Source organism: Ricinus communis, chromosome 7 (genome assembly GCF_019578655.1).
Source record: "Ricinus communis isolate WT05 ecotype wild-type chromosome 7, ASM1957865v1, whole genome shotgun sequence".
Taxonomy (NCBI): Eukaryota; Viridiplantae; Streptophyta; class Magnoliopsida; order Malpighiales; family Euphorbiaceae; genus Ricinus; species Ricinus communis.
Window position 1 is genome coordinate 26,461,228 of NC_063262.1, and position 276,204 is coordinate 26,737,431.

General features: G+C 32.1%; 36 protein-coding genes, 3 non-coding genes and 1 pseudogene across 86 annotated transcripts; 21 read left to right on the forward strand and 19 right to left on the reverse strand.

The window, feature by feature from the left end:
* Positions 1-221: 221 nt before the first annotated feature.
* On the reverse strand, positions 222-1,478 carry LOC8277488 (ethylene-response factor C3). The gene has a single exon (XM_015727331.3). The coding sequence runs from the start codon at positions 1,291-1,293 to the stop codon at positions 541-543; it is 753 nt and encodes a 250-aa protein (XP_015582817.1). The 5' UTR covers positions 1,294-1,478; the 3' UTR covers positions 222-540.
* Positions 1,479-14,910: 13,432 nt separating this feature from the next.
* Positions 14,911-15,617, forward strand: LOC8277474 (ethylene-responsive transcription factor ERF098). The gene has a single exon (XM_002532317.3). It carries the CDS (start codon positions 15,023-15,025, stop codon positions 15,485-15,487), a length of 465 nt encoding a protein of 154 aa, XP_002532363.1. The 5' UTR covers positions 14,911-15,022; the 3' UTR covers positions 15,488-15,617.
* A 577-nt stretch (positions 15,618-16,194) lies between these two features.
* Positions 16,195-17,215, reverse strand: LOC8277473 (ethylene-responsive transcription factor ERF095). The gene is made up of 2 exons (XM_002532319.4): positions 16,699-17,215; positions 16,195-16,578 (listed from the first exon to the last, which is right to left on the reverse strand). Exons 1-2 carry the CDS (start codon positions 16,924-16,926, stop codon positions 16,465-16,467), a joined length of 342 nt encoding a protein of 113 aa, XP_002532365.1. The 5' UTR covers positions 16,927-17,215; the 3' UTR covers positions 16,195-16,464.
* A 4,873-nt stretch (positions 17,216-22,088) lies between these two features.
* Positions 22,089-23,905, reverse strand: LOC8277475 (hyoscyamine 6-dioxygenase). Of its 2 annotated transcripts, XM_048377005.1 has the most exons (5): positions 23,834-23,905; positions 23,516-23,724; positions 23,035-23,285; positions 22,543-22,861; positions 22,089-22,435 (listed from the first exon to the last, which is right to left on the reverse strand). In XM_048377005.1, exons 2-5 carry the CDS (start codon positions 23,699-23,701, stop codon positions 22,190-22,192), a joined length of 1,002 nt encoding a protein of 333 aa, XP_048232962.1. In that variant the 5' UTR covers positions 23,702-23,724; positions 23,834-23,905; the 3' UTR covers positions 22,089-22,189. The 2 variants fall into 2 exon arrangements, with proteins under 2 accessions (XP_048232962.1, XP_002532366.1); XM_002532320.3 differs by lacking the exon at positions 23,834-23,905 and having other exon boundaries at positions 23,516-23,824.
* A 1,223-nt stretch (positions 23,906-25,128) lies between these two features.
* Positions 25,129-27,106, forward strand: LOC8277476 (RING-H2 finger protein ATL16). The gene has a single exon (XM_002532321.4). The coding sequence runs from the start codon at positions 25,446-25,448 to the stop codon at positions 26,499-26,501; it is 1,056 nt and encodes a 351-aa protein (XP_002532367.3). The 5' UTR covers positions 25,129-25,445; the 3' UTR covers positions 26,502-27,106.
* Positions 27,107-27,109: 3 nt separating this feature from the next.
* Positions 27,110-31,536, reverse strand: LOC8277477 (protein KINESIN LIGHT CHAIN-RELATED 2). The gene is made up of 2 exons (XM_002532322.4): positions 29,547-31,536; positions 27,110-28,313 (listed from the first exon to the last, which is right to left on the reverse strand). The coding sequence occupies exons 1-2, from the start codon at positions 31,199-31,201 to the stop codon at positions 28,112-28,114; spliced, it is 1,857 nt and encodes a 618-aa protein (XP_002532368.1). The 5' UTR covers positions 31,202-31,536; the 3' UTR covers positions 27,110-28,111.
* A 529-nt stretch (positions 31,537-32,065) lies between these two features.
* LOC8277478 (autophagy-related protein 9) lies at positions 32,066-39,605 on the reverse strand. 5 transcript variants are annotated; one of them, XM_002532323.4, is made up of 11 exons: positions 39,195-39,605; positions 37,412-37,494; positions 36,271-36,920; positions 35,872-36,192; positions 35,569-35,791; positions 34,912-35,091; positions 34,598-34,804; positions 34,384-34,461; positions 34,224-34,294; positions 33,896-34,006; positions 32,066-33,183 (listed from the first exon to the last, which is right to left on the reverse strand). In XM_002532323.4, exons 3-11 carry the CDS (start codon positions 36,846-36,848, stop codon positions 32,355-32,357), a joined length of 2,598 nt encoding a protein of 865 aa, XP_002532369.2. In that variant the 5' UTR covers positions 36,849-36,920; positions 37,412-37,494; positions 39,195-39,605; the 3' UTR covers positions 32,066-32,354. The 5 variants fall into 5 exon arrangements, with proteins under 5 accessions (XP_002532369.2, XP_015582820.1, XP_048232743.1 ...); XM_015727334.3 differs by having other exon boundaries at positions 39,158-39,605; XM_048376786.1 differs by having other exon boundaries at positions 39,034-39,605.
* Positions 39,606-41,775: 2,170 nt separating this feature from the next.
* Positions 41,776-46,514, reverse strand: LOC8277479 (sperm-associated antigen 1). 9 transcript variants are annotated; one of them, XM_015727341.3, is made up of 6 exons: positions 46,194-46,510; positions 44,485-44,565; positions 44,224-44,270; positions 43,763-44,024; positions 43,401-43,589; positions 41,776-42,981 (listed from the first exon to the last, which is right to left on the reverse strand). In XM_015727341.3, the coding sequence occupies exons 4-6, from the start codon at positions 43,940-43,942 to the stop codon at positions 42,451-42,453; spliced, it is 900 nt and encodes a 299-aa protein (XP_015582827.1). In that variant the 5' UTR covers positions 43,943-44,024; positions 44,224-44,270; positions 44,485-44,565; positions 46,194-46,510; the 3' UTR covers positions 41,776-42,450. The 9 variants fall into 9 exon arrangements, with proteins under 9 accessions (XP_015582827.1, XP_015582825.1, XP_015582824.1 ...); XM_015727339.3 differs by having other exon boundaries at positions 43,763-44,046; positions 46,194-46,509; XM_015727338.3 differs by having other exon boundaries at positions 43,763-44,105; positions 46,194-46,509.
* Positions 46,515-47,073: 559 nt separating this feature from the next.
* On the forward strand, positions 47,074-50,429 carry LOC8277480 (CDT1-like protein a, chloroplastic). Its single transcript, XM_002532325.4, has 7 exons — positions 47,074-47,602; positions 47,701-47,820; positions 47,917-48,151; positions 48,551-49,249; positions 49,567-49,768; positions 49,862-49,952; positions 50,136-50,429. The coding sequence occupies exons 1-7, from the start codon at positions 47,271-47,273 to the stop codon at positions 50,191-50,193; spliced, it is 1,737 nt and encodes a 578-aa protein (XP_002532371.1). The 5' UTR covers positions 47,074-47,270; the 3' UTR covers positions 50,194-50,429.
* A 306-nt stretch (positions 50,430-50,735) lies between these two features.
* Positions 50,736-52,926, reverse strand: LOC8277481 (WAT1-related protein At4g08300). The gene is made up of 7 exons (XM_002532326.4): positions 52,700-52,926; positions 52,478-52,540; positions 52,281-52,397; positions 51,957-52,185; positions 51,528-51,686; positions 51,291-51,442; positions 50,736-51,206 (listed from the first exon to the last, which is right to left on the reverse strand). Exons 1-7 carry the CDS (start codon positions 52,900-52,902, stop codon positions 51,023-51,025), a joined length of 1,107 nt encoding a protein of 368 aa, XP_002532372.1. The 5' UTR covers positions 52,903-52,926; the 3' UTR covers positions 50,736-51,022.
* A 4,729-nt stretch (positions 52,927-57,655) lies between these two features.
* On the forward strand, positions 57,656-60,976 carry LOC107262299 (pentatricopeptide repeat-containing protein At1g06143). Of its 6 annotated transcripts, none has more exons than XM_015727327.3 (2): positions 57,656-60,113; positions 60,343-60,976. In XM_015727327.3, exon 1 carries the CDS (start codon positions 58,113-58,115, stop codon positions 59,901-59,903), a length of 1,791 nt encoding a protein of 596 aa, XP_015582813.1. In that variant the 5' UTR covers positions 57,656-58,112; the 3' UTR covers positions 59,904-60,113; positions 60,343-60,976. The 6 variants fall into 6 exon arrangements, with proteins under 6 accessions (XP_015582813.1, XP_025015437.1, XP_015582814.1 ...); XM_025159669.2 differs by having other exon boundaries at positions 60,346-60,976; XM_015727328.3 differs by having other exon boundaries at positions 60,355-60,976.
* Positions 60,977-67,161: 6,185 nt separating this feature from the next.
* Positions 67,162-74,796, forward strand: LOC8277484 (transcription factor bHLH155). Of its 3 annotated transcripts, XM_002532329.4 has the most exons (11): positions 67,168-68,384; positions 69,053-69,223; positions 69,438-69,522; positions 69,678-69,719; positions 70,030-70,089; positions 71,173-71,292; positions 71,439-72,674; positions 72,781-72,882; positions 73,232-73,363; positions 73,565-73,690; positions 74,422-74,796. In XM_002532329.4, exons 1-11 carry the CDS (start codon positions 68,290-68,292, stop codon positions 74,500-74,502), a joined length of 2,250 nt encoding a protein of 749 aa, XP_002532375.1. In that variant the 5' UTR covers positions 67,168-68,289; the 3' UTR covers positions 74,503-74,796. The 3 variants fall into 3 exon arrangements, 2 of the variants coding, with proteins under 2 accessions (XP_048232536.1, XP_002532375.1); XM_048376579.1 differs by lacking the exon at positions 69,678-69,719 and having other exon boundaries at positions 67,167-68,384; XR_001536181.3 differs by lacking the exons at positions 73,565-73,690; positions 74,422-74,796 and having other exon boundaries at positions 67,162-68,384; positions 72,786-72,882; positions 73,232-73,289.
* On the reverse strand, positions 73,827-78,586 carry LOC8277485 (1-aminocyclopropane-1-carboxylate oxidase homolog 12). Of its 2 annotated transcripts, none has more exons than XM_025159665.2 (3): positions 77,858-78,586; positions 77,029-77,350; positions 73,827-74,355 (listed from the first exon to the last, which is right to left on the reverse strand). In XM_025159665.2, exons 1-3 carry the CDS (start codon positions 78,445-78,447, stop codon positions 74,251-74,253), a joined length of 1,017 nt encoding a protein of 338 aa, XP_025015433.1. In that variant the 5' UTR covers positions 78,448-78,586; the 3' UTR covers positions 73,827-74,250. The 2 variants fall into 2 exon arrangements, with proteins under 2 accessions (XP_025015433.1, XP_015582818.1); XM_015727332.3 differs by lacking the exon at positions 73,827-74,355 and adding an exon at positions 74,863-75,220 and having other exon boundaries at positions 77,858-78,581.
* Positions 78,587-82,274: 3,688 nt separating this feature from the next.
* On the reverse strand, positions 82,275-85,278 carry LOC8277486. Of its 3 annotated transcripts, none has more exons than XM_015727330.3 (5): positions 85,069-85,278; positions 83,644-83,758; positions 82,935-83,024; positions 82,749-82,847; positions 82,275-82,633 (listed from the first exon to the last, which is right to left on the reverse strand). In XM_015727330.3, exons 1-5 carry the CDS (start codon positions 85,134-85,136, stop codon positions 82,532-82,534), a joined length of 474 nt encoding a protein of 157 aa, XP_015582816.1. In that variant the 5' UTR covers positions 85,137-85,278; the 3' UTR covers positions 82,275-82,531. The 3 variants fall into 3 exon arrangements, with proteins under 3 accessions (XP_015582816.1, XP_048233407.1, XP_048233408.1); XM_048377450.1 differs by lacking the exon at positions 85,069-85,278 and adding an exon at positions 84,913-85,019; XM_048377451.1 differs by lacking the exon at positions 82,935-83,024.
* Positions 85,279-89,036: 3,758 nt separating this feature from the next.
* Positions 89,037-89,126, reverse strand: LOC112536787. The gene has a single exon (XR_003080735.1). It is a non-coding gene; the product is annotated as a small nucleolar RNA Z102/R77 (small nucleolar RNA).
* Positions 89,127-89,217: 91 nt separating this feature from the next.
* LOC112536785 lies at positions 89,218-89,305 on the reverse strand. The gene has a single exon (XR_003080733.1). It is a non-coding gene; the product is annotated as a small nucleolar RNA Z102/R77 (small nucleolar RNA).
* Positions 89,306-89,402: 97 nt separating this feature from the next.
* Positions 89,403-89,491, reverse strand: LOC112536786. The gene has a single exon (XR_003080734.1). It is a non-coding gene; the product is annotated as a small nucleolar RNA Z102/R77 (small nucleolar RNA).
* Positions 89,492-89,827: 336 nt separating this feature from the next.
* On the forward strand, positions 89,828-95,294 carry LOC8277487. Of its 2 annotated transcripts, XM_048377023.1 has the most exons (9): positions 89,828-90,105; positions 90,429-90,683; positions 91,028-91,227; positions 91,393-91,743; positions 91,855-92,055; positions 92,205-92,275; positions 93,198-93,337; positions 93,567-93,624; positions 94,692-94,844. In XM_048377023.1, exons 1-9 carry the CDS (start codon positions 90,066-90,068, stop codon positions 94,705-94,707), a joined length of 1,332 nt encoding a protein of 443 aa, XP_048232980.1. In that variant the 5' UTR covers positions 89,828-90,065; the 3' UTR covers positions 94,708-94,844. The 2 variants fall into 2 exon arrangements, with proteins under 2 accessions (XP_048232980.1, XP_002532378.2); XM_002532332.4 differs by lacking the exon at positions 93,567-93,624 and having other exon boundaries at positions 89,837-90,105; positions 94,692-95,294.
* Positions 95,295-110,322: 15,028 nt separating this feature from the next.
* Positions 110,323-113,350, forward strand: LOC8261015 (LOB domain-containing protein 29). Of its 2 annotated transcripts, XM_048377114.1 has the most exons (3): positions 110,323-111,127; positions 111,207-111,622; positions 113,128-113,350. In XM_048377114.1, the coding sequence occupies exons 1-2, from the start codon at positions 110,849-110,851 to the stop codon at positions 111,603-111,605; spliced, it is 678 nt and encodes a 225-aa protein (XP_048233071.1). In that variant the 5' UTR covers positions 110,323-110,848; the 3' UTR covers positions 111,606-111,622; positions 113,128-113,350. The 2 variants fall into 2 exon arrangements, with proteins under 2 accessions (XP_048233071.1, XP_025015760.1); XM_025159992.2 differs by lacking the exon at positions 113,128-113,350 and having other exon boundaries at positions 110,326-111,127; positions 111,207-111,903.
* Positions 113,351-114,735: 1,385 nt separating this feature from the next.
* Positions 114,736-120,789, reverse strand: LOC8261016 (potassium transporter 6). Its single transcript, XM_002534369.4, has 8 exons — positions 119,984-120,789; positions 119,211-119,700; positions 119,024-119,077; positions 117,611-117,871; positions 117,476-117,528; positions 116,891-117,014; positions 116,548-116,802; positions 114,736-115,893 (listed from the first exon to the last, which is right to left on the reverse strand). Exons 1-8 carry the CDS (start codon positions 120,020-120,022, stop codon positions 114,839-114,841), a joined length of 2,331 nt encoding a protein of 776 aa, XP_002534415.2. The 5' UTR covers positions 120,023-120,789; the 3' UTR covers positions 114,736-114,838.
* A 14,076-nt stretch (positions 120,790-134,865) lies between these two features.
* Positions 134,866-141,816, reverse strand: LOC8262007 (putative potassium transporter 12). Its single transcript, XM_015728445.2, has 9 exons — positions 141,026-141,816; positions 139,889-140,117; positions 139,543-139,791; positions 138,948-138,998; positions 138,258-138,518; positions 137,268-137,320; positions 137,065-137,179; positions 136,672-136,926; positions 134,866-136,169 (listed from the first exon to the last, which is right to left on the reverse strand). Exons 1-9 carry the CDS (start codon positions 141,296-141,298, stop codon positions 135,118-135,120), a joined length of 2,538 nt encoding a protein of 845 aa, XP_015583931.1. The 5' UTR covers positions 141,299-141,816; the 3' UTR covers positions 134,866-135,117.
* Positions 141,817-142,062: 246 nt separating this feature from the next.
* Positions 142,063-146,802, forward strand: LOC8262005 (serine/arginine-rich splicing factor RSZ21). 7 transcript variants are annotated; one of them, XR_007216669.1, is made up of 8 exons: positions 142,063-142,340; positions 142,718-142,831; positions 143,520-143,608; positions 143,925-144,168; positions 144,946-145,071; positions 145,391-145,624; positions 145,750-145,795; positions 145,904-146,802. XR_007216669.1 is itself a non-coding variant. In XM_002534278.4 (6 exons), exons 2-6 carry the CDS (start codon positions 142,743-142,745, stop codon positions 145,395-145,397), a joined length of 555 nt encoding a protein of 184 aa, XP_002534324.1. In that variant the 5' UTR covers positions 142,063-142,340; positions 142,718-142,742; the 3' UTR covers positions 145,398-145,716. The 7 variants fall into 7 exon arrangements, 4 of the variants coding, with proteins under 4 accessions (XP_002534324.1, XP_015583932.1, XP_015583933.1 ...); XR_001536346.3 differs by having other exon boundaries at positions 145,750-146,802; XR_007216670.1 differs by lacking the exon at positions 145,750-145,795.
* Positions 146,803-146,955: 153 nt separating this feature from the next.
* Positions 146,956-148,089, forward strand: LOC125370653 (annotated as a pseudogene).
* Positions 148,090-148,342: 253 nt separating this feature from the next.
* Positions 148,343-152,173, reverse strand: LOC8262009 (spermidine synthase 1). Its single transcript, XM_002534275.4, has 9 exons — positions 151,617-152,173; positions 150,866-150,942; positions 150,643-150,765; positions 149,952-150,056; positions 149,641-149,713; positions 149,450-149,521; positions 149,158-149,353; positions 148,780-148,903; positions 148,343-148,682 (listed from the first exon to the last, which is right to left on the reverse strand). The coding sequence occupies exons 1-9, from the start codon at positions 151,819-151,821 to the stop codon at positions 148,617-148,619; spliced, it is 1,041 nt and encodes a 346-aa protein (XP_002534321.1). The 5' UTR covers positions 151,822-152,173; the 3' UTR covers positions 148,343-148,616.
* Positions 152,174-165,933: 13,760 nt separating this feature from the next.
* Positions 165,934-170,295, forward strand: LOC8276484 (U4/U6 small nuclear ribonucleoprotein Prp31 homolog). The gene is made up of 8 exons (XM_048376872.1): positions 165,934-166,071; positions 166,436-166,501; positions 166,692-166,829; positions 167,303-168,195; positions 168,283-168,353; positions 168,682-168,784; positions 168,916-168,991; positions 169,786-170,295. Exons 1-8 carry the CDS (start codon positions 166,069-166,071, stop codon positions 169,891-169,893), a joined length of 1,458 nt encoding a protein of 485 aa, XP_048232829.1. The 5' UTR covers positions 165,934-166,068; the 3' UTR covers positions 169,894-170,295.
* Positions 170,296-179,142: 8,847 nt separating this feature from the next.
* LOC8282568 (benzaldehyde dehydrogenase, mitochondrial) lies at positions 179,143-183,563 on the forward strand. Its single transcript, XM_048376806.1, has 11 exons — positions 179,143-179,346; positions 180,227-180,370; positions 180,497-180,639; positions 180,738-180,891; positions 181,002-181,231; positions 181,402-181,491; positions 181,935-182,108; positions 182,201-182,338; positions 182,681-182,818; positions 182,904-182,965; positions 183,059-183,563. The coding sequence occupies exons 1-11, from the start codon at positions 179,271-179,273 to the stop codon at positions 183,330-183,332; spliced, it is 1,623 nt and encodes a 540-aa protein (XP_048232763.1). The 5' UTR covers positions 179,143-179,270; the 3' UTR covers positions 183,333-183,563.
* Positions 183,564-184,767: 1,204 nt separating this feature from the next.
* Positions 184,768-186,473, reverse strand: LOC8282569 (probable xyloglucan endotransglucosylase/hydrolase protein 33). The gene is made up of 4 exons (XM_048376807.1): positions 186,033-186,473; positions 185,824-185,924; positions 185,412-185,620; positions 184,768-185,305 (listed from the first exon to the last, which is right to left on the reverse strand). Exons 1-4 carry the CDS (start codon positions 186,262-186,264, stop codon positions 184,888-184,890), a joined length of 960 nt encoding a protein of 319 aa, XP_048232764.1. The 5' UTR covers positions 186,265-186,473; the 3' UTR covers positions 184,768-184,887.
* A 4,001-nt stretch (positions 186,474-190,474) lies between these two features.
* On the forward strand, positions 190,475-192,958 carry LOC8282570 (U-box domain-containing protein 19). The gene has a single exon (XM_015723124.3). The coding sequence runs from the start codon at positions 190,573-190,575 to the stop codon at positions 192,640-192,642; it is 2,070 nt and encodes a 689-aa protein (XP_015578610.2). The 5' UTR covers positions 190,475-190,572; the 3' UTR covers positions 192,643-192,958.
* On the reverse strand, positions 192,865-195,802 carry LOC8282571 (probable serine/threonine-protein kinase PBL21). Of its 3 annotated transcripts, XM_048377206.1 has the most exons (9): positions 194,954-195,802; positions 194,805-194,855; positions 194,395-194,511; positions 194,187-194,300; positions 193,872-194,090; positions 193,668-193,783; positions 193,307-193,567; positions 193,192-193,210; positions 192,865-193,095 (listed from the first exon to the last, which is right to left on the reverse strand). In XM_048377206.1, the coding sequence occupies exons 1-9, from the start codon at positions 195,594-195,596 to the stop codon at positions 193,004-193,006; spliced, it is 1,632 nt and encodes a 543-aa protein (XP_048233163.1). In that variant the 5' UTR covers positions 195,597-195,802; the 3' UTR covers positions 192,865-193,003. The 3 variants fall into 3 exon arrangements, with proteins under 3 accessions (XP_048233163.1, XP_048233164.1, XP_048233162.1); XM_048377207.1 differs by having other exon boundaries at positions 192,865-193,210; positions 195,065-195,800; XM_048377205.1 differs by having other exon boundaries at positions 192,865-193,210; positions 194,954-195,799.
* A 2,536-nt stretch (positions 195,803-198,338) lies between these two features.
* Positions 198,339-201,379, forward strand: LOC8282572 (equilibrative nucleotide transporter 1). Its single transcript, XM_002525301.4, has 2 exons — positions 198,339-199,340; positions 200,499-201,379. The coding sequence occupies exons 1-2, from the start codon at positions 198,632-198,634 to the stop codon at positions 201,227-201,229; spliced, it is 1,440 nt and encodes a 479-aa protein (XP_002525347.1). The 5' UTR covers positions 198,339-198,631; the 3' UTR covers positions 201,230-201,379.
* Positions 201,380-207,757: 6,378 nt separating this feature from the next.
* Positions 207,758-210,052, forward strand: LOC8282573 (equilibrative nucleotide transporter 1). The gene is made up of 2 exons (XM_002525302.4): positions 207,758-208,462; positions 209,103-210,052. The coding sequence occupies exons 1-2, from the start codon at positions 207,913-207,915 to the stop codon at positions 209,828-209,830; spliced, it is 1,278 nt and encodes a 425-aa protein (XP_002525348.1). The 5' UTR covers positions 207,758-207,912; the 3' UTR covers positions 209,831-210,052.
* Positions 210,053-210,746: 694 nt separating this feature from the next.
* On the forward strand, positions 210,747-224,136 carry LOC8282575 (methyl-CpG-binding domain-containing protein 9). Of its 3 annotated transcripts, none has more exons than XM_048377171.1 (10): positions 210,747-211,711; positions 212,362-213,100; positions 213,274-214,371; positions 214,479-215,078; positions 216,908-217,213; positions 217,903-218,238; positions 218,630-218,728; positions 219,212-219,631; positions 220,795-222,774; positions 223,390-224,136. In XM_048377171.1, the coding sequence occupies exons 1-10, from the start codon at positions 211,458-211,460 to the stop codon at positions 223,750-223,752; spliced, it is 6,195 nt and encodes a 2,064-aa protein (XP_048233128.1). In that variant the 5' UTR covers positions 210,747-211,457; the 3' UTR covers positions 223,753-224,136. The 3 variants fall into 3 exon arrangements, with proteins under 3 accessions (XP_048233128.1, XP_048233130.1, XP_048233129.1); XM_048377173.1 differs by having other exon boundaries at positions 219,488-219,631; XM_048377172.1 differs by having other exon boundaries at positions 210,749-211,711; positions 212,488-213,100.
* Positions 224,137-225,666: 1,530 nt separating this feature from the next.
* On the forward strand, positions 225,667-229,061 carry LOC8282576 (monothiol glutaredoxin-S10). 3 transcript variants are annotated; one of them, XR_007216676.1, is made up of 6 exons: positions 225,672-226,049; positions 226,223-226,296; positions 227,044-227,118; positions 228,374-228,400; positions 228,758-228,891; positions 228,978-229,061. XR_007216676.1 is itself a non-coding variant. In XM_048376892.1 (5 exons), the coding sequence occupies exons 1-5, from the start codon at positions 225,772-225,774 to the stop codon at positions 228,826-228,828; spliced, it is 525 nt and encodes a 174-aa protein (XP_048232849.1). In that variant the 5' UTR covers positions 225,674-225,771; the 3' UTR covers positions 228,829-229,061. The 3 variants fall into 3 exon arrangements, 2 of the variants coding, with proteins under 2 accessions (XP_048232850.1, XP_048232849.1); XM_048376892.1 differs by having other exon boundaries at positions 225,674-226,049; positions 228,758-229,061; XM_048376893.1 differs by lacking the exons at positions 228,374-228,400; positions 228,758-228,891; positions 228,978-229,061 and adding an exon at positions 227,968-228,341 and having other exon boundaries at positions 225,667-226,049.
* A 114-nt stretch (positions 229,062-229,175) lies between these two features.
* LOC8282577 (glutathione transferase GST 23) lies at positions 229,176-230,724 on the reverse strand. The gene is made up of 2 exons (XM_002525306.3): positions 229,710-230,724; positions 229,176-229,636 (listed from the first exon to the last, which is right to left on the reverse strand). The coding sequence occupies exons 1-2, from the start codon at positions 230,019-230,021 to the stop codon at positions 229,277-229,279; spliced, it is 672 nt and encodes a 223-aa protein (XP_002525352.1). The 5' UTR covers positions 230,022-230,724; the 3' UTR covers positions 229,176-229,276.
* A 244-nt stretch (positions 230,725-230,968) lies between these two features.
* Positions 230,969-237,372, reverse strand: LOC8282578 (RNA-binding protein 25). Of its 4 annotated transcripts, none has more exons than XM_025158481.2 (8): positions 236,305-236,374; positions 236,003-236,049; positions 235,240-235,499; positions 234,960-235,112; positions 234,322-234,727; positions 233,078-233,749; positions 232,151-232,746; positions 230,969-231,365 (listed from the first exon to the last, which is right to left on the reverse strand). In XM_025158481.2, exons 3-8 carry the CDS (start codon positions 235,456-235,458, stop codon positions 231,114-231,116), a joined length of 2,298 nt encoding a protein of 765 aa, XP_025014249.1. In that variant the 5' UTR covers positions 235,459-235,499; positions 236,003-236,049; positions 236,305-236,374; the 3' UTR covers positions 230,969-231,113. The 4 variants fall into 4 exon arrangements, with proteins under 4 accessions (XP_025014249.1, XP_025014248.1, XP_015578632.1 ...); XM_025158480.2 differs by having other exon boundaries at positions 235,240-235,521; positions 236,305-236,369; XM_015723146.3 differs by lacking the exons at positions 236,003-236,049; positions 236,305-236,374 and adding an exon at positions 236,713-237,372.
* Positions 237,373-247,164: 9,792 nt separating this feature from the next.
* LOC8282581 (ubiquitin-like-specific protease 1D) lies at positions 247,165-256,295 on the forward strand. Of its 6 annotated transcripts, none has more exons than XM_048376488.1 (15): positions 247,551-247,688; positions 248,253-248,414; positions 248,585-248,636; positions 248,855-248,940; positions 249,038-249,303; positions 250,423-250,471; positions 251,683-251,762; positions 251,857-251,889; positions 252,004-252,099; positions 253,167-253,269; positions 253,738-253,835; positions 254,762-254,884; positions 255,159-255,273; positions 255,454-255,561; positions 255,660-256,295. In XM_048376488.1, the coding sequence occupies exons 2-15, from the start codon at positions 248,406-248,408 to the stop codon at positions 255,804-255,806; spliced, it is 1,365 nt and encodes a 454-aa protein (XP_048232445.1). In that variant the 5' UTR covers positions 247,551-247,688; positions 248,253-248,405; the 3' UTR covers positions 255,807-256,295. The 6 variants fall into 6 exon arrangements, with proteins under 6 accessions (XP_048232444.1, XP_015578641.1, XP_002525356.2 ...); XM_048376489.1 differs by having other exon boundaries at positions 248,585-248,627; XM_015723155.2 differs by lacking the exon at positions 248,253-248,414 and having other exon boundaries at positions 247,166-247,688; positions 248,585-248,627.
* Positions 256,296-256,757: 462 nt separating this feature from the next.
* LOC8282582 (RNA-binding protein 48) lies at positions 256,758-259,890 on the forward strand. 2 transcript variants are annotated; one of them, XM_015723120.3, is made up of 8 exons: positions 256,758-257,132; positions 258,031-258,367; positions 258,451-258,531; positions 258,609-258,751; positions 258,848-258,917; positions 259,018-259,090; positions 259,377-259,439; positions 259,550-259,890. In XM_015723120.3, exons 2-8 carry the CDS (start codon positions 258,222-258,224, stop codon positions 259,625-259,627), a joined length of 654 nt encoding a protein of 217 aa, XP_015578606.1. In that variant the 5' UTR covers positions 256,758-257,132; positions 258,031-258,221; the 3' UTR covers positions 259,628-259,890. The 2 variants fall into 2 exon arrangements, with proteins under 2 accessions (XP_015578606.1, XP_002525357.1); XM_002525311.4 differs by having other exon boundaries at positions 256,801-257,132; positions 258,612-258,751.
* A 4,512-nt stretch (positions 259,891-264,402) lies between these two features.
* On the forward strand, positions 264,403-267,081 carry LOC8282583 (pyrrolidone-carboxylate peptidase 1). 2 transcript variants are annotated; one of them, XM_015723132.3, is made up of 5 exons: positions 264,403-264,658; positions 265,341-265,659; positions 266,200-266,304; positions 266,479-266,526; positions 266,705-267,081. In XM_015723132.3, the coding sequence occupies exons 2-5, from the start codon at positions 265,399-265,401 to the stop codon at positions 266,945-266,947; spliced, it is 657 nt and encodes a 218-aa protein (XP_015578618.1). In that variant the 5' UTR covers positions 264,403-264,658; positions 265,341-265,398; the 3' UTR covers positions 266,948-267,081. The 2 variants fall into 2 exon arrangements, with proteins under 2 accessions (XP_015578618.1, XP_002525358.1); XM_002525312.4 differs by having other exon boundaries at positions 264,523-264,698.
* Positions 267,082-267,201: 120 nt separating this feature from the next.
* Positions 267,202-269,425, forward strand: LOC8282584 (pentatricopeptide repeat-containing protein At2g37320). The gene has a single exon (XM_025158500.2). The coding sequence runs from the start codon at positions 267,422-267,424 to the stop codon at positions 269,423-269,425; it is 2,004 nt and encodes a 667-aa protein (XP_025014268.2). The 5' UTR covers positions 267,202-267,421.
* Positions 269,426-269,532: 107 nt separating this feature from the next.
* Positions 269,533-273,135, forward strand: LOC8282585 (probable polygalacturonase At1g80170). The gene is made up of 9 exons (XM_015723118.3): positions 269,533-270,316; positions 270,678-270,806; positions 270,964-271,134; positions 271,239-271,259; positions 271,372-271,579; positions 271,822-271,903; positions 272,020-272,128; positions 272,274-272,390; positions 272,498-273,135. The coding sequence occupies exons 1-9, from the start codon at positions 270,077-270,079 to the stop codon at positions 272,846-272,848; spliced, it is 1,428 nt and encodes a 475-aa protein (XP_015578604.1). The 5' UTR covers positions 269,533-270,076; the 3' UTR covers positions 272,849-273,135.
* The last annotated feature ends 3,069 nt before the right edge of the window (positions 273,136-276,204 follow it).

The following is a 276,204-nucleotide window of genomic DNA, read 5'->3' on the forward strand; positions in this document are numbered from 1 at the left end:
ACTAATTAAAGCCTATTATGAAATTTTCCAAAACTCAAATAGCTATAGGTTTATGGAAGTAATTGAGATTGCTTTCTGGTTTATAGTAGAGGTATTTCCCTTTCCAATAATTGACAAGAACTTTAAGAAAGAAAAAAGAGTATTTTGCTCATAATATAATGCAAGAATCTATTTGTATTGTAGCTAAGCTAGATATTAGAGTGCAATAATTGATACAGATGAGAAGATAAAAAGCCATTGTTATTTCTTTTGATTGTTTAAAGAAGTAAAATCCAATCTCTTTTCAACTTTACAAAGAACCAAAAACAGGATTGACAATGAGAGCTTAACCCCACCACAACCATGGCAATTGGCACCTCCCTCTCCCTCAACATATCATCAACCCCAAGAAAAAACAAAAAGAAAAAAAGAAAAGCAGCCTTTGTTCTTCTTCAAAGGCTACACCAGACAATATAGAAATAAACAAAGAAGGAGAAGAAGAAAAATCAAGATCTGAAGGAAGAAAATAATTAATGGACAAAATCAAGAAGTAGTAATTAATCACCATGGATTAGGACTTCCTTCACATGATGAGCTCAAAAGCTCCTCTAAATACTCTGCTCCTAAATCCTCCAACACCACAACATGTTGTGTCCTATTATTATTTACCTCTTTCCCTTTACTCTCAGTGCTACTGCTGCTGCTGCTACAACTACTGCTACTTTTCTTGCTCTTATTATTAGATGATGACTTTCTTCTCATAGAATGTCGTCTCTTTAATGCAACCACAGGGGAGCACCCATCCTCACATCGGTACTTGATTTCTTGCATCGATTCTCTTACCATCTCCACAGGGAAATTGAGTATGGCCATTGAACCTCGCATCGAAAATGCAGCTTGGTCATAAGCTAAAGCCGCTGCTTCTGCGCTGTCGAATGTTCCAAGCCAAACCCTTATTCCATTTCGTGTCGAATCTCTAATCTCTGCTGCGTACTTCCCCCACGGTCTCTTCCTAACTCCTCTATAAGATTTCTCTTTTTTCCCGGTAGAAACTTCTTCTTCTTTGGAAGAAGAAACTTCCTCTTCTTTAACCCTACTGCTCGTGGAGTTTGATTCTGATGACTGATCTCTGTTTGTGGCCTTCGATAAGACATCGAAAAGAATCATTTGTTCAGAGTCATTACAGTCGAAAGGGAGGGAACTGGGCGGATGGAAAAGAAACCCATCATCCTCTAATTCCCATGAAAAGGGTTGCAAAGAATCGAAAGAGATTATTTCTGGTTTTAGGTACTGATGAAACAAAGAAGGTTCCATATTTTTTCGCCTTTTTCTTGTGTTTTCTCGGGAGTTCTTGCAGTGGCAACTCTTTATGTTTTTGTTGTTGTTTGGTCTGAACAAAGTTTCATTACCTAACTAACCCTTTATATAGTAGTAAGGAAAATTTTACAAATAATGATCTATGAATAAAAAAGGATAAATAATAGAAAACTAAAAACAAATTTTATTTTTTTTTATTTTTTTTTTTGTAAAAAAAGGGAAATAATGATAATTGAATCTCGGACAAGGTAAGATTGAGAGAGCAGAGGTTGGTTTTAGGATATCATGCTCTGTATTTGTAACTTTCTGTTTAAGAGAAAAAAAAAAATGGGGTGGGGGACCGTGGGGTTTTTTTTTGTGGGGTCCGCAATCGCCCACGTGAGTCAAATGACGCACGGCGGCGAGGTTGGACCCAGAATTTTGCTTACGTCATAATTAAAATTCATTGATTTACCAGAATTTTTATCTTTTTAGGTTTTTAACAGTGATGTGGCTGTATATGGCGGAGACATTTGCCTTCTAACGTAAGACAGTTAGTTTGACAGTTGAAAATTGAAAGCACAGTCAAACTTTTCCTTTTCTTTTTCTTTTTTCTTTTTCACTGTCTTATTATTTACTGCTAAGAAATTTCACATATATCCCAATTAAATAACGTGGCGATTTATTCAAAAACTATTTCAACTGGATTGAATAAATTTATTACTTACCCAATTTTGTATTATAGATTAAAAAATTAAGGATTGTGGTAGGAACGACCCTAAAACCTAGGGATTGCAAATGTAATTTGGCCTAGTAAGAAAAGAAATGATTATATTCAACCGGTTCTTAATTAGTATAGTTTTGGACCGAAGCGGCTCCTGGCTACACCTAACCGTATTCATAGTTAATTTGGTATTCCATCATTATCGTTCTTTTCGTGTCAAGTCATGTTCTAGTGCTCCCTGTGAAAGGGGGCCAGCTTCTGCAAATATGGAAAAACTGGCGAACTATAACAAGCTAACTAACAAATTACTCTTACAGGGGCCCTTATAAAGCAACTGACGAAGGGCAATTGGGCTATGAAATTTTTGGCCACAATGTATAATCAACACATGTGTACATGTAATTATGGCTATATTTGGCTTAGATATAATTTGAGACATATAGGGGACTGTCTCCATCCTTCACTTTTCTTCTTTTCTTTTCCTTTTTCCCCACATTTTTAATTCGTTTCAGCAATTATTTCACTAATGATCTAATATCTTCAAAATACTTCTATTGTTTTCTCTTGAATTTGGTTTTCCTCTTTTGATGAGTTATCAAATCATGAGCACAGGAAAGAAGATGATGTTTAGGGAGTTTAATTATAATCACTTTGGTATTCAATTTAATTATACACAGGACAGGAGGTAACTTTTATATCTTTTAAATTTATGTTTTTCCCAAGTCCATTTAATTAATTAAATTCTTATATTCTTTTGAATATCAAAGTTTTCCTAAATCAGCACCAAATATGGTGGCTCTCCATGCCATGGAAATCCTCATCACCCCACTTAAAAATGATGTTGAAAATTGAAATCTATTGATGGAAATTTTTAAGTTTTTTTTTTTTTTTCCATTTTTAAGTATTTAAAGTTTATAAACTATTTAAATTACGAAATAAAAATGTCCTGATTACGTTTGATGTATTGCACTTGAGCATGAAATAGATGATAGGTGGCTGGGAGATTTAAATTTAGAAAGCTTATAATTTGAAGAATCGAGTTTGAATTCACGCATTGCTTGATTTTACAGGATAAATTCCACCAATGTTGAAAGAATATAGATTCATGTGAGGCAGTAGACGTATTCGGAATCCATAGGCAACCTCAGGCAGCCACGTCCCATTTCTGTCATGCATATATACAATTAATTCATCCTTCATATTTTTAAGTCGTGGTTTCTTGTGACAATATTTGAAAAGATATTGTAATTTATAAAAAAATAATACATATATATAAATATTATATATTTTACACATGGATATAGATTTCGTGTATAACTGAATAAACTCAATTAAATTAGGAAAGGATTTTCCATTTTTGAAACATAATTCAGAAAAAAGATAAGCCTAAGCATGGGATATAACTCGGAGAAACAATGCGCACGTCCACTTCAAAACACTTACACTTTTGTAATTATACATGGCAAAGATTTCGATGGTTGATAGTAACCTTGGTCTAGATACAACCCCCCCACCTTTTTTTTTGAGTTCCTGAAACATGTCCAAGGTCTAGGACAAGACAAACTTTTTGGATGGATGGGTTGAATTTCTTGAAAGTCTTCCAAAAAGAAAGGCTCTGCTACAGTTTTCATGACTGCGACTCTTCTTTAATTATTATGTTATAATTCTAGAAATGGATGTCACATTTTCCCTATGAATTATCTACCATCCAAATAATACATTGTATAATTGGTACTCAAAGCTAATTAACAATCTGAATACCAGAATCACAGTTAAATTTCGTAACCAACTCTTCATACATTTGTGAACTCTTTAAATATATATGAAGCATTCATCTTTTTACATATGTTTTATGAATGAGTAACTTTAAGGGTGTGATTGAATTCAATTATTTTTTTTTCTCCTAATCAAAATTCTAATAAGATTTTCCCAAGAAGCTTCTAATCAAAACCCAAAAGAACTTCCCTAAAAGCCCTTGTTGTCACGTGATAGGAGTGATGGTGGCAATGGCCACAGAACAGGGTGGTCCCAGAATATCCCGTCTGTCATTGCCATTTTGACAAAAGTTTTTCAGTAGCCATGCGCTCAAAAAACATTGGTGCCTAACGATTCATGGTACATGGTCACTTCCTACCCATTTATTTTATTATACTAATTACCATCTTTATCATCTTCATCATTATTATAGTTATTATTATCTTGTAATTTTTACCCCATTGATTTTGATATAATTTTCTTAACAAGTACTTCGCCCAATGACTGGGTCATGCAGCACGCCTTCGTTTTAACTTTAGCGCCCCACCTCTATCCATTTCAAGATTTCACCGCCGGGGCCGGCGCCGGCATCACCATCAACAGTCAAGCCAGGAATGGGCTATTTATCATGGCATTATTTTGATGCTACATTATTTGGTCCACAATTTTATCATTTGAATCTTCTATTCAATTAATAGACCAGAATACCATTTGTTTGTAATATAATATTCAGTAGAAGCAGCTCCTTTTAGAACCAACATTTTCTTTTAATTGTTAGCAGCCGCCTTTCTAGTTCAAGTAAAACCAATTATGCACAAACTCTCTCAGATAGGTGATCACTTCATAAAATATTTACTTATCAAATGATATCCTATAAACTCTATGAGCAATGTTAGAATAACTACCGCATATTCTCAACAGTCCAAGATATGTCTTCATTTGTGCTTCAAATCGGTATATGATTAATATATACTCATTAATTTTAAATAATTAAATATATATCAATCATTTAATATCGAAATATAAAACACTCGCATGTATATACTACGCTCTTATTCACGGCAGTAATATAATTCTAACTATTTATGTTATTATGCAAATTCTGCGACTGAATATATAAATAAAATGCGTGAAATTAATCGATTTATCGTAATTTTCAATGTAAAGTAAAGAAAACAAGAGCAGCTTTGAGTAAGTGAAATAGAGTGTATTATATATTACTGTTCATCATAGACTCCACAGATGCCACCAGTTTCATTTCAATGACTATTTAATCAAATCCAATAAAAATGCCACTTGTTTTTATTTTTTGTTTTGTTGGTGTTGTCTATTACATGGTAAGGTTCATGAACCCGTATACTTCAATCATCACATCAAAATGAAAAGAAAAAAAAAAGAATTGCACAAATATAACGTGTCCAAATGCAAAATTCAGTGAATTATTTCTTTTTAGTTTTGGTTGGGGAAAGAAAAGGTATGTTTAGATTCATATTTTCCATTTAATTTTTGAATGTTTATATATATATATATATATATATATATATATATATATATATATATTATGAAAATGAGACTAGGCTTTTAATAATGGTTTGGGTTAGCTATTTAAATATGCAACTAGGCTTTAAAAATCATTAGTCCCTTGGGCCCGATTTAACTTTAAACAAGCAAGTGCATGCATCTTAGTACTTTTTGTCCTTAAAATGAAAGAAAAGAAAATAGAAATTTAAACATTTCAGCCAGTTGAAAGGGAAATGGGAATCATGTTTATCTACTCAAAACAATAATACAAAGGAATACCATATGCTTCTTGCATTTGGTTATTTAATATAAGATCGAATAATAATTTTCTTTTTTCTTTTTTCTTTTGATTTACAGTAATGCCCCTTTAAATTAATATAGTCTACTGCATAATAATTTAGTTTTACCTTTTTTTTTCTTTATATAGTATCAATTAGCCTGGAGTGTATTTTCATTTAAAAAAATATTTAAATGCAAGAGTAATACATAACTCCAACTAAAAATTAAGTATGTTAGATTATTAATTATTAATATAAAAATTAGATATATTTTTAATATTTGTATTCATTATTAAATTGAAAAGAATATTAAGTTGGACGTACAGATTTATAAAATAATTCTATTAATTATTAAGGTATCAATTTAGAGATGTATTATTGTAATTTAAACATGTATAGGCTTGTAGATGTGATTATACTGCAACTGAGACTAATCAAAGAACTCAGTTTTTAAAAGGGCTAATTATAAAAATAATCATAACTTTTAAAGTTTTTTCTGAATTTAATATATGACTTTTTAATTTTGATAATTTAGTATAAATTTCACAACTTTTTACAATTCAAATCACCGATAGAAAAACTGGCATAATCTTATTGACGTGGTGTCGGAGTTCCAACTCCGACATAGACGCCACGTCAATAATCTCACTTGTATTTAATTGCAAATAAAATCCTGAATTTTGATTTTCTTTACAATTTTATCACAATTTTTTAAATTTCATTATAATAATAGAATAATAAAATTAAAATATTTAGTAATTAATATAAAAATTTAATTGCAACAAGAAAGACAAAGTGTGAGATCTATAGGAACTCGCCTAAAATAAATCTCCTATCTTACTAATACTAATAAGTAATTTATATTAACTATTTTTTTTGAAAAAATAAAAATAATTTAAATATTTATTCATATTTTATGAAGTGAAAAAATAAATTTTAGATTATGTTAAGCAATTGAGTATTGGTCATGAAATTTTTTATATAATTACTGATTAATTATAAAATTATAGATTATAAATCATAAAAATTTATTTTAGAACCCACTTATACTTTATAATTTTATAATTAATTAACATCAATATTAAAATTACATTTATAATTTTCTTAAACAATTTTAGTAAATTAGAAATTTTAAAAATTATTACCATTTTACCCTTTTTTTTTTACTTTAATTAAATGCACAACTTCCTTATGGTAATTAAATCATATATATTCAATTACTAAAAATTTTATCTTTAATATTTTTCGTTATTAGAATTAAATTTATTATTTACTAATTTTAATTGAAATGAATATTTATGTACTGGTTTTTTAAAATTTAAAAGTCATGATAAAATTGTAAAAAAAATAAAAAAAGTAAAATTTGTGATTTCTTTTGCAATGACTTGACGTCTATGTGGAGTAGCTCAGCCAACATCGGTGTTACGTCAATAAAATTATGTCAGAATTTTCAATCGGTATTTTGAATTGCAAAAAGTTATAAAGTTCATACTGAAATTTTCAAAATTAAAAAGTCATATTAAATTTATAAAAAATACTAAAAATCATGATTATTTTTATAATTAGTCCAATCTAAAACATGGTAAACTTTTGGGTTTTCATCTTTTTATATTTCTGTTCTTATTTCAACATTTCAAAAAGAAAAAAAAAAAAAACAGAGCACAATTCTGGTTCTGGTCATGTATCCAGAACCAATTCATAGACTATAAAACTAACGTGGAAAGTATTCCACAATTCTGGTTCTGGTCATGTATCCAGAGATCTATTAAGGTTTCAATTTATTACCTTCTAAGACTATATTATTATTTTCTAATGGAGAAATAGAGCTATCTCAATTTTATAAATGTCGGTTTTAATTCTCTTTGGAGGAACAAGAACTGTTGTCTAGTCTAGTCTTAGTACTATATAGAAATTAACTATTCAACTACTTTTTTAAAAAAATATGCTTTTTCTAGTTGCACTATTTACTAGCGAGTTTTTATTATTTGAATGTTATATTTACTTTCTTTATTACTCAAATAAAAAAGAATTTAACATCCACATTATAAAAAGAATAAACTATATAATTCTAAAATAAGATATATTTAACTTTTTATTAGAATTAATCAAATATAAAATATATAAAAAAAAAAGGAAAAAACTGAGAGAAAGAAATGAGAGGGATTTGAATTTCATAAGAATGTAAATGATGAAAGCTAAAGTGTTCTATTTACTCTATTCGACTTTTACAAAAAAAAGGTTAAAAAGGAAATGGTAAATTAGATATGGAGAATCATAATTGGTCAAAGATTTGAAGAAATAGTCATAGGTTGGTACCTACCCAGTGAAGACCAAAAAGGGGGCATTAATTATGATCATACTATTCTAGAAAAATGCCATGACCGTTCTAGAATTGTCCAAAGGTCGAACCAAATTTAGTACTTATCTGTCTAGGGATCTTCATTCTGTCACAGTAACATCACCATTCATCAACACTTCCTATTTCTTTCTTTTAAAGTTTATATAGAAAAAGTTTAGCTTTGTAAAAATTAAAATGGTCACTGACAATGTATTAGGCTAATAACAACACCAAGGCAGTTGCATGATTAACATTAACTATTCTTTCAAATGACGTCCTTGTCTCCTTAATATCCACTAAAGTTCTTCTTGCAAATAAAAAAATAATCAAGCTTTTCTTTTTCTTTTAAATAAAAAATAGAGCTTATTATTAAAAAATCATTCGACCCAAAAATTTATGTTTTCTGATGAATCTTAATTGTAATGATTTGAACATTTTTATTAAAATTAAAATTTTGTTAAGATAAAAGGAGCGTATTAATGAATTTCAGTACTATATACTATATGCAGCTGTTAGTATACTTGAGGCAAGTCGAGTTTAAAAGAAGATAAAATATAAGAAAAATTCTCTGGAAAAGAGAAAGAAGAATAAATATTTCCAATAGAGTTTTGTTTGTCAAAGGTCAAAAGAGAACAAGATTTTAGAAAATAAATAGAGGAGAAAAGAGAAAAGATATGTATTTATATATTCCTGGAAGCAATCTAGCAAAGATAAGTTGACTCCATAAAAAAAGGCGTAGAAATAGTATTTCTATGCCTTTTGATGGGACAACAAAACCAGGTTGATGTATTGGCCATGTCATTGCACAAAATTTAGTGCAAATCCAGGCTCAAGTGCATGCACAACTCCATTAAACTACTCCATCTAACAAATTTTTTTGCTTCCTTTCAATTAAACAAAAAAAGAATTGCTTTGAATCTTTATTGGAGTTTCTTGAAGGGATTCCATTCAGGAACTTGCCAAGAAATATCACTTTATATTTTTCTTTTTCTTTTTTTGTCCTTTCCTTACTTCAATCTTTTCTCACTGACCTTACCTCCATGGACTGCACTGTTCAAGATCTGAAACCCCTTTTTTGATTTAAAAAAATAAGATTGTTTAGGTTTTAGTATATATATATATATATATAGTAAATGAATCCACACTTTCTTGGAAGTTGCTTTAGAAGTTAGAGTGGAAGAGAGAGAGTGAGTATGAAAGAATATGGATATTGTCATCTTCTGTGTAATGACACATCAGATAATAGATTTGGGTCTTTTTGGTCCATAGCAATCAAAAACGACTAAAAGCATACAAATTCCAAACGGTGGGCATCACTTAACATTATCTCTTTCCACAGTTAAATTCTTTTATTTATATATAGTGTATGTTGCTATTTATATATAAAATTAATAAATAATTATATATATTTATTAATTTTAAATGATAAAATTTATGTTAATTATGTAATTTTAAAGTATAAAACAATCATATATATATATATATATATTATTATTTTATTAACTGTGGTATATAGACCAATTCTAAATTAAAAAATTTTTAATTTAATTTTGTATTACAAATCATTATAGACTACGTGATGATGATATTAGCTATTTTGTTACTTTTATAATCCTTAGCTAAGTGTATATGCTTATTTATATATCCAATAATGTTTTACACATATTTATTAGTGTTAATAATTGAGTGTATAATAATTATTAAATAATAAAATATAAATATTTATATGTATATATATATATATATATATCACTCTTTTATTTAAATAAAGCTTTTTCAAATTTTACAAGTAATCTATAATTAAATAACGTAAATAATATTATTTTTGTTGTAGAGTCAGCAAATACGTCATGCGACATTCACAGTGAGAGAGTATATTAGAATATTTGTTTAGACATATTTCGATCTTCTGATGTTTTCTGGCTACATTCGTTCTTTGTGCTAGGCCCTATCCATACCAATGGTCTTTTTTCTTTTTCCCTTTTTTTCTTTTTAACAAACAAAAGAAAATCATTCATTTCATCAACGGGAGATTGGCACAAGAGCTACAAAAATTGTTGAAATTCTAACCAGCCAAATATGAACATGAACATGAACACGAGATGTTTTAAAGGTCTGTTTAATGTATTTAATTATTTATATTAAAAATTTAATTTCGAAAATATTAAGGATAAGAGATAATATGTATGAGTGCACTACATATGGGTTGGATTGAAGTTTGATGTCATAAATATATAAGATTGGTTTTGTCTGGATCCCCATCCAAAAAAGCCTATAAAAGGGATGAAATGGGTAATTAATTTTCTCAAAATCATATTCATTTTTGTACCAGATAGGCCTTCAACAAAATTTATAGTATGGATTGGACTGTCCATACATATATATATATAGAGACATTCTCTTTTAAACTAGAAGACTCCAATGAATATTTTTTGGTCTTGATGTAATAAAATTAAGGTTATTTCATGTATGCAAGCAAATTACCATTAATTTAAATCACATATCTAAAAAGAATTGTTTTATAATAAATATATATGATGTTATGGTATTTTATATATATTCTCTTTCTATTGGTTGTTTTCTTTTTTCAACTTCTTCCCAAAAAAAAAAAAAAAGCATATATGGTATCCTTTTGTTCAATTGAAGTTTAATAGGTTGGATTACATATTAATAGGAGTTGTAATTTTTATATACTCATTATAAACACGTATAGTTTACTTTATGAGAAAGAGAATTTGAACTCTAGATATTTATAAGAATAATCGCTTTTAGTAATCGTGTAGATATTTTAAAAATGGTTTTTTTTTTCATATTTTCAACATTGACATATATTTGATAGGTATTTAAATTTTTTTTTAATTTTTTTATTTTATAAAATAGCTATGAGACGTTTTAAAAATATGAAAAATAACCTTAAAAATTATACTTTTAATATGAATAGAAATTTAGGTAATTATTTAAAAATTTGACCTAAAATTAGATTTTTTTAACATAATTACTTCAGAATTTCTACAATATACTAACTAGATACAGCTTTTACAAGATAGAAGTTTTATATATATATATATATATATATATATATATATATATATATATTAGAAATTATTACTTTATTCAATTTATCGAGTATTTACTTTATTATGCCTAATGGCTCATAATTTTATACAAATTTCAACAATTACATCCTTAATTTTCTTAAAAAGTTGCTATTTGGACTGCCCAAGTATTATTGCATATACTCCCACGTAACGTGACGTCATAAGATAAAAGCAAAAAGGTACATAAAAGTCATTGATCTGTATTCTAAAGTGCAGTTAACTACCCATCATTCAATTTGTTCTCACTTAAATTATAACTATTTTTAAAACGGTTCAATCAAATCCTAAAGTTTTTAAAACAGACCAATTAAGTCCTAAAATTCCACCTCCCCTCTTTGCCGATAGTGTGGGGTTCGTGCAATATCTTTTTGATGGAGTTAGCTACTGATCTTTTTCAAGATTAGCTAATCTCGCCATGAGTTTGCAAATAATGGCCTCTCTTTCTCAAAACGCCTATTCAATCACTAAAAAGCTACTCATCTTGTTTTTTACTATCCGTGCACTTTAATGTTTAAATTGTCGATAACGATAGTTATTAAGTTTTATTGAATTGAGTTAAATTATTTTTAGAAGCATTTGAAACTTAATTAGGACGTTTTAGACATTGATTAGTCGATTGCCTTTTAAAATAAATGAGCTTATCTATTATATAAAATAAAATACAAGAGAAACAAATATAAAAATCCGACTTTGGTCTAACCATGTGAAATCTAAATGACTCATTTCTCATATATCAAAACAAAATTCAAGCAAAAGATACAACATGTAAAAATGGAGATGTCAAACTTATAATCTATGATCTATTATCCTCTTCTTATGGGAATTCAACATTTTCTCTTTATATATATTTATAACTCTCAAAATTATAAAGCTGTAATTTATGAAGTCACTGATATCAATATTGAGATTTTTTTATTTTATGATGAATGTAAAAAGATAATTAAGTTTTTTTCTATTATAAATATAGATTTTCTTTTTTCGATTTAAATGATAAAAAGAAGGCAATGTAAATTATAACTTTTTGAAAATGTCAGGGACGCAATCTTGGAACGACTACAGAGCACACGTGAGTCCAATCAATTTTACTTTGTCGTCCAATGTCCACAGCCATTATTTGGCTCAACCGCCAGAAATAAAACATTAATTAATACTTCTTTACTCCATATTCTTTAGCTTTTCAGTGGAAAAGAAAGAAAAATTAGATTAAAAAAAACTTAAAAAGAAAGAATATTGGGCCTTTTTCAAATTTCTTGGGCTTGAATTTAATAATTTATTCACTATGCTATTGCTTAATTAGCAGTCAACAGGTCAAATTGCAGCTGATTTCGGCTGATTGTTCTTTTTTTTGTCTCCAATATTTATAAAGGAGAAAGACAAGCACAGTAGCCTAATTTAATATCCTTGAACTCAATTCTTCTTTGAAAAAAAGAAAAGAAAGAAAAGAAATAGAGCAGGCAGAAAGGATGGCCTGTCCACCAGCCTCAAATGATTGCCTGCAAGTTGTGTGGGATTAATATTACCCTGAATGGCTTTTAGTTGATTGTGTTACTACAAACCCTAACAGGGATGAGCACCCAATGTTTGTATCTGCCTCCTCACTCTCTTGTGCTATGCGTTGTTGGATATAATCCTGTATTCTTGTAATAGAGAGAAATTCTTTTCTATATATACAATAAATAAAAGGGATATATATATTATATTTTGATATTCAATAATTGATATATGTTATATTATTTAAAATTAATAAATACGTCAGTTATCTATCAGTTTGATATGTAGATGGAGACATATATTTAAACTAAATAAAAAAATTTCCCTTGTGATATTACCTTATTTTTTTTAAAAATTCTTATAATATATCAATAATAAAATTTGAATTTAGCACTTTTTCTCAATATCTTAACATATGTATTAGATATGGTGATAATTCCCAGTTATCATTAAATCCCTCGATTATCACTGCGTAAAATCGTATCGGTACTGACAGTTGTATTCGTTGCTTTGGAATTTATATTACATGATAATTTCATCTGATTTGGATTGATAAAGTTTAATTAATAGCTAAATTATTTTGTTAAGTGACTCATGATTTTCTTTCCCTTTTTAACATATTGTAAGCTCTTTTAAAAGGAATTAGAAGGTTAGTGTTAGATTTTTAAACCCTGGCCTTTACTAGAATGAGATCTCTATCACAATCTACTTACCAATTAGTAATTAATAATGTTCAATCATCCAAGAAATAAGTAAGGGGCAAATTGCACATAATAAGCTAAAAACTAAAAATGTCGAACCACAAAAACTAGAGAGGACACTTCAAAAACTAATCCTCTTATTTTTTCTTCTTAAATTATTTTGTTCTTTCAAGTGGGTTCTCCTTTTCATTATTTTGTCTAGAGACAAATGCTTTCGTTTGGCCTATAGATTAAATGGCAGTCTCTCTAATTCAATTTGAGCCAAAAGCAGAATTCCAAAATTCTTTGGTCGCATATGAATGTTGGCCAGAAATGGAAAAGACATGCTTACACAAGTGGCTATATTATTGGCTTTTTTCTTAACAAAAGCAATTGCATATATGAGGCATTAATCATATACGTGCAGTGAGATTAGAAGATCCATATACTTATAATAACACCATTTGATTGGATGCCATAAAAGAACATAGAGATTTCCTTATAAAGCTTTGATGGTGATACTGCAAATGTGCAATTATTTCTTTCCAAAAAGAAAAGGAAGAAGAAGAAGAAGAAGAAGAAGAAAAAGAAAGTAATCATTTAAAGCAAAGGGATTTTGAGGACATTGACATGCTAATGTTGCAAGTATACATCATATTAGTTGGGAGCTTCTTAGAAGGCTTTTTATGTTCATCAAGAGAGCCCAGCTCCATAGACACTTGTAATTAGCTTTAGTCTCTTTTTTTCTTTTAACTACATTTACATGTCAAAATTTCGAACCTGGAATCCATGGAAATCTCTAAATTATTATTTTGCCTACATCTATGTATACAACACCTAATTCCAAGTCATATATACAATGTGATTTGTACATTATTGTTTTAGGCAAAATAAATTTTTAAGCCCTTAAACTTTTCGGTTTTATTTTATTGAGTCTTTTAATTTTTATTTTGAGCTTTGTACTCTTATTTTTGCTTGTATTAAAGACTTAATGGTCCTTAATCAAAGCAAAAATAAAGATAGAATGACTCAATAAAATAAATAAAAATCTCATGAAATATTATAAGAAGTTCTTAATAAAATAAAAAATAAATGTGCAAGGGTTCAATAAAAAAAATTAAATTTCAAAGGCTCAATAAAATAAAACAGAAAAATTCAAGAGCTTAATAACGGGTTTCACCGTTACTTTATGCACTTTTGGCTAATTCTTATTTACATTATGCATTTACATCATAATGAATAATAAAATAATATGTAAATATAAGTGTTTTATACTTTAATATTAAATAATTAAAATATATTCAATTATGTAAAATTAATAAAAATATATTAATTATTTACCAATTTGAAACTAAGCTTGAGAGAGATCCTAAGAAGAGGCAATTAAGTGATTGAAGCATTGTTAAATCCCCCCTCCAAAATGCAATGTCATTGAAAACCTCAGCATCCACTTGCTACAAACCCATATACATATACATATAAAATTTTGCTTTGCTTTCGCCCAAGTTCATTGAACATCATGAAAGACGCAAGGGTTGCATAATCCTATGTATGCATATACACAACCCTTTTAGTGACAGGAATAAATATATCAAGAATAAGAAGTTTCCTAGCATCTACAAGAATAATCCAACCGTCAAAGAAGACCGTTTTCTTTGATTTAGCCTATCACAATCCTTTCCATTTCATGTTATTGTCATTCCTATATTTCTCTATTTAATTAAAATATAATTATATGCTTATATATATATATATACACATCAAAACGTGCCATTTTTTGCCACCAACTTAGAAATCAAACTATCTAGACCGTTTCATATAGTCATTAGCTTTCCTCCAAGCACAAAGCAAAGCGAAGCAAAATGGAAGCATCACAAAAGAACTCAAAGAAACAAAGCAGAGGTGGAAGCGGAGAGGCTCGATACAGGGGGATTCGGCGGCGGCCGTGGGGGAAGTTCGCAGCAGAGATTCGGGATCCCACAAGAAATGGAGCTAGACGGTGGCTAGGAACATTTGAGACGGCTGAAGAGGCAGCAAGAGCATACGATAGAGCTGCTTTTGCTTTTAGAGGTCATTTGGCAATTCTTAATTTTCCAAATGAATATCAGTACAATAGCCAAAGTCATGAGCTCTCCTTTGCTTCTTCTTCTACTTCGGCGTCTTCTTCTTCTTCTTTGATGTCCTCGAATTCATTCTCTTCTGCTCCTCCTTCGAGAAATGCCACGATAGGCTCTTCTGCAGGACAAGAAGTCATTGAGTTTGAGTATTTGGATGATAAATTGTTGGAAGATCTTCTTGAAACTCAAGAATATGATAGGCACTATTAAGTTAAAAGCAATTTCATTTCATTCAAGACTTGTAATTCTTTCATTTTTGTCCATTGTTCATTTCATTGTAACATTCATTTCAGACAATGCATTTTCCTTTCATTAAATAAAAAAATAAAATTTGTAATAATGTCCTTTCTTATCTGTATGTGGGTGGCATTGGCTTTATCTGTTAATGGGTTTATGGGAGATAGAAGCTATCATTGTGGGTATCCCAGAGCTTAAGAAAGATTTTGTGGCATGCAATCTCTCTGCTGTTAGGAGAAATGCCAATAAGGCAGCTGATTGGGTAGCCCAAAATAGGGCTCCCTTGTTGTATTCTAGTGCTTGGATCGCGGACCCTCCAAAAACATTGGAGGACATCTTGTATTTTGATGTCTGTCACCAGGCTGTTTAATAAAAGTCCATTGCTTTTGCTTCTTCAGAAAAAAGCAAAAGAAAAAAAAAATGCTCATAGCACTTGGGTCTTGGTTAAGGTCAAGCGAGAGTCTACTACCTGAATTTTGTTGTACATGATCTTATGTCAAGGACATCTCAGCCCAGCACACAAAATAAAAAAGCAAATTCCACATTTCCTGTCCCATGAGAAAGCTTTCCATTGGACGGTTCCCAATCCCATGTGGTTGCTTTGGCCTTTTCCAGGCTATTGCTCAAACATTTTATATTTTCAGAAAACAAGAAAAATTGAAGTTCACATACAGATGGAGGATTGTAATTTGTCCAAATACCCAATTGATGATTTGAGTACAGTAAGGGAATGCAAAAGAAAATAAAAAAAGGAATTAAAAAAATTGAGAAATAAAGAAATATACAGTCAAATTTTTATTTTGCTTTTGTTTGACATATAGAAAAAAGGGAGTAATTAAGGGCCCACAAAATGCTGATAATTTAACTAACTAATTAACTGCCTTGAACTTATTGGCGCCAAAACTATATAGTTGGAACATTATAGCCATAAATACACAGAAATTCACTCTCTAATTGTTGTTCTGGTTCTCTTCAAAATCAAGAAGCTCCTCAAGCAACTTATCATCCAAACACTCAAATTCAATCACTTCTTTGCTTTTATCAATCCCAGTTCTTGCCACATTCTGCAAAATTGAGGAAGAACCAGAACAAGAAGAAGTTGATAATGATGATGATGATGAGAATGACTGCGATGAAGAGGAAGAAGAAGAAGAAGAAGAAGAAGAAGAAGAAAAGGAAGGAACCTTATTAGTTGGAGGGTATTCTTGAGGGAAATTGAGTACTGCTAATTGACCTCTCATTATATATGCAGCTTTATCATAAGCTCTTGCTGCTTCTTCAGCTGTATTGAAAGTACCTAACCATATTCTTGCTCCTTGCTTTGTCGAGTCTCGAATCTCCGCCGCGAATTTCCCCCACGGCCGCCTTCTCACGCCTCTGTACTTTTCTTCCTGGCTCTTCCCTGATTCCATTGCCTATTCTAGCTGATTACTTGAATCGGTGGAGGCTGCAAATGACTCTGGCTCAACCATGACCTTTATATTGTGTTGAAAACGTGCATCTTTTACCCATGAACGGATCAAATCTCCAATAAAAAAATCACAGACATAGAGATTTATATTTAACAAATAATTCTAATGAATGAATTTGAAGCAATTCAATGTGCTAAAGAATCATCTAATGATGGAGACAGATTTAATTTGAGGTTAATAGGTATAATATTAGTCATGAATAGGTGATGATGCCTTGAGCAGAACGGACCACATTTCCTGTAATACCAAATCTTGGATATAATATATAATATATTCTTCACTAATTCCTTTTAAAAGATTACTTTATTTCATATTCTTGCTTGGTCCCAAGAACATCTGATGCTGTGATGATGTAAGCTACATTACGTACTCCTTTGTTTCCTCAGCTTTGTCAACTCTTGAGTTAAATAATGGTTTCTTAATTAGTAATTTAATTAGCAGATTGTGCTTTCAGATGGGTATTATAATCTGCCATTTTGGTTCTCAAAAAAACTTTCAGGTACTGGCAAGTGATGTCATGAGGTGATTACGTTTTGATTAGTACGTCATTAAGCTTTCGTAATTAATTAGTTAGTTATAATGCCCTGATATATTTTAATCAAGCTCATCACTCGATGACAGATTTTATAAAGAATAAAAAGCCTTTGCGGTTGGATTCGATGAGCTAAGATAAGATGGCTCAGATTAAATGTAAGAGTACTATGTCATGTCTCTTGCGTTATTGATGACCTAACATTGCTTACGTTTATCCATTTTTAGGTACTTGTTTGGCAGGCATGAAACACTTTTCCTCTTGACTCTTATTGTTTGAGAAAGTCATTGAAGTTTCTTGAATGGTATTGGTGATCCTACATACATGAATGAACTAAAAGCCACCATTAGTTCATGCATATTCTGTTCCTACTCTTCCATAAAATTTCCTTCCATTTTATGGAAGAGTAGGATTAATGAAAATCAAGTCGATTTAACTGTATTTTAATTTTTATATATATATATTTTAAAAAATTTAATCATTAAATAAAGTATAATGATAAAATCTCAATCCAATTAGATTGATTATATTCATTATTTCTAAGCACATTTGATTTAAATTTACGTTTTGATATAAAATTAGTTATATTAGAAAGGAAGGAAGGGAAAGTAAGCATTAGTTGCTATAGTGCATAAAAACATCATAAAGCAAATAAAGGGTTATCATGGATAGGTACTAAATTGACAATGGCAAGACAGATCAAGGAATGAGGTGCTATAGTTTAGGCACATGGATGGCTGTGGGTATCTTAGGTGCATTCATCTAATAATTACTCTAGGATGAGAAATTGAACCATTAGCAAAAAAAGCCAAAAGAAATGGTGATTGGGGATAAGAAATAAATCATTATTTTAAGCCACTAGAGAGTTGAGAATCCTTCTCAACTATTGTAGCATCACCTTCACATTAAAAAAAAAAAAAGCTCACTAAAATCTGTGCCTTCCACCTTGGTTATTACAACGACATGGGATTAAAATAAGATATACAAATTTGAGTCTAATTTGGTATGTTATAGTAATGATGTGTGTTCAATTTCAACAGGATTAATTTAGTTGGAGATACAACTTGATTGGCTTATCTCAATTTTTTATATTTGCACAATAATTACTGATATTCATTGCAAGTTGTGGTAGACCCTTTTGCCATTGCCCCCCTACAAGGCCAGCTAGTTATCTTTTTAGTGGTTTAGGTTTAGGTTCTAAAGAGGGGCGACTTTAGATTTAATTAACTTTCAAATCTAAGGCAAAACAAGCTATATGGTCAATTTAATAGTTTAATAACATTCTTTCATGCTTAGATTTTTTGATTAAATCAAGATGGTCTACTCATGAATTTCTTTTCTTCTAAAAATAATCATCAGTTTAATTCAATAGAAAAGAAAAAGAAGAAAGTCAGTTTCACTGACTTAAATCCTTACAGAAATTGAATTTTTGTCAAATTAAATTTATTAATGTGCCATTATCAATGGCTATGATTAAGTCTTGTTTAAATAGAGAAGAAAAAAAATGAAAAAGAAATGGTAATGATCTAGTTTAAAGAAATTCTCCAATGTATGATGTATGATCTTTTACTCGAGGTATAATTTGGTACCTATACAATGGTTTTTCAATTGGTAAGAGATATACTCTAAATTACAATTGACTACTCAATATATAAAATATTTCATCAAGCTTTCAATATACTTATAATTATTTATCGAACTTAAAATTCTTATTCATAAACAAGATTGAACTAATATGAAAAAGATTGACCAGCCACCAATTATAGAAAATACAGTGATATCTGTATAGAAATAATTTTTATATAATTATAAAGGATTTTAATTTTTATTTGAACTAGTTGTAAATAAGAATAAACTTTATATTATAATAAATTATAAATTTTTTAAATTCCGTTTTAAGAAACTAGTTCTCTATATAGTAATATTTATATATATATATATATATATATATATATATATATATATATTTAAAAAAATATATATTATACTATATTTTATTTTACTGTATTATCATTTTTTCTCTTCAATTTTATTTGTTAAAATATGACAAGATTTTAATATATATTATCTCTAATTATTATTATTTAACCAATAAGATTAAATATTAAATCTGAAAAAATATTCTGATACTCAAACCACATTAAATTATAACATTTTTATAGTCATAAATTTCATTTTGATCCTAAGTATGTAATTATAAAAAAAAATTTACTATATATATCAAACAATTGGAACATGAATCCCAAATACTACAAGTTGAGAATTTAGGTGAAGTTTTAAGACTTAATTAAACAGTTTTGCATTTAGAACTTAATTGAGCCATTTTATAAAGTATAAATGATTTAAATAAGAAAAGTGTAAATTAAATAATAAAATCATAATTTAAAGTAAAATTCAGAACTTTATCTTGAAATTGTTTTTTTTTTTTTTTTCAAATTGCACTTAGATTCATAGACTACAATTTATCTTAGTTCTCATGAGTGAATCAGCTATTAAGAAAAGATTTTCGAAAGAGATAACACTTCTTGCTACACCATCGGCATGGTGATAGCTAGGATTTAATTTGACTGTGATTTTCCATTAATCAAGTCTATTTGCATGGACCGTATAAATTTATCTTCTAAATTAGTTTATATAATTATTAATAAATAGTCTTATTCACGGATTATTACCTATTGACAAAAATATTTTAATTCTATCAAAAAAATTATATTTAAAATATACTCGCAAACTCAATATGATAGCACACAAATTATAAAATGGATCCAAATCCATATAGTTTTGTGGACTAGAGTCTACCCGATATTGTTTTATTTATAAAACAAATTTACGTCAGCGTCTGACACGTGCGTCAGACGTTGATGCGCGTCAGTGTCTGAAATTAGTGTTAATATGCGCGTCAAACAATGATGCAATTTTTTTTCTTTAAAAAATAATTTATATTCATTGATTTTATATTAAATGTTCATTAAATATATATTGAATGGTCATTGTTTAAATGTAAAATATTTATTGTTTGTTAACTTAATCTTATTGAAAAGATATGTGTACTACAATATAAATATCTGTATTATAATTTTGGCTTGATTTTTTTTGTTTATCAATTGTATAAAGATAATTTTTATAATAATTATATTATATATATATATTTATTTGAATGAACTAGTGATATGATTTTTATTAACGACGAATATCTATTGACAAACTAATGAATATTATGACTATTCCTGTGCGTGTGTATTTATATACTCTAGTTTATATTGAAGTCTCACCGAAATCCATGTTATAATAATTGGTGATGGTAGACGCATATCTCGATTTGATAAGGATTTCAAGTTTGAGCAGTTATTTATAACTAAAAGAAACGTTTTAAGTATGAGCAAAAATGTTAAAGTTTCAGCTTTGAACCTTATCCCTTGTTAGGCTCATGCCCTTCAACGCCCACCAAATGTTACAAAGGTCAAAACTGGTAGCCTGTCAAAGATTTTCTTTTTCTTTTTGAACTGTATTTTATTCTTTTGTAGACTGGGCTGATCAAAGAAGTGAACTTAAATCCTTTATCAAAAGTCAATCTTTGGGCCAGGCAAAAGAATTTTGGCTCGGATGGACCATATATAACTAAAGTCTAAAACCCACAAAATGTATAGTAGATACGCAAGAAATAATATTTCTTAGCAAGTTATAATATAGTAATTAAATTAGAAACTTGACAAAGCTTTGCCCTGGCATAGACTAAAGTTTCATCTGTACAATCAAACTCTACAGAAATTTTGTGGTTTAGAAGGGATGCATTGGTGTATGTGTAAAAAAAACCTAATTATAAATTAAATTTTATATTTTATATTTTTTAATAATTTTATCTTATTATTTCAAAATTTTAAAATGGACACTCATTTTTTAATTTATTTCTAAAAATTAATTTTCGATGATAATTTTTGAAGTTTCACGATACAGAATAACGTAGGAAGTCGATTATAATTACTAACAAAATAATAATTATAAATCAAGAAAAATAGTTTATCCTAAACTTAATAATATAACCATTAAATATTTCATATAAATGCAAGAATTTTTTATTAACTTACTAATTTTTATATTAATAGTAAAATTGACTTGCCATATTATTTTTTTCATTGTAGTTTTTTCAACGTAGTTTTTCTTATGGGAAGCCAGAATTGGCACTTTACTAACTCTGGCAGTTTGGCCGGCTAGCTAACTAATAAACATAATTATATATCTTAACAATTACTGATGCTTGGCAACAAATATAATAAGATAAAATCTTATTGCTGAGCAAAACATTACGAGGGATGCAAAGAAAAGCCCCCCTCAATATTAAAGTAATTCTTGTCATAATCCAAAAATTAAAACTACCAAATATACAGCTTCCTTAGTTTCATCTATATGGATACCTGTTGCACAAATTTAAGCACCAATCTTCGATTTTCCTTGTATTTTGCATATTTTCTTTTATATATCGCAGGTTATTGCAGATATATTAAGCTACAAGGAAAAGGTTTTCTCTTGTTCACAAATCACCATATAATAGGAAACATATGATCCAATAATATACAGAAACTGCAATTGAACATTTTGATCAAATCATAAGTTCATAACAAATAGTTTGCTAGACGTGGGTTTTCTTCTTCTTCTGTTTTTATTTTTTTTTTTTCATATGAGCTGAAAGGGCTCAATTGCTGCTTCAGTGTCTCCATGCTTTGCTATATAGTAGGTAAGAAACTCTTTGTATTGAAAACCTTTATAGAGTGGAGAATTCCTTTCATCTGTCAGAGTTTTTTCTGGTTCTATCAAGCTATCATTACAAGGACTAAAGAAGAATACTACCGTTGTTCTAGCATCACTTGAATTTGTCACTACTCGATGTTCAGAACTTTTCAGCTTCCCATTGCTTATGATCTGTATACAATCCAAACTTGTTAGCAGTAGCAGTAAACATAAATATGAACTCCTCAGGTACTGGACCACTGAACTATATAAAGTTGGGAAGAGTTTTAAGTCATGACCTGTAATTGTAGGCCTATGTTGACCACAAATGCATTAGGAATAGGTTCAACCCCAATCCATTCCCCATCCTTGAACACCTGAAGTCCATAGACATCTCCTTGATGCAAGATGGTAATGAGATTAGGGTCACTATGTTTAGGTAGTCCCAAGGCCAAATTTGGTTCTGGGCATGGAGGGTAGTGATTAACTGATAGTAACAATTCTTTGCTAAGATCATCTCCAAAATACTTAGCATCAAGCCGTAGCCCATGACTAATCATTTGCAAAATCCTTAATACCAACTTTCTCATCTCCACTGAGCAATTTCCAACGACCTCTCTGAAAATTAATCCAAAAAGAAAAACATAAAAAAATGAATAAAAAAAAAAAAAAAGAAAAATTGTATTAGGGGAGCATCCTTGAAGTCGCCCTGAAACGTCAATTAGTATGCATAACAATGGCGGCCAAAAAAGAAAAATAGTATTAACGCGTACGAAGAATGTAAAGCTTACCGGTATCTTATTGGCTTTTCAGGCCACTGATCAATGAAATTGTCTACAGGATGGCAAGGATGCCTCAGATTGTCACGCCAAAAATGAACTTCTTCGTTATAGTAATTTGGACTGCTCGTGTAAAGCCTGCAGCTTCTACTTGGTTCCTCAGAATAGAGGTTTGCCTTATCTTCTGCAGGCAACTCAAAGAACTCCTTGAAAACACTCATCGTGTCATTCACCAAGTTCTCTGCAACTCCATGGTTAATCACCTGAAATTTGGAGAATCAGTGTTTCCCGGAAAAATTAGAAACAAACGTCTATAACACAAGCATTACGTTATAAATTGTGCAAGGCAACGCTCTTGTATAGCAAATAATATAGTTGTCAAGTGTCTAGCTAGCTGAAAACAAAAAATTGTCAAAGTTCAAATCCTGAAACTCCATTTTCCTTTATGATCTTACAAAGAAATTAAAAAATAAAAATGTTAAGCTATATGTACCTGAAAGAATCCAAACTCTTGGCTAGCCTTCAAAATATTCAGAGCTGCATCACTTGCTTCAAGATCAATTACAGGAATGGTGTTGCATAGGGGAACAATGTTTATTCCAGGTCTTTTTTCTGGTGGAAATACATAATTATCGGGTAAAGATTGAACATTACACCAGCTTGAAACAAGTTTCTCCATAACTTTTAATTGATGTGATGATCCTGAGAAAAGTTCATAAACTAATGTCAGGATCTATTAGAGGGTCTTGGGGAGATTCTCTGATGCAACCTTATAACTACATAAAGAAGAAAATGGTACTATAAAAATAACCATTTGGAATTGCTTGCAAGCATACAGGCAGGCCATAGATTAAATTTCAAAAAATTTAATTATTAAACAGACATAAGAAGCAAGGGATGAGGAATGATACAAATGATTATTTAGTAGTGGAGTAATAAATTAAGACAATTGACTTTGGGAATTAGTGGTTTTGACAAACACAAGTTGATTAGCAAGAATTATATTAAAGGGAGACAATTTAGAGTTTACATCAATTAAAATGGAATGAAACCCATTAATTAATTGATATATAATGTAAGTTAACTTCTTAAAAAAAGAAAAATATATTAAAATTGAAATTGTCCTGATCAACATTAAGACAAGAAGGCATATACTTTTTCCTCCTCCACTTGATCCTCTTAATAATTATAGTTTAAAAGCATCATGTTAATTAATTTAATTTTATGAAACAATAATTAATTTTGAGTTAATTCAAACTTAATTAAAAAATGGTATTACAAACATCCAAGCTCATTTAAGGATATCTTATTGCTTAAAAAGAGACTACAGATTTTTTTAATCCAATTATATGTCATCAAGATATATTATATTATTATTATGCATTTTATTTAATATTTTAAATAATTTTTTTTAAATCCTTAAAATTATAAATGAGCAGTTTATTAGAAAAAACTATTTTTCTTTTGCTATATTTAAATATGTAAAAATCATTTCTCCTCCTTAAATCTCTTGATTTTCATTTCCAATGAAAAATCAAGTGGTTCCATTTAACTGAAGAAAAATAGAGGAGTTGGTGAGGGGTTTATTGTCTCTACAAAGATAAGTATTGTCCAACATATAATCATTCCAATTACCATGATTGTTTCTTTTCTTTTTTTTAAGAAAGACTGGAACACTCTCCAGACCCCCACATGTACACAAAGTATCATTAGACTTTAAAAGTTCCACTGTCTTGTATTAAAATAAGAATAATAATCACAACAATAACATACACTTCAGTTATTCTGAAGATGGCCAATATTGTTATTCTGGTATTGGCTTAAATACTTCAAATTATAAAAGTGTATTGAATGTGCAAGTTTTATTAGTAATTAGAAAGTAAAAAGTGTTCAGAGAGATTTAATTGGTGCAGTAATCACATATCTCAACAATAAAAATAGTGGTTTGAATTTCTTTCTTTTAGCGGTTCGAATTTCTTAAAATGAAAGAACTATGGATGATATATAGGTGAAATGAGAAAAGAAATTAATATGAACTAAAAGAAATAACCTAAAAAGTAGTTGAAAGATCAAGCTCCTCCCCACATGCAGCAGTAATGGGTTGAAGGTAGACCAACCCTCCTTTTGCCATCAATCCAGATTGTATACTGGCAGGCATATTTGCGTTTAATACAAGTTTACACGTTCATTCAATATAGAGGTATAATTATGGTTTACTCAAGTGAATTCCATTTTTTCAACTCTTTCTTCTTCTTCTTCTTTTTTTTTTTTTTTTTTTTTTTCTCTACTTTGTTATTATTATACCTATATATCTTAGCCTTTTCCAATCATAACTCTCCTAAATTTTCTCTTTATTTGGTGCACAAGTTTTTATATGCAAGAATCTCATCCTCTTTCTCTAATTCAAGAACCTAACATTCTTCATGCAAGTCTGTTTTCATATGGCAGCAAAGCATACAAAATACTATAACTTGGAGCTCCATGCATTACCCTTCAAAACGCAGCAAAATCCTATCTATAATCAATCGCCTTCGCCTACTTCAGACCATGCTTTTCCTATTCTAGCCATTGCTCTACTAAGTATCATGGCTACAGCTATCTTGCTGTTTGGCTACTATGTGTTTGTCAACAAATGTTGCTTCAATTGGCAGCAAGTCAATCTGTTAAGGTGGGTTTCTACCTGGCGTGTGAGGAGAAATGAAGATTCATTCATAGCTTTATCTCCGACAATGTGGAATCGGGGGCTTGACGAATCTGTCATTCGCGGAATCCCAGCGTTTCAGTACAGAAGAGGTGAAGCTCAGCAGAGAAGTATCTATGGATGTGTTGTCTGTTTGAATGAGTTTCAAGAAGAGGATATGCTTAGAGTTCTTCCTAACTGCAACCACTCATTTCATTTAGATTGTATTGACATATGGCTTCAAAGTAATGCGAATTGTCCGCTTTGTAGGACAGGCATTTCAGGCATTACTAGGTATCCTATTGATCAGATCATTGCACCAAGCTCTTCACCTCAGGGCTCGCAGCCTTACACCGATAGCCTGATGGGTGGTGACGAAGATTTTGTAGTAATTGAATTAGGTGGAGAAGAGGAAGGAATTCTATTACCTCACAGGCAACAAGAAAGAGATGCTTCAAGAGAAACTCAGATGCAACTCAGGAGTCAATCACCAGCAAAAATGGAGCAGAAGCCTGGAAAGTTAAAACCAAGAAAGCGCCACCACCTTTCTATTATGGGTGATGAGTGTATTGATGTAAGAGAGAAAGATGATCAGTTCTCCATCCAGCCGATCCGGAGATCTTTCTCGTTGGATTCTGCAGTAGATCGACAGCTTTATTTGAGTGTTCAAAATATCATTCAACAAAATACACATCAAAGAGGGATTTACACTAGCGAAGAAAGTAGCAACAGAGTTCAAACGTCCTTCTTTCATTTTGGTCACAGCGTGGGATCAAGAAAAGCATTTCTTCCTATTTAGTTCAACCTATGATGTGAGATTATTTAGTTTTTGATCCGATACTTACTGTTCAGTTTGAGGTTTTTCATGTGGGGTTGCTGCAAATTTTCAAAGATGATTGAAAGTTACCTAGAGGATCAGATGAGGTGCAGGGTGGCCCTGGATTAAGACAATGCACAGAATGAAATGGAATGTAAGCATGGGTTTTGAGAATCATTGCCTAAACCACTAGAGAAGAATGACTTTTCTTTAATTCCATTTGAGTTTCTGCTGCCCTTCCATGAGTAATAATGATTACTGGTACACTCTCTTATCCGGGATGTTGAGAGAGAGAGAGAGAGAGAGAGACTGATATTATGGAAGCCAGCCATGGGGGTCCCCAACAATGAGTAGGTGAAAACAAAAAGAGCCCTTCCTAGGAATGATCTGTATCCTGTCTTTTGTCTTGTTTGAGTAATTATACTGATGTTGGTAAAGAGCAGAGTCTGATTTTGCCAAAGTTTCATTATGGTTTTATGTCGCTAATTTATTCTTTAAGCAAAGCTCTATTTCGTATGCAGAGAGAGAGAGAGAGAGAGAGAGAGTATAGTAGTAGTAGTAGTAGTAGTACTGCTGTAGTAAAAGAAAACTAAATAAATTTGTTTCCTCATATTTCAATTGAGAATTTCGGAAGTGGAAACAACAGTAACATCCAATCATCCATGAGTTATGGACTAAAACATCATGAGAAACTGTCTTGTCAGCTTGAACATCATCAAGGTATTGCAGGTGACATTCAAAGTTAAGAAAGCATCATGCAACACAATATAATTCCCTCTCCTGCAATTAGCTGAAGGTGATATATCTGCCTGTCAATCACTATACCAAGTAATGATACTACACAAAGTGAAGATTACAGTGACATGCAGTACATACATTACAGGACTTTTCCTCAAATTCAGTGACCCCTTCAAGCATAAATGAAAAGTAGGTGCCTTTTGTTTATGGAGGTATATATATGGTATAGGAGAATAAATCGACTCTGGCATATGCCTAAAAGCAATGCAAAACTCTAGATGGGCACCAAAAATGAGTGTAGTTGCTATAATTGCTCATGATCTTCCTCGCATGGTTTTGTAAAATTCCAAGAATTCACTAGCCTTGAGAAAAAGAAGATCATAGCCAATTTGTACCAATATTTATACCTTAGAACTATTACATTATTTGATGCAAGTGCTTGTAGGAAAGAAAACTATTGAAGAAATATATTTTAGCCTCCTCACAAAATACACTTCCCCTGAATATTGGATTTATTCTCAAGCAACTCTATTGGACAAGTGCCTATGAAGGAAAAACCTATCACTTGAAAAAATAAATAAAAAATTGATTTCAACCATGCTTTTGTGACCTATTCAATACTCAATAACCACTGCTAACATCATTGATTTTGATTTCAAAATAGTTCTTATATGGGTTGAATGACTAGCTACTTGTGTACGTATGAAAAAATTATGAGAGAGAAGAGGGGGGAGAGGGAGAGGGAGAACAGGAAACCCCAGACAAAATGAAATCCTCTCCACTTACAAGAAATGGAGCAATATGCTAGATGTGATCGGACTATATCATGTTTGTTTGCTTTGGTTTAAGAGGGATTATAGTAGAGTTCTGCCAGAGGGACTACTATGAGGCAAGGGCAAAGCCTTTGTAGCAAGCTGGTTTGTGGATGCGCCACGGGCTTTTGCCTTTAATTGTTCAAATAGTCGCTGGGCTTCTATGAGTTCATCTTGCACAGTAGGTCCATGGCTTTCCCATGCATCAATCACCCGCTTCTGAAATTCAATTGCAAGGGCATAGCTGCAATATCCAAGAAAAAGGATTTAGGAACTTCATAATGTTATTATCCCAAGGATCAAGAAATAGAACAAAACAAGCTTATTCCCACTCAGTTTCTAGCATTTTATTGTGCCATGACAAATGCAAGCATGCAGGTACGACATCTATGCATGCATATATCTTTGCTGAAATGATTGCTTTTGATGAAATGCTCAAAATATTAGTATAGTTGACAGTCTCTAATTCTAACAAGCCAAGCCACTGTTCCTGGGACTTCATAAAGTCCTACTATGGTAACAAAGTGGATCTGGGAGAAAAGTATTGAAGATGGTTCAGATTTTTAACATTTTGCATGATGAGGCCATCCTAAGAAATAAGCCATCACAGCCTTTGCTGAGGCCAGAGATTTTTGCCATTTATTGCAAAGAAATGGCCCCTGATTAAGCCTTTATGAAAACTAAATTATCTATTTACAAGATAATCAATCAGAAAAGCTCAGAAGAAAAATAGTAAAACAAAAATGCAGTTCACTAAATCAACAAAGTGAACCAAGAAATTTTGCAGAAACATAATCCATGAGGTGAAAGCAACGGAATTACCACAAAATTCAACGTAGAGAACCTTTGAAGCTAGAGAAAGGCAATCAATGGAAGATCTTAGAAGCACCAAAATTATGCGTTCCTTTTATATCCAGAATGTACATGACAAATTAGAGTAATAGTAGGAGCATTATCAAATCATGGTTTCTCTCCTCCCAGCCTTGCGCCTTGGAGGCAATGAAACAAGTATGGAATTCTCATACAGAATGGTCATGATAGACTTACAAAAAGAAAATATTCAATTAAATACATCATTTAGATGTGGCAGGGAAAGAAAGGCCTTTAATGGGACATTGCAGGAAGGGGAGGAGGACAGAAGAATTATTGCAAACACATCAAACTTACACACCAGAAAAAGACCAGGTGAAACTAGTATGCTATTTAGGTTTTCTTGAAACTATATAACAATGTACACACATTACAGGGGAGAGGCCAAGATACAGATGAGATGAAATTGCACGTCTGATTTTGTGCATGCATGTGTCTACATATTCTCAATATTCACAAAGCTGGCAAAACACATATGACTTTCAAATGGCAAAGGCTTCAGAAAGATGAATAACTAGAAGATTATATAGCATGACAGTTGGTAAAATCGCAGATCAATTGTAATGCCCATGTGTTCAAAACCTAGAAGCCAGAAAGTAATTCTCACCTTCCCATGGCACCATATGCTTTGGAGAGATTCTGACATGCCTCAATTGAATCTGCATGATGAGGACCAAGGGCTACATCCATAATGTCTTTTGCAACTGCAAACATCTGTGCAGCTGACTGTGGTCTATCCAATTCCAAATATGCAGCCCCCAAATTGTTGTAAATATAACCCACTCCAAAATGCTTAGAGCCAAAGCTTTCTTTCAACCTTTCAGCAGCACTCTCTAAATAAGGAATTGCCTGAGGCACCTTACCTGTTAACAAAAGTAACCATCCAATTCTAGCAGAAACACTTCCCTCCGAGTGCTGCTCTTGTGGGAGCTTCTCAAGCAAAGAAAGTGTTCTCTTTAACAAAGAAATTGCAGTCTCAAACTCATTCATAGTTTCATACTGCATTGCTATCTCTGAGTATGCCTCAGCAACTTCAACTGGAGAAACTGCCTCTTTCTTATCAAGGATTCCACAAGCAATCTCCAAACACCTCTTTGTGTCGGCAAACTTCTCTTGATTACACAGAGCTTTTGCCATAGAGATAAACACCAATGCTCGAGTCTCGCTGTCTTTATCTGTCTGCTGAACAACACCCTTCAAAGTATCAATAGCCTCATCATACCTGCCCAAAGCTATCTGCATATTTGCAGCATCAATCTCTGCGTGAAGCAAGTCTGAACTAAGACCCCACTTCTTCAAAACCTGCTGTGATAACTCATTTTGCTCCAGTGCCTTCTCATGCTCCTCCAACCCGCTATAAATGACCCCAAGAAGCTTCCTATCACGTGCAACCTCCACGGAATTATTCCCCAGCCCACTCCTATGGATCTCCAAGGCCTTCAAACCAAATGGTAGCGCCTCTTTAAAATTCAAAACTGCAACATAAGCCTCTGCCAATTCTCTATTCGCCACACCCAATTCCTTGCTATCTTTTTCCAAAGTCATCTCCTTGATCTGTAGACACTTCCTAAGATTCTCCAAAGCCTCTTCTCTCCTCCCCATTGCCGTCTTAACATTCGCTAACTCAAGCTGCACCGCATGTAGCACTGGCTTAATATCCTCTATATTACTAATTCCCTCCTCCTCAAGCCTACCCAGTACCCTATTAGCCCTACTTAAATACCCTAAAGAATCATTAAACCTTTTCAAACTATAATTGACAGAACCCATTAATTGCAGAGCCATAGCAACAAGTAATGAAGGTTTACTATTATCATTATTATCAAGAACATTCAAAGCTCTAGTAGCAAAAGATAAAGCCTTTTCAGGGTCCTCACCTTCTTGGTCAAGTTTTAACCCAAGTTTCAATGAAGCTAGACCTAGCTCTTTCTCATTAAAAGAAGTTTCCATTTCTTTAAAAGCTTGAAGCATCTCATCAGCTGTATCTGCAGACTCAAAAGCCTCTTCTAGTTGAGATTTTTCCTTGATTTTTCTTTGCCTAGATGATATTTGAAGATTCTTTTCAATATCTTCAGACGGGTTTGCTTGGAATTGGCGATATTTTAGGATTAGACCATTGGTTTTGGTGCAGGATTTGAGATGATCAGTGGGCGGATGAAGAGTGGTGCCAGAAATGTAAGTTCTTGGGAGGAGAGGAGTTAGTGTTATTTTGGGTTTCTGGCGAGTAAGGTGAGAAAGAAATGAAATTGAAGCTCTTTTCATGGTGGGAATTGAGAATTTGATGATTTAGTTATGGAGTTGCTGTCTTTTTTTTTTTTTTTTTTGCGTGTGCAGTTAAAGTTAAACCCTTGCAGAACCCCAATTAGAAGGTTTCTTTCTGTTTCTAGATTCTGCCTTGACACTAAGGACTTGAATCTTGATTAAGTTTGGAGAAAGGATGGGAACGTTGTCGTTTTAATTCAAATGTGAATACTAATTATTATTATTATTATTATTTCTTTTTCTTTTTCTAATTTGCCATTCAGCTTTATGCATATCTTGACTAATCATACTTTTGTGCGAGTCCAGGCATCTTCATGTTCGGATTATGTATTTAGCAGGTGCATGTAATGAAAATTCAACCATATAAAATAAAATAAAGAGCAAATTCATTTATTATTCAGACTGATTTTCTTAAACTTATTTTAGTGTTGATGTTAAATTTGTAATAATATTTACGATTCCTAAAATGGAAGGTATTAGATAACTAACATTCAATCAAATTTCATAATCATTAGTGGAAAGTTTACTTGTACAATTTCTTCTAAACCAACAGCAAATGAATGAAAATAAATTAGAGGAGGCTAATGACACAAAGAAAATACTTTAAGTGATAGAATTAGTTTGAGTATTTTTATAAAGCTAAGAAAAGAAAGATGAAATGAGCCATGAAAATTTCTTTGAAGGGACCTTTTGTTTTCTCTGAATAAAAAATGAGAGCAATTCTTAAATCCAAATATTGAAAAAGAAATAATAAATTATTGAAACCATTTCTACCTGCAGATACGTTAATAGACTTGTTCTACCCCCTTCAGGCATATATTTTTCACCAAGGCAACCCCAAGTAGACGAACACAAAGAAAAGAATTAATTGAAGGGAATCGGATTTGAAATGTATCAATGGATTGTAATGATTTTTACAGTTTCAGAAGGGTAACAATGAACTCATTGGGAATATGCAAACCCTTCTAAATTGAACTTGAGGCCCTACTTCAGAATCTAATTCTAAACCTCATAATGAATCTATATACAGTAAAGAATACAGAGTTTCCTTTTTACACGAATAAACAAAATGAATCTATTCCCGGAAACCTGTATGCATTATAACCATAAGTTAACCTCTTGACAAACTAAAGAGGTAATTGATAGTTCGTCCTCAGAAGATTGACGACTCTTGATATTCAGTTGGAGTCTCAGGAGGTCTGCTATAAACATCATCAAAATGAAGATTTAAATTCCCTCCCGCTTCAAGATCATCATCCATATAAGTAGTCCGTGACAGCCTTCGAGAACCCCAATCCAGGGGTTGTTCTTGCTCTTCTGAGCTTCTCTCTGAAAGATTATCACGGTAATTATGTGAAGCAAAGCGGTTGAAATCAGGAGGCTCAAGGAAACTTGCTTGGGGCTGTGAACCAGGTGGTCCACTTCTAGCCCACCAATGGCTCCTAGCAGAATGTGCAAAGTTGCTGGAATCATGTTGATGAAGTACACTCTCCCGGAAGAAAGGAGTAGACGTGGAAGCTCCCAAGTGAGACTCTGTTCGATCTTCATAACAGTTACGCCAATACTCATCATCATATCTTGCTTCGTTTTGTGTAAAATTGGGTGGCATCCAATAATCATCAGGATGTTGCTCAGTCACATCTAACGGTATTGTTGGTGTGTCTCTTGTATTATTAGTTGAAGTATGATGTCGAGTGGTATAATACCAATCAAGAAGATATGGGTGATTCCTTTGATCTTCATCAATTAGCCACAAAGAACCCAAATGAAAGCCAGGAGTACTGTGAGGCATTTCCCTAGAGAAAGCAGTGTTTCTATCTCCAGGGCCTCTCAAATTGGGGCTTCCTCGCCATACTCTAGGAGGAGAATACACATGTTTAACTCCATGTCCTTGCAACTTTTGCGCCCTGAAATTTCTAAGAGTTGACAGGAACTGCTTTCCCTGAATATTTGGCTCCCATGAAGGATAGCTGCTCTGAAAACTGCAATTAGCAAGAGTGGGAAATATTTAGGAAAACTTGGTGATGCTTATTTCAATTTAACAAAAAGAAAGTATCAGAATTGCATGTTTTCAGTGCCACATACTAAACAGGTCTATAGTAGGAAGTAACAAAAGGTGGATGTCTGATTAGAGACTTGAGAGATTAGTTTCATAATTTCCCTTGTGCCATAGGGACATTTTCCAAACATATATCAAGCTCTTGGATAATCAGAACTCCTGATGAAACTATGCTTTCAGACCGCATCAAACAGTTTCTGGCAGTGCAAGTGAAATCTAAAGCTTAAATTGTGAACATACATATCCATAATAAGCATGAATTAAACAAGTTAATGTAATCTTCAGCAAGGCAATAATAGAATTCAATACTTCTTGGAAACGAAATGATGCATAACAATCATCCAGATAAATTTCACATAAATAAATAAATAAAAACGATTTGTAGTTTAATAATCTGGATATGTGGATTTATGGTTCAATCTATTAAAGAATATGTATAATCTTGGCTGTAGTTAAGGACAACCAGAAATATTGAAAGTTCCACCTAGAACTAATACAGGAGCCTCAGTATTGCCTTCTCCAGGCCTTCATACCAAATAATTAAGAAAACTGAGATTATTATTATATGCATATAAAAGAAGCAAATAAATACAAGGTTGTTAACCAAACACAAGAGCACAATACTAGTATCATACCTCAAAAACGATTTCTCCATCTTGCCCTGAGAGCTCCTTTGAGTATGTGGTGTATGATAAGGTGAACCATAATTGCTATTGCCATGGTTTTGAAAGTCAAAAGCACTAAAACTGTTAAAGATCAAAAACGCAAACCAACCTTGTCAATCATATGAACAAAGTAAAGCCAATAATTACTCTGCCTAATGCATTAACATCAATGACCGATTGCTATTTCCATGGATTTGAAAGTCAAAAGCACTAAAACTGTCGAAGATCAAATAACAAATCAATAAGAACAAAATAAAACTCTGCATATTGCATTAATATCAATGACTGATTAGCTAACCTGCATATATGGCCAACACCTTCAACATCCATTGTGAAATCTGCAATGAATTGTAAGATGTCATCCACCCGCTGCAAAATAACATAGGACATTAGGCCAGAAAAGAAAACATGTGACAAAAATAATAAGATGGACAGTCTATCAGAAGATTAATAATTACCTTTGGGACAATAAACAACAGCAAGAATGGGGTGAGAAAAATTGATGCCATCTCCTCGAGTAACATCATTCCAGTATACTACACCATGAATTACAAAATAATAAAAGTAAAACAATTTAAGACTCCATCATGTAGTTGTTGGCGAGGTTGTAGAGAGGTAAAGGTCAAATTCAAGAGAAAATTTCATAAATCACATGAAACTTAACAGTATTACCTGAAATAAGGTTTCAAACTCCATCCGAACAGTCTCAGAATTTTCTTTGCCCCGCCACCTCTTTGGCATATAGTGGGTATGTTGGACTACCATAGACATAGCCCCTTCTGGATCAAGGACCAGGAGTTCATCTGTGACTGCAGCCCGGCTGATGGCTGTTATAGTTCCAAATACAGCAGCATACCAGAACAAGTTGCGACCAAATATCTACATAATGTAAATATGGAACATCATGAAACAGTATACAATAGCAAACAGATCAATGATATCCAAATATGTATTTCTCCATTTTTCTAGGAAAGTGAGTATATTACATGACCCTCTAGTAGAGATTCCTCCAAAAATGCAATGATAATCAGAATGGCTGCAAAGCCTCCAGAAACAAAAGATATAAACTTGGCAACAATCGAAATAATAGGTGAGGGGAATTGCTTCAAATAATCTGAAGCATGCATTATACTGCCATTAATCCGGTGCTTGAACAAATGGTCAACCTGCCACACAAAATAAGATATCATTTCATAATAATTATTGACGATTTCAAGGGGATTTAGAAGAAAGGAAGGATTATAGTAAAGAAACCAATATCAATCTTTTACTGAGATATAACTACATTTAAGAGAATAAACCTTAGTCTCAAACATGAGAATAGTAAACTTATCCTTCTAGATAGATAAATCTAAAATCTAGCATGTCAAAATATGCAACTTCTTTTCAATGTAATTGCATCAATTCATGCATGTGAGAGAAAGGTACTGTCTCAATTTAATAGGCTAACCACTAAAATAATTCACTTTATCAAGAAAGTTTGTTTCTTTAATTAACTAATAATAGCCATGCATATAACGGCTATCACTTCAAAACACTGAATTTTGTAGACATTGATACCAATGTTTTGGGAGCAGGAAAATATTAACCATACTAATTTAGCACAGGAAAGGAAAATATCAACATTAGCAGAAATGATATACCTCATTAAATTCCCTAAAGATCCATTTTGACAAATTTGACCATCTTCGGGACGATGCTGTGCTTGGGTGATTGTAGAACTGTTCAGCATGCCTCAGGAAGAGATACACAAGCATGAATATAACCAGGAAAGGTGAAAGAAGAAGCATAGCAAACCCAACTACCATAAGCCTTTTCTTTAAGGTTTTAGGATTAGAAATAAAGTCCCTTCTAACACAAAAGTTTCTGCAGAAACAATTACATTGCAATCAGAGAAAATAAAATGATTCATTGAGATTCAAATATTCATGTGAAATTAAACACACCGATCAAACATGCTCTGCAATATACACCAATTTAAGGTCCATTCAAGGGTTTTTGTTAGTATTAAGCGGTACTGTGCTCCATTTGGACCATATTTAACAATTGGACCAGTGCCTGGAACCCATGGGGAGATCGGAAAAGCAAGCACTCCTTTATTCAGCATCCCAATCAAGTAATTCTCCTTCCGCATCAACCGCATCACCACTTCGTGAGCAGAAAGGTCCTTGACTACACAGAGTTGCTGTGAACTTTGTAACTGTACAACCTTTTCAAGAATTGTTGCCCATGGCATGGTGTGAATTTCATTGTCTGTAACATGGAGACTGCAAAAAGAAAATATGTTGCTCAATTAAACATCTACAAAATTGATAAGAAAAACAAGAAGTTGCAATCAGGGCTACCTGTTGTAATAGAAATGACGAATCCCAAGAATATCTCTTAATTGAGCAAAGAACCTCAAGAAACAAAAGATCAAATAGATAGAAAACAATCCCAAATACCCAACAATAATAGCTTTTGAAATCGTTAAAGGAGTTAGTGGGTGCTGATGAAGAGCTTCTTTAGCAAGATCACAAGGCTTAATTCCAGATTCAACTGCATCCATCCCACATTTAGCATTACGAAGTCCATTCCAATCAATATACAACAAGAAGAATCCAGAAAAACAGATGGTGAAACCCAGACTCAAAAGTTCAACAATCCACTTTATAATAATGCACCAAAGCCCTTTCTCGCAATAGTAACTATATAGTCTTTCAAAGAACAAGTCCAAATCAGCAATTGGTTCCACATTCAAGCTCTCACCATTAAGAAAACCTGAAGGACTCTCACTACCAGGACTTGGTACCCTGCCGTAGTCAGACAATTCAATCTCAGGGGGCACATCATTAAGTAAGCCTGTCGTTAGTGTTGATTCACCGCGCAATCTCCATTTAAATATGCTCAAAGCAGTAGAACCCTTCTTCCAACTGTACATCATTCACAAACAATAACAGTAGGCAAAGACAGCCAGTCCATCCCCCGAAGCATGTATTGTTATTAAGAGAAAATTCTGCAGATAAGACCAAAGAAAAAAGAAAATTGTTTACACGTTACCCCAACAAGTAGATCAACAAAGCACATTTCTTCAGTCAAACACCATTGTTCAGAAGCTTGAAATGTAGATGATATGTCTATAACACCTACATGGCACTAATGCAAACTACATGACACAATTATAGTTACCAGTCAGGATATGAAACATGCAAGCAGCAAGATGGCATAAACGTAACCTGAAAGGCACATTAATAGCGCAATTGACCACTTATTTGAGTTTCCTAAATGTTAACAACTTTCAATACTCCAGATCGATTTTTAGAAAGATGAACGATAAGAAACAAATGATCATATCGTGTAAATCATGGTATCGATCTTAGAGTTCAGTTAAATTTAAAATCTTAAATTCATTAGGACCCACCTGAGTAATCTTTAATTAATGAGAAAAGAAAAAATCATAAATATATTTCACAACATAGTTTACCGGATCCAGTTATCAGAAAGTACCTTCGCATGTGTCGCAGCTCAAGTGCCGTTCAATCAATTTTTAGTCTGGCTACAATTTAAAAATTTGCGTTTCATCCAATGTACTGAAAAGGAAGCAGAAACAGAAAAGAATTTCATCAATGTTGTTAAGAGAAAACAAGTAATGCGTAGAAGCAGATAAACAACTACATTTGAATATGTTATGAAGAACATTGACTTGCATTATCTATCCAGTGATAGAAAAAGGCTCACTAAGGCGTTTGGATTCAATTCCCACATCTTATTATCCTCATGTGAAGACCAAAATCATTTGCCATAACACTCAAAACCAGTTTAAAGCGCTCCAACAGCCATAGTGAATTACCACTAGCAACAATTAGTATAATTTATTGAACTCCAAAACTACACTTTCAATCATAACCACTAATAGAATCATTATTACTCATTGACCACCTGCAGGACCCTATTGGAACAAATATGAGCCAGTATTGATAGCCAATACCAAATCATTGAACATCTTTGGGACTACTCTCTTGGAGAGCAATCTTTATGAGCTTACATGACATCTTTTATTCACTTTACCAATCACAGTATGCTGTTGAATGCCTTGCAGAATCCTAATACACACTCTCGTCATGCTTTTTGATATTAATTTAGATCCTATTGCAACCACTAAAAGAAGCAAGCATGCAAAAGAACAAAGCTAAACAATTCACAAGTATGAACGAACATAACAAATTAAGGCCCAACCAAATTAAACAAGTTGATGATGGGTGTAAATGGCAGGATTTGCATGCACCAGAATATGAAAAAAGGCAACCAAATTCTGGCAACTCAAGCATTTTTATCAATAGGAGAATGCAATCTACAAAAATTTGAATTTCGACATTGCCTTTAAAAGATGAATGCTGAGATGTGCAAGTAGATTATAAAAAATTTCAAAATGCAATTATCAGGTTGCAGTAAAACTCCTTTGCCCACTACCACTTGAAATATGTCTCAGACCATTGTCATTTTACCACAAGGGATCACTGCTGCAGAAGGCATTCTGTTCTTGAGAAATGGCAAAAGAAATTGGTCTTTCTTCCAGTGCTTGACGGTCAAATACTATCTGACTATTTACAGAGATGAATAGTACGGATGTTAAGCTAATTTCTGTTCTCTCGCCTTGAAAACTACTCTTAATAAAAATTATTGGACTAAAAATTTTGCAGTTGAAATCGGCCTGACTCACTACTATATGTGAAGCTATGAGCTCAAATCCTAGATACGTTGGATATGAACACATGCAACATAAGGTAATTACTTTCTGCACATTGCTCTAGCAATCCGTAATCTGTGACAACCCTGCTAAGTCTTTTATCTAAAGACAGCTCAAGTTTTTATAAGACTCGGAATACTCAAAAAAGCAATGCAACAGTTCAGACTTCATACATTGATATAAGAATCTCTAAAACATCAAAATGAGTAAAACCCATTAAAAGGGTAACAAGAATTCTTTCTCAATTTAAGTGATCAAATTCAAAAAATATATCACCACAATACCAAATTCATAAATTAGGAAAAAAACACTCGTATTGAGCATCTAAAGTCTGTAACACTAGAAAGATATAGCTGAGTTTAAATAAATAGAAGTCAATAACCTCACTTTGCCCCATATCCAGAAGAAATCAAACAAAGACCAAAATATATTATAATTATCAAGAACCCAGAAAACAAAAAACAGAAAGAAAACATTCTTCTCAACGATACCGCATCAAAGGTTACCCGATAATTAAAATTCATTGAAGAAAACGAAGATTACTTGCGACCCAGTAAAGGATAAGCTTTGAAACAGCGAAATTCCGCAAGACCCAGTAAATTCTTTTGAAGAAAAAGAAAAAGAAAAGATTAGATGATGAGAAGTAGAAAGAGTGGGGTTTGATTAGAGAAGGTGAAGCGGTGAATAATTGAGAAAAAAATTAAAAGTGTGCAGAGAAACTCAAGTTAGAAGGAAATACAAAAAGGAAGGGTGTCTGTTTGGTTGCGTGGAGGAAAGAGGAAATTTCGAAAAAAAATTTATATAATTATATATTTTTATGTGAAAATCTTTTATAAAGAATTCCTTCTTGTTTGCCAGCAGAACTAGGAGTCTAGGAGACGTGAACTATAGCAAGACTCCATTCATAATGTTCTTAACAATAAAAATTATAGTTCATAGTTATTCACGTTTTCAAATTTAGAATTTTGACCTCTAAAATTTAGGGTTTTCTTTGTACAATGCACTCTGTAAATGACCTTTAATATTCTAAATCAACTTTAATTTGTTGCTTGTGTAATGGTAAGTACGGGTGCGATTCTCTTTTTTTTTTTTTTTTTTTTCTTCTATATAGGTGGCAATTAAAAGAAAAAATATAAATTAGGTTAATGATGTAAGTAATATGTATTATTTTTAACTTTATATTAATTTTTATTTTTAAAATAGACTAAAAATATGTACTTTAGTACTATAAATAGAATTATAATATATAGTATAATTTTCTCATTAAAAAATCTATATTTATTGTTTTAGCTATATTTAATAATTTGCAAAGCTGAAAAATATTTTTTCTCTTATGAATATAAGAGTCGAAAAAAAATTACTTATTTTATTTAGGTTTATATATATAATCAATAAGAAATTAAATAGATTTTTAGTATTAAAAAGTGAAAAAAAAAATTGATTAGGGCATATATTTTATGCCAGATGCGCACATGCTTTTTCTTTGTTTTTCTTCTGTTTTTAATTGCTCTCCCTCTCTCTAAAATAAGAAAATAAAATTGCTCTTAATTTTTCATTCCATCACTTATATTACTTTGTATAAACTAAGAGAAAACACATAATTTGCCCCTATATTTTTATAATTTTTTAAAATTACCTTTTTTTCTAATAAATAAATTAAGGCACCTGATACATACTCTATTAATGAGTATATGTTGATGATTTTTTTGAGTTTTATGTAATAAATTTTTATCTATTTACATTATACTTTGTGAAATTAAGTTCTTAGATTTTTATTTTTAATGATACCTCTCTAAATTTTTATTAGCATACACATAATTTATTCTTAATGTATTACTAAGAATTAAAAAAATATTATTAAGATTATAGAAAGAAATACTTAAATGAACATTCAACTTCCATAATCTATATATAGACAAATGTATTTATTTTTTATTAACATTTTAATTGTCATTAGTATTTGTATATTTTATCAACTGGTTTATAATTTGACTAATTCTACAGATCTTCTTAATTAAAACAGTAAATTAAATTATTTTAAAATAATCAATTTTATTGTTTATGTTATTAAATTTCAAATAATAAATTTCAAGAAGTTTATATTGCTAAAAATAAAAGTAAAAAAATTCAATTTCAAAAGGATAAGAGTACAAAAGAGAAAAATTTAAAATAATAGTAGAAAAAACTTAAAAATTCATTTACATCTCATTAACAAAATGTGTAATGCATATGCTAATTTCTTATAGTAACTTGTAGAGGTGCATTTATTTTATAATATTTAATTTTGGGTATTTTGCAGATTGATTGCTCATAGTATCTTTTTTGTTATAGTTTTTGTGGTTGATCTTAGCTTATTAAAATCCTTGATTCAAATAAATAGATAAACATATAAAGATCTTTGAATTTAATTTCTAAACCATCATTTACTAAAATGATTCAATAAATCTGAATGGACACATGACATCATAATTACTTTCTACCATATTTACCTTTAGATAAATGTAATTATTACAATGTGTTAAAAAAAATGTAACATTTTCTATTTTACTTATATTAAAACATTGTGATTATGTACATTTGAGAGGATGAAAAAATAGATACAGTTAAATTTTAAGAATAAATAATCTTACATACTTATCTTTTTATTTTATATCAAGAAAATATTGTTTTTAAAATTGAAATGTTTCATTTTTTTAATTATTCTTTCAAACACTAATATTTTTATTTTTTAATTTTATTAAAACCTTTTTAAACATATTTTAAGAGAATTTTATTTATTTTCTTAAACTATTATATTTTTATTTTTACTTTAATTAAACACTACTAGATCCTCAATAAAAATAAAAATAAGAGCTCAAAAAAACAAAACAAAAAGAAAAATAAATAAATAAAAATTAAAAGTTCAATAAAGTCCAAAGCTTAAAAATACATTTTGCATAAAATATTCGGTGTCTACTCGACCAGAAGTTATGTTAGAATTGTCTACAAAATTGTAAGGTTGTGTAAAATTGTGAACTTCAATGGGAGTTACAATAAAAAAACAAAATCTTGCTTAAGCCATCATCTTACAATCTTGCTCCTGTTAGAAGAGTAAAAGGAATAAAGTTTTCAGCAAATATCTGGATTATCTAAAACCAAATAATATCTTATATAATTACAATCAAAACCACAATACAAGAGTCTTTTATTACATTAGAGTTACAACACCAAAAGCCAATCCTACAGAAGCCAAATATACATGTAGCTGAAAGGTCTAAGCATTCCTCTCCTCCTATTTTGAATCACATCCACCAAGTTGTAGCCATGAATTTTGCAGGATCTCAGCTTCATGACTAAGTTTTTGGTCTGATCCGATTGAAGGGGCAAATACCTCAGGGAAAATCTCTTGGAAATCAAGTCCAACAAAATAGAATAAGAATTGTTGCATCTAAATATTAGTACCAAGAAGATAGAATTTCCCTAAAATAATAAAGCTGAAGTTAGTAGGAGAGATACTTGAGGGCATATGTTAGTTTAAAGTTTAAACTATTTGGATGACATTAGATAAGTCTCTTATGCCCAATCCAACACCACAAGTTCCCTCACCAAGACCCTTCCCTCCACCTCCATGGCCTCATTGGTCATTCTCACCACCCCGATATTCCTTCCACTATCATCGGGTGCTTTGACGTCTGTGTTAAGACACAAGTGGCGATTAGCTCCCGGCCCATTGATTCTCACTCCCTTTCTCTCGTATCTCTCATCGCGGAATGCTAAGAGTAAGTGCAGCTGTTTATGTTAGTACTCTGCATATTTAATTTCACTTCACAGGTCGCACACCAACAGTTCTTACACGGAATCGATACTTAGGCTGAGACTGTTCTTCGTCGTCGTCGTCCTCATCATCCTCACTTGAGTCATCCTCAACTCTGTCCCAACGGCCATAATCCAAAGCCGAGTGCCCCTTAGGCTTTGGAATTGCTTGCCATCCTTTTGAATTCTGATAAGATGATTCCTTCTTCCTCTGTGCTTGAGCTATAACTTCAGCAGCTAGAGTCTTTCTAGGCTCAACCTTCCGTTGTGCTTGGGCAATAACTTCAGCAGCAATGGTCTTTCTAGTCTCAAATCTTTGTTCTCTACTTACTGCAGAAGACCCGTTGACATTTGGTACTTTAGGCACAATGACTTCAGCATCAGTGGTCTTAGAAGGTTCAATTTTCTTATCAGTCCATATAATAGGTGCATCTTCTTTTCGATTCCGTTGTTCTTCCTCAAGTCCACATGGTTCTATTTCATCTTTTTCTTCCTCTTCTTCCAACTCAGCTTCAGATTCAGGTATTGGAGCCAGTGCCTTTCCTTAAGCAAAACAAAATAATCACTTTAACTGACTGCGGGATATTAATATAACTGACTGGAGAATATTGATTTACTCTTGGCAGTGATTTGTTATTCCAAAACCAAGGCGAAATTGACACTTTTTGATCCATTTCCATGAAAAATTGAAAGCTTTTGCCCTGATTCTAAGTTTTTAACTTATAGCAACCAGAACCTCAACATCTATGCCTAACAAATCACAACCTTTAGCAAGTTCACAAAAGGCAAGATCGAAATGGCCTTAAACCCGCGATTTTTCATCCACACCAGCAAGACATCTATCCAGATCAATCATCTCTCTCGATTCAATGGCTAAAAATGAACTAAGCAAATAAAACTGTCTAGATTAAGACATATTAACATTAGATGATATAGACAAGAAAGAGGGCTTAATACCAATTGTGTCCTCAAGCGAGTTTCAAGATTGTGATAAACTTCTGATGAAGGATTTAACTCCATAAGTCTATTGACATCAAAAAGGGCAGAATGGTAATCTTTGAGAGTGACAAGTGTCTGAGCCCGCAGCATTAGTGCTCCAGCGTGATTATGATCAAGCTCAAGCACTGATGTGCATTCTTCAGCTGCCTATGATATGATGCAAATAACCATCACTATTAATAATAGAGTGGGCAAAATCAATTCAAATTCAAACTATGATGCCATGTCACATCATCATAGAACAATAAGAAATCAATTTAACCAACTAAAGTAGATTTCTGTTTTAGAAAAAAGAAAAAAGGGAAGAAGAAGAAGCATACCTTTTTGAAATCGTGCAATTTCAGATAACAAGCAGCTCTGTTACTATGCAAAGCAATCGTCTGGGCCTTAGTTTTGGCCATGGCTAGGGCTTCTGTGTAAAACCCAAGAGCTTCCTCGTACTGTCCGTCTCTGTAAATCTGGTGAGCCATCTCGATCTTGTTTGATGGTGCAGATGCCATGACCAAAGATTAAAAAGACTAATCTCTACCGCCCAAAACAGAAAGCCAGAAGAATTCCAAACAATTACACCGGATGCAATGTCTAGATCAGACAAAGCACATTTCTTCAGTCAAGAACACCACCGTTCAGAAGCTTGAAATGTAGATGATATGTCTATAAAACCTACATGGCACTAATGCAAACTACATGACACAAATTATATTTCCCCAGATGTTTATTCTGCAATTTATGATTTTGTCAATTAGAAAAAGAAAAAAAAATAATACTCAATTAAAGTTACCAGTCAGAATATGAGACAAGCAAGCAGCAAGACAGCATAAATATAACCTGAAAGGCACATTTATAGCGTAACTGACCACTTATTTGAGTTTACTAAATGTTAACTACTGTCCATACTCCAGATCAATTCTTATAAAGATGAACAAAAAGAAACAAATGATCGCATCATGTAAATCATGGTATCAATTTGAGAGTTCAGTTAAATTTAAAATCAGAAATATATTTCAACATAGTTTACAGGATCCAGTTATCAGGCAAGTACCTTCTCATGTGTCGAAGCTCAAGTGCCATGCAATCAATTTTTAGTCTGGCTACAATTTAAAAATGGGTTTCATCTACTGTACTGAAAAGGAAGCAGAAAAGAATTCCATCAATGTTGTTAAGAGAAAACAAGTAATGTATAGAAGCATATAAACAACTACATCTGAATATGTAATGAAGGACATTGATTTGCATAATCTATCCAGTGATACAAACAGGCTCACTAAGGTGTTTGGATTCAGTTCTCACATCTTATTATCCCCATGTGAGGACCAAAATCAATTGCTGTAACAATCAAAACCAGTTTGAAGCGCTCCAACAGCCATAGTGAATGACCACTAGCGACGATTAGTGTAATTTATTGAACTCAAAAACTACACTTTTCAATTGTAACCACTAACAGAATCATTATTACATCTGCACTTGGCATTGACCATCTGCAGGACCCTACTGGAAAAGTATGAGCCAGTATGATAGCCAATACCAAATCATTGAACATCTTGGGGACTACTCTCTTGGAAAGCAATCTTTATGAGCTTACATGACATTTTTTGTTCACTTTACCAATCATAGTATGCTGAATGCCTCGCAGAATCCTAATACACACTCTTGTTATGCTTTTTGATAATAATTTAGATCCTACTGCAACCAATAAAAAAAGGCCAGCATGCAAAAGAACAAAGTCAAACAATTCATGAGTATGAATGAACATAACAAAAAAGGCTCCACAAAATAAACAAGTTGATGATGGGTGTAAATGGCAGGATTTGCATGCAACATGAGAAAAGACAGCCAATTCTGGCAACTGAAACATTTTTATCAATAGGAGACTGCAATCTACAAAAATTTGAATTTCCACATTTCCTTTAGAAGATGAATGCTGAGATGTGCAAGTAGATTATAAGAAATTTCAAAATGTAATAATCAGGTTGCAGTAAAACTCCTTTCCCCACTACCACTTGAAATACATCTCAGACCATTGTCATTTTACCACAAGGATCACAGCTGCAGAAGGTTGGTCTTTTGCTTGATGGTCAGATACCATCCAGGAAAATAGTTAGAACTGACTATTTACAGAGATGAATAGTATGGATGTTAAGCTACTTTCTGTTCTCTCGCCATGAAAAAAATTATTGGAGTAAAAGTATTGCAGTTGAAATCGGCGTCTCACCACTATATGTGAAGCTAATAGCTCCAATCCTAGATATGTTGGATATGAACACATGCAACATAAGGTAATTACTTTCTGCACATTGCTCTAGAAATCTGTAATTTGTGACAACCCTGCTAATTCTTTATCTAAAGAAAGCTAAAAATTTTATAAGACTCGGAATACTCAAAAAGCAATGCAACAGTTCAAACTTCATACATTGAAATAAGAATCTCTAAAACATCAAAATAAGTAAAATCCATTAAAAGAGTAACAAGAGTTCTTTCTAAATTTAAGTGATCAAATTCAGGAAGAAAAAAAAAAACACTCGTATTAAACATCTAAAGTCTGCAACAGTAAAAAATACAGCTGAGTTTAAATAAATAGAAGTCAATAACCTCAATATGCCCCATATCCATAAGGAATCAAACAAAGACCAAAATTTACTATAATTATGAAAAACTCACAAAACAAGAAACAAAAAAGAAAACATTATTTTGAGCGACACAGCATCAAAGGTTACCCGATAATTCAAATTCATTGAAGAAAACGAAGATTACCTGCGACCCAGCAAAGGATAAGCTTTGAAACAGCGAGATTGCGCAAGACCCAGTAAATTATAAATGAAGAAAAAAAGAAAAAAAAATTAGATGATGATAAGTATAAAGAGTGCGTTGTAATTAGAGAAGGTGAAGCGGTGAATAATTGACAAAAAAAAAACAAAAAAAAAAAAACAAAGGTATGCAGAGAAACTCTCTGACGCTGTTATGGCAGTTGAGTAATGAAATCCATGATGTGATTTGAAAAAAATAAAATAAAAAAATCTTAAGTTAAAAGGAAATACAAAAAAAAAAAGGAAGGGTGTCTGTTTGATTGCGTGGAGGAAAGAGGAAATTTCGAATTTCCTTTTATATATTACTAACTTCTATATATTTTTAAGCTAAATATATAAATAGTCGTTTGAATTGATCCAGTTTTTACAATTCATTTCTAAACTCCACTTTAATTCAATTAGTTTGTTTGACTTTATAAATATTTTTTATATCCTTGGGTCACATGTGTTATGTATACATACCATCTAAAATAAATGTAAGGATGTCACACTAAATAAATTAACATAATATAAATAAAATTTAAAAGGGATATGAATATTTGATAATTTAATAAAATTTTAAAAATTAAGCTTGTAAAATGATAAATGTTCTCTTAATAAAAACATAAACTAACAAATATTTGACATATATAGAGAACTGGAATAAATAACCTATGTAAACAAAGAATAAATCAACTAGGATACAAATTTTATGATTTGATCTTCTCACACATAATGTTAGTGAATGCAAAAGGCAAGAGTTATAATGGGCCGGACTCAAATGGGCTGGGCTATTTTAATTAGAGCATTAATCCTATTCCTTTTATAGAGCATCTACCCTGACAAAAACCGCGGGAGGCAACGCCAACATTTGGCGCGAAAGATATGACGTGGCAAAGCGACAGCAAGCAATTCCCGCCAGAAAAAAACCCCTACTATATTACACCGTCTCTTTCAGCTTTCGCTCCAAATTCAGCTGCTTTTTGGAGATCCATTTTTTCTTCTTATTTTTTGTTTTTTAAATTGAATTTGGATCTGTAGAAACATGAGCTCTTCAAGATCATCACCAATCCCTTATAAATCGAAGAAGCCCCTAAAATCAGCAACTCCAAAATCCAAGTCCAAACTCTCAAATCCAATCGCCACTCAGACACCTGATAAACAGCCGGCTGAGCTTCCCTCACGCCGCCTCAGGAACCGCGGAGTAGCTCTCTCTTTAAAAGAAGTTCGAAAAATCGCTCAGGGTAATGCCGATATCAATAAAGGTGGAGGTGTCCATATCGTTAAATCCGCGCGGAGACAGATCTCTACTTGGCCGGAGGAGTCCACTGGCGGTGAGAAGTCCAATAAGCAACCGGAAGAGAAGATTCCGGAAGGGTATGATATTTCTTGAGTTTTGAATTGTAAATGAGGTTTTTATCAATGTCTTTTTTTAATGCTTAGGGGTATTTTGGTCTCTTTGTCAAATCTTGCAGGTATGAGATCTTAAGTGAGTTTTTCGATTGCTTGGATAGTACAATCAGGCTTATGCGGTTAAAAGGTTCAATGCCTACATTGACCAACATTAGCCCTAAAATTGAGTGTTTAACTGATAGGTAATTATTTCTTATTTAGCTTGTAACTTTTTTGAGAAAAGTTATGATGTTAACTGTTATATAATTATTTGTTCATTTATGTGTTTGTTTTTGTAGGAGATTTGATCATGGACATTTGGCTCAAATGAAGTATATTTTACCTGAGGCTATTGAAATAACGAGAGTGCTTGTGTTTGATGAGAGGAGCAGTTGTATGAAACCAGATCTTCATGTTTCTTTAAATGTTGATGCAATTGAATGTGATGTGAATTTGAAATCTGAAAGCAAGAATCTTCATTTGAGAAAGGTCTTTCGGGCACGCCTTGAAGATTTTTATAAAGCTCACCCTGAGGTATGCAAATGACTGCCTTGTTCTTCGGCTTATATTCATACTAATTTTACTTGTTTTGTGCATATTAAATCTGCAAGTTTACGTATTTTTATGAAGTAGCTCAAGTTTATGATGTCAAAATTTCATTTTTAAAAATTTTATATTGTTATAAACAGTATTCTATCTGATCATGATAGCAGGAAATATTGCATCTTAAGAATCTGATGGACTTGTGCATTTATATATTAACTGTTGAGTGAGGTGCAATCATAATTTGTTCCACTGAGTATCATTTAAATGAGTCATTTCTAGTTTCTATTAAGCTGATTTGTTTTGTCTCTTTAATTTGTATGTTGATAATGTATGCAGCTTTTTTGTTTTACTGTACTATTATTTCTAAAATGCTTCTGATGTATTCAGGGTGATGAAATTCCAAAGGAGTTGCTGCCAGAGCCATTTAATCGGTCAAAATTAGATTTGAGCTCAGGCACCACTAAACCAAGCACTTCATTATCTATCATTGAGACACCAGCTGGTACACAGATGGCCAAAAGTCAGCTACCAGTAGCCGCATCTCATTTCTCAAAATCTTTCACAAGGCGCTTCTCCCAAAAACTTACAAATACCGAAGTAGAAATTACTTGTCAGGGTTATCCAACTGTTTGCTCTCAACAATCAGTTTTTTCAGTTCCAGAGCCATTCCTAGACATAGTCTCCTCAAATGAGGAAACTAGTTCTTCAGCACCAACTGATAGCAACAATTGTTCAGCGGATGTCACTAGAACTCCTTCTAAAAAGATAGACTCCACAAGCGATGGCGGTTCTCCCACAAAAGTAGCTAGCTTCCAGTCAACTCCTGCAAAACTTGCTTTGACTCCTGCTAAATTAATGTCTGCCACACCTGCGTTGCATCCACCAAAAAGATGCTATATGAGCCCAGATGATGACTCTACCAGCTTAGCAAATAAGCTGGTTAGGCGGCCTGTGCGAACCAGGTCTCTGAAATTTGAATCTCCTCTGAAGAATGTTGAGGATGAACTTATTGATGATAGTGGTGATGCATCAGGTGATGATGATGGCGATATTTTGAAGATTCTTCCAGAGAGTCTTCTGCAATCGGTAAGCCTGTCTCTAACATAGATTGTCATATCTTTTAAATAGAGCTTCAACTAATTATTCTCAATACTGACGAAAGTTTTCTGCATTGTGCTATTGTCTAATGCATAAGCAACTGTCTTAAGTTTTTGATAGTAAGATTATTCTAATGAAAATTATATTGCTAAATATGCTAAGAGAAAGTTGTAGTTACTTTAGTTGCTCTATTTGCAACCTTAACATAAAATATCTGGTAGAGATGAGCAAGTGTAGCATATTAAAGAGAGCTTATTAAATACTGTAATTGCATCATATAATCAACAATCTCTTTCCTTTTGCAGATAAGAGAAAAAGAAAGAAAAGCACAAGAAGAGCGAGATCCAGCCATCTCTCAAGCAAAGAGGCGGCGACAGATGATTGCTTGCTTGCCTAAGCTCTTCAACTTGATGCATTTCTTCTTTCAATCAATAAACCGATCAGTTCTCACAAAAGAAGAGCTTATGCACAAGATAATTGCAGGCCATTCAGATATTGTTGATAGAAGTAAGCATATTGTAATCAATAGAAAAGCAGCAGATATTGTTTTTAAATGTTGGAGGCATGAGCTAAGCTTACCCTATTTTGCCTTGTTCACAGGAGAAGTTGAAGAGCAGTTAGACTTGCTGCTTGAATTAGTTCCTGAATGGATTTCTAAGAAATTGGCAACTAGCGGGGATTCGCTCTTCTGGTAAGTCCAATGTTCTTATTTTTCCTTTGATGGTTGTGCTATAACTTTCAGTGCTAGATGAAATTACACCGAAATGGCACTGATTGTTCTTTTGCGGAACATCACCTTAATTCAAATGTTAAAATCAATAAATGAACTGAGGCTTCTTTAAGTTGTTTGACATCATATTGTTTTATCTTGCAGCATCAACAAAATGTCAAGCCCTGAAACTATACGAGCACGCCTTGAAGAAGCAAAGTGACAGGAGAGCTTCTTGAAGCACTTGAAATATTTTGACCCTTGTAGCTGGCCTAATCCTGGATGGTCTAAATTATCTTTTAATTTTTTGCCAATGTTCATAACAAAATATAGGTGTTTAGATCAGATATTTGCAAATATGTAGTATCCTAACAGAATGGCAAGACAAGCCCAATCTTCTCTATAATTGTAAAATTCTCAAACAAATATATATCCAAGCATGCTAAATTTGATTGTTTATTCCACACTGTTTGCTGGGGAAGTGATTGCTGTGGTTACATGATGAGATGAGAATATATCTGAGTTCTGTGAGGTTTGACATATCTTCTGCATTTCACGAGTCATCCTTTCAGGAACAGAGAAAAAGGGATATGGATGATTGATACTGCACGCATATCTTAGTCGGCCGCCTACTCAATAAGCTTATGTATGATTGAGAATGAGCGCGCGCAATTTTAAGCATAAGCAATACATTTTTTTCTTAGTTTTGGGGTTTACCCTGAGAACTTAAATCCACATTTGTATGGCAAGAGTCAGAAATGAGGGTTGAGTTTAACAACTAATATATGTTATAAAGAAATTATCTTGGTTTCTTTCAAATTGCATAAGTATGTGAATCTCAGGGACATCAAGAAATCTCAGTTCTATTAATCCAATTGGTGGTCGACCCTAAGGGGGTTAATGTTTCTATTGACAGGGGTGGTAAAAGAACTCTGATTTTGCTGGGGGAGAGAGCCCTTCACTGGGAGAGATAATACTTCAATTTTTTCTTATTCCCCTCGTTTCTTTTTTCTTGAGGATACATAATCTTATTCCAGTAAAATGCTGCAGGTTTATTTCTCAGGATCCTGATGGGCCGCTTCTCTTTGTGCTGAAGTTTCCATCTGTATCTTCAGGTCCTTCTCCTGATCATGAATTGGAAATGATTGCTCGTTGGACTTAGTCCGATCTTGATCACCTTCTTTGCCTAATAATAGTAGGTACAATCCGATAATAACAATGCCTCCTCCGACCAAGCTGAAGGAGCCAAAGATGAATTAGGGACAATCTACACCAGCACTGCTAAAGAAAAGAAGTTGTGAAGCTGACCTACAATATTACCTGCCTGTTCGCAGTTCTTCACCAAACAAAAAGTAGGCAAGAATTGTCACAAGTATTGTTGAAAGGGGAGAAAACATGGTTACAAATACTGGCCCTTTCTGTTTTGTGCACCACAGTTGAACGAATACTGTTACAGCACAGATTACAACTCCCTGCCATTTGTCATTTATGTTAGTTTTTACAGAGTGATGGGCTACTAACATGTTTGAACAATATGGAGTTTAAGCATGTACTTACAGCATACAGAATGCACCAGAAGTTGATGTCAATTTTGATAGCCCATGCCTCTGGTTTATGTTGTATAAACAAGGTGAAGACAGCTGATTGTGCTCCCCCAAGAAAGTTTATCCAGGCAGTTAGTGATAGCTGCGCAGGATACTTTCTCAAAGTATATACCTACAAGGTATGCATCCATCTAAGATCATATTGGAAAAGTGATCTTAAATTATTTGGATATTTTAGCACCTGACAGTTTTATGCATAAACTGTAATAATACCAGGCTTCTTACTTGCATTTGGTAAAAATAGCCTCGTGGCATAAATAATTTTCAGATATCAGTAGTGAATTAATAGTCTGAGTGTGTCCATATGCAAAACAAAGATTAAGCTTTCAGTTCTTTGAATGAAGAAAGCCCATCATAAATAACATGCTAAAGAGTTATATACCTGCAAAATGAACCACAGAGACCATGTTATACAACTCGCCAAAAGTAGAAATGATCCTTTCATCCAGTTCTGTTGAACATGACTACTTCTGATATGAATTGGAGCACCCTGCAAGCTTTTCATCTTAGGTCCCTTGTAAAATGCAAGTACCAAGGCCCCTGCCAAGGACATTAAGGTTCCAACGATTTTAGCAACCCCACGAGGAGTTCTTACATTAATAACCTCCAACCTGCATGATATACACTTAATATTCATGTCAAAATTAAGATACAGGTGATCATTTCTTTTGTTGCAGAGTTAAAATCCAAGTATTGAAGTCCCCACCGGAGTATAACCGCAAATAGAAAAGTCATGGAGGGAATGGCATTGGTCATCGATGTAACGAAAGTAGGATTGGTGTATTTCAAGCTTGCAAAGTACATATTGAGGGTCAAACTAGCCCTGGTATTCACGAAAAGAAAATTCTGTGAGTTATTATCTCTCTCTTTCTGTATTATGTGAGAATGAGTTATGTGTAGTACCCTAGAAGAGAAAGCACAAAGATCTCCAAGAACAATAGAAGTGTCATCTTCGGCCTCACCTTTCTGGAGCAAAAACCAAGCAGTCAAATTATCTATCACTACACCTATACATCTGCCCGAGTAAGCTACAAATCATACTTGGCGTGCAATTAATCAATTTGTTGCTTGCTTTATTAAGAAAGCTACGTACTTTTGGTGTGTGCTTGCATCATGTGTACGTACCTTTCTAGAAAACATGCAAAAGGAAGGACCAGCAAACAGCCTAAAACGTATCGATAAGTTACATAGACATGAGGATTTAACCCATGCTTGAAGGCAGCTTCCGTGACGAAGTAGAGAAGTGAAAAACTGCTTTGGACAAAAATCAAAAGAAAGTGAGGCATAAATCTCCAGTACATAATCCTGAATGCCCATGAATTTTCCATAATTCTTAAACGTACAACTTGGTAATGTATGTCTTTTTGCCTTTCTATATATATATATATATATATATATATATATATATATACTGTTGAATGCTAAATCAAAAAGTTCTACAGTTATGATGCTTGTAAGAATCATGTTCTTTATGGAATTCGAGCTTACCACGAAATTCCATCTAGTGGAACAGAAGTCATCAAAATGAAATGACATAATATCCTTGTGCTAGATATTATGCATGCTTGTCACTCTGTTATTTTCATCTACAAAGGCATATTATGCATTTCGCTCTACTAATATAATTTGGGAAAGAAATCATGTTGTTGTAGAGCTTAGGCCTAGAACAGAAACCATAACCATAAACTCTGTGCATCTCTCCTGAAACAGTAATGTCTGCAGTGCTAACATTCTTACTACTTTGAGAGAGTAGACTCACTTGAACACGTATTTACAGTGTAGCCAGAACCATATAGAACATCATATGTCTAGTTACATGCAGAATAATTCCTTCCTACAGTGCTAGGATTCTGTGCTCTGAATGAAGAGATTAGGTTATAATTAACTGTATTCGTACGTACTTTCCCTTTTCTATAATGTTGGACCACGCTTATAACTGTACCCATTAAAATGTGATTTGCACTTTAAGAGTACTCCAGGCACCAAATATCTTTGAGGACCAAATATTTGCATCACATCTGTCGTGGCATGTGCTTGTACACTGATGTCATTTTCACTTGTTAATAGTTGTTTTAAAAAAGTATTCTTTACTTTTATTCTATAGAGCAGAGAGTTGGTCTGCCACCAATGGTGAAGCACGATTCTATTTGAGTCCTGATGCTAACATGAAACATGGCATTCTTCGCGGCTTTGCATGTAAGGGTTACGCCACAGCTTTGCAGCTTTGTTCAACTTTTCACGAGTTTAGTTGTCATGTTCAGTGTTGTTTAAACTATTATTAAGAATTGTAAATTGACATAAAACATGTCCTAATGCCTCTTCCACAGTGTTCTGGTTGTGGTGTTGGATTTTAGAAAATAGTAAAAATATTTAGACACATGTGGTACAAGTATTGAATGCATATTGTGGTAGTATTCTATAGACACTCCACCATATTATACATATAAATCCTTCTTGTGATTTGTTTCTCAATTATGAGAAAATGATAGTGATATAAGATGAAGTATATTTAGAATTGTGAAGCTCAACCCTGGAGTCAAAGCATAACTTTGGTGCTTGCTTGCAATTTTAGTTGGCATCTTAACATCTTTGGCCCGGAAAAAAAGACATTTAAAAGAAAAATTCTTTGCACGCCTTACATTATCCCAATTTGCCGGAGGCACTCGTCTAATCTTTTTCTTCAATGGTCACTGGGATACCCATTTTTCCAGATTTAATATCTGGGGAGATTCCTTCTACCATGCATCTGGTGTATTTTATGTTTATAGGTGTGACCTTTACCGTATGTAAATTAAAGGTAATCTCTAATCTGTTAAATATGACACTTCCAGAGTGGATGGACTAAAAGTAATCCCAAACACGCCATAGTAAGTCAATGATAATCAAGAAGTAAATAAAATCTTTAATCATAAGTCACCAATAATACCTCTCTTCTCTTCAACCTGAAAAAAGAAAATTTTAATAAGTATGATGAACATCACTAATCTTTCTAGTTATGAAACATAACAATCAATCCAGGTTTTGCGTTGTGACCTAGGGTGCATTTTGTTCTTTGTCTTGTTACTAGTACCATCCGGCACCAGTCACTTTCCCAAGTCAAATATATACAATAAACATTTACAACTTCAAAGAAATATCCATAGATAACTTGGAAATTTTCTCCAATAAAACGTCTGCAAAATAGAAGAAGAATATACCACCAAAAAAGAAAGAAAGGGAAAATGAGGCAAAGAGAATTACTAGAATTTAGAACACCACAGCACCCTTCTTTGGGAACTAACAACTGGGGTGGAGCTTCTCCTATGTTAGCAAGAAACGTACCTAAAGAATCACTTGAACAAAGGTACTCAAGGCTCAATACTGTTCGAACCCGCGACGAGATCTTCCCAGTAGCAGAAGATGATGAGTATTTCAAATTCTTTAATCAGTTTTATGCATCTAAAGGTGATGTTCCATCTATGCGCGGCGGCAAAGGGTTTTTATCCTGGTTGAAGTATCCAAGGAAGCAGAAAGTTACCTTGGGTTTGAAGACACAGAAGAAAACATGGTTTCCTAGATGGGATCCTAAAAATAGGTGGCCTCAAGGTTGGTGTTAACCCTAATTCTAATATTCTAGACACTGTTGACTTTGATTATGGAAGATGAAAGTTGTTCAATTTCACATACAATATCAAGCAGAAGAAGCTTCTTGTCTTACTATTGTATCATAAATTTCCATGAATTTATGAGAAGAGAATAACGAAAGTGACCCTGTTGAATCACTTTGGAAGATGATGGTGATGATGATGATCTAAAATTGTTTGCATGTGACGAAAACTGTTTCCCAACAGGTATGGATGATTGGCAATTGCATATCCAAATTCGGCTACTAAAGAAAAAAAAGAAAAAACCAATTTTTGTATCAAATTTGTTATACTATAAATTTCTGCCAAAATTGTAGAAGTTGTAGCATTTGGATGAAGTTATCTAATCATCTTGATGTTGCATTCTGCTCTGCGTGAACACCGAATTTGGTTCTTGACAGAAATTGGAGAATGTGTCATCTATTTTTATAATAAACTCTAATAAATAAATAAATAAATTACTGCATCTAAATTGACTGAATGTACATTAATTACCAAAGACTTCAAAGCAGTAAACCCATATCCAAATAGAGAAAAAAAAAAAAAGAAAATGGCTGGCAAATGAGTTACTTATACAAGACCCTAAAATTCATGCAGTTAGCTAATGCTTTCCACATATGTGATGTGGTCGACGACATGTCGTTGGTACAGTTCAGGCACATGTAAGTAGGTTTTTGAGAAGTCATTAACACAAAAGCAATCCTCTTATAATTTAATTATTTAATAAATTTTTTAGAAGTCAGTTTTTTCCTTTTTTTGAATAATTATAATTTTATTATTCAGCAATTAGAAATATTTAAAGATAATCTTCATAATTAAAAAATACTAATTGTTTATATATATATATTTTTTTTTATATTATGTTTAGTTGAAATGAATAATTTTATGAAATTTATTTTTAAATTCAAAGTTTATGTATTTGAGTGGAATGAGAGTTCATTTAGAATTTTAATTTATTAACAATATAAAATTTATCATAACTAAACAAGTTATAATAAAATAATAAAATTTTAAAATGAAGTCTATATTAACTAGATAATATACATAAAATTAATTTTATTTAATTTTTTTTACTCTCATTTTCTCTAATATATTCTATCTCTATAGATTTTCTTAATTGAAACTATCCAAAATATAATTTCGATTTTATTTAAAGTGAATTCTTTAGTTATTATTTAACACGAAAATATATGAATTTATTTATGAGTAAAATAAATTTCTTATTAATATTTTTTATTTTAATACTTATGAGTAGTAGTACATTTGGGATTTTCAAGTTACCAAATATAAAGAATTTTTCAAGGTAATTAAATATAGAGAAAGAACTTTTTACAATTATGCTAAAAAAAAAAGGTGAAATGAAAATTATATTTTCTATTAAAAAAGTGCAGTTATTATTAAATTCATTTTAAGTTTTATTTTTCTCATACTAGAAACTAAGTACTTAGCTTGCATATTTATAATAACATTTTTGTTTGGTTTTAAATTTATGTACATAATTTATTATAAAACATTAATTCTATACAATTTTATAATTTTTATTCGTGAACTTGTAAATTAATAATTTTAATATTTAATAAATTTTTTATTCATCAAATTTATTAACTATTGGTATTTACGTATTAATCTTTATAAAAAACATATGATTCTAGAACATTGTAAATATATATTAAATTTTTTTTTAATATGTGTATCTAATTTTTGATATATAAAATTTTTATTTTGACATGATTTTTTAGATTTTTTATTAATTTATTAATTAATAAATTATATTTCTAATTAAACACTGTCTCTAATTCTAAAAAATAGAATATTACTTATATTTTAATATTATATTAACTAATAAATAGTTTTATAATTAGATAATAATACTGAATTTATCCTAAAATATAATTAATATTAACTAATAAGTTAATTTTTTAATTAGATAATAATTTTAATTTTAGAAATTAACATCATAAATTATATTTTTAATATTACATTAATAATAAATTAATTTTTTAATTATATAATAAATTTTGAATTATAAAAAATAGTAATATTAATTATAGAAATAAATTATATAATACCAAAAATAATAAATTAATATCTTTAGAATAATTTATATATTTTTATAATAATAAAATTTTAAAAAATAAAAAATATATTTAAAAGTAATTAGTTTTTATTATTTTTAAAATATTATAAATTAATATTAAATATTAAATTTTTTTATTAAATTATATCTATTTATTTAATTTTATAATTAAAATAATAATACTGAAGGTGTAACACACGGATAAATAACTAATTTAACCATTAATATTTATAAAAGACACATGATTCTAAAACATTGTAAAGAAAATCATAATACTTAAATTACAAATTTGCAAAATCGCAAAAACGCCTTTTCATAATTTTTAAATTGATAATATAGAAATTGATGAACTTAGCGCATTTGTAAAAAAAATAATGGAAAAAAAAGGCACAATTCTCAGTTTAAGAATTTTCTGATCGTTGTAGCCGGAGGGAAAAGGCCATGCATGAGAACAGTATGGCATAAATAAATGGTTTAAGATTTCAATTCAATTGTCATTGCATTCAATTTCTTTTATATTTGTTTTATAAGAAAAGATGACAAATCATTTGGGTTCTGGTGCAGTTTTCCACAATTATTAAGTTTAGAATTTAGGTCATATATTCTGATTTGTGTTTTTCCAGTCCAAGCTGCTCTCCCTCTCTAAAGTAAATGTGAAGAAAACTAGCTACTTCTTTTTTTTTAATCAAGAAACTGGATTTTCATTAACCAGCAACAGAATTACATGAAGCAATATCAGAATCCAGAAGGATCGGCAGAAAACTACTAGCTACTTCTTGAGACCAGGAAGTGGCCTTCTATTTTTTTCCTTATTCATAAGAAATAAGAATCAATTATTATGCATGGTTTATTTTTCGCTTATACTTCCTTCTTTACAAAATTGCCAAAGTTTGCTCCTTTTACCAACAAATGCTGGTTTTCACCTTCTTTAACAGATATCCCCATAAGAAAAGAATCACTTGCCACTAGACAGCATACCATACTTCATCACTTAAAGAACTGCTCCAATCTAAAAGGGCTAGAGTCTATATATGCTGCCATGATCAAAACCAATACAAACCAAGATTGTTTCTTGGTGAACCAATTTGTCACCGCTTGTTCCACTTTTCACCGCATAGATTATGCAATTTTAGCTCATGCCCATATGGAAAGCCCCAATCTTTTTGTTTATAATGCAATGATTAGAGGATTTGTTAAATGCCACCACCCATTTCAAGCACTTGTTTTATATACAAACATGTTGAGGTCCAAGATCTTGCCTTCAAGTTACACGTTTTCATCATTAATTAAAGCCTGTGGTTTAGCATCTGAAGTGAAGTTTGGAGAAGTTGTTCATGGTCATGTTTGGAGACATGGGCTTGAGTCACATGTGTTTGTTCAAACTGCTTTAGTTGATTTTTATTCAACTGTAGGTAGAATAATTGAATCCAAAAAGGTGTTTGATGAAATGCCTGAAAGAGATATTTTTGCTTGGGCTACTATGGTTACCAGTCTTGCCCGGATTGGGGATATGAGTTCTGCAAGGAGATTGTTTGATATGATGCCCGAAAAGAATACGGCTGCCTGGAATACTTTGATTTATGGGTATTCAAAGTTGAGAGACCTTGAGTCTGCAGAGTTTCTCTTTAGTCAGATGCATGAGAGAGATATTATTTCATGGACAACAATGGTCAATTGTTATGCTCAGAATAAGAAATTTGGAGAAGCATTAGTAGTTTTTAATCAGATGATAAAAACTGGGATTTGCCCTGATGAAGTGACAATGGCTACTGTGATATCAGCCTGCGCCCATCTTGGAGCACTTGACTTAGGCAAGGAAATACATCTTTATGTAATGCAGAATGGATTTGACCTTGATGTCTACATAGGGTCTTCATTGATTGATATGTATGCCAAGTGTGGAAGCTTAGACAGGTCCCTGTTGGTGTTCTTCAAATTGCAAGAGAAGAACCTTTTCTGTTGGAATTCAGTGATTGAAGGGCTAGCAGCTCATGGATATGCAAAAGAAGCATTGGAAATGTTCAGGAAAATGGGAAGGGAGAAAATCAAGCCTAATGGAGTTACATTTATTAGTGTTTTGAACGCATGCGCTCATGCGGGGCTTGTTGAAGAAGGCCGTAAGAGATTTGAGAGTATGATGCATGACTTTTCCATTCCTCCTGCCATTGAGCATTTTGGATGTATGGTTGATCTATTGAGCAAAGCTGGCTTGCTTGAAGAAGCATTAGAATTGATAAGAAGTATGAAACTTTCACCAAATGCTGTTATTTGGGGTGCTTTATTGGGTGGATGTAAACTTCACAGGAATTTAGAGATTGCTCGAATTGCTATTGATGAATTGATGGTTTTGGAGCCAGACAATACTGGACATTACACACTGTTGGTTAACATGTATGCTGAAGTTAACAAGTGGGATGAGGTCACAAAAATGAGGAAGACCATGAAGGAGCTAGGGGTAGAAAAGAAATGGCCTGGGTCCAGTTGGATAGAGATGGAAAGGAAAGTTCATCAATTTGCAGCATCTGATAAATCTCATCCAGCTTCTAATGACATTTACTCATTGCTTAATGAATTGGATGGACAGCTGAAGCTAGCTGGCCATGTCACTCGACTCTGGTCTATCTCATAGCAGTTTGTGCTTTATTGTGAGATGTTATGAGTAAATACCATCCAACGGTTGTCACGTTGCATGGGACCTTGGAATTATGGTTTATAGTAGCTCTTAGGAAGAAGGCTCCAGAACGAGGCATCGCAAAGCCTAATCAGTAAGAGGCAGTTGAGCAAGTGGTTAGTTAAAATCTCATATGGACATGGTAATCCTGATAGCCATACGGAAATGGTTGTGTTTCCCTTCCTTTCCCTTTGTTTTTATCATCCATTTACTGAATTTCTATTCTGGAATGAATTTATCATCCTTAAAAATCACCTGTTCGGAAGCTTCCTTACTCTAATTGATGTTAAAATTTTACTCCAGCTTGTTGTAGGTATTAGCTATATTATAGGAGATATCAATTTGGATACAAATATGTTGTAGTATTTTAAGTTTTGTATTTTCCATTCTGATGCAGTAGAGAAAACAGGTTGGCCAGAAAGCAGAATGCTACATGGAAGGAGGTGAAGATGCAGGCACATTATAATTTTTGACCGGTTCAGTAAAATCCACCTAGAACCGGTAGGCAATGTAAGTTACAGTGGCATTCATGTGAAATATGAGAAGTCTGTAAATGCGAGAGCCCTTTGCCAGGCTAAATATATTACCTGTTCAGCTGGTTAATCGGTTAAGCACCAATTTGTTCTTTAAGAAGACGCAATGGAATTGCTCAGGTTCAATAAGGGTATCAGGTGCATTGTCTTCTAAAGGATTTGCGTCAACTTGTCCCAAGTAGCTATAGTGAACAATTGGATTGGTGCTCAGATCCAGGTAAGAGCAACACAGTAAAGGGCTAGACATGATGAAAACTGCAGGTCTAGGCCATGGGACAGATGACTGATTCTAGATTTGTATTAACTATAAAGAATATGGAGAGCTTGTGCCCAATGATGTATGCACAATTCACATTTGTATAAATCCGAGGAAATATACTAAAGATTTCAGAAAAGCACTGCACAGTGCGGTATTGATTTCTTGATAGACTGCACTATCTAACACACTCTTCTAAGAAAGTATATCCGCTTCCTCTATAACGGACTTGTTTCTGTAAAGATTGAATTCAGTCAACCTTTATGTGCTTCATACTTGAAACTCAAATGCCGTCTCTTGCTGTTTACATTGTCTTCAGTTGATTCTACACTTGCTCTGTCTGCATAGAGTCTGCTCCTGGTAATTCAAATCTTGTCAATTCTTCTGTCTATAAAATAAAATAGTTAATGCTATAACATCTGTGTTACTGACTGCCGCTGAATGCTGTACTCCATTACGAAGTTTAGGCTGCTGTTTTCTCAGGCATCTGACTTTCGTTAGTCGCCGTTTTCTCAGACATCTGACTTTCTTTAGTCCAATATATCCTGTTAAATTGATTTCAGGAGATGAAAGAAGTTATATATGTTCTTCTTCCCTTTTCCTGATAATGCGTTGCACAGCAAGGGTTAAAACTTGAAAACAGTAAACATCTTTCCGATACCTTTTTGCCTTTAATGCAATTTTGTATCACTGTTTGAGCAACAGTTAATGTTCATATGATCAAAAGGTCGGACCAAAGATGATGCAACTAAATGGAACTTCAAAAATAATTACTAGGGTTCTAAATTAGGTATGCTGAATGCTAGTTACCCAGCAAGATCAAACCTGAGCCGGAGACTGGTCAATGGTCCTGCGGTCTAGAACCACAGGTAGTTTAGATTGGTAGTGAATATGAAGTTACAATTATTAAAACAAGTGTGAAAAAATATTTGTTCATATTTCATAGTTTACATTTTTCAACTAGTGACAAATATGTGGTTCACTTTGATAAAATAAAAAATGCCCAAAATGGAAAAGCTGCAGAACATTTAAACAAAGGGAAGTTTGTCATATTATGTAATAGTGGCTAGCAATTCTCAAACTTTATGTAATCTATTAGTATGACTAAGACCACTAAGCCCACCTTATCTTTCAGGTATACCAATTGGATCAAGCACCTAATCTTACCAGAATTACTTGAGGCTATAAAGCAATCTGAAGCTTATTCCTTCCAATGGCAGGTAAAAAGCACTTTTATAACATTCATTCCTTACAACTCTTTGGACCTTTTTTTTTAATAAAAAAAACTGACTTTTGTTAACAGTTGTATCACTTGGATTTATTCTCTTGATTTAGTCAATAACTTAAAACAGCATTCCACTTAATTTTCTTTTTACTTATTAATCGAAATAATTAAATAGTCATCGCATATTACTCGTCATATTTTTTAAAATAATAAAAGATGAGAAATTCTTAACAATATTATTGCATGATAAACAATTTCTCAATTCTTATAAATAAAATTATCAAATGATATCAAGAGAGACTATGATTTAAGGACTTGGACTAGTATATATATCTTAACCATTATAAAAATAGCAAGAGACTATGATTTAAGAAAATTAACAGGCAAAAACTCAAAATTAACAAAATGAGGTGTCTTATATCCATGAATTGGAACCTCAAAAATAAAAAATTAATATTTTTGTTTAAGTTAAATGAGAAGAGATTATTCATTTAGTTTGACTATTTTGGTAATAGGTGTCATAATGACACACATAGCACTATAATTTATTTAATTCTGAGGAAGGCTTTGAGCAGTAGAAAAATGAAGCTACGGACTGTTGGATCAATCTACCTTTTATAGATTTATCTTTGTGTTTTTGGAAACTGTCCATTGCTACGTGACTGGTTGCTGCTGGGGAATTTTATTTCAATCAAACTAATCATGAATCTTTGCATATATTTTATTGTTATAGTATGGAAAAGATACTTTAATAGCTAACATTCTTTTGGTGCTAATGATCATGAGATTCCCTATCTTAGATTTCTTGGGGCCACTGTTATTCGAATTACCCACTTGGGTTGATTTCAGTATCCTCAAATAAAATCAAATTTTATTTGAATCCATTAATTAAAATATATGTAAAAAAAAACTCTATTTTATTTATTTATATTCAATCGTCAATTCAGTTAATATATGTAGAAATTGCAGCAACAGTCAATACGAACTACCATTAGTTTTTACTCGATATTTAGATAATGACATATTATAAAAAAAAAATCTGAATTTTCGATAATTAAAATGTGATATATGTCAATTTTTTGATAAAAAATAAAAAAAAAAATCGAACACAATTTAAGTTTCATAATTAAGATGAATCAAATTTCAATTGTTAATACGATTAAGAATAGAAATTATAAATTTAAAAATGCGTGTAACTAAAAGGTTGCAATTAAGGTCAAGTTGACTCGAAATTAAAATAATAATAAAAAAAAAAAAATTTGGAAATGATTTAAAAAAGTTATTATTCCTAAAAGGAGAAATGGAGTAATACAGGTAATGGGCACTAACATAATGTATTGGGGAAAAATGGACTAACACAAAATGGGTGATCCAATTTGTCGCCCATCTATATTGACTCTGTATAGAAAATAAATTAGAATACAAACATCAAAGCAATACTCATGACAATGAAGACTATGAAGTCACCTTCCTAAGATTACATGTTAGTAAAAAGCTAAGCTGCAATATCTACTTTGGATCATTCTGCTTCCCTATCTTCATTTCCTTTCTTCTTTCTTTCTTCCTTTGATGGAAACACAGAGTAAAGCTACAATAGCTAGCTTTTGAATCAATTGGAAACTACAATATAATATATAATAAAAGATTCAGTAAATTTATTTACATCACTTTTGATAATTTCGATTTGAATTGTAAAATCGTTGATAATTTTAATCAAAATCTAATGGTATGGAATAAATAAATTAAGTCACCGCGTTAAATTTATCTAATTTTGATTAAAATCGAGATCCGCTAAAACTGTCAAAATAATATAAATTTAGATTTTTTAATATATAGAGAGAGAGAGGGAGAGAGAGGATTGTCACACACCATTTCTTTTTCTTTTATGGTTTTTGCAAGATTACATAATACTTACCTCATTTGGGAAAGAGGGTATTAATGGATTTATTCAAAATAGAAATTGAAATGTATAGGATTTTCAATAGAGCAACAGGTAAAGAAATCATTCTTGTTTGTCACTTAGCACTCATGAGGTTACTCATTTCTTTCACCTTTTGCTTCTTTTTTTTTTTTTTTTTTTATTATTATAAATAAATGTATACATGGGAAAATGACCTATCATTTCCATCACTAACTCTCCTTATTCATGCACAATTAACCTGCCTAGTTGACTTTATTCCCTAAGCATCTCTATTTTTTTAGCCTCAATAGCCATTAATTCCTTATTGAAATCAAATCTCATAACAAATTACAAAAAACAAAACACAAAAATTAATCAACCGTCCCAAGATAATTCAATCTCTTCATTATCAAATTAAGCAAATAACAATGGTCAAAAACTTGCATCATGATCTTGATAAGTTAATGTTTTGACCTTGCTTGTAAAACCTTTTTCCTTTTTAGATGATAACGTTTTTGAGACAATTGGTGAACATACCTCTTTCGGTTTTCCTTGTTGGGAATTTTAAACTACTTTTCATTAATAATTAATCACAAAGAAATTAATAAGTAAAGAGAAAGAAATTTAATCTCCAGCCGTCTCTTTTTTCTTTATATGAAAGTTTTATTTTTTAGTCTATTGCTCTGCGGTATTTTTCTCTTTTAATTTTATACAAATTAATTTTAATAATTAGTGTATTTTTTTAAAAATTTATAATATTTTATTATAAAAGCATCGAATTCTTTTTCTATAAGAGTTTTATGATTCTAGTTTTGAGTTTTCATTCTACGGAAATTGTGTGATATAGTTATTGAATTCTCTTTTCTTATATGAGTAGTAAAGAGAAAAAAAAATTCAATCCAATATTCATAAAAAATATTTTTGAAAGTCAATATGTGACTTAGTAACACTGAATGAAACATTTTTTCCACATAATCACAATCCACTATTCTATTAACACGATTAATGATCGTTGAGAATAAGTTTCTTTATATGTATTTCTTCATGTTTTGTTTTTAATTTGTATTTTTTTATATCAAGATATACTTATTAAATTCTTATTAATAGAATATTCATATTTCTTCTAAAAAAACTAAAGAAAAAAAAGACAAAGAGAATCAAAACTCAAATTAATCCATAATATCTTATTTTCATAATTGATATATACTGATTTAGTTATTTTTTAAGGAAGAATGAGCTTATTAAAATTTTGAAATTTTAAGAATTGAATGAGATTATTAAAAGAAAAAAATTAATAAATATCTTAATATAATAATAGCATAAAAATATTTTAGAAAAATACTAAATATCTTACTATCTTTTATTTAATATCTAATCCACCTAACGTGATATCCGGTGATTTACAAAACTATCTCTTGATTTTAACCCGGAATCCTAGAAATAGCATCCAAATTTTTATTCACCCAATAAAAAGTTAGTGACCCTTTTAGCAATGTATGTTAAAAAGTATACTAATTTAGTTACAACTAGCAACAGAAAAAAGAAGAGTGCACAATTGAGTAGAACATAATTATGCTATGCTAATGCTATTTATTTTAGGTAATTGAAGTAATTAAGGTTTAAAAACCATATTGATTTACTTCCGACAAATTGGATCTTTATGGACCAAAGCAAAAACATTCGATAGGTGGTTGTTTCCGAGGATTTGATCATGCGATCATTCTTACTTTTGTTTCTGGTTTTCTTTTTCGGTTTGTACTATTATTCTTAATGATCAGTAAATCCAAGTTAATATGTATAGCCCTATTTAATTTTCTTTTTAAAAGAAAAAAAAAAAAAGCAAATTAAGAAGAAAAGAAAAGGCAAGAAAATGATTAGAAATCAATGGCAATAATAATCACTCAAGATCGATATATATCCCCACTGTTAAAACATGAATCATGGGATTCGGACAATGATGCTGAGTTGGTGTGGTGCAAGAAACATTTCTTCATAAATATGTCATAAGATCATAATACACATGCAAAACTATATATTCCAATTTATGCCTCTACCCTTGGATCTTGGTATGCCTCTTCAAGGCATTCATCATTTTCTTTTTCTAATTTTCTCATTAATTTTCTTAAATAATTTTTATTTTTACTTTTTTTTTTTGCTTAAGGACAAATTTGAATATTTCATCCATAATTTACCCCTAATTACTTGCAAAAATACAAGTTGAGACCATTAACCCACATATATATCATTATCATCATTAAAATGCAAATTGCAGAAGGGAAAGTATCAAATGTTAAAATTTTAAAATAAAAGATTGATATATATAAAATATATTCTTTAAATAATAATTAATATAACTATAAAATAACAAAAGAAAAATCTGTGAATATTATGATCTTTTAGTTTATGAATACCTAGGAAGCATACCTTGCCTTGCAGAATACACCTTAAAGTGAGAAGAAGCAGTTAATTATAAAGCCTACTACTACCACAACTATTCATAAGACATACTACTACTAGAACAATATTTTTAGAGAAAAAAAGAAATCACTTTTCTTATTTAATAGATGAAAGGCCAAAGAAGTCTACTTGAGTAACACCTTTTTTGTATGCATTGTTTCAATAAAATTGATTCACTTTTGATCCTAGCTATAATTATTCATTTAGGAAAAACATGTATAAATTTAATTTATAATTTTCATGCATATTGTATATTTTACAAAAACAAATACAAATAATATTTATTGGAGAAAAAAAGAAAGACAATTCAATTGAAATGGAGCTATCTAGAAATGATGAATCATCACTCTGATCAAATGCTACTCAATAAGCATCAAACATGGCTGTAGTAGTGGAAAAGAAGGATGTTTCAGAGCCACCTTTCTTTCAATTTTCTTCAAAATAAAATATATATTTTTCTTTGATGTCTAATTAAAGTATGAATGGGGACAATGGCAATGGAAGGTGTAGGTGTCACAACTTTTTGGCAAATAAAAATGATGGTTGAAAAGGCCATGAGAAGGGTAAGTTCATTGGGTTTAGAAAGGGTGATTGAGAAATGTATGGAAAAAAAATATAATATAGATATATATGAGAATAGGTGTATGGAGAGAGATAAGAAGCATTTTCTTCACATAGACATGATGTTGTTGGCCATAAAATGACACTACTTAGAAAGTGTACTCATAACCCATTTTGGAGGTTCCATAAAATCTTATGTCTTCAAAATCCAAAATCCCATTTCTCTCAGTTACACAAAAGAAACCCCCAACACACACCCCCACCCCCACCCCCCCACCCCCCCGGCGTATGTAGCCTTTGGGGTGCATTTCCTTGTGTGTGAACTGAAGAAAAAAGAATGCAAAAGAAAAGAGAGAAGAGGTGGTGTATAAAATGCAAAGGGTGCGCAGGATAAGGGAAGGTGACATTGGCAAATTTGTCAAAAAAGCTATAGTGAACAGGGTGTGCCAAATAGCGGCTGCATATAAAGACCCTTTAAATTAATCTCTTACCAAATGAAAAGAACAATGTTTTTGTTGCTGCTGTTGTTTCCTTGAAAAAAAAAAAAGAAACATTCTTCTTTTCTTTACCTGAAAAATTGAAGCTTCTCTCTCTAAACCACTGAAAAAAAAAAAAAAGATAAAAGAGAAAGAAACTTTTTTTTTTCTTGTATCTTTTTCACATCTTATTTAGCTATAGCAGTGAATGTAGCTCAAAGATTCAATCTTTACTTCAATTCTCATCAATTTTAGCTAAAAAAAGCTTAAATCTTTACTCAGCCCCTTTTCAAGAAAGTTTTAAATATCTACTGTTTCAGCTTCAATTTTCAATATCTTTGGAAAAAAGCAAGCAATCTTTAGAATTTTGTTTCTGGGTTTTCTTTCTGTTTAGCAAAATTGAGCTTATAGAATCTTTGGTTGATCCATGTCGTCCGATATAAGCTAGAAGCCTTTTCATTATAACTATATCCTTTTTAACTTGATTGTTTTGAGCAAAGCTTGTTTCTTTCGGGGAAAAAGATATCATGGCTAAATGCAGTATCTATGATGCTTGCACTGAAATTTTTATTATTGATCTTGAAAATTTGAAACTTTACATTAATTTGTAAAATTTGGTAAGTTTTAGTGTAAAGGGAAGGGGCTAATAGCCTGTTTGGTGGGGTGGTGGTGTGAGGAATGGGTAGGGATCGTCTGCTTTTGGCTACAGTAGGACCACCGATAAAGGCAAGAGCAGGGTTAAGGAGAAAACAGGCAGGAAGAGGCTCTTACAGAGGAAGCTAGCTTTGGGAGAAATTAGGGTTTTACTTTTTCCGGGGGAATTTTTATTTAACTGACAGACTTGGTTTGGTTGGTTAGTGGTGGTGGTGGTGGTGGTGGTGGTTGTGGGGGTTGTTTTAAGTTGGGGGCTGGTTTTTAGGAATTTTTGGGAAGGAGATGGGTACTGACTTGCATAATACTTTGAGGAGCCTCTGCTTTAACACAGACTGGAAGTATGCTGTGTTTTGGAAGCTCAAGCATCGAACTCGAATGTAAGTTATTCAGCCTTTTAATTCTCTATTTTGTTATGCTTATGGTATTTCTTATTTTTTTCAAAAGAATATATGACTAGTGATTTATTTTTTCAGCTTATGGATGTTTGATGATTTTGTAATAGGATCATTTGGAAATTTAGGTATTATAATGGCATATGTAATACATTTTGTGTTTTAACTAATGTTTGGGTTATTTTTAAGTTGATGATCAGGAGATTGGTTGTCTAGTTTTGTTTTTGAAGAATTCTTTCAAGATTATGATGGTTAAGATTTAAACATGCTGAATATGGGCTTAACTTAGTTTGTATGGGGTGGGGGTGGGGGTGGGGGGGTTTCAGTAAATTATTCTACTATTTTACTTTTTACTAATCTCAACAATGGAAGTTGAGATCCTGATTTTGTTGATGCCCTTGTTATTTACCTTTTTTCAATTCTCAGAAAAGGGAAAAAAAAGATAGGTAATTTTGCCTTGTAATTGTGAAAATTATGTTCCTGTCAAAATTTCTGTCTGTTACTGATTACTGACTTAACTGTTTGCTAATGCTTTCAGTAAAGTATGCAGACCTTGTTGAGGTTTATACACAATATTATACGCCTTAAACTCTATTCTCATATATTTTCTGTGATTTTTTTTTATATATATTTCAAATTTTAATGTTTGCCAGGGTTTTAACTTGGGAAGATGCTTACTATAACAATTGTGAGCAACATGATCTTTTAGAGAATAAGTGCTTTGGAGAAACATTTGAAAACTTGTGTGGTGGGCGTTATTCAAATGACCCGGTTGGATTAGCAGTGGCAAAGATGTCATATCATGTATATTCTCTTGGGGAGGGGTATGTCTCTATCCACAAAGGAATCTACTATTTTATTTTCCTTATCTGTTTTGCTTTCAATTAATATGTGAGAACTTGAAAAGCAGATGTTTGAGTTATTGTTTAAGCATTTTGTTTAAATTTCAGAAAGATTGTGTTAGTCACTTTCAAAATCTTTATACTGATCTGTTTGAGATGGGGTTGGATCCGTGCTTTTTATTCTACTTTTTTACAGGATTGTTGGACAGGTAGCAGTTACTGGAAAACATAGATGGATAGTTGCAGATAAGCATGTAACCAATTCTATCTCATCGTTTGAGGTGCGTATTATTCTTCTAATTCGATTGTTCTATATTACAATGTTTTACCGTTGTAATGAAAAATGTTAAGATGCATGATACTAAATGCTTGTAGGAATTTTTATTTTATTGTATATAGATCTAATCCTTGTATTCTTCTGGGGTTACTATTTCAGTTCTCTGATGGCTGGCAAAGTCAGTTTTCAGCTGGGATAAGGGTATGGCTGCTTTGATTTTAATGTTCATATAGTAGTTAAAAAATCTTCCCTGCAACAATATTGGTATTCATTATTTTCATTTGCAATCATGACTTTGTGGTATAGAATATGGAATTTATTGTTTCGATTTTTCATTGGGGATTTACAGCGACTTTGAAATTACGAAGACTATTGCTTATTTTTGGTTTATTGGTCTTTGTACTCCTAATATTCTTTTGCTCTTCTGTAGTGAATCACTGATGGTAGTTTGCTTCTCTTAGTTTATTTCTACTAATTGTATTGGATGAAACTGTCATTGTTTGTTGTGTAGACCATAATTGTTGTAGCTGTTGTTCCCCATGGAGTTGTACAGCTCGGCTCTTTGAATAAAGTAAGCAGTTTCTACTTCCTTCCATCATTATTAACATTTGAACTCTAAGATTATGGTTACACCCATTGCTGTGGAATTTATTTCAAAATGAATATATTCCAACATTTTCTATTTCCTCTATCAATACATTGTTTTAACAACCTGGTGTTTTATATGGCGGGTAGATGCTAAAGGTTTTCTTATCTTGACAAAGGACCACAGATTCTTGTTAATGCCCAGCGCAGATATTTATCCATTTCAGATCTATTTTTACAATAATAACGGGAGGAATTTCCATTATTTTGGAGAGAGAGAGAGAGGGGGGGAGGTGTGTGTTAGGGCTGTGGAAAGGTGGAAAAGCCATTTCTGCACCTTTTAGCCATCACTACCTATGCTGCTTAAACTAAGGTTGGTGTGAGACACATGTTCATCATGCTTATAGATCCTCTAATTTGTCTTTGACACATATTTCCATGGTACGGGAAACAGATGGAGTAACATAGGTTGGCATGTTCCTGGGATCAGTTGTCATAGACAAAAAAAGGTGTGAGGTCTAGGAAGAGTCAAAAGTAGAATAGACTGACTATAATGTTCTAACCTGTCAGTTTTTCCTTTCTTCTTTCTTGCACCATCTAACTGCTGGCTTAGTAGCAGCAGATCATTACAACTTGAAAAATCAAAATTCGAGTGGGATTATAACAAAGAGGGGCCACATGCAATACCATAGAGCACTAGGCAACCAGTGCTAAGTTACCTAGTTGCCAGTTTGGTCTTGAAAGCATTGGAAACTGGAAATCCCTTTAACTTTTACCTTGTCAAGTCTCATAATGCATTGCCCTGGAGGCCCCAATATTTCTTCTATTTAAATTAAAGTATCTTGTAATCCAAAAGCTTTTGTATTCAGGTTACTGCTTGATTTGTTGTAATCTCTCGGGGGTATTCAGTCACTTAGATTCAATGCCTTTTTTTTTGCTCTCTTTCTGTGGATGACAGATTTAATATATTATTTTGGTCAGTTACCAGAAAAAATGTTTACTGTGTAAGCTCATCATCTAAATGTTATTAAAACATAGTTCTCCTTTCTGTTTACATCTGAGTTAACAGGTTGCTGAGGATATGAAACTGGTCAACCATATCAAAGATGTCTTTTCATCCCTTCAAGATTCCTCAGTCGAGCAAATTTCTATTCCACTACAATATAGCATGAAGACTTCCTTATATCTGGTAATTGTCCCTCCCTTTTGCATTTCTTACTCTGTATGTTAGAATGTGTGTGCTGCAAACAAACTAGTTTATTAATTTTGTTTTCATAGATTGAGATTTGGAATGTGAAATGTTGTGGTAATATTTGAGTGTTGTTCCCTTTTCAGCCAGATGTACCTACGCAGAGTCTGGATTCGGAATCAGTGGTTATTCCTGATAACTTATGCAATCTAGATAAAGCTGCAGACAAGGGCCCATACAACCAGTCGACTATGTTTCCTTATTTACAAAAACAATCTGATGATTCTTATTTTTATTCTCTTCCTGGTATCCATCAGAAAACAGCAGTTGAACTGGTAAATAAATATGGAGGGGGTGGATTGTCTTTACCAGTGAATATTAGTAGTGTCAAATTACTTCAACCTAGATCAAATATTTCCTATTTGGAGCAGCATAATCAAGTAGGAATAAATTTGGTAGTTGACCACACATGTGGAGGAAAGACTAGTGTTTGGAAAGATCCAGGTCGCGGATCAGAATTGAACGTAACTCCACATTTAGATAATTCTGTTAAGGATAATATAAATTTATGTGATGTTATACTTCCTGATCAAAAGTTTGGAGCTGATCCTGCAAACTTCCCTATGGACCTCCTTGACTCTACTGTTTGTGATAGACATAAGTCAGATGAGATTGATATTTTAAATGGAGCATTGGACATGCCTGAATCTTCAAGCATTGACCTCAAAAAACATTTGGAGAAAAAGTTGGAATATCAAGCTGGGTCAAGTCACTTAGAAAGTTCGAGTACGTTTTTAAAGTTCTCTGCTGGCTGTGAGCTGCATGAAGCTCTAGGACCAGCCTTTTCAAAAGGGTGTCTGTACTTTGATTGTGAAGAAGGGAAGACTGAATCTGCGGACATTATTGAGGTGCCAGAGGGAATAAGTACTAGCCAGATGACGTTCGACACTGGTTCAGAAAATCTTCTAGATGCAGTAGTAGGCAATGTTTGCTATAGTGGCAGCACTGACGTGAAACGTGAGAAATCAGTTTGTAAATCAGCGCAATCTCTATTAACAACTGAGAAAATGCCAGAGCCTTCTTTCCAGGCTAAACATATTACCCATTCAGCTGGTTATTCGATTAATCGGCAATCTGTTGTCCAAAACGACACGCACAATTGCTCAAGCTCAACAGGGGTACGTGGTGCAACGTCTTCTAATGGATATTCATCAAATTGTCCAAGTACTTGCAGTGAACAGTTGGATAGGCGCTCAGAACCAGCTGAGAAAAACAAAAAGAGGGCTAGACCTGGTGAAAACTGCAGGCCTAGGCCAAGGGACAGACAGCTGATTCAAGATCGTATTAAGGAGCTAAGAGAGCTTGTGCCCAATGGGGCAAAGGTAACTTTCTTTTATTCCAGTTGAATTTGATGTTGTGGTATGTTTAGTTCTCATTCATATAAAGCCCTGCAAGATATGTACTGAAGATCTGAATGAAATTGCACAGTGCAGTATTGATTCCTTGCTGGAGCGCACAATCAAACACATGCTCTTTTTAGAAAGTATCACAAAGCATGCTGACAAACTCAATAAATGTGCCGAATCAAAGGTAGGTTTAAGATGCTTCTCTTGTAAAGAATTTGTTTCCATAAATAATGAAGTCAGTCCACCTCAATATGCTTCATACTTGAAATTTAAATGTCTTGACCTGATGTCTACATTCTCTTTATTTGCTTCTGGAGTTATTTTCTCTGCATGGCGCTATACTTTTGATGCTTATTCTGTCATTAATTAATTGGTATTGTAATATCTGTTTTACCTGGATGCCTTTGAATGCCAAACTTTTGTATTATGCAATTTTTGTGGAATTAATGATGATGATACGCAATCTGGTAGATTCAATTCTACAGTTCCACAATCATTTTTTTCACTGAAGATGCCCTATTATTGAATTGCAGATGTATCAGAAAGGAACAGACACCTCCAACTATGAAAAGGGGTCAAGCTGGGCAGTGGAGGTGGGAGGCCACCTAAAGGTTTCTTCAATAATAGTAGAGAGCCTAAACAAAAATGGGCAGATGCTTGTAGAGGTAAGCAGCTTCTTTGTTGCTAACGATAAATAAATAAAAGAGATCAATTGAGAAAGTTGAGAATAAAAGATATTGAAAAAGCAGAAAGAAAGAGAATACAAGACAAAGGCATAGCAATCTAAGTTGTGTCTCTAAAGGATAATGTCTTTTAATTTTATGCTTTATTTTCAATATTCTGATGTAACTTGGTTGACTATACAGATGCTATGCGAGGAATGCAGTCATTTCCTTGAGATAGCAGAAGCTATTAGAAGCTTAGGTCTGACGATCTTGAAAGGGATCACAGAAGTGCATGGCGAGAAGACATGGATATGTTTCATGGTTGAGGTACGAACTTATATCATTTATATAGCATAGTGTGGAATAAGGTCTTCAGGTTCTTATTAAATGTTAGTCAATGATATTTGTTCAAATGTATATTTGACTAATATGAAAGCAATTTATGCAGGCCTATACTGATATATATTCATCTCTATTATTACAACATTATCTACTGTTCCATTTATATTATCCTTCTGTGTTGAATGATAGGATTCCATGAATGTCGAGTCCTGGTAATTGCATTTGCAAGAACCACATCAATGTTCATGTAGAAAATTAAGAAAGAATTGAACCTATAATTTCTACCTAAACTCTCAACAGACCCCTTATCATAACTGCCTTACCCAAGTCCAGATGGCCTTAAAAAGAGCATATTGAAGTATCTACGAAATTGTTTATTATGTTTTCAATTACCATTTGTTTGTGTATTAGATTGATAATTCATGTTGGAGATGGTTTGATTGGGTTATAATTAAAACCTTGTTTCTTCTGTCTTGTTAACAAAACAAAATAGGTTACAAACTTCATAAACCTCTGGTGTTGCAGAAAAATGATATCAGGCAATGCTAACAGTAAAAGAATATGTATTGACAACTGTAAAGGGTGATGGCCATATAGCAGATTCCCCCAATTAAGATGATACATGTCAGAACCATTCTGTTCATAGCACTCTGCAAAGTTGTTCACGCATTGCATTAATATGGAAGAAATTAACATTGTATTATAAAATATTTCAGGGACAAAACAACAAAGTTATGCATAGAATGGACATCTTATGGTCACTCGTGCAGATATTGCAACCGAAGACTTCAAACTAATAACAACTACCAGTGAGCTCTTGGAGATTGTGGTGTTGCTCCTTTGTAAAATAGTGAGTCATTTTGTGATCTTTGATTGGCATTGTTTTTTAGTTGTGGTTATTGTTTGTATTCCCCCTTTTTCTGAAAAATAAAAAGAAAAGGGAAGAAATGAAGGCCAAGGCATCCTTTCTTTTGCTTGACAGTGTGTGGAAGTTAGCATCCTTTTTTTTCACCAGATTTACACCCCATCATTTTGTTTGGAAGTTAAATCATGAAATAACATAGTGAGCTATTTTGCAGTGTTTCAGTAAACTTTGTTCCCTCATTTCAGCTCTCATTATACTAACTGAAAAGTCTACATTGCCATGAGAGGACCTGTTGAAACTTTAAAAGAACAAGTAACTTTATTAATGATGGTTTTTTGACACATACAGATGATATGAATTCCAAGAAAAATCTGTATTACCAATGATTTCCGCAAAGCTCATGCTAGTTTAAAATAAGGGAGATTTGAATTACCATCTAATCCTTTGGACCTGAAATGGGCCATGTATTCACTGATGTGAGTTTCTCTATAAATGGGTGGATTGCCAGATAGAAGTTCCTTTACTGCTCCATAAGGTTTAAATTTATTAGCTGTACTTGGATAGAAAAAGCATGCTACTGATGCCCTTGCTCCTACCCTTCCAACTAACACTCTGTGCTCCACACTTCTGAACTTGTCGTTGGTGATGAGCTATATAAATGGAGAAAACAGTAGGGAAATGTTTCTCTTCTTTCTCAAAGAAAATGAAAAGGAAAAACTATGATAAGAGTTGACGTAAACCTGTTTTCTTTAATATGTTGGTGGTCATATCATTTTTCTCCATTTCATTGCAATTCCCATTAATGGGCTTATTTAAATATTAGATTTCATACAATATAAAAATAATTATCTTGGATTTTACACAAGTTTTGGTGTACAAAATATTAACTTTTTTGCTTTCAGGACCCGCAAAAACCTGAGGGCTATCAGTATGATGCTCATAAAAAAGAAAACTATTTTTTATTGATTATTGTTTGGTCCCTTAACTTTTTAGTTTAAGGCATTAAGCCCTTCAAGTGAAAGTGTGTTATCTAACCCTCAAATCTCAGGATCTATGCTTATAAGCTTGTTTTTGACAGAAATATAACTGAGCATGGATCTTTTAACTGAGTTTCAAATCAACAAAATAATATCTGCTTAAGAAAAGAAAATGATATAAAAATTATGTTTGCATATTATTATTATTATTTTCTTTCTCTCCCTCCTCACTTTCTCTATTTTTTTTTTCACTTTCTTTGCATTAACCTATTTTCCTACCAACCAAACTACCCAAACCCTAAGAAAAGTGAACTATCCAAACCATAGCCTTTGGCTTTATGCCTTTCCCCTAACATTTTGCCAAGTAAACCTTATCAGCAGCATCATTAGAGCTAAAAGTTGTATCTAGTTCAGGAAATTGGTGGACTAATTATGTATAAATAAAGTGAGTTTTGCTTAGGATGTTTGGAGCTTATAAAGAGTAAAATGCTTCTCAAGTACTATGGCTAGGTATGGGTAGATTGGTTGGCAGGTCATGAGAACACCATTTGACTCCATTTGGTATTTAAATGGTTTTTCTTTGAGTTTTTGATGGAATTGAATTGTGGGTTTGTGTAATAATGATGATATGTGTTTTGATTGATTTTCTTCTTTCTTTCTTTTCAAGACCATTCCCCTTAATTTTTGTTTTTGGGTTGATTTTGATCAATTGGAATTTCAATTTGTGGAAATTTTCTTTTTCATTTTTTTTACTGGCTTTTCAATTGTATGTTGTTTTTTTATTATTATCTAATTTGCTGAATCTTTGAAGTTAATGAGGGAATTTTAACTAATTTGATTCTCTAGATTAGTATTATGGACTTAAAATTGAAGGTTGAAAAATATATATATATATATATATATGGTTCGGCTTTATTTACTTTCCTTTTTAAATTTGAGAACTTTACTTTTTTGATATTCTTCCTCTTAATACAATACAAATAAACTCTTCACTTGCTTTTAATGACAAGTGTATTATACTCTTTAAATTTTAAATAAAAATTGTATAGTATATTGCCGTTAAATTTTTGAAAAAAATATATATTTAATTTTTTAATTTAATAGTTTGATTTTTTCTAAACTGCTTTTGGAGAAATTGTATTTTACCTATTCCTCTCTAAAATCAATTTTTTAAAACTTCAAAAAGATTTATTTTGAAAACGGCTTGTACCAAAATGGGGCTATAAGCACGAATATATGTAGTTTAGGGATTCAATAGTACACTTTCACTTGAAGGACCCAATAGTTGAGCGCCAAATTGTGGGTTTTGCCAAATTGTGATCCTAATTTTTTTTTTAAAAATCTCGTACCAAATTAATTAATTAATTAATCAATCAATTTTTGTCCATTTTTCATTAAACTAAAATCAGTGTTTGCCCCTGGAAAAACCAAATCCTGCAGTGATAGCTATAACAACATACAAGTTTATGTGGAAAATTTACCTGCATGAAGTCTCCTATGTTTACTACAAGAGCTCCATGCCGAGGAGGCACATCGATCCATTGATTTTGGTTGAGAACTTGCAGTCCACCCACATTATCTTGCAACAATATTGTCAGAAATGAAGGGTCTGTGTGCTTGGTGGTGCCTAGTGTCGAGTCTGGCTCCGGACAAATTGGGTAATAATGGCACACTAATGACTCAGTTTCCATGCATTCCAATCCTGACAGGTATTCACTTGGAAGCCCTAGTGCCTCCGATATCAGTTCAGATAGTATCTTGCTCGTCTTGATCATGTTTCTCATGTATTCACTTACAGCTTCCCTGCAAAGGGAACTCTCATTTCAAAACACTAATACCACTGGATTATTCCATTTGTGTACTGCACTGTGCCTGCCTCTTACATTCATGAGAATTTATTTGAATATCATAAGAAAATTTATAGAAAGTACTTCTCACACCACAATTTTACCTTCACGAGGCATCATTCTCATGAAAGTAAATTATTGAGTGTTCGTATGCATGCACCTTATATTAGTAGTGGTCCATGCTTATGTAATTAGCATAGATTAATAACGTAACATCTGATATACAGAAATATTTTAGATGTATCTAAAACATTCCTTTATATGTGTTATTCTGGTATTTATTACGGCGTATATGGATAAAAATTAGTCCTCGCATGCATCTAATATATATATATATATATATACATACTCTAGTAGTGCGGCCAGCCTGCCACACAAAGTGGAATAAATTGGCAACATAAGAGTCGCAATGTTTAGCCCTACTCAACTATTTCACAAGGTGTTGAGTGGATACTTCTATTACCTGCATACCTGAGGATAGAGCTCCGGGTCTAGTTTCCCGTCCTGAAAATCAAATGCTATGGTATCCCTCCAATTTGCTGGTGCTCTATTGACAAGGAGATCACCATTGCAGAAGTACTTCACTCTGCGCTTAGAGTCGCGAGAATACCACTCCATCTTCACCTCCTGAGGTTGCTCATGGAATCGTTTAACACCAGCCAACATTTCATCAAGAACACTGACAGGGACTCCATGATTAACCATTTGAAAGAAACCCCATGTTTCTGATGCATTCCTGATCTCATTCACTACCTGAAGCCGCCTTCGATGACTTCCAATGCCTCCCAAGTCAATCACTGGAACCTGCAGCAGGCTGACATCAGTGATCTTCGATGACGGATTTTTCACATTCTGTGGTGGATGGACAAAAAACCTAGGTATCTTTGTCACATCAGAATCAACTAGTCCTTTAACACCAGCTTTAGTTTCATCAAAAGCTTTCACTTCTTCAGCTTTGTCGTAGATGGAACCATCTTCATCAACAGCTGAAAAATCTGCAGCAGAAGAAATGATCACGTCCATGTCTACGCAATAATGGGTACCAGTGATCATAAGCACAAAGAGAGAAAATCAGATCAGATGCTCAAAGATGAACGGATGCGCTTTTGAATATATAGGGAAATTTAGAAGGGGGAGTGAATTTATTTTAACATTATTATTAGAATCATTCTTGAAATCGAGTAATATATTTTTCACATGCAGAATATGATCATTATATCGAATGCACCAGAAAATTTAATTGCGAAAAGCCAAAGGAGTCATGTGGGACTTTGTCATACGTATAAACCATCTTAATCTTGAGACGTTACTGCACACATATATATATTTTGCATGAGCGAAGCAAGGCTTGTCTTTTACTTTCAAATTGGGTTGGCTTTACATAGATCGAAAGAGAAAGGGCTTTTCATGAAAATCTTTTGCCTTATTTACATCTTTAGTTACAGACAAAAATATCATTGAGGTCCGGTTTAATATCATTTTTTAAATCTTGGAAAATTATGTATATTGGCCTAAGACAAAGAACACAACAAGTTGTCCTGACTTAATAATTGAATTGGGAGAGAGAGAGAGAGAGAGAGAGATTATGACTGAATTTTCTTTCTTGCTAGTGGGGTTAGGGGCGAGCACTCCGTCGGTTCGGTTTTATCAGCTTCATCGAGTAAATTGAATTAATTTTGAAAATAAATCGAACTAAACTGAATTAAAAAATAAACTGACTTGACAAAATCTAATTAGTCAATTTGTGTGTGAATACAAACCGAACCAACATAAAAATTTTGAAAATTAAAATTTATAATAAAAATAAGAATATATTTTACTAAATAATTTCAAAAGTTGATTATGTCAGTAAATCAAATTTTTTTGATAGAAAATTGAACTGAACCGATACAATTTCAGTTTCTAAAAAATTTAAACCGAAATTACATAAAAATTTAACCGAATAAAATCAATTTGGTTCAATTTTTGAATTTTTCAGAACCTTGCTCACCCCCTAGTGGGATTATTTGAGCAAATTTGGAAACGTTTTCTTGTCATATAAAAAATGCACTAAAATATAAAAAAAAAAAAAAAAAAGCACCAAGACTATGAAATTAGAAATGTCTTGTGGAGGGGGTTGTTCAAATTTTGCTTAAATGTAGAAGAAAAAAATGTGTTGTCTTTCATATGTGTCTTTTATGGTATGCAGAATTCAATTAAAATCTTGAGCATATCCAATGTGTGTGTTTTGTTGTCATGCTGGAGTGCCTGGTTTAGACAATGAATTGGAGACTGGAATTAATGAATTCGTAATCCATGTGGGTTCATGTCCTTTTTATTTTCTGGGTTCATGTCCTCTTTCATGTCACATATTATGCTCAGATCATGAATTTGAAAATTATTTTTTATTTAAATATTATGACTGTGATGAAATGATTTGTATAATTTTTCTAAGGCTTTATTCGTCTTTATTATAAAATGAATTTGTTCATGCATAATTTCGTAAGATACAATGAAGCTTATATAATGCATAAACGAAGCTCAACCCTTTAAATATTTAATGGATTCTACGAGATTTTTAATATTATTTGAGTAAATAAAGTAAAATTTTTTGTTTTTGGTAATTGTTAAGTAAGTTCATAATTCTTCAGTTACACATTTTTCAAAAAAAAAAAAAGAAATCATTTTATTTTATTATATAATATTTTCTATAACTCATATCTATTATATGAGAGATTATAGCATATGGTAAGTACTTCCCTAGCAGTCACAATTTTTTAATCTATATTATTTCTGTTTATATTTTTCAAAATTCTCCAACAATTATCCACCATTTTGAAACAAATAAATAAACATAATTATTTAATGACAAATTAATTGTGATTATTCATTATTTACATATATAGCCTAGGAGATTCCATGTATATGTTAAGGTATCTAACCATATGAACCATCACAATTAATCCTTATAATGCATTTTTGTTAACTCATTATTCCTGAAGTTGAAAGAGTTAAAAAGCCCATCAATTTTATTTTATAATTAATTGATCCAAACAAATTTAATCTTTTTTTTTTGAAATTAAAATTAATTATCATCTTTCTTTTCTTAGAGAAAAAATAAAATCACCTTTGAACTATCATAAAATTCAAAAAAAAATGTTAAAACCTGAAACAAATTGGAGTATTTTAAAATCCTAAAGGCCAAGGGCAAACAATGAAGGGGACCAGGGGTACAGTTCCTAGATGAAGCCACTGCAGGTTCATGTTCTTTGTATCTGTCCCTTATTCCTTAACCCATTTCTCACTCATGCATGCTTCCTCCTTTTAGAACTATTGATAATTTAACCACTCACATCCTTCAATTATATTTTGCATTGTAAGTGAATATTAAAAAATAAAAGTTGAGAAATAAACAAGATTTGAAATAAAATTGAAAAATATCGTAAATTAAAATAATAATTGAGAAGTGCTGCTTTCAAGTTTCTTGCTTTTGCATGTGGTCATATAAATATAAGGGTATTAGCTTCAAAAATGGAAATTCTGCAGATTTTTATTTTAAATATCAATTCTATTCTTATTTATTATATTTTTTAGATGATGTTATAATCATGATTAAAATTGGGTGAATGTAAGACTTAAATGGGGACATTTCACCAGGACAATTCTCAATCTTTCTATCATAATAAACCTCAATTCCAATTCTGTTCCTACTCCATCAGAACTGGAATTCTGTGATTCAAATATTACCCTAATTGCTAATCTTAAATTTTTTGCTTAAAAATAAATATCATTTCCATTTAAACTGAAATTACTAGAACCCACTAATACCAATGGAGAATTATATACCAAACAAGAAAATAATATATATTAGTTTAAGAATTGCATTTGGATTTCATTTTCAAGCCAACTCAACTTGACCTAACAATAAAAAAGAAAAAAAAACAAATGAGTTCTCAAGACCAATCAAAATCCAAAAATCACCAAGATATGATATCCAGGAGATAAAATAGAAAAAAAAGAAAAAAAGAAGGTTGGCAGGACATTTTGCTTAGGAGACATGATAAATCCACTGAAAACCAACAATGATAGAGGTGGACAAAATCAGACTATATGGCCAAAAATAGAAGACAGCCAACAAGAACATGATAATGCAAAAACAAATGATAAAGGTCAAAACTTAAAACACTGGAAGTGAAGAAACTCACTCACAACCAGAAACCAAGCATTTGAGCATCAGCCTGTCAGCAATTACAGACCACAAATGATCATAATCAATTACAATCCCAAAACTTATGTGGATCCTATGACTAGGACATATCTATAAATCTTTGGGACCCAAGCTTCACAAGAAATATCCAACATGAATCACAATTTGTCATGGAGATTTTTTATTTGAAGAAACCAAGCTTAAATCCTGAGATCATATTTCACTTATCATTTAGTTTAGAAAAAAAATATAACACTTTACTGGAAGAAACTGAGCCGATTGGCAGAATCAAATCATTTTACCGCCTAATGGCAGAATGGGTAATAGAGCAGAAATCAGACACATTAGCCGGTTACTTCACGGCAGTCTACATGAAGTCCCATTTCATGTGGGGTAGTTGAAATTTGACACGAAGTAGTGAAGGAAGGTTTTGAAACATTAGGGAATTCCACAAGTGTAAACCAAAACCAAATAGAATCAGTAAAAATTATCCATTTATTCGACCCCATCTGATATGGAACTATTAAAACTTAGTTGAATTGAATGGAGTACAAAAGTGTTTGCTCAAATCACTCGAGCTTTTGACCTATCTCAGTAGTACCATACCTCTCTAACACAAGCAAGTTAGCTGCAACAAAAGTGCCGGTCGACTACTACCCTCTTTAATTACAGAATGCCTTCAAAGCTCATGATATGAAAGATGTAAGAACTGGAAGATTGATAATTAATATTATCCCCATGAAATGAAGGGAAGAAATAAACTGCATGAGGTTTTCTTTTTCTGTTCCTACAATAATTAAAGTAAAAGGCTCTTATCCATACAAATTGGATCTGATTAATTATAAAATGAGTTTCAATATAAAAAAACTTTGTAAAAGAAAAAATAAAGAAAATTACCCCCAATAAGCTCCTCATTGAAGAGAAACTCTTACCATCAATAGCCATTCGATTCTAAACAGTTTTTGTTTTGAGAACCTTCTTCTTGTGCTGTCTCCTGGGAATTGAGTTCTTCATCCCTATGAAAAAGAGTAGAGCCCCAAAAAGTGCCATATTCTGCATACAAAAATATTCCTCATAATTAGTTATTGACGAAAACCATACAGAACAAAGAATATAATAGGCTATGTTCCAACATGGAAAACAACAGAATAAGACAGGTAAAGCAAACCTGTGTGAATTTAATGAAAAGTTGATTAAATTCTTTCTCTTCAACGTCATAATTGTAGAAATCATACAGTATTGGAGTAGCAATTAATTGATGCAAAAGCTGTACAAAAGAAAGTACCACATCAGTGTATTAAAAGCATTAATTAGAGGTCCAAAGTCAACTACTTAGCATAATCCTAATCCTAACCAGGAGATAGGCTCCAAGAGTGCTGCCAAAGATAAAAAGGATGCCTCCAGCGCCCTTGAGAACTATAGCAGCAGAGTGTACATGTTTGATCTGTATGTATATCAGTCAAAATAATAATCAATATCAATATACCATGAAAAACTACAAATACAGATTTATCTGGAAAACTGAAGATTAGTCCTAACTACCTCCCATCTACCAAAAAAAGAATGTGCAGGAAACTAAATAAGAGCCCAATATGAATCCAATTTCATGTTTCAACACTTGACATGTGAGGATACAGGAAAATAAACATATGCCAGGAAATTAGGAATAAGCATGAGCAAAATCCAATTTTTAATGCTTAACATCAGAAGTTTTTGATTGTTGCCTCCATTTTCATTAGTGTCGCTGGTTTTACTATATGCATGAGACCACCTAATCTTTCTGGTTTGTTGCATGATGAAATCATCATATGCATTTTTTTGATGCATTTTCGAAATATTTCCCCCTTCAATTTTGAGATGAGAAACAGAATGCATACAAGAGGATGCAAAACCAATATTTAACCCACACCCCCCCACCCCACCACAACAATCATTTAGTTGCACATTGCAGCATCTCCAGTAATCAAATTTGTTTTTCATTTTTTCTGTTGCTACTGAATAAATCTTTATGCTTCTCTCATTCTTATGTAAATGTGTGTATGAAAAGAAAGAGAGATACTCACTTCAATTTCCGATAATTGAACGCCAACATGAGAGTGCACATGGTTAGTGAATACATCAAACTTTGGTTTGAGAGTCTTCATAGCTGGTCCTCCATTAAGCCCAAATTCATTAAACCTATAAAATTGAAAAGTATACGAAGTTATAAGAGATAAAAATATGCAGATAAAGTCCTATCTATTTTCAACAAAATTTTGTAAAAAGATCTCATGTATAAAGTATGCAGTTTGATGTCATGGAATTGAAACAATGCTAAGAAAAAGAAAGTAATAATTATAAGTTATGGAAACTGCACAACACAGTAACACAAGACCACTCAGACGATACACAAGGGATAAGACGATAGGGATAAACAGGAAGAGAACAAATTACACAAGAATTGCACAAAAACCAGTTTGCAGAAAATTTAAAAGAAAGGGACTCCTGCCAGGATTTGGAGAATCAGATTCTCATTTGAACACTTGATTATCTATTTCCTCAATAATGAAAAGAAGTTATAGAGGAAAAAAAACCACTACTAAAAGAAGCTCAAAAGAACACCACTAAAAGAAGCTCAAAGAATCACTACTAAAAGAAGCTCTTCAGTACCTATCTAGAACTGGAAAAATATAATTCCAGCCAAATCTCCCATTTCTTTGATAGTTACAGTTTTAAGAGTTCTCTAACTTCTTTGAAAGTTTTGACAAGTAAATATGCACATGGTTTACTTGGTTCCGAACAAAGACCACTAGAAGGAAAAGCTTAAGAGTAATAAAATAAACTACTACAACCTTCATTTGATAAATAAATGCAATGCAGGGAGACCCGTCAATTTGGGATCCAATTCGGGATTTTTCTTGGGAGGTGCTGGGAAGGAATGGGAATGTAATAATATTGATTCATATAGATATAGAAGAAAATGAACTATGCATGAACTGGTTAATGGATTGGAGAGGAGAGTTGCCATACAAAACTGTGCATGAACTCATGCAATAACATTATGGTACTAAATTTTAACAACCAACTAAATTCAAAGTATTCCTACAACAGAATCCTTTTCTTCTTTTCTTTTTTGGTCAATAACAATAAACATACATCAAACAAGTCAACATATATATCAAACTCAAATAGTAAATTAAAAAAAAAAAAATCACAGAAAGGAGTGATTTCACAAATGATTGGAAGTCCACGACCATCAAGACCATAACTTTTGACTACAGCAATGTGCTAGTTTAACGATCACAACAATTTATGCTTCAAGAAGATAGACAGATCCATAATTGATTATAAACCTTAAAGAAAACAGATCCACGGCAAATCTATACCCACAAAAACCCATGAAGAATCTCATTTACATATAAAGAAAGAAATGGCAGCAAAAATCGATATAAAGTTGTGCGTTAAAAATGTAATATAGAAGTAAATTACAGAATAAACTCAAAACTCACTCTTGGTAAGCAGAAAGTATGAAAAATGAAGCAAAGAGGACTCTTCCAAGAAACACAGTGAAACCCATTTCCTAGTTTCGGACAGAAGAAGAAGCACGCAGTGAATCTCTCTCTTTTGTTTGCTTCAAGACAAGGAAAGAGAATTGTCCAAAAAAAAAAGGTCAATGAAAGAAAAACTATTTTAGTTGGGTAATATTGAAGTATTAACGAAATATGATATAAAATTATGTGAAATAGATAATTTTCCAAGCATCTTTTCCCTAACCTTTGGTGGAAAGTGCGAATTAGCCTTTAAACTAATTTTAGACGCAATTAAGCACTTAATCTATTAAATGCCTGTGCTTTAAGCCCTTCACCGTTAAAAGGAATTAACGGTTGTTACATTTAAGTTGAGGTGGCAATACACTTAGCTGAGTGGCAGAAATAATATGGGACATAATACACATCAGCTTTCCTTCCTTTAATATCTTTCTCTTATTCTGTACTTTCCTTCCCCTTCTTTTCTCGTTCATTTCTTCTTCCCTTTCCTTCTCATAGATAAACAGTACAAAACTTTCATACTAAATCAAATATATTTAACAAAAGAATTCATATCAATGCAGCAACAACCAGAACAGCCTCGCCATCCTCGTGTTACCAGTTCTTACACTACAACAATAGGAACCAAAGCTGATGTCTTCTCCTCTTTCCCATCTTCGCCGGTGCATCTAGTCTTTATCGTCATCATTAACAAAATTCCTCAATTATTCAACTACATCAATGAAATTTAGACCAAGATTCTGTTAGAGCACCTTATCTTTCAAATTTTGAGCTAGAACTCTTTTGCGCCTTATTATTCTCTCAAGCGTAATTACAAATACTATGCATGCGTTTACTCCAATATGTTTCGCACTGTGTGTCTTAACATCCAGCGAAGCTTAATGTTTATTTGTGTCGGATGCTTAGTCGAATCCCGTACTTCATTACCTTGGGTGTGTGAACTGGTCAATTAAACCTTTAAGCATAACATTGCTCGTATCCACATGGGAACATCAAATCCTCAAACATCTTTTTCAACTCTCGACAATATGGTTGTGTGTCTAATTTTGGTTTTTCAAGTATAATGAGCCTATTAGCTGCACCTATTTATTGTGCTGCTGGTTATCGTGCCCCCATAAATGACAGACATCAGGAAAGCAACACAACCTGCAGATGTCTACAGCTTCGGGGTAGTGTTATTAGAGCTTCTAACTGGAAAGTCCCCTATACATGCTACTGGTGGTTAAAGAATTGGGTCTTTTATTTTTATTTTTTTTATTCTTTTTTTTTTTTTTTGTAAAAAGAGAGTTTGGTCTTTGATGACACAAAAAAGAACAAATACTAGATAGACTCTATTGCAAAGATCTGCCTTTACTTCAGCTTTTCCTCCATAATTATTAAAGTCAGTTTAGTTCTTTGGAGTTTTGATTAGAAAAAGGAAAATTTGGATAGAATTTCAAACTTTGGTTCAGTTCAGAAATGCTTCTACAGTCTGTAGCAAGAGTAACTGACTCAGGAATCTTCAAAACTCTGTTTGTTCACCAAATCAGAAATGGTTGCTTTAGTTGAAGTCTTATCATTTGGGCATGATGAATTAGATTTGCTTCTTTTAAGAAAGCGTTCCATTATTGAAGTTTGTTTCTTTATAATATTTTTGCTTTTATGTTTAGCTTCTTCTTTTTCTTTATGTTGTTGTTTATTCTAAGCTTTCTCTTGCTATTTTCTTATTTGTCTCCTCATTTCAGACTCTTCTCTTTCACGACCTTCTTTCTGCCTCCTTCTGCAACAACCTAAGTTCACGTTATTTTTTCAATCAAGAAATGATGTCGATGGTGGTGACATGATGCGGTGGTGATGATGGCTTTTGTATAAAAGAGGAGGAAAAATATGGTGATTTGGCTATGTGGATTCCACTTTTTTTTTAGAAGTCAAACAAAATGCTATATCATTGCAAAGTTAACGGTCGATTATCTTTTCCGTTCAACGAGGACTTAACTTATAGCTCTTTAAAAGATTAAGTGTCTCAATGCATTAAAAAATAGATTAAGAGCTAATTGGATCCTAACACCAAGCGTTAAGGATAAAAATGCATCTTTTTCCTTAATTTTATCAATCTTTTATAATACATTTAATTAAATTTGTTATATAAATTATAATTTTAAAACAAAGAATATAAACATTATTTACTATTTATATTAATTAATAAAGAATATTTTTATTAATTATTTATTAAACTAACAATTAAGGAAAAGAACTAAATTCTATAATATAAGAAGAAAGAAAGAAAAAAAAAACAATAATTTAGGACGGAAATAATAGTAACAATATTCAAATATACTTTGTGGCTTCTTAAATTTGCCCTCATATGATTTAAATTGGTCAAGAGTGAGGACACTGGGAGCCTAAGAGTTTTAAGGGACTTGGATTCAAAAGGCTCAGAGCGCTCAAATGTTGATATGCTCAGTAAACAAGTATAAAAAGTATAGAGGCTTATCACGGAGCCCATTTCTCTTACTTACTACAAGCCAATTTAAAGCTCGATGCTTCCCTCGGTGTACGTTTTTTGAAGCTCAACTTGAGTCCAACTCTATCTTTGCTTGGCGCAGCATCTTTTGGTGACTGTTAAACTATTAAGGAAAAATCTAAAATTTGAGCATTTGATTTAAAATTTTAATATAGAAAACGAGCTTAATATCCAAAAAAATTCTAAAATTCACTTGATATCAATTCTAGCATATAGTTTTTGGATTTTAAATTTAAGCATCAAAAACTTCCATTAACTTATTAATAAAATTTATTACAATAGAAAAAAATAACTAAAATGAATAAAATTTATTAATAACAGATAATTTTATTAAATACTAATATTAAAATCAATCTTAAAAATTTAAAATTTAAAAACTCCGTTTTATATTTTTAAAATCTTTTTTGACAACTAAACCTAGATTTTAAATTTTCTTTTGACAATTAAACCTAAAAAATGACCTGATCTTTTTGGTAAAAACTTTAATCCTTAAGACTCTGTCAAATTTTATAGAGTTAAAAAAAAAATATTAGAGTAAAAACTTTAATCCTTAAGACTCTACCATAGTTTTACTTCTTATTGATTTAGCTATCATCTAAAGTTATTCATGTCAAATTTTATAGAGTTTATAAAGAAAAATCGAAGAGATAAAACATAGTCATATAATTCAACTTTTATTAACAAGAACAAAAAAAACTCTATATTTCATCATTTACCTCACATGACTGATTTTGGAGCAACCAAACTTTGTTTAAAACTCAATGGCTTAATATTTATTAAGAAGACTAAAAAACTCCGTACTTCATTATTTAGCTCACAAGACTGATTTTAGAGCACCCAAACTCAATGGCCAAAACTATTAAGCCAAGAAGATATATGCATATAATATATGTCTCTTTCTGAAGATTACATATAAAATAGGACATCAATTCAATTGAAGAACATGCATTTAACGCATAAGTGTAGCCGACTTTCAATACAAATTAAGCTAATTACAAGACAAGGCAGCAAGCTGAGAAGCCAAACATACTCCAGCAGTTGATTATAAACCTATCTCACAGCCTCAAATCAATTAGCTAATGGAGTTCAGAAGGGTATTCACAACTTTCCATCTGCCTTATTAAATGCTCTTCAAATCAAGTAGTGAAATGAATTTCTAACACTACCCTTATAACAGCCTTTCAATACAACACACATAAAGGGTTAGATAACCTTCTGCTATTTAGTAGTCCAGCAGGAAAAGATTTTATAAAGATGCAATAATATTTTAACTGCCTTGATTCGCCAAGACAATTCACTGTCAATTCATATTGAGAAAGACAAGCACATGTGTCAATCCTCTCACAAATGGATACAATCATTTAACCTAAAGCCATTAAGGATATTAACAAAAATAAGAAAATGACATGAATATATTAAAGAGATTAAATGATCAGATAGAGCTAATACGAAATGATGCCATCATTCCGGCAATCAAACCAATAGGGAAACGTATTATACTATCATCATTTCATGATGAACAACTAAGAATCTACACATTATGAACAAAATAAAGAAGTGACATTTATGCCCAAAATCGGAAATCTATGTTAAATTGTCAATAAAGAGAATGATCAGATAGAGCTAATACACAATTGATGCCATCATCACGGCAATCAAACCAATAGGAAAACAAAATAAATCATCATATCATTCTCAAGGAATGGCTTAATGGATTCAATCTCAAAGAATTAATAAAAAAAACCCTAAACTTCGAAAATGACAGTAATAGAAAGAAAATGAAAAGAAAAGAGAATGATCAGATAGAGCTAATACAACATTGATGCCATCATCACGGCAATCAAACCAATAGGGAAACATATCATAATCATCATATCATTCTCATCTATCTTAAGCTAATGTTTTCATGCAAAATCAAAAAGAATAATTGGCGATAAAAGCAAATACTTTAGGCCGTCAATGGCCAGCGACGGTAGCAAAGACGGCGGATTTGATAGGCTAACTAATAGATACTGTCATATGCGAATTAGGTTTAGATGCAGAATATAAAACCCTAGCCGGTGGTATTTATAGAGAAACGAGTATAGAAAAATGATTCAAAATGCTCCCGCGTTGACCCAGAGTGAGCCCGTTAGCCTAATCCAAGCTTGCTAGGCCCAAATTGATCAAAATTTTCAATGACGGAAATGCCCTACTATCTATAACATAATATCGAGATTATCCTTTTTTATATGACACGCATTTTCGTGTCCGTACACCTTCATTTTCTCCCTTGCGCCAAACTCAACTTCCACCATCAGCCACGGCGGTTCGCAGAAGAAACAACAGCATTTCGTGAAAGCACACACGCCTCGTGTGACCAGTGAGCCTATATTGAACTCTGACAATCGCCACATAGGAATCGTTACTCTATTCTCATATAAACAATAAAATTCATAGGATAATCAATAAATAAATGGCTAATCGGTTGCTAAAGCGTTTTTTTCATGACCTGTGTAAGTCTTTATTCTTTTCTTAGCTTTCTGTTTTTTTATTCTTTTTCTAGAGTTTAATTTTATTGCTTGCAGGCTTTTACTTTATTATTATTTAATTCTATCTTTCTTAGTAGTTAATCCTAAATCTAGCTTCTTGAAAAGTAAGTGAAAATAGTGTTGGTTATTGATATTTAATGCCAATTGCTTTTGAGAGACTAATTATGCTTGAAATTGAAGTTCTATTTTTTTTTTTTCTGTTCTTATATGATTGGACAAAATCTAGTGTTTAGTTTGCTCATTATAATGGGTGTTTTTTTTCTTTCTTTTCTTATGTTGATATGCAGACTGCAACAGAAATCTCATTAAGGGACAAGAAAAGTACAGAAGGTTTGTGTATGGAGTTTTAAGTAGGTGTCAATCACAAATGTCAAAACCAGATAATGAACAAGTAGAGGCATTGAAAGAAGAAAAGAATGCACCGCAAGTTTCTTCAAGGCCAAAACTTGGAAAATATAGTTCTGATGATGATGTGAAGGATAGTAAGTGGAGATTAGAGCTAGCTTGGCTCACAAAAGCTCTTGAACCAGCTCTTCAATTATGTAAGTTATCAGCTCTACCAACAGATTTTTCTAATGTGAAGTTTGTCTTTTCTTATAAAAATACAAATCTTTGCCTGTGAAATGAATCACTAATGGTCCTTGTTATAGATGAACTCTTGTAAACTGAAAGCTGATCTGCCCTTGTTGAAATATGCCATAACTGAAGTTTCTAGTTTCCTTGTTGTGCTGTATATGGCTGATGCTTGTTACTTCCAGATCATTTGCTATAGTCTCTTTTGGTGCTGATATTGTTAGAGTGTTTCAGTGTTACTGTAAAATTACTACATATAGTTTTCAACTCTGCCTTTCGGCCATGGAAGGTCATTTCAAATTTCAATTTGCAGGGAATGGACTTGGAAACAGAACCCCTCCTACTGGTCGATCCCTTATGGAGATTGTTGCAAGCATTCAGCGGAGCAAGATTGCAATTGAGGGTTGGAGCTTGAGTGATCTTACAATTGGCTTATATCTTATTTATCTTCGTCAATCATCTTTAAATCCCTTCGAGGATTTTAAGGGTGTTCAAATCGCTTCAGAATTAGTAGTAAATACAAAATCTCTACTACTGAATAAAATAGTATCTTCTATGTGAATTGCATTTCTACATCCATCACTTTTGTGAATCAGCTGATAATCATTGACTAGAATTTTGTTGTTTGTTTGATTTTGCTACATAGAACTTATACAACATAATTATCTTCTGATTTAGGTCCGAGACCTCATCTACCACATTGAGCTAGCAAAAGGCTCATATAAGGATAATGCTTTTTGGCTTGCAAGGAACAGCATGCTTCGTGAAAGCAACATTCTTAAATTTGTAAAAGATTCCAGTGTGATGAGGCCTGGATATTATATAGGAGTTGATCCTCGCAAGAAACTTTTAATTGTGGGAATTCGTGGAACTCATACAGTCTATGACCTTATCACGGACATAGTTACTTCAAGTGATAGAGAAGTCACATTTGAGGGCTTTTCAACCCACTTTGGCACAGCTGAAGCTGCTCGTTGGTTTCTTAATCATGAGATGGGAACCATAAGGAAGTACTTAGAGAAATATGAGGTGCGGAAGAACTTTGCCCTGCCCCTACCCCTGCCCCTGCTTCCCTCTTCTTTTTATTTGCTTATATGTTTGTATACTATAAAATTCGTTGTGAACCTAATTCATTTACAGGGATTTAGGTTAAGGTTAGTGGGCCACTCTCTTGGAGCTGCTACAGCTTCTTTGCTGGCAATCATGCTCCGTAAAAAGTCACCTGAGGAACTTGGATTTAGCCCTGACATTGTTTCTGCTGTTGGATATGCAACTCCTCCATGTGTGTCCAGAGAACTCGCTGAAACTTGTGCTGATTTTGTTAAGACTGTAGTGATGCAGGTGGTTGTTTTATCTGTTGGTCTTATTGATGAAAGAAGCTTCATTTCATTGTGGAAATTTTCTTACTGTATTAGTTCTTTCACAATTTAAATGCTGCCTTTTTCTCTATTTGCATAATCCTTATAGCTTCCAATTTTTTACTGTTGTAGGAGGATATCGTACCTAGATTAAGTGTAGCTGCTCTAGGAAGGCTGAAGAACGAAATTCTTCAAACTGATTGGTATGTGGATTGCAAAGGCAATTTTGTATACTGTGCTGAAAGCAAGACTTAGAAAAATGTATTAAATGATAAAATATATTAGTGTTAACTGTGTGGCTTTATATTATAAGCATATAGCTTCTTTGCTAGCTTTACAAGGATTTGGGATATTGGAACTGATGTTTTGGGAAATTTGAATGCATATGTTCATCTGATATTTTGTATTATCTAGATTGGATGGAAAGGGTGCTCCATATGCATTTTACTTTTACTCCAGTTAAACAGGTAAAATCTTTATGTAAGTATGTTTATGACCTTAGACAAAAGTTTATCATTAGCATCTTCTTCATCGTCACCGTCTTCTTCTTTTCACTTTAAGAAACTATGAATTCTTAGTCTAGATTCTAAGTTCTTAACATAGCAGTACTGGAAGTTGATTGCAATGCATTATCTTTTGAAGTTGATTTTTCTTGAATCTGGAAAATTAGCATTTGGTAAGAACTAGCCTAGGAGATAGATAATTGCAGGCTTACAAAGATAATTATAAGATTGGACGTGGTAGTCCAAAATGCTTTGGGTAGGATTTTTCCAAATTCTTCCATCAAAGACTCCACTTTTATAAGGGCTAATTGGAGAAATTTTGTTTTTTTTTTTTTTCTTTTATCTGGTTAGTATGATTTTCATCATCACTCTGGTTATTCGTTTGTCACTGTGTGTCAGTATGAGAGGTATGTATACCTAACACGTCAAGGGTATTTATACTTAACTCTTTATGCTTTTTCCATTTGACATGCGTTCAAGTAATTAAGTTTATAGTATATATGATTTATAGAGCATTATGGAAGAAATGGTGCAGTTGTTTATTTGTTGTTACGATGTTGAAGCTAGTTTCTGTTTTGGGCCTCAAATTTTTCATCCGCATTATCTTTTGTTATCTGCACAGGATGAGTGTCATCGAGAAGGAGGATTGGAGAAGTGTTATAGGTTTGGTCACAAATGCGAAGCAGGTTGTATCTTCTGTGCAAGATGTAGCTCGGAAACTCGCGGATTATGCAAAGTTTAGGAGCAATAAAATTTTTCCTGGTAAGTTCATATTGCGTTGCCATAATGTTCATTTCTTGAAGCTTAATATGCTAGTTTCTTTAGCTGTGTCTATTCGTCTGGCCATCTTTTTGACATGGGCATAACTCTTGTATGTTTGTGGAGATCCATGGTTTGCAAGATTTGTGATTTAAGATTTGAATAAAAATCAGATTAGAAGAGAGGCTTATGATTATTTTGGGCTTTGAAAGAACTTATTTATGACTGCTAGGTGGCAAGTTAGACTTTCAAGTTGCAGGAATTTCTGGTAGAAGTGGAGTGGTTTTGAGGTAATTATAATGATAAATTTGGTGGCAAGCATTAGGCACATATGCTGATGTTTAGGGATTATAATGCTGAAGCAATCATTTGAAGTTCAAATTTTAATTTGAATAAAGCAAGCAAAGAAAAATTGTAGGCTATCTGGATGCTGCTACAATATCCCGAAGTTCTATGGCATGACTTTCTGAAATTCTGATGCTATAAATTGGAGGAATAACTAGAGTATAGGCTGCTGCAAAACAGTAGCTCAAGGATCTGTCCTATTAGGTCTGACAACTGGTAATGCCATCAGATGGAGGAATTATTGGTGTAGGTAGGTGTTTATAGAAGAAACCGACTTTACAGGTGTAGTAATTAAGAAGAACAGTACTTACATGGACAGTGACTAAAAAAAAAAAAAAACAAAGCAACACTAGCTAGGCTTCAACCAAAAATAGAACTTTTCTTCAATAGTAGAAGAAAATAACTAGATGATGGATGGAGATTTTGTAGAGCCTTCCTCATTCTAATTGGGTAATTTCCTAAATAACATTAGAAGAAAGTCACAAAAGAATAAAGAAATAAGACTAATGAACCTCAGAAAAATTTGGGTTCGATTTAATTAAGAAATACAGAGCTTGCTTTCTCTGAATATTAAACATAGACCTGACCTAAAGAAAATTTTTCAAAATTGAAGAATTGATTAATACCTGAAGAAGACATTTGAAATAGAATCAAGATTTCAAAATGGGGCCTGCATGATGGCCTCTTTATCTACCCTTGTATATGGATCTTGTTTAGTTAATAACAGCTTTCCTTGAAGATAAATTTTTTATCACATTGGAGAAGCCACATAGAAGAATAAGCTATTTCATTCTGAAGTTATTTTGATTTAGAATTGCAGAAAAGAAAAAGAAAAAAGAAAGAAATTAGTGGAGGCCAAGTTGCCTTCTGTGGATAGAATCAATCTGGTTGTCAAGACAGATTATTGTGTGTTTAGGTGCATAAAATTAGGTAATGTCCAGATTAGTTGTGATTTGTGCATTGCTTATTATCTCTCTTCACTAAATGGTTTCTGTTATGGTATGCTGTAAAGATCATCCAATCAGTAAGGCATCAACCACTTCTCCTGGAATAATCACTTCTACTTCTGGAGCTACAACAGAGAAGGATATGGTCCTCGAAAAGGAAGGAGCCGCCTCTACAGTGCCCGAAGAGTTGTTTGTTCCAGGTACCGTTTACTATCTAAAAAAGGACATTGACGTTCAAACTTGCAGCCGAGATGGCAGAGGAGTGGAATTTTTCACACTCTGGAAGAGGCATCCAGGTGAACATTTCCAGAGAATAGTGCTCTCGAGCAACATAATTTCAGACCACAAATGTGATAGCCATTACTATGCTCTGAGAGACGTGCTCAAAGCTTTGCCTGGGACCGGTGAAGAGGGGATTTTTAGATGAAAATAAACCAATTATTACCTTTTTTTGGATAAGATGTTGATGTAAATTATAGAATTACAAATTTTGGTTCTAAAATAGCTAATTGAAGTAATTTTGAGGATTCATGTAGAAATAAATGTGCAGTAGTTGCCTAGTTGAAATTGCATTTGAGATATATTGCCACTGTACCTTACTGGTCCCTATTTTTAGTTGGGGAAATTTCCAAACACCTCCTGTGTTTATAAATCTAGTATTTTTCATCTTTCACATTTGCATACCATTTAACAAAATAGTTTGTCTGTTAGTCATTGTTAGTTCAATCTAAAATTGATGAATTGTTCTTTTTGTCGAGAACTAAAATGTATTATCTACGAAATATTAAGAAATGAATTTGCTATATAAAATAAATAGGGTATATATAAATGGGGGAAATATTAAATTTCATTTTGTAATTTAATCTCTTGATACAAAAGGTCATATATTTTCCTTTTTGATATTTTACTGGTCTAGGATTAATATGATTAACAATTTACTTTCAATTTCATTAATAATGTTAATAGTTTTGGCTATTAAATTTTTAATTAAGTTCGACCATTCAAAAACATAGAGTACTTTAGTTTATGAGATCGGATAAAACTTATCGATGTTTACTAAAATTAAAAAGAATTGAATTGTGAGATGGTGATTTTAGATAAAAATTAAGTTGATAAAAGAAAAATTGAATGGTTGACATCAAAAGAATGAGCATGTTTAAGATTTAATTCTCGGGATACTCAATATCTTATATAATCAAAAGGTTAAATTACTTTTCGGTATAAATAAATAAATAAATATATATACCAGAAAATAAGATAGGATAGGTTGAGGTGGAACCAAGAAGTATAAATTGTTGAAATCGAGCTCATCTTACTTGGGTTGGGTGTGGCCTATAAACAGTTGGAGAGCAGGGGATTAGGACTTGAAGTTCCTAACTGTCTCTACCTCTCTATAATTTTAAAGCAACTGGACAAAGGGAGTAGTAGCCTTTGTGAATTGTTGTTTGATTACTACTATTTCTGCAACAAAGAAGAATGTCTTTCTCTTCTAATATTTGGTCCTTTTGTGCTATAATCACCCTTCTCTTTATTAAGCCTCCCCTCGCCAAACCTAAAAATCAGGCTTACAAATTTGTCATATTCTGCAACATTTGTAAAAGCCAAAGGTGGGTCCTTTCCCATATAACTGTAAGTGATAGATACCCACCTTAAAATATACATATATATATATATATATATATATATATATAAATAAAAACAGTGGCTAAGTAAGAATTGGAAGTATTAATTGCTTCTCATAGGCCACCCTCGTAGGGCTATAGCATCCAAGAAAAAGTAAGAATGCCAATCTCTTCACGCTTTACATATTAACAATTGCCGACTTCCAATCCCTTAGCAAATTAAATATTGGACGGATTATTCACATGCTTTCCTCAATTTGTTTTTGGTAGTATTTAATTCGAATTAATTCTCTAATTTCAACTTGTTTTTATATCCATCATGTTAAATAGTAATTTTATTGAGATTATTAATCAAAATTTGTTAACGTAACTATAATTTTGATGATTATATCAAAAATTATTAAATTAATATTAGAGTTGTTCAATCATTCTATAATTAAAAATGACATTATTTAAGTAATTATAATTTTATTTTTTTCTAATAGTTTTACTTACTTTTATTATGATATTAAAAAAAATCCAAGAAAATGTAATCTCTTATTATTTTGTTGCAACGAATAAAAACATTTCAAACCTTGGGTTTTTAGTATTTTAAGCAACAACATAGTAAGAGAAAAGTATAATAATAAGTTAACAATTTTAATTTTTTTTTATCGCCCAAAATTATACTCAGATTAATAATTTTTTAGTTGGTAATTTCATCAATTAAAAGCTAAAGTATATTACTAATTTTTTAAAAATAAAAACTATGTGTTAAATTTGAGAAAAATACAAAGTATAGAATTTATTTAATAATTAAGTTTATCAGATACTTATTTGATGTTGCAGATGTTTGCTTAATTTATTAAAAATTCAGTGAATCATGAATTACATAATAGAATAAATCTTTTTCTTATATATTTCAAAGATAAAAATAACAAACTCTTATTTATAGTAATGACCAATGAACTCAAAATTTTCACAATTCTAATTAGGGAGAAAATCACAATAAAGAAAGATTCACTCTTTTAACTTCTGCTCAATAAATTTCATTTAAATTATCTTTAATGGTTTAAAAAAATAATCAGAATATATGTATTATGTAGACATAGTAAAGTATAATATAGAGCATATCTTCTCTAAAACCGGGTGTAATTATGGTCAAATTATAGAGATTAATTTTTTTTGTTAATTTTTCTTTTCTGAAATCTCTTCATATGAGTTTGTGGAGAAAATTAATATTTATATGTTTGAATCACCTAATTGTGCTTTTCTAGAATTTGTCTGTCCGAAACACTAAATGGCCATACACAAAATTATAAGAGTGCCCATTCATCTATATTATGAATTAAATATATTGTTAGTGATCCATTTTCTAGTCACATACAACTGGTCAATCGGTAGTGATATGGATAATTATTTTGATATGTGAGATTTTTATTCTATATTAATAAAGAATTATTATTTTTATAATCTGTGTGATACAGAATGACTATCTTTTTATATAGTTGACGATTTATTATGTTTTTATAAAAGAACTTATATCATATAGTTGCTATATCGTATTATTAGTATTGTTATTATTATTATTATTATTATTATTATGGAGTAAGATTTGATTTTTTTATTTTTTATTTATAATTAAGAAAAAAGATTGTTTTGAAGAAGAAAGAGTTTGATATAATAATGTGGGGAGATATGGGTCATGAAAACAGGGAATAAACATGGACATAATCTTGAATAAAAAGAGGTGAAGTTAGTGTATAAGCTTACATATAAATAAATAATGAACAGTGCATAACAGAATTGTAATGGACTGCACTATCACAGGACACCAATTTTTTGAACTTTGGTACCAAAGTATGTATTCTTTTTGTTTTCAATTTGTTTGGGCGATTAAGAAAGTAGCGTACAAGTTTCTTTTGGTCGGGGGAAAGTTGTTTGTGTACATCAAAAGTGATATATGTTTTATATATATATTCAGATGTGTATGTGAGGCAGAAAAAGAGAACTAACAATTTAATTTACTAGACAAACCCTCTGGTGGGGCTTCATTTGCTCCAAGAGTCAAGTCTTGAAATGATCTCCTTGCTTTCAAGAAAGCTTCTTGTTTTTCTTTTTCTTCTTCTTCTTCTTCTTTCTTTCTTTCCTCTTAACAATAGAAAATATATATTAGTATCACAGAGCAAAAGACACAAAATCATGGAGATCATCTAGACCATTATGGTTCTAATATTTTCCATTAATATAGATCTCTTTCTTGAAGAAAACAAAAAAAAAAAAAAAGCAACCACAAAGATAATATTATGTGTTAATTTCCCTAGGAAAGACATTAAGAAGTGCTTAATAAAGTATTTTTGAGAAAGTCGTATATTATTTTGAAATTATTTGATTTATGATTAGGTCGAAATGCACTTTTGATCTCATTTATATCATAAATAAGTGAATTTAGAATTCAATTCAATATGAATAAAAGTTGTTTTTGTGTTTGAGTAAGCATTTGAAAGATTTTCTAGTGAAGCACAATTTCTCAAGGACTAAAATCTTGTCTTAAGGGAGCCAAAATATTTAGTATCCCCATAGTATATATCTAAATTTAATTTAGAGTGTGGACAAAATCTTTACAGACAGAATGTAAAGTTCGAACTTGAAACCTTACTAAAATTATCATAGTATAATATATACTTCTAAACCGTAATTAAACACTTAGCTCGGCACAACTCAAATTTATTTTAAGTTAGACCCAATTTGTATCCATTTTACTTTTTAGTATGCAATTTATTTAAATATTTTTATATGAAAAGAAATTATAAATAATGAGTATTATTTTATTAGTATTCCATATAATTATACACAATTCTTTCACCTCATCTCAATATTGTGCAATTGATTTTGAGAAATATAACAATAAATAATTGAAAATAATATAGTTTAATAATGGAGTTTATAATATAAAAAAAATGACCGATGAAAGAGATAAAGTTTTGTTAAAAATTAATATTGAAATGAAATGGTGATCACCAATGCAATAATTAAAATAAAAAAAAATTAAAACTGGAATTGGAATATTGTTGGATAGAAGAAGGCAAAGCAAACAAAGAGCCAATTGTCTTGTATATATTAATCGGTCATAATTTCCACGTTTCAAGAAAACTTGCCATTCAATTAATAATTTAACTTCAATTTAAGGCATGTATATGAAATAATAAGGATTTCTTTACTTAACTAAAGAGATTTGAGTATTTAGCCATATTAAAATGCTAGTTTATTAGTTATACTAATTATGGATATTAAACAAATAAAATGCATTAAACTGGAAAATGGTGGTTCGATTGGTATTTTTTATTTGCAGAAATTTGGAAGACTTGCTATAATTCATTTTATGGTGTAATTTATAATTATTTTTATTTGTGTAGTAGTATAAGATTCATTGAACTTTAATGAATAACAATTTTTTTTTTTTACAAAATGAGTAATTAAATTAAAAGAAATAAAAATAACATGCATTTATACATTTAAATTTTTTTATTACAAATAAAAAAAATTTACTCAATTTAAGATATTGTCAGACTATAAACTAAACATTAAATACATTTTCAAAAAAAAGAAAGAAAGAATATATTCTGTGCTAGTTATATACAATGTGACAAAACAAAACTGTAGGACCATATTATTGCCTACATGATTAGAATTTAGAAGGTTACCTTGCCTACATGGTCAAAGAGACCATGAAAATGAAGTTAACTTGTGTCTGAAACTCTCTTTGGTTTCTCCCAGGTTGTCTCCACCTGTGATTCATATTTCTTACTCAGAAAGTTTTAATAGAAACAAAATCATATACTTCTTCTTGTAAACTTATTCTTACACATAAAAACAAAAACCCATCTCCATATATAACAAGCTTCCATCAAATTCAAATTGAGATGACATCTCTAATTGTTTAATACTAGCTCAGGATGCTTATATCATCATCTCCATATATTAGGGTTTGGACTTTGAATAATTGCCCCCTATTCAAAATACATTCAAAATTTATACAAATGTGCAGAAATTGCCATGCCCTTAATTAATTTATCTTATTTACAAGATTTGAGAAAAAAAATGGTGTTGAAAATGAAGGTTTCTAGTTATGTTTCTCGATCCTAAAGCAATATCATCTTTGTCTTCACTTGCATTGTCGGGCTCTAAAATTGATGTTTCAACATCCAGGCAGAAGCTCATAAGTTTGCATCAGAATTGTCTGTGTGGCCATGACCTGTAATATACCATGTTTAATGATACTCTCTAACATTTGCTTTTTATGTCTTTCTTGATATGTAAATTGGTTTTCAACACCTAAAATTGTTATCTATCCAGTAACTTGCATAATAAGTAATAACTCTTGCTCACTTTCTTTATAAGCTCTCGACTTTTCTTTTTTTATTTATCGAAAATTATTAAGTCATGGAATACATAAAATGGATAATTACATTTGTCATAAAGAACGAAATCCACCTAGTACAAAAGAAACGACTCGAAAACCAAACCTCTCATTTTTTCATTTTTATCATACTTAATTAAGTTTGTTTCTTTTATGTATTAGATCATCACTCACGGGTTAACTCATCTCCCTCCCACCTTTTATAAACTCTTCAAAATTATTTAAATAACTAATACCAGTCAGAATTAATTTGAACATGGAAGTCTAACACGTTAGAACTAGCTGGAAATCAATATTTTTGGTCCAATATATAATTAATAATAGTAGTAATTAAGCCCCTTGACTGTCTAGAAATGGCACGTACGACCTCTATCTATGACAATCAAATTATAAATGTCCCAATTCAGATTTTGAAGCAATCATACATACATGTGTAAATAATATGTATATATATATAAATTTACATTATCATATAGCTTGGATAGATATGGATATAGATATAATTAAGATCAGATATAAAGAAAGGCATTATAAACAAATGGATTAATGGGGAGTTTAGTGATCTTCTAGATTGAGATTTTTGAGAAGCAAAAAATTAAAGGAATCTAAAATAGGAGATGTATCATAGATATGTTGTAATCATCCAACACACGTGCAAATGGACCCATTTATGAAACAAGGGTGTCGGCTTGACTGGTCTTTATACAGGCAAAACTAAAGCATCAAAATTCCATCTTCATCTCTTAATTAATTATATTAAGCTGTCTATCTTTTAAATCCGACAATTAAGTTAATTTAATTTGTTTTCTTTTTTAAAAAAATAAATTGTGAAGAAGACTTTGTGTGGTTTCCACTTGTTTGATTCCTTGTTTTGGATTTGTTTTGTTTTTTGGTTGCATCTACCTAATCCCTTTCTCTCTTCCAATTCTTTTAATAGATTTTCTGAAAATTTATATATATATATAAAATATTTATAAACTTACCTTTGGTCCAATTGTTGATTTTCTTGATGATGATTTGCACAAAGTTCATTAATGGAGTTTTCTATCAGAAAAGAATGTCTATTTTTCAAGAAGTGCACTAGATTTTTGTTTTCTATATAAACTAATTTATGTTTGTGTAATTCGTATTTTGTGTAACGTATATCTAAGAAGTTATTTAAAATTCTGTTTTATTAAATTATTGAAATTGGTTGTGATTAGACTACATTTTATTAAATTTTGTTAAATTTTTAAGTAGATATCTATTTACAAATAAAATGTATTATTTTTGTCATTTCTATCTCTCTCTAGATATCTATTTTTCCACTTTCTCATTCTTTTACTTTAATTATTTAAAAAAAATTAAATTAATTTTTCAAAAAATAAAAGAAAAGCAAAACATATATAAAGAAAATTTTTGAAAAATTAAAATGTTAAATAAGATTTTAAACTTAAACCTAATACAAGATGCATTTATAAATAATTCAAATTAAAATCATTTACAAATAAAATAAATTTCGTATAAGACTTGGACTACATAAATAACTAAGTTACTATGCTAATAAAAGAGTAACAATATCAATCCTCAGGGTTACTTAATCATTAAATTCTAATATTGATGAATGGTGATTAATAAACTAAACTCGAACTCAAAACCTCTAACTCCCGTAACTACATTACTAATCAGGCCATCCATTAGTTTAAAAAGGTAAACAAATTTGATTGAAGTACAAATAAAATTAATTAAAATAATAAGCAAAGTTTAAAATAAAAAGGAATGCTAATCATAGAAGAAGCTTCCTCCCTAACCTATCATGAGAGTCATATAAATTAATTAATTAATTAATTAATTAATGTAGGTTAATTAAATCTTTCAAAACCAAAATGTTGAATAAAAAAATGAAAAAGGTGGAGTAATTAACAATAATGCAAGGACTAATTTGACCATAGTCTTGTAAGTTTCTGAGTTCTTACTGAAATTTTGGCTTTCTCCCATATGCTATAGTTTAATTTAACAGCCCAAAAAACACCAAACTTCATTTTTTTTGTCTAATTTAATTGGTTTATTATGACTCCTATTTTATCGTTTTCTTTGCAACCTCCTTCCACTTGGTGATGACGTGTCATTAGTTTCAGTGGGACCCGCTAGGAATAAAGATAAGAAAAAGACTAAAATAGTGCACCCGTGCGGCGTGTCAGCTTCAGGACCGAGGGAGTGAAGTGTCAGTGCGCATTTTTAATATTCGGCACGTGCACCGCAATCCCGAGGAATCATAACGATTATTTTTTTCTAATTATGTTTTTATTATTAATATAAATAAGTTCATTTTAATTTAAATATAATAGTATGATGATAAAGTTTTGAGCAAACTCTAAAAGAAAAGAGAATAATAATACTAAATAATTAAGAGTTCTGTTTTTGTTTCAACAAGTATATTTTAATGATTTCTTTTTCTTTTATATTTTCTTTCACATAAAAATAGATCTATTTTTATTTTTATATATAGATTAAAAGATATATATTTTAAAAATATAAAATTAAAAAATAGTTATGCTAATAAATTTATATTTAATATATATGTTAAATAATAATTATAAAAAATATTTTAGATAAATTATTAAAATTTATATGAAATATATATATATATATATATATAAATAAATAAGTGAAATAATGAAGTTAGAAGTGAAATATACTCCCAAAAAAATTAACAATGAATAAATTCGCTTATTAATATCAAACGTATTGAAAATTTTATTAATTTTGATAGTATTTTCAATTTAACTATAATAGATTTTATGAATTTAATTAACTAAATTTTTATAAAACTTTCAATGGAGCATAATGTTAATATTTACTAATATGTATATATGACATGACTGATATTACTCTTCTAATAGTAATTAATTGTTTAATTAGTGTCTTAATCTAATATTGAGCAAGACTAACTTAAAAGTAGAATCTAAAATCAAAATCTTTCAACAAGTTTAAAAATGAAAAGAAAAAGTTGATTTTATTGATGAAGATGCATATAAAATGGAGGGAGTGAAATGAAAGTATTTATATATATATTTCTTAAAAAGTTGAGATGCCCTAAAATCACTTTAGATAAACATGAGGATCCATATGTTTTGTAAAGCTCTATTCTTAATTATTTATAATGTGATTATACAGGCTGGCCGTTGTGTACGGTACACGATAGATTTGAACATGTCTTGCACTTTCAACTCATTATTTTCTTCTAATCTCAAAATAATATTAAAAATGACTCAATTCAAGACTTTTGAAAATTTCAATGAAATTAGTATATTTAATAACAAATAAATTCTGTATAATTCATAGGATATTTAATATAATTTTTAAAAAATTTATAAAAATTAGAAAGTATTTAATTATAATTTTTATAAAATTTTAAGAATAATTATTTAAAAGGTCATTAACTTTTATAGATATAGATTTTTATACATTTTTAAAGACCTTTTATACATTATTATTATGAATAAAAATTCTAAAATTTCTATTTCATTTCTTTTCAAGATTTCAATAGACTAATTTTTTTTTTGAAAACTCATCTTTCTTTTTTTCAATTTTTTCTGCATTATCATTTTCATCTTTTTTTTACTGTATTTTTTATTTTAAAAGATATAAAAAATTAGATGAAATTTTAAAAGTTAAAAATTACTAATAATGTTTTCTTATTCTCTTCTTCTTTTTTTCTTCTTATACTGGTAACACGACTCAATAGTTTGACTTTGAAATATATATATGTTATGTAAAATAAATAAATAAAAGATGTATTCATATTTATATACATGATACTTATATAAATATAAGAAAAGATTTGAAAAAATAAAATTTGATTTCCTAAAATAATAATATTGTTTCAATACTAATAAGAAAAAGGATAGATGACTCTTGAGTTTGTAGCGCAGGATCAAATAAAACTTATTTCAACTATTTTAATAAATAAGTCCATAACTTTTATTTAAAGGCTAAATAAATCCAAATTTTGATAAAAACTAATGAAATTTATGGAAATGGTGTTAGTTATGATTTGGCAAAGTCGACAGTGATAATGAAATAGAAGCAATAATTGTTAATTTTAATTTTTTCGATAAAATAAAAAAAAAAAGTATATATAAAAATTTTAAAATTTAAATTTAAATTTTATTTTGAATACTAAAAATTAATATTTATTTAAATTTTATTGTATTTTGAATATTAAAAATTAATATTTATTTATATTTTATTTTATTTAACTAATTTAAATAATAATTATAATAAACATATTTATAATATTATCAAAATCTGAATATACTTGATCCTTAAATAGAAGTTTATTAAAATAGTTAAAATTAGATTTATTTGGTTATGAGCTACAAATTTAACTTTTTATCCATTCCAATACCCATAGTAAAAGATTCTTAATAGGTAAAAGCTTAATAGATGCAAAAAAAGATGAATCTTAATAGTGAAGGATTTGAAATACATTTTTCTAAACAAATGTGATAAAATATTAATACATTCAACACACTATTTAAATGTGAAAATCTTTTAATTAAAAGAAAAATATTAAAATGATTTCATTGTACTTTATGAAATTTTATTATTTTTAGTTTTTTTAAAGAAAATACTAACTATGAAGAAAAATAATTATAAAATCCTCTGGTATCATTTAAAAATTTAATTTTATCCGACACCGTAATATTTCAATATCAATAATATCTTATTCTATAAATAATTTCGGAATTAATAAAAATCGGTTTGCTCCCTCTATGTTATTTTGGCTGTGTTTGAAATTCTCTAATTGGTCATCATACGGGACAATAAGTTGATTTGTTTTTTTTTTTTTTTAATTATTTTAAAATAATAATGAGTCACTTTACCGACCAATTACGAGATTCGGCTTCCAGTCCTACATAGGAATGTTTTAGGGATTAACAATGCAATAAACAAATTGGTGCTATTCAAAAAAAATTTATTTAAAAAAGAAAAAAAGAAAATCAGTACTTAATTCAACGAGTAAAGTAGAACTACAAAGTGCAAAGGTTCTACGTTTCAGAAAATATAAAATTTCTTTTTTTTTTTTTAATGTTAAAAACAATAATAATAAAAAAAATACAGTTCTGGGAATATGTATATATGTTCACGGTCCAAATTGGAATTAAAAAAAAAAGAAAAAAGGATAAAAGTGATCCTCTGTACAGAACCTTAACATGAAGAAAAAGATTGCAGCTGCTTAACAGAAAAACATACCCTCTTATCTAATAATACATCAGTTCCTATTATTTCATTTAAATTATCATACATATGTTAATGTTAATGTTAATGTTAATGTTAATTATGTTGGGTGTTGTGTCCTTGCCCTTATGCAGTTCCTTCCTCCTCCCAATTACACATTAGATAGAGGTCTCGAATCTATCTTTTGTAGGGTTAGTTCTGCATAAAGTGAAAACTTGGTAAAAAGTTACACTTTTATAGTAATCCGAACATTCTTTTAATACTAACAACTAACATATGTTAATTATATTTTTAAAATAATAGTTAAAACCTTAAATATTTTAATAAAAATTATCTATTTTCTAAATTTAAAAAAAATTAATAAAAATTCAATTATTTAATCTCAAATTAAAAATATAAATTATAAATATAACAATGATTTTAGATTTAAATATGAGAAGATATCAATATGATGATTACTAGTCTTTCATTCGTTCTTTAATATTTGTATATTAAAATTTAATTAAATAATAAAAAGATTCTTAAATAGATTCAACCTATTATATTATTTATAAACAGAAATTAATTATATAATGATATTTGATATTATCTATTAATTGTTGTATTTGTATTTACTGGTTGTTAATCATGAATGATTAGTGGTAAACTAATGAATGCAAATATTTAATTTAATTCCATCTATTTAAGAACTTCTCTAAAGAATGATTATATACAAATAAGTTAATTAATTAATAGTGTGTGCTTCTTTTAAGACTAGTTGAACTTGAACTCATCCTACATTACTTGTCTAAAGCAGAGATAGGATTATACAAAACCCTATAAAATTAATTAATTAAAAAACATACCATCTTGTCTCCAAAATCACTCTTTCCTCTTTTCCATGCTCAAGTGGCCAACAAGTACACATGACTTAAAAGTCCATCTCTTGTGGTGGGATTAATGGCTGCCAATGAGGTCGATGCCATGCACAAACCCTTTCTTAATACGTCCACCTGTTTCTTCCATTACTGGTCCCCAAGCTATTACACTTTGTCATCATTCTATAATGGTTTGGTATTGATTTTTCCTTTTTTTTTTTTTCTTTTTGGGGATTTTATTTGGGTAGAAAAAGTTAATTAAGAGTTTAATTTGTTTTTATTTGTAAATAGGTCACTTTTGAGCATCACATCAACTGGGTAACTTATTCAGACACAACAAGCGTACATTATGATAATCTTGTAGGGTATTGACCAGCAACCAAACAAATGTGGAAAAAAGAAAATGGGAGAAAGAAGAAGATTATCAGTTTTTAAATTAAAAGATTTCAATTATTAGGTGTTGGACAAGTGATGAAAAAAAAAAAAAAAAGGAAAAGAATTATGAATAATATATGTATGCCTTTGAGCTAACAACTCATAACTCAAATATTTTTTATTGTAAATATAGAAAATGTGAGAGTTTAATTTTTGTGTCATTTGGTTTTATCTATTTAAAAACTGTTACAATCAGCACTTCGTTTGATCTTAAAACAACTATCAAATGTTTAATGTTTTAATTTATCAAACACTTTCAATTAGTTATTTTTGTTCAATAAATTTAACCTTATTGAATAATGCATGATAAAATAAAATAAAAAAATAAAAAACTAGGAACCCGTTTGGAATTGTTTAATTCAAATTGCTTTTCTTTTAAAACTTTGACAATTACTTTTTCGAGAGAAACATGTAAACTAATATGCTTTTTTAAAAAGTAGGTGTAACAAAATTAATTTATAAAAAAGATTAATCAAAATTAAATAAAAATTCTAAATGTGCTTCTTAACTCACACTGAATCCAATATTATTAAATAAATTTACTCAACCATAATGCATGAGTCTTTAATTAATAAGTTGCAATTGGCAAGTGCTTTGATTTATCAAGTAGAAGCATCTTTTTTGTAGGTTATATTTATACAAAAACCTATAATGCATCACTTGTTTAATTAGAATACAAGCTTTGAGAATAGGGTTTATTTACTAGTGAAAAAAAAAAAAAGAGTGACCACTTAGAGTGGCAGATTGATAGGACGACTTTCACCAAATAGCTCAAAGATTTTGAGTTCAAACTCCAAGGGACCGCTCAACAATCTTCTCTTAATTATTTTTAGAAAGAGAGAGAGTGGGAGATGGGTAGGGGTTAATTAAGTTGGAGAGTCATTATTAGGATTGAATGTGGGGCCTAAGTGCACATTTCAGCAAGGTCTACATGTTGGTGCCTATGTGTGACAGAAGGAAGTGATTGAAAATGATTAATGATTGTATTTAAGATTAGTTAATCATAATTAAATATTAGTATTGCTCGACAAGTTGTGACCATCAAGCCTTAAAGAAATGCAAAGACCAGAAAGGAGAGGAACTATTTGTTCTTCCCCTTACAGTCAGGTGTTCTATTCCAGTGTCACTATCTTTTGTTTCTTTCATTTTTGGAATATGCTTTCTTTTTTTCTTTCATCCCTTTTTCTGTTCCTTTATGGTCTGATTATCTGTATTTAATCACAATGCCTCCAATTATAATCTGAAACACTAAGAATATTTCTGTCTCTGGAACTATACATATCTGTCAAAAACTCTTATTGGTTAATTTTGTTTTTTATTTATTGAAAACTGTTTATGTTCCTTGCAGTATCATTAATTTCTTTATCATAATAAACCATAGTTTTGTTCCATTGCAATAAGATTTAATGAACTTTTCAATTTCATTTAAATAGTAACTGGAATATAATAATAATACAAAGGTGTGTCTCAATGCCCAAGATTCTTATACTGAATGAGATAAAATTGACAGGTACATATACCTTAAACACACTAGCTAGCAGATACAAAGGAGTGATGCTACCAATATATGATACTGGGAAAATAAATTTATTTAGTTTTTTAATGTGTTAGTTATAATTTAGCTAAAGAGATTGCATTCAAGATCATTGTTGAAAGGTTTGGAAGAATGGAATCCACTTATATTTATATAGCATTAGGCAGTTCCATTACATGGAATATAACTGTCTGTCTAAAACCTAAGATGTGTCAGCTTTTTTTACATAGGATTTATTTACTTTATTTTATTTTATTTTTTTCTGTTTAGGGGGGGTAATGATATTGGAGCATGACCTGTTAACCTAATTAATCTTATAATCTCTTATCTGAAATAATCATTTAAGGTCCCATTTGCATTCAGCTAGAACTTCCTCAACAACTCAACCTAAACCTTGAATATTCATCTGTCAAAGATTTGGCACTTTTAATTTAACAGACACACACATGCTGGGAAATTTTGCAGCCTTTTCAAACATATATATAATGAAAAGTGTGTGCTTCACATGTTGGGAAGGTTCATCAGTTGCCCCTGCCAATGATGCTTTCTGCAATAATTAACTTGAACTAACTATTTAGCTTATAATTGATTAGCTTTCTCTTTGTATTTCATATTTCTTTATTGAGTCTTTTTTTTTTCTTTCTTATTTTCTTTCTTTCTTTCTTTCTTTCATTCTTTTTTCCAAAACACTGGAAAAAGAATATATGTTTGGGGTTGAACCTTGATGATCATATTCATAGGGTTTCCTCTATCTCGAACCACACCGTACAATGAGAGAAAACTTGTGCATTACAACAATACTTTCTAGTATTATAAAAACTAAATGAGCATCAAAATCACGAACATTGATCCAATATGGAAAATAATTATGCGCCATAATCTGTTTTAGAAGCCATCAATTTAGGATTTAGTTCATCTATATATATTGAGAATAATTAAGTTATATTTATATTAAAGAAAAATTGAGAATAATTAAGTTATATTTATATTAAAAAAAATTATGTAACTATTAATAAAATAATTATTTCTTTGTGAAATATGCTATCATTTTTTTTAGAATATTATACATGTTTACCTATTCATTAAAAACACCTTTTTTATTAATAAGATATTATATCAGTTATTTTTTTGTTATTAGAAATTTTATACTTCCTGCCTTTGTCACATATGATTCATTGCCAACCTTTTCCTTTCTATATTTGACTTTGTTGTCTCTCTATATTTTGTATGACTTAACAAGTTACACTAAAAAAAAAAAGGCAAATAAATTAATAGAGAGAAAAAGAAAAATCAAATCACCCAGAAAAAGAATAAGGATGTTATGTTCAGTAGGACAATTATCAGTCATGATGTAGTAACTTCATATCATTTTTTTGCAATTTTGCACTATTTTTCTTATAGTTTTGTACTATTTATTGATTCTCACATACATTAATCTCAGAACTTTTTTCAGCTTTGCAGTGTGTTCTTTTTTTTTTTTTTTTTATAGAAAAGATAAAAGGATTGATGACGATACAATTGACACCAAACTTGTTAGCAAAAGAATAAATCAACCAGAAAATACATGTGTAGCCACAATTGAGATGTCCTAATCCTCCACTTTAACCATAAATTTCATATGAGAAAAGCAAGAGGTCTTTTAGTATCAGCATAGGCCAATGTTTCACTCTAGTTTTATATAAATCCTGTGTTTCAAAAGAGATGCTATACAAAATATACCAAAACTGAAAAATGCAGCTGCAGTTATCAGTACAAGTACATTTAATAAAGGAGTTCTAGACAAGAAAATATTGAGCTATAATAAATCTAATTATCAAGCAAATAGAAATGGGTTTGGTTTGTGCTAGGCTCTTTTGTCGTATAAGATGTTAAAAGGAATCTCAATTTCAGAATATTTAAAAAAAATAAAAATTAAGATGGTATAAGGGTGGAAGAGAGTTTTGTAATGAATAAAAAATAAAATTTGTAGCCCATTAAGGGAACAAATTGTTATTAATTATTCATTATTAAATGATCCACCTCTCTCCTCCTTAAGTGTTTATAAGCAAGGTGATTATGCTTGAACAAAGGTGAGAACAAACACAAGAAAATTAAACAAGAAAAACATCAAAAACCGAAAAGAGAAAAGAGAGAAATTGATAAACATTTCAGGATGACTGGTTCTGGTTCTCCTTGTGGAGCTTGCAAGTTCTTGAGAAGAAAATGTGTTAGAGGTTGTGTTTTTGCACCTTATTTCTGTCATGAACAAGGTGCTACACATTTTGCAGCTATTCATAAGGTTTTTGGTGCAAGCAATGTATCAAAGTTGCTTGCTCATCTTCCTGTAAGTGATCGATGCGAAGCTGCTGTTACAATTTCTTATGAAGCTCAAGCTAGGCTTCAAGATCCCATTTATGGCTGTGTCTCCCACATTTTTGCTCTTCAACAACAGGTTTGGACACCCTAAAATTGTAATTGGTTAATGTTATCAACCCTAGTTCTTCTTGCCTAAAAACTTTAACTTATTGCAGGTTATGAATCTACAAGCGCAACTTGCTTCTCTTAAGGAACAAGCAGCTCAAACTTTGATTAATGGCTCTGCCACAGCAAACCCTAATGACAAGTACTATGGAAAACCCTCTTCTCTACCACAAGATCTTCAAAGCTGGTTTCAGTCAGAGAATTCAAACACGATTCCACAATTCAACCCAAGCTTCACCACGGCCGGTGAAAATGGTTTCTTGGATCCGTACTCAATGGGAAGTTATGGAAGTTCTTCAACAACAGCAACTTCATTTGATAGCTTTGAGGAGGCATCTTCTTCCTTTGACATGCAAACAGACAACAAACAATGGAATACTAGTTATCATCACCATCAAGATCCTGACGATCTTCGGTCGGTGGCCTTTGGCTACATTCAGCACTCATGAGAGAGATAAAATGACTGGTGAAGACAGACTTATTACTGTCAATTTTTGAATTTCTACTAGACGCTGCATACTTTGAAACATGCACTTTTTGTTGCTATAAATAAAAAAGCTAGGAACCCTAGAAAATGTTCAGGCAAATCACAAACCCTAAATTCCACAACCTGCCTACCTATTTTCCCTTTCTTTAATATCTAGTGCAATCTTGGATATTTGTAGAATAACAGTATTATTAATTCCATTCTTGATAAAATTTCAGAAAATCTAGTTTTCATTCTTATTTTTTCAGCTAATTATTCCTTTTGTTTATGGACCTATAAGGACCTAAATTTCTTGACCTAATAAAGACAGCTATAATATAAACCTAGTGATGTTCTTTTAAGTTGCTTACTGCATAAACCCAGTAATCAGTGGGTTTTTATGACCTGTCTTTTTAACTTGAAGCCTACAGTTTCATAAGATTTTCTGAGTGACTATTCCTGAAGACTCTCCCTACATTTGCAAGTAGCTGAGGTTCACAACAAACTGATACTGTTGATGGTTCTATATTTAGTTGTTGATTTCCTGCTCAAGAAAATGGCTGAATTGAGATATACTTACACACTCCAATTAACATAATATTAGCCATTCCAAGTAGTAGCGCTAAGTATGAAGAAACTTGGATTTCATATGAACTTTTCTGGAGCATTAGTTCCAGCATTTGCTGAGATGTGCTTGTTGGCCAACTATCAAACATCAATAGCAGAAGCTAAAATACAATTTGATTGTACTAAACAACAGCTAAATTATGTTAGTTGCCTCGAATTTGGAGTGCATCATTCCCATAAGTGTATATAAATATACATACTTATGATCCCAAGAAAGTTAAAATATTCCCTCTATATATATCATAGGTCGTTGGGGTTAAATTAAAACTGAGCTTTGCCTTCAATCTTTTTTCCATTGCTTGTTAATTCATTATTTGCTTGAGAAATTACATTTATAATGTGAATGCACATTGTCCGAAAAGATCAGAAAGATTCTGCTATTAATTGTACTAGTTTAATTGCTTCTCTCATCTCTCTGTGTATAGGATAATCAAACTCTTATATATCAGTATTGTTAAATATTGCTCATAAACATCATCAGCTCGATCTTCAAAATAACACCAATAATATTACCTTTGTTATATGTAATCAAGTCCTCGGGAATACCTTAAATTTAAAAGCTGCTAATGTGTTGTCTAAAGATTTCTGTATATGCCTTTGCTTCCATTGGAACTTGCTCTCTGTTGTCTTCTTTTTCTTCCTCTTTTTCTTTTTCTTTAATTAATTGTTCAGTTTAGAGACTAAATGCATGATTGAGCTTCTGTTATTTAATTTAACCTTTTCATGCAACGACTTGCTTAATTGTTTCTTTATTCTTTTTGTGACGAAATAATTATTTTGTGGAAACATATCATAATGGAAACTTAAAAGATATGACTGTGTTCGATATTACAACTTCGGTGACCAAAGCTTTTATTTTACTTACTGAATGATTACAGGTAAATAGTTATGGTTTCTTGTTCAGAAGATTCTGAAGGGTGTGAAGTTTGAAGAATGATGATGAGAAGAGAATCTTCATTTTTTTCCAAAGTATTTTGGAAAGATCTTATGATGAATTAAGTGTAAATGCAATCCAACTTTTATGTTAAGCATGAAAAGTTTTTTTGAGATCAATGAATTGCATGACTTGCTACGATCTAGTTTAGTGGTTTGAATGTAAGATTGGAATGGGATTATTGAGTCTCTATTCTCAATGGAAATGCCTTCATTATTTCTTTCTCAATGATAAATAATATATACTTTCCATCATGTGCAAGCCTTCTATTTGTAAATGTATTTTGTTGCTTTTGAGTTGGGATTAGCAAAGTTAAGGACTTATGATACCTTAGGCAAGAAAGATTTGATGAAATTGGAGCAAACTCTCTCTTTAGCTGAAAGTGTACATTATGCACATTTATGATGGTTGGAATTCAAGAATCTGAATATGTAGGTTTGATGAAAATGAAAGTAACATTATGTTTTTGTAGGCAGTCTCACAATACTTTTCTGGTCTTCCAGAGAATATGAATATTATTTATAACTTACTCACCAGCTACCAAACGGGCTTGATTAGTAAAGTTCATCCACTAAAAAGGTGCAGCAAAGAAGGATTATCTTTTCTTTTTGGGTCTTTTTGCAGATCAAAGTAATTATTCTTTTCTTCCATGGTTTGTTCTGACAATGTATCAATGGCATTTTTAAATTTGTGCACATTGTAAGAAGAGGCCATGGACTAGATAATAGCATTCTGATCCCCCACTCAATGTACCAGAGGAAGCCCTTTTTGAAAACTCCCAAAGACTCTGAGCTAGAAAGAGGACTTGTTAATGTTTGAGCTAGAAAGAGGACTTGTTAATGTTTGATTGATGTGGACTAGATAAGAGCATTCTGATCCCCCACTCGTTGTACCAGTGATTGATTTGCCTGATCACTGATCAAGCCAGGCATATTTTCATCAGGTACATCTTTTGAAAAAGGTAAGCACATCCCAAACATCATCCTTGAGAATAATTGTACAAGTTTCTCTTCATTTAGATTGGACATTGCTGCCTTCGCATCAGATAGCCTTATCATTCTCTATTCATGTTGACAGTTGCAGAGATATGCGATAAAAGGATTTTGTAGCCTCAAGTTGAATGATGGGAATGAAACAAGTACCACTGAGTGAACTAACTCCACATTTATGGAAGTGATAATGACTTGGGTATCTGTGTTTTTACCATTAAAAGAATGAACAGCAGAAATGTCTTCTGAAAACTGCTTTTCCAAAGTTTGTAAAGCCAACAATTTTTATAATCTTCTAGTGGAACTTCAATGCCTGTACTTGATTGAAAATCGGATTTAGTGGGTAGCTTAGGCTTTTGGAGTCACTGGATTCTAATGACCAAGCAGAATCCAATGATAAAAAAGGCCTGATGCACCAGAGGACTGTACTGATGCTTTCTGTTTTGTTACTCCCCATTATTCTTTGTCCAGGTTCAAAACTTCAGCTCTCGGGTAGCATTGCAAATATTTTTAGAAGCTAATCACAAATTGCATGAAAGGCATGGAATAACTGAAGAAGAGGATAGGGTAGCTCTATCATCCACCATTTTTAACTGTGGTGGCTGTTGATCTATTGCACAATATTACAAAATGTACAAGAAAAGTATTATCCTGTATAACCAAAAATTAGACATTGTAGATCATTCCTACTTCTAGAGTAGATGCATGCGGTACACTTAGCTGATATGCAGATGCCCTGCTGTTCCTCCTTAGGAACTCGTACCCATAATTAATTACAAGCTTCTTTATCATGCTAGATCCTTGCTTGGCTCTCATATATGAGTGCCCTAGCATATAAGCAACCCCAGCTTCCCTTGCTTCCATGAGTTCATGCAACTCTTCCCTTGCAACTCTGTCGATCTTCGGGCTTTCTGGGATGATAAATCTCACTCTTTTCCTAGGGTGGATCACCGGTGGAGATCTTATTTCTCTCAACTCCGATGTGCTGGCTATGTTATCAACTTCATCCTCACTCAATTGGATTCCATCTGAATGCGCAGAACAAGTCCCGACTACTGTCATTTTATCATCTTCCTTCACTATATCATTACTTGTACCATTGGGTTCCATGCTCTCTGACCGTATAAACTCTGCAATGCTACATACAAGATCCTTCTCAAACTCCATATCATCCTTGTGGACATCACAGTACCCATACCGTACAATGCACCTATACAGTCTATATTCTCTAGGACCAATATGACCAACTAGAAACCTCTCCTCAGGTCTAACATGTGGAACTGGGACAGATTTAATGCAGAGAAAAACAAGGACTTGGTGAAATGCTGGAAGGTTGGTGACGAAGTGAGAGAAGATTGCTGGAATTCCAGACACAAGCTCAGTGTGTATGAGGCCAATTCCCCGGACACGCACAATACCAAGGCTGGGCCCCAAACTTAATAGCCAGTTAATAGAGACCTTGTTTTGGACATCAAATTCATATTTTTTCAGTGTGCCATAGTGCCAAACACACATAATGATCAAGAAGATGAATGAGAGTGCAATAGGCACCCAGGCCCCTTCTAGGAACTTTATGAGGGAAGCAGTGAAGTAGAGAGCTTCAATTGCGCCAAAGAAGAACACAAAGCATAATGCGAGGAAGACACTCTTGTGCCAGCATAAGACAATAACCAAAGACATTAGGCAGGTAGTAACCAGCATAACAGTTATAACTGCCAAACCTGTACCAGAATAAGCAACTTGATAAAGAAAATATATACAAAAAAGGACAAATAAACCATGAAATTTTCATGTTTTTGTTCCGACAGATATTTCAGCACAGCTCCTTTCATGCAGAGAGAGCTACTCTACTGGAAGCATTATGAGAGAATTCAGAATTCCTCAACCTTAATGATTCTACTGCACATCAGGATTCATCTATAAAATCCTGAACTCATGGCCAAATTTAACCAAAACATATCCAGATTATGTATAGTTTGTTCTAATTTTAGATTTCTGGGTCTCAAGTAGCTTCAGTTTTTCAATTAACTTCCTACTTTATTTCTGAGAGAATAATCCATGTTAGAAATCTTCCTCCAAGGCACAAAGCTTTTATCTCGTAAAATAGCCTTTCAAAGTTTCTTTAGAACATGATGAAATGAAATGAGTTGATGTTATCATAGGCAGCCTCATAGAAGCTCCAACAGCACCATGTCAAGCCTATATCATGATTTTTAACATGCTTCATACTGGACCTGAGAATATAAAATTCTCATACAACAATCACTTGCAACAAACATAAGAACCTACTGTAGCATGCACATAAATAACAAATGCAGATTATTAATTGATCAAAACATTCCATATAACTGCGATTGTTATACTGCTGATCATACCTGAAGCATTGCCCAAGCGTCTTGTGTCTCTGAAACCAACAGTGACAGCCAAGCATAACAGCATCAATGTCCAGTTAATCTCTGGTATATAGATCTGACCATGAATTTTGGATGATGTGTGGACGATTTTTACTTTAGGGAAGCAACCCAAAGCCGAACATTGTTTAATGATTGAGAAAGTCCCGGTGATAATAGCTTGGCTTCCCACTACTGCGGCAAGTATGGCTATAACAAGAACTGGCCATCTTAATTTACCTGCAAAAACAATGTAGATAGTTACGGTATGGTAAAACTTGCCTACAATCGAATCATATAACCTTAAAACAAAAATAACTTAACATACCTGGTACAGAAACATAAAATCCAATTCGGTAATCACGATCTTCAAAATGATGCTTGGATAGATAGGCAGCTTGCCCCATATATGCAAGAACCAAAGATGGATACACCAAAGAGGTGAAAGCAATCTGGAGAAACAGTAATGACTGTTAGACAAAGTTGTTACTTTCAAACTGGCAGTTGAAAGAAGAATAAGGATGCATGTTCTGAAACTTTTCTGGTCATTGTAAAATAAAGAGGGCAAAACAGAACAAAGTTGTCAATTAAATTATTGTGCAAGTAGTAACATGTGTGTACCATGGAATTGGAGAATGTTGTTGTATGTTTTTAATATATATCCATTATTTCTAGGTCCTTGTATATATATAAAGAAAATTAAACAAAAATCATATGCATTTCTTGAAAATTGATATCTGGTATATCAAGCTATTAAAATAAGAAGTTTCAATATGCAACACACATGACAAGAACAAATTGATACATTTTACACGTATATGTCATAAGATCTTTTGGAAAAAAAAAAGAATCTGGTACAGATGAGAAAAGGGATTAACAGTTCAAAATGGTTCATGGAGTTTTTGAGTGTTACCTTTATTGACAATTGAGAAAAGTGTCCAAGATCAGCAAACATAGCTTCTGAGCCTGAAGAATGAACAAGCCAATTAGAAAAACATGCATATCCATGTTGCTGGTAAACAACAGACAAAATTGATCAACCACAGACCTGTTATGCACAAGAGAATCCCACCCAAGGACATCCAACCTCCCCTTTGAGTTTTCGTCAAGAACTTGTACATATAATATGGTGATAAGGCTTGATACACATGAGGGTTCCAGTGTACAATGTTATATATCCCAATGGTGCTGATGCACAAAAGCCACGTTAGAACCACAGGCGCAAACAAGAATCCAACCCTGTGGGTGCCATAATGTTGAAGGGCAAACAATGCTACCAGTATGATGCATGCGACTGGAACTTCTACATCTGCAAGTTGTTGAATTTTCAGGAGCAAATGTCACTTTAGAAGTCAGTCCATTTATGTTAAAGTGTAGGGAAAATAATGAGGAACTAATCTGCTTATGTGGGGATAAGCTAAGGAATGAGACAAAAATAGCATCAAAATAGTGCGGATGATCATTGTAATAATGATGTTAGTAGTAAGATAAAACAAATATAAGCAGCAGGAGTTTTGCTGCGAGCTCTTGAACCTCAATACTGACAGCACATTATAAATTCTCATATGAATGATGACAATATTCCTGCTAATATTTTACAGAAAAAAACATAATTACGATGCTGTTTCTATTGTACAAAAAGAAATTCAAATTATGTGGATGTATGTCATAACTTCTATATGTATTGCAACTGCACATAATAGGACTGAACTACTAGCATAAATACTTTTGGATTCAGCTCTATAATTTTCATGACTACATCCTTTTCCCTCCTTCAAATTCTCTTGGTCGCATCCTATTGGACAAATGGAGTATTAAAAAGTTAGAAGAGTTTCTGCTAAGTCTGCAGAACATCTAGTTAATGGAACTCATGTCCCATACTCTCTGAACCTTCATTCATGCCTTGACTAATTCAGAACCCAATAAACTACAACTACCTCCCACCCACCACCAGACCCAGCCACTTGTATAGATGACCAACTAGCCATTATATGAATCAACTAACTTGTGCTCTTAAGAGTTTGAAACTGTTAGGTAGCAGAAGGCCGCCAGAACTCAAGGTTGTCAGAACTTAAACACAAAGGAGCATCAACAAGATGCAATTGAAATAATTTATAACTGAAACAGGCCAGTTCAGCATGATAACTGACAAATCTTTGCACAAGTTGACAAAGTAACATCATGGGCTTCAGAGCGCAGAGCATCAAATGAAGCTAATAAGACTTTCAATATTGAATTTAAACAAAATGGAAGTCCCAATTTTTATCATTTGCCATTGAATCAAATCATTTCAACAACACAGTATTCAGGTTAGAAATGATTACAAGAAACATAAACTAAAGAACTATTGCCAAAGCCTTGTGTTACAAATAGCTAACCCTAATCATCTACCATCAGGAAGATACAAACAGTGTTAGTTGAATTGAAAACGGAAAAGAAAAAAAGAGAGAGAATATCTCACATTTATGATGCTCCTTTGCCATGGAAAGCTCAAGACCAGAAACAGCAGAAAATACTGCAAAAAATAAAAAGAAAAAAAATCACCCAAATGATCAAACAGTCGAGCCAATTAGCATTAAACAAACCCAAAAGGAAAAAAAATTCAGATGAAAACCAATAATTGATAGAACAAGCATAGTCTTGATTACCAGAGATAGCAGGGGTTAAGACACCATCACCAATCACCATACATGTCCCAATCAAAGCCAACACAAGCAAAAACCTCTGCAACACCCTATGTTTCTCCAAAGTAGATTTCAGTCTCCCACCAAAACTTGAATTTGGTATTGGACTAAGACTATCCTTCTTATACTCGTATAGTTCCTCATCTGCTACCTGACAATTAGGCAGTGAGTTGACTCGGGCGTGTCTACACAGCAAAGAATACAAAGCAAAAGTCCCTCCTTCCCCATTATCATCAGCTCTTAACACTATAAACACGTACTTTAGCAAAGGGACTAAAGTAAGCGTCCAAAACACAAAAGACAGGACCCCAAAAATCTCTTCATTTGTCTCTGAGTGTTGAATGTCTTCAGCAAACGTGCTCTTGTATACATACAATGGTGAAGTGCTTAAATCTCCATACACGACTCCTAAACTTTGGTATGCCAAAGTTAATACTGTTTTCCATGATTCTTTCTGCACACAGAAGTAAAACATCAATTTAGTCATAAAACTGAAATGGGATTAAAAGATAGTTGTCTGATACAAATTGAAATAACTTTTTCACTCAAAAACTTTACTATTCAAGAATAATAATTTGATCACAAAACCAAAATGGACTTCAAGAATTAATCCGAAACTGTGAATATGATCATACTTAATAACTCTTTTTTTTAACAAATAAAGACAGCAATTTAACAGTAATTCTATGTTGAATTAACAATTTAATGCATAAAATTAATAAATATACCCATCTCACCTGTACATGGTTTTGATAAAACCCAGTTTCCAGATCCATGATTGGAGTCTTCAGAAAGTTAAAAAATCCATTCTTGAAGAGATTTTAAGAATGACCCATTTGCTAACATACCACCCTCACCAGTAAATACTTGTTTAAAATTTAACAATCGCACAGAAATACACAACACAATACACACCCAAAAAAAAAAGTATATATAATATAACAGTGAAAGAGAGAAGAATAAGAATAGAGATAAAGATTTTATCCTTTTTTTTTTCAAAAGGAAAAATTTACTCATCAGTTGAACAACCCATGAATGCAGACAAAAGAAGAACAAGCACGAAACACTAAAAAAGCTATAAGTTCTTTGATATGATGGGTACACTCTAAACTTGGAATAAAAAAGGAAAAGAGAAAAAGAAGAAGAGTTGGAGCAAGAAAAGAAAAAAATGAATATTTTGCGTGTGTTTCTTGGAAAGAGAGAGAATTTTATAAAGAAAGGATATATATAGAGAGAGATAGGGGTAGCAAATTAAAAGAAAAGAAAAGAGAGTTGAGAGATAGAGAGTGTTTTGTTTTGTAGTTGGTGAAGAGAGGTGTTTTTTTAGTAGCTTTTGTAATTTAGTTACTTTCTCTGTAATGGTGGTAGATAGAAGAGAGTGGCAACGTGCTCTGCAATTGAGCAGGCAAAATCGGAGCTTTGGCATCTAATGCTTATTGCAATTTATTACTCTATTGATTCCCTCTCTCAGACAGGAGGCCATGAGAAAGAAGAGATCTCTGGTGGTGCTCCGCACGAGTTTGAGTTGAGTTAACTCAGTTGAAGATGAAAACTGAAAATAAACTCACAATGTTCTTTTTGTAACTTGTTAAAACAGTGTTTTAAAGTAAGGTTTCACAGTTCACACAATTCCATTCTCACTCTTTCCAACTGTCTGTGTCTAAATTCTTTCCTACATGGATATAAGCCGCAATAAATAAATAAAAAATAAAATATAGATATTTATTTTTTAATATTAAATAATTACTAATGCATGTGAATTATTTATCAATTTAATATTAATAAGATAAAAATTAAATTATATTAAAATATTCAAATTATAAAACTCTTTTCATATCTATTTTATAAAAAAGATAAATAAATATTCAAATTTATATTTTTCTTTAACTATATAATTAGTTTCTTTCGTAATTATTCTTTTGGTATGGTTGGTTTTCTATCATGTTTTTGTTTATTTTGATTTTAGGTGCTAATGATTCATATGATGATTCACATATGATGCAAGATTTAGAAGAAATACACCACAAGCCTACAAAAATTGGTTACTCCAAAATTGGATTGCTTCCTATTTTATCATTTAGAATTAGTTGTTTCATAATTAGATGTATTTCTTATTTTACTATTTAGTGTTAATCTTTTTTTAGTTAATATTTTGAAATATTAATTTTTCAGATATAAATATAATTAATGTATAATAACTTGCTAGAATGGTAGAACTCCTATTTCTTTATATAGAAGGTAGAACTATTAATTAATAGCTTTCTGACTAAAGATATTTATCAGTTAGGTGAAGTATTAATTTATTATTAAATTATTAAATTATTTTTATAAAAAATATTATGATTTTTCTTTTTTAATCAAACTATTAACTAAATATAGTTATTTAAATTAAATCATGAATGTACTTATTTAGTAAAAGAGATTCACCTTAATTTTATTTTATTGTACTTCTTAACACCTAATAAAATTATATAAAATATTATTATTATTATTTAACACCTTGTAAAATCATGAGTAATATTACGAGTAATTGAACATAGTTAATTTTTATTTTTTTAATTCTTGTCCATCTTATATAGTATATAATATATTTTTATTAAATTGTCCTTTAAACTTTAAAATATCAAAAAATAATTTGATAAAAATATTATATGACGTATTAGGTAGGTAAAAATTAGAATAAATAAAAGAGATATTTAGCATTTTCTATTACATAATTATCAACATAAATCTCACCTGCTTCTATTTAATTTGGTTTCAAACATTTAAAGACATCACATCCATATAATTTTTATATTATTAATACAGGTATAATTTATATTATTAATGGCATATATATAAAAAGTTTTAAGAGTACTATTATTTAGATTATTTGAATAAATAAGAAAGTGTACAATTTAATAATAGATTTAGATTTGGGTTCAATTAATATCGAAATAACTACAATTAGCCATTTGTTAGTTGGGTTTTTAATTTTATAAATTGTTTTTTTTTTTTTTTTAGTGATATGAAATCTCTATATTCTTCTCAAATACACCTAGAATTTAACTTTACATTAAATTGTCAATTGAAATGAAATCCTCTTTCAAAAATTTAAAATTGAATTGAAAGGCAACGATTATTGGAACTGGACATTCAGATGAAAAGCTGAAAATTTAAAAAAATCTAATTAGATCTGCTCTGATATTTTATTATGGATTGATTTAATTTGATTAAGAATAGAGTTAAATGAATTAAAGAATGTAGAGTCCAGGTAATATAATTGAACTTGAGTCCGGCTAATATTAAAATTACTAGAACTAGCCATTTTACCGGTTGAATTTCAACTTTAATAAATTCTAAATTCTTTACATTTTTTATTCCTTAATAACTTGGAAATTTTAACAATTTTTAAAGAATAATGAGAAAATAATGGTGAATAAAACAAAAAGAAAATATAACGTCTTGGTTAGTTGGGAAGTCAATAATTTAATTTGCTAACTTGTTTTTTTTTCTATTTTTTATAAAAATGCCACATCATTAATTTTAGAAAATAAATTTGTTAAAATATTAAAATTGATGTAAATTTTTAGTCCATGATTTAATTCAATAAACTTTATACTACAAATGCATATTTGATAAAAACGTCAAAATACAGATATTTTAGACAATTAAGTTTCTTAACAAAATATAATTAAAATACTCCAAATTCACTTCTCATTCATGCCCTATAAGTCAAACATTTACACACTAATCTAACTATATTAGAATTCACATGTTGACAATAAAGTCCTAGGATAAAAGTTATGACAATCACAAATTGCCTAATGTTTTTGCACAAAAATATCATCACTAGCTCATTGAATTGGGTATGAAAGATGGCCTTATATTGTATGTCATCTTCCTCAAATTGATTACAAACAACAACCTACCATAAGAGTATTAATGTTACTTGTCATGATTTTTTCTTTTTTCTTTTACATAAAGGTAGTTGAATTATGAGTAGGTGAAAAGTAACCTTCTTATAAGCTTAAAATAAACAAAACAATTAATTCATGATTATTTTCAATTTTACTTGTGTTGAATATCTTAGTATAAATGAGTATTTGGCCAAATAATTAAGAATTAATTAATCTTCAATCATTTTAGTTAATGCTTTCATAATCATAGCTATTTAGAGTTGATATTAGCAAGAAAAATTAAAACCCATTTTGCTAGAAGCAAAACACCTTTTAGTAAAGTTTTCTATTTATCAAACCAAACTTTAAAGGGAAAAGAGAAGAGAACAAAAAAAAAAAAGAAATAAAGGGTAAGCAAAGGCTTGATAAGAGGGTTGTCGGTTCATATAATTGAAGTTTATTATAAAAAAGGAATAGCCCAAAAATAAAAGCAGCTTTCAGATGGATTAAAGAGTCAACCTTATGATTTGAATGCCAATATTGTTGACTATTTTTACTATTAATCATCATTTTGGGTAACCTATCAATGACATCAGAAAGCAATGAAGATTTTGTGCTTTAGAAATTATGAAAATAAAAGGACAAGAAAAGGATGCTGAGGTCGGCCCTATATTTTTTGGATACCCCGAGAAAATAAATTACATATTATTGATTACCAAATAAATAACATTTCTTTTAGAATTTAACAGTTTTATTCTTAATTTTTAAGTGATACATTTATTACTATTATCAATCAATAAATAAAAATAAACCCAAAACTTTATTAATTGCTATATTTTCTGATTGACTCAAATTTTTTTTAAGTTTATTAAGTGTATTTACGTATCATGATGGGTATAGTAATTAATATTATTTTAATTTGATTTACTATAAAAATTGCTAATAAAATAAATAAATAAATAACCATCTTAAATTAATAATTCTAGATTCATTAGTGCTGTTGTTTTGAAGATAAGAGTTTATTTTTTGGTATTTATAAGATTTTTTTTCTTAAATAAAACCATGTATAATATATATATAATGTATTATGACTCATCCAAAAAATATTTATTCTATTTATAATTAGTTTTTACAAATTATATCAAGAATTTAATATGCAAAAGTTTACTTTGGGTATTTTCTTAAAAAGTAAAAAATATACTCTTTTGACTTATTTTCATGGATACAAATAATATTTAGTTTTCTTGACGACAGAGACAATTCGATTTCTTCCAAAAGAAAAAGCCTCTCCATTGTCATTGTTAACTTTATCCTTCTTTTGTCGACCCTCAATTTAAGATTTCATTAAATTAAATTAAATTAAGTTAGATTTTATTAATATTAATTAGTCAAGTTGAGTTCTATTTGGCAGATGCTTGTGGTCTGCGACAATATAATTTACAAACATATTAGTCAATGATTTAAGTAATTTTTCATTATTATTATTATATAGTTGATTAGGGAATTACAGAGACATATTTAAATTACCTTAAAACAGAAGGTATATAAAATATTATCAAGATTTGATAGGTTTTCAGTTCTATGAAATGGTGAGTTTTGTTAAATAGAATTTTGCAATACACAGAATTTTATTAAATTGTAAAAGTTCTATTAGGACAATTTATTTTTGCATTATAAAATTTTACTCGACCGACTAAATTTAATAATTCCACCTTGATTTGTTCTCACATGATATAGCATATAAGAAGATTCCAATAAAAATAATTTGTATTTAAATTAAATTCTAAAAAATAATTAAAATTTCTAAATAAATTCTATAATAATAAATTAATATACTTAATAAAACTAAAATAACTCTTTTAACTTTGTTGTTTTATTTTACTTTTTCTCATGTCCTCTCTCAATAATATTTTCTTATAATAATTTATTTTCAATAATGACATTTATTTCATTTGAAATAAATTTTATAGTTATTATTTAACACATTAAATATAAAAAAAATTTGTAAATAAAATAAATTTCGTAATAAATTTTAATTGAATATATTGTTAACATAATTTAGAAATAAATGATTTTAGTAATAAGAGAAATGCATATATTATTTATTGTTCGTGCTATATAGCCTATCTTGATTTGTAACTTGGCGTGTAGAGTTTCTTTCAACTAAATATAATGACTATTTTCTTGTATCAATTTGTACCTATTATAAGATATGTTTTTTTGTGTTCACTAAAACAATTTAGTTGTTTCTCCTTTTTCTTGATTTTTTTTTAAATTTTTATTAAAATTTTATGTTTTGGCTCACTGTTGATATTGTTTAAATTGTAATATATTTTTTATTTTATATTACTAAGTTTAAAAATAAATATCAAAATATTTTTTGAGAGTCGTATAGTTCCTCCTTTATGGAAGATAATAAGTTCTTTTTGATAACGTGGGTGTTGACTTCTCCTTATATAACAATTGTGAAAAAAATGAAGAGATCAAATCTAATATACAAATAATCAATCTTATCAAAAAAAATATCTCTGAGAATAATATGCACAGTTCTCATAAAATTACAATCTACCATAAGGTTAATATAATTGATGATTATTAGAAAAATAAATCCATTTGTTCCTACATTTTATATCAATATATTTGACAATCTTTATTAATTAAATATTTTTATTTCTTATTCTCTTAAGAGATATATATCAATTTTTTTCATAATAAAAATCAAATTACAATTCATGAATGTTTCCATATAAAACGAGACTAAATAAAACACATTATAGAGTACTAATCGAAGTGTGTAATTGCTTAGAAACTTAGAAATGAGGTGGAGATTATTGTATGGTTCAAGACTTGGGGGGTGTAATAATCACCACCACACGCCATGCATTGGTTCGCAGCCAAACGAGGAATTAGAAAACTTATAGCCGGCCCTTGAAAAAGTCTGGGAGTAGGCTACCTAACCTCGTCTCTTATTATATGCTTATTCAAATCCAATCCTGTATTGATAAGATAATTAGATCACTCATTAATTAATTAATTAGTTTTTGGTCCACAAGGTAGCTTTGTTGATTTGCTGTTTTTCATTCTAGCCACAAAAAGCTTCTTCAGAGCTTTCTTTTGGGAAACAAGTTTTAATGGTCAAAATTTTGAGTTCTAATTAAAGTTCTAGAACTTTTAATAGTTGAAAAGTTGGCCTGCTAATAATTTCATTAATATTATTACGTTTTTAATCTAATCCAATGAAAATGAGTTGATTATGTCCAACCTATAATAATTACAATTTTAAAACAATAAGTATTTTCTGTTGTGTTCTCCCATATTGACATACAAGTATTGATGTGGAATTCCATATCTGAAAATTAGTAAATATGTAACCCTACTCTAAGAGCTTAGAATATTCTGCATAATTAAAAATAAAAAATATAGATCAAGTTATTTATAGTAATATATTATTGTGATGCTTGATGCCTAATAAGTAATATCGTACTATTTATAATGAAAAATGCTAAATATTTTTTTTATTTTTTTTTTCACTTGATGTGCATCACGTAAAATAATTTTATAAAAGTATTAGATGCAACATCACATGAACAAGAGATGACCGTGTAAGAATTTAAAACACATTATATAATTAATTTTTATATGTAATTAATTTTTAAAAATTAAACTTAATTGCAAGTAGAATGAGAAAAGTTAAATTCTCAAAATTTCAAGTTAATTTTTTTTTTTCATGAAGTTTTAACAATGCATTGAAACGATCGTTGAGAAAAAAACGTTGAAAACATATTAATAATAAAATATACTTAAAAGAAAAATAAAATTAAAATGTTATTTAAACTTATGAATAAAGTATTCATAATTATCTCGTGAAGTTATTTTGTTTAAAATTAATTATTTATAAAAATTTAAAATTAATTATATGAATATTGACAATAAATTTTTTAATATTTTCATAAATAATAATTTAGAATATATATATATATAATGATGATGATTGATACAAAGAGTTGTAATTTTCCAACTAAATATGAACAATAGGTATCAACTCTTTGCATAAATATTAAAAAAAAAAAAAAGAGCAAAGGAAAATTAGAGGAAATATAAATAAAATTGCATTTTTAAAGCATTTGGATAAGGAGGGAAAAATTAACTTTTGCTTTTACACTTTACTTTTCTTTTTTAATAAACTATTATAAAGGCAAATAATAATTTAAAGTATTTGTTGTTATTTTCTCCATATTTTAGAGAGATTATAATTTTATGGACCCATTTATTATCTTTATCTTTTTTTATTTTTTCCCAACACATTTTTTTTTTCTTCTTATTTTATTTTAAACAAAAACTGCACTTTTAAGAAAAATTAGAAAAAATAATGAAGATTTATGATAATTAACTATTTTTTAATTTAATTAAAATTCTAAATTCAATCTTTCAATATATAGTTACATTAATTTTTTTAAAATAACATTTATTTTCAATAAAATTGTAAATTACTTTCAGTTATTGGATAAAACCGAACAGGAGCAGTAGCTTGTGTTGTGACATAAGAAGAGAAACTCTCGGAGAAGACCGAAAGCCGGAAAGAAAACCATCACTGTCTTTATTACAAACGAAAAGACAGCTACTTTAATTTAAATACTAACACACGACCAAAGTCTAGGAGCTTCCTTCTACATCCCCCACACGTGCTTGACCATTCCTCCTCTTCTCTCATTTACTAATTCTTACCTTCTAACTTCAACTTTTCCTATTTTCTTTTCTTTTTTTTTATTACTATTCTTTTTCTTTTTTAATTTTATTTTCCACATATATAAAAAAGAGTATCCTAATTTCATTTTTGTTAAACATTTTGAGGTTCACTTACTATCTATTTATTTTTATTTTCCTTTTTAACCTGATGGTTGTTTGATAATTTAGTTATTAACTGAAGAAAAATATCTCATTTTTTTAAAAAAAAAAACTAAAGAGAAATATGAAAATATAGAAAAAATTAAACTATTTTTATAAATATTTTGATAAAAATGTAACTCATTTATTATTATAATATTTTCATATACGTCTGAATTTAAATATTAAAATGAATATGTAAATAGAATCTATATCAATTTATATTCTTTATTTTATGGTTATTTTCTTATTTATTAATCAAAGTGTAAAGATATTGATCTAGAGATCTTGATGAATTAATGCATCATAATCTTATAGCATTTGTTAAATCCTAAATAAGTTGACTGTGGATGTTAAAAGTACCAAAAGATTAAAGCTCAATTGTTGTGTAAGAAAAAAAGAAAAGAAGTAGCAAAACACTAAAAGGGAAATAGGATACATGTAGGCAATTGCATCTTTAAAAAGAAACAGACAGCTATCCATTCTTCAATATTAGCTAACTTGAACACTTCAATTCTTTCACGTACGTCCATTCTTAACATATGTTAGAAGCAAAATAGACAAAATAAAAATAAAAGATTCTAAATTTGTTCTCTTACCTACTTTATATATATATTAAATTTTTTCTATAGTCATATACTTATAATTAAATAAAATTTATAATTATAAGAATGTAATAATTGAATAAATACTTGAGTGTTAAAATTTATTTTTAGACTTAATACTTAATTTTGTAGATAAATTTATATATAATATAATATAACATATATTTTTTAAAGTTATATATATAATATTAATTATATAGAGGAATGTGAAATGTTTTTTAAGACGGAATATAAAAAATGTATAACTTATTATAATAGAGAATATATTTCTATTTATAACTAAATTTATCGTAAAATTATTTATATATATATATATATATATATATATATATATCAATTTTCTCCTCCTCCTACATCTTCTTCTAGGTTTTCTTTGATGAAAGGTCATTTTCAATGAATTATTGATATAAACAAGTAATAGTAACATAGATAAGATCTGAGCATCAATTCCAATTCCTCATCTTCTTAAGATCATGTATATCTTTGACCTTTCTCAGAACATATACTTCAATTATTCAGCTAATCATTCACTCAATTCTTGGTTATTTTCCACATCCCTGAAATATAGGTCTTTATTGGTTGTTTTTGAAAAAATCAAAGGTCTTTTTCTAATATGTACATTAAGTGAATTTGTAGCAAATTCCATAAATCTTAACATTTATGTATAAGCGAACTTTCATTGTCCATGTCTATATAATAAAAAAAAATCAAATCCATATTTGAAAATATCAACATTGGTCATTTCATTCAATTTAATATTTTAATTTTTAATTTAATTTAATAAAAATCTTAAAATATATTTTTTATAATATCTAAACACTTTTTAATATGTGGCATCATTTAACATGTTCACATGTAATATATGAATGTATCATAATACTATTATTTGATAAAGTTAAGATATTTGTTCAGTTAAAATAAAAATTAAAAATATTCAATTAAAAGTTAAAATAATTAAATAATAAAGATTTAGATAGTGACTAATTAAAGATTCAAAAATAGATAATAAAACGGCTTCATTAGTTTACTTAATTATAGTATACGTTCTATATTGTCAAATCTAATAATTCCGCCTCACTTTCACTTTCACATAATCAAAATCATATATCAAAACTTGAAAATTAGTACACAACACACTTCTTTTGTTGTTTCTTTGGAATTTTTATAAGAAGATTAAAATTCCTATTTGGTCAGTAAAAAAATAATTAAAAGTGAATCAATTTAATTAATTAAAACTATTATTATGTAGTTATTTATTTATTTATTTAATTGAAGAACTGATTCCAAAAAAACAAGACAAGCAAAAGCATCAAAATCCATGAATTAAACTCTTGGCTTAAGCTATTTAACGTGGAAAATGCATACAAAAATAAGTTAATTAGGTCGAACGTAGTACTCATATTTTCCAGACCTAATAATAACAATTATTGTCGGTTTTCCTCACTTTTCAAACGGATTCAAACAAGTCGATGCATTCATTATATTCTGACATATAAATATGGAACTTAGAATAATAAAAAGTTCTTCATTTTTCTGGTTTAAAATGTTGCTTCTTTTTTGAATATTCAAGCTTCCATCTCTATATTCTGTAATTAATTAAGCTAATTCTGAGCAGTGGATACCCAGAATCCAGACCTGTAAAAAGACTAAAATTGGCATGGCCGACTGGAGCACTAACCCAAGAGTAAAGAACGAATATATGCATAAAGAGATGGGTGACTTCATTTGCATGCTTTGCAGAATTCTAATGAACTTGTTTATGATTAATTTATACATCACTACAAGATAAGCCACCCACTTTGGTTTTAATATAAGAGATTAGGTAAATTTCAACTTTTAAGGTTTTATATATATACTAATTAATTAAATTAATTACTAACGGCTTTACCAAAAGCCATATACAATTAAAATAAATAAATAAATAAATATATATATATATATATAGAGAGAGAGAGAGAGAGTGTTTGGCTGTTTGTCTAGGTGAAGAAGCATCTGAGAGTAGTATATATCAAACCCAACAAACAAGCAACAATTAATAGGCACCCAACCCAAGCTTTATTATTGTAAATTCGTGGTCCCCTACTTTAGAAGTTTTATTTATTTATTTATTTATTAGATCTCCTTAGACATATCACACGTTTATCAATTATTAATATTCATTTATGTTGTTTTATATCTAGAATCATATTGCAATAAATGTATTTTTCTTTCTCAATTTTGATGTTTCGAATATCCTAATCTTAGTTAATACTACTAAAAAAAATATTTAATTTCTAAAACAATAAGAGTTATGAATGAGATTGGTGTCAATTGATGCACCTGCTATTAGTTCATGGGTTAGCAAGACTAGAAATATACAATAAAAACAGGTATTTTAAAATTTAATTTTTTTTTTAATTTATAGCATAGTTTCTCACATAATTAATATTTGTTTTAGTATATTAAAACTTTAGAGGCAAACTTAAATAGATTAATTTCCTTCACCCGAATTTTAATCAACAAGAAATAGAATTTTGAAATCTTCAAAAATACTGAGAATTTTATAATATATATATATATATATATATATATACATGAATTAATTAATGCTCATTGCATTTACACCACTTATATGAATGATTTATATATTAATCATCTAAATCTTTTAGTAATAAGAATAGCTTAAGTTTGTTTGTAGTGATTAACTTGTAGCTAAAAAGAATGCTAAGCCACCCACATTGTTTTTTGTCTTTAAAAAAAGGCCTTTAAGTGGAGGCACACACATATATTTAGGTAGATAGAACACAACGTGCAAGTATGGTATGCTTTGCCAACCTCACTCCACACAGGCATGATACATTTTACTTTCTTCCAAACCTTAATTCTTCCTACAACATGACTCACGTGTTGTGTTGATGATTGATGATAGATTAGGAAAAAAAAGGCTCCAACCCGAGAGTTTTTTTCGAGCTGAGATATGAATTTATCGTTAGATTAAATTTATAAATGTTAAATATTTATAGGTTAATTTATTCGTTATTATTTTAAATTTTTTAAAATAATACTTATTACTCGTAAAAGTAATGCTCGGTAATGTTATAAATTATAAAAGAATTTTTTTTTTTCTTTTCTTTCTAGTTTATGTATTTGCGAATAAAGGCTTTGCTGTGTTTCTAATGATCCATTTTCTCTTGCACAAGAGTGTTTAATATTTCAATAAATTAAGAAATGTAGTTGATATAAATATACATATATTTTTATATATTTATGTGGCTTCCTTTTGTGTCGAGTACTTTGATAAATTAAATCATTGTACTGTATCTCAAGTAAAGAAATTATTCATTTTATTTTATTTAGAGATTTATCCAGTCTATACTTGTATAAATATCCAAAAAAAATATATATATTTCTGATTAGTTGATATCATACATTTTTTTTCTCACTTGAGAGAGAGCCCTAAATTAAAGTGATGGAGAGTTAAGAACTTTAGAACAAGAAAAAGAAAAGTCTCCTTCAATAATTTGTCAATCTGGTTGACCCAATAACAACTGTAATACATTTATGGATGATGACTATATCCATGTTCATGCTTATTTCCTTTCATGGACCCCCATTTTCTCCTTAACTTCTAATTCTTCTTCTATTTCTTTCACAAAATTTTAATGCCAATTTTCTTGGTTTTCTTAGGGTGGCTATTCTTTTTTTTTTTTTTCCCTAAGTGCCCATTTGTCTTCATCTTTGTTTTTCAATTTTATGTGCTGTGTGCTTGTTATTCCATTAAATTTAATGATTATGTAAATTTGAATAGTTTTCTACTAGAGACATAATTTTGAACTCTTTTTCTTCATTTTTACTTTTCAAATATCTCCAAAAGGTAAGAACTACTGAAAATGATGGAATTGAAAGCTGAACTCCTAAATTCTTGTATTACCATGAACATATGTAGTCCAATAAACTTAAACTCTTATTGATGACATAAAAGAAAGATATATTTACATGTCAACAAGACTAACCCTTTGAATAATTTGTAGCAACTACCGATCATAATATAATAACTATTGATTTATGTATTTTATGAGTTTTACTAATAATTTTACCATAACAATCATCACATGAGAAAGAAAGTTATTTCCCCATTGCATAGCTAAGCTCATGGCAAAATTAACATCTTAATATCTTTTCTATAAGAAACTGAACATCTTAACAAATATAAAGAAAGGGTATAATCTTTTGAGAATTTGAAACTTTTTAGAATATAGTGCTAATTCTTTAAGAAATTGGCGATCTTCACTGGGCGTGCATTATAACCATCCAATCTGGAAGAATATATATATATATTTAAAAAGTATAAAATAAAATGTTCTAATTATGCCCTTGGTATTGTGATTATTATCATGTTGAAGTATGTAATTTAGATTTTGTTTCACTTCAGTACTCTTTTAATTAGTATTTTATTCTTTTTATATTATGATATAATAAACATTAATCTTCAACAGTAAAGTCACTTTTAAAATAATTTACTATTAAACTGACCAATAGACTACTCTAAAAATTCTTTTATATTTATTTTAAAAGCTACTTTATCTTTCTTATAAAATCAAAACATACAAATTAATTTTATCAAACGTGAGTGTATTATAATTGCTTAGTAAATAATTTTATTGTTAATTTTTTTTATTAAGATCATAGAATTTTAGTAATATGAATAAAGAAGGCACTAAACTAAAAAGAAAACAAAACCATAATCCTGAAAATGAAAAGAAAAAGCCAGATTTTTGTTGTAACTCTCTCTATTTTTTCCCGTAAGTTCTGTAAATCATAATGTACTTCTGGAAAAACAAAAAATTATGAGGCTTAGAACTTATAAGGAATACTTTAGTTGCTTAACCTAAAAATATAAGGCTTTTGGGGATACTAATTAATGTAAGCCTAATTTTGTGTTTATCTCCAAGTTAGTGAAACGTTTAGGGAACTATTATCTCCTAAACAATTCTTTGACATTGGAATTTCAAAAACTAGATTGGAGGATTAAAACCTTTTCACATAAACGACTATGTAATTTTTCTTTTTAAAATGATATGATAAATTAAACTGTTAATAATTTATATTCAAATATGTTATCACTATTAATTTAATAGCTGTCGATGTTTGTTTAGTGTTAATTGTTTGTAATACCATCGTTATTTGAATTTTTATCAATTTAGTTTTCTTTCAAGACCAGCCAAATTAAATTAATTTTTATTGAGTTTAAAAAAAATCAATAAAAGAAAAAATAGTTTTACAATTTGATTTTTCTTTTTAATTTTAGTTAACTCCGACGAACTTTGTATGATATGATAAGATAAGAGAATTTTATTGTTCGCCATTTATTTAAAACGATTGATTTTGCAGTGTTTCAGCTTTATTTGAAATTTAACTCTTTAATTTGGTCAATTCCGATAGGCTTTCCATAATTTCTATCTATTCAAAAAGACTGATTTTACAGGAATTAGATTCTATTTGAAATTTAATAATCAAAATTATTAAGGCCCGTAATAAATTTAAACTCAAACACATCACATCACAAGTGTCAAAAAGTTAAACCAGCTAATAAAATTTTATACTTTGCCCAACTCGTTTTGCGAAGCTTTTCCATGACCCACGGTAGCCTTCGTATATAACAAAAAGAACAGGCTTATTTAGTGAATGCACAAGTGGACTCCATCTGATCTTCCAGCCTGTAATATCACAGTTCAAACATGATTTATTTTTTTCTTAATCTATTGAGATGTCAATTATGGAGAAGCATTGTTTAAATATCTTTTATTTACACATTAATGTAACCAAAGGCAAATGAAACCCAATGATGCTGATAACTCATGGAACGAGTGTTTTGAGGGATAAGAAAGCGAAATGGGCACTGCACTTCCTTTTGAGCCTTTGCTTTCCATGATCAGACAAGAAAGGAGTGACCCAATGCCTGCCTTTAACCATTTTTTCTCTACCACAAAAGTTTTGATATGAATTCCAGAAATGTACAGAACAAAGTGAGTGAAAAGAGGTGCCTGCTGTCTTTTTCATCACCATATCAATGCAGAGACCAGTACTACACACCTCACAGAGTTTAACCAGACCCAGAAATGGTCTAATGTTGCCAGATTTGCAGAAAGCTGCATTTGTTTCATGTAGCTGTTTATCCAGTCAAGAAATGACTGAACGAACTGAGTTTCATGAGATCCTGAAATGTTTGGTATGCCATTACGGAGCTTTATGAAATGTGATGTAACAATATGCTTGATCACAAATTCAATTACATTTTTCATTCTATTAAATTTCACTGCCCTCCATAACTGTTAAAAAGAAGAAAAGAAAGATCATATTTCAAGTAGAAATCCATCTAAGGATTCCACTGAAATGCTACAAAAGGCAGCAAAGATGAAAAAGTTGAATGATTTCTGATTTGTTTCCTATCTGTTTATTTCCGAATTTCTTTGAGCCCAGAATAGGCGGCCATCAACAATACACAGATTCAGACAGATAAATGAATTAAACCATATATGTCATGCCAACCTGTAAGATATTCATGTGAGGTACTCGCATAGTAGCAGAACCGCCTCTACAATTCCTCCTCAAGAATGCATAGAAGTAATTAATTACCAGTTTCTTGAGAAAAAGGGAATTTTTCCTTGCTCTCACATCCCCATGCGCTAGTAAATAAGTAAATCCCGACTCCTTTGCTTCTCTAAGAGCTGCAAGTTCATACTCTAGACTTGGATCTTCATCTGCTGACATGACACTAGAAGGCAATACTGAGGAAGCTTCTTCTGAAGTAGAAGTTCCTTGTTCTACTAATCTCTGATCGTGCATCAAAGGAATGTTTAGCTCCTCATTCCCATCACCAGCTGGGACTCCAGAATCCCTTGATATCACCGAAACACTGTCCAACTCTAACTCATTCAAGTTGCTTTCCAAGGCGAGATCTTGAGCCTCCCTTCGCAAAAACTTCTCGAGGCTTTCCACCAAAAGTTCCTCAAATGCATGGTGATCTTCCTTCCTGACATCTTTGTAACCATACCGGGCAACACAACGGAATATATGGTAGTCTTTTGGGCAAATTCTTCGAAAAAGAAACCTTTCCTCTTGAGGAACGACTGGGACAGGGACATACTTAATGCAAACAAATACTATGGTAGAGTGAATTGCTGGAAGGCTGAGTAGGAACTGCCCAAAGATTGAGGGAATACCTTGAACAAGCTCGTTGTATAGCAATCCAATTCCAGGAACTCTAACAGTCCCCAGGGTGGAGCCAAGTTCAAGCATGAAGTCCATCGAAATCTTCTCCCTTACCTCACTCTGGTATTTTAATACGCTCCCATAATTCCAAATGTACATAACACAAAGGAAACAACTAGCAAATACAAGCGGAAGCCATCCACCCTCTAATAGTTTTGATAGAACAGCAGACAAGTAGATGAGTTCTACTGAGCCAAAAATGAGTGGGAAACATAAAGCCAGAAAAATGTTGGTCTGCCAGATTAGAAGCATCACTAGAGTTACTAAGGTAGTGCTTACAATCATCACCCCAACCTCAGCTATGCCTGCAAGATTAACATGAATCACATAAGGAACACTTTCATGTTATAGGATTATAACAAAGATTAGCTCAGCTCCTCCCATATGAAAAAGCATCATGTCATTGGCAAGAGTTTAAAAACCACTTAGCATGGCATATAGCATAAAGACAATTTTGCAATTAAAATTCAATTGGCATCAGCACCATATCAACCTCAAACAGTAATGCAGATGATACCAACAGGTCTGTCCTTCAAAGAGAAACAAAAGAGAGTTGGGGCCTGGGGGAAGGGGAGAAATTAATTGAGAAACGGTTAGCTGGGTGCAGGAATCAGGCATTTACCATGTAAAACACAAACATACCATTGTATTAATGCTTGAAGAATTACTGGCACAATGTTATATGTGATAAAACAAGGATAAGGAATCAGCTAAAAAAACATCATGGTTTACAACTCTACAATTTTATTATAATTCTGATTACACGAAGAAATGCTTTCTGGGATAGAAAGGAAGAATATACTTAACCATATGCATTGGCAATATCTGTGGTGCTCCGGAAGATTGAAACCACAACTATGCACATAATCATTAAAAAATAATTGATTACAGGGATGTAGATTTGACCCATCTGCTTCTTTGATGTGTGAACTATCTTAAGCCTTGGGAAGCATCCAAGAGCCATAGATTGCTTAACACATGAAAATGTGGCAGAAATCATTGCTTGGCTTGCAATCATGGCAGCAATGGTAGCTACGGCAAAAACTGGCCAGAACAGACTCTCTGTTTTTCATAAGAAACAAGAATTGGAAGTGTCAAAAATGAGGCTCTTAATATAAAAACAATTTATAGACTTACATTTGAGACATTTCAGAGACAAAATGAAATTTAATCAGCAAATACTCTGACGGAAGAAATCACCTGGCACAGAAGAATAGAATATTGTGCCTGAAGATTGAGGGTATTTCATTAAATATGAAGCCTGGCCCATGTATGCTAGAAGAAGACAGGGAAATACTACAAAAGAGAAGGCAATCTGTGGAAGCAGTGAAGAATAAATTAGGAAAATCCATGAGGCAGATTCTTCAATAAAGAAACAAAATGAAGGTATGAACTATACAAACCTGTATGGCTTTTACATTGAAATGCCCTAGATCAGCAAACATAGCTTCAGCTCCTGCAGTGACAGATACGTACATTCCATCATTAAACTGGCATCTTGTCTACAATTCTCTAGGCAACTTTACAGATGGATATATAATATTGAATAAAATAATCTGAGCGTGTCTTTGCTTTTACCGTGTTGAATACCCAATTTAAAGTAGCCAAGTATTAATGTTATAGTGCATGTCATAAACCACTAAAGTTCTCCACAACACACCCATACGAATGACAAACAATGTGCTAAAGAGACAGAAAAGCACTCCATTCATCATCTAGTTGTGAATGAGCTGAATTACTTTTGGTCTAATAGTGAATTATCTCAGCAGGAAAGCAGGACAAGGCATAAGATAGTCCAAAGCTGGAGCAAACTTATTGACAGTTTAAAGGAAAATCAATCCGAAATTGATTGTCCAGGATTCCTAATTAAAAGGAGGCTTATATATTTTTAAGTCAATGTGTCTCTCACTGAATTGCAAGCCCGATTGATTCAATAAGTTTTTGCCAATGACCACGATCACTGAATAGAAACATTAGACTAGAAGCCCATATAAAAGGAGCACCTAGGAAAAAAAGGCCATACAGTTTCCCGATCAATAGGGACAGGAGGACCTTTTTGGTTGGGGAGAGGCCTTCTGAGATATTTTTGTCCAATGTAATCAGCAAAATAGTTGGTATACCAATCATAAAAAGGAATTTGCAGATTTAGGTTCATTAAAGTGTTTAACTTACCAGAAAAATACATACCACCATCCTAATACCCAATATCACAGTGAATATTCAAGATTAATTACTAAATACATAATGGGGACTCCCCACAACATGATGTGTGTACTGAGTGGGACAGCTTAGAAACAAAAATGCGAGAAGACACCTTATTAGGCAAAGGGATGATGAGAATATCTAAGTGGATGAAGCAAATCCACCAGTGGTGCTCATGGTTTAAGTCATACCTGTAATGCACAGAACACAACCACCAAGAGCTGACCATGCTTTAACACTGTTCTTCTTGAAGAAGAGATAGATATAGGCTGGATTGAATGCCCTCAGGACGCTAATATCATACGTCACTAGATTGTAAATTCCAATAGAAGCCAAAGAGAAGAACCACAAAGCAAGTATCGGAGCAAACATAAAACTCACTTTCCCAGTACCAAACCTCTGTATGCTGAACAAAATGACCAAGACTATGATCGAGACAACAACCAGTGCAGCTGCAAACAAATAATCAGATTATTAGGCTTTTTAGTGCAAGAATCATACTGGACCTGTTAATTTCTGTATTATAATAAGTAGCTATTAGTTAACGGCCCCAAAATAGAGTAGACTGGATCTCTTTTCTGTCAAAATACAGAATATTATGCAGAATGGGGCAAATGTGTCAGGTAATTAATCAGCATATTCAGGAATCTAGTGCATTGACAATTAAATAATTTTCGGAAATATGCTGATGGCATCAGGTTTATTTATGAACTGCTATCCTTCAGACTATGCTAACCCAAGAAAATATGCTGTCAACAATCCCACACATCCCTTAATAGCAGTCCAACTACCAGAACTTTCCAAGAATTCTTTATTTCATCTCTATAATATTTCTTTAGCATATGAATATGAAGGGAGTAAATAAAAAGAAAGATACCTACTTGTGCCAAATCCCCGTACTTGACTCTGCAGACCACTCATAGCAGACATCACTGCAAGATATAAATGTCATACTGTTAAATTAGCTTAACCTCAGACACTTAGTATTGATGCTATTTGATAACTATATCAGAACACTGCTGCAGTTTTTTGTGAATCTAGACAGTTAGAAATTTCACATTCCATTGTGAAAGACATAACTGCAGATAGAGTGCAAATAAACAAGTCTGGGAATCCATTATCGCTCACAGTAATGAAATGCAGAAAATTAAAGTTGCGAAAACTCCCTAAGTGGAAGCAACAAGTATCACGCTCAAAAGTATGCATCTTAACCATTATTTTAAGCTTTCAAGGAACAACTAGTTTCAACCTTTTGACATTATCACTGAAATCAATGCATGAAGTTGCAGACATCAGCCTGTAGCTATTTTAGGGCAATACCTACATTCTTGAATAATCCAGAGTACTAAATGGTGAATAGCTGGTCTAACTCAGCCAGTTGTAGGACCAAATAATTATGCCAGTGGCAAACAAAATATTTTTGGTCCAATCCTACTATCAGTCATCATCATCAGTGGCCTATTATTCATTACTTACCTGATATTGCTGGGGTTAGAATACCATCTCCTATAACCATAGAAGTTCCCATCAGAACCAACAGCAAGAGCATAGTTTTCAAGGTTGACCTCCTCTCTAAAGCATCTTTAATATTTAAAGCCCTTTCTAACTCTGGAGTAGGCAACTTGAGCCTAAAACTTGAGATTTTTTCATCAGCCTGTTGACGATTTGGCAGCATGCTAACCTTTGCATATCTGCATATCAGCGAGTACAAAGCAAATGTTCCTCCTGCAGTCAGAATTACCATGTGTTAACCAAGCTGTTATCTGCTAAATTACCAGCAATAAATTATAAAAATTAATAACTCTAACAAGAGAACTCTTACCTTCCCCATTATCATTTGCTTTAAGCACTACAAAAACATATTTTGCTAAAGGAATGAGAGCAATTGTGTACATAACTAGCGATAGAGCCCCCAAGATATCAATTTCAGACTCAATGGTCACCTTACTGAACACGTCAGCAAAGACGTACAAAGGGCTTGTGCCTAGATCACCATACACCACGCCCAGTGTTTGAAATGCCATTGCAAGAATGCTCCAAGTAGAGAGATCCTGATGAATTAAGGTAATACCATTTAGTGATTTAGTTGATACCAAAGTATTGACGCTAGAAATTTTGTTATTCTATCATCATCAGCTCATGGTAGAATACCCTTCTATGAATATTGTTTAGTTAGAGTTAGGACTAATGCTCTTTGCACTTCAACTGATCTTTCCAGCCATGTATCATTGGTTTAATGCTAAAGCAAGACATGAATCTCCCAAAATATTGCACAAAAGTATATCATACTGTAAGGCAATAAAATATTGAACTTTATGTTTTTGGCCCCATCAGAAGTTATCTAATATTGAGGTTTAATTTTGCTCCTTTTAGCTTGTATCTTGTATACAAGCTTCAACTACGAAAATTCCAATCTTCCTCTGTTCCCACCATATCCTACATTCTCACTAAAACAATTAACAAAGAACTAAACCATGCCAGAACTTGATAGATTGTAACACCTAGTCATAAGTAGACTAAATCAGGCAGCACCGGAGGCTCCTGTTCCACAACAACTGCTAAATATTTTTACACGAAGCATTTCAGTAATATACAAACAGATGAGAGATGCTCGACCTGACTTCTAGTACTCTTGGCCCTTCTCTATGCTGATGACTATTTTATTCATTCCCTGCCTTTACAGTGTCAGAAAATTTGCAAAAAAAAGTTTGTCCTTTTCCTAAAGTTTTTGCTCCAATTTCATAGTCCAAGGTTCACAGTTTGATAAAAATATGACAGTAGCATAACAAACCCTATGAATTTAATAAATTCAAGGAAATGGATATGACATATGAGAAATGGGTCATGGAACTTCAAGAAAAGAAAAAAGGAAGAAACGAACAAATGATGATTAGTGGTGATTACTAATGAAGGTAATACCTTTTAACCAAAAAAATAAATAAACTGATTAAAGTAGTACCTTTGAGTGGTGGCCATGAGCACCAGCAATCTCCATGGCTTCAACATCAAAGGAATCAGTTCTTTTGGGCTTCTTCACCAACCTCCTCCTCATGGATCCATACCCATCCCTACTGTCATTCTCATCAAGCAAAGACCATGGAGGTGACTCGGAATCCACTTCACTCCCATCTACCCATCTACTAGACTCACCTCCTCCTCCTCCACCACCACCACTACTAGTACTACTACCCAGCAATCTTACACTGCTCTCTTCAATCCGATCTCCTTCCATCTTTTCCTCAAAACCCCACTTCAAATTACCTCAGTTCTTGTGTCCAAGACAATCTTTTTGACTAGTGGCTCCTATTCACGACCATTATCTTCAAGACCCTCAAGAAATAATGTGATGGGTAGAACCAAATTTCTCTTTTTTAATGGTAGAGTGGCTTTTATTGGCTGAAGATATTAGATGATAATGTTTTCTGCAATAATATCTACTAGTCTAGTAAATAATTGTTAAGATACAGTGAGCCTCGTGCAGAACATTATCATGGCCAGGAGAAAAGGACAAAATCAACCATCTAACTCCAGACGGGAGTAGAGATTATATTTTATGGTTTTATCTTGCTTGGCCTTTGGACATAACGTATGGCTTATTGGCCAGCTTGGCTCTGACTTCTTTCTATATACTAGCTTTGCTTCATCTTCCAGATTTTGTATTCCTGTTTGTTTTGATTAATTACCTAAAAGATCCCTGTAAAGATGACGATGAAGACCGTAACCTTTTCTTTTCTTTGAACAGTTTTGTTGCGAGATTTATGACCTAAGTCCCCTATATTTCAGGTTTCTATCTCGGAGAGAGTTGAATATTTCCTGTAATTTTTCAAGAGGGAAACAAAGTCCTTGGGACCCATTAGGCAGTTAGTGCAGTGGCCAGGCTGAGGCTCTGTAGAGCCCCCGTGAGGTGTGGGGACCCAAAAGGAAAGTTTAGTAGCAGTCTGCACCAAAGTAGAAACTTGCAAATTTCCTTGAGACCGTGTGTTTTCTTGTTGTATATGAAGCTTTTTGTGCTTCATGAATCATGAATCAAGAATCATGATGGAGTATTTTTTGAGGATCAGGAAAGATAAAAGGGTTCAGGCCCAATTCTCCTGTGGGCTATAAATTTTTAAATAAGCCTATCAACAAAGTTTAAAACCATAACAGAAAGCTCTATTCTATACGTGACACAAAGGAACAGGCTAATTTCTAGGGTTTAAGAGCTCTACGATTAATTGCAGGGCTAAATTCAATCTTTCTTTACAATCTTTTCGAGCCAGAATTCTTTCTCGAAGGTAATGTTAATCATCAATTCTTATTTTTCTCCATTATTTCTTTTCAATGTTCTCATGCAAACCCTAATCGGTAAATCGAAATGCCTTTTTCTTTTCTTTTTCAAACTCAATTCCTTTCTGTATGGTTTGCTTTCTCCTTTCTTTTTCCCATGTGGGTTTTGTGCATCTGTGAACTCCTGATGGTAAAAAGAAACCTGTTTGAAGGAAATTAATTAGAGCACTTCTTTTCTTGTTTCCCTTCTTTTCTCGAGTTATTTTGGGCTTTTAGCTATGTGGATTTTGTGTGTTTTATAAATTTTTGAGGTTATAACCTTATTTTGGAAGAACATAAGCAAAGCTCTCATTATTATTCTTTTTCTGGTGAATTATGTTGATAGGTTGGTGTGTTCTGGTTGTGACATAATGGCTAGAGTTTATGTGGGAAATTTGGATCCCAGAGTTTCTGAGAGGGATCTTGAAGATGAATTTAGAATGTATGGTGTTCTTCGCAGGTAATTTTGCTTTCTCTTCCTTTCTCCTTGTCAAATATACCGCTGCTGAATGCTTGTGCTTGTTTGTTTGTTGTTGTTGTTGCTGCTCTCCTGGTGTTGCTTTTTTTATATTTTTTATTAATGATCTATTTGTATTAACCTGAAGGCACTGTTCGGATTATTCTTTTTAGTATCTGATGCTGTTGGCCATTCTAGGGAATCAAAATAGATGAAGTTTTAAAATTTCATTCTTTTGCAACTTGCTACTTGGATTACTAAATTTGGATGAAGTAGATGAAGTTTTCCCTATTAGTTGACTTTTGTGTGATGAGGGATAGAATTTTAAGATGTTAAGGATTTAACTGGTAGCAAATTCTATTGAACTGGGGCATTGTGCTTGTATGTTTTGCAATTAAGTGCTGCAGAACTAGATGGGGAATCAGCATTTCCATTTTGTTTTTTCTCATTGTCAATTTTGGATTTCTATTTTAATTTCATTTATTTTCTGTCCCTTTATGCCAAAGCTTTGCTCTAAGGGGGTTACACTCCTGTGATTTTTGTGGTTGAAGTCTAGGACCCTCCTAAATTTTTCCTCACTAACTTTAGGGCTGAGGACTGGGGATGAGTTCTGCTTCTATATTCTTGGGTTTCTGGGAAAAATATTAGTTTCAACTGTGAGTGGCTTGTTAATTGTGATAAGATTATGCAGTGTGTGGGTTGCACGAAGGCCGCCAGGATACGCATTTGTTGAGTTTGATGATCGCAGAGATGCTGTGGATGCGATTCGTGCTTTGGATGGTCAGTATATAAAATTTTCAGGTTCTTTGTTGTTTATATTGACGATCTTGTGGCTTCATTTTATAGGTTTTCTGTTTTAAAAATTTTCCTCTGTTCTGTGTTTTTATTCTTTTATCATTATTAATGTTTATTTCCCTTTCTCTCTCTTCAATTTATATGTTTTTGTTCTGCTACATGTTAGAAACTTTTTGAAGTTTTAATTGCCTTTTTTCCTGCTTACACTTCATGGTAAGCTGACCATTGCATCAGAGGACTACATAACCTAGATGAGGAATCATTTTGAAGAATTAAGCTTAGATGCTAGTTTTTTTTACAGGGAAGAATGGGTGGCGTGTGGAACTCTCGCATAATTCCAAGGGTGGTGGAGGCCGTGGCGGCGGCAGCGGCGGTGGCGGACGCGGACGCGGTGGTGAGGATATGAAATGCTATGAATGTGGCGAACCTGGTCATTTTGCTCGAGAGTGTCGCCTGCGCATTGGGTCTCGAGGTCTGGGAAGTGGTCGTCGCCGAAGCCCCAGCCCAAAGCGCCGTAGAAGTCCAAGTTATGGGTATGGGCGCAGGTATCTTGAATGCCATTTTTTCCTCTCTCTCTTGTAATTCCACATACTTTCTCTATCTGTCCTTGAAGCTAAGTCCAGATTATGGGTAACAACAACAATGTGACTTTGTATTGTTTTTCGCCTTCTTCCCTTCCCCTTCTCTTCCTATGGATCAACTCCTGCTTCCTCTAGATCTAGAATCATTTTCTCACTTCCTGTTTTCTTTTGCATTTAAGTTAGAAATTGAAATTGATGTTTGCATCTCAATTAATGGGCTTCAATTGGAAGCTTGATCATGTCTACATCATTAGTTGAATACAAATGCATGGAAAGGAAACTTCCTTCATATGATTATTATTGTATTAAGAGGGAAAATAACTGCAAGCACTATGATTGCAAATGCTTCTATATTTTAAAGGATTGAGTTATTTTCTCAGAGTATTTGCTTAGTTTATAACAACTTTTGGTGATTAAGTCTGATTAAATGCAAGATGAATATATTGTAATCTACTCTAATGAAGATCTAAGTCATGATTAAAACATGCAGCACATATTATGCCTTGTTGTTACTAACTTGATCTTTATATATTTAATGCCCTTTTAATCAGAGTTTTTCTTGTTAAGAATATGGGTGACACGGCTTGCTATTTGAAGTTTTTATGTCCTTTTCATTTGTTTAGCATGCTATATATATATATATATATATATCAAATGATTGCCAGTTGGGAAAGACCTTGTTGGTCATGAGATTGCTTATCTATCTGCATTTTTGGCTTTTTAAAAATTGTCTTTTGTTAGGAGTTACAGCCCTCGTGGTGGTAGAAGATCTCCCAGACGCCGCAGCGTCTCACCTCGCCGTGGTCGCAGCTACAGCAGATCCCCTCCATACCGTCATGCCCGCCGTGATTCTCCTTATGCTAATGGGTATGGTGCTTCAATTTATTAATTATGCGGTGATACAATTATACTATATGTTTACCAGCTGACCGTTTAATGCTGTTAGAGTCAATGATGTTTTGTACCTAATACTTCAAAAGTAAAGTTGAGATACTTGAAGTTCAATTAGTGTCTATAAAAATCCCAATAAAAAGTGGGAATCATGTAATTCTTGCCTTTTATGTTGGTATTGGTGGTTCTTTAATTGTTGTGTCCAAGAAATGTTGCTCATGAGTACTGAAATGCTGAGTTCTAAAATTTTGAAGTACTATAATTTTCTGCTTAGATGATTGTTTTGTATGTGCAGAGATTGAGTGCTGGAAGCCATAACTGAAGCAAGATGGAAGGACATCAAAGGAAGCTCTATCTGCTATACTGTTGTTCTAGTAGGACCAGTTGATATTAGTTGTGCTCATGTCATGACAGTGAGGTTTGTTAGAAACTGGATTCTGGATGGCTTCATCAGTTTCGGCCATTAAAAAGGGTACTCGGGATACCATTTTGTCGGCTTGCTGTCTCAGCTGCTTACTGAATCTTGGAGGTCTCTTTCATACTTTAAAATACAACCTTATTTCTGTTTATAATGCTTAATCTTGACTTATTATGGTAGTATTAATATCTGTTTGGGGTAAATGACTCTAAAGGATTTGTGTGTTTTGTTTTGAGGTATGGTTTTCGGCTAAAACAGCATCGTTTCGCCACTTTACTGCATGTTAGTGCACACGGTTTTTCTCCATTGCTTCTCTGCACGTTACCTTCTCCTCATCGCCCCTGCATGTTATACAACTTGAATCACATGTTGAAATTACCAAATGTTCAGAAACTTGGTTGTGCACGACATTTTTTACTGTATTCTTCTGCAACAAAGCTTCTGTCCCACTTGCGACCTTCACACTTCACTAGCTGCTTCAAGAAGGTGAAGCTGATCTTATTGTTGTCCCTGTACTGCATTCTTCTGCAACAAAGCTTCTGTCCCACTTACGACCTTCACATTTCTGATGGCTGCCCCAAGAAGGTGAAGCTGTTCTTGTTGTTGTCCCCATCTCTGCTCATCCGCACTTCGTCCTCCATAGACTTGCTTAATGTTGCTTTTTCAAGTACTGCTGAACCTGCAAAGCATACAACCTGTTCTTATGCAGTTTGCATCAGCAAAGTGTCATGATCTAGTTTAGATCTCAACTTCTCATCCATGCATCAACATGATTTAGTCTAGATCTCAACTTCTCATATATGGGTTCAGTAGTATAAATGCCCTTTGGGCTTTGGGCACCTCACTTTCCAAGAAACAGGTAACAGGTGAATTGCTTCAAGTGTTGATGGAAACCTGAGAATTGATTTTCATGATTTTCCAGTACAAGATAAAATGTATCTATAGTCCATATGAATCTTCAGGGGAAGGATCTAAAGATAATCCCGCTCACAGGTCACAGTTGTTTCAGTTTCTGGGATGGTACTGTTGTTCCAGAAACTTCTTTATTCTGGTGCTTCCTTGGATTTTTGTACTTGATTCTACTACATCTCAACTTGTTTTGGAACTGATAATGATCTCCCTGGATGCGAACCATGCGAAATCAAACTTCAAGCACTTTGTACCTTTTTTTTAATTATTATTTTGTATTTTTTGGAGGAGGAATAAGCTAAGAGTTCCTTCACATACCCAAAGCTCTTTATGATTCCCTTAGAACATGATAGTTTAATGATCTTTATGATTCCCTTGAACTTCTTGTTCTTGTTCTTGTTCTCGCTAGTTCATTCTTATAATGTCAAAAGGGGAGAGAAAGCGCACATGACTTTTCCGTGGCCCATGAATGTGGGGCCATTGATGCCAGTTTTTTCAAAGGATTGCAGATAAGCTAAAAATCAAAGTCCAAGAAAATTCCACTTCCATCAAATTGAAGGATCCTGCTGCCAAAAAGAGAAGACTCTGAATTTCCTTCAATTGTGCGTAGAGCCTGCGATTGAAAGGGCAGGTAGATAGAGATGGAGATGGAGAATTGCCTGGTAACAAAGAAGCACAAGTTGGGAATTTTTGATATTCTGAAAGAAGCACTGCTAAACTTCAGCAAGAACATCAACTTCTTAATCTTCTCATTATTGGCTTCACTTCCTCTGTTTCTTCTTGTCAGTCTTACTATGAAACCCTACTCCAAACAACTCTTGCTGAAACCATAAAAATTCTATCAACACCTCATGACTATGTAAGCCTAGATGACAAGATCCAACAACTGCACGAGAACTTCTCCTACAGATTGATTCACCTATTTCTACTTTTTTTTTGGCCCCCTTCACCTCCTTGAGCTTAGCGCCGCGATTGTGACTCTTAATTTAGCATCGAGGATATATACAGAAGGGAGATCGATGACATTCAAACAAATGGCGCAGAGACCTATTCTCTATGAAACAGTGCGCCCTGCTTTCGTTACGTCATTATGTGTTGTCTGATTGGAAACTTGCACCATACTTGGATTTGTGTGGTTGTTAACGAACTACCATGTCTTCTGGAGGAACGGATTGTTTGCTTGGATTTTTGGGGTGGCTTTTGTGATGCTGCTAACCAAGTACTTGGAATGGAGCGCTTGGTGGAATGAGTTTTCTGGTATCGATTTTGGAGGAAAAGATATACGGAGCTGAAGCATTTGCTCTATCGGCATTTTTTGGCAGGGGTAACAAGCGACAAGGGTGTCTCTTGATGCTTGTTTTCTTTGCTTGGCGGCTACTTCTGAGGTTGCCATGCATCGCTACAAAATGCTATGATGGGGGGAGAGGGTGGTTCCTAGTTCAATTGGGTTTATTTTGCATTGCCAATGTGATAAAATGGGTGGGCTGCTTGGTGTATTTCTATGATTGCAAGAGGCAGAAGCTGGAGAAGAAAGTTTATGATGCAGGAAGAGAGGTTTAATAAATTAGGTAAACACGTTGTGTTGCTTCCCCTTGTGTTTATGTTTGTATATCTAATAGAGACTAGAATATTGGAAGTCAGATAAACTGGGAACCTCTTTCCTTTTAGCATTGACCTTTTCATTTTTTCCTTTTCTGAGTGCAACTTAAATTAAGTATACCGAAAAGGGATGTAACTTATCCTGATATTGAAATTATAGGCTTCAGGGTGATGATTACTTTACCAGTATAGGTCACAACGACAGAAGAGGGAGTTTCTCTTCTAAAGGAGAGGAAAGAAGTACCATATCCCATTCTTCCCATCCAAACTTCTGATCGCACATGTAGAAACTAATTAAAATGCTTTCTGAGAACAACCAACTAAAAAAAGAAAAAGCATTTTTTTTAATGTAACTGAATTGCCAATAAGAAATTGCATACTCTCAGGACTAAATATAAAGGAATGGAGAAACAACTCTCAACTCCAACAATCAAAGTACAAGCTCTCCCTACTTAAACCATACTCTGAAAATTACTAAAAGCCTCAAAGGCTTATTCCACGGCCATTGGCAGATGGACTATTTCGTTGAAAGATGAAGGGCGACACTATAGATAGCTTGAATCCTGCTTCTTTAGTTTTCTTTTTCAAAATTCCATCATTTTGCTTTCGCATCAATCACCTTCTTTGCAAAAGATGGCAAACAGAAAGCAGCAGAATGAATCTGGAATTTGAAGCACAAGTTAGTATCACGGCATAGGAACAATATTACAATCATGTCTGAGTTCAAGAAAATTCAATGGCTGCAGAACATAAAGTACCTCTGAATTATAAAATTTCAAGGGTCTTGTTGATTTGCTATCCTTAGCATCTATAGGATTCACTGGATGCTTGAAATCAACAGAAGGTCCCTCAGTAGAGCAAAGCATGAAACCAATTACCCCACTAAGAAAATAAAAGTATCCAACATCAGTAACATAGAACACCACATATCCACTAAGGCATTACCGCAATCAAAGTAGAGAATCAAAATAAGGAAAACGGATATACAATATGCCTAATCCCACGTGAAACTCTCAGTGAAAAACCAGTAGAAAACATAAAAGCTATCCAATTTTGAGAGGGAGATCTCCATTACGCACACAAAAGAGTTAGGGCAAGAGGAAGAAAAGAGAGGAAGCATAAGTAGAAATGTGAACCTTGGATAAGTCGGAACAGTAGTCCAAGCATAATTGACAGAGCCTTTGAATATCTGACGGCAGTTTGCTACGATATCCTCAATGATGTGCATATGAAGCCATATGCTTTCTGCCTGAGTACACACAACTCCACCAGGACGAAGAGCCCTTGCTACTGACTCAAAAAAGGGTTTCTCAAAAAGCTCTTGTGCAGGACCTGACCGAACAATGCAACAACTTATATAATGAATCTATAATTCCTGTGCTAAATATATGAGTTATAAAAGCCAACAGATTGTGGGGATATCATTACCTATCGGATCAGACGAATCTACTATAATTGCATCATAAGTTCCAGCAGGAGAGTTCTTCAAAAATGCAACACCTGTAAAATTTGATGCAAATTCCAGCAATTATTAAGTTTATATGTGGAATGGAAGGAAAAAAATGACAAAATAAGAAAGTAACATTAAAGGGATAAACTAAGAAAGTAGCCATTCATACCATCACCAACATGGAGAGTCACACGGGGGTCCTCATACCCAACTGCTATATCAGGAAAAAATTCTTTAGAAACCTGGAAAACAAAAATAGTGCACACAAATCAATATTGAGGCTCTGCTCAGAATAAATTTATTGGGTCCATAAGTCTGCACAATTGAAGACCGTTCGAGATTAAGCAACATAATAAAGTGGCAGTGCAAGAAGAACATCCAATTCTTTTAGAAAAACAAACTTTCTGACTATAACATCTAAGCATAGAAAATAAGGAAATGCTCAAAAACAAGAAAGAAATCTTTAAATGCCGTACTCACATCAATAACCATCTTGTCTATTTCACATATGTCGATATGATCAATGGAAGAGTGCCGAGCCACTTCCCGCAGGACCCCGCCATCTCCTCCACCAATGACCAAAACCTGAAGGAGAAATGATACAGTGAATAATTAGTAGGACAGAGGAGAAGAAAAATCAAGACATCTTCTGTTGCGCATCATGAACACTATCATACTTCGGCAAAGAATGTCACTTCAACCAAATATTCACAAAACTGAGATTTAATCCTGAGTGAAAAGGATTGGCACTTGGATACTCAATGTCTACAATTTTCCTTTTTCCTTCTTTCCTTCTACATTCTTGAAGGCACAAATATTGTCCAATTAAATGAAAAAAGCACTAGATCCAGAAAGTAATTAATATCCGAAAAGCAGCAAAGCAAAGACAACTATAACATATAAAATCAATCGCTGTGTCTTTAATATCTCACTTGAAACCTTAACAATGAATATGGAAGTATAATTTTCTGGTCTCTTATGTTTGTGCATGCATAAGAATTGCACCATATGAAACAAATACTGCATCATGTAGAATCTCAACCATGATGAAATCATCCTATCAATGTCAATGGAAGCTTTTAGTTTCACAAGGACACACAATATTGAATCAGGTAAGACAGACTTGTCTATCTCATTGCATGACAACCAATTCTTCCAATAGCACAAATACCTTCTGCGGATTTGGTATTGAGCAAAGTGGAAGGTGGGTTATCATTTCCTGATATGCACATTCATCCCTCTCTGTAAGCTGAATCACCCCATCCAAAACAAGAACTTTCCCATATGTTGATGACTGCAAAAGGTACAAGAAAATAAGATATAATATGCATTTTATTGCATCATATGGGCGGGTAAAGGATATTAAATTAACATGTTCCTAAAGCATCAATCACCTGAAAGACCATGACATTCTGGTAGTCAGACTTCCCTTGAAACAAGATCTTCTCCACTTTCAAGGAATGCGCCTCCCCTGCAGATTTCAGATTAGGACATTGCTTTTAATAAATACAGTACAACAGACAAAAAGTGGAAATTGGAAATCGAGCAGGAAAAGATATATTCTACAGAGAAAGCAACGCTTCAACTTCCAAGACATTGCATACAGAAAAGCATAAAAAGGAAATGCGTTAAAGAGGCAGAACAGAGTGAATAATTTTAGCCGAGTAAGCTCCTACAAATTGCAAAATACTCATTGATCAAATAATTAATTTTAGCAAATTAAGGGGAAAAAGGCAGGCTACACAAACATCGGTGGAAAGAAATATAAATCTCAAGCGATTAATATACTCAAAATACAATTACAAAATTTGCATTATTAGAAAGAGAGCAAGATGGGTTTATTGGCAACCCAATCACGGAGTCTGGTTACATTCTAAAACGTAAGGTTTCTTCACACACTTTTAACACATATAGCTCCAACAAGAACAATAACCAACACGCGTTCATGCAGCACACCATCCAATCCATAGCTACTAACATTGAAGAAAAATGGAAACTTTAAAAGTATCACAAACCCAGGAATCATACATTGAAAAGAAAACCACCCAGATAAGGAAAACATGCAAAGAACCATGTAAGCAAAAACCCAGAATTAAAATAAAAAGAAAAACATAAAAAGGAAAGGAATTAAAGAAAGGACCATACCAGGCCACATTGGGCTAATCTCAGAGAACCAACCAGGAATAACAGAGGATATATAATCACTATTGCTAGTGTTACCCTCTGTGTCCATCGCCACAGCAGTAGTAGCAGAAGAGACACCGTTTTCAATTTCTAATTCATCTTCTCTTGGCCTTTTAACAGGCAAATCATTATTAGAGACAACAGCAACAGTTTCTTCTTCAGCCATATCAAAATCTCTGTATTATCAGTATTCGTGTCTCTAGAGAAAACCCAAAAGCCAAAGACCCCCAAAACCTAAAAGAAATATAAGTACCCGAAACAAGAGACACTGAAGCGAAGCCACACAATCTTTGGCTGTCGCTTTATATAAAGAAGAAAAGCAGCAGCAAATATACAATTAATTTTATTACATGAAAATGAAAATTGAGAACAATAATATCACGCAGAAAGAATCTGCTTAATAAAGACGCCTACTTTGTTGCTTTTTTTTTTTTGGCTCTGTTTTTTTGGGATTTTTGCAAATTGCGAGGAGAGAGAGAGAGAGAGAGAGAGAGAGAGAGAGAGAGAGTGGCTATGACATGAATGATGAAAAAAGTACAAATATAAAATGATAGGGCTCTCAATTAGGGTTGGCAACTTTGGGATGGGAGGTTTATCATTAGTTTTTCATCATTAAAATATTATTCTTTTTCTTTTGTTTATTATATGCTTTTTCTTGTTAATTAGTTATAATTTTTTTAATTTTTTTATTTTAAATTTTTTAATTATACATAGTTTGGTATTGCTGTAATCTTTTGGAGTCTGCTTTTATTCGCTTTGGAGAAAAACATTAACTATTTTTTTAAAAAAAATATTCTCTAAAAGTTTAATTTTTTAAAAAATATTTATTAATTAATAATACTTCTTTTATAATTAAAATTACTATTTAATTTGAATATTAGTTGTTTACACTTATAAAAATAAATAAAAAACAAGTCATTATGAGAAAGTTGCTCGTGTATAATCTAATGGCTTAAGAAGAGATCAATTAGGATATTAATATTAACTGTGATTAAGTAAAATTAATTATAAGATTTAATAATTTTATCTTCCTTAAAAATATGATATGCAATTAACAGTTAGGTTTTTTATTGAGTAATGCTTTTGTTGTCCAACAAAAATAATATGTTTAAAAAATAATTATAACATTGTATTTTTCTCAAAAAAAAAACATTATATTACATTTGAAATCTAGTAAAATCATTTACTCCCAAAAAAATATAGTAGATTTATATGCTTTTATTCATACTAATTTTTTTATTAACGCACATAAATTTTAATAATTTAACTCATTATTATATATTTAATAAATATATATACAATTAGTATACCAGTCTATTTAATAAATTAATATATAAATTATATTACATATCTATAATAGCTATAATTTGTATTAATATATTGTAGATGTCTATTTAAATATAAATTACTAATCTTAAACTAAGATTTATTTAGTATAATTTCATCGTTTCAATTAAAATATTCTTCTATATTTTTTTGGTTATTCTTTATATTAGTGTTTATGGGTTATTTTTCTTTACATTTACTTTTTGTACTATTTAATTTGTTATTTATGATTCCTAATTTTTAAACAATGATTTACTAAAAATATATTATTTTATTATACAAAATAAGTACTTTTTTTTAATAGTTTTATCCGACATCTTTATATAATCATTAATAAAGGTGATTATGTTGTTTATAAAATTTTCAATTATTCTTTATTTTCACTCTTGTTAGTTAAATATAAAATCCCAATTGACTTAGGATTTTAGCTAAAATCCTACAAATATTTTAGTTAATAGAAATTAGTAAATAATATCCAATTACAAAGATTAATCATAAATTAAGTCGATTAGTATATATTTAACCAATCTCAATAAAATACTATGCAAAAAATTTTTAGTAAATACATTTATCTTTTTCTTCTCCCCTTTCTATATACATGGAAAATTTTAATAATTGGATTGTTATTATTCATAAAAAAATAAACTTAAATATTTTTTCAACATTGAAAAGTTATGTATATCTAAATTTTACTTTTTCTTTTTGTTGGATTTGTAGAAGTTTATTTAAACTAATATCATAGAAATAACTACTAAGAGGTAGAAAATAATGATAAAAAGCTTCTTCAATTTTGCAAATAATGTTTTGCTAAAAAATAAAAGAAAATCCTCTTGATTTCTCTCATAAAATAAAGAAATTGTAGGCTATAAAAACCGATAATTTTCAATTTTTAAAATTTTATTTATTAACCAGTAATCAATTTGAAAATTTGATTTTGTTCTTCTATAAGTAAATTATAAAATATATATTTTATAATTAATTGAAATTAAAAAAATAGTTTTCAGATTATCTTAAACAATAATTTCTAAATATTCACATGCACAGTTTTGATAAATGGGTAATCAAATGAAAGAATTTTATACTGAAAATCTCATTATAAATTATTTAACTAAATGAATGATTAATATTATTAATTAGTTTTTAAGATATTTGATAACATGAATGTATAATAAGTTTAATTGAGCTGGATTTTCTAAATATAGCTTCATTAAGGTTTTTAATAATTATAAATTTAGTTTAAACTAATATAGTAATTAAATTACATAATTGTTTTTATATATTAGCTAAAATTTATAGGATAAGTATAAAAGGACAACTAATTACTTACAAAATGTCAATATGGGTGAAAATAAATTTTTTTGTGGAAGAAATGGATATAATTTCCTTAATGTTAGTTCCATTTTTGTTGAGAGTTTTACTCAACTTTTAGCTGTTGTAGGGCTCCTCGTTGGTTCTTAAGTCTTATGATATGGTAATTTTGCACTTGGTAATTATAAAAATTATAATTTTAGAATTTAGTTATTGATTAATAACTTATCAAAATTAACTAAATAATTAATAAAATATTTTTAGTAAATTTTTATGTCCTTAATTTTCTAAGATAATGATATTAATCTTATCTTAAAAATAGTATACTAATTATATTTTAATATTATATTAATTAATAAATTAGTTTTTAGTTAGATAATAATTTTAATTTTAAAATGTAACATCTTGGATTATATTTTTAATATTATATTTAATAATAATAAATTTTTAATATATAATAAATTTGTAATTCTAATAGTAGTAATACTAATTATAATATTAAATTATACAATACTAAAATTAATTAATTAATATTTTTAAAATAGTTTTTATGTTATTGCATTAATAAAATTTTAAAATTATACAGAATTAAAGACATTTAAAAATAGTTAGTTTGTCATTATTTTTTAAAATATTATAAGTTAATATTAAATATTGAGATTTTTTATTAAATTTTATATATAACTTAATCTTATAATCGAAATAATAATAATGCTTATGCAACGCACGGCTAAACAATAAGAAATAACATAAATTTATAATATTATATCATAGTTTTTGGTATTGTATAATATAATATAACTAGTGTTTATCCGTATGTTCTTGTTATTATTATTTTGATTATAAAATTAAATTGATAGATATAATTTAATAAAATATTTAATATTTTATATTAATTTATAATATTTTAAAAATAATAGCAAACTAATTATTTTAGATGTCTTTCTTAAGTTTTTAAAATTTTAAAATTTTTATTATTACAATAATATAAAAATTATTTTAAAAATATTTATTAATTAGTTTTAATATTATATAACTTAATACTATAATTGATATTAAGTTTATTATATAATCAAAAAATAATTTATTATTGAATATAATATTAAAAATATAATTTAAGATATTATTTTATAGAATTATAATTATTATCTAATTAAAAATTAATTATTTAGTTAATATAGTATTAAAATATAATTAATATGCTAATTTTTAGGATAGAATTAATATCATTATCTGATTAAAAAAATATTTATTAGTTAATATAATATTAAAAATATAATTAATTTATTATTTTTATGACTAGAGTAAGTATTTAATTAGGAGTATAATTTATTAATTAATAAATTAATAGTAAAAAGACTTCTTCAATAAATATATCCGTCCTTCACTCTTCTCGCAGTTTTATAATATGTTATAATTAAATTATAGTGTTTTATCTCTATATAAATTTTATCTTTATACTACTACTAATTATTAGTTTTTTATTAAATTATATTAAATCAGTAAAAAATTAAATCAACCAATTTTAACAATACTAATTATAAGATTTTTTCAGTAAATTTATCTGTCCCATTCTTTGCACTTTTATATATATTATAATATAATCAAAATAATAATATAACTGGACGAGCTATAATTGTCAAAAACAAATACTTTCTATTATAAAATAGATATTTTGATTACCTCTCGCCTATGCGTTATCTAATTTATCATCTTATTAAATAAACAACATAAGAAAAATATATCAAACTTTATGATTAGGGAGGGCTAGAAAGATAAAATAAATAAACTCAAAGCTAAAAGTATATATTTTGTTTTGACACAATAACATAACGCTGATATATATATTTTATATTTATTTATATTCTTATATTAATAACATTACAATATAATTAATAGATTATATTTTTAAATGAGATACTGATTATAATTTTAAATAATACTATATTATTATTATATTAACTGGTAAGTTATTTTTTATTTAAATTATGATTTTTCAATATAATTATATATTAATTAATAAAGTAATAAAATTTTACGTAAATTTTAATTATTTTAATTTACCTATCTCACATGTACATAATTCATACGTCACATAAATAAAAAATTTATTCAGCAAAAAATATTATTTAACATGAAACAATTACATGGTAATTGCAAAAATTAACTATGAATTATCTTCTTAAATCCAAATCACTAACTGTACCAATTTTAAATATTTATTTTCTCTAAGTGTAGAATTGAATAAGGATTTATAGTTAAGATAAACCAAAAAAAAAAAAAATTAAAATAGCCATCACTAGGAATTAGCTCAACTAGGATTTTTAATTTATGCATATATTAATACCAATAAGCTACTTAGCACCATCAAACAACCATTATCTAATTATATTACTTTTTTCAGAAAAATAAAGATTTTAGTTACTCGGGAATGTTGACTGACAGAGGAAATAAACAATTGTTTTGCTACAATATTTTATTCAAAACGAAACTCTAGAAAGCGATACGACAATTACAGTCCTAAAAGTTAGATTCTTTTATAATTACCTTAAATTTTATATTCTTATGATTAAATGATAATAATTTTAAATTCAACTTTCTAACTTTAGTATTTACACTTTTTCTTTTTAAGCAAACTTTAGGACATAGATTTGATGAAAGTCGATATTTTAATTTGAATAAAATATTAAATTTTCAAAATTTTCTTTCTTTATTATAATAAAAGATTTAAAACAAATCAAATTTTGAGAAAAAAAGGTTAATTTAGTGGTGAAAAGTTATTTTCCATATACTTATTTAAGCTAATGATTTGAAATTTTATTTGAAAGTTTGAGGATTAAATTGTAAAAGAAGTTAAGACTTATAAAATAAATTATGTGGTTATCCCGTTGGAAAAGGAAGACAAATTGGGTCAAAAAGTACAATTTAAAATATAAAATAAATTAGAACCATTGTCGCATATATTTAATGATCTGATTTTGTAGCCATAATGATAAAGTAATAAGAAGAATGGACCGTTTTCATTTGTCCATAATTGGAGAAGCTCAGTGTAACACCCGGAATTTTTATATATTTAATAATGAGTTTTTATTTAAGTTAATTTTAGCTTCATTATTATTGGGTTTAATTTGAAATGATTTAATGAAAAATTTAATATTAATCAAATAAATGAGTTATTTTCTATACCCAATTAATTTGAAATTTTAAGAAATTATTCAAGTAAATTATTTGAGAAATGATTATATTTTGGTTATCCAAATGCATATTTATATAAGTAAAATTATATATTGAAAAATTTTGGAAGAAATTATAAAGGATGTTTATAAAAGAATTTTGGGAAAATTGGTATTATAATTGATTAGTAGTATTAAATTTTAAGTTAGAAATTTATTTTGGAATAAGGATTAAAAGTATAATTTTATTTTTGTGAGGGTTTAATGGAAATTTGTGAGTTTGGTATTTTCGTAAATAAATATGTCGGTCAGGGGTATTTTTGTAATTGTGTATTTTCAATAATTCGGTTTTGGCCCAAATTAATTAGTTAAGGGCTTAATTGAAAGGCTAAAAAGAAGTTTGGGGTCAAATTGGAATTCTGCAGGATGAAATTGTAAGTAATTAAGAAAGTTAAGGGACCAAATTGTAATAAGGAAAAGTTCAGGGGTCAAATGTCGATATTGAAGGGAAAGAAATCGGGGAAGAAGAAAGGAGGAGAGAGAGAGAGAGAGGAAGAGAGAGAGGGGAGTCGGTGGCGGCCGGGCGTGGAGTCTTGGCCGACGGAGGCGGCGGCGAATGGCGGCAGCGGCCAGCCGGCGTTTCAGCGAGTTGGGTGGCGATCGGCTCTCGGCTCTTCGGCGGCGATGGCGGCCTTTGGGGTGGCCGGAGTTGCAAGATCCGGCAAAGTGAAACTTAGAGTGGCAGCCCGCGTTTTGGGGTTTTCCGTGAGATCCGGCCGGAGGATGGACGATCGGAGGACGTATCCCGACTCTCACCAAGCTTCGCGATGGCACCGGTTTCGTGGCGATCGGGCTTCGTTCGCGAATCGACGGTCGAGATCGTCTGCAAATCTCTCCGGATGATCGGGTGTCGGATCGGAAAATCGGGCGAGGGATCGTCATCGGTAGCGTCGTTGTGAGTCCGATGGTGTGTTCGACCGAGCGATCGAGCGTCTCGGTAATTTTCTCTGGCCGTTGATCTTAGAAATCCTTGATTTTAAATTTGTGTCTATTGGATTATATTGAGTATTTGATGATATTTGTGAGTCATAAATATTTGTCTGTCAGTTGGCCTGCCAAAGTCGTATTTTTTGTTGTGTGGCGGAGTCGGGAAATAGTGAAGTTTGGGGACCCGACTCCCGTTGTTTAAATTGTTTGATATTTGAAATGTTCTTCTGGCAGGTCCTGGAACCGTTTTTACGGGGTGTAATGTTCGTGTTGTAGGGGAGGTTCTGCCGAATTTTCGGTAGTTCCTGAGTCGAGATTCTTAGACAGTTAGTCCTAGGAGTCTAGACCTAGGATTAATGATCGATTGTCTCAGCGTATTGATAAATTATTTTCCATGATTAGATGATCTGTCTGTTCGGCTCGCTCCAACCGAGGCACCGGAGCAGAGCTAGGAGGTCGCCAAACCTGTGAGTTAAAGTCATTTAATCATTGCGCTATTGCTAAGTTTGATTTTAATATGCTATTTTGAAAGTTCATGCTTAATATGGTTATTAGTTTCGCAACGTAAATAATTTCACTGAATTATTCGTTATTAAAGGTAAAATAAGTATTATTATAGTAATGTTATGATAATACCAAATATTATCAGTTTTCCACATGAGTTGTCTGATGTCTTACTCTTAAATGTTAATTGTTATTTATTATATGTGATGATTTCGATTTGGGAAATGTGGCTTGTAGAACATGCACTTTGATGGGTTACATCGGGCAATGATTATGGACATAAGGTTATTATGGATTTGTTTTCCCCGATCGAGCATTGCTCTCTGAGTTGATTGATTCTGGGAGGTAAGGTCCCTGGTCGAGCATTGCTCTCAGGCGCCGATCTTATTGGATTAAGAGAGCCGAATGGCTACTAGATTTCTTATTTGGATACCTAAGTGACTGTGACCGGAGGTAAGGTCCCCGGTCGAGCATTGCTCTTGGGGGCGCCAGTCTTATTGGATTAAGAGAGCCGAATGGCTACTAGATTTTGGGGTTTAGGGTTCTACCGAGCCACTCGTCCCGTGAAAAGTAAAAATATATTTTTACTTATTTATTTATTAATTTATTATAGTATGATTGGTATTTATGTGCATGGTTTGATATCGATTTGAATAATCTATGTTTTCCGAGAAGAATGCAATAGTCCCCGGATTATTTGATTTTAACTCACTCTAGACCGGTCTCCATTTATGTTTTTTCGGATTCGTGATCGTTAGTTCTCCTGCGACTCTTATTCAGTAACCCGACTCCTTCATCATCGGGTGATGTATTTGATTTGGTATGTAAATTGGTAAATCTTAGATTCTCCGCAGTAGTAATTAGTAGATGTATCAGTTGTAAATTTTCTGAGCTTCGGGTCTCACCTAGTTTTTCTGGTAGACCGAAGTAATTTTGTAAAGTGTAACTATTAAGATAAATTGTGGCTTTAATAATATTAATTTGAGATGAGATTTGTTTAAATCAGTGAGTGTCAGGCTTACTACGGGTTTCGGTGGCTTTAAGCCTACCCATTCCCTAGTGCCGGTCACGGGCCCACGGGTGGGGTCGTGACACTTAGGATGCCTTAGCACTACAATCAATTGTAATTTTATACATGGAGGGCAGGTTATTGGGTCATGTTGGATAATGGATTTGTTTATTCAATGGACAACTGTATATATTTTAATCAGTTTGATATTTTAATATTTCTTATATTTACTATATATAAAAATAGAAACAGGGGTAACAAATAAATATAGTATATAGATTTTTATTAATCATTAATTAATTAGATTAATATGGTATTTAACTATTTTAATTGGATAATATATACCATATATAATTCATTTAGTATAAACTTAATTCTAAAACTTTAATTGTAGTAATATTTTAAATCAATAATGATTCTAATATTAAAAAAATAGAATATTAATTTTTATCTTTTATATTATACATGATAAATTATTTTTATTATATATATTATTTATAATCACAAAAATAACATATTAATTATATTTCTAATATATTTTTATATTTAGTATAGTATCCGTATAATAAATAAAAAATTAAAATAACATATAAAATAACTATTATAATAATAAATAAAAAATGGGCATGTAAATTTATAATACAGATTTAAAATATGTTTTATTTTAATTTTTAAATATAATAAAATAAATAATTAATATATTTATGTACACGTGGCTCTAACTAGATAATTGAATATGGATGTCTTATAAATTGACCAAAATAAACTAGGCAATAAATTATAGAAACATTGCTTTTGAAGATATGAGAATCAAATTTCCAAAACTTTGATAAACAAACATTAAAATAAAAGGAAAGAAAAGGGAATTCAATTCACTTGATTGGTTGAAAAACACAAATGCTATAAATCTGCCAGCTGTCCATTTCATTTTACTGCAGGTGCATTGTACTGCCTTCTCAACCATCAATTTGGATTATGATTCCAACGGACATAATTAATTAAAGAAATAAAAGGCAACATGATCCAGAAGTTGCTCTGATAACTAAGGAAATTTCATTATGTTTCCCTTAATACAGGGGAATCTCCTTCCACCTCCGGGGAGAATCACTCATTTCACTTAGTTAAAAACTTTCCATACTTTTTTTTTTTTTTTATCTCTAACTATTAATGACTAATGTTCTATTTAAACCATGCATTAATGGAAAATAATAAAAGGGAATTTAGTTTTATTTATGATTGACTATTATAAGTTGAAATATTTTATAAAAGTTGATTCTGCTCTCATTTGAGACGTAGAAAAGAATTTAAATTTAAATTATTTATTTTTTTATCCTCTCTTATATTAATAAAAACATTCAAAAGTTCATGCTGGTGTGAAAGGAATTTAGGAGGGTGAAAAGGAAGAGGAAAAGAAAGGGGGAGATTGGCGGCGGCGGTGGTGGGTGGGGGATTATGGAGTCTCGACTGTTTGGGTGATAATAATCACAGACAGGTTCACACTCGTGGGCGGTGACTTTGACTTAGAGGAGTTTTTGAAATGACAAAAAGGCATGCATGCATTTGAGTCTTATGATTGCATTTTCATTTTCATGCTTTCTCATGCATTTCAAATCCCTCCCTACTTACGCTACCCTCGTCGTCTTGCCATTTACTTGTTGGTCCTTCCAATTTGTTTATTTATTTTCCCTTTTCCCCCTTCAAATTACTCACTCTTCTATTTTTTGCAATCAAACAAACAATTTATGATAAAAAAATATTCTTCCCTTTTTAATATTTCAAAATATTTTATTTTTTTTTAAATTGACATCACTGAATAGTATTATATAAACCTAAGCAACAAAATACTTAAATATAATTATTTTAATATTACTTAAAATTAAGTACGACTATATTAATTATATAAATGGCTCAACGTTTTATCTATTTATTTAATTCTCACTTTTAATTAATTTATAATTAATATTAATATTTTAAATTAAATTTAAAAAATCATATTTCTTGTTAGTCATGACTCCACTCAATTCAAGTAAATAACTTTAGAAAAAGTTTCCCTTACATATAAATATAATATAATATATATTATTAAATCGATTTTTTGACTTTTCAAATTTTATTTAAAGTCTTTATCTATAAATAGAAAAGGGCACTACATTTGTTTATTTATTTACTTATTTATCATTCGTTTGTTTATTTATTTACACAAATCACAACCACAAATTATGTTATAAACAACGATTCCTGCTATTTAAAGATAAAAAGGAAAAAAAAGAGAAGATGCTAGCATTTGATTTTTTCTTATAGCGGTTCAACTTGACGTTTGTTTTTATAAGAAGATAAATATCTTCTACTTTTAATAATAATAATAATAATAATGCAAACAAAATTAAGAAAAAGGGCTCATTATTTTATTATATAAGACATCAAAATGGTCAAGACACGTAATGGCATCTTTCAACATAAATAGAACACATGGTCATGCCTTAATTGTTTTGTTGACTCGTGCTCTGTGGTCACTTCCAACTTTATTTAATAAACATGGAATTTCTTGTGAAATAGGAATTAAATGAACCTGATTATGTGATAATTTGACATTGTCCGTGTACAAAAAAACTTATAATAAATTGTCCACATGTTAAAATTATCCAACTCCTAAAACACACACGGTCCAAATGTGAAGATCTAAACTCAAAATCTCTACATCTTAAAAATAAATATTTTTACCATTTGATCTAACTAGCTTATTATATCTTAAGCAAATGTGATTCATTGATTTGAATTGGTTTCTCAATAGTAGATTTGATATGCTTTCTCCTTTTTGAATTCTGAGGATTTATCTGGTTAAATTAAATTAATCAAATTATTTTATCTATCAGTAGAAAATATATCATTATATATTATATAAGTTAATTTTATTTTGAAATAGTTTTATATATGATTTTAAATTTTAAGTTAGTTTGACCGAATATTTATTTATATTATTTATAATTAAAATTCTTTTAAAACTTAATTTATATTCAATTTCAAAAATAAAATGCTCTCCTATGAAAGCTATAATTAATTTATAACCATGTTTCAAGTTTCGAAATTTAAAGATTTCGTGTTTAAATAAAAAGATTTATCATTATTTAAGCATTAAAAAAAGTATTATTACGGTTAATCGTAGTTGAAACATCTATCCATACAACTATTACTCAAACATGACGATTTTGATATCATAATGAGATAATCATATAAAATTAACAAGCATATTCAACCCATAGTTTACAATTTTATTCATACTATATCAATAATCAAGCTCAAATTGCAACTAATCTTAATTGGGTTAATTTATTAATTAAAGCAAAAAAATAATAAATTGGAGTCAATTGTAACAAAATTTCACAAAACAAAAGAAATAATAACTAATAATAATAATAATAATAACAAAGGAAAAGAAGTTAAGTTTAAAGAATTATCTTCCCATTTCAATAACTAATAAAAATAGTCTTTGTAGATTTTGCAAATAATGATTATCTTATGATTTTTTATCATTAACAGTTTTAATACCAAGCATGCTAATAATGTTTATTCACTTCAATGTGATTTTATATTTTAATATTTTTAATGGTTTTTATAATGACACTTTCATGCCTTTTGTCTTAATTTCTATTTATATACCAGTATAACATGAATAAATAATAATAATAATAATAATAATAATAATATATTTCTATAATAATAGTACATAGTTGTATACTTCACAAATTCACACCCATAGTTAAAATTTAATTTTAAATAATTATCTTTTAATATAACTAAGCCAAAAGCTTCAGGACAAAAGGTAAAGCTGAATAAATCCGTTTTTTTATTGAATAAGAGTGTTAGCCCTTATGTGAAGACAACAGTTTTTGAGAAGCTTCATATGAAGGAAATGGCCTCTGAGGATAATTACCTTGATCATCCCTCGGTTTGGGGCAGCTCGAAATCGATGGCCTTTAAGTTTATAATAAACATATTCATGAGAAAGCCCAAAGTTGGAAGAGTGCATTGCTTTCTCATGTAGGCAAGAGGTGATGGTAAAGTCAGTTTTATCTGCCATTCCAACCTACTCCATGAGCTGTTTCAGGTTTCCAAAAAAGGTCACCAGGAAAACAAATAGCATATTGTCATCTTTATGGTGGGGTAGCAGTATAGAAAAGAGGGGCCTCAAGCTTGTCATCTTTAGGAAAATGGATGCGTTTAACCTTGCTTTGCTTAGTAAACAATGTTGGAACTCATCACCGAGTCAGATAGGTTATGGCCTAGGTTAAGCAATTTATTACCTAATATCTTATTTTCTTGAAGCGCACCAATAGGTGAGACCTTCCTGGGATGGCAGAGTATGTTGACTGTAAGAGATATTTTTAGGAGATGGATAGGTTTCTGCATTAATAATGGAAGGAAACATAAAATATGGGATAGCCCTTGGATTCCCGACCTTCCTAATCATAGAGTGGCAACTCCTAGACCCTAGAATTGTAGGATAAGCAAAGTGGCAGACCCATGACGGTGTGTGGAACGTTAATCTCCTGAGGTCATTATTTTCAGAAGCAGTGGTCTTTGAAATCAGTAAAGTTCCAATGAGGCCTTTGTCTAAGCTTAATAAGGTTGTCTGGCTCATCCTAAAGGCAAACTGATTGTAAGATCTGCTTACCATTCCATTTGAAACTTTAGAGATATGGTTGTGCTGTTGAATAGAGCATCCAACTATAATAATAGTGATGTCAGGATTTGGAAATCAATATGGTACTCGAATCTTTCTCCTAAGTTTAAGACTTTCATATGGAGAGTTGCTTGCGGTAGCCTTCTATCCAGACTCAGGCTAGTTAAAAATGAATTTAATAGAATCCAGCTTGTGCTCAATTTGTTCAAAAGAAGACAAGACTATAAAGCTTTTTCTTTTTTTTTTTGTGACCATGCCAAAGCTTCTTGGTTGGCATCTAACTTATTATTTATCCATGTCGCTATGGTTTTACACGTTTTAATCATGGTGGCTGGAAGTATGTCAGAAATCTAAGGCAAACGTTGTTGATATGCCACTTAAGATATCTGGCCTTTGTTGAAGTATCTGGGAAGCTAGAAACTCATTTGTGGTTAATTCTACTTATCCTGACCCTATGCTTTCTATTTGTAGAGCTCAAAAGTTAATTCAAGAGTTGGTGCGAGCGGCCCAGGATTTGCTGAGCAATGAGTATTCTTCTTCCAGTTCTACCCTTCCAGTTTATGCCCAGAAGTGGTCTGCCCTCCTCATGGGGTCTACTTCAAAGAAAGCTGTTGTAGTTGTCCTATGCCGTAACCATGAAGGATCGTTAATGGATGGAACATCTGCAATAATCAAGACTAGAACTCCTCTATTGGGAGAAGCTTATGCCGTTCCTTATGTTGTTTATCTTACAGTGCAATTGAAAGCCCTGAACTGTATTTTTGAAATGGATAACTTACTTTTGTCCAAGGCAGTGAATCAACCATCTGACTACCCTTCGGAGCTCGACTCTGTAGTATCTAGTATTTTGAACCTCATGTTGAGTATTCCTAGCAGCTCAGTTGTTTTGCTCCAAGATTATGTAACAAATCTGCAAATGGTATAGCCTCTTCAACTTTGAATCATAGTCTTCTAAGTTGAGCGGCGGATTGTGCTTAATGGAATTTTGTTTTACTAGAAAAAAGAATGCATCACAAAAAGAAATCTAAACATCTAATTTATAAAAGTACAAAATCATATCAGAGCTAATAAAAGAATATCAGCATGTTTGATAGTAAAATATTAACGAGTCATATCACAGAGAAGTCGTTTGTCATGAAATAAAGTATAAGGACGGTTTTGTCAATATTGTAGCTTTTTTTTTTTCTTTTAATTTCCTTAAAAAATTATTTTGACTATCCAAACGACAAAGCGTTTAAAATAATAATAACAGGCAGTAGTCTCCTTGAGGTTTGTGTTTAAAAACTACAGCAATAATAAAATCATGTAAGCTTAGCTTGTCGTCTTGATTTGGCGATATCCACACTAAAATTTTTCTTGCTCTCTGTTCGTCGCCAATAATAGATCCGTTCGTTTTTTCATCTTCTGATTCTCAAGTAAAACAAAATGGTTGGTTTTATTATCTTCACTTGTGCTCTTATGTTTTACTTATTGTAATTAATTTGAGGTTTTCTTTTTATATGTATATATTTGGTTGCGTGGTTACTGCTGGATATCTATGAAAACAAATAGATAGGATCTTAATCGATTGGTATTTTGGTTTTTGTTTTCTGCTATAACAATAATTTACCTCAAAGTAGGAATTTTGTCTTGGTGCTATATAAATATGGCTTTGATTATGTGTAAAAATTGAAACCCTAATTTACTTAAGTATGAAGGCACTGGTTTTTATAATTCTTTGCTTAAGTATATTATTAGCTTAAGTGATTGTTAATAAAGATCATATCTTTTTTTCTTTTTTTCTTTTTTGCAGGCAACTCTTGCTGATTCTTTCTTGGCAGACCTTGATGAGTTATCTGATAATGATGCTGATATTATTGTGAGGAAATTTTCGTCAGTCTTTTCTTTTACTTCCATTTCTCTTTTCAATAAACTATTAAGCTAGACAGTTTTATTATTCTATTGGGGGATTTTTTTTCGTTACTTTAGTTTCAGAGGGAGGTTTTTTTGTGTGTATACTCTCCTTGACATTGTTGAATACTCTCCTTGACATTGTTGATTTCTTGAAGGAGGAAGAAGATGCTGATGCTGGAAACATGGAGGAAGATGTTGATGGGGACATGGCGGATATCGAGGCCCTTAATTATGATGATTTGGATAGTGTCTCAAAATTGCAGAAAACACAGAGATTCAATGATATAATGCAGGTTAGTCAGGCTGCATTTATCCAATGCTTATGTTATTATGTTGCTTAAACCTTTTAATAGCAGTGTTTGCATTATGTAATTTGGTTTATCATCTTAAACTCTTTCCTCACCTGGCCTTGCCCTTTTCAACTTTATGGGAGGAGAAAAAGAATGTGTCAATAATGCTCGAATTACTTCTTTGCTAGTTGTATTCCTTGTCCTGTAGTATTTCAATACTCTAATCTTTACAAAATAATTACACGATGTTTTGCTTGGTTTATTTAAGTGTGATTATTTAGTTTCGAAGTCTGTTGTCCACTTTTCTCTTATACATCTACTGCAAGCAAAAACTTGTCTCGATTCATTTGTGCCGTATAATACTACTCTTCAATTTTAAATTCATTATTGGGAGGATGAGATCTTTCACATGAGTTTGTTTAATAATTTTTTATGTTGACATGTATATAATGGTTTATCTATTCTATAAATGGCAGAAAGTGGAAGGTGCCCTCGAGAAAGGTTCTGACGAGTCAGATCATGGTATTGTATTGGAAGATGATCCCGAATATCAACTAATTGTGGACTGTAATGCATTATCAGTTGATATCGAGAATGAAATCATCATTATCCACAATTTTATCCGTGACAAATACCGTTTAAAGTTTCCGGAACTTGAGTCACTTGTGCATCATCCTATTGATTATGCTCGTGTGGTGAAAAAGATAGGCAATGAGATGGATTTGACCCTTGTTGATTTGGAAGGGCTTTTACCATCAGCTATTATTATGGTGGTTTCAGTGACAGCATCAACAACAAGTGGCAAACCACTTTCTGAAGAAGTCCTCCAAAAGACAGTTGATGCATGCGATCGAGCTCTTGCGCTTGATACTGCAAAGAAAAAGGTGCTTGATTTTGTAGAGAGTAGAATGGGATACATTGCACCAAATCTTTCTGCTATTGTTGGGAGTGCTGTTGCAGCAAAGCTTATGGGGACGGCTGGTGGTCTGTCAGCATTAGCCAAGATGCCTGCTTGTAATGTTCAGCTTCTTGGTGCCAAGAAGAAGAACTTAGCAGGATTTTCCACTGCAACATCTCAATTTCGTGTAGGTTATATCGAGCAAACGGAGGTATTCCAGTCAACTCCACCTTCTCTGAGAATACGTGCTTGCCGACTATTGGCTGCAAAATCAACACTTGCTGCACGGATAGATTCTACTAGGGGAGATCCATCAGGAAACACTGGAAGAACACTTCGGGAAGCAATCCATAAGAAAATAGAGAAGTGGCAAGAGCCTCCTCCTGCAAAGCAGCCTAAACCACTTCCAGTTCCTGATTCTGAGCCCAAGAAAAAGAGGGGTGGGCGGCGTTTGAGGAAGATGAAGGAAAGGTAATGCAGCTTTTCCTGTGATTTATTCTTGCCTGGCTGTTTTCTTCTTTGGATTCCTTTGTAACTTTCTTTAATGTGTCTTCTCAGATATGCAGTGACAGACATGAGGAAGCTTGCCAACAGGATGCAATTTGGTGTGCCTGAAGAGAGCTCTTTAGGTAAATTCTTCTCTCTCTAGCTTCTACTGATTCTGTGGGCTTTAAGTTTTAATCCTTGCATTTATTTACTAAATGTTTAACACTCCATTTGTTTAAGCTCTGATTAAGCATCAGACTATAATTCTGAAAATATGCAAGCCTGCATATGACCCATTGCATTTCTTTTTAGGGATGAAAGTAAGTATCCTTGCTGCTTTTTATAGTTAGTGGTGTGTAGATAAAGTTTATGAGAAAAAAAGCCTATCCCACTCTTCTCTTTAGCTTATTATGGCAGATTGAGAATTTATCTTTAAGTTTCAAAAATGGTTGATGTGCTTGTTGACAATAGGTGATGGACTGGGAGAAGGTTATGGAATGCTTGGTCAAGCTGGGAGTGGCAAGCTGCGTGTATCTATCGGTCAGAGCAAACTCGCTGCAAAAGTTGCTAAGAAGTAGGTCTTTTTTTTTCTGTTTTAATGCCCAACAAAGGTTTAATAATGAGCTTCGATCTATGTTTTTCTCAACCATCTCCTGTATCTCAGATTATGGGTTGCCTGCTTACATTCCCTGTTATTGTTTTTAGATTCAAGGAGAAGCAATATGGAAGCAGTGGTGCTACATCTGGTCTGACGTCAAGTCTCGCATTTACACCTGTTCAGGTTTCTCTATACTTCTCATCTCCTTGATTATGAATTTCTGCTGCCTGTGTCATGTTCCTCTATGAAGGAACTAAAAAGCACTGGCGGTGCATGTCTTACTGACAAAAATTTTAAAAAGGGAAGTGTATTTAGCCCAAAGGGGACAATGTATAAAAATCTGATTTACTTGGTTCCATTATCCTTATAATCTGATTCAATAATTCCATTTATTGTGAAGTTTCTCTGCCTTTGCAACTTCAACCAGGTTCTTGCTATGTGCACCGAAGTGTTGGTGTCACAATTACTATCCAGGAAAATTGTGGTTTTCTAAGTTTACCATACACCATGACACCTTCCCTGACTATTTTTTATGTGTATTTTAAATACATCAGAAGATATTTTTCAAGAATCATAATTTGTATGACGTAGAATTTCTTTTTGAAGGAATGAATATATGCCCTTAGGTTATCATTGACAAATCTATTTTCAGGTCAAATGTGAAAATTTGATCGATTTATGAACCATTTGATAGTAGAATCCTCATTTCCCTGTTGATTCTGTTAAAAATACCTTCCACCTAGATGTGCTTTTTAAGTCCATTGTTTCTAGGACAGTATTGATAAAGACGCAAGTTTTAGTACCTCCTATCCTCTTTAGGAACTAGCGGAGAGACTATACAGTGATGTCAGTGAATTCCATAATGAGCCATAAATTTTTTTGTATTCCTTTTCTTTTCCCGCAAAATCTTAAATTCTTTTCTTCACTCATGTTTCACTGGTTGTTGATCTTAGTTACATGCCATCTTTGCTTGACAGGGTATTGAGCTCTCAAATCCCCAAGCTCATGCGCACCAACTTGGTAGCGGAACCCAGAGTACCTACTTTTCTGAGACTGGAACGTTTTCAAAGATCAAGAGGACCTAAATTATGTTTAATCCTACAAATCATGCTCACCAACTTGGCAGCATAGTTGAAAGTTAAACATATTTCTGACGTGGAGGCATTTTCTGAGATCGACACTTGTGCAAAAGGCTGTCCTACATAGCCAGTTTGTAGTTACTTGTGCGCCACAGCTGATGTAACTGTTAGATAAAGTCGTAGCTTGTGCACATAGTTTTTGAGATTATAATTTGGATTTATAGATCCCCAAGATTATTCCTTGAATGGTCAAAATAACAATGCAACCTAGCAGAGGACAAAATTTTGAGATATATAGGGGTAAATATAAGTCGATGACATAGTAATTAATCATGTCATCTGGACTAACTTAATCATGTGTATTTCTTGGTAACTTATTGTTAACTGTGGGCTGATCTTGTTTTTCTTTTTTCCCTCTTCACTGCCTTCCAAGTTTTGACTATCTTAGCCTCAAGTCTGAACGCTTGTAACTCGAGCAATTCAACCCCTGGCTAGATAAATGGAAAAATCCACCAAAAAGGCCCAGAACTGAAGAGTCTGACTCTCTAGAACAACTGATTTTAATCCTTCTGATAGTATGTTTATTTCTGCTACCGATTTGGACCAGACTTTTCAACTCTTCTCTATGAGAGTCATTATCTAAATGTCTGGCTCTCTTTAAACATGTGGCGGGGGAAATGAAAGTGATGGTGGTCTGAGGCCATTCGTCCATTACAAGGTGACTAAAAGAAATATCAAGTGGAGAAACCATCAAAACATCCAGACTTAGAAAAAATCAAAAGTTTTTCTTTCTTTCTTTCTTTCTTTCTTTTTGGTTTGTTTTTTTTTGGGTAAAAGAAGAATGACATACACATCTATGGTGTTGTTCATTCTAGCTGATTATGGATGTACCCTTTGCGACAATATTATAATGCTGTCCTGTTGTCATTTGTTTCTTTGTAAAAATCCAACTCATTTTGTCTTTTGCTTTTGCTTTTTCCTTGGGCAACATCAGAATTCAACATACTGTTCATGGTCTTGTATATATATATATATATATATATGCATGGATGAGCATCCACTCTGACCCATTCAATTTTTCACGGGAACCCATTATTAAGCAGTTTCATTTTATTGAGTTCCGAATTTTTATTTTATTTTATTTTATTGAATTTATATAATATTTTTGAGTTCTTCTACATAATTTATGAGATTTTTATTATTTCATTAAGCTATTAAATTTGTCTTTTTATTTTAATTAAAGACTATTTAAATTTTTAATCAAAGCAAAAATAAAATATAAAAACTCAATAAAATAAAGTTAAAAGATTTAGACATGTAAAAATCCATTTTGTCTAATATTTATACTTATATGCCATTGCATCTTCTAAAGTTTATATTTGCTAAAGAAAATTGGAAGATATTACTAAGTAGTAGTTGGTTGTTAATTAATAGCAAAGTTGTATATTTCAATAATAATAAATGACTTTCATATTAATAGAACTCCAAATCACCAATAAAGAAAATCTGATCTTTTTTTCTAATTTGGCATTTAAAGTTGCTAAGAATATCATATCTAATATCGGCCAAATTCATTATGTTATCTTTATTGTAGGAGTGAGATGTCTTTTTCCTTAATTAGCTGATTGGGATGTGATATATAAGATTAGGTAAAATTCTCCTTCAAAATCTAAAAATTGAGTAGTTAGCTACTCACAAGTTGACAAGTTATAGCTCTCCTTTTAATTTTAAATAATAATATAAAATTAATATTAAAATATAATTAGTATGCTAATTTTTAGAATTAAAAATTATAATATAATAATTTATTAGTTATAATATTAAAAATATAATTAAAATACTATTTAATTATTACTGAAATAGAAAAAATAGTTTAAATTAATTATAGAAAATATAAATATTATACATCACTATGTCTATATATCAGAATCACTATCTTTATTTATTAAATTTATTAATGTACATTTATATATAATCAACTTTTTCTTTAATTATTATATCACTCGGTGACTATATTGAGTCACAAATTGATTTTATTGTGATTTGATGAGTCTTTAAATGATTCTGATCTTTTAAATATCAGAATCAAACTCATCATAACTCTCATAACAGAATACAATAAACTTCCATAAAAGAAGACAAAAAAATAATAATTAATAAATAAAATTAACAAACAGTTAAAAAGTAAATATAAAATAAGATCCTAAACGAACTTTCAACTAAATAATTTTTTTTATTAGAAGAAATTGATTTATCTTCGGATGTTGAAACTTTAGAAGTCATGACATTTTTTTTCATATATCTTTGATTTGCCATTTACTTATCCAAATTTAGTATTAAAGACCCATAAGAGATTTTACAATTAAAATCTACAAACTCTGACCAATTCATATAAATAAGATTGAAATTATGATTTGGTTATTTTATTGTGATTGAAAAAAATTACTAGAAAAGAATAAAAAATAAAGAATTAAAATTAGCTACCTTCAACGGTAAAAAAAAAAAAGCCGTTGACAGCAACAAAAAAAAAGAAAGTAGAAAAGAAATTTTAAGATTTGCTTTTTGTTTAATTGTTAGTGAAATACTTTATGGCAACCAAGAAGAGGGAGTGAATTGGTTGTTTACAAAAATCAATTTAAACTAAAAACTTTTACTTTGAAAAATTTGGATATTAAAACTAATATTAGCGAAAGCAATTGAACAATTATCAATATAAAATACAAGAACAAATCACAATATATAGCAAGCATAAATATAACAAATCTAATAGTGTAGGAAAGAGGGATTCAAACACAAAATGTATAGTAGTTCGGCTAACTCTTTGCCTACATCAACTCCTAAAGCTTCATATGAGATTTTTACTATCAATGATCTTTTTATGGGTGCAAGATCAAATCCAAGTATTTTCAAGCTCACACTCAAATTTCTTATAAGTGTTCTAATGGCTAATACTCAAACCCAAGTGTTTTCTATGGCAAACACTCTAACCCAATTTAAGATTTTTAATTTTAGTTATAAGAGCAATTAATCTCTTATACAAGTACTAAACCTAACCCTTTTGAGCTTTGAATATAGGAATCAATCACTCAACTATCCAAAGATTCAAACCATTTCTTCAATCTTTCATGCAAGATGAATTTCATGAAGAAATAGAGATTGTTGAGAGATATAACAAATAGGACGCTCAAGTAAATGCTCTTTCTTGAACCATTAGAAATGAAGTTTAAATACTTCTAAGTGAAATAGAGTCGTTATACCCTCATTCAATATAAATATAGTTGTTATAACAATCTTTAAAAATGCAGCTTCACGGATAGAAACAATCCTTCACACCTATAAAATATTAACACGAAAAATAGATTTAAAAAATTGGAACCCGTTATGGCCATGAATAATTCTTCATAGCTGGGAAGTCTGCTTTCACGGCTGAGAACCCAAGTTTCACAACTAGGAACTTTGACTATGACGACTATTGGACTTATGAGAAAAAATTTCTTTACGAGTATGAATCTTTGTTTACAGTTGTAAGCTTTCTATCACAGCTGGAAAGATTTTCTCATGGCCGTGAATGGTTATTTTCACGGCTGAGAATGTTGGGCCTGAATGCTTCTGTGGATTTTCTGCTTTTCAATCATGAGCTTGACCATTTAAAAACTCTACATCTTCAGCTATACAACTCCAAATGGTAAACTGTATTTTTTTATTAGAAATCTTGGTTAATCCACAACAACATTATAGTCTCAAGAAACTCCAAAATCAACAATTTTCATACTCTAAAAAATTAAAATATTTTATTGCTCATCTAGTCTTAACGGTTTGGACGTGCTTTAGTATTTTTACTGTTGCGTTTTCCATACAACTCGGATTGATGTAAGACCTTTTCCATATGAAATTATATTCCCATGAATATAAATTTAGGGAAAGGCATATTAGAATTCCTCTTGTATAAATATTGCCATTAATTCTAATTGACTTCACCGACTGCAATCCAATTTGATAGCTTGAGTATAATTCACTCAAAAATCTGAAATTTCATTGTTCTAAGTCTAAAAATTATTCTAATTTTTGTTCCTGAAAGCATAATGATGTAATCGTCCATTCATATATGTCTTGCCCTCATATACTCTTATAAGTAGTACAATTTATTCTCTAAACTTCACCTAACTAATTTTATTCAATTGAGATCATCCATGTCCAAAAGAGTTTCTTCACTCCATGCTCTTTGCATTGCCTTTCTATATTCTATCACTCTTTCCATCTTTATTACTTCATTATTTTATTTTGATCTTCATAATAATTCAAATATTCAAAGTCCTTGACTCTTAATCCATCTTTACATTTATACCTTCATCTTTATTTATATATATCAATTATAATTAACGATTACATACTAAGAACAACAATACTAAATAAGATTGTTAGTAGTAATAATATTTTACATTATCAAAATCATCTATGAAACCTCAGGGTAATAATTAGTTTAGTAAGTAATTGTCAATAATATTTTTCATTAATTAATATAAATATTATTATATATAATTAATTTTCATATTTTGTACTTTAGAATTATAATTTTTATAGAAAATCTAATAAAGACATTTCAGAGAAATAGTGATAAAATTAATAATATTATTTCAAAAATTAATTCTTCTAATTCCTATATAAATTTTAAAAAATGAACTATCCTTTAAAAAAAAGCATATAAAATTATTTTCTTTCTCATCATTCCCACCAAAATAAAGTCTTAAATGGGATGATGAACTTTTTGATTTGAACATGAGAGGACAACAAAGCTGCAAATGCTATGTAGATAAAGATGCAATAATTAATTAGCATTTGCTCCTGATTTCCTGGATGTGAACACATGAAAGCCATCCGGTCTCATTGAACACTTGCATCCTCTTCCCAATATAATTGATCTGTCTCAAGGATTTTGAGTATCCTGTATCCATTTTCTTTTTATTATGCGAAATTATAAATATATTTTAACCGGCAATTTACTCATACTATTATAAAATTATTTTATTTATTTTATATTTAAAAATCTTATCTTATATATATTATAAATAATTTAACTTATAATTATTATTCATATAGAAAAATAAGTTTTATTTTTATTTTTATTTTTATAATACTTTTATTATATCTATATTAATATTTTATATAAATCATATAATATATTTTTATAAAATTTCTGTATTTATTATATATTAAAATAAATATACATGAGAAGTATATATATTTATCAATTTTAATATTTTTATCTATTTTATTACATTAATAAATTTTTATACATCTATATAATAATTATTTTTAATAAATTATACTGTTAAAACTCTTACTATTTATTTTATTATTTTTTATATGACATATATACATATCGAAATTTTTCTATTTATTATATTGTATATATAAGTTTCTTAACCTGTTAATTTTTTTTTTAACTACTTTTGTAATCTAAGTATAAAAGTTTTATATTTTCACTATTCTGTTATTAAGTATTAATTGAATTACGATTTATTGGTTATTAAGTTTAACATTATTAATAAATTATATAACTATTAGTTATTTTTGTCATTGTGGATTTATTTCTTTTTTCTTTACGAGTTTTGTTTTTGTTTCTTTTATAAGTTTTATGTATAACTTCATCTTCTCGTGGCGGATATTAATGATGAATTTATTTTGAAAGAAAGAAGAAATTGTTGAATATTCAATGCTGATTTTTCTTTAATAAAAAGCAATTGTCAACGACTACAAAAAGATAATTATCTTTCCCTTTTCAATTATTCATTGACCATTTTATATTTTAGAGATTGCGGTTTCACTAATTTAGAAAAACAAAAAAAAATATGTGTTTGTAAATTATAACTAAAATATATATCTTTCCGTTAAAAAAATTTGATTCGCAATAATTTGACTATTTTTATTTTAATCAGTCATTATTATCATACTATTTATCTTTGATAATATTGATTTAGAGTTTAATAACTCTTAATTTTATTATATATGATTTAAAAAATATAAAAATATATTTTATATTTTTATTTTATAAAAATAACACATATATATTAATTTTTTTCCTATTCTCATTCGAATTTCTTTTTGAGAAAACTGTCTAATTTTTTTATAAGTACCCACATCCTAAAATTCTGTAGTTTCTATTATTAATTTTTAAAATTTTATTTTTTTAGTTAACTCTAGAGATGTATTAATGTTTTTACGTCCGTCCCATTAATACAATAAATACAAAAAAAGTTTAGCAGTAGAACTGTCGATTTCATTTTCAATTAAACTAATTAGCTAAAATTTTAGATCTGAAGCTTTTAGTCTATTATTTGATGGAATGACTTGTAATATGATATTATTAAAAGAAAAGAAGGAAAATAGAAAAATAAAAAAATAAAGAAATCTTTCTTAAAATTAAAAATAGAACAAACCTATAGATTTAAATATTGATGTTTGTCTTTATATAATTTATGTTTATTTGATAGATTACTTTTAGTGGTATTAATGAAAAATTATATTTCTTTTCCATTTAAAAGAAAATAAAATAATTTACTGTTTTTTGAAAATGGTATAAACCATTTGTAATCCATTAAAAGTAAAATATAAGAAATTACTTTCTTCCATTATTATGTGGATTCTTTATTTATATTAACTGTTAATTTTTTATTAGTTCATTTAATTATAAATATAAATTAAATAAATTATCTTTACAGATTATAAAATTTATTATGTATATTTTAATACAAAAATAAATAAAAAAGTATAATATTATATTAAATATATAAAAATCATAAATGATTAAATTCGTTCATTATCTGTAAACAAAATAAAATATCAAAATTATTGACAATGACAGTACACAGATAAGAATGAATTCCCAAGTCAATAGAAATTTATCAGTCCAATTTCTAATTCTTAAAAATCTATTTAAATTTTGCTTTCAAAAAAATAAAATCTATTTATATTTTAGCTTATTAACTAAAAAGCCTTTCCATTATAAATTCATTTGTTATGCGTCAATTTATGATCATCCTTTTTCTTTTTAAAGAAAAAAGAAACGAAAAAAAGCAAACAAAATTTATAGAAAAAATCTCATAAGAATTTTGATATTTCAAAATTATATTTAATTTCATTTCAAAATTTTTATTATCGATTTACTAATTATATAACTAAATAATATTAAAAAATAATTGTTTTTCTTAAAAATTATTATATAATTAAAAATAAATTGATTAGTTAATATAAAATTATAATTAAAATATTTAATTAATATTAAAATAACCTTTAATTAAAAATAATTTATTAATTAATATATTAAATATAAATTTTTTATGTTAATGTAGTATTTATGTATGGAAAATTAATATACAATATTAAAAAGATTTATATTTAAAAAATTTCACATATAAAAATTCCTATTTGTTAATTATATAATTAATATTAATAACATAATTCATATGTTGTTTTCTAAAATTAAAAATTATTTTGTAATTATAATTAATTACCAAATTGATTATATAATAAATATAAAAATATATTTAGTAATACATGTCAGAAATTCTTTTTATCTTAAAAGTTATCCTTAAATTAGGGCTCTAGATTTTATGATAAAAGGCTTAAAGTGAGTTTAAGAAATTATTCTTCTATGCACCTTTTTAACTCATTTAAACAAAAAGATTAAAATTAGTTATTTTATTTTTATCATTCTTTCCTCTTCACTTACAAAAGCACCGACAGACCCTCAAACGTAACGAAGATGACAGCTCCTCCAAACATTGTAAGAAGTGGCAAAAGAGACCTTACTAGCAATTAGGATAAAACAAAGCAATTTAACAGTTCATTTAATTATGGCCTAATTATTAATTAAATTTTTAATTATTTAATTTTTAATAATTTTATTTAAAATTAATTATAAATTAATAAAAAATTGTTATAAACTTAATAATATAGTTATTAAAAATTCCACATGTGTGAATTTGTCACACATTTTATATTAGTAAAATTTTTGTTGGCTTATGAATATTTTTTTTAGTGAGTAGACTTAACTTGTCCTGTTATTTTTTTATTATAAAATTTTAAAAATTACTATTAAAAGATATTTTTAAAAATAAATTAATATAATATTTATTTAAAAATTTATAAATAATTAGATAAAATTATTAAAGTATGTAAAATTTATGATTTTAATTGATAATCAGACCTATAATTAATGATTTTATCCATTTCTCTTTAATTTAATTTAAATTTCTTTTCTGTTTCAAAATTTAACTAATCTAACTATATTAGTATCCACTTTAGAGCTATTTAATTTTTATGCTAAAAAAATTATAAAATTCGATAATTAGAATTGAATACTACCATACCATACAAATTTAAGTAAAATATTAAAAATAATAGATAACTATATAATAAAATAAAATAAAATATTTTATATTAAATTTTATATTGAATAATTAAATAAAATATTTTATACTAAATTTTCTATTGAATATATGAATGTTATTTGAATAATAAAAAGAAGACTTTGATAAACATCGACACAAATATAAAGAAAAGGTCATTAATCTTAAAGTCAAGAATGAACTTTATGTAAAAAGTAATACAATCATATAAATATCTTTTTATTATTAGAGTATTTAATAATAAAATAAATTGAATTAAATTATTATTCGCTTAATGAAAAGTTTTTCAATTTATTTATCTTAATTTTTTATTAATATATATATTCATCATAATTGTAAGAATATATAATATCTCAAATTTTATAAAAAAATTAATTAAGTAAAAGAATATAAATTGGAAATTTGACTTATATATATATATATATATATAAATTATGTATCTTATATAATATTTATATTAAGTTTTGAACTAAAAAATTCATAATTCTAGAAACTATTAAATAACAATTAGTGTTTTTTTTTTCTTTCTTTCAATTCTAATTTTCAGTCGGACGTCTTTAACAACTCAATGCATAATTTTCGTGAGTTGGATATAATTAGTGGGGGAGTTGGCTCATGCATTCTTTCTTACTTTATATGTTTCTTGCTCTAAGTATCATTTTCCTCAGTGTGGCAAGAAAATTAAAACCCAGAAAAATATTAAAGATAATATTGAACAGTAAATTTCTATTTATTTTAATCCTTATCTGAAAACTAATATATAAAGTAAGAAAACGCAGGATTCACCAACTTTACTATATAAATATATATATTGGAGATAAGACACATATTATTTATATATATATATATATATATATATGATAGAGAAGAGTCCTAGAGCATTATCAACTCTACATTGACACAGGCTCAAGAAAGTTTATATAAAGAAAGAAACAGAGAGAGAGAGAGAAGAGAGAGAGAGAGAGAGAGATAATTATGGGTAGTAGAAGGATATCATGGTTACTTTCTTGTTCCATTAATTCTGGTTCTGGTTCTGCTCTGTTTTCTGGAGGTACGTGACAGTATCACAGTGTTGATTTCTTTTTCTTTCTTGGCTTTGTTTTATTGGAACTTGGCAAAAGGATCACAGATTAAAAGCATACCGATTGCTTGTTTTCAGATTCTGGTTTTTGATTATTTACTTCTTTTCTTGGTTGGTTGATGAGAAAAGTGGAGAGTTGAAGTTGGTTAATTTAGATTTTAACATTAAAAAGAGAAAACCTTAATTGGGTTCTTGCTTAGTTTTGCTATATTTCAATTTTATTTTTCTTTTAAATAGAAAAGAAGAAAGAGACTTGGATCATAAAACTGATACTGATACATATAAATACTTTTTCAATGAATTAATATTTGGTTTTCCTATGCTAAACGTCTAGATTCATAGCTTGCACTTTCTTGTTTTTGTTCTTGGTGGTGGTGAATGGTGATGGTGTTATTGTCTAGGACTTGTTCAGATCTCTTTCTCTTGCTTTCAGCTTGATTCTTCTTTAATTTTTTTTTTGTTTTTTCTCTCTCATTATCATTTTGAGAAGTGAAATGCCTGTTTTACCACTTGAGGGACCTACCATCATGGTGAAGGTGGGCCCTTCCATCTCCTACCATTTTGGTTCTATCTTATGCCATATATGCATGTAAGGATATTTGTTATGTTGACACTGACATTAAATCTTGCAGTTTTTTCTCCTATTGTTTTGTAAGTTTTATCAAAGTCAAAAATGGGTTCTCATTTTCTAAGTGTAACAGAGACACCCATTTCAACTGCCTTCACACTGTTATTATTATTACTATTATTTTTCTGATAGTTTTGCTGTTTGATTTTGACTATTGAATTTGGTGGTCTCACATTTATTGTACTGATTTGCTCATTAAATACGCAATCCTATCTTCCTTAGGTAGGAATTTTGATCTTAGCAGAGGAATCAGTAGATATACCACTGCAACTGCTACTGCCGCTCTTGAAGAACCAATTGTTCCATCTGTCTCTGTCAGTTATACTAAACTCTTAATTAATGGGCAGTTTGTTGATGCCGCTTCAGGTGAATTTTCGTACCAACACCATTGACAACGTATTTGTTATTTGTTCAGGAGAGAAAACAATAAGAAAACATCAATGTTGTTATGATGAGCACTGATTGAGCATTTACTAAATCTTGTGCTTTTAGGGAGGACTTTTCCAACATTGGACCCCAGGACAGGTGAAGTTATTGCCCATGTTGCTGAAGGTGATGCTGAAGATATAAATCGAGCAGTTTCTGCTGCTCGCAAAGCATTTGATGAAGGATCATGGCCAAAGATGACTGCTTACGTAACTTTTCTTTTCTTTAAGTTACAGATTACTTTGTTCTGCTATTTTTTCAACTTGAAAATTATTCTAATTTGAGAATTTCATGTTGAGTGTTTCAGGAAAGGTCAAGGATAATGTTGCGCTTTGCTGATTTGATTGAAAAGCATAACGATGAACTCGCTGCACTTGAGACTTGGGATAATGGAAAACCATATGAGCAGGCTGCTAAAGGCGAAATACCAATGGTTGCACGGCTATTTCGATACTATGCTGGTACGAAAACAAAATAAATAAAAAAAGGAGTGCAAATGGAGATGCTAATTTCTATGCTATTATGTTGTATGAATTATACTTGAAAGGTTTTCTTTTTCTTTTTCTCTTAGGTTGGGCGGATAAGATTCACGGTCTCACTGTTCCAGCTGATGGGCAGCATCATGTTCAAACCTTGCATGAACCAATTGGTGTTGCAGGTCAGATTATTCCATGGAATTTTCCTCTTCTCATGTATGCTTGGAAGGTTGGACCAGCATTAGCATGCGGCAATTCTATTGTTCTCAAGACAGCAGAGCAGACACCATTATCTGCTCTCTATATATCTAAGCTGTTTCATGAGGTAGCTTTAATGACTATTTATGCTGTATAAATTGAAACACATAAGTTCTACTTTGTGTTCTATTCCATAAGAAAGAACTCATTTTCCTCCTTTCATGACCTAAAGCTTGACTATCAAGTATTTAGTTATGTTTTTCAGCGCTATTTCTAATTTGGTAATCATTCTAACAGGCTGGACTTCCAGAAGGGGTTCTGAATGTGGTTTCTGGTTTTGGTCCAACTGCTGGTGCAGCCCTTGCCAGCCATATGGATGTAGATAAGGTATTTGAGATCGCCTAAAAGTCATAAAACATATCTGTTCCACTTAAATGTTCTCAAGTACGAACTAGATCTATTTTGCATCTGGGTCCTCAACTTAATGTCAGAGGCTTATTTTGTTTCTCCTGATATGCATTTAAACTTTGTGGGAGAAATGGTGTTTAAATTTTCATTCTAAATTATAAGTTCAACTGGAAATGTTTAAGTGGAAACTGTTAAAAGTTCGGTATGTTTCTGCCAGTTTATCTATCACTTTACAATTATGATCAAATGTTGATAATCTATACCTGTTGATGGAATTCATTACCTCCAATAATATGCTTAAGGTATACATTTTGCCCAAAACAGTGAATATGAAAAATTCCATAGTACATTTTTTAGAGCACATAGATCTGTTTCCTGACTATACTTTCATGTCTCACCACTTGTTCGCAATTTCTGTTCAGCTTGCTTTTACTGGATCCACTGGCACAGGAAAGATTGTGCTCGAGTTAGCTGCAAGAAGCAATCTTAAGCCAGTAACTTTGGAGCTTGGAGGGAAGTCCCCTTTTATTGTTTGTGAGGATGCTGATATTGATCAGGCTGTTGAACTGGCTCACTTTGCTTTATTCTTTAATCAGGTATATGCCCAACCAGATGCTTCTGAACATATAAGAGATTTAATAGAAGTAACTTCTACATTTCACTAAACAAGGTTACGTGTAATCTGCAGGGTCAATGCTGCTGTGCCGGATCCCGCACATTTGTGCATGAGCGCGTATATGATGAGTTCATAGAGAAAGCAAAGGCACGTGCTCTAAAGCGTGTTGTTGGTGACCCATTTAAGGGAGGTGTCGAACAAGGCCCTCAGGTAAATCAGCAACACTCTCTTTTATAGTATAATACTACTGCAATGGTGATTTTGGTATTGAACAAGCTATGAAACAACTAACATTTTCTTCTCCTAATGCATTTTAGCAGACATTGTCTGTAATCTATAGTTTGCATAGAACTAAAATCTAATAAATCAAAATAAATTTTCCTTCTTCATACGTCCTAATGCATTTTAGCATACATTTTCTGTAATCTATAAGTCGCATAGATCTCAACTCTATTAAATCAAAATAATTTTTCCTCCTTCACCCTAACAATTCTTTGACTGCTTTTTAAGGCAATAATAATTGGTTTTGATGTGCCCTACTTGAATGAACAGATTGATTCAGAACAATTTGAGAAGATACTGAAGTACATTAGGTCTGGGGTTGAAAGTGGAGCTACCCTTGAAACTGGAGGCGATAGATTTGGTGCTAAGGGTTATTATATCCAGCCTACAGTTTTCTCAAATGTTAAGGTATGATGCTTATAAATGAATCATTTTGTACATGAGATGAATTGTGGTTTTATTAGCTAACTGTCACAATTATTACTTGCACTAGGATGATATGCTGATCGCGCAAGATGAGATATTCGGTCCAGTTCAGTCGATCTTGAAATTCAAGTAAGCAAAGTGATGATATATTTGTTTTTCCTGCGTCTTATCATAAGAAAAAGTATTGCATTACAAGCATATTTATGTTTGAAATACTTGCAGGGATCTTGATGAAGTTATACACAGAGCAAACAACACTAGATACGGGCTGGCTGCTGGGGTCTTTACACAGAACATAGACACTGCTAACATCCTGACACGTGCTTTACGGGCAGGAACAGTATGGATCAATTGCTTTGATGTCTTTGATGCAGCCATTCCTTTTGGTGGATTTAAGATGAGTGGAACTGGAAGAGAAAAGGGTATTTACAGTCTTAACAATTACTTGCAAGTGAAGGCTGTGGTTACTCCCTTGAAGAATCCGGCATGGCTATAGACACTCCTTAAATTAGATGTAAATAAAAGAGCAGGCTGCATGAAAACAAAGAGACTGCCAGAAGAAGAGGATTAAGAAGGTGATGATGACGAAGATTAAATGTTAGCTTGCGAAGAACATGAGATGAATTTCGTCTTTTATAAATTCAAATGCATCTTTATATCATCTGCAATTATGGCTTGGTTAGTTAATTTGGTAATGTTAATGCTGCTTCTACGTTTGATTCTTCTACATATCTCTTCAAGGACAGCCATGGAAGTTGAGAATAAAACATAATTACTTTTATCAAGCATCAAAATTGAATTAAATTAGACCCTACAGTTTCATAATTAGATAATTTAGGTTGGGAATGAATCCTTACGCAACTAGTAGATATATAGACGTGGATTTACTGCAACCAAAAGATTTCCATAGGTGAAGCCAATTATTGAGCAAAATGGGGGAGGAACCTCCTCTAAGGAGCAGAATTTTGGACCAACCTGGTTGACATCATTTACGTCTAAGATTCATTATGAACTGATTTACTTTCTCCTCCCATTAATTATTATTTTATTAGATTCAAATACCAAATCAACATGGAATCATCATATTGCGACTTATGAGACAATAAGACTTCCTTTGCTGTTGTCTGATTCTTGATTATGTTAATGGCTCTGTACTTTTCCCAAAAAGTAAACATGTAGTAAAGGAGAAAAGTATGCAGTTATCGAACAACTAATAGAAAGATCACAAACCTGGTGCCTACGGGTCAATAAAAGGACAGTAGATTTTGGGCATGGATCAGCTATAAGGGAACGAGAATCATAGTCTTCCATTGTCATAGCTTTGGCCCAACTCTGTAGCAATGGCAGTTAGGTGTTGACATGTCTAAGGAAGCATCCATGCAGTTTCTAGGTTTCATTAATGGGCATTATCCCCAACTTCCCATCCAGCTATTTATGGTCTCAGATCCCAGCTGTCTGTGCTCAATTATAATTCTACGTTTTCAAATTATGAATCTGCAGAATTTGTCTACTTGTTGATATGGGCAAGCTAAGAAAACAATAAATTAGCTGAGCTACTTACCGTTTTGATTCAGCATTTCACAATCCGAGCTTAAATTCTTCATTTTTTTTCAGAGAGTTTTGCTTTTGAGATAATTACAAGCTAAAAGCAATCATTTATTTTTAACGACTAACGGAGTACTGATTTCTTTTTAAAAAAAAAAAAGAAAAAGTTCTTAAATTGTAAGAACAGGCATACTTCTCAAAGTTGTCAATAAATATGAAAATTACATTAATCATTTTCTTTTGCCAGAATGTAATAATAACATCACAAATTCTTATGAGACTTCCACCTTCCAACTCCAACCATATTTCCTTTAAAAAAAGAAAAGAAAGAAAGTTGCTTATGATCTCTGGCATTAGCTCTGAATGTGATTACTGTAATCTGTAAAAGATGCTATAATATTTATTTCCTCCTACCTGGGGAACAAAAATAATAATGACAGTAATACTCCAGAAACAAGAAATTGAAAAATGATAATAATTATAATTAAGAGTGTACTGTATTACATTTATTTGCACTCAGGTGGCAGGACCTTGAATCTTGATCTATCATTACAGTAAGAGTAGAACATAAGCTTTCTTCTCGCCCAGTCCATAGCCATACTTTGTTCTTTTGATAGCTTAGCAAATTCTTGCCCTTCTACAGGGTCTAAGCTTGAAGGACCAGCCTTATTAGAACATGAAGAAGAAAAAGAAGAACCTGAGGCATCTGCTGATGGATTATATGTGCAACCAGTCATTTCCATTTCTGCAAATGAAACAGCAAATGGTCCATACTTATAATTAACAGGGTATTTTCCTCCATGTGTTGCCCATTCTGATCCATCCCAGATTGTTGCATAAACTGACATTGGTTTTGATGGGTACACTGATGGGAATGCACTGTTGTGGACAAACTCTCTTACTGGTACATTGTCCAATAGAAACCTGCAGTTGATCCAAAGTTATTCGAGAATTGGGTAATCTAAGAATGAAATTAGAGGATGGTTTTTTGAAAGAAATTATGACTTGGGTTCTAGATTGATTATCTTACACTATATGGTGACTATTCCAAATGATGCTGTAATGGTGGTGTTCTGCTGTTGGATCAAACCAAAGATAGAATTTTTCTTCTCTTCCTGTGCTTACACTTCCATTTGCATACACATTTGTTTGAAGTACCCAGTCATTTCTCTTGTCATGACCAAGCAATTCAATGTCTATCTCATCATGGCTGTGTGGATATGTATCTGCATTAGACATCTGAAAGAAAAACTCCATTTTAATTATTCATTCTACAAAGACTTATAGTTAGATGTACTTTATTTCTTTGGAATAAGGGTCTTGATTACGAACCCAAGAACTCCACTAACCAATTAAACTAATTCTACTGTATTATGAAAAAGGAAAAAGAGTGCTTTCTATCCAAAAATCTCAATGTACATAGTACAGAATGAAAGACTTACATAGAATGCCACTACAACTCCAGAGGTTAGGCCAGCAGGCAATTTTATTGCAGCACTAAAGAATCCATAATAATATTTGTTCTTTGAAGCCAAACCAGACCCTGCAAATAAACAAAGAAGAAGATTCAGAAAGAAGTATGGAATCACTCAAAAACATATACAAAGGAGTCCCATTTATCAAAGCTCAGAGTCACACAAGATCAACCGACCTGAGGATTTATCAAGAGCAAGAGTGGCATAAGACCCATTATTGAGCAACTTAATATTTGATCCTCCAAAGAACGTAGAGAATCCTTGACCAATTGAGACTGGAGAAAACAGATCAGTTAAACGAGTAACATTTGGAGGCGTATACCTGCTATGCCTGACGTGTGAAGAAACCTTTAATGTCATGCACGAGAATAAAAGAACCCAAAAGAAGCTTTCTTGTAGAAATGCCATATTCCACTAGATTTAGTGATGGAAAATTCTGGGTCAGGTTAGTTAGATATATATATAGTGAAAAAGTGACTCGTTTTCAGGACTGTAAGATTGCTAATAGTCTCATCACTGTTTAGCCAAAAGATTGTAAGATCTTTGCTTAGTTGTGAACTAGCTGGCTGCCTCTTCCCACTAATTCTTACTCTTAGCGGTCTTTTGGATCTTAAAGACAATGACATAGTAGGGATCATATGGGGTTGCTTTAGGCTGCATAACAGACCCTCGTGGGGCTGCTCAAAAGTTAGGACCATGATTTGGACATTTCCCGTTTGTTTCCTAGGAAATATATTTCTTGCACTTTTCACTATTTAATGCTTTCAGGAAAATGATTCAAAGAAGAATATTTTTCGATCAAAAGAAAAGAAAATGTCATTTTCTAAGAAGATGATTCATGGGTTCTAAATAGAGGACCTTACAAAAACTCATAAATAATAAAATTAAATATGAATAATTATATAGTTATATGCTAATTTAATATATCAACTATAAACTATCACCCTACTCACTGAGCATCAATAATCGAGATATTATATAATAAAATATTTTTGTTTATATTTAGTTATAATTTAGAAATCTAAAACTTGGTCTAATTTTAATATTCAAATAATTTATTAATTAAAAAGAGGGGTGATAATTTTAAGTGTTCTTCAAACACTAAAAGAAAAACACTTGATAATTTTTATAATATAACCAAACAGTAGAAAACAAGTTTTATTAAGAAATACACAGATAATTTTTTTTTTTTATCAAATCAATGGATTTATATAATCTTTTTCTTAAAAATAATTGAAGGTGTTTAATTTTTTTTTTTTTTTTTTGAAACCCATTTGTTTTTGCAGTGGTCCAAAGATCTTAATGGGCCAAAACGAAACATTTTGTCCTTCCTTAATGGGTGTAAAGTTTGAAAAAATAACAAAACATTTTATCATTCTTATTAATTTATTGTCCTTTAATTCTTTTTATTTTAGGGTTGTTTATATTTGACATTTTGTCCTCTCCTTTCAATTTCCTTGTCAAAAACAATGTTCACAAGTCAGAACAAATAGTTATGATGATCCCATATCGTATCACCTTCCAATTGTTACCCTCTTATTGGATCGGTTTTCGATCAAATCCCAATTTAAAATATTGCTTTTACATTAACTTTTTCTTTTTTCTTATAGGATTGCTTTTGCATTATTTTACTTGTTAATAAGCGTTAATCAATTCCATTGAATTTAATAAAGTCTTAGGAAATAGTCCAATAGCAAATTCCAAGATTTTATTTGAACTTTATATAAGGTGAAATGGGAGAATTTAGAAAGGAGAAACACTATTTTAATTAAAATTATAATATAATAAAATCTAGAAGATAATGATCAACTGAAGTATATAAATTTTAAATTGAATTTGAAAAATTTAGAGTTCAGTTGACGATGGATTTCGATTTTTTTATGAAGCGACAGAAGCTCTAAAAAACCAAAAAAATATATTTATATCTATAATTTTTTATCAATTAATTAATTTAATATTTTTAATTTTTAATTTAATTAAATAAATATTTATATTTTATATTTTTTTATATTTAAACACTTTTATTTTTCAATTTAATCTTATATAAACTTGAATTTTATTTTTTAGTAATATTTGAATATTTTTTATACAGTAAAATATTATTGACTAAAAATAATATAAAAAAATTAAAATATCACAAAAAATTAATTTAAGTATTTGTTAATTTACACCAGAAATCATGACAAAATTTAATGAGCATATATATATATTTGACTTAAAAAAAAAAAAAAAAAAAGCAAGTTGGGGTTTGGTTTTAATTAGAGAGAAACAAGAAATTCCATCATGATGTAATTTTGATTAGGACAGTGTGGAGAATAAATTGGAAGGGAAGTTGGGTTGTGATTAGACATGTCTATTTTACACTTTGATTCGCCAGAGGGCTTTTAGCTGGCACTTCGATTAGATTCCAGGGGGCCAAAAAGATACATGGGTTTCGGTTCGGCCATCTTTCAAGCAAATCTGAAACAAAAAAGAATGGGGAATTTCAAAGAGAAAAACAGAAGGGGAAAAGAACTGATTGAAGATTATGGTTGAGATAGCTAATCAGAACCAGCTGGTTTAGCCCTCATATTCACACTGCAAATCTCACAAATTATACATGGATGAGACTCAAAACTCATCCACCTGCTTCATAAATTTGCAACTATTATTAGACTAAATTTATAAATAGTTATAATAATTCTGATTCTAGAAAATAATAAATTAATATTTTAATTATATAATAATCTTTTAGTTCTAAAAATAGTAATATGAATTATAGTATTAAGTTATATAATAGTAGAACTAATTAATAAGTATTTTAAAATAATTTTTATATTATTACATAAATAAAATTTTAAAAAATTAAGAATGTTGAAAAATAATTGGTTTATTATTATTTTTAATATATTATTAATTGATATTAAATATTAGAAATTTTATTCAATTATATCTATTAATTTAATTTATAGTCAAAATAATAATAATGGTCGTGCAACATACGGTTAAACGACTGATTAAAAAGAAATCTGTTTCATAATATAATAATTTTCCTTTATTGTTAAGTAGTTAAAAGCTACACCAAAACTTGCTAAACTCGGTTGAATTCTTTTTATAATTGAAATGGATATCTAGGCATATAACCATATTTATCCATAAACCACAAAAATTAAAAAATTATGACTTTCTTTAAAGGAAAAAGAAGAAGCAATTAATGTATGTTGTTAGTGGATTTATAATATAGTTTACAAAAATAATTTAAAAAAATTATTATATAGTTCTGATTCATCATCTCATTAAAAGAATTATCTAATAAAATTATAATATTTAATTTTATTCTTATATATTAATATAAAAAATAAAATAAAATATTTTATTTTATTTTATTAAAAAAAGTTAATTTCATAAAAAAGTTAAGATTATATAATAATTTTAAATTTCTTATTGCGAATTGTCTTCTTATGTAGTTATTGACGTACATAATTAAAAAGCCATTGTCTAGTCACTCTTAATAACAATTGCTGCATTCCAAGAAAACAAAGTATGGAAGAATACAAATGAAGTGGAGTGATCTATTTACCTTCTTAATAATATTAACTGGTTTGTTAATTAATTACTTCACTTTAACGCAATCATCTCCAAATGCCACCACACGCAAAACCGAACCAAAAAGAAAAAAAGCAAGTTTCGTACGTATAGCTTTCTTGCCTCTTTATGGCATGAAACAATCCGAAGCATGGTTTTAGCTTATTGATACTTTTCAGAAAAATTTATTTAAATGCATTTAATTTTTTATTTATCGATAAAAACCCGTATTTAAAAAATAAAAAATAAAAAATATATATTTATATTTTTGAATATAGATTTTTCTATTAGTTTTGAATTTTTTTTGAGAATGTTATTGGGCGATAGTTTATAAGGATTTTTTATACATACAATTTGAAGGATTTTTTTAATTTTATTTAATGATTATTGAAGTCACTTTTATATTTTGTATAAATTCTTATAATTCTCTCTTTTATTATAGAAAGATCCTTTTTAAAACCCAAATTTATGCTGCCCATTTTTAACAAATTAAGTATAAATATTATTATCGAATACTAACATATTCACATTATCATTTTGAAATTGATTTTTCAATGGGCATTAGCATTTCTTTTATCTGTCTCCTCAATTTAGAATATTTTCTGAAACTTTTCTATATTAATATAAAGTTTTGTTTTGGCTCAATTACCCTTTTTTGTTTCTGCATATTTAATGTTTAAGACTTTAAGTAGCATTATTTTTTTTTAAAAAAATAATTTTAATAAAAAATTAAATATGAAAGAAAAAGGCAGGTTCCTTTCCATAATGCCACGTTATACCTCCCATGCCTTGTCTGCTACCTCTTTTCACGTACCTTCACTTGCACGAGACTATCCCCATAATTCATGGCCACGTGTCACGTTCTTATCTACTCGAGTACAAACTCGAAACTCTCTACGAACCCGCCTTTTCGTAATCCCCTGCATCCTCAACACTCTATCCGCCACGTTCTCTCAATTCCTACCGTTCGTTTAGTCAACCTCATATCATCTGCTGACACGCGTCCATCACTATATCCAATACACCATCTCCTTATATATATATCCCTGCACACAAGCCGCCAATTGCTAATTCCAAACCAAAACAAAATCCCAAATACAAAAAATCCAAAACACAGCCTTTTCTTTACCATTTTAGTCCTGTTTTTGGTCGATGATCAGAAATCAAAACGGGTCGACCCGCCGGATTCTTACGTTCCCGGCGGTGCATCCTTACAAAAACATTGACCCAACAACGCTGATTACTTCAATTACAGATCTAGCGCTCGAAATCTGCGAATTCAAGTCTAAATCTTTCTCTACCAATGCAAGAAACGCCCGCGAAACAATTCGCCAAGTCAGCAACTTCCTCTCATGCATTGAGGAATTTCGGGTTGATTTCGGTTTTGGTATACTTGATTCTGTTGTGCTCAGCCTATCAGAGGTCCATTTGACTTTACAGAAAGTCCGGTTCTTGTTGGAAGACTGTACCAGGGAAGATGCTCGTTTATTTATGATTACGAAATCGGATCGGGTCGCGAGTCAGTTCCGAGCATTTGTCCGGGCTATGGCTACAGGTCTGGATGTTTTGCCACTTGGATTAATTGAGGTGCCAAGTGAAGTAAGGGAGTTGATTGAGTTGGTTATCATACAAGCGCGAAAAGCAAGATTTGAAGTTGACCCGGACGACAAACGGGTCATGGAAGATGTTATCTCGATTTTGAATCAGTTTGAAAATGATGTCATTCCTGATAGGAGTGATATAAAGAAGGTTTTGGATTACGTTGGAGTCCAAGAATGGAGTGATTGTAATAAAGAGGTTAAGTTATTGGATGCAGAGATTGGATTTGATTATGCAAATGTAGAGAAGAAAAAAGAATTGGCTCTTTTAAGTAGCTTGATAGGGTTCTTGATATATGCAAGATGCGTGCTTTTTGATTCTGTTGATACTAAAGTCACTCGACAACAGCAGCAACTTCCTACTAAATGCAGTAAGGAGTTGCTAAGTATCATTAACGTCGACGATTTTAGATGCCCAATATCACTAGAGATCATGAAAGATCCTGTCACAATAGAGACAGGACATACGTATGATCGATCTTCGATATTGAAATGGTTCAGGTCTGGAAATCCTACTTGTCCAAAAACGGGCAAGAGGCTTGGAAGCATAGAGCTGATCCCAAATTTACTGCTCAAGGGGTTGATTCAACAATTCTGCATTCAAAATGGGATCCCAACAGCTGAGACTACTAAAAGCAAGAATCGTGACATAACAAGGACCGTTCTTGCAGGAAGTTTGGCAGCTGAGGGAGCTACGAAAATGGTGGCTAATTTTCTTGCTGACAAGCTTGAAAATGGAGATAGTGAAGATAGGAATAAAGCTGCTTATGAGATTAGGCTTCTTAGTAAAGCAAGTATTTTTAATCGTTCTTGCTTGGTGGAAGCTGGTGCAATTTTATTTCTATTGAAGTTGTTGCTGTCTAAAGATTCTTTGTCTCAAGAGAATGCCATCGCGGGTTTGTTGAATCTTTCGAAGCATTCAAAAAGTAAACCTGTGATTGTTGAGAATGGAGGATTGGAGTTGATTGTAAATGTTTTGAAGACGGGGTTAAGAATGGAGGCTAGGCAGCATGCTGCTGCTACATTATTTTACCTTGCTTCAGTAGAGGAGTACAGGATATTGATTGGGGGGAGCACTGAGGCTGTACAGGCTTTAGTAGACTTAGCTAGGGAAGGAAATGATCGTGCCAGAAAGAACGCATTGGTTGCACTTTATGGATTGCTTATGCATTTTGGTAATCATCGGAGGGTTATTGCAGCTGGAGCAGTTCCTTTGCTTCTTACTCTTTTGACAACTTGTGAAAAAGAAGAATTAGTAACGGATTCTTTAGCAGTTTTAGCTAGTCTAGCAGAGAAACCTGATGGGGCAAAAGCAATTCTCCATTCCGGTTCCTTGCCTCAAATTATGGGGGTTTTAGATTCCTCCACTTCAAGGGCAGGAAAGGAGCAATGTGTGTGTTTATTGCTGGCTTTATGCATCAATGGTGGTACAGATGTGGTGGCTATTCTGGTCAAGAGCCCTTCTCTTATGGGATCATTATATTCCCAATTGAGTGAAGGCACTTCTCGAGCAAGCAAGAAAGCAAGCGCTCTTATCAGGATCCTCCATGAATTCTATGAGAGGAGTTCCTCTAGCTCGAAGACTCCAGTTATTCCTCGAGAACGATTTATTCATGTATGGTAACCCAAATTTTTTCGGGTTTTCCATCATTATTTTGTTTTATTGCAAGCATCTCTCCATGTAAATAAACTCAACTGTGGGGGGATGGTTTCTTTTGTATTTTATATTGTGATGTTGGCTCAGTTTTTTGAAGAGCTAATATCTACATTGGGCTTCTGTTTTTATTTATGAAGCTTTGTACACTTGGGCTTCTGCTTTTTTATGAAGCTTTGTACAAACATGTCATTATGTTGTAATTCTTTGTAAGAATAATGTTGTATTACATTGATGTAAAAATTAGTCATCGGAAGATGCAATAAAAGCAAGAAAATTTTATTCATCTTCCTCTTTTCTCCCCTGCCAATTTCATTGTTGTTGCTTAGCTCTATGTGATTGACTTCATTCTCATAGAGATGTCAAGTGCCTCCTCTAATCTTAGTACTACTTGCTCCATTGATGGTCTTTCCTGCTTAACCCCTGTACATGACAAGGCTAGCTTCAGTACCAGGTCAAAGGCTTTAACTGAGTAGTCTCCATTAAGTTTAGGATCAGCAAACTCTGTTATATTACCACCTTTTGAGAGAAATTTAGCCTGAGAAATTGAGATTTCAATATCAGAAATGATTGCAAATAAAAAAAGAAAAGCTTCCCTTTTGGTTATAGAAAGGTAGTATGTTGCTTCTTTTACCATTTTGTTTAGCTGCACTGGCCTATGCAAGTTCAGATTTATCACCCTCTGTCCTGAGATGAGTTGTAACAACACTATTCCAAAACTGTAGACATCTCCCTTGGCATTTACACGGTGATTTGTTCGATATTCAGGATCAACATAACCAAATGTTCCTCTCACTTCTGAGCTCACATAAGACTGACCCACATCCATAACTTTTGATAATCCAAAGTCTGAGAGTTTCGCTTGAAATTCAGCATCGATAAGGATGTTGGTTGGCTGACAGGAACATGCATGTATGTGGTGAGGAAAGTTGACTCCTGAGGGAAAAGTGAAGAAGAAACAGAACAGAAGAGGCCTGCGACTAGGATTAACCTACCTTAATATCCCGGTGAACTATGCAGCCTTCTGGATAAGTGTGGAGAAACCAGAGACCTCTTGCACTGTTAATTGCAATCTCAAGTCTTTGGATCCAGGAAAGAAATTTATCTTTACCTGTTGTACTTCATTTTTTGGTCAATCGGATCACCATGTAATGACAATTATGAAGAAATGTACTTGTAGAAAGGAAAGGGAAACCTACCATATAGCCACTCTGATAAGTTACCATTGTGGCAAAGCTCATAAACTAGGAAACAGTCATCTTTGTGCTGACAAAATCCTAGAAGAGCTACAAGATTTGGATGTCTGATGTGGGATAGGCTCGTAACTTCGCGGACAAATGTCTCTGCATATCCATCATCAATTATGTGCTTAACTGCAACATCTTTGCCGTTAGACAGCATCCCTCTATAAACCTTCCCTGTGTTATAGTATATTCACTTTTCAAAATCCAACCTTGTGACTGAAGATATTTCCAAGTTCTTCGAAAAGAGATAATTAATTCCAAGCTTCTTACCAGCTATGCCTTGGCCAATCAAGTTTACTTCATTGAGATTGCCTGTTGCCAAATAAATTTCCCTAGGTGAAATCTTGAGATCACTGGACTCCTCAGAATATGAAACATATGATCCTGTCCAAGAAATGGAAGAGGAACGCAATTCATTAAATATTATGTGTATTCTAGTATGGCTATAATCTTGAAAACATCTGTGAGAAGTAAGTACCAGCCTTTCCGGTTGACAGGTCTCCTTTATTCCTTTTCCGGAAAAAGATCCAAATTGATACTGCAATAATTATTATTGCCAGAAGTCCTACTAGTCCAGTGATTAAAATTATTCTACCTGTAATTATCAAGAGATCCGATCAAATAAATATATCATATTTAGCCTTTGCTTCCCTTCTTCTCCACTATCCTATGTGCAAAATAACGTTAAAATTGTCAGTCCTTAGTGATCAATAGCATCGGAGGTGTCTTCAGGGTTACAGATGTATGAGTTTGAACTCCACTCGGAGCTCGATTAACAAGAAAAGTGTGGTCATCATTAATGTACAAAACTCATGTCGGCTTTACCAATGAATGTTACAGTCTCATAATTCAAACAGGAAAATCCAGAATCTCATCAGTGAATTTCACCTGTGCTTTGCTTGGTATAAGTGCTTCCACCCATGCCTGCCTGTTCATTTCCTGAAAGTGAGGGACAATGTCAAGTTAATATGATGAATTAATCAAACAATGAGAAAGGAGAAAAAAAAATGAATCAATTGCCAAGACTATGTTGGTACCTACAAAAAGATTCTGCAAAGCAAGGCAATTGTAAATAGCGTGGACCCTTTTCCTATCATGAAGCAGATTACTGGTGAATGTTATCAGAACTGCAAACCTGCACAAGTTACCTTCAGAATTCAAGTCACTGCCATTGTTTGACGATCCACCGATCTCCTCCCACTTTTTCAGACATGAATTGCAAGCCTGATCATGTTCATCATCCAAATATATAAGCCTACAATCTTCAGCTAAATCGTTCAACATGTTCCCAAGCTTAGTAACAACATCTGCTTTTGTATAACTAGAGCAACCACCACTTCCACCGGTTAACTTCTGAATGCCACAACCCAAAACATCATTATAAACAGGCTTCATTGAGATTAAACAGGCTTCTTGTTCCGTAGAATTCAAGTATACTTGGCCGGTTCTTTCGGCCATTTGTCCTGATGCATACAAGTACTCATCAAAAACAGGTACACAACAAGCATTACTAATGAACCCTCCCCAGTTGCCCGGTGCACAATTTGAGTTATTAATAGCTGAAGGGAGTTGAACATCAAGAATGCAACTACTATCAGAAGTTTGTGAAGTGATGAAAAGAGCAACAAGAAAGATAGTGGTCGAGAGTAGTTCTTGGTACTTCAAGATCGGTTTAGCCATGAAAGGAAGTTCCAAATTTTATGTCAGCAACTTCTGGTAAAAAAGATGAATACTCTCAAGAAAATGAAACTTGGGTTCTTGGAATCAAGGAGTTCATGATAGAATCTTGAAGAAGAAAATTGGGATCATAAAGGAGATGGGTCATATACATAATGACAAAATTGACAATTTAAGCACTGAAATGAGCATGAGCCAAATGGCTACAAGATGGTACAGAGCATTTTCCTTGTCATTTTTGTTGAGAATTAGTGACACATGGTACTGCTTTGTGCCATTGTTGAATCCAGCCGACTCTGTCAAAGTGTTGGCATAGAGTATTAAATCAATTAATTTTTCGTTAAAATCACCACGCACCGATGATACATAAATGTAAAAGAGAAAGTTTGCTGGCCGATATTGTTGAGGACAAAAGTATCAGCCCAATAGAAAGGTCAAATCTGGGATTTGTTTTATAAATCACACAAAAATATAAAACAATTATAAAAATACATGTAAAAATTGCTACAACAAAAACAATTTGAAAGGGAATTTTATTTAAAAAATATCCGATAATCTTTTTAGATAAAAATGCATACGTTGCATATACTTTGAAGAAAAAATATATATATTTAGTATATTTTTAATATATAAAATATATTAATTTTCTAAAAATATTATTATATTTTGTGATACTGATAATGAATAAATAAATAAATAAATTTAAAGATATTTTTCTGATTTAAGTATTAGAGTTGTATTGAAATATCATATCTGAAAAATTAAATGAATTGCTACAAAGTAAAAAAATATATGTTCGGTATATATTGAAGAAAAAAAGTATATATATATATTTTTAGCGTAAATAACAGTAAAAAATGTACAATATTTAATAAAAAATAGTATAGATTAAGTAAACTTTAAGTATCTCAATATTTTTCAAATAAAATAAAATGTAAACTCAAAAAATGAACTAATTTTAAAATAACTCAAATGTCCAACAGCAAATGATATTTATTTACTAAAATATAGTACATGTGAAACTAATTTTAAAAGAATAGAAAAAATGATGAAAGTGGAGAATAGATATTTCTAAAAATAACAGGGAGCAAAAAAATTATTTTTATAAAATGAATAAATTATGAAATTTCCTCTTAAATCTGCAGCCTTAGTTTTTTAATATGCATAATTTCCCAACAAGAAAATTAATTTGTCTGTTAATTTGCAAAATTTAATTTTTCAACTTTGAAAAGAAAATAAAGCTGTAAAGGGTGATTTTTGTTCTTTTTTATATTTTTGTTAATTTATAGTAGAGAGGCATTTTTGGAGTAACATATGGGTGACGATGCTTGTTGGGAGTCCTAAAGTTTATTAGGAACAGGTTGACATTAATACTCTATCAATCATGGGTTTGACATTTTGACAACTATGATTTCTTTTACATCAAATTAGTACTTGAAATTTTATAGCGACAATCAACTCATATTTTGAATTTTCAATGTTCAAGTAGATTGGATTTTTAGGTGTCGAACCCATTTTTTTCTCCAACTTTCAAACACAATTAACCTTGAAATTTAAGATTGTCACAATTATTAAATCACTGTGATGAGAATTTAAATAGCACAGGTGAAAAGACCTAAAAATCAAGCCAAATTATGAGTTATAGTTTCAGATTCACAATAAAGCATTATATAATTTATCCTATAGAACCAGACACAATTGATTCTTGATGCAAATTATCATTTGGGTTTCTTGGGCATCTCAATTTCATTCCGCCTATTTGGTTTGCAAGATTCACATCACTAGCTATGTTGAAGTTTCTTTGATTTTCAGTCAATTACAATCATATTTCAAATAAGTCTTGGATTTCTCTTGTTGATCTATTTTATTTATTTAATTTTGGGTTTCTTTTATTTTATTTCATAATATTGAATTGATACAAAGCAGACCACAATTGTCCAAGTATCAAACTTAAACCACAAAAGTACAATTGTGAATGTTTTCCAATGTACAATTAGCTGTGATGCCAATGAGCAAGGACCTGGACTGGACACATGGTGTCACTTGTGTTCCTGCTTCTTGTTAATTTTTAATCGTTTCCAACTGTGTCTCTTGCTTGGAGTCAATCGTGTTTTAAATAACCCTAATGAGTTTTGCCAGCAGCAAATTAATTTGCCCATTTTCTTATTTGTTTCCTGCTATTAGTCCATTTGGTTTGCCAATTACTTTTTCCATTTCTACTTCTTACTTCTTTCTTTCTGGAACATCATTGCTTATTCCTATCTATTTTGTTTTTTCCTTGTTTATCTATTTTTTCTAAATAGGAGGTTTCTGGAATCTAAATTTTAAAAGAAGCACAGTCAAAATTTGGAAACAGAAAATTAAAAGCCCGAGTCAGTCCCTCACAAAAATGCCAAACTGACCTTAATCGGAAGGTACGCATGCTGGGCTCAAGTATTCAATGTTGGATTCGGCCTAATCAAGCGCATGTAGCCTACGGAGACATTGCTTATTATTTAGTTTGTTAAATTCAAAAGAGTTTGATTTTAAAATTTTTTTATTTATATTTTGAAAAATTTCGTCTAATATATTTTTATTAATTTTACATGATAATATATATATATATATATATATATATATATATATATATATATATATATATATATATATATATATATATATATATATAATTATTGTGATATATAATTTTTTTTTATATTTTAATTTCTTAAATTTCAAATTTAATTTTTACACCTAAATCTAATCAAATTTCAAATTAAATTGAACAGTTCAGATATAAAAGGTTATTTATCCTGAATAATTTCTTGACAATATTATTTTGAAAAATAACAGCAGCCGTGGGTATGAAGATCCTTCTCGTAAAAAAAAAAAAAAAAGATTATATAATTCGAAAATTAGACATGTTACATTTGATAAAATTAATTAACGTGTTAGTTTGCACTTTTAACAAGCAAAAGTACGATTATATAATAATTAGAGTAGTGGGGTGCCTACTTACTCGGTACCATTACCAATAATGATGCCACAAAATATTATTAATGAAACAAGTAACAACTTCATGCAGGTCTACAAAACGCTGTCGCTCAATCCAACTCCACAATTATCCTCCTCCTAATAATCCCCATAACCACCCCAACAAACCAACAAACAAACAAACAAACAAACGGCCAAAAACGCAGACCCACTCCTTACACTCTCCGACCACCACCAACTCCCCCATGGGCCTGCCCGGAAAGTCCGCAAACAATGATCCCGATTGCGAGAGCTCTTTCCTTCTATCCACAGTCTCTGAAAATATACCAAAAGACAGTTTTAACCTTGTTTACATAATATATTTCACTCTAGGCCTTGGCTATCTTCTCCCATGGAACGCCTTCATTACCGCCGTTGATTACTTCTCCGCCATCTACCCAGGCGTCTCCGTTGACCGTGTTTTCGCTGTGGCTTATATGTTAGTGAGTCTTTGTTGTCTTTTGGTTATTGTGTTTTATGCACACAAGTCTGATGCTTACTTTAGAATCAATGTGGGTTTGGTTCTTTTTGTTTTGGCTCTTTTAATTGTTCCCGTTATGGATGCTGTTTATATCAAAGGTCGAGTCGGGTTGTATAACGGGTTTGATGTTTCGGTTGGGGCTATTTCTTTAGCGGCTTTGGCTGATGGTTTGGCTCAAGGTGGGTTGATTGGCGGTGCTGGTGAATTGCCTGAAAGGTATATGCAAGCTGTTGTTGCCGGTACTGCTGGTTCTGGTATTTCTTTATTTATCACTGCTGCTTCTTTTTCTAATTATTATTATCGGTTTTGAATAGTCATATTGCTATACACTTGTTTTATGATGTTAAAGTCAAAGTCTTTGCGTTTGTGTTTTTGAGATTCTGTTTGTTAGTTACAAAATGTGAAGAGTTTTTTTTTTTTTTTTAATTCACTGGACACAATAAAATCTCATACTTGGTGACAGATTAATTAGAAAGGAGTTGGCTTCAGCTTATTGTCTTCATATGTAATTGTAATCAGTTATGGACAAGTAATCTTTAGTAGTTGGAGAGTTTGTAGTTGACCAACTTTTAAGGAAATTTTATGTATCTAGAAATAGAATAGCTTTAAGCAAAGTCTAAATTGAACCAAACTAAACCCCAAGTGGGAGCCTAGGGTGGTAAGAGGATATATTCTATGCAACTTAGACCTTTAACAGCGGCAAAACAAAGACCTGTCAAAGTTATCTAGTCACTTTCAAGGGGCTTGTGCGCTTTAAAGAGTTCAAAAAGTTGGCTATAATAACTTAGAAGTGAACTGTAACTTGTGGTAATATTCACGTATCATTTTATGCTAGAATTAGCTGTAAGCAGACTTATTGTTAAGAGTATATGAGAAGCTTGGCATCTGTTGGATGATTGCACACCAAAATTGTTAAGTACCAACACTGCTGATCATTTGTGGGAATACTATATATGTTCATAAACTATGTTCTTTAGAGCTGAGCTGCAGTATATTCATTGCTAATTATGTGAGCTGACTGCTAATGAATGTGATGCAGCCAAAAGTGTTAGTGGTAATTAATTCATAACAATTAGGCTAGAATAGAGTTGATCGTGGTTGGAGGAAAAGAAAAGATAATTAGGTTTAAAAAGCCTCTTTAAAATAATCTAGAATCGGATACAAATATTTTCTTGTATCCTAGCGTAGCCTCTTTATATTCGGCAAGATAAGCTAGCTTTAATTGTAGGCTTAATGAGAAGGAACCTAAATAAAACCTAAGAGAAATCTAAATAACATTAAGGATAAATTAAATTCTAATTAAACAAAGATCTTTAAAATAACTTCAACCAAAGTAAATAAAGAAACTAAATGATGAATGCTCCTACATCAGCATGAGGAAGGATTTTGAAGTTTCGAGTTGTTGAATGCAGGGGTCCTTGTTTCATTTCTGAGGATCATAACCAAAGCTGTATATACACAAGATGAACATGGCCTTAGAAAAAGCGCAAATCTCTATTTTTCTGTTGGGATTGTCGTTATGATATTATGTATCATCTTTCATAATGTGGCACATCGACTTCCAGTTATTAAGTACTATAGAGATTTGAAAGTTCAGGCTGCAAATGAGGAAAAGAAGGAAAAAGGGTCTCTAAGTGGAGCTCAGTGGAGGTCAACCGTATGGGAGATTGTTGGGAGCGTCAAGTGGTATGGTATTGGAATCCTGCTCATCTATATTGTGACTTTAGCAATATTTCCAGGGTATATAACAGAGGATGTGCACTCTGAGACTCTCAAGGACTGGTACCCAATTCTTCTTGTTACTGGCTACAATTTGTTTGACTTGGTTGGTAAATCCTTAACTGCAGTCTATTTACTGGACAATGAAAAGGTTGCCATTAGTTGCTGTTTAGCAAGATTCCTCTTTTTTCCTCTCTTCTTAGGTTGCTTGCACGGTCCCAAATTCTTCCGAACAGAGCTCCCAGTAACAATCCTGACTAGTCTATTGGGTCTTACTAACGGCTATCTGACCAGTGTATTGATGGTTTTGGCTCCCAAAGTCGTTCCAATACAGCATTCAGAGACTGCTGGGATAGTGATTGTGTTGTTCCTAGTTATTGGTCTGGCTGCTGGATCAATTGTATCTTGGTTTTGGGTATTCTGACATCAATACAAGTTGAATGAAATCTGCAGCCCCTTCCATGATGTGGATTAAGGTAGGTTATGGAAACAGAAGTCTGCATTCTTTAAACCTTTGTAAACTCAATGAATTGTTAATATTAATTGTTTCAATGCATTTCATGTTGAATTATAACTGGAAAGGCTCTTCTTTTTGAAGCCATTAACAACTAAGACATGCTACTCTTTTGAAGCCATTAACAACAAAGAAAACTCATATATTCCCCTAGTTTTGTAACTAAAAGTAACTCAATCCAAATAATAATTTGTCCAATTTTAATGAAAAGATATGCCTGTTTTAGTGTGAAACTTGCATTGCAACAAGTTGCCGACTCATTAATCTGAGTAGGAATGTTAAACCTTTTATAACACAAAAACTATTTGTTAAAAGAAAAAACTTTTTCTGAAAGGAACTTTAATAGCTAAGGCATGCATGTGGCCGCACGTACGTGTAGTATAACTGTTTTAATGAATTAATAATAAGGATATAATTATCATAATTATGAAATTAGTATAAAAATTAAATTAACATTGAAAAATCATATATTTTTGTGAGATAAGCATCATCATGTATATTATTATTACTTAACCTAATTATATTATACATAAGATATTTTCAGTCTGATTTGTTGTTAAAGAAAGAAGAAAATGGTCAGAAGTAGAAATCTCAGAGGATGTACAAGCTAGGTTGCTTGTATAGACTTCTCATCACTGACCATAAGGGAAAAAGGAACGACCTTTCCTGCTTAACCCTATGAAGAATTAACCGTTGAAGCAACCGTTAGAGTAGGAGCATGCAACAGAAATCATCATGTATATGTATCCATCATCGCATTGTAAAGAACTCAGAATTCTTATTATTGTAAATCATCATTGTTTAATAAACTTTCACATGGTATCAAAGCAGGTATAACCTGTCATCATCTACCCCATACTAAAAAACACAAAATCAAGCATTCAAAATGGCTCACAACGGCACCACAAAAATAACCAACATTGTGCTGAAAGGCAACCAACATTATTTTGAGTGGTCAAAATTAATATACATTAGCCTCAGCGGCAGAAAAAAAACTAGGATTCATCACTGGAAGTAAACAAAGACCAAAACCAGTAAACCCAGAGGCTCCAACAGAGGAAGAATTGGAAAAGATGAAAGAGTGGCAAACGACTGACCATTTGGTCATGTCAATGATCACCAACGCCATGGAAACCCAAATTTCCCAACTCTGTATTCTAATGGAGTCATCAAAAGCAATTTGAGAAAAGATGAAGGGTCTCTATGGGTATCAAAATAATTTTTCTTATATTTTCAGACTTAAACAAGAACTTTCGCAAATCACACAAGGAACCAAAAGTTCCTCAGAATATGCAACAAAAATCTTAACGAGATGGGAAGAGTTGCAGAATTACCTTTCGCCATTAAATGACCCAAACGAGATACAGAGAAGAGCGGAACAAGATTTGGTTTATACTTACCTCGGAGGTCTGGACTCAAGCTACGAAGGCTTGAGATCGCAGATCCTCCTCGCATTTGAACTCCCCACAATAGACGCTGTAATAGCGAATATTCAGCGCGAGGAAACAAGAAGAAGCACCATGAACTCCGTCCCTGATAACACAGACAACCAGGCCTACATCACTCAACGCGATCAAGCCCGTCAGAGGGGAGGACCGAGCGCCATCGAGCGATGTGACCACTGCAAAAAGCAGGGTCACCATCGCGATGGCTGCTGGGACCTCCACCCTCAGCTGCGGCCATCTCGCGGGTGGGAAGGGCCTGGAGGCGTAAAGAGGGGCGAAAGGAGAATCGAGGGAAGAAGAGAGGAGAACCTTAGAGGGAAGGGTGCGTTTCTAGGTGCAGGGGTGTCATATGCCGAAAATTATATGATGCCCCCACCCAAGACACGACCCGACCCGACCTGACTCTGAACGTAATACGGCGACCCGACCTGAGCACTTAACCCGGCTTCATCATAATATGGATCTGACCCGGATTGGTCCATTACTCTACCACAAGCCCATCAGCTCGACCAAAGAAATTAATTAGGCCCAAATGACAGAAATTCTAGCCCAACTTTAAGCCCTGGTTCAGCAACCTAATGGGTTCGGGTCATCTCAACCCGATGGGTCAGGTTCGGTTCAAACCACTTTCAATTCATTTCAAAAAATTACAAAATCCTATCAAAATGTTGGATTATTAACTCTAGTGCAACAAATCACATGACTTGGGATCCCACAAAATTGCAAAAAATTAATCCTATCAGGGATTCCCATCATGTGACAGTTGTAAATGGGAGCAAAGTCAAAATTCATGGCTATGGCACCACAAATTTATTTAATTCCAACATTAAAAATATTTTATTTCTGCCTGAATTTAAATCTAATCTTTTATCTGTTGGCAGGATTACTTGTGATTTAAACTGTAATATTATATTCTCACCATCTTCAATCATATTTCAAGATCAAATTTTCGGGAAGACGATTGGTGAAGGAAAATCAGAAAATGGTCTATACAATCTCCATGATCTTCCCAAGCAATGTTTTGTGTCAACTAATCCCAACCAAGGCATGTTAATGCACCGACGATTTGGGCATCCCTCCGACAATATTTTAAACAAATTATTTTATTACAACTTGAATTCTAGCAATTGTGATGTGTGTAAATTTTCTGAACACACTCGATTACCTTTTTCTTTGTCATCTAGTATGTCTGAAAACGCCTTCGATTTAATAGACTCAGATGTTTGGGGACCTGCCCCGTTGACTCGTATAACCATTTTAGATATTTTGTTACATTTATTGATGATTACTCTCGCACTACCTGGGTTTATTTACTAAAAAAAAATGAGGTTTTTTCTAGTTTCCAAGAATTCTTTAATTTCATAAAAAATCAATATAATGCCAATTTAAAAATTTTCCGCTTCGACAATGGCACGGAGTACATTAACCAAAAAATTTTCACATTCTTTAAACAAAATGGAATTGTGCATCAAACCACCTGTGTTAATATCCCTGAACAAAATGGCATTTCTAAACGTAAAAATCGACATCTTCTCAATGTCGTACGCACTCTTCTTTTTCAAAATAACATCCCTTCTATTTTTAGGTCGGATGCCCTCTTAACCACTGCCTACCTCATTAATAGACTACCCACTGCCACTTTAAAAAATATGAGCCCTCTAGAAGTCCTCAAAGGCCGCAAAATCGAATTAGGGCACCTTAGGGTCTTTGGCTGTGTCTGTTACGTTCATATCAAATGTCATCATAAACTTGATAAAAGCTCTGTCAAAATCCTTTTTCTAGGATATTCCTCCACTCAAAAAGGGTATAAATGTTATGATCCCACGACCCACAAAACCTATATCTCTAGAGACGTCACTTTTATCGAGACTGATCCTTACTACACCGATCCAACCAGTATTGACTTTCTTAATACTTATGAGCCATGCACGTCATTATTTCTGCTTAACTCTGATTTCTCTCTTAGCAGCCCTGAACAGGATTATCCACTCAAGGGGGAGTCATCTCCAGTCTCAAGGCCAATTCCTTCAGGGGGAGAAGATAAAACACTAGAAGAACAACCTTAAGAAGAAGCAATCGCCTTGAGAAGATCCACTCGTCAAACTAGACCCCCTACAAAATTTAGAGACTATGTGTCTCATAAGGTAACATATCCAATCCAGAACTTTGTTTCCTATAATGCCTTATCAAAACCAATACCGTAACTACTTAAACCAGATCTCAAACCATTCTGAACCCACAAACTTCTATGAAGCCAATACCAACCCTAAATGGTGTAAGGCTATGAAAGAAGAGCTTTAAGCCCTAGAAAAAAATGATACATGGAATATCGTATCTCTCATACCAAATAAAAAACCTGTAGGATGCAAGTGGATATACAAAATTAAGTATAACAGTGATGGAACCATTGAGAGATACAAGGCCAGACTAGTAGCTAGAGGCTTCACCCAAACTTATGGAGTTGACTGTTAAGAGACATTTGCTCCTGTTGCAAAGATGAATACTGTCAGAATCCTCCTTTCAATAGCAACCAATCAGGGATGGAACCTATTCCAAATGGATGTCAAGAACGCCTTTTTACAAGGAAACTTAGAAAAGGAAGTCTACATGACTCTACCACCTGGGCATGAATCAACCTCGGACATTTTCCTGGTATGTAAGCTAAAAAAGGCAATCTATGGCCTGAAACAATCCCCAAGAGCATGGTATGCCAAACTCAGCCACTTTTTATTAAAGATTAATTTCAATAAATGTGAATCTAATTCCTCTATGTTTGTCAAACACACTCACACATACACTATTATTATTCTAGTATATGTTGATGATATTATAATAACAGGAAATGATGATCAAGGGATAGAGGATGTCAAACAAAGTCTAAAAAGAGAATTTGACATCAAAGACCTGGGTCAGCTCTCATATTTTCTAGGCATAAAAATGGCAAAGTCAAACAAGGGTCTATTCCTTTCTCAAAGGAAATATACTCTTGATTTATTAAAAAAAACTGGAAAACTAGAAGCTAAACCTGCAAATACTCCGATGGAAATGAAAATCAAACTTAAACTAGAAGATGGAGAACCATTAGCCAACATAGGGCATTATCAGCGCTTGGTAGGGAAACTGATCTATTTAACTGTCACTAGGCCTGACATTTCATTTGCAGTAAGTATGGTAAGCCAGTTTATGCACGCCCCTCGCACCAGTCACCTAGAAGTTATAGACAGGATTCTCAGATACCTCAAAGGAACCCCAGGGCAAGAAATCTGGATGAAGAAAAATAATTCTAATACTATAGTTGGTTTTTCTGATGCAGATTGGGCTGGAAGCTGTAATAGAAAGTCAACCACTGGTTTTTGTGTCTTCGTAGGAGGAAACTTTGTAATATGGAAAAATAAAAAATAAAATGTAGTTGCAAGATCAAGCGCCGAAGCCGAATACCGTGCAATGGCATCTACAGCTAGCGAACTCATTTGGATCAAGCAAGTCTTTCAAGATATGAAAATTGAAAGTAAGGTGCCTATGAAAATGCATTGTGACAACCAAGCTGCTCGCCACATCGCATCGAACCCAGTGTTCCACGAATGAACCAAGCACATTGAAGTTGATTGCCATTTCATCAGGAAAAAAGTGCAAAAGGGAGAAATTGAGACACCTTATATCAAGAGTCAAGATCAACTAGCAGACATATTTACAAAAGCTCTTGATAAACAGAATCATCATTCAATTCTCAGCAAGATGGGTTCAATGAACTTATACGAATCCATCTTGAGTGGAAGTGTTGAAGAAAGAAGAAAAAGGTCAGAAGTAGAGGTCTTAGAGGCTGTACAAGCTAGGTTGGTTGTACAGACTTCTCATCACTGACCATAAGGAAAAAGGAGCAACCTTTCTGGCAAAGCAGGAAATGTCACTTCCACCTTAACCCTATGAAGAATTAACCGTTGAAGCAACCGTTAGAGTAGGAGCGTGCAACAGAAATGATTATGTATATATATCCATCATCGTATTGTAAAGAACTCAGAATTCTTATTACTGTAAATTATCATTGTTCAATGAACTTTCACATTTGTAATATTGTTAATTAAAATAATAAAAAAATTCAGCCTACATCAAGTTATAATAATTTTTCCCATTTATTCGTTTATTCTTAATTTACTAGTTTTTATTGTAATTTTTTTTAATAAATATAAATAGTCTTTTTCTTTTTTATATTGATAATTATTAATATTACTCGTATATAAAAGAAAGAAAATAAAAGGAGAAGATAAGTTGTTATTTTATTATCTCTTTTCTCTTTTTTTTTTTATTAAAATTCTTTTTTTCAATAAACTGAAAAAGATATATAAATAAAAATAACAATTATTTGTTTGTCTTTTTAAAACATAAATTTTCTCTCTTATTCGCTTCTTTCATTATTTCTCTTCTATTTTCTTCCTCATTGCTATTTTTAAAATTTCCTTCTAACAGATTTGAAGAGTCATTGACATTTCTTATCCTAGTAGAACTAAAAGAGTAACGAATTTCCTTTTATAGAGTTTTCTAGTCACCGTTCCTTTTTATCGTTTTATTTATCTAATTATCTAATTGTTTTTTGTTTATCTAATTATTCCTTTTAGATCTTAAAGAAAATAATATAAATATTGTTTAATAAATTTATATAAATTTTAACGACTAAAAAAAATTTAAATATCTAAAGTTTAATCATTCAATAAATTCAGTATTTTAATTTAATTTTATAAATATGTTTATTGTATATTTTAATATTTTAATATTTTTAATATGTGTGGTTGATTAAAATATTAAATATATAACATTTATATATTTTATTATTATTATTATTAAACAGAATCCGAATGTATCTCAATGTTTACTGGATTAATACGGAATTTTTCAGTCTCATACCATATCATGTGTCTGTATTAATTATAGAAGAAATCTCATATGATTTGACATAAAATCTCAAATCTATAAAAATCCATATAATATACAAACCAAACTGTATACTTAATCTTCTTGATTGATATTTTTAGGAAAAAACAAAGTTATTCATTGACCGTAAAAGAAAAACAGCAGCAAGAAAAGTCTTATCACCTCATAAAAAGTTGCCCGTATCCCCCGATCATTTGGCTGAGAACTGCCACCAACTCCGCCATGGGCCTGGCCGGGATACCCACCGACAATGAACCCGACTGTGAGTCCTCTCTCCTATTATCCACCACGACATCACCAAATCATACGCTCTCTAAAAATGTCCCAAAAGACACATTCAACTTCGCTTACATAATCTACTTCACTCTCGGCGTTGGCTTTCTCCTCCCATGGAACGCTTACATAACCGCCGTCGATTATTTCTCCGCCATCTACCCTGGCGTCTCTGTTGACCGCATCTTCGCCGTTGCTTATATGTTAGTGGGTCTCTGCTGTCTTTTAGTTGTCATCTTTTATTCCCGTGTCTCTGATGCTTACATTAGAATAAATGTTGGTCTGCTATTCTTTGTTGTGGCTCTTTTGGTCGTTCCAGTAATGGATGCGGTTTACATTAAGGGTCGGGTCGGCTTGTATGCTGGGTTTGATGTTTCAGTTGGGGCTATCGCATTGTCGGGTTTGGCTGATGGGTTGGTTCAAGGTGGATTAATTGGATCTGCTGGAGAGTTGCCCGAGAGGTATATGCAGGCTATTGTTGCTGGCACTGCTGGTTCTGGTAATTCTCATTTCCATTTTATTTCTCTTGTTTTATTGCTTGAAATTTATTGTGCTTTTATTAGGTTTTTGATCTTATTGTTCGTCAAGATCTAGAACATAAATTTGTTTATTAGGGACCTTTTCCCAATACCAAGAATTCGGTTGGAATTAGAATTCTTACCATAAAAAACAATTACCTTTAGAATGAACTGTTGATCCATTCATTTTCCGGGGGTTGTGCGCTTAAAAGGAGCTCAAGAGTTGGATGGCTCCTTGATTAATTAAGCAGTTTAAGGGCCAAAACTGTTACAGCTCGGAAGTCAACTCTAACTCCCGGTAATCTTTAAGTATCATTTCGATGCACTCCGAAAAGCCAGTTCACAATCTGCATTGACTAAGTTTAGAAAGCTCTTATGCTAGATTAAGTGTATGCTGGTTTACAGTCAAATTACATATGAGAAGCTTGGCATGTGTTAGATAACTGCATATGCAAATTGTTGTGTCAGACCTACTAATTGATTGTGGGAATCAGGGAATACTATATATATATAAGCTCCTAATTATGTTCTTTATAGCTGAAGTACAGCATTTTCATTCCTAATTATGCTGGCTGCACGTGAGTCAGGAAAAATATTGAAGTTCTAGTCTGTTAAATGCAGGGGTCCTTGTTTCACTTCTGAGGATCATAACTAAAGCTGTATACACGCAAGATGAACATGGCCTCAGAAAAAGTGCAAATCTATATTTTGCTGTTGGTATTGTGGTTATGGCTGTATGTGTTGTCTTTTACAACGTGGTGCATCGCCTTCCAGTTATCAAGTACTATACAGATTTGAAAACTCAGGCTGTGAATGAGGAAAAGGAGAAAGGATCTCTATCAGGGGCGCAGTGGAGATCAACCTTGTGGGAGATTGTTAGGAGTGTCAAGTGGTATGGGATTGGAATCGTTCTCATTTATATTGTGACTTTAGCAATATTTCCAGGGTATATAACAGAGGATGTGCATTCCGAGATTCTCAAGGACTGGTATTCAGTCCTTCTTATTACTGGCTACAACGTGTTTGACATGGTTGGCAAGTCATTGACTGCTGTCTATCTCCTTGAGAATGCAAAGGTTGCCATTGGTGGCTGTTTTGTGAGATTGCTCTTTTTTCCTCTCTTCTTAGGTTGCTTGCATGGTCCTGAATTCTTCCGCACGGAGATCCCAGTAACAATCCTGACTTGTCTTTTGGGTCTTACTAACGGCTATCTGACCAGTGTACTGATGATTTTGGCCCCCAAAGTGGTCCCACTACAGCATGCGGAGACTGCTGGGATAGTGATTGTATTATTCCTAGTTCTTGGGCTGGCTGGTGGATCAATTGTAGCGTGGTTTTGGGTCATCTGATTTCAAGCCAATTTGTGTGAAAAGGGTAATCCTTCCATGATCCTGGTTATGGTAGGTCGCGGAAAGGAAGTCTCCAATTCTGTAAAGCTTTGTAAAGTTATTGTTATACAGTAATGTATTAACGCATTTAATGTTGAATTATAATTGGAAAGGCTCTTTCTTTTTGGAGCCATTATCAACCAAGAAATGGTGCTCTCTCTCTTTTTCACTGTTTTAAGCTTATATTGTTGTTGTCTTGTCTTTCACCTCTCTCTCTCTCTCACCCATCATTATTTTAGGTTAATTGGGAAGATGATATTGTCTAGTTGTTCAGCCATGAATGAATAATGATTTCCTTCTCGTTCTTAACAGACAGGCCAGGCCATGAATATCTCACGAACACAAATGGAGTTGAAGTTTGCATGACTTCTCTTTTAAGCTTCAAACACGGCCGCAATTAGTACGCTTGATCCGCTGGTTCATATCCTATTTAGCTACACTTTTTGACTGTTGACCTATTCAAGGACATTGTGGATAACATCAAATCATTTTATTATTATTATTTTTGTGAGTTTCTGTTGTCTGAATTGAACTAGTAATATCAACGGTTAAGCATCGAAAGGTCATTGTTTGGTCTTCAAGAATTAACCACTGAACAGGACAAGAGGTGGAAGCTTGATTATAATAAAGTCGGTGAAGTCAAATGAACAACGTGTTCTTTGGACAAACAGCTCAAATCGCACCCAACGGGGACACCAATTTTGAGGAGCACGAGCATCATATGATATGATATCATAACTTGATAGCAGAAATTACAATCGAATCCTTGAGGTTCAGCCCTAAAATAATACATAATAATTCTTCAGATTTTATACTAAACAAGTTGTTCTTCTTTACTAAATAGACAAACAAAAACTTAAGGTGTCGATGTGTTTTTCAGAAATCGAATATACTATGAATAGAATCAGAAGGATTAAGACGGTAAGCTTCAAAAGACCTCCATGTAATATTCTCACTGTGATATTGCGAGGTACCGAACATGGGCATCTCTTCTCCACAAAATTACAACGACGAGGAGACAGAATGCGGGAAAATCTTATAGAAAAAAGAAAAGCATAGTGCAGAAGATAAAACCCAACCCTACGTCTCATTTTCTAGAAACTTATCCAATTTTGACACATTAGGGCAAATCTAATTATCATTCGAATGTGCTCAAAGAAAAAAAGAAAAAGAGGAAGTGATCGTTGAAACGGCATCGTCTTCCGACATGGCCAAAGCCAAATTAAAACGTACAAAAATCCACTTTGTCCATTAGTGTAATTTCAATGCCGAAAAAAACCGCCCTTTCACGACTCCCGAAGACACTCACAAACTCAAACTCTCTCTCTCTCTCTCTCTCTCTCTCTCTTTCTACTGTCTTTCAGCTTCGATTCTAAACACACAGAATCAAACTCTCTCTCTCTCCCCACTGTCTCTTGCATTTTCCTCTTTTACCCCTTCGATCTCCAGATTTTGAAATTTTTGTTCTGAATCTTTGCTGCTTCATCTTCCCTTTTTTCTCCCCTTAAGAGGGTATAATGCTTCTGACCGCACAGGATCATTTCCACGTCGAATTCGACGGGTTTTGATTTTGACGGCGAGAGAGGGGATGGAGGAGGTTCACGACGGTAAGTCCTCTTGTGAGAACCGTCCTATGCTTCCGTTTGATATCGATCTTAACGAAACGCCTCTCTCTTCTCCTCGTGAAACTGCTCTTTCTCCTCCTCCGTCGGACGTGGTGGCCGGAGAGGGGAGTGGCGGTAGACGTAAAGTTTCCTTCTTGGACATCAATGCGTTGCCTACAGAAGCTGAAGGACAAGAAGAAGAACAGCAGCAAGAATGCAGTGATTTTGTGAATTCTAGGTAAAAGTTCTGAAGTTCTGATTTTGATTTTTCATTTTAGTTGGGGTAATTTTATTATTAGTGGTAAAGACTAAAAAATGGTAGCTTTTTAAAGGGGACGTTTTAAAGTCTCAAATTGATGATTTACTTATATGAAAATGAATGAGTTTTGAGTTGCATTTTCGTACTCTTTTTTTAATAATCGCTTTTAGGACATTGGCATTGTAGCATGGAGAAAAAAAAAATTGTAACTTGTTGGAAAATGGGTTAAGACAGAGAGCGCTAGGTTCTAGTCATGGGATCAATGCAGTAGGAATGTAGTTGGCAAAAGAAGAATTTCATAATCGATATCCTATGTGGGTTCTTTGTGACCCAAAACATTGAGGTCCTTTTTAAAAAATAAAAATAAAAATTGAATTAACTCTTATAAAAGTTAAAGTGGAAGTGCTTGAGTTAGACAGTTGATTGCTTTTCTAATTGAACGGGGTGGCTTAGGATTCATAGTTAATTGGATTAAACCAGCTTATTTGTTGCCTTCATTTGCTTCATCTTTTAGCCACCTTTTTTCAGTTTCTTTGGGTACTGTGGGAAGCAGGGTTCACTTTATGTTTGCAGTGTTAAACATGTGAATCCTAAGACATTTGTTGGTTACATGTTTTTCTGGCTTGTAGAATGCACTCTGTGCGTGATACTTCTTCTTCTAGTGGCCAGTCAAATAATACCCAAGTGACATGTTTTAATTTGTTATTTATGGGGAATCAGTTTGAACTTACAAGGCCACCTGGCAATGTGACTAGCATTGTCAAATCAGGTCCTGTAGATGTTGTACAGCAGAGACTGAACTTCGTTAGAACTGTAAAGGAAGTAGATCCGCGGCGCTCTGTTTTTATAGGAAGGCAATGGGCGGCAAGTGATTATTCTGCGAATACAACAGTATCAATCCAGAGTCAGAGTGAAAAGTATTTGCAGAATTTAAGAGAATTTATTTTTGATAACCATGGCGTATTGGAAGACGGTTGGCATGTTGAGTTTTTTAATTGTCAGAAAAGATGCAAAACCCTTGCAGTTTACTGTTCACCCGATGGAAATAAGTTTGAGTCAATGTTTGATGTTGCTTGCCATCTTGGTTTGGTGTCAAATTCCCATTCTTTGGTACCTCTGGACAGAAATGATGGATTTGCTTTAGCACAGAACGGGTTGCATTTACACAGAAGAAGAAAGGAATCATTGTTATTTTCAAGAGCCAAGGATTTGAAAGAATGTCAAGAATATTTGAAAAGCAGTTTTGCTGGCAATTTCTCGTTAGGTTTAGGGACTGCTGATGCGGAGGCCTGCAAGTTGAGTCATAATACAACAGTTGAACAAGCCAAGTCAGAGCCAATTGATATTAATGGCTCTTCTCATTGTAAGGTTAGTATGCGGCCTTGAATATTTTGACAAAATGTCCCCCCGCCCCCTCACATGCACGTACACGTACACGGTTTATTTTAAACCTGTTATAAGTATCTCGGTTTCATTACAAGTTAATGTAAATATTATATCAATACCCCGAGTGCTCATCTTTCATCTGCTGGCCATTTCAGGATGGATTTCCTGTCCAGTTTGAAGACTTTTATGTTCTTTCTGCTGGGGAAATAGATCCACGTCCTTCCTATCATTGCACTAGCCAGATCTGGCCTGTAGGTTACAAATCCAGCTGGCATGACAAGATTACTGGATCTCTTTTTGTATGTGACATCTCAGATGGGGGTGATTGTGGTCCAATTTTCAAGGTGCAACGATATCCATGTTCTACTACGCCCTTCCCGATTGGGTCAACAATCCTGTTCAGGCCAGGCTTTGGCACAGATAATAAGAAATCTGATAGCACTTCTCACACAGATAATAATGAGGATATAGATGTGCAGATGATATTGTCAGACCATAGCCCTCCACACCTGGATTTTAAGCTTTCAACAGATGTTGGAACTTCTTTTGATGAAATCTCTAATTCTCAACCTACAGATGGTTTGGGAAAAAATTTGAATTCCATCTCAAGAAATCTTGGGAAATTTTCATCCGCCAATAGAAGAATAGGTGATGATATTGGCGAGTTCTTAGTGGAAGGTAGATCATCATCTTCAGTGTGGAGGATGGTGTCTGAGAAGCTGGTGCATTCTTGCCGTGAAGTGTACAAGCAGATTGGTATATGCAAATTTTGTTGCAGGCACGCATTTGAGTGCTGGTCATCTTGCCTAATCCATGAGACTCTGGAAGCTAATATATCACCTGATTCATTGGCCAAGTTCTGCCATTTGTCTGGCCCTTTCAATGTTCTGCATCATGTTGAAAGCAATGATGATCTTGCTAATAGTTGTGAAGCATTGGTAGAATGGTTAGGCCAGGACAGATTTGGTCTGGATATTGATTTTGTCCAAGAAATAATAGAGCAGCTTCCTGGGGTTCAGTCCTGTTCAGATTATACATTCCTGGACAAGAGAAGCAACCAGTCAAAATTACAAACAGTTCAAAATGGATATCTTCTCGTTAAGAGGAAAGAAGAAGCACATGGTGAGAAAGAAACATATAATATGTTGAAGGGGTGTAGAAACCCTAAGAAGCAACATTTGAATGATTCTTGTCCCCCTGGCAAGCCATTGAGCTCAAAGCTTCCCACAGTGTTAGTTGGTGATGTTCTTCAGGTATGGAACTTGTTATGCTCAGGAATTAAAAAAAAACTTGCAACAACTTAATTGGGTGATCTTATACTTAGGTTGCATATACTTATTGCTCTTGTTTTATTTGTTAGTCGTGGGAGTTACTATGGCGCTTCTCTGAAGTCTTGGGATTGGATCGACCTTTATCATTTAAGGAACTTGAAGAGGAACTTACAGACTGTAATTCCTTTACTCTTATGAATAGTCCTGTCTCGAAAAGTAGTGGGAACAGTCAACATGTATTGACCGCAGATGACAATGAAACTCCAGAGGAATGTGCTGAAGTGAGACAGGCACCTGATACCCTTTGCTGTTGCGCTGGTGAAACTTTGTATAAGGCACATTGCTCACTTCTGAAAATACTGTTGGAAGAGTTAGAGTCCAAGTTGGCTGTTTTTGTGGATCCTTCTCTTGAAAGTGGAGAGTCCAGGTCAAGAAAGAGAAGGAAAAAAGAAGCTGATAGCTTGATTTATGCTAGGAAATTAATGCTTGATTTACTTCCAATTAATGAACTTACTTGGCCTGAATTGGCTCGAAGATATTTATTGACCGTCTCCTCAATGGAGGGCAACCTTGATTCTGCGGAGGTTATGAACCGTGAAAGTTGCAAAGTGTTTCATTGTTTACAAGGAGATAGTGGGGCACTTTATGGTTCCCTTCCGGGAGTGGCTTTAATGGAGGCAGATGCACTGGTAGATTGGCTTTCATTTCCTAGTCTATGATCTACTGATGTTTTTTTTTTCTTTCTCTATTATTATTTGAAAATTAGAATATCTCTAAATGATCTCAAATTACACTTTTTATCTGAGAATGTTGGTTCCCTCAATCATTTAGCTAAGTCTCATTAGTAGTTTGCCTGATGTTTTCTGGTATATTATCGCAATCATCCATCACTTAAGATTATGTTTTAGCGGATGATTTGATCAAACTCCAAATGTACAAAATACTTGGCATATTCTACAATAAGGTTAATCCTGCCGATTGATGGTAAGGAATTAGCAATTAAATCATGTATCTTTGATTAGGCAGGACTTGCAATGCCTCAGTGCCAATGACCAATGAACTCTCTTATCTTTTGGGTTTTCTTTAATATCCCTGACTGTCTTCAGACGAAGAAAAGATCTTTATTGTTTTCTTTCAATAAGCATAAGAAGAGAAATATAACAAGAAATTTTGTGTATTAATAAATATGGCAGAAAAACTAGTTGACTGATCATAAGATGTGTATGTATCTGAATTTTTTTGCATAACTTTGTCTTTTCCCTGCAAGTACTTTAGTTGTTATTATCAGGGGCTGAACTGTAAATTTCCAAGTGCAGCTTTTGCTTGCGTAACAGCTCTGTCCAAAAAAATTAAATCCTCTTGTATATTTGTTTCATGTCAGCGGCAGATACTGATTTAACCAATTCCAGTATTGCTCCGACAAAATTGTTTAGGAAAGTCTAGCTGAAAACTTGATGTTTTGTTTATTTGCCTGGGCTGCTGATCAAGCACAAGCCATTGATAAGCAACGCTTGAGCTGTGCCTAATTCATTTTCTTTCTCAATCTACTACAGCAATATCAGTTTACTGCATTTCCTATCTTTCTTTCCTTATACAATAATTACTTTTTATAGTACTGAAATTAAGACATGAAAAGCTTGAAAATACATGTACATATGATTAGGTGTGCATAAACAGATATTCAAGGTTCAGAGATTACTGATTTGAAAATTTAAGAGACCAGCGGTAGACATTAAAACTTGAATGCTAGCGTTACAAAATTTGGGTTTACATTACTAGAAGTTTTGATGTCATTATTTTAGTTTGCATGAATACTCAAATAAGTAGGCTGCCGCTTTCTTGTCCTTAGTTTGACAACATCTGAATTAATATTTCACTCAGATTATTAGGTTTCCAACTTACTGAAATTGAAACTTTTGTGTTTTCAGAATATGGCGATCTTTTTTTTTTTTTTTTTTAAAAAACTGATTCATTATACTATGTATCTGTTTTCAAATAAGCCCAATACTGTTTTTTATCATTTCATAACTGTGGTATGTTTATGCTATAATGTGGGATAGTTCTGTAAAAAGAGAATCGCCATCCGTGATTTGAAGATGCTACACCCACATCCGGACATGTCCACTTGCATGGGAAGTTATTAAAGCACTTGTCTTCATTTACCTAAAACATTTTGTAGAATCAAAGAAATTTTATCCATTTTTGTTGGAAGAACTCACAAGTGGAACGTGGCATCTTCATAATTGATTTAGTATATATAATCCATATGAGATGCATTATAACAGTTATTAATGAATATTGATGCGATATAATTTTATCCCACATCTGGATTTTTTGAAGCCATAGCGTTTGCTGCACTATTAGAAAATTATGGTATCGTCTTAGCCTTTGGAAATGTTACCTGTATAACTTGATATCTTGCATAAATTCCTTTAAAGCCGCAGCTCCTGTGAATGCTTGATATTGGTCTGTTTCCATGCTTATTGAATAATGGTGCACTAATTTTTCTGATTCTCAGCTGCTTGCAGAGGCTATAAAGCAGATCTTTGGTACATCAAAGAATGTTAACAGCAACCTAAATGTGGATTCTAGCGACTCTGTTGCCCCCAGCTCTAGCAAAGAAGTTAAATTGAAAGACGGTGAAGTTCCTGAGTGGGCAAAAGTACTAGAACCTGTAAGAAAGCTACCCACAAATGTGGGAGCTAGAATTCGGAGGTGTATTTACAATGCTTTGGAGCTAAACCCGCCAGAGTGGGCAACAAAAATTTTGAAACATTCAATCAGCAGGGAAGTTTACAAGGGAAATGCTTCAGGACCTACAAAGGTACTTACTGGAAAGATGAAAATTTGTCATTATTCTTTCAATTAAATTCCTCTTATTAGTGAGGGTGAAATTATGTTTACTTCACATTGTTCAACTTTTATCTTCCATGGTTTGTTCCTTTGATCAAATTTGTTATCCATGTTGACTTGTGATCATATTATTTTTAGTATATTAAAGTGTCGTTATAGAAATAAAGGTGATAGAACACTTATTTCATTGTGTTTGTTCTTATGCTAACCTGAAAGTGGTCACATCTAAACCGGCATATGTCAAGGTTTTCTAATTTTCAATATCCATCAACTCTGATAATTAATGGGCAAGAATTTCAGGAATTAATATTTTACTTTTGAGAAGTAAGGGCTGCTAATGCTTGCTTTTCTTATGTTTATAAATAGATTTTTGTTTTAAATGAGGCTAAACTTCTATCTATCTTTAACTATAAACTAGTGTACCAAAATGGTGATTTTTTTTTAATATCTTCCTTTCTAATTCTTTTTCGTTTTCATTCTCAGCCATCAGTTCCTCAAATTAATTTGAGGGTTTAATTGTCAAAGGTTTCTTTTCTGTACTTGAATAAAGTATTCATCATTATCAAACTTCTGGAGCCCCAGCTTTCCCAAGTGTACTTTTCTTATGATAAGGGCTGTAGGGGTGTGGACTCAAGTTTTCTTCTTTCTTATCAATTACAGAAAGCTGTTCTGTCAGTATTGGCAGATGTATGTGGTGAAACCCCGCAGCAAAAGCCTAATAGGAAGAGAAAAGGCAAGCACATTGATACTTTGCCAGATGTGATAATGAAGCAATGTCGAAAGGTGCTTCGTCGTGCAGCTGCTGCTGATGAGGAAAAAATTTTCTGCAATTTGCTGGGAAGAACACTTCTTAACACTTCTGATAATGATGATGAGGGGCTACTTGGTTTCCCTACAATGGTGTCTCGTCCATTGGACTTCAGAACTATTGATCTGAGATTGGCTTTTGGGGCCTATGGAGGATCGCATGAAGCTTTCTTAGAGGATGTTCGGGAGGTAACCTTTCTGTTTTGATATCTCCCGGGTTAGTGATTTTTTTGGAGGATCTTTCCTCATGCTGTTTTTTTTCCTAATGGGCCTATATGCAAGTATAACCTTGTCTATGTTAGTTGTCATGTAAGCTATATTAGGAAACTGACTAATTTTGATTCAGGCTAGGGAGTTTATCACGTGTCTGTATTGGACGAAAAAGCACTAATCCCACCCACGTGGTTTAAATGAGCCTTTTTAAAGTAAATTATTAGATGCTTTTGTTATTTGCTTATGCCCACCTACATCCACACCTTTTAAAGGGTGACATATCAAATCTCAATTACTTTCTTGGAGATTTTGTTAATATTGCATTAGAAAGTAAACCGCATTTATTTTCTTTTTATTTTACTGGCAGGTTTGGCATCACATACGTACAGCATACGCTGATCAGTCTGATTTAGTCCATTTGGCTGAAAAATTATCCCAAAATTTTGAAGCACTCTACAAAAATGAGGTTAGTCTATGCCATCTGTTTTATTCATTCTTTTGATGCCATAACTAGCATCTACACTTGCATAAGCACAGAAGCTCCAGATAGAGAGGGCAAAGAGAGAGAGAGAGAGAGAGAGAGAGAGAGAGATTCCTCCTTGCCTTTGGCTTAATTGTAGCCCATCCATATCGTATTTCTTCACATTACTGCTGAGGGGATTTGCATATAGCAGTTTGGCTTGTGAAAACTTACATTGTTAGCATCATTGAACTTAGTGCAATTTGAAACTTCACTCTTCCTATGCAACCCTTCTATATGAACCAGGGACCCTTTCCCTCTCTCTCTCTCTCTGGACAATGATCTTGCTTAGTCAATTGGCTGGGTCCTTGGTTCAGTAAATGTCCATCACCCTGACAATTTCTCTTTGCTTCTCTGTCCAGATATGAAACTTTATTTTTCTTTTTCTACACTTCTTTAGAGCTTCAATGCGGTAAAAACCCTATGCAGGTCCTCACACTAGTTCAGAAACTTACAGACTATGCAGCTGTTGAATGCTCAAATTCTGAAGCTAAGAAAGAAATGGAAGATATTCTAGAGCATGCAAGTCAGATGCCCAAAGCCCCTTGGGATGAGGGTGTGTGTAAAGTTTGTGGTGTAGATAAAGATGATGATAATGTTTTATTGTGTGATAAATGTGATTCTGGGTATCATACATATTGCTTAAATCCGCCTCTTGCAAGAATACCTGAAGGAAACTGGTATTGTCCTTCATGCATCACTCAGGGTGCTTCACAGGTTCCTCAGTTCGTTAGCCATTGCCGGAAAAAAAGACGTCAAGGAGAGTTTACTCATGGTGTTCTAGAGGCCCTTGCTCATTTAGGTACAACAATGGAAATAACAGATTATTGGGACTACAGTGTCGAAGAGGTTTGTTTTGGTATCCTTTACCTAGTATTTTCGTGTCCTTGGGCATTGTGATTTTTTTTCTGTTTCTTCTAACATCTGTAAGTTTAGTCATGTCTAATTCTGTTAATTGCACTGTCCAGACATTTCACATTTTCTCTGCTTTATTTCAAAATTTCTTTGCAGGCAATCAGTTGATTTCATTGTTATCAAAATCGCGAGTTTACTCTTACAATGTTACGAGTCAAAATCATGTAAACGACTAAAAACGTATAGAAACTTAAATCCAAGTAAAATCATGATTGTATATAATATGTTTTACGATTTTATGAATTGATGAGTAATATTGTACGGTTTACATATTCTACTACTTACAATTATAGTGTGAAAGTAAATTCTGATGGTTTGTTTTTACATTAGTTTCATAATTTAAGCTTGAAAATATATATTTTTTATAATTGTTAATTAACAACTATCATTTGTCTTGTTGTAATAGTTATAAGCATATAATTATCTAAATTGTGGTTTAGATGTTAAAAGCAATAAATGGGAACTTATTTTTCTATTTTACTGATGAAAATGTGCAGGTTCTCATATATTATTATGCCTTTTCAAAATTAGAATTGTGCTGAATGTGAAATCAAAATAAATTTGTTTATCAAATTGTTATGTGATTTATGTTGTTCCTACACTAGTAATCCAATGATGGACATGTTTCTTTTAAAAATAAAACAATTTAAATATTTTAATTGAAATGGTTTTCAGAAAGATTCGTAAAACTGTTTTTATATGTATATAGATATTATGTTTTTTTTTGAAGTTATTTTATATTGGTTGAAAATTCTTATGATTTTTATGACTCAGTTTTACAATCCGAGTCTCCTCACTGATTCTAGTTAGAAATGCGAGTTTAACAAATCTTGATTGATTAATACTCAAAATCATTTTCCAGTTACTGCTTTTAAATTATAGGCTTGTATCACGGCGTTTCTCCTTTCTGGTATGGATCTGCGTCTATATATGTTTAGTTCCCAGGTCCCACATTATTACTAGCTAGTTGATGGATACAGTTGCTGGCATGCATTGGGTTTTCTAGATTTTCTTACACAAGCACAAATGCATTTTGATACGCTCAGCTATTTTGTGAGCTTACTAACACGCATCACTCTGTGTTTTCCTTAATGCAGAGAATTTTCCTTCTCAAGTTCTTGGGTGATGAGGTACTGAACTCTGCTAATATTCGTGAACATCTAGATCAATGTGCCTCAGTATCCGCTGATTTGCAGCAGAAATTGCGCTCACTATCTATGGAGTGGAGGAACCTAAAGTTTAAAGAAGAACTCATGCTCAATGGTGTTGGAAAATCGGGCAAGGAGGGCACAACTACTGTGCTTCCAAACTACAACAAATTGCTCGGACAGACTCACAGTAGAAGCAGTTTATGTTCAACCTCCTTTATTGACCTGGAACATTTGAAGGATGGTCCACGGTTTCCAAGGACAAATGATTTTACTAAACGACCATGCTGGGTTTACCCAAAAGGTGTTCAAGTGCAACAACCAATCAGTAATGGAAGCCAAGTTTTCACAATTTCAGATACTGAGTGTCAAGTAAATCAGCCAGATGTGAATCAGTTACAAACCAGTAACCTTGAGTCAATCTTTATCAGGGATAAGGCATCTGTCTTGCAGGACTCAGTTACCAGTCTAGAGTTACAGCTACAGAAGGCATCTCTGAGGAAGGAATTTTTAGGAAGAGACTCTGCTGGACGAGTGTACTGGGCCTTTTCCAGGACAGGTTCATTGCCATGGGTGGTTATCGATGGGACTACAGTGGTGCAGCAAAGTAGTATTGCTGAAGAGAATAGGGTGCTGAGGTTTAACAATTTGACTTTCAGGTCTTCAATTGGAGCACAGGATCTGTTGAGGTTCAAAGGGTCAAATGTTTTTAGTCCATATGCAAGTGATTTGACTAGTGGCATTTCAGTATATTTTCAATGGTTTTCTCATCAATCTTATGCTGAAATTGAAGAACTTATTAAGTGGTTGAGGGATAATGATCCGATGCAGAGAGAGTTGATAGAGTCTCTTCTGCAGCGGTTGAATTTTGGCTATAGCAACTCCAATAAAGCTGCAAACTATGTATTAGAGATGAATCAACCAGCATCAATGCCTGTAAACATAGAAAAGACTCTGAAGCCTAAGTCTCTGGAAACTAGAGCTTTAACTGCACTAGAGAAGAAGTATGGTCCTTGCATGGAACTGGATGTCACCAACATCTCAGTGAAGTTTAGTCGAAATCTGAAAGTTACTTATGATGATAGAATGTGCCGATGTGAGTGCCTAGAAGCTATATGGCCGTCTAGGCATCATTGCCTGTCTTGCCACAGGTCATTTTCCTCTAGGTGTGAATTAGAGGAGCATAATGATGGAAAGTGCGGTGCTGGTGCTCATACGCCTCAGAACAGCAGAGTGACTGATGATGTCTCAAAAGAGAAGGTGTTGATGAGGGCTGAACATGGAGAGTGGCAATGCAAGGCTGGTGGTGCAGGGCATGAGATTGAGTTTGGATTGATTGGATTTCGAAAGGAATTCATGTCTCCTTACAACCTTGAAGAGATAAGTGCCAAGTTTGTTACTAGAAGCTCTAATAAGGAATTGGTGAAGGAAATAGGACTTCTTGGTTCAAATGGCATTCCATCACTTGTACCATGTTCATCTCCTTACCTCATTGACCCCACATTGAAGTTAGTGCTTCCCTGTGTAAATGAGGTATGTCAGAGTGTTCAGTCCACAAATGTGGAAAATGGGTCCCTGCAAGGGGACACAACAACCAGTAAGAGACATGCTAACAAGTCCAATGCAACAAAGGATTGCACTGCAGTTGATCTTTATGAGGAGTTACAAGAAATTGGTAGGTCATATTTGATGAACCAATCCTCTTTGAGATTCAGCTGCACAAAACTGGGGAATCCTTTATCTGAAATCCGGGGTTCTGCATTGAGACCCCTTGTGGGGAAGGGGGCTCACATTCTTAGGCAGCTCAAGATCAACTTGCTTGATATGGATGCTGCCCTTCCTGAAGAAGCAGTAAAATCATCCAACATTTACTTGGAAAAAAGATGTGCATGGCGAGCATTTGTCAAATCTGCAAAGTCGGTTTTTGAGGTTAGAATAGTATTATTACCTTTTGATCTAAACATTATTTTTATTTTAAATGGTAGGAATTGGCTCTAGTATTTGTATGTCATCAACAGTTCCCTGTGTAGTTCTATATAGCATTAAAACTTTATGAGCTTAATAACAATATACTCTTTGTAGTGCTACATGATTGAACACTTAAAATTCTAAGTTTATGATGTGATTTTAAAACAGAATACACTTCTCAGATTGGTCTTTTCTTTCTTCTTTTTCTTTTTCTATTAAGACACTGATGCTCGCACAAGCTCTGCCTGTACTGGTGGTTTTTTCTTCGAAGGTTTCTGATTGATTATGCTTTTCTTGACTAGAAGTATGCTATTTCTCATCTGCCTTCCTGAATGCTAGATTCTTGATGAATTAAATCCACACTGTAATTCAGATTAATAAATATTTACACGATTAATACCCTACAACATAAATCACCTTTGGAAGGTGATCTCTAAATCATTGAATATTGATCAGGAGTTGTTCTGCACTATTGTTCTCACACATTTTCTTCTGCCATGCTATCCTATATGCATAAACTGGGAAGATAAGTTAAACCTTGCATATTATTCATTTTATTTTAATTTATTTTTTCAGATGGTTCAAGCAACAATTGTACTTGAGAATATGATTAAAACCGACTTCTTGAGGAATGAATGGTGGTATTGGTCATCACTTTCCGCTGCAGCAAAGATTGCCACCATATCCTCTCTTGCTCTTAGAATTTACACCTTGGATGCTGCTATTGTCTATGAAAAGACTCTACCCTTCACTCCTCCCAAAGATATTGCAGAAGTTGGTAGCAAGTCAGATAATAATAATTCTCCGCCTCATACAGATCTTGAAAGTAATCCAAAGCCAAGCAGCAAGCCTGTGCTAAGGAGCCATAATCTGGATCTAACTGACAACAAAAAACCACAGAGCAGATCTGGCAAGAAAAGAAAAGATTCAGGAGGATGAGTACAAAAAGGTTTCAACCCTAATTCTTGTTAAGCAGAAGCTTGCCTTAACCTCCAATTTTGTAGCCAAGAATGCCTAACCTGTCCGACACAAGTGGCTTATGGGCTTGAGGACTGCCTTGGCACCTTCTTGTATCGTATGTATATATGAAGTTATGCGTACACACTAACTGGGATACTGTATCAGGGAGTAGAGGCCATATAGTTAGGTGTACAGTTGCACTTACAGTGTTTTATGAGAATTTGGGAAGTATGGTCATCTTCTGAAGAGGAAATCAACATCCACAAGAGAAAAGCAATTGATATGTGAGCTGTTGTTTATTTAAAGCTATCAATATTATGTATCAAGGTTTTCTGATGTATAATAATAGATTCCATTCATTCATTGTGTGTCTCACTCTTTGTATATTGCTCCTCTTTTAGCTGGTTGGTTGATTTTGAGATTACATTTTAAGTTTCAATACACTGATAAAACATGTTATGACATAACTAATTGATTTTTTCTGTTGTGTCTGTTAGTTCACAATTAAAAAGCTGATCTGTCTAACTATGATAAAACTTTTAACTTTTTTCTTCTAAAATACTTCATGAATTTGGATATTGCGTCTTAAAATTTAAGATTTTTTCTAGGGAATTAGATTTTAGGATTCTATTCAAAATTATGAAAAACAATTAAATGAATTTTGAATGTTTAATATATTCTATTAAATAGAATTAGTCACTAAAATAATTCTTCAAAGGTAGTATATCAGTAATATTTTTTATATTAATTTATATAACATAATTAAGATATTAGTTAAATGGATTATTTCTCAATTAAATAACAATTTTTAATTCTAGAAAAATTTTAAATTAATTATATTTTCAATATATATAAAATAAATTTATAACAATTTATCAAAATTTAGTGTTAAAACAGTAAAATTTTATTATCTGTAATCGAATGATAGTGACAATATATGCATCTAAATACTAGTAAAATAAATCCTAATTGATCTAATAAAAACTTATTATCTTGTAAGTTAAATTCGACTGAATTTTATTTCGGTTCAAAATATACTAGTATGGTTTGATATTGAAATCAGAAAAATATATTTTCAGTATTATTTATTTTATATTATTTCAGTTTAATTACTAAATTAATAATTTACTTTATACTTATTTTTAAATTTATTATATAGTTTTTTTTTAAAATTTTGACAATGTACTATAGTATTGATTTTAATTTTCATGTCAAATGAAATTATTAACCAAGATTTATTGATATTATTGTAATATATTGATAAAAATAATCGGTGAGTTAATATTAGAGTTGTTAATTTATTTTTAAATAATTTAAAAAAATATTATATAAATAAATAAATAAAAGGTTCAATTAATATATGAGTCAATCTTAAAAAGTATTTATTATTAGACCATCTATTTATTTACTTATATGATACTATTTTTTATTATAAAATAAATTACCAACTGTAATGTTAATTTAATTTTTTTTATTATTCAAATTATAGTTGTGTCAGCCAAAATTGGCTGACAATTATAATAAAAATTTAATATTGAAATAGCATTGCTAAAACTGAAATTAAAAGTTATTCTTCATTTGAAAATAAATGTAAAATATAGAAAAAAAATTAAACAAGTGAGCCTTTTATTTTGAAATAACAGTTTATAAATAATATTTAAAAATTAATATATTAAAAAAATTCAGATCCAACAAGAATATTAACTTTTTTCAATATATTTAAAATAACGTTACAAATACTCAATTATCATTGAAAATTTAAAAAAAAATTATAAATTAAATTGTGTTGGATAGAATGCAAAAAATCTTAAAAACTATATATATATACATATTTCTCATTTTGAAGAACAGCTCACAAGTTACAATTAAGTTGATTCCTAGAATAATTAATAGAACTATACATATACATATACACATACATACACACTCACCGCCTAAAAGAACATTATAAAGCTCAAAAAAAGACCTTTAGAACCAGAAGCCAAAAACAAAACAACAATGGTAATGGCAATCGCATCTAATCTCATACTCCTTCCTCTCAAATCTTCTCTCTCTCTTTCCCCTCTTTGCAATATCTCAACTCCCTCTTTTCCATTTAACAATAACAACCTCAGAACAACTACAACTACCACGATTCTTGGAGCCAGTGGTTCAAGAAAGCACGGACCCGTTTCGGTTCGAGCCATGACTTCTTCTTTTGGGTCTAGACTCGAAGAGAGCGTTAAGAAAACAGTGGATGAAAACCCAGTTGTTGTTTATTCAAAAACTTGGTGCTCGTGAGTTCAATTCTTTCTTTGTTTCTCGTGATCCTTATTACTATTATTATTATTATTATTATTATTATTATTTACAATGTAAATTATGGTGATTTGTTTATGAGTTTGTATAAACGGTGGGAAGGTACTTTATTTAAAGCTGTAGTCTTTTTGGTATTTGAGTTGAATTAAAGGTATTCATCTGAGGTGAAAGCGTTGTTCAAGAAGCTTGGAGTGGAGCCATTAGTTATTGAGTTGGATGAACTGGGTATGTGAATGTTATTTAACTTGATATATTCATTTCAATTGTGTATTTTGCGTTGTTAAGTACTGGGATATTTGGCTTCAACTAGAGAACTTTTATCTTACTATATTGGGGCCTCATGTCATATACTAGACTTTTGTGTGTAGAAGAATGACGAAGTATTAACTTTTTGATGTTCCAATTTATTTGCAATTTGTGGAATTGTTGACTAGACATATGTAATTTTTTCAGTTGATTTAACTATCGTTTTTTGTTTTTTGTCAGTTCTGTGACATTTGTGCTTCGTTTCATACGATTAGTTATAGAATTTTGATTATAGGCTAGAGATATCTTGTCTTTTTTCATTTGATAGGATTATCATTTTGTCAATTTCGTTACATTGCTGCTTCTTTGGATATGCTTAGGTTGACAACTTTGAAATGTAGGCTAGGAATAATAAGTCTTTTTCATTTAATTTTCTCATGATTAGTTATAGAATTTTGTCTTCTGGTTCATATGGTTGGTTCCTCCAACAAAACTAGACTATATGCATAGAAGAATGATGATGAAATACAGTTTTGGATGCTCCACTTTATTTGCAAATTGCAATTGCTGGAATGGTTAGTTTAGACATGTATTCTGTTCCCAATTTTAACAAGGCAAGTGTGAAATTTGATATGATTATCCTTTTTGTCAATTTTGTGACATTTTCTTGAACTAAGTTGAATTGATCTTGCATTTATTTAGGAATTTCTCTAATTTCTTTTTCAGGTGCCCAAGGACCCCAGATACAAAAGGTACTGGAAAGGCTTACTGGACAACACACTGTTCCAAATGTATTTATAGGTAAGTACTGCTTTAACATTCTGCATGTGAAATGTGTTAACTGGAGGTTAATCTCTCTTGCACAAAAGTAAGGGGCATCAAAGGGCTTTTGGGGGAAGAAGGTCCAGCAGGAAACTGCTGAAACGGTAGTTTTCAAGTCTCTTTTCTATAGTTGTGTGTCTATAAGCAATCTAACATGGTTAGAAGTGAAAGTCCATATTGCTGCTTATTAATATATGTGAAAACTAGAGTTTTCCCTCTGGTATGATTCCTGAAGCATGTGAGTGCATGATGCATAAACAAATATCCACACACATTTTTTTTTTACTGATTTTGGTACAAGATCTATATACATATATTGTAATTTGTTTCTACTTATTTTCCTGTCTGTATCATTTAACTACACTCTCTTGAGAGGTTGAATTCTTGTAACTTGTCAAATATAGATTTGATATCACATAGCATGCTATTTATCTGAGAGGATATGTTAGATTGTTTCACCTTTCAGCATTTGAGATGCTAATGAAAATTAACTGCCAGTTATTAAATTTTAGCTGGTATTGTTATGTCTCACCAGTGGTATAGAAAGAATAAACCTTCCAGCCATGTGAATATCATAAAGACCTGTGGACATGACTTGGAAAAATGAAACTCAAGCTGAATGACGAATCTATTTAGGTTAATGTGTCTGTTTTGTGCTTAGATTTGTATTTCCTGGCTAGTCGTCCAAGGTTGATATAGAATGAATAATTGATATTGGTATAAATGCATTTGGCATCTGATCTAGTACATGTAGATGATTATTTTAAGGGGAAAGCACCTGAACCTATAAATTTTATACGAAAATTGGATGTTTCATTGTTTTATCAGTACCAAAAAGTTGATTCCTAAAAGAAGTTCATGATGTGCCGGCGAAGGATGAGTCATGCAAATTGGTACAAGTTCTATTCTAGAATGTATTCGCTACTCGGATTTTGAAGGCCTTTCTCCAAAACTTTTCCAGTTTCCGCTGATATAATACGAGGGATATAGACATAGAAATCGATTAGTTGACTTGTTGTCTATACATACATCTCTGTCAATGAGATTAAAGATTCTATTATATATATGGAACATATAATATAATAATTTGTCTTGCATCTCTATCTTATCCAACACCCCCTTTCTTTGTAACAGATGTTTTTGTCTGATGCATTATGCAACTTTAGTTCTTCTATCTATATACTTTATATGCTCAATGCTAACAAGTGCCCTCCTTTTTGTCTTTCATGTTCAGGTGGCAAACACATTGGAGGTTGCACAGGTACATGCTTTATTAGGTGTCTGTGGGCTGATCTTGATCAACTATTGTTATCAGATTGTATAATTTAAATTTTGTTAATTCATGGGATAACTTCAGAAGCAACACAAGATGCTATGGGCCCTTGTTACTATTTGTCCTCAAAATTTTCCATGTCCTTTAGCTAACCCTTTATGCATTCGAGATAATTATTTACTCCAGCTTCCATTTATTTCGTCTTTAGAACTTAGTTGACACATTATTAACTTTTAACGTGATATCACTTTCAACTGGATATTGATATGTTCTTTCTATCTTAGTAACAAATGCCATGGACCAACATAAGTTTTGCCAATTGATGTTGCTTTATGTTTCATGCAGATACTGTGAAGCTATACCGGAAAGGAGAACTTGAACCTTTGTTGTCAGAAGTTGATGCTAAAAGGACATAGGGCTCGAATCCCCGTTGTTTGACGATTGAGAACTCGAATTGCCTAAAAAGTCTTGGAGTTCTAGTAAGATTTGCCACTTCATTGGCATAAATTCCCCGTTGTTCTACAGTTAACTTGTATATTGAACTCCTGGGAGTTTATTGTTGCAGACTCGCATCAGAAACCTTTTCTAAGGTGCCACGGATGTACCCGTTGTATAAAACCAATAAAGCTACTCTATTTCTTTTTCTGGACTTAGCGTTTCTTCTTATGTGGTTTAATATGAACTTTAGTTTTCACTAACATTTTAAGCAACTTTTGTTGGCGGGTGTAGGAAGAAGATGGTACTTGATTTTCAAATCCTTTACTTCCAAGAAACAAAACTTCAACCTCCTTATACAACATTAACTAAATGTACTTGATTACAATATTCAAAGAAAACAGAAACATTGCAAATTATCATGGTGGACTAAGATGCTGCTGATGCAATACACATCTCTCTTGTACGTTTGAAGTAAGCTAGCATTCCATCATGGTCAGGAAGGTCTTCTTTGATTACAGAAACCTCCTTGAAATTCTTGATCCATGCTTGTAAACGAGGGAAACTGTCAGCTTCCATTAACTTAACACCAACTGCTTCTTGCATAACTTCAAGCCACCCTGCAATCCATCCGAAGGCTATATCAGCTAATCCAATCTTATCACCACCAAAAAACTCCTTCTCGCCGAGACCATATTCTTCAATGATTCCAAGTAGTTCCTTTGCTTCTGTTATTGCTTTCTCTTGTTGTTGTCCCACCGTTTGGAAGAAAGCAAAGAAAGTTGGGCTCTGCATGAATATTCGTTAAGGGAATAACCTAAAAACAATTTCAATAAAGTTGGATATAAATCATATAACTTACCTTCTCCTCTTCAAACTTGGTCCAGAATCTAGCCACAGCTCTATCATGAGGGTCTTGAGGAAGTAAGGGATAATTCTGTGGCCAGGTCTCTTCTATGTACTCAAGAATGACAGTAGACTCAGCAACAGGTTTCCCACCATGAAGCAACACAGGGATTTTTCTGTGAACTGGGTTATTCTGTAAAAGCTGCTCACTTTTGTTAAACAAGTTCTCTTCTACGTATTCATAGCTCACTCCCTTGAGTTTGAGTGCCCAAATTACTCTGTAACTAAAAGGACTTGGCCAAGCTCCTAGTAGCTTCACTTGCTCCATATCTGTATATGTTCTTCTCTCTCCCCTCACCTAGTTCAATTGATAGACATCGGAAGTGACTAGTTTGGCCTGGAAATTACATTTCTTGGGAGCATTAAATTTGTTTTGATTCTTTGGAAATTATATTTGACTATTCACCCACCCCATTGTTTAGACACAAAATTGTTTTGGTATTGACTTTTTATTTATTTATTTCTAGTGGGCATTTAAAATCTTAAGTCAATAGTCTAACATAAAAAGTTCGTTGATGAAAAGCTGTGCATATTGTATAAATATATATATATCAGGAGGTTTCTTTTCAGGTTCCTTGAGAAAGTTTTGATGTAGTTGTGAGCATTGCAGTAGAATTGGCTTGGCCAAGTATTTAAGACAAGTAACAAATGGATTAAAATAAGCAAGTATTTTCCATCATCATTCTCGTCGTCGCCATGCCCATCATCTCCTCCTCCGTTGGTCTTCTAAAACATGACCATTCTTATCTCCAAACCCAATTCTTATTTGAGATCATCTTATCATGCATTGTAGTACAGTATTCTTCTTCTTCTTTTTTTCTCTCATTCGCGTTCGTTAGTAAAGTCTGAGATGAAAAAAAAATCTAACAATTTAATTATTAACAAAATACATACTATTTTTTATTTGATCCTTAATGCTTTCGCCATGCTCAGGTACAAAATCACAGCAGTAAGAAGAAAGGGGAAAAAATCTTGAGACGCCATAGATTAAGGGGAAAAAAAAATCTCTCGAGGGGAAACGAATTTTCTTAGACTTGACTCTTGCGTAACAATCTGAATTGAATCATTTCTCCAACAGATTGACAGATCCCTGTGGGGAGAGAGGAGATCATAAATAGGATTATCGAATGACAAACTGAGGTTGCATATTGCTATGAAGCATGAACCAAGGCGTGCAATAAGTACAAGAATGTACTTATTTCTTGAAGATGGAAATTGTAATCTGAAGCAATCCAAATTGCAGAAACATTGATATTACCTTAGTTGCAATCTGTGCTTCCTTCTACTACAATTACTTAATAACAATAGATCTACACTAGTAACAGAATGTCTCGGAACGACCAAGGAACAAAGATGTTATTCATGATCTTGACCTCAAAGCAAGGCCAGTTTCCACCTTCTTGATTTCAAAGATAAGCATCCTCCACATCTTGAGCACAAACATTTCAGCTTCGTCATCCAATATGGATTGCAGCATCTCCAGCATTTGTGATGCCTTCACATGATCTCGAGTACTTGATACAATGTAATCTACCAGCGTGGTTTCTTCCTCTCCCAAAAACTCAGTAATCTTCTTTGAAATCCATGGTCTCATTCTCTCATGAAGTTCATGCTGAGAAATATAGCAAATGAAACAACACAAAACATTTTAGAGCATACTGAATGGAGTAAATTCATAGTAACACTAAGCACAATACAAAGAGTTGGATAACCACACAAGAACTTAATCTCTTGTTTGCATTGAACAACTCTACTTGAATGCAAGACGTCAAATGCTCAACTTCATCATTTTAAAGGTATCAAAAGGGCAGCTTCATAACTAAGCGGACTTAAGGCCACAGTAAAAGGGATGCAGCACTATCACCATTCACTAACAGACAAGGTCCCAAAGCAAACCCACAAAACCAGTCAACAGAAGTTGGAAAGTTTCTCATAAAACTATGGTGTTAAAACACTGCTAGAAAGGAAATGAGAGTGCGTCAACTAAGCCATATCGCGAACATTCAGAATTAACCTAGTGGGATATAACCATCGAGGAATAAGATCAAGCCTAAGGTCATAGTGAACTCAACCCAACAACAGCTGCGGAATATGACAGAAATGTAGCTACACTTTATGCCTCGTCTTCCTCATCTTATACAGTGAGGCAATGTTATATCATATCATGCAGTTGAACTATTCAGCCAAAGGTTCATCTCATTAGAGTAATGATGCATCAAGCAATCTGTGATTTGCATATTGAGAATTTCTCGTTCTATTCTGTTAAGATGAATATTAAAAATGAGTTTTAAGAAAGTAATTACAACTAAGAAACTGATGGAAAATATTTTTTCTAAAGAAAGAAAAGCAATTTGAAAAATAAAACTGAGAAACATGACATAGATAAAAGATTCTTACTCTGTCATATACTGCCCAATTTATCTCATATGAGAAAAGTTCATCCTTAGTCTTCGGAATCATATCAATCAATTGTTTTGCATCCAAAAGTTTCTGCTTATCTGGCGTTTTCACTTTGTCTAATCCATGTTCCCGGTTTCTATCCCTTTCAAGAATCTTATCTTTTTCATCTCTCATCCGTATAGCATCTTCATCATTTCTATCCCTATCCCGCTGACTTGACCTATCATGAGAACGTCTACTTCTTTCTCTTTCCATATCAGGCTTCTCTTCTTTTGGAGTCACATTTGAAATACGTTTTGCAAATTCTGCAGCAGCAGCAATTGGCGGTTGTGCTCCTGAAACAGTAGGTTGAACAGCTTGCAACTCCTCAGTTGAATAATCAATTGGAACCAGGGGCCTCATCTTTTTATCCTTATCAGCATCATCATCATCCTCTTCGTGAAAAACTGAAGGAACTGCTGCTCGTTTGCCCGAACCAACTAAACCAAAACCCAACTTTCTAGCAGGCGCATTACCACTCTGTCGTATATCTGATTCAGTCATTGATGTCACAGTTGATTCATCAACAGTGCCATTTTGCAAGACCCCATCACCTGTCATTTTAAATTACAAGCCATTAAAAAATGTTGAAATGTTATTTTCTTCCTTTGAACCCATAGCCATAGGTAAAGATGAGTAGAGGGTTTTTCCCTATATATTCTGGATGCTTTCTTATGTGCTGGTACGGGAAAGTGCTGTACAGGTAGAGTATGCCTATGCTGGAAGACTTTCTCAAGTCTTTGACTTTGATTGAGTATATGTGCACCGTGCATTGTTATGATCTTATTTTTGTGTATGTGTCTGTGTATTGTATAAAGTGCAGGAAACACAACAATCAGAACAAAAATAAAAAAGAAAGGAGGTTTATTATATGGAGTTCATTACCCAAATCGCCCTCATTATCCTGTTCAACAACCTTGTCTTTGCTTTCAACATAGACTTCTTCAACCAGAACTTTCATTTCAGTTCCATTCATGACCTGATCAAATGATAGCTTAAATGCATCTGTTTGTTGCTGCTGTATCCTTTCCTCCTCTGCCCTCCTCTTAGCCTCGGCCATTTCTTCCTCTTCTTTAAGCCTGTCAGCCATGTCATCCTCCTTCTCTCGCTGCTTCTTCCTTCTCTTATCATCTAAAGCACTCCTGCGCCATTTTTTTCTTGAATCATCATCATCACCTTCTTCATCATAAAGGATCTCCTTCCTCCTTTTACGATCTCTTTCTTTATCCTTCTCCTTGTCATATTGCCGCTGTTTCTCCTTCTCTCTCTCCCTATACTCCCAATCTTTGAGTCGCTCTTCATACTCGCGCTCTGCCTCCTCAATCTTCCTTCTCTGTTCCCTCTCCTTCCTAATTCGCTCACGCTCTGCTTCCCTTTCGTATCTTTCAATTTCTCGTTCCTTTTCCCGTTTTAGATCTCTTTCTCTGTCTCTTTCTCTGCTTCTGCGGTCATACTTTCTACTACTTCTATCAGGTGAGCATGTCCCAGGCCTATCCTGTTCAGTTGCTGGTATGTGATCACTAATTGTCTCATCGTCATTTTTATCTTCAGCTGCATCTATAAAATTATGAAAGAAAAAAAAAATTAGTACTTTCTAAAGATTGAAAATATACCATCAAACTTATACCAAGAAAACAAAAGGGAGGTTGAGGCCTTGAGGAAACTATTTTAAACCAGAGAATAAAAATATCACCAAGCAAAATTTCTCTGAACTAAAAAATAATCAAATATACTACATGGACAAAGGACAATAAAATATCATCATTTGGCTATCTAGCATTCTAAAATTATTACCTTTACTTTGTTACAACCATATCAATTATAGGATTTCATAAACCTCTCACTTATATTTAACTTTTGAAAGATAAAAGAGTCAGTATGTTGATACCATTCTTTTTTTTTTTTAATTGCATTTTGCAGCATATATGTCTGCTCTATATATAATGTCCATCTTAAGCATTCTACACTACTAAATGCTACATCTTTCGTTTTTATCCACAAATTCACTGAATTAAAGGTTGTATGAAATGCAAATTTCAATATTTTGCAGTATGATAATATGGCTAGAAATATATTAATAATAAAAAAGAACAAGCAGGAATACTGTCCAAATCAACTAAATAATTCACCCTGTCTCGTTGTATCTGCATCAGAGTCCCCATCCCTTGATTTAGCTGGAAATTCCGAGTTTGTACCAGAACCATGTGCTGGTGTTTGTGGAGGGGGCGGAGGTAAAGGGTTGGTCTTCAACCTCTCTTCTATCATGCTAGTTAGCTTCTCTAAAGCCTCTTTGTCGCCCTCCTTGTCCTCATCAGTCACAATCCCGAAATTGGCAGGATCATTATTTTCTTTATTCACCTTGTCACCGTCTTTGTTAGAGTCCTCCCCAATGATTTTGGGAGGTTCACTCTTCTCAGCAGTTCCATCTTCCTTGGCAGCCCCTGGAGCTTGATTTTCTTTGAGATTCTTCAAGTTTTCAGTTTTCTTTTCAACATAGCGCTCCAGATATTCTCTTGTAGCTTGATTAACATTCAGCTGTTAAACATGCATAGATGTATGAAGATACATAAAATTTACCAAAAGGTACAAAAAAATATACAGATAATAACAATACAAAAACATAAATACTGAAACAATACAAACATATAAATACTGAAACATGAAATTGAATATCATAATTCTCCAAAAAGTAAAAGAGAAACATGCAGATGATAGGTGCAGAAAACAAATAAATCACTAAAACCAAAATCAACATGTTTGTACATACCACCAGTTCTTGCCCATCAATATTAAATTTGCTTAGAAGACGTAATGCACGGAGAACTCCTTCTGCAGATTCAAATTCACAAAACCCAAAACCTCTAGGGGTCCCATCATTGGGGTCTTGTGGACGTTTCCAACTCTTGACAGGTCCACAGAACTTCATAAAGTGTAAAAGGATCAGAATTTATAATTTTAAAGCTTTGCATAAATAAACTGCAAAAGAAAAAAAAGAACATGGAAAAGAAGTATATATAAGCAGACAGAAACCACAATCAACAATGTACCCGAAGGAGAGACAGCATAAAATCATTGTCCACTGTAGGTGCTATCTTGCCAACATAAACAGTAGTAAGTGGTTTTTCTGCTGGTGTGACAGAAGGAACACCTGGCCTGACAATCGGAACTGGGCGAACGCCAGGAATCCCTGGAACAAGAAGGCGAGAAGCTGCTGGAAGAATACCAAGTGCTCCAAGTGGACGAGGAGGAAACATCGGACGAACCATAGCTGGGTATGGAGAGGGATAACGCTGAATTCCTGTAATGCCTGCAAGAACGTAATAAAACATCTATGCAGAAATATCAGGGCAGGTCCACAAAATAAATACAGAAATTAACTGCTGTATGCACTATGCACCACTATGCATATATATATAAAGAGGCATTAAAAAAATATGATAATAATAATTGTACTTTTACCACACAATAAAAGCAAATTAGAGATGGCACCATACGCATCAAGCACACCAGCTGAACAGATAACCTGAGGGAAACATTGAGAAAATAGGATGGAGCTCATAAACATGGATATGTGAAGTGGGCTTACCTCATACATCCACTTGCAAAAAAGAAGCCTTTTCAAGTTAGCCCATGCACCAATTGTTTTATACAGAACATTTTGAACATCTCATGCCAAGCATTTAACAATAAACAACTAAACTAATTTACCTAACTGTTAGAGGGCAAACGTGCAGCACAAAAACAACATAAATAAATACAAGGGAAGGAGGGAGGAAAAGAGATAGACTGTAATTGAAAGAATTGTGATACCTTAGAATACAAGCCAAGGAGCACTCAGTTGCTAACATGGTCTGCTGCTGGCAATTCATAAGACCCATGAAAGGGAAAGAAGCCTTATAACTACCAGAAAGTAGTCAACTAAATTAAACACGACAGAACCAACACATAATATTTAGAGCGATATATGGAAGAGCAATATGATGGTTCAAATATGCTCTTCCTTTTTAATTGGAAAACTCCAAATACTAAATTTTTAATGCAATAATAAGAAATCCTAAAGTTAGATTGCTTATTATGATTCAAAATTACAATCAAATAAAACTTGGGCATACCAAAAAAACAGGAGTTGTAGAAGAACGTGATACACTCTCTCTTAAGCAATATGAATGAAGCCTTCCAACCTTTTTCTCACATCAAGACACTGTAGGAGAAAACATCCTGTCATCGATTCGATGCCCCTTGTTTTCGAAAATTTCCTCTACAGCCCTTCTTTAACAATCATTTCCCAACTAAATTATACAATTAATGTGATTTATGCAGAAGACTAATTTCACGAGTAATAAAAAACTCTCACCAAATGCACGGCATATAACTATTTGCATACCTCAAATACTCATTCAACAAAAGAATAGCTAATAAAAACAAATGAAATGTAAATTCGAACAAACACGAGCTTAATAGAAGTATTCAGTAAGCAAGCAATAATAATAATAATAATAATAAGGAACGTAATAACCCACCGGGAGGAGTAGCTCCAGCATAACCATTTGGCGGCAAAGGAGCGTAAGGTCTCATCGGAGGCTGACCAGGCAGAGCCTGATAAGGCATGATCGGAGCTGGCATAGGCGCCGCCACCGCTACTCCAGGAGCACCAGAAGCCATAACAGGCGTCGCTGCACTTACACCAGGCGGCTGCACTCCAATACTGGGGTTCTGATAATTCGGAAGCGGAGAGAACTGCGGAAGTGGGCGAAATGACGGTTGCACCGAAGGAACACCACCAGAAATTGCTGGAGGCGGCGGCGGCGGCGGCGGCAGCATGTAGGATAGAAAAGTCGGATTCGGATTAGGGCTAGGGTTAGGGTTAGGATTCGTTCCGGATTGTTGTTGTTGTTGTAGTGGTGGCGTTAGAGTGGAGTCGGATGTTGGATCGGGTTGAATGGTTGGGTTAACGGATTCGGGTTGAATGGAATTGGAGTCAGATTTCGTAATAGCAGTAGTAGTAGAAGGAGAAGATGAAGAAGGATCCGCCATGGGAGTAGAGAGATCTGGAAATTACAGTCAGCGTTTTAGAGTTTAATTTTCGATTCTTTCCATTTTTCCCGTGTTGTGCCCTAAAATTTAGAAATGGAAGCTTTGCTTGGGAAGGTGAAGGGTTATTCACCTGTTGCGTTGGATTTTTCCCATTCCATTTATTTTATATTTTCTTTTCCACTTTTCTTATAGAAAAACAAATTGAATTTGTTTTTTATGAGATCTTAAATCTTTAATATTTGTAAGTCTTCAATTGTTAAGATTTAAAAATTTCATCTTTTCGTTGTTTAAGAATTTAATATTTTTAGATTTAATTATATAATCACATTAAAATCTATTTTTTAAATCTTAAATTTATATATATATATATATATATTATATTTTAAATAATAATAAATCATCTTTGAATAATATAAACATTTAACTTAAAGGCTACTATGTCCCAATTGGATTAACAAATAAATACATACATAATAAACTTTCATGTAACTATATGCAATATAAAATAATATCTACAGTCATAAATAATTTTAATCACAACTTGTGTCCATTACAAAAAATAAGTAAATTATAATTTTAAGCCCACATAATAATAATAATTAAATAGTAAAAATAAATATGATGTAATTTAGTATTATAATATATTTTTAGAGTTATTATTATATTCTATATTTATCATCCTTAATACTTTTTTCTTTCACACTTATTTTTTAAGTAATATCTATCTTTTAATATTATATATATATATATATATATATATATTAATTTTTAAAATCTAAAATTTTTTGACACGTGTATTTAATTTTGACACATATAATTTTTATTTTGACATGTGTATTATTTTGACACATAAAATTTAAATTTATATGTAATTTTATAGTTTTTCTATTAGTTTATTAATTAATAAGTTATATTCCTAATTAAACCTAATCCTAAAAAATAACATATTACTAATAAATTAAATTTCTAATTAGATAATAATTATTCTAAAAGATGACATATTAATTATATTAATATTATATTAACTAACAAATTAGTTTTTTAATTAGATAATGATTAATATTTATAAAAAATTTAATAAATACATAGTATTAATTTATTGATAGTATTAATTTAAAGATAATATTAATAAATAAATATTTTATTAATACAATAATACAATTTAAAAAATTAAAAATATTTAAAAATAGTTAGTTTGCTATTACTTTTAAAATAACTATAATTAATATTAAATATTGAACAATTGATTAAATTGTATATATAAATTTAATTTTATAATCGAAATAATAATAATGATCGTGCAGTGAGACGGATACACACTAGTTTAACATAATTTTTAAAAATGTGTTTATGTCAATTTTTATTATATATATATATATATATATATTAGGTTTCGGCATACTTAACTAATATAATATATACTTTGGATATATTAAAATAACATATTTTAGCATTATATTACTTGTAAAAAAATAATTAAGCTAAAATATAAATTTCTGTAACTACATCTTGGTCCAAATAATAAGATTATATAGATGTTTTATTGTATATCTGGATAAAGAAAATCCCAATAATTTATTTAAATAAAATATTTTTTTAAAGAAAAAATAAAATAGTTAAAACCTTGCACATATAGTTAAAAAATTTACTAAAATATCATATAATTGTGATATAAAACACTTAGAATTTAAGGATTTTAATTTAGGAGGAGAGTATTTTATAATCTATATTGCAAATATGTTTAGTTTTTTAAAAGAATAAATTTCTATTTAAATAATGACATGTTTCTATTATTTGTATTTCTACTCAATAAAAGAGTAAAGAATAATCATAAGTTGTTCACACTTCATACAGTTCTTAAAATTAGATTGAACGGATTGGTTAATCTAAAAACATAATTTATATCCACTGTGATGACTTTAAATGGTTTATAAAAAATTAATTGAATAGTACGATCCAGTTTTGATGAAAAACCTTCTCATTTCAATTATTTTGCTCTTATAGTTTTAGAATAATATATATTCTTTGTTTCTTTACATTAAAATATTAAATTATTTATTCTATTTATTGACGATGTTAAATAATATTAAAATATATAATTAATATAAAAATATAAATTGAATTATTAATTGAGAAATTAAATTGTTATCAATACTCAAAACTGTGAGATATTATTCTCAGTAATAGTAATTAAACTTTGTAAGATTCTGAGAGCAAGGGGCAATTCAATCAATTCATATTTCTTATATTTTGTAAATAAATATATAATTACTATTATTTAAAAAAAAAAACAAGATTAAATTAAGAAATAGTCAGAGGATCATGAACAACCAAGTCCTGAAGAGGAGGAGGTACCTCTTCCATATAAAGAATAACATCAGTACTGGAATCAAAAGTAAATTTGACTAGTCTATGAGCTGTACTATTAGCTAAATTGGGCATAAAAGAAAAAGACACAAAGCTAAACAAATTAACCAAAAATTAAATATCTTGAATAATTAAACCAAACTGAGTTCTTTTAATAGGAAGGTTGGCGCAAGGAATTAACAAGCTTCAATCACTCACTTTCCACTTCAATTTGATAAAGTTGTACACATCCAATGTAAATTTTAAGCCCAGAAAAATAGCTAAGGCCTCTGCTATCACAAAACTGCATTGTTGTTTAAACCAAAAAGATCCCGATGCAAGAACTTTACCAGCTCTATCACGAAACACAACACCACATCCATAACCAGCCTCACCAAAGAAAGCAGCATCTACATTCAACTTAACGTGATCTTTTAGAGGTGGATTCTATCGTGGATTACTAGCAACGCCTCTAGGATAGCTGTTGTATTGTTCATTTGCTGATATTCAAGTAATAAACCCTTTGCTGAATCAATAATCTGCAATTCCGATAGCCTTTTTATTTTGGAACCTGCCCAAGTTTCACTTATGCCATAATGACCAAGCAATTAAACAGAAAAGATTGAAAATTCCATCATCCATATGTATCAACTGATGCCAAAATAATTCCCTAGAGCTCAGATGATCATTATTTGCTGCTGAAACATCAATGCCAACCTCACTCCATACCTGAACGCAACATGACAAAAATAAACACAATGGATAAAGGATTCCATATGAGCATGACAAGCCAAACAGTTAGGTTGGATAGGGATATGCTTATGAAACAAATTTTCACCGTGAGGAAGATTATTGTGACAAGCTTTCCAAAGAAAATGTCTAACTTTTGTGGAATATGGAGCTTCCACATAGCTTTCCATACTCTTTGTTCATAATTATCAGGACCCGAGTCACCATATTCTCGAGCTTGAATAAATTTTTTTGCTAAGTGGCATCCACTCCCACCTGTATAATAGCCATCTCTGGTGAGAAACCACGAAATGGTGTCAACCAAAGCTTTCATATTAAAGGGAAAATTAGAAATTATCACTGCCTCTTGAGGTGAAAAAAGGCACATCCCTAACTTTAATAAGGTAAATTGTTCAGCTGGTACCAAACCTTGAGACTGTATATCAATTTGATACCAAGACTTTAATTTGAATCAAAATAGTACCAAAATTACAGAAAAGTATATCAATTTAGTCCAAATGTCCAATTTCTAACAAAGGATGATGACGTGACAATCTGAGGAGGTATATTCTGGTTGATTAGCCCCTCAGCGTGTGCCGCATCAATTAAACCATTCCTTCCCCAAATTAAATCCTAATTTCCCCTAATTGAACTCCTCTCTCCTATTGAACCTAAAGCACCATCGCTACACCTGTTACCCCCACTGTGACCTTAATCTCTCCTTCCCACCTCGTCTTTTCTTCGAGTAAGTGAAAATCTATCCTTAAACTTAGTTGTTATCGATCGTTACCTATGATTTGAGTTGCACATTGTTGACAACGTATCACACTATGTCTCTTAAATGGAGGCGAAGGGAAGAAAGTGAAAGGCAACCCGTGTACTGTAAGTCATATAACTTGCATTTTATATAGTAGTTTAGCTTCAGTTCAAGTAATGGTAACTTGCATTTTATTCTTCTGCTTTGTATGTTGCATGTTGATAGTTGTGTTTGATTTTTGATAACTTGAAAAGGATGATCTTCTGTTCTGTGTTTTCTTCTGGTGTTTGGTGTTTTGAAACCCTTTTTCTTAATGATTTTTTGTGTATGATATAACTTAGTATTTTCATTGAGTGATTGGTAGAAGTATTTTACAGATTCTGTAATATAGAGAAAATTGATTTGTTTTATCCATTTTAACATATGCAGTGCCTGATACAGAGTACTTCAGTATAAAATGACATTGTTTTGGGGTAGATGCTAGGGGTAGGCCAGAAATTAGGGATGTTGGGAGCATAGATTTTTATTCTACTGATATGATGTTAAGATTAGAGATAGATGCAATGGCCATAGAATTGGGTCTGGTACCAACATTATTTTGTATGTTTTGGAAGCATCCAAAGAAAAGTGACAGATATGGTTTGAGAAATTTATTTAAGGACAATGATAGTATTAAGATGTCTTTAAGTATTGATGAGTCAAAAGTGATTCATGTTTATGCTAGGGATAAGGTAAATATGCAACATTATCATTTAAATACTGAGAATGTTGTGCATGATGATAATATTGAATCACCTGAGGAAGTGAGAATGCTAAGTAGTAATGACACTAACTTAGAAGAGGTACAGATTAAACAGGATGGTCATAGTGATAATGATAGTGAGGAGTATGAAAGTGAGGCTGATGAGGAAGACTATGAATTTTTTGATTTTAATTATGACTTGTATGATGAAGATGATGATGATGAATTATTTGAAAAATTTGTTGATATAGAGTTAGAAAGGGATAGAACAATTTTCATGAAAAAATTATTGGTGGTGAGGGTTCAGATGAGACTGTTTATGCACCAAGTGATAAGCTTAGATCATGCTCCTCATCTAATGACAGTGATATTGATTCAAAGAATAGATAATGACCACTTTTTAATGAGGAGACAGATATGGCCAACCCTAATTTGAAGATAGGCATGTTGTTTAGTACTTTTAGGCAGTTTAAAGATGCAGTGAAGAACTACTCAATAAGGAGCAAGAATCAAGTTATTTTTGGTCCAAATACAAAACCAAAATGTAAAGCAAAGTGCAAAAAGGGCTATAGATTTTTTATTTGGGCTTACTTGACGACATATGATAAAAACACTGTGCAAATCAAGTCTGCAAAGTTTGATCACAGTTGCACTAAAGAGCACTATAACAGATATGTTAATGCTAACTACATTGCCATGAAGTATGTGGAGAGGTTTAGAGCTAATCCAAGCTGGACAATTCAAGGTATTATTCAAACTGTTAAGGAGGATATGGCAGTTGATGTGTCTAGGCTAAAGGCTTGGAGAGCTAGGAACATTACTCTTAAGTTCATTGATGGTGATGAAATAGAGCAATTTGGTAGACTGCATGATTATAAACTTGAGTTGCTAAGGAGTAATCTTAGGTCCACAATTGTGCTCCATTTGGAGGAACAAGTGTTCAAGGGTTTATATGTATGTTTTGTTGCCCTAAAGGATAGGTTCACGTATTGCATACATTTAATCTCTATTGATGGTTGCTGGTTGAAGGAGATTTATGGTGAGCAACTACTAACAGCTGTGACAATTGATGCCAACGACTGTATATATGCAGTTGCATAGGCAATTGTTCAAAAGGAGAACAAGGATGACTGGAAATGGTTCCTAAACTTACTTGCAGCTGACTTAAAACTCAACAACAGTCACCACTGGACCTTTGTGAGTGACAGATAGAAGGTACATGCTTATAATCCTTTTCTTTTAATTTAGTTTAGCATTTATGTGAACTATTCTATGTTTGAGTTGTTAATTGCAGTTTATTCTTTTTTATGCTTAATTAGGGTTTAATTCCTGCAATAGAAGAGATGTTTCCAAATGCATAACACAGATTTTGTATTAGACATGTCCACAATAATTTCAAGAAAAAGTTTAATACATTAGGTCTAAAAGAGTTAGTTTGGGAGGCTGCTAGGGCTAGTTATGTGCAAATATTCGAGAGATAATGGATAAACTTGCAGAAATTTCTAAAGGAGGATATAACTACATGAACAATATACCCCTCCCCCCTACACCATTAGTCTAGGTCACATTTTAGGACAACCCCTGAATGTGACATGTTATTAAATAATCTATGTGAATGTTTTAATAGTTTTTTCTAGAGTCAAGAACTAAGGGAGTTATAACAATGAATGAGATCATTATAACAAAGTTAATGAAAAAGATTCACAAAAATAGAGATGCTATGAAAAGAAATGCGAGTCAATATTGTCCTAAGATTATAGCTAAGTTAGAGAAGTCTAAAGAATTCTGCTGGATGTTCAGAACTGAGTGGTCAGGGGGGATAGGTTTCAGGTGGTTGATCTTGGGGGACAGTTTATGGTTGACATTAAGGAGAGAATATGTACTTGTAGGAGGTTTGATTTAACTGGCATACCATGCTGCGATGTAGTGTGTGCAATCTGGTACAAGCATGATAATCCTGAGAATTATCTAGATGATTATTACAAGATAAATACTTATTTAAAAACATATAGTCACTTGCTAAATCCTACTACTAGCTATGAATTTTGGCTAAGAGCCACAGCACCACCTGTACTACCTCCTGCTCCAGTTCAACCAAAACAGAAAGGCAGATCTGTCACAAAGAGGAGATTAGAAGAAGAAAAGATGACAACTCTACTAAAAAAAGGCAAAGTAAGCAAGAAAGGGCCAGTGATGACTTGCACCATTTGTGGAGCTAAAGGCAATAATAAGAGATACCATGGTAATGGCAAATCTAGATCAAAACAGCCTAGGAGGAAAAAATTACAAGTAAGAGTAATTTTAATAAAAGCTTTTGTACATTAAGTTTCTTTAAAACACCTTGAAAAATATTATTTATGTGTTTTACTTGGTAAAAAGAAGAGCAAACCGGCCAAACAGTAGCAGCAACCAAGAAGTTCCTCATGATGAGAATGACTAACTCCCTAATGATCAATCCTTAGAAAATGATCCAATTAGGACTGCACAGGTAATAAGTTCATGTTATATTTATATTTTTAATAAGTAAATGTATATTTGTAAAAACCTAATATACATTTACTTTAACTTATGCATGTGTAAAATGTAACTCCTAATCAATCAAGCCAAATTGAGTTTAACATACCTGGTCATCTAGTAGACCTAGATGACTTTAATCTTCATTGAACAAATCGGTCCTAAAGTGTTGCAGGAACACAAAGACCTCATCAAAGTACTAGAAGCATCAATGAGTTGCTAAGTGATATTCCAACTCAATCAAGTGGCCCGAATGAAGGCTCGCAACAGAGTAATATGAAGACAGTTAAGAAGAAGGGCAAGGGCAAGAAGCCATTTCTACCTCCTATATCTGCAACTCTTTCCACAGCATCAAAGAAAGCTTCTAGATCTAATCCTACTCCAAATGAAAGTTTGGGAAAGGGAAAAGATAAGGTGCAAGCAACAACTCAAAAGGCTAAGAGGAAAGGAAATGTTGAGACTGCAACCTCAAACAAGAAGAAGTCTTGGATGCCTGCAGGTCTTGGAGACAAGAGCAAGCCTTAGCTTGGCCTTATCATTGTTTACATGTAGGAACTTGTTTTGTTGCTTTTAGGACTAAAGATGCTTTGTGGTCCTATAGGATAGATTTTCAAATGGTTGTTTATTGTGCTCAGTGCAAACACTGTATTTTGAACAGGACCATAAAATCATTTAATTATATTCTCATGTTCTTGTGTTCCGCACTTAATACAAGTTACTATTTTGTAATTACTTAAAGTGCAATGGTTAACACTTTTACAACACCACTACTTAGCATTTGTATTATAAGAAATAATTTATATATATAAATAGAAATAACAGTTTCTTTTATTGATTTAATAGCAGGTGCTACAATAAGAAATCATTGTAGTTTTACTACACTACAAATGTGAAAGAGGTCCTACAAAATAAAATACCAACACCAACACTAAAAAAGGTCATACATAATAAAATATTAACACCAACACTAACAATTCAAATCATATACACAAATAGCTTACAAAAAAAAATGCCAACTACAACAAACAATCCAATCTTATAAAAATCTCTCATATCTTTAACTTTTGCTAACTCCTCTGTCGTTGTCTCCAACTTGACTTTCAATATAATACTTTCTTTCTTCAGCTGCTTTAACTGAAGCCTACCAACTTCAACTCTAGAACAAACAATCCAAATTTGTCTAAGCTTTAATTTAGTCGCCTCAACTCTGCTAATTCACTCACAACTTGAAGCCTACAACCACAATACCAAAGATTCACCAAACATATAGAGCAAAAGAAAATACAAAACAGAAGAAAACGCATAACAACAAAAGAACATCCTTTGCAAGTTACCAAAAACCGAACAAAACTATCAACATGTAACATACAGAATAGAAGAAAACATAAAACAATAGAAGAACATCCTTTACAAGTTACCAAAAACCAAACAAAACTATTAATATATAACATACAGAACAGAAGAAAACACAAAATAGAAGAAAACGCAGAATAACAGAAGAACATCCTTTGCAAGTTACTAAAAACCAAACAAAACTATCAACATGTAACATATAGAACGAAAGAACAAAATGCAAGTTACCAATACTTTAACCGAAGCTAAATTGCCACACTAGATTAAGGCTTCTAACGAAGCTAAGCAGACGAAGAAGGAGAGATTGAGGTCACAGTGGGGGTAACAGGTGTAGCAACGGTGCTTTAGGTTCAATAAGAGAGAGAAGTTCAATTAGGATCAATTAGAGGAAATTAGGAGAAATGAGGATTTAATTTGGGAAAAGAATGAGACCCTTGTTGAGTAAGCTGATTTAATTGATGTGGCACATGCTGAGGGGTGAATCAACCGGAATAGACCTCCTCATATTGCCACATCACCATCCTTTGTCGGAAATTGGACATTTGGATTAAATTGATATACTTTCCTATAATTTTGATACCATTTTGATTCAAATTAAAGTTTTGGTATCAAATTGATATACATTCCTAAGATTTGATACCAACTGGACAATTTACCCACTTTAACATCTAAACTTTGCTAATACAGCTAGATTGTAAGGAATCTTGCTTTTAGAGGTAGAGTCTCAAATTCCACACCTTCTTCCGCCTCCTACAAAATTAAACTTTTATAAAGTGAAAAGCTAGAAAAATAATATGGAATTGTATTTTTTTTCTTAGAACGTATAAAATCTTTAGCGGTCCACTTGAAAAATTTGCATCTCTCTACTGCTAAGAGCATTTTTAACGATGTTTTCTATATGTCTCTTTATTAAATTATAAATAAATAATTTTATATTTTAACTGGTATTTAAAATATATATATTTTTAATAATATTTTCTATCTTATTTTATTATTAAATTTTTATTAATAAAATAAAAAAACAAATAAAAAGAAAAAAATGTGATTTTTAAATAAAAAATAAAAAATAAAAAAATAATATGATATACTTAAGTGTCACTTTCTCACTCTTAAATTTAAAAATTAATAATACTGCTCTTGAATTATTTTATAAAAAAATAAATTAAAAAATTTTATAAAATTTAAATTTTGCAATATGATCTTTGTAATGAAAAAAACATGACTTAAGAAGTTGTCCGGATGCTCTAACAATTAATATATGTTAACTATACATTTTATAATTATTTAGTTTAATTTAATAATTATTTAAACTCTAAATTTATAAGCTTTTAAAATTGTCCGATCCTTATAAACATGTTAGATTAAGTTGCCTGTTAAAAAATATTTAAATATTATAAAAAATGTATAAAATTAAGGCACTGGAGTGAAAAGGATTAAAGTTGAAGTGTACGGCTATGAAAGAATAGACTACTAATTTTGTCTATTTGAGCTCAGCTGGTTTATTAATTAGGCGAGTTTAAATTAGCTTTTATCGAGGTGAATGCTCGACTGATTTACGGGACCAGCACAGTCACTTCCTCCTTCCACATTTCCTCTCCCTCCCAAATTCCACTAACAACAGAATAGCTATTACATTTTTTTATTTAAGTTTCATTCTTTTCCTTTTAAAATTGCTCTGGAATTGATGCATGGAAGAAGACAATTCAAGGAAGAGACCACTGGAACTTGATTGGAACCACATACTTGAACAAAACGACAACGACCCACCACCGTTATTAATCATCAAAACAACTAAAGAAGAACAATCAGAGCCCTCGCCTACGATGAGCATCGTCGATCACTCGCCGAGAGATGACTACGCGCGCATGACCGATCGCGAGCTCGAAGACGCTATTAAGAGACAAAAGAAAAACCTTGTATTATTGAGCCCAAGATTGGCTGACGGAGGAGAAAAGCTTCGCGCTTTGCATAAAGCTCTCGAGGAGGAGCAACGGCGAAGAAAGTCTCGACAGCCAGACACGGTTTTTTTTTTTCTTCAATTTTTGAAGTTTTGCTTTTTACTATTTTTGTCTTGGTCATGTGCGCAGTTTAGGCCTTTGTGTTTTCATGGTGTAGGAAGAGAAGTTTGAACCTAGGGTTACTGGATATAATATATGTGATTTAGTGCTCATTGAGTGTGTTTGGGAAGTCTAAATATCCAAAAATTTGTATTCAGTTTAATTCTATTTAATTAAATCCTATGTTTGGAAAGCTCATAGATGCTAGGATCATTTCTTCTCGACTTAAGAAAAAAACGAGGCATTTTAAAAGAATTAAGTCTTGTGCAAGAATTTAATTAATTGAGCTCTTGGATGTTTTCAAACCAGGCCATTTAGATTTCAAGTGTTGGAAGTCAAAATTGCTTCAATTGCTTCGCTAAGTTTATAGCACCTCATTTTGTGGTAAATACTTGAGTTTTTATTGCACTTACAGCGTGTAAAGAAAAGTACAGGTAAAAATTTTGAAAGCAGAATTCTAGTTAGAAAGTCTGAGGAAGCTTTCAATGTTTGTGTTCAATCTCCTTATGTTGAATTTCATAATGGCAGCCTTCAAATTTGCTAGATGAAACAAGGGAGAAGAAAGCCTCAGTCAACCATGAAAATTCTTTTTCTTTAGTGTTTAACATGTTCTGCGTGGTAGTTTGGAGAGCTCATTTTGTATGGAATGGAAAAAGAATGTTGTTCATGTACTGAACTAGGATGAATCAGGTTGAGTATCTCTATAATCACGCAAGGCTTTTGGTTGGGTATTTGATTATTGTTAAGGGTTCTTATTTATAAATATTCATGTAGAGTCATTAGCAGACGCAAGCTTTATTTGATGATCTGATAGAGTAGATGAATCCATGGCATGATTCTTCTACTTTTTCTGTGGACAGGATGTTGAAATATGTGAGAAGCCTACTCAATTTGTGAGCTCAGGTAAAATTGGTAAGTTGTACTTTTTTTTTTTTACCACCTCCTCGAAAAGCTGAACTGGAGATAAATTTACTGCCTTTCATTGATAAATATTACTAATGCACTGAGGTTATGTAATTAATGTGCATGAGTTATTGATTAAGGACATGTTTCATGTAGTACCATCATTGATTATGCTTTTGTTTTGGGCTCATATTTATCAAACCTAAATGTGTTTTCTTGTTCTTCAGATGGGTTTAGACGGGAGAATGCATCATCTGATGTCCATTCACAGTCTGAATTTGCCTCTATTTTTAGTAGAAAGATGGAACAAAATGTACGGGTGCTGTTACTGCATTTTTAAGACTCATTTCAAGTAGCCTCCATCACTGCAAAACATAAATTGCTGTTATCTTATTTTGATCATGTAACAGACAGATTGCAGTGTAGTCAAAGAATTTGGTAAAGAATTGTCAATTTTGGGTCAATGCAAGCACCCGAAAACGAGATCTAATGGTCCCTTTTTGCGAAGGGGAAGGCAAAATGGTCAGTCATCATCGAGACAATTGCCTTTTCAGTGTGCTAACAGCCTTTCACGGAATGGGGATAATCATGCATCTAATGGTGTTCTAAAGGGCAGAGCTTCTGCTAGTCCTTTCTGCCAAAATGGGGGAGGTGTGAAGATCAATTATTCCAAGAAGTGAGAAATTTATTTTACTCAATTTTTTTGTTTGGTTTCGTGTTTATGTCAAATGTTATTACTTGGCGACTTGGAAATGTAGTAATCCTTGACAATGTAGGCAAATTTAGATTTTCAGTTTCTTGCATGATTTGATTGTCGCCATGTTAGTCTTTTTTTTTTGTGTGTATGGGGGGGTGGGGTGCCATTAGTTGGCGGCTTGGTGCATTGGAACACACACCCACACTCTCTCTCTCCTCTCCCTTTGGTGGATGAGGGGCAGTATAAAGGACAAGTGCATGAGTTCAATTCCTGTCATTTTACTTCATACTTGGGTAATGTAGTAGAATATTTCTTAATTAGAAATACTTAGTAATGGCGCACATGGCCAAATTTTATGGAGAAAGAATAGTATGATGTCCTTGGGCTTTAGTTATGTGAATCTAAGAATCAGGCAGCCTACTTCAAACTTTTTCTTTTCCATTTAATTTACTTGCCCCGTGTCGTCATTGAAGAACATCCTCTGTCTTGTAGTTTCTCAACTCAGGATTTTGATTGTTGGACCTGATAAGAATGCTTGCATTAGCATAAGTTGTTGATTCTAAAGAATTCAGTTCAATTCAATCAATAAGTGTAGCCTGGTTAACTCATTTACTGCACAGAATGTTCACCGTTTTGTTGTTAACAGAAATTGATTGATATTAGCTTCATTGAAGCTTTTCTGGTGGTTGAATTTTACCGGCTGAATTAGAGACACTTTTAGCTTTAGCATTTGGTGTGTATTTGTGAAGGTATTATTAGGAAAGATGGTATTGCATCTCATTTTCTATCTTATGTGCTCCTTTTATTGTAATTATATATTGTTTTGTGTGGGGTTCTTCCTAATAATTTCTTGTTCATTTTTCTATCAAGTATACCATAGTTCTAGTACTTGTGTGCAGACATGGGGACCCTGTTAAATTAGATTTACACTTATAGCATTTTGGTTCAGTTTTAAATTTTGTAATACTTCCATATTATTAAGCATAGGGATATGATCCTCATTGCACTTAGTTTTCATGAATACAACAAATATTTGGATTTATTTTAATGAATTATTTACTTTCTTACATAGTAATTATTGCTATGTTCTGGTGGCAGCAGCGATGTTTGTCAACTCCTACCTTCAAATGGCTCAGGGCCTAGGAAGGTATGTATTTTTTGTCCTCTCTCACATCAAACTTATCATCTGTTGCTTGCCTTTTTCAACTTTGCAACCAGCTACATGGTTCTATTCAAGAGAGGAAATTGGTCCTAATAGGTTACAGAATTATTGGAATTGAAGTATAAATTATATGTTATCTTAAGCCACATCCTATATTATCTTCAGAATGATGTATGACATGCATTTTTGTTTGGACTGATGATCAGATTTTTGTCTAAATTTCCTGTTATTTGTTCTTTGATCTGTATGATTTAGACTCTTGATTGTGCTCGAGGCTTTCAGCAGTAATCTCAAACTTGATTATGACTTTTAAACTGAATGTGTTTATTGCCATGGGGGATGAAGTGATTGGAAAAACTGCTTTCCCAGGAGTTTGTAGAAATCTGCAAAATGTCTTCTAATATCTCCATACATTGATAGACTTAATTCTCAAATGATAGACTTAATCCATTTATGCACATTGCTATCAAGAAGGCAAGACCTGGCTGGCTACAGATTTGAGTTAGGTGACATCTGCTTAATTGTACAGCCTTAACTACTGTCTCTCTGGTTAAAGTGTAGCAGTTTAGTTGTGTTTGACGAATTGCTACACATGCTCGCTTCTATGCCATAGAGTTGATACACCAATGTATGAGTTGGGTGGGAATAGTCCTGTGATAGAAGATGTGATTTGGGATCTTGAATGTAGAAGTATATAGGGTTTTGTTACCAAACAAACCTATACTCTGATAGTTTTACTGAGAATAGCTTGGAGACAGAAAAGGTTTTCTGTTCTAGTTTGGTAGTCCTTGTAACTAAGATGGTTTAATAGATTGAAATGCAATGAAATCTAGCTTAATCCTTCACCGTGGATCAAACTATGAAAAGTAATTGGTGTTCTTCTCGTGGAGAGATATCACTATTATTAAAACTAATTGAAATATTTTCTTATATTGAGGCATACATGAACTTCTGAAGTCCAAACAAGTGAAATATTGATAAAACTCCATTTAGGCAACAATGGTATTGCAGTAGAGTTAGATACCTTATTTTCTAAACACATGAGAAGGTTTCCCATGATTAAAACCCAATTAGATCCTTTGTAACATTATTTAGACATCAAAAAGAGACAGAAAGGCCATCTTCATAAACTTCACAAACATGAGTAGATACATATCTTTATTGCTTTTAAGAAAGAATTTTTTTCACAAGTTCAGGGGCAGACAGTTGTTCTTTTAGATGAGGATGAAAGTCAGCTTGTAGAAAAGATGGATCAAGAAAACGAACTTGCTGAATGGTAACCAAATTTCGCAATACTTTTATCCTATCTTATTCTTCTGCATTTCAACTTTCTATTCTGTTGTTTCTGATAACTTTTTGCTTGGTTTCAGCATGAAAGATGCTAAGATCTATTACCCATCCAGGTACTTAAAATTTTTCCTGATGATGTTGATGACTTCTTTGGGAAATAGTATTAAATTTCTGCCATAGATTATTGTGAATCTGCTAATAGTTTCTTGCCTATCTGTTTTAATCAGGGATGATCGTGAATCTGTCGAAATCTGTTACACAGATATAAACAGTCTAGCCCCTAATAGTTTTTTGACATCACCTATTATGAACTTTTACATCAGGTAGTTATGTTTGGTCCTGTTTAGATCTAATTTCATTTACTAGGGCCATAAATGCATGAACAGTTTTATATGATTTTCCTTTCGTGCAAGGTTCTCTTAATTAATGTTTGTTGTTGTCACATTCTTAGTTGCTGTTTGTTTCATGATGGCTGCATCCCAAGGGCCTGTTTTGAGAACAGCAGTTTGAATGCACTGGCTATTGCAGGCGTTCTGGAGACTTTCCTGAATGCTCAACTTCTTTTGGAGATTCAGCAAGAGAAATTAAAATATCCAATAGACAAGGCGTCAGAGCTAACATTCCTTGGGAATAGCAATTATCTGCTTGTCTTTAGAAATTAGAAAAATATGAGAGGTTGGCTCTGTCTAAACCTGGACAATGGAGAAGAGCCACACTTCAAAGACCAGGGCACTAAAGTATTTTAAGTTTGAAGTAAAGTGATCTAAGAAAACTCAAACTTTGGATTAGAAATTTGAGGAAAATATCAAAATCATTGACCTACAGGTTATGCAGATAGGTCCACAAAAAGCAATAGCTTCTTTAGCTGTATGAAACAGCAGCAGGCTGATATGTTAAGCACAGTTTAAGAGCATGTCGGGGGAGGGGAAGCTAATATGTAAGAAAGCTCTTTGTTTCTTTCAAATGTGGCACTTGTGTTCACTGGTCTCACATCTATGCTTGTATGATATTACATAGTTTAAGGAAAATATAGAATTACATGAATGGCGTTAGACCCAGGAGGACTACTTGTTCATGATGTTGTCATTCTGGCCTGGGAGCCAGCGAGCTGAATGCTAAAGGTGCTTGAGTTAAGCTCTGTTCGCTACCCAGCTCCAAGTTTCTTCTCAAGGGTCATGAAAAGCAGATTTCAACTTGTTGTAATGATTTACATGTCTTTTTCTTTCTTAGTCTTCACAATTTTATTCTGCCCATGTGTTGATGATGAATCTTATTGTATGTATTAAACAACATACTTTTGATATATTATTTTTATGGTCTATGTTGATGCTTAAGGGATGGAATGTTTGAAGTTGGCTAAATTTGGTGACTTGTTGGTTTATTTATCCAGGTATTTACGGCTTCAAACATCTCCAACGAACAAGGCCATAAGTGATTGTCACTTTTTTAATACATTCTTCTACAAGAAGCTGAAACAGGCTGTATCATACAAGGTAGTTTTATCTTTTCAGATTACTTATCAAAAAGCGGAACTTATATATCTCTTTTTCCTTGTGTTGGTTCCTCTAATTTTCCTTGCCACATAAATTCTTGGATCCAAAGTACGTGAATTGCTTCTTACTGGAGCATGTGAAAAACTGAACTACTGAGCTGAGCTTCTTAGTTAAAAATAATATTCGTGTTGTTTCTTAGCTGCCAGAGTCATTTTAATTTCTGTATGCTTAGAGTACTTTAATAATGACTTCATGGATCTTGGGAGGCAATATTGCTTTAACTGGTGTAAGATTCTCTGAATCATTTTATCTTGAGGCAATTAGTTATGATATGTGGGCATGGCTGCAGCACAGTTTGCAACTTTCATATGTAGTTATGCATAGACATATGTTTTCTATTTGATTGCTGTATCATGTGTAAATTTTCCCACATGATACATTCAACAACTCATCTTCTCTTTTATGTAGGGGAGTGACAAGGAATCCTTTTTTATCAAGTTCAGGAGGTGGTGGAAGGGTGTCAATATATTTCAGAAGGCTTATGTCTTTATTCCAATTCATGATGAGTAAGTTTCTCTTCGTTAGTTTTAACTGCTGTACAAGCTCTGGCCTTTCTAATTATTATTCTTTTTATTGCTGATTGTTAAAGATATATGCAGGCTGTGATCTTTATCTTATTTCAGTGTTGGACTGACTTTACCAGTAGGACACTGACTTAACTTTCCGAAGATCTAAGGTTCTTAACTAACATAAATTGAGCTTAATGCTATGATAGACTTTAAGAATTAGAGGAGTTATTAATCAATGGAATATGAGTGCGCACTATAATTTCTTGAATTGATGAGAACTATTTATGCAGTTCTCATTGGCTACTATGGTGCAAGTCAAAGGCTCTTGCAATCAGCAGCTTGTATCTCTACCATTGCACTAGAGAATGGGCACTATGAGATGTAAATATATCTTCCTGTAGGTGTTTCCTTTTGTCTGACTCCTGGTTGTGACCCAAAATCATTTTGGACTGGAGGAATTACATGCAGTTATCATTCTTCCTTTGGCATTTCAGTTGTAGGAAACTTAATTAGTCATGTTATATTTTTGGAGGATTGTTTAGCAATTTTTTAATTTATATTTCTGTATAATGTTTGTTGAATTATAATATTTTAAGTGCGAGAACCTAGGGTTCTACATGGCTGTGTATGTGTTCCACAAACATGCACAGCTGCATATGCTTTCTGGTTAGAAATGTATATCGGTATTAATAGGCGATAAACGGCAGAAGTATCAGTCAATATTATTAATTAGATTTTTGTCTTGCATCATCTACTTGGTTCAGTTTAGTGCCTGATGGGTTCATTTTACTTTTCCCTAATTAACATGTGGAATTTGAAATTAAATGTTCAAATGATTTCTGCAGTTTATGTTCTCATCACCTTCCTTTCTATTTTTTCGCCTAAACTATTTTTGACTTATTTTTTGGTGTTAATGCATCCAGTCTTCACTGGAGCTTGGTTATTATTTGTATCCCAGACAAGGAAGATGAATCAGGACCGATCATACTTCATTTGGATTCTTTAGGACTTCACTCTAGCAAAGAAGTTTTTGAAGAAATTAAAAGGTGGGCAACTGGTCTTTCCAGGAAATTGAGACATTTTAAAAATCAACCTCCTGCTAAAGAGAAATATCACTGAATTCTTCATTTCACTAAATGCATGAAGTTGGAATGGAAACTTATTTTCTGACCTTCAAAGGTTTCTTGTCTGTGTAGCATTGGGCACTATCATGATAAGACTTAGATTGTGGCATTTATCATTATGTTATTTAATTGGCTATTGACTATAATACCTTACCGTGAATTGGATTCTAAAGGTTATGTCATTTTTGTGGGGCAGCTATTTGAGACAAGAATGGAACTATATGAATCAAGAAGTTGCTCCTTCAGATATTCCAATTGCAGAACGTATATGGAAACGTCTACCTCGTAGAATAGAGGAAAAAAAAATTGAGGTTCAGTTTTTATCAACTGCTCTAAGCCATGGTTAAATTTTGGGGAATAGAATATCTGTCAGCTCTAACCTGTCTGATGCAGTGATTACCTTATTCAAGTTTTGTTGTTAAGCTTCACTGGTTCTGTTGATAATCAACTTGAACTTCACCTCAAATTAGATACCCATTGTTTCATGTCAGGTACCCCAACAAAAAAATGATTATGATTGTGGTCTCTTTGTACTTTACTTCATGGAGCGTTTCATTGAAGAGGCCCCCGAGAGGTTGAAAAAGAAAGATTTAGCAATGGTATTTCCTCCCATTACTAGACTTGAATGGCTTCTTCGGTGTGATATAATTCGATGCAGTTTATCTTTTTCTCTTTTTATAATTGTTGTCTTATTCAGTTTGGCAAGCGGTGGTTCAGACCTGAAGAGGCCTCTGGCTTGAGAGTAAAAATCAGGAAGTTACTTTTGGATGAATTTAAAAATGCAAATGACACTGACTCTGTTTCAGAATCTCCTCATTTGCCTTCAGGGGTTGCTTCACCCTGAAGCTGATCCAGCTGTGACTCTACTACTTCTCTTTAAGATTTAAGTGTACAATCTGTCTATAGCTCGCAATACTAGTTCGAAATTAGATTGTGTGGAAAGCAATGGTGAAATGACTCTTGTATAGGCCCAAAAATGGGTTCAGATGCCATTAGTGTCACAAAGAAAGATATTGGAAGTGAGTTTTCCCGGACATGGAACTGACCAGTTTTGGCGAGTTAGAAGTCCATTTCAATTGCTTCGGCCAATGTATAGAAGGGAATTGAGATAGAGTTGATCACTGATGATGGTGGCATTTAAGATATTACCCACCAATGAAGCTGTAATTCTTTTTTAATGTTTCTAGGCATTTAATTTAGAATCTCAACATACAGCATCATTCTTCATGTCAAAACAGAGCAAAGCTGAAAAGGACAAGTAATAAATGTTCCACTGGGCGCCATGGAATTGTTAATAATTGTTTTATGGTTAATATATCGACAACTTGTGACTGCTGAGCATAAGAATGGATGTGGCTGGAATTAGGGCATAATCTTGGATTACATTGCTGAGAAGCATGATTTCTGTTGAACCAACTCCATAGTTTGATAACAACATATCAAATGCACAGAGCTGATTGCGCCCCTGTAACTATCATTTACTTAATTATTTCATAACATTCGAGTCTTCTGCTGAAACCAATTTGTGTTCATCTCCGGGTGTAGAGCTGGTATGAGACACTGTTTATTAAGTGTTTCTTTCCTTGTTATCATAGAAATAATTATTATCTTATAAAAAATGATAAGACCTTTTAATAGTTTCTGTAATTCAAAACAAAATCTTTATAAGTTTCAAAAGTGTATAAATTTTTAATACTGTCTTGATTATTTTAGTATTCTCAATTTTCGATGATAACTTATAATCACAAGCTAATAAAATAATACTGTTTTTCTATATTTGAATAAAATTATAATATAGTATTTTCGTATTGGTAATTCAAAACAAATGATGGTTAATTTGTTTCTAATTCCCTTAATCCCTAATTTTTAATCTATGTTCTAAATATTAGGAAAAAAAATTTGGGCGGACCGTTTTCTCCCTGAACTGAGAGGGTATATAGTCCATGAAAGACTCGATCCAAGTAAAAAATTGAATATTGGCGTCTGTTCTTATCAACGTGGGAGGCAGGCAGGCTGTCTTTTTATTCCTTGCTGATATAGCAGTTACTTCTGCTTCTTTTCTTTTCGTTCTTCTAGTTTCTGCATGGACAGCCTTAGTTCGGCAGTAGCAGTGAAATTAAAAGAAAACCATACTGTGAATGTCAAAAGGATAGACGCCGAAAAGGAGGAGGTAATTGACTTCTTCTTTTTTTCTCTGTTAAAAAAAATTAGGGTTATGTGATTGGGGATTGAAATTTTCAGTTTCAGAGTTGAGGTTTTTTGTGTTCGGACTTTTTAAGAAATCGGGGATTTTAATACATTGATTTCTTTTTCAATCTCCGCTGCTATACTGGTGCGACTATGTTCGCTTTCCTCTCGTCTCTTCTTCCCTTTTAATTTAATTCTCATGTTCTTTTTTATTTGTTGTTATCAATCTGAGAAATGAATTTCCTGATTGTTTAGGCCAGTCTGACCAGAAGTGACTTGAAATTCTGAATTTCATTTCTAATGAGTGTCATGATACTTCACTAATGATTAAAACTAAGTTATTCAAATGTTATTCCAAGTTGTTGCTTTGCTTCCACTTTAGGATTATAGTTCAGCTTGCTGTTGATTTTACTTTAATTAATTATTTTAGGTTGCTGTTCTAATATACATTCTTGTTTCGAATTTACTACAGTGAACTTACTTTGTTTTATGTTTAATGTTGCTATATTAACTCAATTTGGGAGTTTTAGTTCCTATTATCAATTAGTATTAGTCTTTGAAATTTCATCGTGATTCCCTCTTTCATTTTTGCATGACAAGCACACATTATGATTGGATTTAGTGTTTATTAGGTAGATTACACATAAGCATGTTATTTTTATTTTTCTGAATTCAGTAAGGCTGCTACTTTTCTAGATTCATTAAAGATATACCGTCCATTAATTTCTTGTCTGAACGTTATGTCTCCTTTAACTTCTTTTTTGAACATTACGTCCATTGCTAATCTAGTGTATTAACCATATTTCCCAGTTCAATTTATCAGCAAACACTAACAGAATTTCTATGTCTCAAATCTGTATCATAAAACCATCAAAGGACAGGTCGTCAATGTGATTGGAAGAAGAAATTGGTGGTTAGTTACTGAACTGAGTTTGATATCAGTTTTCAAGGGAGAGAGACTTGAGAGAGTAACAGAGAAGAAAGCTGGGTTGTGTTAGGAATTTTGGATTCAAAAGCAAAACACTAGTGGTTTATAAATCAAGTATTTTGGAAAGGGAAAACAACAGAGACAATGCCTCGATACAAAGATGAGGCTCCTGCGATTCGTGTTTATACAATCTGCGATGAATCAAGATATTTGATTGTAAGAAATGTTCCGGCTTTAGGTTGTGGCGACGATTTGCTCAAACTTTTCGCTTCTTATGGAGACGTTGAAGAGTAATAATTCACTTCCTTTTCTTTTTCTTATTTTTCTTTTAAATTCGTTTTTTGTCCTCTAGATTAATATTTTATTTTATTAGCTTCAAACCAATGGATGCAGAAGATTGCGACCAATTTACTGATGTTTACTGGATTAAATTTAGCTTAGTCTGCAATGCCAGGTCATTCACTTTTTGCATTTCTCAATTTTGTATAATTATCTACTATGTAGTGGCATGCTATTGAATGTTTCTTTTAGCAGGTTTGCAAAGAGAAAATTGGATGAGTATGTTTTTATGGGGAATAGATTGCAGGTTTCATATGCACCTCATTTTGAGACCCTCTCTGATACTAAAGACAAGTTAGAAGGCCGAATTAAGGAAGTCCTTTCCAGGTTGAACCGTGAGTTTTCCTTTCTATGCGAAATGAACAACCTCTACTATTGGTATTTATCATTGCATTTTGTTCCTGATTCATGTTCTGTCTGTGTGACTTCAGCTGGAAGATCTAAGGGGTCTAGAGTTCAAAATCCAGGTGCTTCCAATGAGGCTTCATTGCTCGCTGCTGTGTGAGTGACTTCCTGTCTTATTCTTCGCTATAAAAGTATTATTTTTTGATGGTTTAGGTTTTACCCTAGTGGATTTGTAACTTGTTTTTCCTTTCTGTAGGGAGTCTGCAGGATCACAACATAACAAGTCTCAGATTAATGATCCTCCTATCACACGGGTTTCCTCTAATCAGGTTTTGTTGTTGCACTTTTATGACAACTCTTGTTTTTTCTCTTTTTCTAGGTTCTTTTTAAGCCCTTCAATTGCATTGTAAAGTACAGAACTGGTTTCTGATCTGAAGATGGTTACATGAAGATTTCCTACTTATGCTACCATTAGATAGAGATTCTAATAATTGCAATGTTGTAAAGCTGAGTAGTTTGGGTTTGTTTTTTTAATTCTATTTATCATGTAATTTTTCTCAAGATTATATTTAGCTGAAACAGTTTTATAATTCTTAATATTGTGGTTATTTGCAGGAATATTTTCCTTCCCAATCTATGAATCAGACTGTTAGCTTGGTTAGGGAAAAGCTCAATAAGGTGACTATTGACTAATCTGCAGCTATCTGTTGTTTTTCTTTTTGTTAAATCTTACAGAAAAGTGAAGAAAAAAAGGAGGAAAATCCCTTATTTGTTTGCTTCTGTTTTAGATTCAATCAAGTTCTGAACATCTACAAGCTGTACCTGCTTCCAAGAAATCACGAGTAGACAATAGAAGGCGGATATAATGGAACACTATGACAGCAATTTTGTAGTTGCAAAACTTGAATTTTTTTTTTGCCCTTTTGTCTGAGGTGGTTTTACCCCCTCGCCTAAATGGCTTTCATTATCGGATCAGCTGCATATGTAAACTGAAATCAGATTGTACTTTTTAGATGCTGATTTCTAGCATGCGGAAAATTGTTTTCCTAATTTTCCATAGTAGCATGTATAACAATTGTTTGATAAAACTCTTATTTATTAGTGGATCAAAGAAGACTTGTGCATACAAGGGATTCTGTTGTCTTTCTTAGTACTGGGAAGGTAATCTTAAAAGCACGCCAGGATCATTATTTTCCTTGACCACACCAATGGAAAAAGACCATTTTAGTTTAGGGAGCTGTTGGCAGATATTAACCAAAATCTAGTTTATGAAATATATCTCATATGGATATCAAATCCTTGTAAAAATCACATAAAGATCTTTGCAATAAAACCATCAAATTTAAATAATTACTGATTTGAAATTTATCAAATCATGCAAACCTTGGGTTATGCGCAAAAAGATCCGATTTGAGATAGAAAGTTGTGAGATAGTATCAGAAAAAAAAAATTATTAATTGACTTATAGCATCTCAAGCAAATAAAATCTTGTTGATATCATATGCACCGATTGCTATAACAACTACGTGGATAGGGAAACCCTAGGCATGCTGCACAAGGACATTCAAAAGGTTTACGATGTTACAACATCAATCTTTCTTTGGAATCCCTTCGTCCACTTTACGATTGGCTTAATAATATTAATAACTATAATATTAATAATAGAAAAATAGAAAATACGTATATGGAGATCCGATCAACAAAGTTAAAGGTGGAGGATTGTTCTATTTATTGAACCCAGATATGTCGTTGAACTTACTTGTCTGCAAGCATAATGACAATGGAGATCCATTTCAATAATCACAAAGGAACTCCATTATTGCTACTTGATAGGCATCTACATTTACACTTACTCAATTGAAGGACCACATGTCAACCAAATCCTAAAGCTAGAGTAACTCTCCACCTGCAAAATATTCATATGAATCAAGGCAAGTGTGGACAAACTTATGAATTCTATTTCTGCCGTGATATATTTTAACTTAATCTAATGATATATTTTTTTCTCGATAAAGTTGCTTCATTTCAGCATATTCTATTAAATTCGGCCGGAATAACAATTTCAGTTTAATTTCGGTTATTCCGATCTGAGATGGCCGAAATTTTAACTGATATAGAACAAAAGATGTTTTATTCTATTTTTCTTAATAAAATGAGATATCTCAGCCATTCCGGACGGAACAGAACGGAATCTATAACGTTGAGAGTGCAAAGGCATCCCGTATCACAACAACAAAAGCAAACACTAATACTAATAGGGATAAAACCCAAATCAAACCATTTTACTTAAGCAAAAGGAAATTGTTCTGAGTACTGAAATTTAGGACACCTATTCATCAGTATTTTCACAAAGCTACTAATTAGGGCGGCGGGCCTCCCTCATCAACTGATGGATGCGAGATCTCAAGGTGGATTTAGCCTCCTCATAGCGCCTCTTCCACTCTGCAGATTCAGCAGTAAGCTTCTCAATCTCTAAAGATAACTTTTGCTTCTCCTTAACATAAACATCTTCAGTCCTTTCCAGAAGCCTCTGAGCTTCATCAAATGGTGAAGGAATCGAATCCTTAGCATTTTTTAGGATACAACTGCTCATCAGGATTGGATATCAGCTCATCTTCACCTTAGGTGCTAGACTGTGCTGCCTTTGGAGAAATTTCTTGATCTTGGGCCATATGCTCCACCAAAGTGACATCTGAATTCTGGGATGTAAAAAAGAATTTCTCACACTACACTAACTCCTCATAACGTATCTTCCACTGGCAGATTCAACAGTAAGCTTCTCGATCTTTGAATAAAACTTTGTCCTCTTCTTGGCATAAGCATCCTCAGTCTTGTCCAGAAGTTTCTGAGTTTCCTTAAATGCCTAGAATAATCAAATTCTTTTTCTTGACCTCCACGACACGGGCTTCTTTCAACACTCTCAGTGCTTTCGAGAAGGAAAGATAATCCATATGAAATAAGAAACATTTACTAGAAACAAGAATACATCACGAGATATATATTTTGGATGGCCAATGGCCGAATCCAACCTCAGTCCTTCCATCAAAGATCGTATCCTCATCAGAATCAGAATGATGGGGCTGGACCCGCCTTGAGGTTTGGTGGCAGGATGTTTCCTTTTGTCTCTTCACGATATAAAATAACCTCCCCAGTTCTTGGTAAATCTTTTCACACAGTCCTTGAAAAAAGGACGATTTCATTGACATTCTGTCAACAAACTGGGTATATTTTTTATCCATGCGCCCTCGTCGAGCCTTCTTTTATAAAAGAAGCCCAAGTATAGGCAGTTGGGCGAAGGATGAATTATGACAGATTAAGAAAGACAAATTCTCTCCAGTTCTTTGTGGAAGGAGAAATTTTGTATACTAGGGATCTTCCGTTTGATGTCAGTAATTTAGGAATTATCACACTATTAATCCAGATTCCATTTTGAGATGCCCAAACATATTCCACATCTTCTACCATAAACCATGCTCCCAAATAAGATGTTTTGCTCACTATCACTTTACAAGTCATTGAACTGGCCAACAAGGCAGTAAGACACCAAAAGTTTAACCCTGCTCTTAATACTCTCACAGAACTGTCATAGCAAATTTTTCACACCATAACAAATTTTTTCTGCTTCCGAAGACAATTCCACGACAAAATTTGAATTAAGAAACAATGTTTCCTCCTAGAGATAATTTCAGGTATTCAATAAAAAAAACGAGATATAAATATTGAACTCTCCTAAAATTTTGGAAAAGGGGATTAGGGGTAAAAGAAAGGCCACATTTTAAAATAAAATTAACAAAAAGTATTAATTTTACTGTATAATTTTTTTTTAATTATTTTTTAATCTTTATTCTTAAATTTACAGCGTGGTTCTTTTTAGTTGTCTTTTAATTGTTTTAGTAAACGATGTCTTTTAATTGTTTTAGTAAATGACTAAAATAAAATAAAAAGCTACAAAAAAAACAAAAAGAAATCTATAATTTTAAAAAAGATAAAAAAATATATTTTTAATATTTTAACACAATAAAATAAAAACATAAAATGAGCACAAGGTGAGAAAGGTAAGAGAGATAAAATTTAATATTCTTATATTTTTTTAATATTTTTATTAATTAATAAATTAGTGCAAGTCACGTTTTTTATTTATCATATCATAATCATAACATATAAAAAAGTGCGAAGAGGAGAAGTATAATTAAATTTACTAAGATATCCTTATATGTTTTATAAAGACGGGTTAATATAGTAATTGACTAGTTAAACCATTTTATCTATGAAGATGGGTTAATATAGTAATTGACTAATTAAATAATTTAGGTAACACAAAAATAAAATGTTAAGAAATATTAAGTTAAGTTAAATAAATATTAATAAAAAAATAGGAATGTGCATTCTTATTTCTTTCAACTAAAATTTTATTTTATGAGAGTTTTTAACAATTCTATTTACATAGTTAATTCCATATATAATATCTATTCATAATTAATATTAGTTAAATAAAATCATTAATATAATTAACATGATGTAATCAAAATAATTAAAGAAGTATATATATTCACAGTTGGACATGATTGTTAAAATTTTAAATAAAATTTATAATATTAAAATAAAAAAAGTGAAATAACTATAAATAGAAATAAAATACATAATTAAGAAAATTATAAAAACACCAAACTAATATGCTTTTGAAAATTAGATTAAAGGAAAGAATAAAAAATAAAAAAATTAAATTTACATTTACATCTACAAATAAATAAAAATATTTGAATATAATTTATACTTTAAAATTAATAATATATTAAATTAATATGATATATTAAAAAGACAAATTTTTCATTTAATAATATGATATAATTTTTTATGAAAGTTTCAAATCTCTAAAAAGTAGTTTATTATAATTATAAAAATTATATGTATCATAATTTAATTATTGATATGTAAAAGAATGCATTAATTTCAAGATCTTTCAATCAATATAAACACCTTGAAAAAGTATTATTTAAAGCGAAAATCCAATATAAACTTGATGTGAAATAGTCTAATGAATCATTAAATTTAAATGTATTTTACGATGATTTTAAATTTACGGGCATAGATATGCACCAGTTTTGATGTTATGTACATTATAATAAATTTTTTTGTCTTTAATTGTTAATTATGAGGAGAATTAAGAGTGTATCCTTAATGAATATGCAATAAATAAATTTACATTTTGATTACATTTGGATTTTAAGTTGATTTCATAATCCGATTATATTTAAAAAATAAAAAAAAGTATGAAATAGACAATTTTAATAAGGCAAAAAGAAACTTAATAAAGCTACAATTTTAATTTTCACTACTCATTCTTATTTTAAAGTAGCTCCTAATTAAAATATTAATTTGATAGATTATAACCTTTTACCTTATTTCATGCTTTTTCCTGTAAATTTTCTCAATTATCTTTTTTAAGTAATTAGTTTAACAACTAAAATAAGTAACAATGAAAAAGTTGACATAATTTCTAAAACAAATAAAATTAGATTATAATAATTATAAAATTAGTATGAAAAATAATAAATAGTCTAAGTAAATTTTTTAAAATTTTGAATTAATGCATATGAGTATTATATAAAAAATAATAAAAAATAAATTAATAATAATGAGTTCAATAATTAATATTCATGAACTCATGTAGATTAAAAGCGTAAATATTTGAGGCTTAAATGGCCGTAAAGATTAAAAGGATCTATTTGACACTGCCCACAAAGTTCAGTGGTCTATCTGAACCTTATTCTAAAGAAAAACTAAAGATTCGCTTCTAAGAGTATAAGTCGTCTTCTTCTTTTATCTTCGATTACCAACAAAGCGCTAACGGAGCGACAAGCCATCAAGAACAACAAGAAGAAAGCGTGAATTTCGAGGTTTACTTCGAAATCTTATCTTGAAGTTCCCTATGAGCAGGTTTTTTAATGTTTGTCAGTTTTTCTGTTTCTTCTTTTCGTTGGATGTTTTTCTCGTTTAAACGAGTCAATCTCTTACTGATTCTTTAAGCATTACAAATTAAAATAATAATAATAATAATAATAATAATAATTCTTTAACAAATTGAGCAATTGGGTTCGGTTTTTTTAGATTACTGGTTAGTCCTGTTTTTGTTTCTTTAAACTCTTTTTATCGGTTCGGTTTGTCGCTTGCAAAGATTTAATAGGGTAGCCTTCATGTTTTCTTCTGAAAAGAATTTTAGTTTGTGCTTCTCACTTGAACATGTCTGCTGTTTTATAAACTAATTTAGTTGAGTTTTTTGTGGGATTTTTCTTTTATTTGCGATCTTTATCTGGGAAGTAAGTTTTTTGTTTTCTTAGTACTGGAAATTCAGTTTAAAGTACGATGATCAAGTGTTTGAATGTACTATCACGTGAATGTAAATTTTGCTATTTTTATAATATATTTTTATTTACTTTTTAATCGGGAAGTAGTTTTCTTTTTCGTTATTTATTTTTTACTGGCATTGGCAATTCAAAATACAATGATGAATTGTTTGAATGTTGAATTATGTATATTGGTATAAGGATTTTGACTTTCTTGTGTTGTCTGATCATGAAGGTTGCTTTGCTTGCTTTAGTGCTGCTTATCAAAAATTGGGAATTGTGTTCGTGTTGAGATGGGATCAGAAGGGCCAAAGAGTGTAGTGATTCATGTTACTGGATTTAAGAAGTTTCAAGGAGTAACTGACAATCCTACTGAGACAATTGTAACTAATTTGAAGGATTTTGTTCAAAAGAGAGGGTTGCCTGCTGGGGTTACTCTTGGAAGTTGCAATGTTCTTGAGACTGCTGGAGAAGGTGCTCTTCCTTTGCTCTATAAGGTGTTAGAATCCAACGCTGCTGCTACAAATGTTGGTGAGAATGAACAAGTCGTATGGGTCAGTTTCTATTTTGAAACTTTGTTTAGCCTTTAAAATGTAGCATATTATGCCTGTTCTTCTTCATTTGGTTCTTTTATATTGAGCTGTCTTGACGAGTATAGAAATTAATGAAACTAGAAGTTAAGTGAAAGGGTGGAGTGTAGAGCTTGCTAATAGAATTGGGCTTCGGTCTAACCAATGCTAAAATGAGTAAAACTAGTCGGGTTTTAGCACTTATAAGCTATTTGTATTTCTTATTCTTTAGCAATATGGGATCTCCAACAATGAGACATTATTTTCCTAACTCGTACGGCATTTGCTAATGAATCTACCATAAATTTACTATTCACCAGCTTGGCCCACTTTAATTATGTCATGTACTTGGGAGTGTCCTAGCTAAATTTGTAGGTGTTTGCACGGTAGCACAGTGACTAGCGAGGCAAATAGATTTAAGCATGACACTTAGCATGTGGCAGCAGATGCTACTAATTGATTTTTTCTTTAATATTTTCTCATTGATTTTTTATGTAAACTCATTTGCCTTCATTACTTCTTCAGCTTCACTTAGGAGTGAACAGTGGAGCATTAGGATTTGCCATTGAGCGTCTGGCGGTAAACGAAGCCACCTTCAGATGTCCAGATGAGCTAGGATGGCAACCTCTGGTGAGTCTGCTTCTTCTTTCCGAGTAGCTAAATGGAAGACCAGATTTGTATCTTTTTCCTCACCTGTAAAGGGGGGGCACTTCAAAATTTTTGGAAAAGGGTGATTTAAATTTTAGCATTCCTATAGGAAAAGTATTATTCTTTGGTGCACTAATGTCTGTTTTGCTTCTCCAGCAACATCCAATAGTCCCCGAGGATGGAGGAACGTCCTGCACAAGAGAGGTACTTGATGATCTATTTTTATTTAATGTTAGATGAAACCTAACTAGTTTATCAATGACATTTATATAGTGCCTAAGTCAAGGAACTTCAACACTTTAAGTATTCTTGAACACTAAATACAATTGATTATTGCAGTTAGCTTACAGTTTTGTGCTTTTCATTATTTTTGTCTGTGAAGACTTGTTGCTCAATCAACGAAATATTAAAGTTCTTGAAGAAGAAGAAAGGCTATAATGTGACAACATCAGATGATGCAGGGCGCTTTGTATGCAACTACGTCTATTATCACTCTCTTCGGTTTGCAGAACAGAAGGGTCACAAATCTCTTTTCGTGCATGTTCCTCTCTTTTCAAGAATTGATGAAGAAACTCAAATGCAATTTATAGCCTCCCTTTTAGAGGCTATTGCCTCAACATGTTAAACATAAATAATCTCAATGTTCAATTTCACTCTTCTTCATGTTTGTTTGTCTATCATGTGCTAGTGCTTGTTCACCAAACTGCATAAATATGATTATATAAGTAAAATGAACCCAATTTCCATTTTGTGAGTCAATGACTGTTGTTAATTTAATTTCTTTGTCCTGATAGATAAAGGTTGATGCTTGATGCCAGTTTCACATTTCTCTTTTTTTTAACCTTGTTGGGTACCTTCCCCCCACCACAAAAGTGTGAAAACAAAAAAAGAAATTTACTTGTTTAGACAAAAAAGACAAAAAAAACCACTTCTTTTTGTCTGAGCAGTTGAGCGAGCCAATTCTGATAAGAGCAATGTTCGCTAATCGGAAGCAGCAACGTAATGAAAGTCGATGACTTTGTTCTTGATGTTCAAATCTCAGTGCTTTTTTGATAATTTTTTTTCTTTCTAATCCCATGTTCTAATTGTACAATCAGCAATGCGAATGAACAAATTACTGCTTTTTGTCCGTACCATAACAACCTTAACACCAAGATATTACGTACCCATATCATCTACTACCAACAATCTGCTGTTGGACTCTTATTGTGAATCCAATCCACATGATGTCGTTTACACCAAAAACAGGACTATTGATAAATTGATTAAATCTGGGAATATACATGGTGCACACAATTTGTTCGGTGATATGCTTATACGGGATGTTGTTACATATAACTTGCTGATTTATGGGCATGGTAAATGTGGAATTCCGAAACAAGCTCTCTATGTTTACCGCGAAATGGTTGCACAAGGATTAAGAGAAAATCCGTCAACGTTCTCTTCTGTTTTAAGTATCTGTAGTAATTCTGGGTTTGTCAGAGAAGGAATTCAAGTTCACTGCAGAATTATTAAGTTTGGGTTGCATTCCAATTTGTATATTGGTAGTTCACTTGTGGGTCTTTACATGCATATGGGACTTGATGATTGGGCTTTGGGTTTGTTTGACGAATTGCCTGAGAGAAATTTAGCAATATGGAATGTGGTGTTACGCGGGTTTTGTGAGCTGGGTCGATTTGATGAGTTATTAAGAATTTACAATGAAACGAAACTAGATAATTTGGAGCTAAATGGCCTTAGCTTTTGCTATTTGATCCGTGGATGTTGTAACAAAACGTTTTTCAATGAAGGGAGGCAGCTGCATTGCCATGTGATTAAGGTTGGTTGGGTAAACTCAAATATTTTTGTTGCTAATGCTTTGGTGGATTTTTACTCTGCATGTGGGAGTTTAAATGATGCAAAGATATCATTTCAAGCTATTCCACTCGAGGATGTTATATCGTGGAATTCAATATTGTCAGTGTGTGCAGATAATGGCTTACATTTTGATGCTCTTGAATTATTTTATATGATGCAGTTTTGGGGTAAGAAACCTTCGATTCGCTCATTTGTTGGGTTCCTAAATTTGTCAAGTATGAATGGAGATATTGTATTTGGGAAACAGATTCACTGTTGTGTCGTCAAGCTGGGTTTTTATAATGGGAGTGTGCATGTACAATCTGCACTAATTGACATGTATGGGAAATGTTTTGACATTGAGAATTCGATTTCTGTATATGAAAGTCTTCCTAAGAGAACTTTGGAGTGTTGTAACTCATTAATGACCTCTTTGTTGCACAGTGGCTTTGTTGATGATGTGATTGATATGTTTGGTTTGATGGTTGATGAAGGAATTGGACTTGATGAGTTTACGTTTTGTACAGTATTGAAAGCATTATTAGAGTCCGTTTTAGTAAGTTTGGCTAGCTGCAGATTGGTGCATTGTTGTGTAATAAAATTTGGCTTTGAATCTGATATTTCAGTTTCATGTTCCTTGATAGATGGATATTCTAGGTCTGGTAAAGTTGAGCTTTCACAAAAGGTTTTCTCACAGCTCTCTTCACCAAATGTCTTCTGTTTGACATCAATCATCAATGGATTTGCCCGAAATGGGATGGGAAGAGAATGTCTAGAGATTTTTGAGACCATGATCCAAAAGGGTCTGAAACCTGATAAAGTGACATTCTTGTGTGTGTTAACTGGGTGCAGTCATTCTGGGTTGGTTGAAGAAGGAAGATCGGTTTTTAATTCAATGACATCTAGGCATGGAATTTGCCCAGACAGAGAGCATCTTTCCTGCATGGTAGATCTGTTGGGGCGAGCAGGTCTGCTGGATGAAGCTGAAGAATTGCTGCAACGGACACCAGGAAGGGGGACTTGCGTTATGTGGAGCTCATTGTTGAGAAGTTGTAGGGTCCACAGGAATGAAATGGTGGGAAGAAGAGCAGCAAAAATTTTATTGGAACTTGATCCAGACGATTTTGCAGTTTATTCGCAAGTATCAAACTTTTATTCTGAAATTGGGGAATTTGAAGCTTCAATGCATTTTAGAGAGATTGCTATAGCAAGGAAGATGACAAAGGACATTGGTCATAGTTTAATTGATATAGATAGTTGCCATTAAGATTTGGAACTCCTCACCAAAGAGCAAATCAGCCATCAAACCTGGAGCCTCAGAGGTAGAGTGCTGTAATGTCAACTTTGTTTTCATGAGGTGATCCCTTATTTCGAAGTCCACATCCCCTTCAATTGATCAGTTGTGGAAACATTTCATGCTATCTTTTGCTTGAAGCGTATAATAGTGTGCATGTAGTGGACAATTAGGATATGCTTTTTGGTTGCCCTGTTAGGTCAAATAAAGCAATTGACCTCCTTACCTTTTCTTTTTTCGTTTGTGTTGTTTCCATACCGTATTCTTCATTCATGTGATACATTTTAATTCTTCATTTACAGAAATGAGATTGCCTGAAAAGGGTTTTCTTTTGTTGAAAATATTTTATCCATTTCTCTTGGAGAGAGAACACAAGTCTTTTTTTCTGAATGGTTTTCTATGTATTGGTTGAAGAGTAAAGCAAACAACTTAAAAAAATAATTCCCTTGTACTTTAAGTGTGGGCATGTAGAAAATGCTGTTCCTTCATACACTTTTAAGTTAAGCCATATAGCCCACAAAACCCTTCATTTCCAAATCTAATCTGCACATATAAATTGTAACCCAATGTTTGTATGGAATTATACAAATCAATTGTGTTGAAACAGCCAGATCAGACACAAGTATGGATAAATTATTCATCGTTTTCTTTCTTGGTTTGCTGACCGTAGTTCATGGAGTTGCAGGAAACATGCTATATAACAACATTGGCATGCTTGAGGAACTTGAAAGCTTTGAAGTAGATGAAGAAAATGAGGTGGAACTTTTTGATACTCCATCATGGACAAGTGAACGTGGTGGCAAGGTTCTTGTGAATGTTGATAGCTTTGGCGCAGCTGGAGATGGAGTTTCTGATGACACCCAGGTGCATATTTGAATTCTTACAGTGACTTGTGAGGTTCTTACTTTTTAGTTTTTGATTCGCTTTTATGATTGAGCTGTTTATGTTAAGTCCCCATTTGAATGCCAAAGTTCCTCAAGTTTTAATAGTTTAATAGTCTGACAACAAATTACTATTAGCATGATAGACTATGACATATTTTTATTCAATATAACAGTGGCTTAAACTTGGAATTGATGCTTAAGTGAAAATCTTATCTTTCCAAAGTTGAATTCCAAATGAAACTATCAGGAAAGAATACAATGTATCTGTTATTCAATCAAATAGTTATAATTTTACCTTTATTTTCTTCTTATAGCTTAAGTTTTCTATTATGTCATTACAGGCCTTTGTCAATGCTTGGAAGACTGCCTGTAGTACACCAAAATCAGTTTTTCTAGTTCCCCCAGGACGCCGCTATTTAGTTAATGCAACAAAATTTAAGGGGCCTTGTGAAGAGAAGTTGGTCATCCAGGTAATTTCAGTTGTATTTTAAATTCAAGGTACCTAATGGTTCATAAATTGTTGTCCTTGGTATTATTGGTTAGTTACTTTAATAATTGGCTTACCCACAGTTCTATCAGCAGCATTGTCTTCAATTTTAACATTTCATTTTCATCATGATTATACAGATAGATGGGACAATAGTAGCACCTGCTGAGCCCGAGAACTGGGATCCGAACCTTCCACGTATCTGGCTTGATTTCTCTAAACTGAATGGAGTTCTATTCCAAGGACATGGAGTCATTGATGGCTCGGGCAGCAAATGGTGGGCATCATCTTGCAAAAAGAACAAGACAAATGTAATTTCTCTAAATTACTTGCTCTATTGCTCTATCCATGCTCAAGTACTGCAAGTCAACAATTAAAATGTAACTCATGTTTCTCTTTCATCTTTTCTTTACAGCCTTGCAGGGGAGCACCAACAGTAAGGATTCCTTTAATTTTACCAACATTCTCTGAAAACAAACACGCAAAGCATCTAGGTGTGAAACTATATATTTGCTCCATATGAGATTTAACAGATAAGGTTTTTGCAGGCATTAACTATAGATTCAAGCTCATCTGTGAAGGTAAGAGGCCTGACTATCCAAAACAGCCAACAGATGAATTTTGTGATTGCCCGATCAGCATCTGTCCGAGTGTCCCGAGTACTAGTTTCGTCTCCAGGAGACAGTCCGAACACTGATGGAATTCATATTACTGATTCAACTAATGTTGCTCTTCAAGACTGCAAAATTGGAACAGGTTTTTCAACTCTTTTAAGTTTTCTGTTGTCCTAGAGATAGAAACTGAACTGGAGATCAACTAACAACCCTAACATTTATAAGAAATCATTCTGAAAATGACAAAATGGAACATAAGATGTAGAAAGAGGGAAGGGGGATGTTCTCCTATACGAAGAAATTGCATTATTTCATGGATGTTGATGTGATAGGTAAGCATACTAACAGTTTATCCGTTTTGGTGATATTATATCTGCTATTCAGGTGATGATTGCGTATCAATTGTCAATGGTAGCTCTGGCATCAAAATGAAGAGAATCTTTTGTGGACCTGGACATGGAGTCAGGTACCACTATTTTACAAATTATTACCCCTCATGTCAGAACCCACAGAAGTGAGATGTTCTATGCCCTTGCTTCCATCATTTAAGTTTTTCGTTTCTCTGCAAAATTCTTTACTCAGTATTGGAAGTCTTGGGAAGGACAACTCCACTGGAATAGTCTCAAAAGTGGTCTTGGATACAGCATTCCTCAAGGAGACAACCAATGGCCTCAGGATTAAGACTTGGCAGGTAATACTACTCCCCATTATTGATATGAAGTCATTGATTGTTCAAAACACCGAAGGTAATGTCCAAAAAGCTGTTCCAATACCAGATATAGCAAGTGTGTACATCTAGAAGCTCCAATTACATTCATTCTGTTACTCTGCTGCAGGGAGGCAATGGTTATGTTCGTGGGATACGTTTTGAGAATGTACAGATGGACAATGTTGCAAATCCTATCATTATAGATCAGTTCTACTGTGATTCCCCAAAAACCTGCCAAAACCAGGTATTTTTTCCTGAATTCCTTTTCATGAATTTACCAATAAATCACTTTTCATGCTATCCATTCAGAAATTCTGATAACTGAGTACTCTTATGCTTTTACCTTGTTAGACATCGGCTGTAAAAATAAGTGAGATCATGTACCGGAATGTTACTGGCACTACAAAGAGCGCAAGAGCTATGAACTTTGCCTGCAGTGACACAGTTCCTTGTGAAAATATAGTCCTCAGTAACATCAACTTAGAGAAGAAAGATGGTACAGTAGAGACTTACTGCAACTCTGCCCAAGGCTTTGGAATAGGTGTTGTTCATCCTTCAGCTGACTGCCTAACTTCCCAAGACAAAGACTATAGCGTTGTTGGTGAGACTGATATTGCTGAAGAAGACTATGTTACTGACCAGACTGAGATTGCAGAGGTTGCAGAATCCAGCAGTGAGGCTATCGTTCACACTGAGCTTTGACTTGGCTTCCTGCAGCAGTTAAAAAATAACCATATTATAGCAATTTATATAGCAATATAAAAACTTGGTAATTTGGAATGTAGTTCACTAGTAGGGATTTCTTGGAGGAGGATTGAGCTGCCCATGTCAAATTTTTTGGGAATTTACAGAGGTTATATAGCTATACATATAAGCTGCTCTGAAACTAATAATTCAGAAAATTGTAGAAATCAATGAATGATGCAGCTGATATTGAAAGAAAATTTATAAAGTTAAATGAGATTTATACTATTTGTTTTTCTAATTAATTCCTGATTTCCTCTCTTGGTGTTCATGTTTTTCTTTTCTTCCTTAGTAACAACAAAATGCCACACTTGTTCATGTAGACTTGTGTTAGTTTGGACTGGCCAGCAAACTCAAACTTGCCTGATGACAAACTTCAAGCCCAAGTCCAGAGAAACCCACCTAAAATCCCTTTTCTTTTTTGGAAAAATAACAAAATACCCATGATTTTTTTCAACTTTTTTTTTTCAAAAATATGATTTTGATTTTTTTTTTCTTTAGTTGCTTTTGGTTGTTTTTAAAACAACCAATGAAAAATCAAAAAACAACAACGCTGTATTTTTTTTTAAATTAAAATAAATTTACATAGTAGAAAAAATATTTTTTTATTAATTTTAAGATATTTTTGAAAAATTTCCTTCTTTTTCAGTTACAAAGCCCATAAAGCCAAAATTTTAATTGATTTAAAGGGATATATTATATTTATTCACTATTCTTTCAAATATATTAGCATAACTTTCATAAAGAAATTATATTAGCATAATAAAATTATTTGCAATCAGGAACAAAAGGAGAAAAAAGGGATATGATGGAAGTTGAGGATCAGTCCCTAGTGAACTACACACTTGCATTTTCTTTGGAAAAGGTGCATTTATTTCCTTTTGCAACAATTAAAAAGTGCATCTCCAAATCATAGCTTGTAATTGATGCTAACACCAAACTGTTAATCCTCTTGAATAGGGACAGACAGACAAACAAACAAACTTCAATTGTAGGAAGACAATTAGGGACCATTGACACATAATAATAATCTATTCCAGAAAAAACCTAATTAATTTATTGAGCCAGATATTGAACACTTCCAAGTTCTAAGATACACAAACTTTTTTCTTTTTCTTTTTCCTTTTTCTTTTGATTTGGAATTTTAATAAGACAAAAAGTTTTCTACCCCTTCAATTGGAATCATACACATATATTTGGTATATGTTAAAAGAACAACAACAAAGTCATTCTTAATTATTCTTTAGCTTAACTAGTTAACAGAAATGGCAAACAAGCCTGCACAGCATCTCTTAGCATCTTCACCCTTTTCTATTTTCTTTTCCTAGTTTCTTTGAATTAGTGAAAAATAGAGAATTAATTAGATTAGAAGGATTCTGAGAGAGACAAAATGGAAAATTCCAAACAAGACAACCAAGAAGCCAGTACAAATTTTCAGTTTTGTGACATGTAGTAGTTAAATGTTGTGTCTTTACTCTTTAGTATTATTTTCTCTAGTTAACTTTGGCATTAGGGCTAGCATGGTCCATATTGATAGTTACAAATTAACCTATTCCAAAGAAGATTATGTTCCACATCTAGACCATGATTTTTGCCAGGGAAAAAAAAGAAAAAAAAGGGTGTAACATTCACTAGAAGCTGCCACCTAACTAAGTCAAGAAAACAAATGTGAATCTTTGTCTTTTTGCCATTTGGCTTTTTCATGCATGTTTACTATCAAAGAATTTTTAATTGTTGAATTTTTATTGGCTATTTTCGGTGGATTTCACTAGCTATAGCTGGACTAATGCTGATACAATGAAAATCATAAGAGTGATAAAGTTTTTATGAGAAAATATGCTGAAACCCACTAATTCTTTTAACGATAAGAATTGAGCATCAATGGATCATAATTCACCCACTAACTCTTAAACAAATTATGGATCTTTCATTCATTAATCAAGAACAAAAACAAATTAAAGAAAAATAAACACTTAAACAGTGAAATCTTACTTGTATTTTTCAATCGTGTTCAGTAATCAGTCCACTTAGAATAATAAAAATAATAATGGCTAGATCCAAAACTCTTTTCAAAGGCTAGAGGAATGTACGAAATGAGGACATAATTAATAGATTCTAAAACCATATAATTTTACCATGTCCTGATCAGTACCTGTGTTGTATAGGGGCCCTATCTCCCATTGTTGGGTAGTAGATAAAAATAGGCTTAGCATGTTTAAAATTGCCTACACCTTCCAACTTGCAAAATAGAATTTAACATGTGTATCAACAGTACATGTAACACTGGATTGCAGGCACCATTATTGTGTTTGTGTTCTTGCCTTCTCTTCAGTGTGGGGCTGGCTACTAAAAGAAAAAAAGAAAGAAAAGAACCTTAGTAACTTGCATCACAGGCCAAGGGTACCTAAGCAATGACACAAGAGAGAAGTCTCCATGAAATATTTCAATTTTTAAGAATGAAAAGAGAAGGTTAACAAAGGCAAGAATTTTGGGGGCTCAAGGCAATCCGTGACCTTGCTTAATATGTAATACTAAAAACAAACTTGGTGGTTTCTTCTTCCTGAATATTTAACAACTAAAACAATTAAATGAGGAAGCATGTATCTGTTCGTTGGCATAAAAACATATGCCATTAATTGGGTCTGGGATGGATGCATATTTTATCAGCAAAAACTAAAATTAAGAGTGATGCTGGCACGTAAGGGAAATAGCAAACAACTTGAAAAACTCACATGCACGACATACAATGGTACAACTGTGCACCTTTATTACAAAACACTGAGATCTCCATTGAAAGAAAAACAAAGAAGACTATTAATTTAAAAGAAAAGGGTTTTTTATAGGATCAGATTCAGATGCATTTATTGTTCTTTGTGAATTGAATATATCTTAGTGTCAAATATATACAATTTTCTAGAATGATCCGTGACCTTTTCTTTGAAAAATTCTACAAATTAAAAGGGATTGTGTGAAGGGGATCTTGCTCTATATATATATGTACTAAGAAAAGAAAAGAAAAGGCCAACTAAAATTAAATAATTAAGACTTTCACCTTTTCTCTGTAGAATGTATTGAGTTGGTGATGTTCCATTGATGTAATAAGGGTTCTTTTTTACTATTATGTTCTTTTGGGAAACAAAAGTTCTCTTTGAACATAAAAAAACAAGAATGACATGAAGAACTTTCCTTTACATACAATTCTCTGCTGGGATTGCCATAGATTTTAGTTAAAGTAGCTTAACCAAAAGATTATGAGTACTTTCTTTTGTTGCTCGAATTAGTTTAATATAATATAAATATTGGATGATAAATAA

Excerpts from the sequence above, each read along its gene's own strand:
- LOC8277488 (XM_015727331.3), bottom strand. The coding sequence starts at position 1,293 with ATGGAACCTTCTTTGTTTCATCAGTACCTAAAACCAGAAATAATCTCT.
- LOC8277474 (XM_002532317.3), top strand. The coding sequence starts at position 15,023 with ATGGAAGCATCACAAAAGAACTCAAAGAAACAAAGCAGAGGTGGAAGC.
- LOC8277473 (XM_002532319.4), bottom strand. The coding sequence starts at position 16,926 with ATGGAATCAGGGAAGAGCCAGGAAGAAAAGTACAGAGGCGTGAGAAGG. Across the intron at positions 16,579-16,698 it reads AATACCCTCCAACTAATAAG|AATGTGGCAAGAACTGGGAT; the intron begins GTTCCTTCCTTT and ends TCAATTTTGCAG.
- LOC8277475 (XM_048377005.1), bottom strand. The coding sequence starts at position 23,701 with ATGGAGAAACTTGTTTCAAGCTGGTGTAATGTTCAATCTTTACCCGAT. Across the intron at positions 23,286-23,515 it reads AAGAGTTTGGATTCTTTCAG|GTGATTAACCATGGAGTTGC; the intron begins GTACATATAGCT and ends TCCAAATTTCAG. Across the intron at positions 22,436-22,542 it reads ACATAGGCCTACAATTACAG|ATCATAAGCAATGGGAAGCT; the intron begins GTCATGACTTAA and ends GATTGTATACAG.
- LOC8277476 (XM_002532321.4), top strand. The coding sequence starts at position 25,446 with ATGCAAGTCTGTTTTCATATGGCAGCAAAGCATACAAAATACTATAAC.
- LOC8277477 (XM_002532322.4), bottom strand. The coding sequence starts at position 31,201 with ATGAAAAGAGCTTCAATTTCATTTCTTTCTCACCTTACTCGCCAGAAA. Across the intron at positions 28,314-29,546 it reads GCATATGGTGCCATGGGAAG|CTATGCCCTTGCAATTGAAT; the intron begins GTGAGAATTACT and ends TGGATATTGCAG.
- LOC8277478 (XM_002532323.4), bottom strand. The coding sequence starts at position 36,848 with ATGATGTACAGTTGGAAGAAGGGTTCTACTGCTTTGAGCATATTTAAA. Across the intron at positions 36,193-36,270 it reads CGTCATTTCTATTACAACAG|TCTCCATGTTACAGACAATG; the intron begins GTAGCCCTGATT and ends TTCTTTTTGCAG. Across the intron at positions 34,007-34,223 it reads GGTGTTGGCCATATATGCAG|TTTTAGTGCTTTTGACTTTC; the intron begins GTTAGCTAATCA and ends GATCTTTAACAG.
- LOC8277479 (XM_002532324.4), bottom strand. The coding sequence starts at position 43,942 with ATGGCATCTGCACCATCAAACAAGATCGAGATGGCTCACCAGATTTAC. Across the intron at positions 43,590-43,762 it reads AATTGCACGATTTCAAAAAG|GCAGCTGAAGAATGCACATC; the intron begins GTATGCTTCTTC and ends ATCATATCATAG. Across the intron at positions 42,982-43,400 it reads CTCGCTTGAGGACACAATTG|GCACTGGCTCCAATACCTGA; the intron begins GTATTAAGCCCT and ends GCTTAAGGAAAG.
- LOC8277480 (XM_002532325.4), top strand. The coding sequence starts at position 47,271 with ATGAGCTCTTCAAGATCATCACCAATCCCTTATAAATCGAAGAAGCCC. Across the intron at positions 47,821-47,916 it reads ATTGAGTGTTTAACTGATAG|GAGATTTGATCATGGACATT; the intron begins GTAATTATTTCT and ends TTGTTTTTGTAG. Across the intron at positions 49,769-49,861 it reads TTCAGATATTGTTGATAGAA|GAGAAGTTGAAGAGCAGTTA; the intron begins GTAAGCATATTG and ends CCTTGTTCACAG.
- LOC8277481 (XM_002532326.4), bottom strand. The coding sequence starts at position 52,902 with ATGGAAAATTCATGGGCATTCAGGATTATGTACTGGAGATTTATGCCT. Across the intron at positions 52,398-52,477 it reads TTTGTGCTTTCTCTTCTAGG|GGCTAGTTTGACCCTCAATA; the intron begins GTACTACACATA and ends CGTGAATACCAG. Across the intron at positions 51,443-51,527 it reads TCTGGTGCATTCTGTATGCT|GGAGTTGTAATCTGTGCTGT; the intron begins GTAAGTACATGC and ends GACAAATGGCAG.
- LOC107262299 (XM_015727327.3), top strand. The coding sequence starts at position 58,113 with ATGCATGGTTTATTTTTCGCTTATACTTCCTTCTTTACAAAATTGCCA.
- LOC8277484 (XM_002532329.4), top strand. The coding sequence starts at position 68,290 with ATGGGTACTGACTTGCATAATACTTTGAGGAGCCTCTGCTTTAACACA. Across the intron at positions 68,385-69,052 it reads CTCAAGCATCGAACTCGAAT|GGTTTTAACTTGGGAAGATG; the intron begins GTAAGTTATTCA and ends AATGTTTGCCAG. Across the intron at positions 73,691-74,421 it reads GGATATGTTTCATGGTTGAG|GGACAAAACAACAAAGTTAT; the intron begins GTACGAACTTAT and ends AAAATATTTCAG.
- LOC8277485 (XM_015727332.3), bottom strand. The coding sequence starts at position 78,447 with ATGATCACTGGTACCCATTATTGCGTAGACATGGACGTGATCATTTCT. Across the intron at positions 77,351-77,857 it reads CTCTATCCTCAGGTATGCAG|GGAAGCTGTAAGTGAATACA; the intron begins GTAATAGAAGTA and ends TTCCCTTTGCAG. Across the intron at positions 75,221-77,028 it reads ACATAGGAGACTTCATGCAG|CTCATCACCAACGACAAGTT; the intron begins GTAAATTTTCCA and ends CCATTTATATAG.
- LOC8277486 (XM_015727330.3), bottom strand. The coding sequence starts at position 85,136 with ATGGGTTTCACTGTGTTTCTTGGAAGAGTCCTCTTTGCTTCATTTTTC. Across the intron at positions 83,759-85,068 it reads ATACTTTCTGCTTACCAAGA|GTTTAATGAATTTGGGCTTA; the intron begins GTGAGTTTTGAG and ends TCAATTTTATAG. Across the intron at positions 82,634-82,748 it reads TTTTCATTAAATTCACACAG|AATATGGCACTTTTTGGGGC; the intron begins GTTTGCTTTACC and ends TTTTGTATGCAG.
- LOC8277487 (XM_002532332.4), top strand. The coding sequence starts at position 90,066 with ATGGCTAATCGGTTGCTAAAGCGTTTTTTTCATGACCTGT. Across the intron at positions 90,684-91,027 it reads TGAACCAGCTCTTCAATTAT|GGAATGGACTTGGAAACAGA; the intron begins GTAAGTTATCAG and ends TTCAATTTGCAG. Across the intron at positions 91,228-91,392 it reads AAATCGCTTCAGAATTAGTA|GTCCGAGACCTCATCTACCA; the intron begins GTAAATACAAAA and ends CTTCTGATTTAG.
- LOC8261015 (XM_048377114.1), top strand. The coding sequence starts at position 110,849 with ATGACTGGTTCTGGTTCTCCTTGTGGAGCTTGCAAGTTCTTGAGAAGA. Across the intron at positions 111,128-111,206 it reads TTTTTGCTCTTCAACAACAG|GTTATGAATCTACAAGCGCA; the intron begins GTTTGGACACCC and ends AACTTATTGCAG.
- LOC8261016 (XM_002534369.4), bottom strand. The coding sequence starts at position 120,022 with ATGGATCTGGAAACTGGGTTTTATCAAAACCATGTACAG. Across the intron at positions 119,701-119,983 it reads TTTATCAAAACCATGTACAG|AAAGAATCATGGAAAACAGT; the intron begins GTGAGATGGGTA and ends TTCTGTGTGCAG. Across the intron at positions 117,529-117,610 it reads GATTCTCTTGTGCATAACAG|GCTCAGAAGCTATGTTTGCT; the intron begins GTCTGTGGTTGA and ends TTCATTCTTCAG.
- LOC8262007 (XM_015728445.2), bottom strand. The coding sequence starts at position 141,298 with ATGGAAGGAGATCGGATTGAAGAGAGCAGTGTAAGATTGCTGGGTAGT. Across the intron at positions 138,519-138,947 it reads AGTACGGGGATTTGGCACAA|CTGCACTGGTTGTTGTCTCG; the intron begins GTAGGTATCTTT and ends ATTTGTTTGCAG. Across the intron at positions 137,180-137,267 it reads TCAATGTAAAAGCCATACAG|ATTGCCTTCTCTTTTGTAGT; the intron begins GTTTGTATAGTT and ends CTGCTTCCACAG.
- LOC8262005 (XM_002534278.4), top strand. The coding sequence starts at position 142,743 with ATGGCTAGAGTTTATGTGGGAAATTTGGATCCCAGAGTTTCTGAGAGG. Across the intron at positions 142,832-143,519 it reads ATGTATGGTGTTCTTCGCAG|TGTGTGGGTTGCACGAAGGC; the intron begins GTAATTTTGCTT and ends AAGATTATGCAG. Across the intron at positions 143,609-143,924 it reads TGCGATTCGTGCTTTGGATG|GGAAGAATGGGTGGCGTGTG; the intron begins GTCAGTATATAA and ends TTTTTTTTACAG.
- LOC8262009 (XM_002534275.4), bottom strand. The coding sequence starts at position 151,821 with ATGGCTGAAGAAGAAACTGTTGCTGTTGTCTCTAATAATGATTTGCCT. Across the intron at positions 149,522-149,640 it reads GACTCTCCATGTTGGTGATG|GTGTTGCATTTTTGAAGAAC; the intron begins GTATGAATGGCT and ends CAAATTTTACAG. Across the intron at positions 148,683-148,779 it reads TGAAATTTTATAATTCAGAG|ATTCATTCTGCTGCTTTCTG; the intron begins GTACTTTATGTT and ends TTCAAATTCCAG.
- LOC8276484 (XM_048376872.1), top strand. Across the intron at positions 168,196-168,282 it reads TTGAGGAAGATGAAGGAAAG|ATATGCAGTGACAGACATGA; the intron begins GTAATGCAGCTT and ends GTGTCTTCTCAG. Across the intron at positions 168,785-168,915 it reads GCTGCAAAAGTTGCTAAGAA|ATTCAAGGAGAAGCAATATG; the intron begins GTAGGTCTTTTT and ends TATTGTTTTTAG.
- LOC8282568 (XM_048376806.1), top strand. The coding sequence starts at position 179,271 with ATGGGTAGTAGAAGGATATCATGGTTACTTTCTTGTTCCATTAATTCT. Across the intron at positions 180,640-180,737 it reads GGCCAAAGATGACTGCTTAC|GAAAGGTCAAGGATAATGTT; the intron begins GTAACTTTTCTT and ends TGAGTGTTTCAG. Across the intron at positions 182,109-182,200 it reads TTGCTTTATTCTTTAATCAG|GGTCAATGCTGCTGTGCCGG; the intron begins GTATATGCCCAA and ends TGTAATCTGCAG.
- LOC8282569 (XM_048376807.1), bottom strand. The coding sequence starts at position 186,264 with ATGGCATTTCTACAAGAAAGCTTCTTTTGGGTTCTTTTATTCTCGTGC. Across the intron at positions 185,925-186,032 it reads TGCTCTTGATAAATCCTCAG|GGTCTGGTTTGGCTTCAAAG; the intron begins GTCGGTTGATCT and ends GTTTATTTGCAG. Across the intron at positions 185,621-185,823 it reads GAGTTGTAGTGGCATTCTAT|ATGTCTAATGCAGATACATA; the intron begins GTAAGTCTTTCA and ends TTTTTCTTTCAG.
- LOC8282570 (XM_015723124.3), top strand. The coding sequence starts at position 190,573 with ATGATCAGAAATCAAAACGGGTCGACCCGCCGGATTCTTACGTTCCCG.
- LOC8282571 (XM_048377205.1), bottom strand. The coding sequence starts at position 195,596 with ATGGCTAAACCGATCTTGAAGTACCAAGAACTACTCTCGACCACTATC. Across the intron at positions 193,784-193,871 it reads CTTATCAGAGTGGCTATATG|GTAAAGATAAATTTCTTTCC; the intron begins GTAGGTTTCCCT and ends GAAGTACAACAG. Across the intron at positions 193,211-193,306 it reads CAGTGCAGCTAAACAAAATG|GCTAAATTTCTCTCAAAAGG; the intron begins GTAAAAGAAGCA and ends TCAATTTCTCAG.
- LOC8282572 (XM_002525301.4), top strand. The coding sequence starts at position 198,632 with ATGAAACAAGTAACAACTTCATGCAGGTCTACAAAACGCTGTCGCTCA. Across the intron at positions 199,341-200,498 it reads TGCCGGTACTGCTGGTTCTG|GGGTCCTTGTTTCATTTCTG; the intron begins GTATTTCTTTAT and ends TGTTGAATGCAG.
- LOC8282573 (XM_002525302.4), top strand. The coding sequence starts at position 207,913 with ATGGGCCTGGCCGGGATACCCACCGACAATGAACCCGACTGTGAGTCC. Across the intron at positions 208,463-209,102 it reads TGCTGGCACTGCTGGTTCTG|GGGTCCTTGTTTCACTTCTG; the intron begins GTAATTCTCATT and ends TGTTAAATGCAG.
- LOC8282575 (XM_048377171.1), top strand. The coding sequence starts at position 211,458 with ATGGAGGAGGTTCACGACGGTAAGTCCTCTTGTGAGAACCGTCCTATG. Across the intron at positions 214,372-214,478 it reads TAGTTGGTGATGTTCTTCAG|TCGTGGGAGTTACTATGGCG; the intron begins GTATGGAACTTG and ends TTTATTTGTTAG. Across the intron at positions 218,239-218,629 it reads TCTTAGAGGATGTTCGGGAG|GTTTGGCATCACATACGTAC; the intron begins GTAACCTTTCTG and ends TTTTACTGGCAG.
- LOC8282576 (XM_048376892.1), top strand. The coding sequence starts at position 225,772 with ATGGTAATGGCAATCGCATCTAATCTCATACTCCTTCCTCTCAAATCT. Across the intron at positions 226,297-227,043 it reads TATTGAGTTGGATGAACTGG|GTGCCCAAGGACCCCAGATA; the intron begins GTATGTGAATGT and ends TTTCTTTTTCAG. Across the intron at positions 228,401-228,757 it reads ACACATTGGAGGTTGCACAG|ATACTGTGAAGCTATACCGG; the intron begins GTACATGCTTTA and ends TGTTTCATGCAG.
- LOC8282577 (XM_002525306.3), bottom strand. The coding sequence starts at position 230,021 with ATGGAGCAAGTGAAGCTACTAGGAGCTTGGCCAAGTCCTTTTAGTTAC. Across the intron at positions 229,637-229,709 it reads CCAAGTTTGAAGAGGAGAAG|AGCCCAACTTTCTTTGCTTT; the intron begins GTAAGTTATATG and ends ATATTCATGCAG.
- LOC8282578 (XM_015723146.3), bottom strand. The coding sequence starts at position 237,226 with ATGGCGGATCCTTCTTCATCTTCTCCTTCTACTACTACTGCTATTACG. Across the intron at positions 233,750-234,321 it reads TGCAGATACAACGAGACAGG|ATGCAGCTGAAGATAAAAAT; the intron begins GTGAATTATTTA and ends ATAATTTTATAG. Across the intron at positions 232,747-233,077 it reads GGATAATGAGGGCGATTTGG|GTGATGGGGTCTTGCAAAAT; the intron begins GTAATGAACTCC and ends TTAAAATGACAG.
- LOC8282581 (XM_002525310.4), top strand. The coding sequence starts at position 247,356 with ATGGAAGAAGACAATTCAAGGAAGAGACCACTGGAACTTGATTGGAAC. Across the intron at positions 250,472-251,682 it reads ATGGCTCAGGGCCTAGGAAG|GGGCAGACAGTTGTTCTTTT; the intron begins GTATGTATTTTT and ends TCACAAGTTCAG. Across the intron at positions 251,890-252,003 it reads AAGATCTATTACCCATCCAG|GGATGATCGTGAATCTGTCG; the intron begins GTACTTAAAATT and ends TGTTTTAATCAG.
- LOC8282582 (XM_015723120.3), top strand. The coding sequence starts at position 258,222 with ATGCCTCGATACAAAGATGAGGCTCCTGCGATTCGTGTTTATACAATC. Across the intron at positions 258,368-258,450 it reads TCTTATGGAGACGTTGAAGA|CTTCAAACCAATGGATGCAG; the intron begins GTAATAATTCAC and ends TTATTTTATTAG. Across the intron at positions 259,091-259,376 it reads CACGGGTTTCCTCTAATCAG|GAATATTTTCCTTCCCAATC; the intron begins GTTTTGTTGTTG and ends GGTTATTTGCAG.
- LOC8282583 (XM_015723132.3), top strand. The coding sequence starts at position 265,399 with ATGGGATCAGAAGGGCCAAAGAGTGTAGTGATTCATGTTACTGGATTT. Across the intron at positions 266,305-266,478 it reads AGCTAGGATGGCAACCTCTG|CAACATCCAATAGTCCCCGA; the intron begins GTGAGTCTGCTT and ends TTGCTTCTCCAG. Across the intron at positions 266,527-266,704 it reads GAACGTCCTGCACAAGAGAG|ACTTGTTGCTCAATCAACGA; the intron begins GTACTTGATGAT and ends TTGTCTGTGAAG.
- LOC8282584 (XM_025158500.2), top strand. The coding sequence starts at position 267,422 with ATGCGAATGAACAAATTACTGCTTTTTGTCCGTACCATAACAACCTTA.
- LOC8282585 (XM_015723118.3), top strand. The coding sequence starts at position 270,077 with ATGGATAAATTATTCATCGTTTTCTTTCTTGGTTTGCTGACCGTAGTT. Across the intron at positions 271,135-271,238 it reads GCAAAAAGAACAAGACAAAT|CCTTGCAGGGGAGCACCAAC; the intron begins GTAATTTCTCTA and ends TTTTCTTTACAG. Across the intron at positions 272,391-272,497 it reads CAAAAACCTGCCAAAACCAG|ACATCGGCTGTAAAAATAAG; the intron begins GTATTTTTTCCT and ends TTACCTTGTTAG.